Below are 282,819 nucleotides of genomic sequence, written 5' to 3'. Positions count from 1 at the left end.
AGTGGGGGGTCCATCTGATCAGATGTGGGCCCCCAAATGTTGGGTGATGATAGGATGGAGGCCGGTGAAAAGGGGTGATAGAAGTCACCTGAGGCAGAACAAAGGCGATAGAAGTTTATTCAGTACACTGTAGGGAGCGGCAGGCAAGCAAGATAGGAGAGCAAAAGCTGTCTGCTGGGAGGCAGTGGGTAGAGGCTGTTTTTAAAGAGGGAAGGTGAGGAGGTATGGTGAATTCTCTTTTTGGTAACTATGCCTAGTTATAAGTAGCACATTGGTCACTTAGGGTCTATGGATATTTTGAGGTTGGTTGCCTGATAGACCTGTCTGTATTCAGCCAGGTGGTCTCTGTGGCCCTTTCAACATTCCATTGCTCAACCCTATTTGCCTAAAAGTAGCCTCTACATAGATGAAGAAATAAAAGGAGGAAGAGGGACAAGACTGACAGCACAAATGAATCCCCTCCAGAAACAGGAGGGGGCATTTGAGGTGCCTCCTAGGCTCCCCTCAGGAGAAGTTTCCAATTACTTCTGATTATTAACTTGTGAAATACTGTGATATAAGAAATACCTATTTGGTCTTTGACCAGGTTCCTGGCAGAGTGCTCCTAAAAGTTTTGCAATTTCACTAGCTACAGAGATAAGAGCAGTATCCTTTGTTGTTCATAATAAGTCCTTTTCAAACACAGCTAAATGTATGCTAATGAGGCAACTCTAGATGGACCTCTAGATAGCTCCAGGATAAGGACCAGAGAAACTCTCCATATGATTAGAGGGTTGGAACTTTCAGCCCCACTGGTCCCTCCCTACCTCCAGGAAGATTAGAAGGGCTGGACATAGCATTAATTACCAATGGCCAATGATTTAGCCAATCATGCCTATGTCACAGAACCTCCATAAAAAACTCTAAATTAAGGGGTTCGGAGAGCCTCTGGTTTGGTGAACATAGTCACAGACTAGGAGGGTAGTACATCCCGAAGTCCAGAAAGACAGACGGTCCTATATTTGGAATTCTTCCAAACCTTGCCCTATATGCCTCTTCATCTGGCTGTTAATTTGTATCCTTTCTAATATCCTTTATAATAAACTGGTAAGTAAGTAAAATCCTGTGAGTGAGTAAGTAAAGTAAATAAGTAAAATCCTGAATTCTGTGAGACATTATAGCAAATTATCAAACCTGAGGATGGGATCATGGGAATACCCAATTTAAAGCCAAGTTGGACAGATATGTGGGTAATCAGGGACCTACCACTTGTGAATGGCATCTGAAATGGGAGGCATTTCAGATCCAGACTGAGCTCTTAAACTGTAGGGTCTGCAGTAACTCAAGTACTTAGTGTTAGAATAAAATTAAATTAAAGGACACCTAGTTGGTTTCTGCAAAGAATTAGAGAATTGCTTGGCATGGAAAAATCCACACATTTGGGATCAGAAGTGTTTTGTGGGTAGAAGCAGATCTTAATAATAATGATGATCATTAGGGTGCCTGGGTGACTCAGTTGGCTAAGTGACTGCCTTCAGCTCAGGTCATGATCCTGGAGTCTCAGGATCGAGTCCCACACCAGGCTCCCTGGTTGGCAGGCACTCTGCTTCTCCCTCTCACCCTCTCTCTTCTCATGCTCGCTTGCTCTTGCTCTCTCTCTCGCTCTCTCTCATTCTCTTTGTCAAATAAATAAATAAAATCTTTTTAAAAAGAGTTTAAAAAATGATCATTATTGGTCCCTTCTAATTGAAATAAAATTATGGGTAATTGTCCTCATGACGTTAGTACTCATTGATTGTATGATATAGGTAATGTGAATTAAAACGGATTTCAAGAAAATGAAATAAAGGTGAAACACATATTTTAGTGCCTGGCATTTATTCAGTCAACATTTATTAACAAGAGGAAGTGGCATGGTAGTGGTTAAAAGCAGAAAATCTGGTGTCAGACTGTCTGGGATTAAATTCTGTATCCTCTGCTTACCAGTCTTGTGATATGGGCAAAGTTGTATCTTTAACTCTCTTATTTCCTCAACTATCAATTGAGGATTATAGTAGCAAGCTGTTAGGAAAATTAAATTAGATAAAACCTGTAAAATTAAGTAGAATAGTTCCTGGCTCTGAAGTAGAGGTAAAATTAGATAATTTGGAAGGAGGAAGATGAATAGAAGAAGCAGCAGCTGCTGCCATCACATTTAAGGGTTTTATACCCATACATAAGTTTGATGTAGTATTAACAAGTGTTGTGACTGAAGAATGAGAATGGACATTGGGGACTCAAGGGAGAAGTGACAAATAGGACCTGAAAGATAAAGAAGTTTAGAAAGATAACAGGTGTGAAATGATTTCCAGGCTAAGAGGGGCAGTTAAGGAAGGTCATGAAGCAGCCAGATAGTTACAGGCCAGGAATGACAGAATTCATTCACAGGAATTCAGTGTCACAGGAACATGGACAGTGAGGAAAAATGGGAAAAGAAATAAGGTTGCAGATAGTGGCAAAGAAACTGGAAGAAAAGGTTTTCTTCCTCTTGGAAGAAAAAGCCTGCCATGATTCAGGCTTCTGAGTGGGAGCAGATGCAGGGTGCCTGAAGGTTACACAGTTGGGAAGGCTCTCCTCAAGAAAGAGGAGACATGGGTGCCTGGGTGGCTCAGTCAGGTAAGTATCTGCCTTCAGCTCAGCTCTTGGTCCCAGGATCCTGAATAGGGATGGAGTCCCACATCAGACTCCCTGCTCAGCAGGCAGTCTTCCTCTCCCTCTGCCCCTCCCCCTACTCATGCTCTGCCTTTCTTTCTCTCAAATAAATAAATAAAATTTAAAAAATTTTAAATATGTAGAAGAATGAAACTCGACCATTCTCTTACACCGTACACAAAGATAAACTCAAAATGGATAAAAGACCTCAACATGAGACAGGAATCCATCAGAATCCTAGAGGAGAACATAGGCAGTAATCTCTTCGATATCAGCCACAGAAACTTCTTTCAAGACATGTCTCCAAAGGCAAAGGAAACAAAAGTGAAAATGAACTTTTGGGACTTCATCAAGATCAAAAGCTTCTGCACAGCAAAGGAAACAGTCAATAAAACAAAGAGGCAACCCATGGAATGGGAGAAGATATTTGCAAATGATAGTACAGACAAAAGGTTGATATCCAGGATCTATAATGAACTCCTCAAACTCAACACACACAAAACAGACAATCATATTAAAAAATGGGCAGAAGATATGAACAGACACTTCTCCAATGAAGACATACAAATGGCTATCAGACACATGAAAAAATGTTCATCATCACTAGCCCTCAGGGAGATTCAAATTAAAACCACATTGAGATATCACCTTACACCAGTTAGAATGGCCAAAATTAACAAAACAGGAAACAACATATGTTGGAGGGGATGTGGAGAAAGGGGAACCCACTTACACTGTTAGTGGGAATACAAGTTGGTACAGCCTCTTTGGAGAACAGTGTGGAGATTCCTCAAGAAATTAAATAGAACTTCCCTATGACCCTGCCATTGCACTACAGATGTCATGAAAAGAAGGGCCATCTGTACCCCAATGTTTATAGCAACAATGGCCACGGTCGCCAAACTGTGGAAAGAACCAAGATGCCCTTCAATGGACGAATGGAGAAGGAAGATGTGGTCCATATACACTATGGAGTATTATGCCTCCATCAGAAAGGACGAATACCCAACTTTTGTAGCAACGTGGACGGGACTGGAAGAGATTATACTGAGTGAAATAAGTCAAGCAGAGAGAGTCAATTTTCATATGGTTTCACTTATTTGTGGAGCATAACAAATTGCATGGAGGACATGGGGAGTTAGAGAGGAGAAGGGAGTTGAGGGAAATTGGAAGGGGAGGTGAATATGAGAGACTATGGACTCTCAAAAACAATCTGAGTGTTTTGAAGGGGCAGGGGGGTGGGAGGTTGGGGTACCAGGTGGTGGGTATTATAGAGGGCACGGATTGCATGGGGCACTGGGTGTGGTGCAAAAATAATGAATACTGTTATGCTGAAAATAAATAAAAAATAAATTTAAAAAAATTAGAGAGAAGACAAGATGGCGGGGAAGTAGGAGGAGGCGCCATTTCAACCTGTACCCTAAAGTGAGCCGATTACCTACCAAAGAACTCCAATCACCCATGAAATCAGCCTGAGATCAGAATTATACATGTCTGGATCTCTACAGGGGGAGAAGACGCCAGTGGGCAGGTAAAGCAGAGTGGGAACAGCGACTGATATCAGAAGATAAACAAAAGGGGGAGGGAGCCACCAGAGGCGACTCGTTGGAAAGTAATACCCCCAACACCAGTGAGAGTGCCCTGCATCTGGGGACCAGCATTAACTTGGAGACTGGTTGAAAGCACTCAAAAAGAGCAAAGGATCATGGGGGGAAATTGTGTAAATTGGGGCAGCCAAGGACAGGGGTTAAGTCCCCAGACCCAGGACAGCCTCCCCTGGTGCTGAGCCAGAGAGTGCCTCAGAGAAACCAGGTCTTGGTCCCTGAGCCACCAGTGCACCTGAGAACACGTAGGGTCCGGCTCTTGTGAGGGGCTAGGAGCCTCGCAAGATGGCAGAACGCTGCGCCCTGCTAACAGAGCCTGAGATGCTTGCGCCCCTCATCCTCCCCTGAGAGAGGGGCATGCCCAAAGACCCAGCCCAGCACTCTTAGACCCACACCATACTATCACAGCCTGAGATGCACACGCGCCACACACACTCCCCTGAGAGAGGTGCGTGAAGGCCCCGCCTGGTGCTCTCGGACCCGACCCCTGCTATCAGAGCCTGAGAAGCGCAGGACCCACACCCACCCCTAAGAGAGGTGCCCACAAACCCAGCGCTCTTAGACCCAGAAAGACCAGGCACTCCCAACCCGGGCCAGCGGGAAAATCTCAGTGTGAGATTGCTGCTTGGAACCTCTCTGGCAATCTGGAGCTGCCCAGACAGCTGCCACTGCAGTGGTTTTGGGTACAAGCAGAAGATCCTGCATCCCCCGGGACCGCGACTCAGAACCTGCTCTGCCAGCGACCAAGGGGGAATTTATATGGGCTCTGCAGCAAACACAGGGGAGCCGACTGAGGCTTCTCTCTGAGAGGGAGGTCGGGGTGCAGCTTGCTTTCCTTTAAACCTATAAAAACCATCAAAAGCGGTCAAGGCAAGAGAAAAAAAGTGAACAAACATAAAAATCTTGCCAGAGAACAAAAGCCTGAAAAAACCGGTTTCCTCAGAGCCCACCCCCTTGAGGGGGGCGGGAGGACTTAACTCAGGGAACATCATTGACTGAAAACCCACGTGGCAGGCCCCTCCCCCAGAAAACCAACAAGGAAAGGGAAAAAAAAACTACAAGAGAACAACCACCACTGCTTCATAGATATAACTTTTTTTTTAACTCATTCCCACTATTCTGGTTCTTTTTTTTTTTTTTAATATAGATAATTTTTAAACTATTTACCATCACAGTAAGATGTCCAGTACATCAAATTCCACAATAACCTTCTAACCTGAACTTTTTGATACATATACATATGTTTTTCTTTTGCATTTCTATTTTTTTTTATTTTCTTTTAAATTTTAGTTTAGTCTAGTTTATTCCTTTTTTATTTTTATTTTCTAATATTCATATAGAGTTAAACTTCAAGGTAATCCCCTTTCCCCAATCAATGCTACCCTTATAGGTAAACCAATTTTTAATCCCCCTTTATTTTAGGAAAGTTGAGTCCTTTAACAAAGATATCAAGATACATTATAGAGGGCACGGATTGCATGCAGCACTGGGTGTGGTGCAAAAATAAAGAAATAGCCCTAGGCTTTTGCTCTAGACTACAAATCACACAGCATAAAGAGGTAGGTGGTACTCAGGTACCTGTGTGTCTGCTCTCTTTCCCTTACCCATTGTATTGGGCTACATCCTCCACTTCTCTGCTGACACTGCTCCTATCAAAACAATGGGTGACCTCCCACAAACCGAGAGCTGTTCTCTGACTTCTCAGCTGAAAACTGAGACATGGGCTGAAACCTGCAGCAGAGAGGGTGTAGTTAAGAAAGAGACTTAATTTTCTCACCATACAGAATGTCAAGTACTAAAATGTGAATTTTTGTAATTATGGGATTTTCCTGGAGGTCTGAATAAAAATATGTTACTGTTAAAAAAAATAATGAATACTGTTATGCTGAAAATAAATAAAAAATAAATTTTAAAAAAGATACATCCAGGAAGAATCAAAATAACCTTCCTCGCCCACACTGAGAATTTATAACCACTCTCCCATCTTTTTCTTCTGACAATGTTTCTGTGTTTTTGTGTTTGTCCTGATAGTATATAAATCTTATACTTGGGGTTCTTCTTAACGAGGTTCTTCCTTTATTTGCTTATATATATATTTTTTTCTCTTGTCATATACTTTTATCAGTCTTTTTGTTTGTTTTTGTTTGTATACTTCATAAATCTTTCCTTGGAGCCCATTTGGGCTGAAACTTCTCTTTTATCCTCCCTTGTTTTCCTGTCTCTCTCTCTCTCTCTCTCTCTCTCTTTCTTTCTCTCTCTCTCTCTCTCTCTCTGTCTTCTTTCTTTTTCTTTTCTTTTTTCTCTCATTTGGGTGGGGAATCCTGATTGCTCAGAAGCATTCCAGGGTGCAACTTGACTGCACCATGGTCGATACATCCAGCTACATCCATTCAGTCATCTCTCACCAAAATGACTAGGAGGAGGAATGCCCAACAGAAGAAAAATACAGAGGATGGGACTTCTGCAACAGAGCTAATGGCTATCAACATAAACAATACGTTGGAAAGAGAATTCAGGCAAACAATTATCCAGGCAATAGCTAGGTTGAAGAAAGCCATGGATGACCAAACGGAATTGATTAAGGCTGAACTGAAAGCCACCAGGGATGATATTCACAATGTTAGGGCAGAACTGAAAGCCACCAGGAATGAGCTTCACAATGTTCTCAATGAGTTCCAATCTAATCTGACTTCTTTCAAAGCTAGGGTAACTGAGACAGAAGATAGAATTAGTGATCTGGAGGACAAACAGATAGAGAGAAAGGATCAGGAGGAAGCCTGGAACAAACAGCTTAGGAACCACAAAAACAGATCAAGGAAATAAATGATGCCATGAAACGTTCCAACATCAGAATTATTGGAATCCCTGAAGGGGAGGAGAAAGAAAGAAGTCTAGAAGATATAGTGGAACAAGTTCTTCATGAAAATTTTCCAAATCTCGTGAATGGAACCAGCGTTCATGTACTAGAGGCAGAACGGTATCCCCCAAGATTATAGATTCAAAAAGAAAAAAATCAATGCACCTGATAGTCAAATTAAGGAATCATAATTGTAGATACAATCTCTTGAAAGCCGCTAGGACTAAGAGGCTCCTTACTTACAGAGGAAAGCCTATCAGAATAACGTCAGACCTGTCCACAGAGATCTGGCAAGCCAGAAAGGGCTGGCAAGATATATTCAGGGCACTGAATGAGAAGAACATGCATCCAAGAATACTTTATCCAGCAAGACTGACATTCAAAATGGATGGAGAGATAAAGAGTTTCCAAGACCGGCAAGGTTTATGCAACCACCAAGCTGACACTGCAGGAAATATTAAGGAGGGTTCTATAAAAGAGGGAAAATCCTAAGAATAGCATTGAACAGAAATATAGAGACAGTCTACAGAAAGAAACACTTCAAAGGTAACACGATGTCAATAAAAACGTATCTATCAATAATCACTCTCAAAGTGAATGGCCTAAATGTGCCCATAAAATGACACAGGGTTGCAGACTGGATAAAACAACAGGATCCATCCATATGTTGTCTACAAAACCCATTTTGAACCTAAAGATACACCCAGATGGAAAGTGAAGGGATGGAGAAGCATCTTTCATGCCAATAGGCCTCAAAAGAAGGCCAGGCTAGCAATTCTCATATCAGATAAATTAGATTTTAAACCAAAGACTGTAGTCAGAGAGATACAGAAGGACACTACATCATTCTTAAAGGGATATCCATCAAGATGCTCTAACAATTGTAAATATCTTTGACCCCAATATGGGAGCAGCCAATTACATGAGAAAACTATTAATCAAGATAAAGAGTCATATTGATATGAATACATTAATAGTAGGAGATCTTAACACGCCTCTCTTAGAAATAGACAGATCATCGAAGCAGAAAATCAATAAAGAAACAAGAGCATTGAATGACCCATTGGACCAGATGGACCTCATAGATACATACAAAACATTCAACCCTAAAACAACAGAATACTCATTCTTCTCAAGTGCAGAGGGAACCTTCTCAAGAATAGACCACATACTGGGTCACAAATCAGGACTCAACGGATACCAAAAGACTGAGATTAATTCCCTGCATATATTCAGATCACAATGCTTTGAAACTGGAGTTCAATCACAAAGAAAAGTTCCAAAGGAACTCAAACACCTGGAAGCTAAAGACCACCTTGCTTAAGAATGCTTGGATCAACCAGGAGATCAAAGAAGAACTGAAACAATTCATGGAAACCAATGAGAATGAAGACACTTTGGTCCAAAACCTATGAGATACAGCAAAGACGGTCCTAAGGGGAAACACATAGCCATCCAAGTCTCCCTCAAAAAAATGGAAATATCCAGAGCACAGCAGCTGTCTCTACACCTTAAAGAACTGGAGAATCAACAACAGATCAAACCAACTCCACACATCAGAAGGGAAATAATCAAGATTAGAGCTGAGATCGATGAGGTAGAAACCACAGATACAGTAGAACGTATCAATGAAACTAGAAGCTGGTTTTTTGAAAGAATCAATAAGATCAATAAACCATTGGCCACACTAATCCAAAAGAAAAGAGAGAAAGCCCAAATTCATAAAATTATGAATGAAAAGGAAGAGATCACAACTAAAACCAAGGAAGTCAAAACAATCATCAGAAGTTATTATCAACAGTTATATGCCAATAAGCTAAACAACCTAGATGAAATGGATGCATTCCTAGAAAACTATAAACTCCCAAAATTGAACCAGGAAGAAATTGACAACCTGAGGAGACTAATATCTAGTAATGAGATTGAAGCAATGATCAAAAACCTCCCAAAAAACAAGAGCCCAGGACCTGATGGATTCCCTGGGGAATTCTACCAGACTTTCTAAGAAGAAATAACACCTATTCTTCTGAAGCTGTTTCAAAAAATTGAAGCAGAAGGAAAACTTCCAGACTCTTTCTTTGAAGCCAGCATTACCCTGATCCCCAAACCAGGCACAGACCCTACCAAAAAGGAGAATTTCATACCAATATCACTGATGAATATGGATGCTAAGATTCTCAACAAGATCCTAGCCAACAGGATCCAACAGCATATTAAAAAGATTATCGACCGTGACCAGGTGGGATTCATCCCTGGGCTACAAGGATGGTTCAACATTCACAAATCAATCAATGTAATAGAACAAATTAATAAGAGAAGAGAGAAGAACTACACGGTCTTCTCAATTGATGCAGAAAAAGCATTTGATAAAATCCAGCATCCGTTCCTGATTAAAAACGCTTCAATGTATAGGGATAGAGGGAACATTCCTGAACTTCATCAAATCTATCTATGAAAAACCCACAGCAAATATCATCCTCAATGGGAAAAAGCTTGCATCCTTCCCATTGAGATCAGGAAAACTACAAGGATGCCCACTCTCACCACTCTTGTTCAACATAGTATTAGAAGTCCTAGCAACAGCAATCAAAGAGAAATTAAAGGTATCCAAATTGGGAATGAAGAAGTCAAACTCTCTCTCTTCACAGATGACATGATTCTTTATATGGAAAACCCAAAAGACTCCACCCCTATACGACTAGAACTCATACAGCAATTCAGCAACGTGGCAGGATACAAAGTCAATGTGCAAAAATCAGTGGCTTTCTTATACACTAACAATGAAAATACAGAAAGGGAAATTAGAGAATCGATTCCATTTACTATAGCACCAAGAACGATAAGATACCTGGGAATAAACCTAACCAAAGAGGTAAAGGATCTGTACTTGAGGAACTACAGAACACTCATGAAAGAAATTGAAGAAGACACAAAAAGATGGAAGACCATTTCATGCTCTTGGTTCGGAAGAATAAACATTGTTAAAATGTCTTTCCCACCTAGAGCAATCTATACTTTTAAAGTCATTCTGGTAAAAACTCCACCGGTATTTTTCAAAGAGCTGGAGCAAATAATCCAAAAATTTGTATGGAATCAGAAGAGACCCCGAATCGCTAAGGAAATGTTGAAAAACAAAAATAAAACTGGGGGCATCACGTTACCTGATTTCAAGCTTTATTACAAAGCTGTGATCATCAAGACAGCATGGTATTGGCATAGAAACAGACACATAGACCAGTGGAACAGAGTAGAGAGCCCAGATATGGACCCTCAACTCTATGGGCAAATCATGTTCGACAAAACAGGAAAAAATACACAGTGGAAAAAAGACAGTCTCTTCAATAAATGGTTCTGGGAAAACTGGAGAGCTATATGTAGAAGAATGAAACTTGACTATTGTCTTACACCGAACAAAAAGATAAACTCAAAATGGATAAAAGACCTCAATGTGAGACAGGAATCCATCAGAATCCTAGAGGAGAACATAGGCAGTAATCTCTTCGATATCAGCCACAGAAACTTCTTTCAAGATATGTCTCCAAAGGCAAAGGAAACAAAAGTGAAAATAAATTTGGGGGACTTCATCAAGATCAAAAGCTTCTGCACAGCAAAGGAAACAGTCAACAAAACAAAGAGGCAACCCATGGAATGGGAGAAGATATTTGCAAATGACAGTACAGAGAAAAGGTTGATATCCAGGATCTATAATGAACTCCTCAAACTCAACACACACAAAACAGACAATCCTATCAAAAAATGGGCAGAAGATATGAACAGACACTTCTCCAATGAAGACATACAAATGGCTATCAGACACATGAAAAAATGTTCATCATCGCTAGCCCTCAGGGAGATTCAAATTAAAACCACATTGAGATACCATCTTACACCAGTTAAAATGGCCAAAATTAACAAGGCAGAAAACAACATGTGTTGGAGAAGATGTGGAGAAAGGGGAACCCTCTTACACTGTTGGTGTGAATGCAAGTTGGTGCAACCACTTTGGAGAACAGAGTGGATTTTCCTCAAGAAATTAAAAAGAGAGCTTCCAATCTGAGGGGTTTGAAGTGGCGGGGGGATAGGAGGTTGGGGTACGAGGTGGTGGGTATTATAGAGGGCATGGATTGCATGGAGCACTGGGTGTGGTGAAAAAATAATGAATACTGTTTTTCTGAAAATAAATAAATTGAAAAAATTATTAAAAACAAAAAAAAAGAGAGAGAGAGCTTCCTATGACCCTGCATAAAAAGAGAGCTTCCCTATGACCCTGCAATTACACTACTGGGTATTTACCCCAACGATACAGATGTCATGAAAAGAAGGGCCATCTGTACCCCAATGTTTATAGCAGCAATGGCCACGGCCGCCAAACTGTGGAAAGAACCAAGATGCCCTTCAATGGACGAATGGAGAAGGAAGATGTGGTCCATATACACTATGGAGTATTATGCCTCCATCAGAAAGGATGAATACCCAACTTTTGTAGCAACATGGACAGGACTGGAAGAGATTATACTGAGTGAAATAAGTCAAGCAGAGAGAGTCAATTATCATATGGTTTCACTTATTTGTGGAGCATAACAAATAGCATGGAGGAGAAGAGGAGATGGAGAGGAGAAGGGAGTTGGGGGAAATTGGAACCATGAGAGACTATGGACTCTGAAAAACAATCTGAGGGTTTTGAAGGGGCGTGGGGTGGGAGGTTTGGGGAACCAGGTGGCGGGTATTAGAGAGGCACAGATTGCATGGAGTACTGGGTATGGTGCAAAAACAATGAATACTGTTACACTGAAAAAAAATTTAAAAAACAAAAGAATCAAACCAAAAAAAAATTTTTTTAATTAAAAGAAAACACTATTATAAATCCAAAAGTAGATGCAAAAGGAATTTTAAAAAACTGAAAACTTTTAAAAGAAATGTAACAAATTACAAATGTTAAAACTTGACAACTATAAACTTCAAAATCCAAAAAACAACATATGTGTATTAATTAGGTAATTGATATGCCTCCTAAACTTTTTTCCTTTGTTTTGGTAGTATACTTTTCATATGTCAATGACTTTGTACTGTTTTCTATAGTAAGGATACTAATGGTAGTGCTTACATATGTGTGCCCTATAAACACAAAAATTCTAAAGAATTTTCTTCCACATGATTCCTACCAAAAAAGGGAGGGGAAAAGTTTGACATATTTAAAATGGTATATGCTATGTAATCAAGTATATTTGTGACAGTAGAGAACTTCCATTTTGACTTGAGTATCATTAGTATTAATAAAAACCAAATCATTTGCTTACAAATCTTATACACTGGAAGAATTCTCCAGAGATCATCTTCTGGCTCCATATATTTCAAATCTTGTTTCTCTTTCACTAATGCAATTTTCTAGTGCCAGCACCATAGGACAGCTTCATATTGCCTAATACTTGGATTGTGGTCTTGTAATACAAACTTTTAAAAGATACTAGGGCTTTTTCATTTGCAATGACATGGATGGAACTAAACAGTATTACATAGGTGGAACTAAACAGTATTATGCTAAGTGAAATAAGTTAATCACAGAAAAACAATTATCATATGATCTCACTGATATGTGAAATGTAAGAAACAAGGTAGAAGACCATGGGGGAAGAGAAGAAAAAATGAAACAAGACAAAACCAGAGAGGGAGACAAACCATAAGAGACTCTTAATCTCAGGAAACAAAATGAGGGTTGCTGGAGTGGAGGGGGGTGGGAGGGTGGGGTGGCTCAATGATGGACATTGCGGAGGGTATGTGCTATGATGAGCACTGTGAACTGTGTAAGACTGATGAACCTGTACCCCTGAAACAAATAATACATTATATGTTAATAACAATAATAAAAATACCAGAGCTTTTTCAAGAAAGAACTGATTCCAAGAAAATATGCAAAAGGGCCTAGAAATTATTTGCATATCAGAGAGCAAAGAAGCTATCCAAGATGACTAGGGTCATTTCAAAAGGACTCAGGAGCCAACTAGAAAGGGCTCTCACTAATGAAAGATTGGACAATCTGAACTTTATTGAAATCCACTAAATATGTTAAAAATTGATCACTTTCAGAAAATATCAGGGAACCAATTCATTGTCTTGAAAACATCACAATAATCTATTTAATAATTTATTATTATCAATTAATTAGGTAAATGAAGAAAAATAATCAACCGTTTATCTTTCCTTTCCTATTTGATCTCTACCACTGGGCTACAAAGTAGTAGATGAGGGAAAGCATTTCTATGAAAGGATTCTCACTCATAAATAAATGAAAATTAGAATTTTCCCATTTTGCATCCTCCACTGAATTACTGTATCCAAGCTTTGAGTGTCAACAGTCATTATCACAAAAAGAGAGATGGGTCACCTGGGTGGCTCAGGCAGCTGAGCATCTGCCTTAGGCTCAGGTCATGATCCCAGTGTCCTGTGATCTAGTCCCACATCGGGTTCCTTGCTCAGAGGTAGCCGCCTGCTTTTCTCTCTCACTCTCTCTCTCTCTCCCTCTGACAAATAAATAAGTAAAATCTTTAAAACAAAACAAAACAAAAAGAGAGACAATTGGACTATGTGCCTTCTAACTGGAAGAACATAAAACACCAAAAGGAGCATACGTAAATCTAATCCAGTCTCTTAATCAAGCTGCCAATTTATAGAAAATACAGAAGATAGGAACATGTTGAACTGCACCAACAGTATGCACCCAGCAAAATGCAGGTTGTAGGAATAGGTCAAGTATTCATAAGGAAGTTCATAAGAAAAACTGTAAAGAAAAGAAAGGAAAAGAGGGGAAATCTTATAGAGTAATAAAAAAATTAGAAGATATATCACATTGGGTGTTTTGGGTTTTTTTTTAAGATATTATTTATTTGAAAGACAGAGATCACAAGTAGGCAGAGAGGCAGGCAGACAGAGTGAGGAGAAAGCAGGCTCCCTGCTGAGCAGAGAGCCCAATGCGGGGATCATGACCTGAGCTGAAAGCAGAGGCTTTAACCCACTCAGCCACCCAGGTGCCCCTCACATTGTTTTTTAATAAGCAGGATTAAACCACAGGGACTAAAGACAAACACTTGGGAGATAAAACGATAAAGAAAAACAAGCAAGCAATTAATATAGAATTAATTAGAGCAATTAATAGAAAAGTCAAGAGAGCAATTACTATTGAGGGAAGGAAGATTAAGGATTAAAATTGGGAAGGGGCACTTAAGAGAAGCACAGAGAAGTAGCTAGTTTTACAGTTTGACCTAGTAGCGGTCACAAATGTGTTTGCCTTATTGGTTCCTGTGTTTTGTATTTTAGTTCCTCTAAATAAGATTTTTAAAATAAAATAGAATTAAAGATATAAACATATAAAGATTAAAGATATAAAAGGGGATGAGTGTTGGAGGTGTGGGGTGAAGGTGGCTAAGCCAGGGCAGAATCCAAACATTGTCAGGTTCCTTGGCAACAGCGCCCAAAGCCATTATTATCTCTAATGCAATCTGAGGGATTTGCATTTATTCAAGGTTGGAAAATTTGTGAACCACGGCATGTTGTCCTGGGAATAACCTTCCTAGTAGTTTAATTATCTTTAGTGCTTTTCCTTTGACCCAGGAGAACAATAGTGTTTATCTTGTAGTTTACATTGTAAATCCCATCAATTCCACAGTGGTAAACAAAGAAATGTGTCCCCCAGATCTTCCTTCAAGGAAACACTTGTAGCTAAGGGGATTGGAGGGGACTAAGCAGCTATTATTCAGCTGCCAGATCCTCCAAATTAGCCTTAGCCACAGAGACCCTTCACGTGAGGTCATAACCTTCTTGGGGCAGCCTACATCCCGTGACTAAGTGAGACAGAATATATAAAAGATCTGGCCAGTGTAGCCTGACAGTAGATGCTCTGATGGGCTACATTAGCGCCAGAGCTCCCCACCTGGCTGATGAAGGTTTGTGGGACTTGCATCACAGTTTAACTTCTTCTTCTGCCCCCTTTCTAGGTGATCATCCCTAATAAACACACTGCTTCGGCATCTGCTTCTGGAGAAACCAATCTGTAATATCCTTTTTTTGAGAGAGAGAGAGAGAGAGAGAGAGAGCAAGCGTGCATACTAGCAGAAGGGCTCAATCTTATGACCCTGAGATCATAACCTGAGTCAAAATCAAGAGCCAGAGGCTTAACCAACTGAGCCACACAGGCAGCCCCCACAAATCCTTTAAGGCCATGGTAAAGATTGCTACCTCTAAACAGATCTGAATAATGCGGTTGCAGAAAATAAGCAATAGTGCAGAAAAGAAATAAGGGCTGCATAATATTCCTACACTAGTCAGAAGAGAGCAGTGTCCTTTCAAAGGGTGAGAGAATGCAGGCTTTCCAGGTGTGACCAGCGGGCAGGAAAATAAACAGTGGTCCTCAGCACTGTTGAGAGCAGGCATGAGACAGAGCTAACAGATGAGCAGTTCATTAGTAAATGAATTAAAAAACAAAAAACTAGAGGATGGGGAGGGCGTTAAAATTGATGAGCAGAGCAAGTATAGATATTTTTCCTAGACGGTATCAGAGGTGGGGGTGAGAAGGGTGGGGTCAAATAGGAGGAAGCAGATAGAGGTGACAGCTAAACCGAGGCAAAACAAGGAGCCCTATCTTGGCTTCATGTGCTCGGGTAGGGGATGGGGAATTATTCCAGGAAGAACAGAGTTATCATCCTGTGTGCTGGAGAGGCACCTACTGCTCCAACTTCATATTGCCACCATCACTCCAGCTCCCTTCTATCTGCCAAGTTAAATAAATCTATAAACATTACCCAAGGCCTTTCTTGCCTCAGCACCTAATCTGGGATCTCTGGCGGCACAATGAAACTGGGAATCTTGATGTGGGGTTCACAATACCCACCCCACAAGCAACTACTGGTCTTAGTAAGAAAATCACAGACACTCTAAACCGTGAATTTTCCTTGCTATTCACCAAAGCAAATCCGCTAACGCCAAGTATGCCTTTTTTCAAATGTTCAAATTGTCAGCCAATCGGCCCCATCCGGGACTTGTTTGTACCTGTCTATAAAAATCCTGCACCACCCCAGCCTGGTGTGCTCAGCTAGCAGGAGCTGCTGACCACCCGCAGGTGCGCGCTGACCACCCGCAGGCGCCTGCGTAACAATAAAGAACCTCTTGCTGTTTGCATCCTGTGGCAGTGTTGAATTCTTGGGTAAGGGGATCCGCAGGTCTTTCACTATTCCCTTGCTTCTCATTCTAACTATAAATATTCTTCTTACAGCGTCCCAGCTTATTTGAGGCCCTAGAGTTCAATCACGTGAATTCCTGCTGAAGCTATATTGCAGTTGTAGGCCCTGCTTACCACCAGATGGTGGTAAAGAGCCTTATCAGGAAAATTCCAATGGATTTCTCAACTTCTACTTTGTTGACATTCAGGACCAGTTAATTCTTTGTTGCGGAGTGGGGATCTGTCCTATGCGTTATAGGATGTTTAGCAGCATCTCTGGCCTTTACCCATTAGATGCTAGTGGCACTCCCTGTAATCATGACAACCAAATATTTGTTCAGCCATTGCCAAATATCCCTGGAATATTTGGATTCTTTGGTTGAGAACCACTATACAATAGGACCCTGAGGGGTTTTGAATAAAAGAATAAAAGAGAGAAAGAAAATCAGATTTTGATGAATTTTTCTGTTATTTTATTATTATTATTATCAGTAATCTTTGTTGATTTTTTAATAATAACATTTATTCATTGAAAAGAATTACAAAAATGGGAGCACCAGGGTGGCTCAGTGGGTTAAGCCTCTGCCTTCTGCTCAGGTCATGATCTCAGGGTCCTGGCACCGAGCCCTGCATTGGGCTCTCTGCTCGGCGGGGTGCCTTCTTCCCCCCACCTCTCTCTGCCTGCCTCTCTGCCTACTTGTGATCTCTGCCTGTCAAATAAATAAATAAAATCTTTTTTTAAAAAAAAAGAAAGAAAAAATTACAAAAATGTGGAAAGTATTTAAAAGGGAAATTTAAAACACACAAAATCCCACCACTCAGATTAACTTCTATGAACATTTAAAAGACCACCCTTCAAAGTATATGAACATATATTTAAATACATACAATTTGTCATGCATGATAATGTATAGTACACATACTCCCCTATAATCTCCTTTGCCACTCAAAATCTATAGTGGATACATTTCAAGATCAACAATATGGTGTATTTTAACTCCTGTATAATTAATATCCCTTTGTATGTAATTAACTATGTCTCTACTGGTAGGCAACAATGTTCCTAAATATTCATTATTATAAATACTATTGAAATTAATATACACATCTTTGCACAGCCTGAGATTGACAGTTTTCACACTCAACATTTCTGTGTATCTAGAATTTTGCCAGGACCCAGAGCTTTACAAAGTGAATTACACATAGATCTTATTCCAAGGATGTACACAGACTGGTTGGGAAAAATGAACACAGGACAAGATAAAATGTGGTAAATGGGATGGAAATGCAAGGTGGAAATGTTAACAACAATGAAAATACTATAACTAATTGTGCATCTAGTATGGTTTCACAGATAGGAGCCTAGAAAGTCAGTATAAAAGTTAGTGTCTCAATACTATATTCAGAAAACCCTAAATACTCCACCAAAAATTTTTGGTAAAAAATGAACTCAACTAATAAATGAATTCAGTAAAGTCATGGGATACAAAATCAATGTACAGAAATCTGTTGCATTCCTATTCATGAATAATGAAGCAACAGAAAGTGAAATTGAGAGAGCAATCCCACTTATAATTGTACCAAAAACAGTAAAATATTTAGGAATAAACTGAATCAAAGAGATGAAAGACCTAAACTCTGAAAACTATAAAATGCTGATGAAAGAAATTCAAGATGACACAAAGAAATGGAAAGACATTCCATGCTCATAGTCTGGAAAAAACAGTTATTGTTAAAATGTCTACACTACCCAAAATAATCTACATATTTAATGCAATCCCTATCAAAATACCAATGGCATTTTTCATGCATCTAAAACAAACAATCCTAAAATTTGTATGGAACCACAAAAGACTCTAAATAGCCAAAGCAACCTTGAAAAATAAAGCCAGAGCCATCATAATTCTGAACTTTAAGCTATATTACAAATCTGTAGTCATCAAGACAGCATGGTGCTGGTACAGAAACAGACACATAGATCAATGGGACAGAATAGAAAACCCAAAAATAAACACACAAGTATATGGTCAATTAATTTTCAACAAAAGTAGAATGAACATACAATGGGAAAAAGACACACACACACAAAAGTCACACATGGTGTTGGGGAAAATTGGACATCAACATGCAAAAGAATGAAACTTGACCACTTTATTTCACAATACACAGAAATAAACTACATCAAAATAAATAGCTTCTGCACAGCAAAGGAAATAATGAACAAAATATTTTTTAAAAAGCCTACAAATGGGAGAAGATATCTGCAAGTGACCTGTCCAATAAAGGACTAGTTCCAAATATATAAAGAACTTATTAAACTCAATACCCCCCAAAATAAATAATCTAATTAAAAATGGGCAGAAGACATGAATAGACATTTCTCCAAAGAAGATATACGGGTGGCCAACAGACACATGAAAAGATACTCAACATCACTCATCATCAGGGAAATGCAAATCAAAACTACAAGGAGATAGCACCTCACACCTGTGAGAATGGCTAAAATCAACAACACGAGAAACAAGTATTGGTGAGGAAGTGGAGAAAAAGGAAACTTGTGCATTGCTGGTGGGAATGCAAACTGTTGCAGCCACTATGGAAAACAGTATGCAGGTTCCTCAAAAGTTAAAAATAGAACTACCCTATTATTGAGCAACCACACTATTAAGCATTTACCCCAAAAATACAAAAACACTTTTTAACTTTTTAAACACTAATTTAAAAGGATACAAGCATCCTGATGTTTATAGCAGCTTTATTTACAATAGCTGCATTACAGAAGCAGTCCAACTGTCCATCAGCAGATGAATGGATAAAGATGTGGGGGTTGTGTGTGTACATATGCACACACACACACACACACACACACACTGGAATATTACTCAGACATAAAGTGAAATCTTGCCATTCCCAACAACATGGATGGAGCTAGAGAGAATAATGTTAAGAGAAATAAGCCACTCAAAAAGACAAATACCATATGATTTCACTCATATGTAGCATTAAGAAACAAAACAAATGAGGGGCACCTGGGTGGCTCAGTGGGTTAGGCCTCTGCCTTGGGCTCAGGTCGTGATATTGGGGTCCTGGGATCAAACCCCGAATTGGGCTCTCTGCTCAGCAGGGAGCCGCCTTCCCCACGCCCCCCCCCCCCCCGCCTGTCTCTCTGCCTACTTGTGATCTCTGTCTGTCAAATAAATAAATCTTAAAAAGAAAAAAGAAACAAAACAAATAAGTGAAGGGTAAAAGAGAGAGAGAAACCAAGAAAGACTCGTAACTATAGAGAACAAATTGATGGTTACCAGAGGGAAGGGAGGTGTTACCAGAGTGAAGGTGTTGAGGATGAAAGAATATACTAATCGTGAAAAGTCAAATCACTATGTTGTACACCTGAAACCAATATAACATTGTATGTTAACTGTACTGAAATTAAAATTTAAGACAATAAAAAAAAAATAGTCTCAGCTTGTTTTTCGTCAAGTGCTTATTTAGAACAATTAATTGTTTAAATGTCTATTTCCCAGGACGCCTGGGAAGCTGTCCGTTAAGCATCTGCATTCGGCTCAGGTCATGATCTCAGGGTCTTGGGATTAAGCTCCAGACTGGGCTCCCTGCTAAACTTGTCCCCCTTTGCTGCCCCACCCCCCACATTTGTGGTCGCTCACTCTCTTTTTCTCTGTCAAATAAATAAGTAAGATCTTTAAAAAATAAAAAAAAGTATATAAATATACTCTTTGGAAATATTTTATCTTTATTGGATAAAATAATGCTTGATCACTTAGAGAGCCTCTCCTTTCCCTGCATCTCTCCCCAAAAAATTTTGGTGCAAAAAAATGTATGCTTCTATATTCTCCTGGCATTGAGAAAACACTAGCCTCATGCCGGTTTCTCTTGTGGTGGCTGCCACCTGCTGTTATCTGGAGCACTGTCCTTTGTGCACCTAACTGCCGAACATTTTATTTTGTAGGATGCTGCTGCTGAATTGGCTAGTTAACGCAGAATCTAGACTTTTGGCAAGGACAAGATTCCTAAGCTACTGATGCTGAACCAAGGATTCTTCTGGCTGCAGAACACGGTTTACTGTCACATCTTCTACCTCAAAAGTTGGCCTAGCAGTCCAGTTCAAAATTGAGTCAATTCACTCTGTTATGGCAGGCATATGACAGCCCACTGGGTTTCAACTAAACATCCACAACACATTAAAAACTCAGGGCATCTAGGGGCACCTGGGTGGCTCAGTTGCTGGGAATCTACCTTCCACTCGGGTCATGATCCCAGCATCCTGGGTTAGGGTTAGGGTTAGGGTTAGCATGTCTAGCATGTTGGGCTTCCTGCTCAGTGGGAAGCCTGCTTTCTCCTCTCTGCTCCCCCACCCCACTTGTGTTCCCTCTCTCACTGTCTCTCCCTGTCAAATAAATAAATAATATCTAAAAAAAAAAAGAAAACTCAGGGCATCTTTATAAAGTTAAACCGCAGGGCCTCCCTCTATCTGACCATGTGACTGCATACTACATTTCTTTGACTGAGTCCTGAAGTTAATAAATGGCAAAATCCATTTTGGACATCAAAGATTAATATTACTTCAGACTTAGTTCTTTCTGTATTTCTTTTGTAAAAAATTCTAATCTCCATCCTGACAAATGAATGACCCTGATGGACTAAAGAAAAGCCCTAATCACGCCACCTTCATCCACATCCTTATCCCCAATTTTGTTGCATTTGATAACTACAAAGCCTGTGCTCTTTTAACTTCACCTCCAGACCCTTAGACTTGAAAGTTTAAGGAGGTTTGAAAATTAGGAGGAGACAGACTGGAAGAAAACTGCCTGGTCACATCACATCATCATACTGGTCTTGAATTCTCACAGAAACATTCATATTAATTGTTAAACTCCCTTATTATAATTAAGAATCAGACATTTTAGAAGCTTGACCATTCATTCAATACACATTCACAGAATATCTACTATGTGCAACATACTCTGACAATGTATAACCTACTGTAACTTTCCTATTGCTGCTGTGACATATTACCACAGACTTGGTGGCTTAAAACAACAGATCAATTCTCTTATATTTCTGGAGGTATAAGGTACAAAGAGAGTCTTATGGGGCTAATTTACTGGGGATGAGTTAGTGGCAGGGTCACATTCTTTTGAACATTCCAGGGGGAAGTCCATTTTCTTTCATTGTCCAGCTTCTAGAGGCTGCCCACATTCCTAGGCTTATTACCTACTTCCATCATCAAAGCCAGCAAAGGCCAGGCAAGTTTTTCTCATGGTGCATCACTCTATCTTTGACCCTCCTGCCTCCCACTTGTAAGGACCCTGTGATTACACTGGACCCACCTGGATAATCCAAGCTACTCTCCCACCTCAAAATCTTTAATCATATATATAAAATTCTTTCATATATATAAAATTATATCTGCCATATAAGTGAACATGTTTGCAGGTTCTGGGGATTAAGGTATGGAATGTTATGTTTTCATCAATACATATCTATCAGGGAGAAATAACTTTAGTGATTCAGAAAGCTATAAAAGAACATAGTTTTTTTTGCCTTTTTTTTTTAAATCTAAAACATAAGTTATATTAAAAAAAATAAAAACAACCCACACAGGTTACATGTGTACAGCTCAATGAATTATCAAAAACCACTCAGGTAACTGCCATCTAGGTCCACCCAGGTCAAGTTATGTAACATTACCAATATCCCAGAATCCATCCCCACCCACCCAATCACCCTCAATAATGCCGTCTTCCAATCACTATACTTCCAACCTCTCTACTCCAGAGGTCGAACCATAGATTAGTTCTGGTTTTGAATAGGTAATTGGAATAATACATTGTTTATGTTTTGTGCCTAACTTCCTTCATTCAACATTGTGAGATTTAGCTATGTTGCTAAATGGAACTGTAGTTAGTTCGTTTTCATCATTGTATAATATTTCATTACATGACAATAAAGCAATTTACTTATTCATTATACTATTGGTGAACACTTGGGTTGTTTCCAGCCTGGATATATTTTTCAAGTACTGCTGTAAGCATTCTTATATATGTCTTTTGTTGTCTATCTATACACCTTTACACTAGATATATACTAAGAGTAGAATTGCTGGGGTATAGCAGAAATCTACCTATCTAGAGCCTATATAGAGCTTCAACTTCAGTAGAGAACACCAACCAATTTTCTAAGTCACTGTGCCAATTTTTATATCCCTACTAGCCATGTATAAGAGTTCCAGTTGCTTTTTATATTTACAACACTTACAGGGGAGTGCTCAGGGAAAATGAAATTTTATCAGTCTTTTTAATTTTAGCCATTTTGGGTAAGTAATACCATCTCAATCTAATTTTGATATGCATTTCCCTGATTACTAAGAGGTTGTGCATCTTCTCATACTTTATTGACTATTTGGATATGTACTTTTATAAAGTGCCTGCTCAAGTCTTTTGTCCAATTTTATTTTGAGGGAATTTTATAGGAGTTTTTTTGTTTGTTTTACATATTCTATACACAAGCCCATTGTCAGTTACATATATTGCCTACATGGCTTCTATAGGGCCAAGAGAAGGCTGCCCCAAGATGGGCACTTTGGTATATTGACTATTTTAAAAAGTTACTTGAGACCCTGTGCAAGAAAAACACTCAGACTCTCCTCTGTTCTCTTGAAAGCAGAAAATACATCTCCCATATGAAAGTTGCCTCCCTGTACCAGGAGATAAAGAGATACCCTTATCACTAGAGATTTTGGAGCTGAGAAGTCTATATAAACAACCCTCATTACTTTTTACAAATTTACTATCCCAGCCCAAATTATTTAGAATACCTTTAACTAAAGTTCTTAACGTTAAGTTTTCTTTACCCTGTCAATTCTCAAAGATTTACAGTCTCTTTGGGTTTTTGGTGGGGTTTTTTGTCGTTGTTGCTGTTTTTAACTTGGTCAGCATTATATATTTATGCCTAGCACAGCTCTTGGCAAATAATAAAAGCTTACATATATACATATATTTTAATCAATGGGTATCACAGATTATTGTCTCCTTGTCTTAAAAATTATACAAACTGCCTGCCTTGGTCAATTTCTTTAGGTATCAACTGCATTATTGGGCCTCTATGCACATGTAACAAAATTATGGATTTTTTTGTCATGTTGATCTATTGCATGTCAATTTTTTAAAAAAGACTTTATTTATTTGAGACAGAGAAAGAAAGAGCAGGGAGGGGGCAGAGGGAGAAGCAGACTTCCCACTAAGCAGGCAAAGACAGACACTTAACTGACTGAGCCACCCAGGCACCCCTATTGCATGTAAATTTAATTCTTAGTCAACCTGGAAGGCTTTAAAAGGATAGAGAAGAATTGTTCTTTCCCTTCACTTCTCTGCCACAAGTATATGTATATAAAATTGAAATTTAAATATTAATTGATTTCTTATGGATTGAGTATCATTTCCTTATTTCTTAGTGCACAACAAAATATTTCACAAATCTGTGATAAGTAAGTCCTAAACATAAAGAGTAAATTGTTACTGAAAATACATCACTCAAAGAAATGAATGGGCAGGGTTTTTAAAATTAGTTCATGTATCCTTAGACAAATAATACCCAGTACCAAAGTGAGATTGGGTTCGGTGAAGATTAATGGAGAAAAAAGAAGGAGGAGGAGGAGGAGGAGGAGGAGGAGGAGGAGGAGGAGGAGGAGAAGAAGAAGAAGAAGAAGAAGAAGAAGAAGAAGAAGAAGAAGAAGAAGAAGAAGAAGAAGAGGAAGAAGAAGAAGAAGAAAGAAAGAAAGAAAAAGAAAGAAAGAAAGAAAGAAAGATGATGAAGACAAAGAAGTTATTAGGTATGGGCCCCTTGGAAGTGCAGGGTGTAAGAAGATATGATCAGGGAATTAGTTGAAAAATGACAGCAATTAGATGTTAGAACAGGGCAGAGTAGAAGGCTGAAATATCATCAGGTACCAGGAGTCCAGCTAAAGGCAGGATGTGCAGAGAAGTGAATCTGAAGCAACGCGCAGACAGATGACGGGGGTTGTGGGGGGGGGGGTTGGGGCTCCCAGCAAGTTATAGAGCAGTGGAGCACAAATAGGAACTTTTAGAAGTCGGCTCCACTGAGAGACATCACTCTAGTGCCTAAGTGGGGGTGCAGCCCTCGTGGGGACAGTGTGGTCTCACGACCTGCAGGGACACAAAAACACCAGGGGTGTCTGACTGTGGCAGAGCTTCCAGGTATCAGAATGGGGAAGCAAGCTACAGAGACAGAGCCGAGGTCAGGACACTCAGCTCAGGGTTACCTTAAACAGTGATCTGAGGCACAGTCAGGCCACTGTTCTTCGAGCACAAGTGGCAGATCCTGAGAGACGCCCTCCTTCCTTTGGAAAGAGTGGCACAGGAGCAAGCTGCAGGAATCTTCTGGGTTTGGAGACTCCAAACAGGGCTGTGTGCCAGAGATAGAAACAAACCCTTGGTCACAGGCCGGGTGAGCATAGCGTGCTCACCAGGGAGACCAGGGAGATGAGAAGGATTGACGGCTTTTCTCTGACAGCACACTGAGGAGTGTGGCCCCAAGCTCTCGGATCCTAGGGGCTGGAGATTTGGAGGCCACCATCTTCATTCTCCTCCTCCAAAGCTCTAAGCAAAGTGTTCAGGGACCAAAGGCTCCGAGAGCAAACCAAGCAGAGTACTTAGCCAGGCGCCTGGCAAGGGCTGCGATTTCCACCTCGGACAAAGACATTTGAGAATCACTGCAACAGACCCCTCCCCCAGAAGATCACCAAGAACATCTAGCCAAGACCGTGTTCACTGATCAATGAGAACTGCAGAACTCTAGAGCCAGGGGAAAGCAATGCATAAAATTCATGGCTTTTTTCCCATGATACTTTAGTTTTTCAAAGTTAAAATTTTTTTTGTAAAGATTTTTTTTATTTATTTGACAGAGAGAGATCACAGGTAGATAGAGAGGCTGGCAGAGAGAGAGAGAGAGAGAGGGAAACAGGCTCCCCGCTGAGCAGAGAGCCCGATGTGGGACTCGATCCCAGGACCCTGAGATCACGACCTGAGCCAAAGGCAGCAGCTCAACCCACTGAGCCACCCAGGCGCCCCTCAAAGTTAAAATTTTTAAATTTTTTTTCTTATTCTATGTTTTTAATTTTTCCTCTTTCCAGTTTTAACATTTTTAACTATTTTATCATATCAATATCTGAGATTATGCTGAGTGAAATAAGTCAAGCAGAGAGAGTCAATTATCATATGGTTTCACTTATTTGTGGAGCATAACACATAGCATGGAGGACAAGGGGAGTTAGAAAGGAGAAGGGAGTTGGGGGAAACTGGAAGGGGAGATGAATCATGAGAGATTATGCACTCTGAAAAACAATCTGAGGGGTTTGAAGTGGCGGGGGGTGGGAGGTTGGGGGTAGCAGGTGGTGGGTATTAGAGAGGGCATGGATTGCATGGAGCACTGGGTGTGGTGCAAAAACAAGAAATACTGTTATGTTGAAAATAAAAATTAAAAAATAAAATAAAATAAAAAATTCTTTAAAATGTTTCATTGTTATAGGCATTTTTTATCCTGTCATTGAATTTAACCTTATTTTTTGTACATTACATAGTTTTTTTTTCTTTAAAATTCTGGGATACAATTTCTTCTAATAGATTAAATATACCCTAAATCTAGCACATGGTTTTGTTCTAGTCTCCAGCCTGATCACATTCTTTCCTGTTTTTTTTTTCTTTTTCAACCAACTTTTTAGTTAATCAATTCCTATTTTAGAATCTTTTTTAATTTTCATCTTTACAGTCATATTCCATCCCTTAATCATGTTTACCTTTATTTTTGTATATATATAAGTTTTCCTTTCTTTAAAATTTTGGTAGGTAGTTTCTTCTAACAGACCAAAATACATCCAAAATCAAGTGGGTGGCTCTGTTCTATTCACCAGTCTAATATATACATATATTTCTCTCCCCGCCCCTTTCTTCTCCTCCCAATTTCAGGTCTCTTCTGATTTGGTTAGTGTATATTTTTCTGGGGTCCTTGCTACCCTTTTAGTATTTTGTTCTCTCATTCATCCATTCATCTTCTTGTCATAAAATGACAAGGTGGAAAAACTCACCACAGAAAGAAGAACAAGGGGCAGTACCAATGGCCAGGGACCTAATTAATTTGGACATCAGTAATATGTCAGAACTAGAGTTCAGAATGGCAATTATCAAGGTGCTAGCTGGCTTGAAAAAAGCATGTAAGATATTAGAGAATCCCTTTCCGGAAAAATAAAATCTCCTTCTGGAGAAATAAAAGAACTAAAATCTAATGAAGTTGAAATTAAAAAAAGCTATTAATAAGGTGCAATCCAAAATGGAGGCTCTTACTGCTAGGATAAATGAGGCAGAAAAAATAATTAGTGATAGAAAAGACCAAATGATGGAGAATAAAGAAGCTAAGCAAAAGAGAGACAAACTACAGGACCGCAAGGGGAGAATTCGAGAGATAAGTGATACCCTAAGATACCATAAGATATTAGAATAATTGGGATCCCAGAAGAAGAAGAAAGAAAGAGAGGAGCAGAAGGTATATTGAAGCAAAGCATAGTAGAGAATTTCCCTAATATGGCATGGGGAACAAGCATCAAAATCCAGAAGGCAGAGAATCCCCCTCAAAATCAATAAAAATAAGTCCACATCCGATCATCTAATAGTAAAACTTACAAGTCTTAGTGACAGAAATTCCTGAAAGCAGCTCAGGACAAGAAGCTTGTAACATACAATGGTAGAAATATTAGCTTTGCAGAATACCTATCCACAGAGACCTGGCATAAGGAATAACATGGAGGACATTGGGAGTTGAGGAGGAGTAGTGAGTTAGGGGAAATCAGAGCAGGAGATGAACCATGAGACACTGTGGACTCTGAGAAACAAACAGGGTTTTGGAGGGGAGAAGGGTGAGCCTGGTGGTATTAAGGAGGGCCCATATTGCATGGAGACTGGGAGTGGTGCATAAAAAAATGAATCTTGGAACACTGTAAAAAATAAATAAATAAAAGGATTATTCACCACAACCAAGTGGAATTTTTTCCAGGGCTACAACGTTGCTTCAACATCCACAAATCAATCAATGTGATACAATACATTAATAAAAGAAAGAACAAGAACCATATGATACTCTCAATAGATGCTGGAAAAGCATTTTACAAAGTACAGCATCCTTTCTTGATCAAAACTCTTCAAAGTGTAGGGATAGAGGGTACCTACCCCAATATCATCAAAGCCATCTATGAAAAATCCACAGTGAATATCATTCTCAATGAGGAAAAACTGAGAGCTTTTCCCCCAAGGTCAGGAACACAGCAGGGAAGTCCACTATCACCACTGCTATTCAACATAGTACTAGAAGTCCTAGCCTCAGCAATCAGAAAACAAAAAGAAATAAAAGGCATGAGAGTCGGCAAAGTCAAACTCTCACTCTTTGCAGAAGATATGATACTTTAGGTGGAAAACTCAAATGACCCCACTCCAAAATTAATAGAACTCATACAGGAATTCATTAAAGTGTTAGGATATAAAATCAATGCACAGAAATCAGTTGCACTTCTATTGCACTTCTATACACCAACAACAAGACAGAAGAAAGAGAAATTAAGAAGTCAATCACATTTACAATTGCACCCCAAACAATAAGATACCTAGGAAGAAACCTAAGCAAAGAGGCAAAGAATCTGTACTCAGAAAACTATAAAGTACCCATGAAAGAAATTGAGGAAGACACAAAGAAATGGAAAAATGTTCCATGCTCATGGATCAGAAGAACAAATATTGTGAAAACGTCTATGTTACCTAGAGAAATCTACACATTTAATGCAACCCCTATCAAAATACCATCAACTTTTTTCAATGAAATGGAACAAATAATCCTAAAACTTATATGGAACCAGAAAAGACCCCGAATAGCCAGAGGAATGTTGAAAAAGAAAGCCAAAGTTGGTGGCATCACAATTCCAGACTTCAAGCTCTGTTACAAAGCTGTCATCAACAAGACAGTATGGTACTGGCACAGAAACAGACACATAGATCAATGGAACAGAATAGAAAACCCAGAAATGGACCCTCAACTCTACGGTCAACTAACGTTCGACAAAGCAGGAAAGATTGTCCGGTGGAAAAAACAGTCTCTTCAACAGATGGTGTTGGGAAAATTGGACAGCCACATGCAGAAGAATCAAACTGGACCATTTCCTTATACTAAAGTCAAAAATAGACTCAAAACAGACGAAAGACCTCATCCCCAGGGTGATAAGAAGAGCAGATGGGCAGTTGGGATGATGTCAGCAGAGTAGGAAGAACTTAGATTCTGTCAAACCATCCTAAATGCCCCAGAAATTGACCTGATGACTGGCAGAACAAGCTCCACAACCAAAGGTAAGATAAGAGAAAACAGTGAAGAAGGTAAGACATGTAGAGACATGGTTTGTCAGAAAAACAGGTAGTGTTTGCTGCAGTGGGGAGAGAGCCAGGGCCACAGAGATGAGCAAGATACAGACTAACATATGGGAATGCACTTGTAAAATGAATTCCCATATAAACTGGCTAGGAAAGTAAGAGGGGCTGAATTTTGTGACTTCTGGCAACCAGTGGGTCTTAAAGTCTGAAGTTGTTTATGTATTTATTTTTTTCAATTTTATTCATTTGTCAGGGAGAAAGAGCACGCGTATGAACACACACAAACAGGTGAAGTGGTGGGCAGAGGGAGAAGCAAGTTCTCCACCGAGCAAGGAGCCTAATGTGGGGGACTGCTCCCGGGACCCCAGGATCATGACCTGACCTGAAAGTAGAAGTCCAGCCAACTGAGTCACCCAGGTGTCCCTAAAGCCTAAAGTTGTAAAGGTCACCATGCTTGGCTTGGGAGCCCAAAGGCACTGGGACTGCTCTTCAAGAGAACACAGGCAAACAGCCCACATACACTTTCAGCCTGGAAACAGCAATCTAAAGAGAGCCTGGGGCACACAGTGGGGTGATTATTTGCTTATCTCCAAACCCTTCCCAGAGAGGCAGTGTTAACAGAGAGACCCCTCCAGGAACAAAGGAACTGGCAGCTTCCCTTTCCCCTTCCCCAGCCTTCAGCATAAGCACAGGGTCACCAGCAGAAACCAGCAAAGTCCCTAACTTGCTTACATCAGGCCCTGACCCCTTGCATTCTAGTGGAACTGTCCCTTCCAAGATGCTTGCCTCGGTACCAGTGGGAGGGAAGGGACTCCCCCATAGGATGGGTCCAACCCCTGCCAACACCTCTTTTCCCAACATGGGAGTTTTATGAGGTCTTGATTCCTGTGGCAGCATGAGTGATAGCTCTCATTTCACAAGCAGACAAGGGCACACCTAGTTAAAACTCATCATATTCAGGCCAGGGACTAAACACTGCCCCAGAAGGGAAGGAGAACCTCTGCAGATGCCTGGCCTGCAGGATAGAGCATCCAGAAGACAACAGCAGAGCACACACATGGCACACACTTGGGAACACTCCTGGAATCACCAGGCCTTAGGGAACAGGAAACACTATACTGCAGGGCACTACAGGACTTCTTCAAAAAGCCATTACCCTCAAGAACAGGAGATGTAGCTGACTTTTCTAATACACATAAATAGGCACAGAGACTTAGACAAAATGAGAAGACAAAGGAATTCGTCCCAAATGAAAGAACAGGATAAGGCCACAGCCAGAGATCTAAGTAAAAAAGATATAAGTAACATGCCTAATGGAGAATTTAAAGCAATGATCATAAGGATACTTACTGGATTTGAGGCAAGTGTGGAGGACATCAGTGAGACCATCAACACAGAGATACAGGATAATACAGCAGAGATAAAAGACTCAATAAATGAAATGAGAAACATGCTTGATGGAATGAACAGTAGGCCAGAAGAAGCAGAGGAACAAATTAATGACCTAGAAGACAGAACAATGGATGGTAATCAAGCTGAACAAAAGAGAGAAAAAAGAATTATACAAAATGAGAATAGAGGGGCACCTGGGTGGCTCAGTGGGTTAAGCCTCTGCCTTCAGCTCGGGTCATGATCTCAGGGTCCTGGAATCAAGCCCCACATCGGGCTCTCTGCTCAGCAGGGAGCCTGCTTCCCTCCCTCTCTCTGCCTACTTGTGATCTGTCTGTCAAATAAATAAGAAAAATCTTTAAAAAAAAAACACACACACACAAAATGAGAATAGACTTAGGGAACTCAGTGATTCCAACATTCCTATTATAGGAGTCCCAGGAGAAGACAGAGAAGGGAGGGCAGAAAATTTATTTGAAGAGATAATAGCTGAAAACTTTCCTAATCTGAGAAAGGAAACATATCCAGATCCAGGAGGCACAGAAAACCTCCAATAAAATCAACAAAAGCAGATCCACACCAAGACATATTGTAATTAAAATGACCAAGTGTAATGAAAAAGAAAAAGTTTTAAAAGCAGAAAGGCAAAAGATAGTTACCTATAAGGAAAACCCCATTAGGCTATCAGCAGATTTTTAGCAGATGGAATCACTGAATCACTATATTGCATATCTGATCCCAATATAACACTGTATGTTAACTATACTGGAATTAAAATAAAATAAAAAGTAAAATAAAAAGGACAGATGTTTGGTAATGAGATTTTTGTCTTACCATACAGATAGGTAAATCAGATAAAATGTATCTCTGCTATAAATAAATAAATAAAAGTTTAAAAAAAATTTTTTAAAAATGTATCTCTGTTAATAATTCTTATTCTGGGAAAGACCCCCAATTTAGATTTTTCTGCATGACTAAGGGAGGGACAAAACTTTCACTTGAGCCCACAAAGTCTCAAGTGTCCAGCTGAAAATAACCCACATGCCAAAGTGGCACATGGGGGAGGAGGGTGACTGTCCTGAACACCTTCACAACTGAGACATGAGTGAATAAAGATAATCACTAAGGTTTTTTTTCATTACTGAAACTAATGAAAACACAAAACATTTTGTAGAAGGTTATTTCCCAGCATGATTGTGTGTGTGTGTGTGTGTGTGTGTGTGTGTGTGTGTGTGTGTGTATGAGAGAGAGAGAGAGAGAGTATGTGTGTGAGTGCAGGCATACATGCACAAACGGGGAGGGGCAGATGGAGAGGACAGGAGAGAATCAAGAAGGCTCCACACTCAGTACAAAGCACAGAGCCCAATGCGGGGCTTCATCTTAGGGCCCTAAGATCATGACCTGAGCTGAAATCAAGAGTCCAACGTTTAAATGACTGAGCCACCGAGGCACCACCCCAGCATGCTTTTTAAAAATCTTGAATATTTTAATTCTAAGACAGATTAGATAGATGGACTTTTAACTCAGGGAACAGTGTATCATAATAAGATTCAATAAGGGCAAAAAGAATGACTTTATTTTTTTTTAATTAGAAAGGAGTTGATATGAAAAATGAGGTGGGAAAAAAGAACCAAAATGCCATTTCTACTACAGACATATTCCTAGGCAAATCAATTTTAGAAGAGACATACGGAGGTTTAAGACCTGGTAAAAATTACCTTAAAATTATCCATGCCAGGGGGCACCTGGGTGGCTGAGTTGGTTAGGTTAAACATCTGCCTTCAGCTCAGGTCATGATCTCAGGATCCTGGGATCAAGCCTCGTGTTGGACTCCCTCCCTGGTGGGGAGCCTGCTTCTCCCTCTCCTGCCACTCTCCCCTACTCGTTCTCTCTCTCTCAAACAAATAAATAAAATATTTTAAGAAAATTATCCATACATGTGTATCTCCTGCAGAGTCAATTTGAACCCCAAGGGTATATATAACTCCTTTTAAAAATAGCTTTCCTAGAATATAAATGCTATGAATGCAGGAACTGGCTGTGATTTTTTTTTTCACTGCTTTTGTTGGATATTTTCTGTTTGCCTCCCTAGATATACTTTCCATCCTTCTCTGTCCCAGTCTGTGTATCCTGACACTGAGTTTCTTGCCTGAAATAATCCATTTTTTTAACTTGTCTCACCCTTTTTCTGCCTATAAAAACCTTCCATTTTATACAACTCCTCAGAGCTCCTTTCTTTTTGCTAGATGGGATCCTGCTATATTCATGAATTATTGAATAAATCCAATTGGATCTTAGACAAAATTTACTCAATTTTTACTCAAATTTTACTTAAGTTTACTCAACTGAATTTTGCTTTTTAACACAAGCAATGTACCTAGCCACATAGTAAATCCTCAATAAGTACCTATCAAGTGAAAGACAAAGGAAGGGATAAATAATTGTTCCAAGTAAAGGTAAAATCATCCAGGAACACAGACAAAAAATATCAAAATCAAATTCTCTTTTTTAAACTTGTATTAAAAAGACTTTAAAAAAAAAAAAAAAAAGCACAGCACTAGGCTAGAAGTAGAGGAATAGGAGTGGGAGAGGAGATGCCTGAGTCAGAATCCTTCCCTGACCTTGAAGAACCTTATAATCCCAGCAGCAGGCAGTTCATCTCACTAATAATACAAGGAAATGAAGCTGGGAGGGGAAAGAACACCACATGAAGAGAGTAAGCCAAGTGGAAAGAGCTAGTCATCATTTCCAAAGGGAAACATCACCACAGATGGTTATGCTGATTTCTGTCCAAACTCCATGTCTCTCTACAGCCCTAGACCACCTCAATTTTAGATGCTTATACATCAGTAACTTATTATCCTAAATTCAACTGCTTACAAGGTGTCTTGTTTCCATTTTGGATGTGTTTGTCTTATAGTTATCCTCAATATCCCAATGATTCTAACAGTGGGAAATTCATTTTAACTTATTCTAATATGATCACAATCCTATCTGATACCAGACATGGACTCTATCTTTGTCTAATGCTTCCCAAAACATTGAATCCAAAGAGGTTTTAAGACTCCAACCTGAAAGCAAAACACTTATCAGGAACCCAGACGTATGATACTTCTAGACATTCAGGATTCTAGGGACAGAACCACAAGCTGGCTTAGGGTCTAACTGACAATGGTTTCCACCATCATTACCACATTACTTCCTGAACTCCCTGGACATTGTTTCCTGGAAGCTTCAACAGAATAGGATGCAGTCATTCAGAGTATAGAAAAGAGATTATTTCTCTACTTAAGAAATAATCTACTTATTTCTCTACTTTGGTTCTTTTTTCCCACCCCATCTAGTCATTCAGAGTATAGAAAAGAGATTATTTCTCTACTTCTGACACCAAATATGTGGGTTTCCCACAATAGGCAACTCTCTAATTCTTTAAAGACACCAACTGGGAGTCCTACAAGCCAATTCTGATACTAACTACCTGGAGTTAGCACAGACCCCACAGGTTAAGGGCTCAGTCTCCCACTTGAAGTTACAATTGCAAGTCCCAGGTTGTCACCTACAAAATGGGGTTTCCCGTGATCACCTCCTCAAATTTAATAATTTGCTAGAATGGCAGGAATGCACTTTCACTTACTATTACTGGTTTATAAAAAGGTACACCTCAGAACAGCCAAATGGAAGAGATGCATAGAGCAAGTATATAGGAGGAGGGAGGGCAGAGCTCCCATGCCCTCTTTGGGCATGCTAAGCCTCCAGACACTTCAGTGTGCTCACCAACCCAGAAGCTGCCCAAACCCTATTGTTTAGGGATCTTATGCAGGCACAATTGACTAAATCACTGGACACTGGTGATTAGGTCAATCTCCAACCTCCCCAGAGGAAGGAAAGGCATCAACTCTCTAATCACTCCAATCACATTGTTAGTTCCTCCGCTAACCAGCACCCCCTCCTCCAAGAGTCACCTCATTAGCTAACTCAGGTACGGTTGAAAGGGGCTTTTATGATAACAAAAGACACTCTCATTCCTATCACTCAGGAAATGTTCCCTCTGTAACAGGAACCTAGACAAAGATTGCACACACACACACACACACACACACACGTCACATTACACATTATGTCACAACATCACACTGGGGTTCTCTGCAGTAGTGCAGGCCAAGTCCAACCCCCTCCTTCCAGCAGAAGCTATGAAATTTCATGTATAACAGTTTTCTGTTTGTGTTTTTATTTATTTTTTTGTTGTTTTTTATTGTTTATTATTTTTTTTAATTTGACAGACAGAGATCACAGGCAGGCGGTGGGGTGGGGGGAAGCAGGTTCCCTGCTGAGCAGAGAGCTCGATGCGGGGCTCCATCCCAGGACCCCAAGATCATGACCGGAGCTGAAGGCAGAGGCTCAACCCACTGAGTCACCCAGGCGCCCATTGGGGTCTTTCTTCTTCAGCTTCTGCAGAACACTGCTTGGGACCACTTTCCTCACCTCTGCCAGTCTAGCTATAGTCACTACCACCACCACCTCAGGGGCTCAACAGGAACTCTCAAGAGTTACTCCAACTCCTGGCTCACCCAGAATACTCAGATTCATCTGAGTACTTTCCTTGGAGACCCAGCTGGACACTCAGAGCCATTTGGTATCTGGTGAGAAGGAAGGAGCAATCTGCCCTTCTGCAAGCATAAGAAAGTGAACTATCTGTAAAGGATTTTAAAATAGTAATAAAACTAGGGGCACCCAGGTGGTTCAGCTGGTTAAGTGTCTGCCTTCGGCTCAGATCTTGACCCCAGGACCCAAGGGATCCAGCCCCAGGTCTATCTTCCTGCACTTTGCTTCTCCCCTTCTCCCTCTGCCCCTCCCCCCCCCACGCACTCTTTCTCAAATAAATAAAATCTTTTTTCAAAAAAGTAATAAAACTAAAAGTCAACCTAATTTTTTTACAGTACATTTTTTTAATTTATTTTTTATTTGTTTTCAGCATAACAATATTCATTATTTTTTCACCACACCCAGTGCTCCATGCAATCCGTGCCCTCTATAATACCCACCACCTGGTACCCCAACCTCCCACCATCCCCCCTGCCACTTCAATCCCCTCAGATTGTTTTTCAGAGTCCATAGTCTCTCATGATTCACCTCCCCTTCCAATTTACCCCAACTCCCCTCTCCTCTCCAACTCCCCATGTCCTCCATGCTATTTGTTATGCTCCACAAATAAGTGAAACCATATGATAATTGACTCTCTCTGCTTGACTTATTTCACTCAGCATAATCTCTTCCAGTCCCGTCCATGTTGCTACAAAAGTTGGGTATTCATCCTTTCTGATGGAGGCATAATACTCCATAGTGTATATGGACCACATCTTCCTTATCCATTCGTCCGTTGAAGAGCATCTTGGTTCTTTCCACAGTTTGGCGACCGTGGTCATTGCTGCTATAAACATTGGGGTACAGATGGCCCTTCTTTTCACGACATCTGATCTTTGGGGTAAATACCCAGTAGTGCAATTGCAGTGTCATAGGGAAGTTCTATTTTTAATTTCTTGAGGAATCGCCACACTGTTTTCCAAAGAGGCTGCACCAACTTGCATTCCCACCAACAGTGTAAGAGGGTTCCCCTTTCTCCACATCCCCTCCAACATATGTTGTTTCCTGTCTTGTTAATTTTGGCCATTCTAACTGGTGTAAGGTGATATATCAATGTGATTTTAATTTGAATCTCCCTGAGGGCTAATGATGATGAACATTTTTTCATGTGTCTGATAGCCATTTGTATGTCTTGATTGGAGAAGTGTCTGTTCATATCTTCTGCCCATTTTTTGATATGATTGTCTGTTTTGTGTGTGTTGAGTTTGAGGAGTTCATTATTTAATTTCTTTTCACTGTAACAGAATTCATTGTTTATGCACCACACCCAGTGCTCCATGCAATACGTGCCCTCCATAATAGCCACCACCAGGCTCCCCCAACCTCCCACCCCCCTGCCCCTTCAAAACCCTCAGATTGTTTTTTATCACTTTACACAACAATGCTAAACAGTGTTAGTGATACAATAACCCTCACATAAAAATATTTTGGGGGTATAAATTCTAGTTATTTTTCTGTCTCCTGAGTTATAATAATATACATGTAAGCTTCAAATGATCACTTTTTTTTTTAAATATTTTATTTATTTGACAGACAGAGATCACAAGTAGGCAGAAAGGCAGGCAGATAGAGAGTGAGAGAAGGAAGCAGGCCCCCTGCTGAGCAGAGAGCCCGATGTGGGACTTGATCCCAGGACCCTGAGATCATGACCTGAGCCGAAGGCAGCGGCTTAACCCACTGAGCCACCCAGGCGCCCCAAATGATCACTTTTTAAACCAATTCACTAACAAATATTTTATTCTATGTGAAAAGTTAATTTTAGGAACTATCAGTGACACAGTCAAATTTGGCCACATATGTTACTTTTCACAGTAAATTCGTAAGAATTTATGATCTTCCAAATTCACTTCTGGTGCATTTTAGACTCTAACCCTTCTAGCAGAACATAGCCCTACTTTTAAAACAGTAAATTTAAAATAAACAATTTTAGTTGCACAAGATTTTTCTTTTCCAAATTTTTTTTAAATTAAGGTAATGTATCAGATGAGGCCAGACACAAAAATATTTTTGAACTAGAATAAGTCTTGAACAACACATAGTAAAACACCAATGTTTAAAATTGTTCCGTGAATAGCTCACAGAAACTGGAGAAAGCTATTAACTGGAGAAAGCTATTAGCTATGCAATAACAAAATGTAAGAAAATTGACAGAAAGAATCAAATTTAAAGACTGCCAGAAGAGACAAGGTATGATGGATTTCACGGACAAAAATAATAAAGGACAATGTTTGGTGCCATACGTTTTCACAAAGTGGACATTTCTTCTAAAGCAATGCATCAAATGATGTCAGTGTCAGTTCATCTTCTCTTGACTTAGCAGAAGAAAATCTTCACAAGATTTTACCACTAAGGATTTATGATGAATTTTCAATTGCAGAAATCCTGAAAGCTGTAAGAATTGATCCCAAAGAAATAAGTCACAGACAATATTGCAATTTCTGGAATTTATTGTGAAACAAGATTTGTATAAATCTATGCTAATGTATCTGTATGTTTAAGACTTTTCCTAACTACTTCAGACAAAAGAAACGTCTCAAAATTAACAAGAAGTGTTCTCTGGTCACCTATGAGCAAGGATAGTTTCACAAATCTAAGTGTGTTATCTACTAAACATGAACGTTTTCTCTTTTGGAGAAAAGCCCTAGGAGACTAATACCGTGGTCTACAATTTATTGTCTCATAGTCCTGAAGGATGAAAGTCCAAAATCAATGTGACAGCTGGGCCATGAATTCTTTCAAGGATCTAGGGTAAATTTTGTTCCATGTCTTTCCCTTAGTTTCAGGTGTTTTCCAGAAATCCTTGGCGATCTTTGGCTCCTAACTACCTAACTGGGATCTCTGACTTCCCCGTTACATGGCATTCTCCCTGTATGTCTCTGGTCCTCACATGGTTGTCTTCACTCTGTGTGTGTGTCTCTGCACTTGTGGTTTTTTGTTTTTTGGTTTTTTTTTGAGGACACCAGTCATTTGGATTAAATGCCCACTTTACTCCAGTATGACCTCATCTTAATAATTAATTGCAACTGCAATAGCTCTACCAAATAAGGTCATATTCTGAGGGGAATGCTGTGGAGGTTGGGAGGGGTTTGGGCTTAACATATCTTTGGGTTGGATCAGGCGAAGGCACAATTCAATCCACAACAAGGAGTAATTTTGACAAAGTGCAGATTTGCAGACATTAAGACTCAAAAACAGAAACTAGAACGCTACTGAACATTAACACAAATGCACAGGTATGTTTCTCACCTTTTCAAAAAGTACACGGACATAATTAAAAAGCATTATTAAGCCAGGGCGCCTGGGTGGCTCAGTGGGTTAAAGCCTCTGCCTTCGGCTCAGGTCATGATCCCAGAGTCCTGGGATTGAGCCCCACTTTGGGCTCTCTGCTCCGAGGGGAGCATATGCTTCCTCCTCTCTGCCTACTTGTGATTTCTCTCTCTGTCAAATAAATAAAATCTTTTTAAAAAAAATTTTTTAAGCTTTATTAAGCCCTTACTTTTCCTTTGACTTCAGCACTTTCTAACTGGAATGGATACTCCACGTACTTTAACAAAAGAAAATGTTCAGTTAACTGCGCTTCTTTTCCGAGCATCACTGTTATTCATTTCCCCATTATTACGGAAAATAATTTTGTGACAAAAAGACACGCTCAGGTTGTCAACCACGCGGACTTGCCACCGCGAGGACCTGGCCGGGCCGAAGGCTACAGCCACCTCGCCCCTCCAGGAGGCCCTTCCCCTCAGAGACTCACTCTCCCAGAAGGCTCCGCGGCAAAGCTTCCCGTCCCCCGGGAGGCCACAAGAAGACTGACGCAGCCCAAAAGACACTCGACGGCTGCTTCATCCCGCACTAGGGGGCGCCTGGTTCCCCTGTCAGACAGAGTGCCTGAGGACCGCCCCGCTCGCCTCTCCTGAGAGAAGCCAGCACTTCTCCGCCCTCCCTCAGGTTGCCAACGAGGCAGGCTCTGATACTCATGCGCAAACACGTCCACCACGCACCTAAGTACGGCGCATGCGTCCTCCCTAAGCCGTCTTCTCGGCGACTCCCTTCGCGTTTCCAGTTCCGGCCTCGTAGGGGCGGAGAGAAGCTAGAAAACATGCGGCTGTCAGTTGCAGCCGCCATCTCCCATGGCCGCGTATTCCGCCGTCTGGGCCTTGGTCCGGAGTCCCGCATCCACCTGTTGAGGAACTTGCTTACAGGCTTGGTGCGACACGAACGCATCGAGGCGTCATGGGCGCGCGTGGACGAAATGAGGGGCTACGCCGAGAAGGTGAGGGGCGGGGCCGAGCAAGGCGAGTGAGTTGGGGGCAGGACCTTTCTGTCCTACGCGAGGCTTCTGGCCTGAGAGGCGGCTGGGCTTGGGGGATAAGTGGGATAGCCCTGGCAGTCCCTGCCCCAAGTCTGAATCCCCTAACACCCTGAGTTGACCCCTCTCCTCCGGCCTCTCAAATGGACGGCATGTTAGAGCTGCGGAGTTAGGACTCGCTTGAATTAGAGGGATGGTTTGCTAGTGGGATGAGTGGGTTGCGGTCCCGCGTTAGAGAAGCAAGATTGGCGCCTCCTTTCTTGCTCGGGTTGGATCAGTGATGTTATGTCCCCTCAGCTCATCGACTATGGGAAGCTGGGAGACACTAACGAACAAGCCATGCGCATGGCAGACTTCTGGCTTACGGTGAGTGCATCCTATCTCCCTCCCAAATCTGATCCTTTGCTCCCTTTGGGGGAGGGGGTTGTTAAAGGAAGGGGAACCTGGATAGAATTAAGCTAAGACACTCACTTGTGGACAGATATCGTGAACTAAATTAGAAACGTGTATCTTAAGTTAGTTGAATGTTACGTGAATCAGCCTACACAAATGCCTGTAACCCCTCAGTGTAACTTTGACTCTACCGCGTTAGGGGGTGGGAGAGTTTTGTGTGAATATGTTTGGATCCTATTTTTGGAAGTGCCGAAAGTTAAATGTGTCTCCGCAGTGTTGCCTGACTCTGCCCTTTCCTGGATAACTCTCCCCCTCTAGGAGAAAGACTTGATCCCAAAGCTGTTTCAAGTACTGGCCCCTCGTTACCAAGGTCAAAATGGGGGCTACACGAGAATGCTGCAGATCCCAAATAGCAGTGAGCAGGATCGGGCCAAGATGGCAGTGATCGAGTATAAGGGGAACTGCCTCCCACCCCTACCGGTGCCTCGCAGAGACAGCAACCTTACACTTCTAAACCAGCTGCTTCAAGGGTTGCAGCAAGACCAGAAAGCAAGCATCCACGGCTCCCACACAGCTCAAACGCCAGGGATTTAACTGGGACCAGAGGTTGTGTGCACACTCATCAATGCCCGTGATCACAGGCCTTTGGAGCTTTTAATCTCTAAGAAGAACTGGAGCTAGAGTTGTTAATGGACGGTCTTAATGGAGACAAGAAGCTTCTGAGAAGCCAGATACTCACCTCTTTGCAGTAGATAAAATTCCTTATATGAATATATGAATGTATTTGGGTTTTTATTTTTTCCTGCCCTTGAGATTTCTGGAGAATGAGAACTATCCAAATGCTCAGTCTCTGTGAGTTAGTAAATTCACTGCTAATGTTTCTGGCTCATATTCTGAGTTTGTTAGGTTAGCAGTTTGGTGTTTTGTTTTGTTTTGCTTTAAGATTTTATTTATCTATTTGACAGATCACAAGTAGGCAGATAGGCAGGTGGGGGTGGGCCGGGGCGGGAGAGGGGGGGGTCGAGGCTCCCCACTGAGCAGAGAGCCCGATGTTGGGCTCCATCCCAGGACCCTGGGATCATGATCTGAGTCAGAGGCAGAGGCTTAGCCCACTGAGCCACCCCAGATCAGTGGCCTTTTGTGGCCTCTAGGACCAGTGGCCTCTTGTGGCCTCTAGGGTGATGGGAAGCTCCACCACAGAGCCTACTGGGAGAGTGAGTATCTGCCACCCAGGAGCACCAGCAGTTTTGTTTTTCTTAATGCCAGTTTTTATGGGGCTTATATCCTATAATTCCAAATTTGCCTCCAAAGGTGATTGAGTTTTGACATCTAGCATAGAGACTGAGCCTCTCGGATCTCTTGGAGAAAGATTAATTCCTGACAGGCTAGGAGAGTGAACATCTAGAACTGAATCTTCCATAATAATCTGGTACCTTAGGAAGCTCCAAGGAACACTACAGCTATTCCTCTATTTCTAGACAGGATCACATATTACCCTCATGTGCTCCCCTCAGCCCCAGATAGGCCTCAGAGGAGAGGATCTAAGGACTCAGATGTACCACCTTTCTGGCCAAAGGGGTGGAAGCATTCAGGGATAAGCTCCTTCCTTTTGGAGTGGGAGTCAGGGGTTGGGGAATAAAGAGAGGGTTGAGGTTGGGGGAGGGTTAGGAACTTAAATGTGCTGGGAATTTCCTGGAAGTTTTTATTGTTGTCAAACTGGCCCTTCTCTGGGAACTTAGAAAAGGGAAATCCGGTTTCAGAATGGCCAGAGCAAATGAGAAGTAGGAAGCTCCTTGATATCCACTAATTATTGTGAAGCCAGACTTAGCTCAGCCAGGCTTCCTATTCCTCAGGCTCAGAGGAATAGGCTTCCTATTCCTCAGGCCAAGCAGAGAGCCCAATGCGGGGGCTTGATCCCAGAACCCTGGGATCATGACCTGAGCTGAAAGCAGAGGCTTTAACCTACTGAGCCACTCAGGCGCCCCAAAGAGTGATTTTTTTTTTTTTTAAGATTTTATTTCTTTATTTGACAGAGATCACAAGTAGGCAGAGAGGCAGGCAGAGAGAGAGAGAGGAGGAAGCAGGCTCACTGCTGAGCAGAGAGCCCGATGCGGGACTTAATCCCAGGACCCTGAGATCATGACCCAAGCCGAAGGCAGCGGCTTAACCCACTGAGCCACCCAGGCGCCCCTCAAAGAGCGATTTTTATCTTAGACTGGAACTTCAGAGTATATTTAGCCTGCTAAACCCAACCACTGTCAGAAGGTAAGGGTGAAGGTAGAGGGGTCACTGGTGGAATAGGTAGATACTAGCTTCAGGGACAGGGCTATTGTGTTCTATTTCACTGCAGCTGCTCAAGTCTTAAGAGTCATCTGCTCCCAATTCAATTCTCTCCTTAGAAATCACTTTTTTGAGGCTACCTTGAAACTTCCCATCTCTTCCCTCAAATTTGACCTTCATGCTACTGCCAGAAAGCTCTTTCTGACATATTTTGAGTGACGTATAGTAGACACTCAAAGCTTTTATTCAGTAAACCTACAATTCTGAATGCTTCCCTAAGATTCATCTCCTTCCTGTGGTCTTGGCATGAACATTCACTTCAGCTAGATATCTTGGGAGTCATTCCTGACTCCTAAAGAAAGTACTTTCTTTAAAATTAAAACTACATCTGTTAAGTATTACATAGGTGGGTTATGGCTTGACTCTCAGCTTTTCCTCTTAGTCCCCAGAAACAGACCTCCTAACTTGCCTCCCTCCACACTGCAGATGAAGAAATAGAAAACTGATGTCTTAATTCTCTACTTGATGATCTCCAGTGCATCCTCCTTCCCCATGGGGAAAGAGTCCTGGTTCCTTACCATGATCCCCTTGATGACTCGGCATCTGCTCCCTACTCCATTTACTTCACTTGCCTCTAATTCTATGCTTAGAAAGCACGGAAGACCTTATTTTGACTTTCACCTACGCACAGCTCCCCTTACACCTTTTGTTCACAGTCTCGACCATCCAAAGAACTCTCCCCATTTCACCTACCTAACTTCTACACAGATTTCTGGCATCGGGTGGCTCCTCTGACCATCCCCATATCTAAATTCATTACTTTGTAAACCCAGGTGCTGCTACAGTATTTCCATAATGCACTGAATTTGCCACATTGCATCATAGTTCCCTACAGCTACAGCAACTGTTCCCAAACATTCATTAGTCTAAGGGAGTCCTAGTATTTCATCCCCTTGCTCTTAATGGATTGAGGGATGGACAGGCCTAAACTAATTTGAAGCAATGAAATCTGGTCTCAGCTGGATAAGGTAAGATAGTATGTTGTTCTAAGAGCCATGGGGAACTGGATTTAGGCTGAAGATGACAGAACAATGTCAGATCAGAACAACTAGAGGAAATGCTATAGTAATAATCTTTAGTGATTATTCTTACTTGCACTGGGTTTCCTGTTAATTGCTATCAAAAGTAATCTGAGGTATTAACTTGTACCACTGAACCTTTAGACTAGTGTTTCAATGTTTTACCCACAGATCAAAAAATACTTTACATCAGAACACTATTCACATATATGTAATTGAAACAAAAGAATCACTAAACATTATTTACCTTAACAAACATGATGTACACTAATACTGCCAACTCTTTTCTAGGTACTTTTTTAAAATGCTAATCCCAATTCACTAATTTTACAACTAATGGATTATAATCCAATCTTTGGAAAACACTGACCTGAGCCATTATTACAGTGACTCACTGTTGACTTTGCTGGATAAAATCCAGACTTTTCTCATGACACAAAGGCATTCTGTGGCCTGGCCCAGCCACCTCTCAGCCTCTTCTAGCATTATTTGCTGTCACCCTTCATAGGAAACTATTTGTTCCCTAAATACATCACACCTTTGTACATGAGGTTGCCTCTAGTAGCTTGCTCCCTATGTCACATTACCTTTTATCATTCAGTTCTCCTTAGAAGTCACTTTTTTGAGGCTCCCTTGAAATTTCACATAACCCTCCAGACAGGGCCAGGTACCCTCCTGTGTGCAGTTATAGTCCTCCAGGCATATGCCTGTCAGAGCATTCATCACACTGTCCTACAAGTACCTGTCTGCTTCACTGACTTTATTCAGCTGAACTCCCAAAGCCAGGCATTAGGACTCAATCTTCTGGATAACTCATTTCTACCATAGGACCTAGTACATAATAGGTGCTCAATATATGTTTATTAAGTGAGAGGGAGTAAGCCACATGTTGTCCATGACATACTCATCTCTCCAGCTGGGTTTTACACAATCAATAAACATGGTACTATGCAGTGACAGTGCTAAGTTACACTGCTGAGTATACCAAGACTACAGAAATGGTCTCCATCCTCTCCAGGGATTTACATGCTCATAATGACTATCAAGAATATGTGTGGAAAAAAAAAAAAGAATATGTGTGTCTAAGGGGCACCTGGGTGGCTCAGTCATTAAGCATCTGCCTTCAGCTCGGGTCATGATCCCAGGGTCCCGGGATCAAGGTCTGCATCGGGCTCCCTGCTCCGCCCTTTTCTCCCTCTCCCAATTGCGCTGCTTGTGTTCCCTCTCTTGCTGTCTCTCTGTCAAATGAATAATAATCTTTGGGGGGGACAAAAAAGAATATGTGTGTCTAAGATGTTGGCAAGGGTGTGAAGAAAGGGGAACCCTTCTACACTGTTGCTGGAAATGCAAGCTTGTGCAGCCAGTCTGGAAAACAATATGGAGATTCATCAAAAAGTTGAAAATAGAGCTGCCCTACAACCTAGCAATTGCACTACTGGGTATTTAATCCAAAGATACAACTATAGTGATCCGAAGGGGAATGTGCACCCAAATGTTTATAGCAGCAATGTCCACAATAGCCAAACTATGGAAAGAGTCTAGATGCCCATCAACAGAAGAATGGATAAAGAAGATGTGGGATATATATATATATATTATATATAATGGAATATTATGCAGCCATCAAAAAATGAAATCCTGCCATTTGCAACAACGTGAATGGAACTAGACTGTATTATGATAAGCAAAATAAGTCAATCAGAGAAAGACAAATATATGATGTCACTAATATGAGGAATTTGAGAAACAAGACAGAGGATCATAGAAGGGAGGGAAAAATGAAACAAGATGAAACCAGAGAGGGAGAGAAACCGAAAGAGAGTGTTATCTCAGGAAACAAACTGAGTTGCTGGAGGGGAGTTTGGGTGGGACAAATGGGGTCGCTGGGTGATGGACACTGGGGAGGATGTGTGCTATGGTGAGTGCTGTGAATGTGTAAGACTGAGGAATCACAGACCTGTACCCCTGAAACAATACATTTTATGTTAATTTTAAAAATAGGTATGTTTGGGGCACCTGGGTGGCTCAGTGGGTTAAGCCGCTGCCTTCAGCTCGGGTCGTGATCTCAGGGTCCTGGGATCGAGTCCCTCGTTGGGCTTTCTGCTCAGCAGGGAGCCTGCTTCCCCCCCTCTCTCTGCCTGCCTCTCTGTCTGCTGTGATCTCTCTCTGTCAAATAAATAAAATCTTTAAAAAAAAATAGGTATGTTTAATTCATTTCCCACACACTTCCTATTCCAACTTCCTAAAATATTCTAACCAACCTACAGGCAGAAGACACCTATACACTTTCCAAGTTCTAGCCAAAAGCTGAAATTATGCCTCTTTTGTAAAGTATTCTCTGAATGCCCCCAAGCGAAGCTCAGCATGTTTCCAATAGTCCAGTTTCATGCTGTACATCCTTCATTGTAGCAATGGCACAATTATATTGTTCAGCACCCAGTTCTAGATAGTGAACTCCCTGGGGCTGAGGGGACATACCTAATTTACTCTGGTGCCACACAATAGAGAACATGGGACAAAACAAGCATCTATAAATGTCTGCTGACTGAACCAGTGTTGTAGTAAGTTTGTACAGCTCTGTATTTTGGTTGGGCTCAATAATTCCTCCCTGCCCTGGTTTCCTCCCACTTCATCTGAAAAAATTTCCTGAAAAGCTGATTGTCCATTGTTCACTGCCGGGTAAGGTCTGTACCCTTAGAGGCTTTTCCTCTATGCCCTTAAATGTGTGGGCATATTATAGCTCTCCTCTGACCCTGGGACATGAATTTGGTAGTTAAATTTGAGCTGCCTTAATAGAAATAGTCTGTGTGCTTATATTTTGAGGAAAAAGTTTAAACTTTCCTGACATTTTTACACTCTGTTCCATAATATATGTTTAATGTAAAAAAAATGGTTTTCATTCTTATAAATATTGTACATTACACACATACAAGCTTTCTGTCAAAATCAATGCTGTAAGAAGCTGAGCTTGTTTATACTGTGACTTCACATATACCTTGACACACTACTGTGTAGCACAGCATTGAAGTTTTACTGCTCTTCACTTCAAGGAGAAATACAAAATACAAAAGCTATACCTAGAAATAGTACTGGAAAACTTTCTGCCATTATTCTGACTTAATTTCTATTTGTTTTTCCTTAATACGAGCTCAGAATTTTTCTTACAGTCATCTTTTTCTTTTGTCCCAGAAGGAAAAATAGTTTCATTTTTGTCTGTGCTGAGTTTGAGATGCCTGAGAGCATCTGGAGCTTGGGCAAGAGTTCTTCACTGGGAGAACAGATTTTTGGGAGTTGGCAATTAAAGCTAAGGAAATGGATGGGATGACTCAGAGTGTATACGTAGAAGGAAAGGAGGCTGAGATCAGACACTATGGGACAGACGGGATACAGAAGCTATGAAGAAGACTGAGAAAATATTAAATATTAAATATTAAATATTCCTTTAAGAGAGGAAGGAAAACTTGCAAAATTCAACACAGTACCTAGTACAGTGTCTTCTTTGTGCATAGGAATCACTCAAAAATTAATTATCAAATCCATTTAACAAGCATAATCTTTCTCCTTTCAAAGCACAATGGAAACAGAAAATAAAGGACCCAACAGGCCAATTGGAGGGACAAGATCATAAACAAGTATAACATAGTCAAGACAGGTATTGTGAAAATGATGCATACAGGCATACCAAGTACCAAGAAAGAAGGTGAGTATGGAACTTTTCGGAGGAAATGATGCAAGGGCTAAATTTTAAAGAATGACTAGGTATTTATTAAGCACGGGGGAGAGAAGTCAGCTGGGAGGATATTACAGGCAGCAAGATCTGCAGGTATAAGTGCACTGAATTATGAAACAACATGGAGTGGTTGAGAAATTCCAACTAAGTAATTTGGTACAGCTGGGATTTAGTATTTGAGGAAGAAGTGGAGGAAATGAAGCAGGAAAGCCAAACAAGATCAGGTTACAAAGGGCCCTGTAAGACATGATAAAGTGCTTAGTTTTTATACTGAAGACCAGGAAAAGCCACTAAAGGATTTTCAAATGGGGAGAAAAGGGATCAGATTTACATTTCAGGAAGATCATTCGTGCAACAGAGTAGAAGATGGGTTAGAGGGGCAAGACTAGAAGCAAGGAAACTAAATAGGAGGCTAGTTAAGGAATCCAGAGGGAGTTGATGAGAGACTAGATGAGGCCAGAGGCAGGGGAGATGGAGAGAAGCTGACAGACCAGACAGCTTTAGAGGAGACAACAGACTAGACATTGTGATTACATGAGATAAAGAGGGTAAGAGTCCAGGATGACACCAGGTTTCTACCTGGGCAATTAGGTGGAGTAATTATATTCACAGAAAACAAGGATAGCAGAGGAAAAGCAGATTTGAGATCACTGTGCTTTACTTTGTTGTAGACATATTTGTGTTAAGGAGCTGTCTTGTGAGGAGTTATTCTGGAGATCAGAGGATATGTGTAAGGTAACAATATGCATGTGAGAGTCACCCACATACATGGGAGTTGAAGCAGTTATACCAGATGAGATTTCCCAGTCAAGAAATACACAGTAATAGAAAAAGAAGGCCTACAAGAGGGGCACCTGGGTGGCTCAGTCAGTTAAGCTTCTGACTCTTGGTTTCAGCTCAGGTCATGATCTCAGGGTCATGAGATGGAGCCTCACATCAGCCTGGTATGGAGCCCCACACTGAGCCCCTTATCAGCCTCCACATTTAGCAGGCAGTCTACTGGAGATGCTCTCCCTCTACCCCTCTCCCTGCTTTCTCTCTCCCTCTCTCTCAAATACATAAATAAATGTTTAAGAAAAATAAAGTAAGAAAGAGAGATCTGACTTTCAAAGGCCGGACAGAGAGAGAAAGAGGAGGGTAATAAGGACCACAACTAGAACATTGGTGTGTCAAAATCCAGGGAAAGAGGGTGTCAAAAATATCCATTTGTGTCTATCTCCCTCAGTAGATTGAGTTCTTGGGGGCAGACACGAAATAATTTTTGTATTCTCAGAACCTAATGTTGGCTGGGCTCCAGAGTAATGAACTAATGTGTATCTTTGGCCATTGAACTAGAAAATTAGTGTGTTCACTGTTGACCTCTGATAGAGCAGTCTCTTGAGAGAGGCAAAAGCAAAAACCCTAAAGACAACATGAGAAGTGTGACAATGAAAAGGGAAAACAGGGCAGAGATATACCAGCAACTTGAGAGGAAATAAGATTTAAAAAGTAAAATTTCAAGGTTAATGCATTCATTGCTTGCTGTGGTCTAAATGTGCCCCCAAAATTTGTGTGTTGAAATCCTAATGCCCGATATGGTAGTATTAGGAGCTGGAGCCTTTAAGAGGGGCTTGTATTATGGTGAAGCCCTTATGAATGAGATTATTGTTCTTATAAAGAAGACCCCACAGAGTTCCCTTTCTCCTTCTACCATGTGAGAACAGACTGAGAATGCACCAGCTATGAACCAGGAAGAGGGTCCTCACCAGAACTTGACTGTGGTAGCCACACAAGCTCCCAACACCTTGATCTTGGACTTCACAGCCTCCAGAACTGTGAGAAATAAATTTCTGTTGTTTAAAAACTACCTAGTCTGTGGTACTTTATAGGAGCCTGAACACACTAAGACAATTTTATGATAAGTACTTTTGCCAAGTCTTAGGTATGTTGACACATATAGAAATTGATAGAAGAGTAAAAAATCTTGGTTTGAGGGCAAAGGGGGAAGGAGAGAGATTTCTCCCTTTCCATTGTGGCTTCCTTGGCTCCTCTACCTTTATTTAAAGCTCTTTCTCTTTTGGGACTCAAAGCACTGGTTGTACCTCCTTCTTCTGATGGTCTTCTGATGGTCTTGGCCTAAGCTACTAAGGCATGCCTTACATACCTTACAAGCTACTAAGGCCTGACCCAACAACCTAAAGGAAGTCAGTTGGCAAGCTTGCAGTTTGACCATGTCTGCCTTTGAGGAGAAAATATGCTAGTACAAATGAATTATTAAATTCAGTCAGTCAGATACCTAACATGATAGGCTAGGGCAGACAGACAGAATATCATGAATTCAAACATAACTCAGGAGTCAACATGGAACCAGAAGAGATAGAAGCAAACACAGGAATTCTGGCCAAATTCTGGCCAAAAGCATCTCTGGAGGAGTTCTGCAAACACTGAGAACTAGCTCCCCCTCCACACACACTCTTTTCCATAACAGGCTGGGTCATTCATGCTGTGCTAACTGGGGGTACAGAGTAGAGAAGACAGCTCTGATTACTCACACATTCAGTGAAGTCTTAGGTCCAGAATCTTGCTCACCATCCCAAGACCTACTACCATTCTCCCCATTTGGATGCCCCATCTAAGACTCTGACCCCATAGTTCTTCATGGTTCTTTCCTAAAACTCATCCTTCCAGCCAACTCTCTTTACTAGGCCTTTGACCCTTTCATGACCAGATTTACTTTATTCCTGATATTTTACCCTTTAGAAGCTCTCTCTCTAAATCCAGCTTCTTGCCTCTGCCTCTCTCATACCCTTGCACACATATCAACCTTTCAACTTCTTGTAACTCTAGTCCTTTCAGTTCTCTCTCTTTCTGTGTGACAGGACTTTCTTTTCAACCCAGCCTGGATGTCATGATCCAATACTTCATCTGATCTCATGGCAATTTCTATACAATCCCATGTCTTTCTCACCTACCGACCTACTAATCCCAGATTTCTCTTCTCTGTGTCCTCATCACTGAGAGCTATTGGAAAAAAATACCATACAACTGTTGGAACTGGAGTCAACAGAGCTGGACCCCAAACACAACTCAACAAACCTGGATTACTCAATCCTGTCATCTCTTCAACTCCTGCAAACATTCTCTGCTTTTCTAAAACTCTTTATACAATCTTCATCTCTTACTAGCAGCACTTAACTTCACCTCACAGTTATCAAAAAAAAAAAAAAAAAAAAAAAAAAAGGAGGCTGCAGACATGGTCTTTTCAATTTCCTACCCTCCTGATCCTTATCTGCATCTAGGCACTAGGCAATTAGTTGAAAATTTATTTACTGAAAACAATTCATCCAACGACCAATTTACCCAAAAGTCAATTCATCAATTTTTTCAAATTTATCAAACTCGTAGTTTGACATCAAAATCCAATTTGATAAAATTATCAATTCACCAAAAATGTTTTTTTCTCAATAATTTATAAAATTTCTAGAAATTGTGTTACATAGAAAGTTTTAATAGCTTTGTGAATTCTCCTTCTTTTTTAGTTTCAGTTCATTTCAGTTTGACTTAGTTTATTTTTAGTTTTAACCAAAGTCTTTTTATTAGATCTGTACCAGATTTCAATCAAACTATGCTGAATGTCACTTTTGTGTGGTACTCATTTCAGACACTTAGGATCCACATACCTAAAACAAGTACATAATACTCACTTGATCAAGCTGATAAACCAATCTATGAATTAAGACAGTCAAAAACAGCACTTTCTAAATCAGTATTATCTAGGCCAGTATTATCCCTGACACTAAAACCAGAGAAAGACCTCACCAAAACAAAACAAAACAAAAACAAAACACACGCGTGTGCAGACACACACAAACACACATACATCAATATCCCTTAAGAATTTAGATGCAAGATTCCTCAACAAAATACTAGCAAACTGTATCCAGCAACATAGAAAAAGAACCTTATGCTATTACCAAGTGGTGTTTTTCCCAGAATATAAGGTTAGTTTGCCATTCTAAACGTGAGTAATGTAATACAACATAACATATCAATAGAATAAAAAAACAAAACCACATGGTTATCTCCGTAGACACACAAAAAGCATTCGACAAAATCTGACATATTTTCATTATAAAAATATTCAATAAACTAAGAATAAAGGGAATTTTCTCAACATAAGAAAGAACATGTATGAAAAACTCACAGCTTACATCATACTTAATATTAGAAGACTGGATACGGGGCACTTGGGTGGCACCATGGGTTGGGCTCTGACTCTTGGTTTCAGCTTGGGTCATGATCTTGGGTTCACGGGGTCAAACCCTGTGTTGGGCTCCATGCTCAGTGTGCTTGGATTTCTCACTTCCTCTTCCTCTGCCCCTCCCATTCATTCTCTCTTCCTCTCTCTCTCTTTCTCAAATAAATAAATCTTTAAAAAATTAAAGGAGAAGACTGGATGTTTGTCTCTAAAAACAGGAACAGGACAAGAATGTCTATTCTTACTCTATTCAATATTGCTTTGGAGGGTCCACCAGAGTAATTAGATAAAAAAGAAATAGAAGATATCTGTATTGGAAAGGAAGAAGTAAAACTACTTCTATTCGCAGTAATATGAACTTATATATAGAAATTACCAAAGAATCCACTAAAAAAAATTAAAACTAATAAACAAGTAGAGCAAGTTCACAAAATGCAAGATTGGTATACAAAAATTAATTGCACACAAAAATCATTTCTATTTCTAGGCACTATCAAGGAACAATCTAAATAAGAAATTAAGAAAACAATTCTGAGGGCTCCTGGGTGGCTCAGTGGGTTAAGCCTCTACCTTTGGCTCAGGTCATGATCTCAGGGTCCTGGGATCGAGCCCCGCATCAGGCTCTCTGTTCAGTGGGGAGCTTGCTTCCCCCTCTCTGTCTGCCTGCCTCTCTGCCTACTTGTGACCTGTCAAATAAATAAATAAAATCTTTAAAAAAAAAAACAATTCTGTTTACAATAGCATTGAAAAGAAAAAATGCTTAGAAATAGACTTAATTAAAGAAGTATAAGACTTATATACTGAAAACTACAAAACATTGAGAGAAATCTAAAAATGTCTAAATAAATTTTAAACATTTTTAAAAATGCCTAAATAAATGTAAAGATATCACCTATTCATGAATTTGAAGACTTAACATTGCTAAGATGCAAATACTCCTCAAACTGATTTAAGGAACTCAGAATAGCCAAATCATCTTGAAAAAGAAAAAGAAAGCTGGAGGACTTTACCTCCTGATTTTAAAAATTCTACAGTGTAATCAAGTATGTGTGGTACCAGCATAAGAATATAGTTCAATGGCATAGAACTGAGGCCAGAAGTAAACCTACATTTAGGATCAATTAATTTTTTGACAAGAATGGAAAGAAAATTAAATGAGGGAAGATAAGTCTTTTCCACAAATGATGCTAGGACTATTTATATATAAAAGAATAAAGTTGGACCCCTCCATCACACCACATATGAAAACTAACTCAAATGGAATGTAGACCTAAATATAAGAGCTAAAACTATAAAACTGTTAGAAGAAAATAGAAGTAAATTTGTCCTTGGATTAGACAATGATTTCTTAGATAGATGCCAAAAGCATACACATCAAAAGGAAAATTAGACTTCACCAACATGTAAAATTGTCATGATCCAAAGCACACCATTAAGAAAATTGAAAATACAGGGATGCCTGGGCGGCTCAGTCGGTTAAGCCACTGCCTTCAGCTCAGGTCATGATCCCAGAGTCCTGGGATTCAGTCCTGCATTGGGATCCTTGCTCAGTGGGGAGCCTGCTTCTCTCTCTCTGCCTCTGCCTGCCACTTTGCCTGCTTGTGCTTGCACTCTGTCTCGCTCTGTCTAAATAAATAAATAAAATATTTTTTTAATTCTTTAAAAAAAAAGAAAAGAAGATTGAAAAGACAATCCACAGAATGGGAGAATATCTGATAAGTATCTTGTACTCAGAATATATCAAGAATTATCACCAACCCAAAAATAAAAAGACAACACAACTTTAAAATGGAGAAGATATTTGAGCAGATAATTCTCCAAAGAAGGCATATATCCACTTTCTTATTTGACAAGAATTAGGAGCCCTACCAGGTTCTCATTGTGAAGATCAGAGAAAATTTTCTCATGCTTCCAGCAGGAGGACACAAAACATAACCAGTTTGAATGATGCACAGAGCTCTCTCTCCATTCTCCTTAGCAAGTCTTGCCCTCCAGGGAAACTATTTTCTTAGAGCCTAACCAACTTGGGTTTACCAAAGCCTAACTGACATAGAGGAAGGGAAATATCCAACTTCAGCTATGCCCTGCCTTCCTATCCTAAGGCTAAGGTGGGAAGTGGGGAAGAAAAGCTCAGAGGCACTTGTGAAAGTCACAGACACAAGCTCATTAAAAGGACTATAAAATAGCTCTTCTTCCCCCACACCTTATCATCACATCAATAGAGTTCCTCTATAATAATAGGAATCAGAGCTAAAAGAACTGCAAACCTCAGGCCCTATTTAAGAAGGAGTCTCTAAGGAAACCCAAAGACAACAGGAAGGACAAAAACAAGAGAACTAGAGGAAATTTTAGACTTCAATACCATAGCTACAGTACACAGTAAACACTGTCTAACTCATAGGCAAATAAACATAAAATCTCACACAAAAGACCTATCTACCTCAGTTCCTTCTACATCACATCCAGTTTCAACAAAAAATTACAAGGCATCATAAAAGGCAACAAAGTTTGAAAAGACAAAGCAAGCATCAATATGGCACAGATTTTGGAATTATGGAACTGGAAATTTTCAATAACTATGGTTATGTCTAAGGAAGATAATGGAAAAAGAGGGCACCATGAAAGAAGAAATGAATGATGTAAGTAAAGAGAAGGAAACTCTTGAGAGAGAATTGAAAGAAAATGCTAGAAATTTAAAACATCATAATGTAAATGAAAAATGCCTTTGATGGGCTTATTAGTAGACTGGACACAGCCAAGGGAAGAATCAATGAGCTTGAAGATATGTTTAATACAAACTTCCCCAACTGAAAATTAAAGAGAAAAAAGAGTGGGGGTAAAAAGAACAGAATATTCAAGAACCATGGAACAATAACAAAAATAACAAGAACTGGAACAATAAGAAAGTACGTATAATGGGAATTCCTGAGAACAAGAAAGAGAAAAAGGAACAGAGGAAATATTTGAAGGAATACTGGCTGAGAACTTTCTGAAATTAAGGGCAGACGCCAAAGCACAGATCCAGAAAGCTCAGAGAACACCAAGCAGAATAAATACTGAAAAAAAAATGCTGTAAAAAAATTAGTTGTAAAAAACTACAGAATATTCAAACTACAGGAAAATAAACCACAGAAAATCAAAGACAGAGGAAAATCTGAAAGAATCCACAGAAGATATACAAATAGCCAATAAGCATACAGAAAGATGCTGAAAATCATTTGTCATTAGAGAAATGCAAATCAAAACCACAACGAAATACCACTTCAGACCCACTAGGATGATTATAATTAAAAAGATGAACAATAATAAGTGTTAGAGAGGATGTAGAGAAATTAGAACCCTCACACGCTCTTAGTGGATATGTAAAGCGGTGCTGCTGCTGTAGAAAAGTTTGACAACATTTCCTCAAGTACTTCCTCAAAACATTAACCATTTAGTTTACAATATGTGCCATTCACTCCTAGATATATAACCAAGGGAACTGAAAAGCTTTGTACACACTAAACTTGTATATACAAATTATCATACCATTATTCTTAATAGCCAAAAAGTGGAAAAAAAACAAATGTTTATCAACTGATGAGTGAATAAACAAAATATGATATACCCATTCAATGGAATATTATTCAGTCATAAAAAGGAATGAAGTACTGATACATGCTAAAACAAAAATGAACCTTGAAAACATGCTAAGTGAAAGAAGCCACACACAAAAGACTACATATTGTATAGTTCCATTTATATGAAATATTCATAATAGGCAAATCCACAAATATAGAAAATAAATTATTGTTTGCTTGGGGTTGAGGGGAGGAAAGAATGGGGAGTAACTCCTAGTGGGTATGAGGTTTCATTTGGGGCAATGAAAATACTCTGGAATATATTAGAATATACTCAGTGAATTACTAAATTCACTGTGAATAAACTAAAAAACTCTGTGAATATACTAAAAACTACTGCGATTATATACTTTAAAAAGATGAGCTTTATGGCATATAAATCATACTGCAATAAAACTACTGGAACGTAAAGATAAAATCAGAGTAAAAACTATTTAGAGGTGATAACAACCATATACTCAAGGATGAGGATAAGCAGAGGTCCTTCTAAAGTATAGTCTTCCTATTGTGATATGAATGGAACTGGCAGAAATCCTACAAATGTTTCTTAGATGTCACTATTGCATGATGCCAATTTATCGATGGTCATCATGATATCTTAGAATAATTATCTTGAACTAATGAGATTATAATATAATTTATATAATTAATTTTTATCACTTATTAAAGTAACTATTAATATCATCTACCAACCCATATGAAAATACAGTATAGTCATATTTCAGTCCATATCTATATATTAATAAAATTGCAATGAACAAAAAATGTTTTTAAAAAGGCAAATTATTGAACATATTTTAGAAGATAAAACCCCTCCACCATGATTGTTTATAAAAATTTTTTACATTTGAGTCACTGCCTAACACTTGCACAGCAAAATACACAAGAAGTTCTCATTCCCAAAAGTCACAGATTCGAAGTAAGGAAAAACTTAGAATACACTGAACTTTGGCTAGCCACGCCAAAATGACTTCAGTGAAATAGCTGCAAATAAATTAAAACTAACTAAAATTAAAACTAAGACTAAGCTAAACTGAACTTCAAATGAGTCAACTGACACTGTAGAAATCTTCAGAAGTAGTAAAATCTGCCGAACCATGCAAGTTGTTGTAAACTATACAAATAACTTTAAAAGAAACAGAATTTTGTGTAATTGACAACAGTGGCAAATTTCAGCAAATTGAGCACTGCGAATTGAGAATCAGAGAATTGGCTTTCTTTACTTTCCACTCCAGAGGACTTCCTCCTCTCTACGTGGAATCCTCCACCTGTGTTGTAGATACCATTCCCTTCTGCTTCCTCTGGCTCTTGCTCTGTGGAGGCAATCAGGAGTTTCCTTTTTTCTTTCCTAGAGTCTCTATGGGGAATTGAAATCCTTCCGAGCCTGGAAAATATACTTGGTCTTGGAAGATCCCAACTCAGACCATCCTGGACTCTGGCCAGTCTTTAATAATCCTGCTCAGTTTCTCCAGGGCTGGGCTGTACTGAAGAGCTCTGATGATTGCAGCTTCAGAGCATTTGAACAGGGGGCTAAGGTTTGGAGCAGTCTGAAACCAACACTGATGCCACCCACTGCCTCTACTGGCACGGAGAAGAAACAAATGAATAACCGAGCCAGCAAGAATTGTCAGCCTCCCATTCTGTCATTCAGAATCATCATTCACAAGGTAGGCCTCCTGGGTCATCTTCCCTTTCTCATTTGGCCATCCCCACACTGATCTGTCCTTTCTTTACGCTTGTTAGGTTTTCCTTCCACTGCTTCCCTGCCATTTAACCTTTCTCATGGTGGACCTACCTCCCAAGTTTTCAGTTCTGAAACCTCCATTTCATGATGACAACCACCCAAATTCTCAGCCCCTTTATATATCTCTGAGCCTCCACTTCCTGTGCAAGAGGTTGGCTTTACTTCAGTACTTCTTCACTTCTGCAAATCCTTCCACATGTCTGGGGAGAAGGGGAAGGAGTCTCCAGTCTTGGGTCAAAGGTCCAGATGCAGACAGCCACTTCTCCATACACACACCAACATTTGAGAATCATACCATCTTGTCATACAATACTCTACCTTCCTCAGTGTTGTCACAAAATTACCTCCCCTCTTTTTCAGCCAGAACTTCAGTGTGGCGTGCCTGTATCCTCTGCCCTCTCACCAGCATTCTCAACTCCTTCGTCCTTTAGACCTGTAAGTCCCCTTAACAGTGCCTCCACTCCTTTAATACTCTTCTGAAGATCTCTAACATCTTGCCTCTCCCATGCCCCAACTTCCCTCCAGAGAGAATGAGATCATCTGATGGCCTCAAATCCCCACCCTGTCCACCCTCCTCCCCACTGCCATCATTCCCTCACACACATGCACATTCTGCATCCTCCCCCATCTTCCCTTCCCGTTGTGTCCATTAAAGGCCAACTGCTGCTATATTTGTGGCTATTTCTCCAGTCCCTCCTCTCTCCTCTGGGACCTGCTACACCAACCATTGCCTCTCCATTAGCTCCTCACCTACAGTGTCAAAGATGGTCCATGGTTTCTTTCCAAACAACTGTCCCTTAGTCCTTCCCTTCCCCACTCTTCCTCCCAGCCTCCTACTACCTGCCTCTCTCTCCTTACTGCACTCACTGACTAGTTGTCCCTGATTCTGCTACATCTGTAATATCCTTTCTTAAGTGTGGACTAGCAGCACCCTTCATGTCAGGCATATACTTAACAAACACATATTGAACATCACCTGTGTGCAGGTATGGCGTGTATGTGCTACAATGGTGAACACACCAGACTGACTGTTTAGGGGAGTCTTTACTAATTTAATCAAGTATTCACACGCCAGAAACTTGCAACTATGATAACCACCACCCAGAAGGAGTACTAATCACCATGGGAATCCATCATATGGACTGACCTAGTCAGAGAATTCAGGAAAGAGGTCTGTGCCTAAGTGATGCTTCAGCTAAAATCTGAAGGCTAAATGAGAGGTCACTCAACCAGGGGAAGAACCAAAGCATGCCCTGGGCAAATGAACAAGTTTATGCCAAAAGCATTTTTAACAATCATCCTAAATAGGAGCTGCAATCCTCTTACATGTTCTTGCCTCTGCTCCCAAGATTGATTTAGATGGGCATGTGAGTCACTCCAGGCCATCTGGAGTCTTCAGGATTTCTGAATTTTTTTGGTGTTTAATAAGGCCTACCTATTTTTTGGACTAATCATATATATGATTTTAATTTTAATTTTAAAATTAGTTTAAAGCATCAGAAAGGAGAAGAAATGAATCTTCCAAACAGAATAATTCCAAATAATATACTATATATTACAATATGTATCATATGTCCCCCCCTCCAGGGGGGAGCTTAATTCCCCCCCCTCAGACTATGGGACTTAGAAACTCACTTTCAGGGATACCTGAGTGGCACAGTGGGGTTAAGCGTCCAATTCTCGGTTTCAGCTGAAACCATGATATCAGAGGGCTGGGACTGAGCCCCATGTCCAGTCCCCACATTGAGCCCTTTTGCTTAAGATTCTCCCTCCCTATACCTCCCCCCTTGCACTCGCTCTCTCCCTAAAATAAATAAATAAATCTTAAAAAAAGAAGAGAGAGAGAGAGAAAGAAACTCACTTTCAAAGAACAGAATATGGAAAGAAGGGGGGAAGAAGCTTTAACAGTAGAAAGACTTGGCAGACACAACCTTAGCCAAGTGATCAAAGTTAATATCACCTGTGATAATTCATATTGCTATCATGTATCCCCTGATATAATGGAATGAGCCTGTCACTTCACCTCCACGGTACTCCTTCCCAGTTTAATCATAAGGAAAGCATCAGAGAAACCCAAACTGAGGGATGTTCTTCAAAATGCCTGGCCAGTACTCTTCAAAACCGTCAAAGTCATGAAAAAAGCAAAACAAAAACAACAAACCAAAAAAGCAAAACAAAGCAAAGCAAAATAAAGAGAGAAACTGTCACAGACCAAAGGAGACTAACTAAACATGAAGATTAAATGTAATGTGGTATCCTGAATTGATTCTTGGGATAGAAAAACAACATTAGTGAAAAAAAAACTGGTGAAATCAGAATAAAGTCTGTAGTTCAGTGAATACTGATGTACCAATGTTATTTAACCTCTTATTTTTGACAAATGTATCATAATTATATAGGATGTTATCATTAGAGGAATGAAGGTTATCATCATTAGAGGATGAAAGATATATGGGAATTCTCAAAACTATATTTGTAACTTTTCTATAAATCTAAAATTACTCCAAAATAAAAAAAAAAAAAATCCATAGGCAAAAATAAAGCAAAAAAAAAAAGTAAAATGAAAAACAGAAACTAGAGACACAGAAAAAGTCTTGACGGTATTTGTGTTCCCATTCCGCTTGCCAGTCATCTCCCAGGTTTTGTACCATGGGCCAAAAACTCTGCCCTGCTTTCCTCAGTGAATTCAACTGGTTTTCTTTCACTTGCCATCTATTTTCACTACAGTTTACCTCCACTCCCTCCTCCTTTCTCTGTGGCCTGGTTTCTTTCCCCTCTTCTTTCTTTCTTTCTTTCTTTCTTTCTTTTTTTTTTTTAAGATATTTGTTTGTTTGTTTGTTTGTTTGAGACAGAGAATGAGTAGGAGGGACGAGGCAGATGGAGAAGCAGACTCCTTGCTGAATGGACCCTACTGTGGGTCTCCATCCCAGTGTCCTGGGATCATGACCTGAGCAGAAGACAGCAACTTAACCGACTGAGCCACCCAGCCCTGTCTTTCTTTCTCTTAACAAATTTCATTTATACAATACAGTATTATCAACTATAGTCACCATGTTGAACATTAGATCCTCAGAACTTCTTTGTCTCCTAACTGAGAGCCTGCATCTTTTATCAATCTCTCCCCATCTCTCCTATCCCTCACCTCCTGGTAATCATCATCCTGCAAGTTTCTATGAGCTCATTTTTTTTTTTTTTTTTTTAAGATTCCACATGTAAGCGATACAGTGCAGTGTGTGTCTTTCTCTATATGGGTTATTTCACTTAGAACTATGCTCTCCATTTTCATCTATGTGGCCATGAGCAGCAGGATTCCCTTCGTTTTTAAAGCTAAATAATAGTGTTCCATTATCTATCTATCTATACGACATTTTCTTTATCTGCTTATCTGCTGATGGACACTTCGATTGTCTCCATGTTTTTGCTTTTGTCAAAATTGCTGCAATGAACGCGGGGTGCAGTTATTTCCTTAAAATAATGATTTCCTTTCCTTCAGATGTATACCCGAAAGTGGAATGCTGGATAATGTGGCAGTTCTATTTCTGATTTCTTGAGGAACCCCCAATGTTTTCCATAGCGGCCATACCAGTTTATATTCCCATCAACAGTGCACAAGGGTTCATTTTTTCTCCTCACCAGCATTTGCTGTCCCTTGTTTGTTTGTTTGTTTGTTTTTAAGATTTTATTTATTTCTTTGACAGACAGAGATCACAAGTAGGCAGAGAGGCAGGCAGAGAGAGAGAGAGAGGGAGAAGCAGGCTCCCTGCTGAGTAGAGAGCCCGATTCGGAGCTCCATCCCAGGACTCTAAGATCATGACCTGAGCCAAAGGCAGAGAGGCTTTAACCCACTGAGCCACCCAGGCACCCCTCCTTTTGGTTTTTGATAAAGGACATCCTAACAGGTGTGAGGTGATATTTCATTGTGATTTTGATTTGCATTTCTCTGATGATTAATGATGTTGAGCATCTTTTCCCATACCTGGAGGTCATTTGTATGTCTTTTTTGGAAAAGTATCTATTAAGGTCCTTTGCCCATTTTTAAATGACGTTATGGGTTTTTTGCTTTTAAAGTGTGTGAGTTTCTTGTATGTTTTGTATATTAACTCCTTAACAGATATGTGGTTTGCAAATATTTTTTTCCCATTCCATAGGCTGCCTTTTTATTTTGTTGATGATTCCTTTCGCTGTTTGTTTTTGCTTTTGTTGCCTTTGCTTTTGACACCAAATCCAGAAGATCACTGCCAAGACCAATGTCAAGGAGCTTACTCTCTGTGTTGAAGTTCTTCTAGGAGTTTATGGTTTCAGGTCTTACACTCAAGAATTTAGTCCATTTTGAGTTGATTTTTGTGTATGGTATAAGCTAGTGAGTGTCCCATTTTTACTCTCTTGCATGTGGATATCCAGTTTCCCCAAATATCCTTTCCTCATTGTATATTCTTTGTTGAAAATTAATTGACAACATACATATGGATTTATTTCTGGCCTCCTTATTCTGTCCATTGATCTATATGTCTGTTTTCATGTCAGTACCTTACTGTTTTGATTACTAAGCTTTGTAGTACAGTTTGAATTGAAGAAAAGTCGTGCCTCCAGGTTTGTTCTTCACATCTTCTCTTCTGATCACTGAGGTCATCAGCTATACCCTAGTTCCAAAATCTAATTCTATTTTTGTATTGTATTGTATTGTATTTTTACCCTGTTGACAATTCTTCTTCTTTTTTAAAAAATTTATTTATTTATTTATTTTTGAGAGATAGAGCACACATGAGCTAGGGGCAGGGACAGAGGGAGAAGCAGACTCCTCACTAAGCAGGGAGCCCAATGCGGGACTCTATCCTGGGCTCATAACCTGAGCCAGAGGCTGACACTTAACTAACTGAGCAACCCAAGTACCCAACAATTCTCACTCTTATAGCTGCTTCTATCCTTGACTTGTATGATAATATATTGGACACTGTCCTCTTGTTTAATTCTTACCTTGTCAGGTGCTTCTTCACAATCTTTCCTGTGAAATCTTCTTCTGTAACGCACACCTTAACAGACCCTCTTTGAACTACATATTCTCCATAGGTGACCATATCCATTCTCATGGTTTCATGTAACCCCCTCTAGACTGGTGGCTCTGGAATATTTATCCTCAACTCAACAGTCTCTTCTGAGTTCCAAATTTTATATTCAACCACCTGCTAGACATCTTCATTTGGTCATTTCACATATATCTTAAACTCATCATTTCCAAAACCAAATTCATTATTATCTTATTTCTCTCCTCACAAACTTGCCCTTCCTATGTTCTCCCAACTTTATGAAGAACACCACTACTATATGACCCAAGAACATGGAAAACATCTTAGAATCCTCCTATGTCACTACTCCTAGTCAGTCAGTCTGTAATTTCTCTCATGTCTTACTCCTCTTTCCTAATCCTATTATCACTTAGTTAGACTCTCATAAAACATAAGCTGAGCAACTGAAACTAGCTCCTATTTGGTCTCCTTTGATCCTCAGTATTACAGCCCTAATGATGTTGATGTCACAAAACTTAATCATTTCATTTCCTGTATTAAATAAACTTACCATGGCTCCTCAGAGCCTGGACACTTTGTATGACATATAATAACCTCCATGATTTGGACCCATTTACTTTTCCTGGTTTCTCCTTTCACACCAGCCCATATACCCTACACTCCAGGTAACTCAGTCTAGTCAGGACCACCACCACTACCACCTGTACACCAACCTCCATGACCAGAAACTACTTTCTTGCATGCTGTTGTGATTTTTTACATGGTCCTGCTGTTTATTCTGCCCTCAAGTCTTTTCTCTGACCTCTCCATTTGCTATGCTTCTACTCATCCTACAAGATCCAGTTCCAGTATCATCTTTGTGATACCACTGGCTGACATCCCAACCCTGGGCTGGATGAGAAATCCCCTCTCTGTCCATAATCCCATACTTTCCTCTATCATTATGCTCCCCAGTGCCAATTTGCAGATCTGTCTTCACAGCTTACTCTTTAGTCATATCTTAGCTATGTATCTGAAGTATAAAGCTGGCATATAGTGGACATTTGCATGTGTCTTCAGTAGATAAAGGAAGCAAGGAATACATCTAAGTTCTCCCATTTGAAAACTTCTGACCTCCTAAAATACCTGTCTACCCTCCCCCTACTATAGGTCTCTCTCCTTGCCTGCAGTCAAACCTCTTTAAAGAGCAGGCTGTATTCTAAGTCTTCAGTCCCTCACTCCTCAGCTCATTCTTTAACTCAGTGCCAACTAGTTTCCACACCTACCACTCCACCTACCCCATTGTCCCCAAGATCACTTCCTCCCTTTCTTCCTTTTCCCTCTCTGGCCACTCCTCACTTTTCTTTGAAAGCTGTTGCTCCTCTTTTCAATCTTTTTTTTAAGTGTTGGAGCTCCTCAGGATCTGTCTTAAGCACTCTTCTCTTCCCAATGTACATGCTGCCCCTGAGCAATCATATTCACTCCCTTAACTTCTCTTACCATTTGTCACATTTACCATATAAGGTAACCCAAACCTTGGTTGGGTTGGCACCTTAGGTGCCAAATGACACCTCACTTTCCCAATGAGAAAATCCAAAAACGTTTTTGACCAACCTTATATCTTTAGAGATAAGTATGAAAGTCAAAAAGTCTATTTCTATTTGTTAATTTATTAAACATATATTTAAATTCATATAGAAAATACTGATTTATAAATTTTCTTTTTAAAAATTTGCTTACTTATTTATTTGAGGGAGAAACAGAGAGAGAACACTAACAGGGGAAGGGGAGGGGCAGAGGCAGAGGGAGAAGCTGGTTCCCCATGGAGCAAGGATCCTGATGGGCTCAATCTCAGGACCCTGGGGATCACGACCTGAGCCAAAGGCAAAAAACTAACTGAGCCACCGAGGTGCCCAAATTTGCTTTTTTCCATTCTCATAAGTCAGTAGACCATTTTATGCATACTCAAAACATGCATCCCCAAAGCAGTGTCTTTTTTATTAGTAGGGTCACTTTTAGCCATCTTACCCATTTTCTCAAAATTGATGACCTTCTTTTTCTCCAGTCCAAGTGAAGAGTTTGGAATAGGACACAGCACAATTTGAATCCACATATGATTCAGCCACTGGAAACTTTATCCCAAGTCACAAGGGCCATTTGCATCACACCAAGGCAGTTGGGTTTTGGCCTGCATCCTGCAAGAGTATGTTAATGACCTCTAAAAGTCACTTACTGTATTATTGTCTTTTAAAAATAATTTTAATTATTATTTTTTTAATTGAAGTGTAACATCCATACAGAAAAGGACATAAGTGTTCAGCTCAAGAAATTGTCATAAACTGAAACACCCATATAACATCACTTAGGTCAAGAAATAGAACACTTCCAGTACCCCAGAAGCCCCTCCCAAGTACTACTGTATTACTTTTTAAAGCAATCTTTAAAAGCATATTTAGAGACATCCAACACATGCAGTTGTGAGGTCATACTACCAAGAATAGTTACCAAAGCCGTGTTAAATTTCTTTGACAATAGATGCCATGGCAAGTGACCTACACAAGCATCCAAGATAGCATTGCTGAGGACATTTCAGGTTAATCTATCTTGCCCAAACAGTAAAAATAGCACTTATTGAGCAACTACTAGGCACCAGGTACATGACACTTTACATATATTAAATAATTTAATCCTTTAGCCCCACTTTATAGATGAGAAAACTGAGGCAGAGAAAAGTTGAGTAATTTTTCAAAAGCCACAAAGCTTGTAAATGGCAGAGTCTGGACCCCAAGCCAGGCAGTCTGGCTCCAGAGTCCACAAGCTTAGTCACCATACCATACGGTCCTATCCAGTGGTTTGTTGTTCAAAATAAATGAGAGCAAACCCTGTAATATGAGAGACTTTGGAAGGACTCAAATATAAGGTTACTTCTTCTTTCCTGAGGGAAGATTTTGGAAAAACAAAAAAGCAAAGCCTCACCCTATATTCAAGCTTATACGGTATTTGCAGATGACTCCCAAATATTTATGCCCATCCCAGACCACTCTTCTAAGCTACAAACCTACCTACCCAACAAGCATTTTAAAGTCAGCTGCCCAAAGCAAAAGTCATCGTCTTTATATAAATCCCCTGCAAGCTACTCCTGCTCCTTTTGTCTATAGCACAGCAAAAGTCACTACCATCCACCCAGCTGTCCAAGCCAGAAACCTGGATGTTTTCAAGGACTCCAGCTTCTCCTTCACTCCTCCCTTTCAAAATCACACCTCTTCTGCTTTAGCTGAAACTTTGTTTTCTTTTCTCAGAAGTTCTGGATTTCTTTGTACCATTTCTACACCTCTCAAATCCAGAATACCTTTGGACTCGCAACCTACTCAGGGTCATAAGGAAGGACAGAAGGGGAAAGGCCAAACTCTTCCAGTTCTTTGATACTCGCCAGCTCTGTCTGACTTCACATCTTCCCATTTTCTCTCCCAAGTTAACCTTCAGGCCCCTTCCCCCTCCCTGCCCAGCTTCCATCTCATTTTCCTTTTCTGGGGACTATATACCCTTTTAGACCAGCAGCTGCAAATCTCTTCCTTCCAATACCTTCCTTCCAATTTGGAGCCTCAAATTTGGGATGAGAGAAGAGGGGAGGCAAAGAGGGCTAAGCAACAAAAAAGGGAAAAGGAATAGAGCATGAGATAAACAGAAGTGACTTGGAGGGTACGGAAAGATTAAGATGGAAGAAGAGGATGGGGGAAAGAGGAGGGTAGAGAAAAGACAGAAGACAGAAGGGAATGGGGAGAAAGGGGGAGGAACGGGGGATGAGGAGGAGACAGGGGAGAAAGGGTTGGGGAGAAAGGGAAGAGAAGGGAAGGACAGAAGGGGATGGGGAGATGCGAAGAAAGCCGAGAGTAAGAGAAGGGCTGAGAAAGGAGATGAGAATTTGACACACAAGACGCTGGGGGGAGAGGACTGAGGACAGGGGATGGGAAGAGGGGGGTGGCGAGAAATGGGTGAGGAGAAGGGGTGAGAAGAAGGGGATGGGGAGAAAGGGAGACGAGGCAGAGAGAAAAGGGTGGGAGCGGGAAGGGCTGGGCAAGAGGGAGAACGGGACGATGAGGGAGAAGAAGGGACGACGGGGGAATAGGGGCTGGGAAAGATGGAAGCAGGGGACAAGGGAGAGGATGTCGAGCTTGGGATGGGAGGAGAGGACCGGGGGAATTGACCGAGAGCGGGGACGTGAGGACCGCGCGGTGCTGGGGCCAGATCCGGCGCCGGGGACTGGGGCCGGGAAGTCGAGGGGCGGAGGGAGGACTGGCGGGCGGTGGGGGGGCCTCGGCGCGGAGCGCGGGTGGGGGCGGGGGCGGGGGCTCCGCGGGCGGAGGGGCGGGGGCTCGGGTTACCGCGCGGAGGGCGGGGGAGGGGAGGGGAGGGGGCGCGGGGCCGCGGCGGCGAATCTCGCATCCTCCGCGGGGCGGCTGTGGAGGAGGCGGCGCCCCCGCGGCGGCGGCGGCGGGGGAAAGACAGACCGACGGCCAGGGGCGCACGGACCGACGGCCGGCTGCCCAGAGCTGATCGCGGGCCCGGAGACAGCGGCGGCGGACGATGCGCGGCCCCAGGCCCCGCGCGGGCGGGCGCTGCCCGGGGGGCTGACCGCGGCCGGACGGCGCCCCAGGACCGGGCGAAGGAGCCCGCGCCGCGCGGAGGTCAGTGCCCGCGCCCGCCCGGCCCGTCCGGCCGCGCCCGCCCGGCCCGGTGGCCTCTCCCGGGCGGCGGCGGCGGCGATGGAGCCGGGGGCTTTGTTCTGAGTCGGAGACAATGGGGGAGGGGGGGCCTGGGCCTGCGGGACGAGGGCGAACGTGAACGTGAGCGTGGGGGCAGGGCCTGGGGGTCTTTGTGTTGCGTGTGTCATCGAGTGGAGTCGGGTGTGCGGCGGCGTGAAAGTGTGAGGGGGGTATGGGTGCGGGGAGCGGGCAGGGTGTGTGTGCTACTCCGAGTGTGAGTGCATGGGCAGGGTGTGAGTCAGTGCGTGTCACTGGGAGGTTGTGTGTCCGTGTGTATCTGCCTGGTTGTGTGTATAAGTGCGTGTCACTCGGAGGGTGTGGGGGTCAGAATGAGTGTGTGTCATGGTGAGCAAGTCCCAGGGAGGGTGTGTGTGTGTGTGTGTGTGTGTGTGTGTGTTTTCTGCGTCTGTGGGAGCCATGTGTCAGAATGTGGAGGATGGGTTGTGTGACAGAGACGAAGTGAGACAGAGACAAAGAAACTAAGGGAGAGAAGTAAAGAGAAACAGAGGAGATACAGGCAAAGCCTGAAGTGGAGGTGAGTCACCCAGACTGGTGCTCTGAGTTTGTGTCCAGGACGCCTAGATCAGAATCTTGTTCAGGGGACAGAGGGAGGTCACCGCAGGCCTGGACCCACATGGGGGGGGGGGGAGATGGAGGTCTAAAGGCACAATGAACTCAGTGTGGCGTGGGTTGGGCCCGCAGCCATGGGGTCATAGGCCAGAAAAATATTGTTACTTATGTCAACTCCTCAAATACTCACAGGGGACACATTCATAGCCATACTCAACCCACAAGGGACACAGTCCTAGGAAATACATATCCACAAGAAATGACTTCACAGTCATCACACATCCCCAGAAAGCAGTGTCAGATCTAACAACACACACCTACAGATGATGCTCTCAGAACAACAAACACCCACTGCAGAATTGGTGCAGCCAACACCTTCCCCCAGGTTCATTGTCAAGGCCAACACATACCACCGGAGACACTATTGCTGCCAGCACCTCCCTGGAGACACTGACACAGCAATGCACATCCACTGGAAACAGTCACAGCCAGACCATCATCTGGGTTATACTTCTCAGAGCTGTTTATACATAGCAGGTGCCCCAGAGACGTGACACTAACAGAAGGCTGTGTTGCAATCACCCTGACCACACACTCACTTGTACAACCCACAGGAGATACACTTTCCCATAACATGTATACACCAGGAGTGAGGTGTCGCAATTGCTAAACAAGTTCCCATTAACTTATGATGCTCACACCATTACTCCTTCTCATCCATAGACCTCCCAGGCTTAACCTCTTATTCCCTGAAAACTGGAGACCTGAATCAGTCTTTCCCTCACCCTATACCCTGCCATGATGCTAAGTGTTCTTCTATTATCCCAGCCTCACAGTTTTCTGAGCTCCTTAGCTCCTTAACGTCTTCTTCCGTCCCAGGACCACTTTGTAGAACTGGTCCATCTCTAAAACTGTAAACTCCTTCATTCCACTCTCTGCTGGTAGCTTCCTATGTCCTTCCAGCTCTCAAATGCTCTCACTCCCATTACACTTACTCTTCAACCTCATAATGGCCTCTTGCCCTTGACATCTTTGCTTTCTCCCGATCTGCCCCTTTCTGACTTTGTACTTTCCTTCCAGTTTACACACCCAAGACTATCCCTTCGGACACTCCTTGGCCATTCTTTGTCTTATGGTCTTTGAGTGCACCCATCCCACAAAGCTTCAGCCCAAATTCCCAACTACACCAGGTGATGGATTCTTCTATATATTCTACCCTCAACTGGCCCTCCATAAATAAATAGATGAAAAAATTTCTATTTTCTTCATACCCCTTAACCTCACATGCCTCACATCTCTCACCCTAGCAGATTAAATACTCAATCTACTGGTTCATTCAGAGATTGGCTCTGAAAAGGAGGATGGTTGGCTGTTGCAGGAAGCCAGGAGGAGAAAGAGCTGGCCTGAACTGGAGTGGTGACAGCAGAGGGGAAAGTAGATGGTTTCAAGAGTTGTGTAGGCAGTGGGGTCAGCAGGGCTCAGTGGAAGAATGGATGTGGAGACAGTAAGAGTAGATAACCTTGTCTCATTCATTGAGGGAGGCAGTAAGAGTAGATAACCTGGTCTCACTCACTGAGAAAAGTGTGAGGCCATCCAGTTTGAATTCCCTTAGCTTCTTGCCTACTTCCTCAAATTTATCTGCATTCTCCTCAGTCTTTTCACCTTTCCTAAAATTATGAAGAGGTATCTCTTCTATTTAAGACTACTTTACCCATCCCCTCCCACCTCCATGGGGACCTCACTCAACTGGTTATGCTGTGTCTTATCCATGTCTCTAGTTTCTCCCTTTGAGCACACACAGAGCCTCCAGTCTCTCCTGCCTCCCTAAACTCGGTAATCCCCAGTGAGCTAAGCCAATGAGTTGGTGTGGTTGAGAATTTGGGTTGAGACTTTGTGGGTTGAGATTTTGAGAACAGTGGGACAAAGAGTGGCCAAGGAGTGTCTGAAAAGAGATCTTTCACATTGCTTCACTGTGAAAGTGTCTTCTGCATGGAGCTGTTCCCACTTCCCCTTTCCTGCCCTTCTAGTTAGTATAATGGCTCTCCTAAGAGAAAGTGACTTCTCCCCTGCCAAAACTAGAGTTCTTTTCAAAAGTCATCAATTGCTTGACCCCTTGGCATGGTCTGACATTGTTGATCATTCTTTTCTCTTTGAGCCACTCTTGTCTTTTGGCTTCTGAGACACCATTTTATTCTGTCCACATTTAGTGAGCTCTCAAGGGCCAACCACACTGCTAGATGAGGGGAATACTATGAGAGAAGACACTATTCCTACCCTCAGGAAGTTTAAACCTCAGTGGAGGAGACAGGCAGATAAACAGATGATTACAATAAGGTAGGGTCCGTGCATCTCTCACCCAGAGTTCCTCCTCACTATTCCTTTTCACTCTGCTTTGAGGGGTCCTTTGGGGAGCCCCTAAATCTTACCATTCCTTAGGGTTCTGACTTGGATCTCCTCATTTTCTCACTGTAGACACTGCTCTAGATGATCCATCACATTTATTTCCAGGGCTTTATCACGCGTATAGTCTGATGATTCCCAAATATCTACCTCTTCCAGACCTCTCTTCTGACCTCCAGACCTCCATATCTGCTTCCTACATGATCTTTGCTAGATAGCTCACAAGCCCCTAAATGTCCAAACCTGAACTCATTCCTTCCTCCCTCAAACCACCGTCTCTACTCAGTTATTAGGATACACATTCATAAATTAACTGCACCCAGATCCTTCACCACATGTCTTTTTCCAACCCAAAAAGTCACCGGAACCTGCTGGTCCTACCTCCTTTTCAGCTCTCTCTGGCATCCCATCCCCTTTGCTCCACGGCCCCAGCTACTCACTCACCTCACCATTCTTCCACATAAATTACTGCAAGAGTCTCCTAACTTTTCTCCCTAGACTTCTGCTCTTCCCACTTCCAGTCCGTTTTGTTTTGTTTTGTTTTGTTTTTTTCATTGCAGCAAGAGGGATCTCTCTAAAGTGCAAGTCCAGCCAGGCATTCCCTACACAGTATTCTGCAGTATCTTTCCATTGTCTTGGGTGAACTCTCTACTTTATTGAGGCTTATGAGATCCCTCAGGATCTGACTCTGCCCAGCTTCCCCAGCCTCATCATCTGTCTCATTTCCCTACCTTCCTCACATTGCAAGTTCTAGCCATACCGAATTCCTTGTAGTTCCTCAGAGACACTATATTCTTCCATGCTTCTGGCCTTTAGCTCACACTGCTCTCTGCCCAAAAAAGCCCTTTACTCCCCTCTTCTTCTGGCTAGCCCCTTCCCATCCTCAGATCTAGTCCTCAACCCTACCTCTCCTGACTCACCAAGTAGGCTAGGGATCCTCCTGTCTCACTCTTGTCATTGCCTCTTCCCTGTTCTGTGTCTTTGATGGCAGAGCTGCATGTTATATTTGTTATGTCCCCAGGGGCCCTCCACATTCCCATTCATGGCAATGAACAAGTGAATGAGTAAATGAGGCCCCTCACTGCACATACCTCACCCTCATTCACTCTTCAAAAGACTGACATGTGGTCTCAGCAGCCTACACGATCGAGACATTTCCATACATACCCATGTGTCCCACTTGAGGCATTTCTACTCCCTTCCCCCACCAACTATATCCTTCCTCACCCTATGCCTTCCTCTCTACCTTTCACTTGAGCTTCTTTTTTCCTGGATCTTCTTCCTTGCCTTCTCTGTACTTTATTTCTCTTTCATTCGGTTTGGCAAATAATTTAAGGAGCACCAGAAATTTGCAGATCCAAAGATATTGTGCCAGGTGCCTATTGGGGTTCCTGGAGGGAGAGAAAAATGAGGAAGCTGTGTCCTACCACAAGGCACTACCGTGCCCACCGTCTGCTTCGCTCCAGCAAGCCCCCTTCCTGGGAGGTCCCGTAGGCTGCTCCTCCCTCCAACACCCCTCACGCTCACCCACTCTGGGCCCTCCCAAATCCTGGCACCCTTTGTCTTGCCTCTCCCTGTGTCGGGTTCCCAGACACCTGTTCCCTCTTCGGCCTTCCAGTGGTAACAAGACTGGACTCCTGATGCCCTGGGACCTGCAAGCTAAAGCCCCTCTCAGGGGTTCATGCTGTTGGATTCCATCTTCTTCCTGGCTTCCTGCTGCCTGCCCTGTCCTCCTGCTCCAGGGTCTGTGTTTCATGGGTAACCCTCTAACACAAAGATTTTCAACTACTGACACTTGAGAGGGGCTACTCCTCAGTTCCTGTATCCCCCGGTGAGAGAGCACCTCCTCCCATCAGCCAGTCCGGAACCCCCAAGCGTGAGTCAGGATGCCCCTCTGTGTTCCCTTGGCACACTAGAACGTCCTTGTTTATGTTTCTCTCTCTAAGCTGCTCATAGAAGGAGCTGTTATCTCTCAGAGCCTAGAGAGGCACCACCCTTTTGGCTGATGAGGAAGGAGAGGAGAAGGAGGAAAGAGAGGAAAGGAGATGGGTGGAGGCTACCCCTCTGACCTTCCAGCTACATCGTTTGCCACCTGACAGACCTTAGCCTCTCTGAGCTCCCCTTTCCTTGGGTGAAAATGTAGGTAACATTAAGAGAGTTGTTTGAGAATTTAGAAAGAAGACAACTGTTAAGTCTTCAACTGTTAACTTAGTTTCACTTCCAACATCTCAGTCCCCCTAATGTGTTCTGCCCCTCCACCTCTCACATCCCTACACTTGTTCTTCCCTCTTGATATCTCTGGGTGGCTGCTATATTCCCACTTCCTCTGCTTGCTCCAGTCTCACTGGCCTCCCCTGCAACACAGACTCTGATTGTCAGGGTCAGACATTAGGAAGAGGCCCTTGCTGCCCATCACCACCACCCCTTGTTCCCTTACCCTGCCCTGCCTACTTGTGAACACCACAAAGGCAATGGCTTCCCATCTGTCCGAGTCACTGCTTTATCTCTACTGCTTAGTATGATGGTTGGCCCATCTTCAAGAGATGTTTGTTGAATCAATTAATTAATGAACCCTTTCACATGCATTCCCTGAGCTTGCCTCTCCCCATTTTCTCTATGTCTCCTAGAAACCTCCAAGCATCCTCTGGTCCTTTCTCCTGTCTCACCACCAACTCCATGCCCACCTGACCCTCTGCCTGGCCTGGCAGTTTCCTCAACACTGATCTCCTTTAACCTACCTTGTGCATGCTGCCAAGGTTATTCTCTTATAACAGAACTTTGCTTGTTCTCCTTCCCTGTTGTGCTGTCTGGCCCTTCAAGTGACATGACCCTTCATCAGGGCATTCTGAGCCTTCCAGCAGAGAAGCAATATACGGTAACAATGCCCTAGCTTTGGAGTCCATCAGAGCTGTGTCCCCCATCTCTCTGCTACCCACTGAGCCTCAGTTTCCTCATCTGTGAGATAACACTTATCTGAGGGTTATTCTTTGTGTCTGGCACACAACAACAGCAGCTGATATTTATTAACCCCTCACTGTGTGCCAGGACATGTGCTAAGTTTTTGGTAACATTCTTTCATTTAACTCCCCTGCCAACCATTTAAAGAGGGCACTTTAATCCCCACATTACAGAGGAGGAAACTGAGAAAGGCTGAACAACTCACCCAAGGGCTTCACTGTAAGTGGCAGAGTCAGAATTTGCACTGAAGTCTGCCTCACAGCAGAACCCATCTTCTAATTACACTGTGCACTTTCAAAACAAGAACTATTTGCCAGACACCATTCTAACCACAAACACAGCACATAATAAGTAATATTATTGTCCCTATTTTGTAAAGGAAGAACTAGAAGCACTGAGAAACTGAGTGGCTTGCCAGAGGCTACACAGCCAGAAAGTGTGAAGCTGGGCAGAACCCATTTGGTTAGGCCCCCGAGTCCACGTCTGCACCCCTGTCCTGTCCTACCCTACTGTGATATATTGCCTCCCTATTGTAGAAGTGCTGTGTGTATTGATGAATTGCTCTATGCTGACATCTGGTCTGGGGGGGAGCGTTGTTTAGTTGATTTATTCGCTATCATTCCCTACTGCAAGAGGCTTGCAATCTTTGGACTCTCCTGAAACTATTCTCCCCAGATCTCCAGTGAACACCTTACTGCTAAAATCAATGGCCACTCCTCAGCCCACATCCTATCTGAAGTCTCAGCAGCCCTAGACACTATCGATCCCTCCCTTCTTTTTTTTTTTTTAAAGATTTTATTTATTTATTTGACAGAGAGAGATCACAAGTAGGCAGAGAAGCAGGCAGAGAGAGAGAGGAGGAAGCAGGCTCCCTGCTGAGCAGAGAGCCCGACACAGGACTCAATCCCAGGACCCTGAGATCATGACCTGAGCCAAAGGCAGGGGCTTAACCCACTGAGCCACCCAGGCGCCTGATCCCTCCCTTCTTGTTGAAATATTTACTCCCTTAACTTCTGTGATACTGCCTCCTCTTTTTTTATTTTTTCTTCTCCAAGAAGAATAAAGGTCTCTTCAGTCTACCCCTTAAATGTGACTCCTCTACAGGGTACTATCCTAGACTCTTCTCCCTCTGCACACCCTAGCTGATGGGTCTTCATGCCCATGGATTTGTCCAAATCCTTATCTCCAACCCAGACCTCTCTCCCAGGCTCTAGACCTGCAAAGCCAACTGTGCCTGGGACATCGCCACATGGCAATCCCAGTGGGCACCTGAGAAAGGGCTTCTCTCCTCTGTGGTGTCCTAACGGCACCACTTTAGTAACCAGGCCAAAACCCTGGAAGTCAATCTGGACCCTTCCATTCCACAACCCTTCTCAAAGGGTTAGTGGCCAAGTCTTGTCAACCTCACCTCTTTTATCTGTGTCTTCTTGATCCCACTGCTACTGACCTGGGCTGTCACAGACCCCTCATACCTGGTCTCCCTCCTCCCATGGGTTCTCTTCTTCAGGCCTCCAATGTCTTGCTAAGATTCCATCCCTTCAGCGCCCCTGTGATTTCTCCCTTTCTCCATCTCTCCCTTCTCCCTGCATCACAGGCAGCATGGAGTGCATAGTCTTGGGATCGAATTGGGGCTGTGTTAACTCGGGAAATTTTTTTCATGCTAAGCCTGTTTCTTCAGTGGAAGACAGGACATCTTCCTCATAGGGTTCTTGTGATTACATGAGATACTGTCTGTGAACTGCCTGGCATAGAGCCCAGCACATTGTAAAAGTTCAGAAAAGAGACTTTTCCCTCACTCATATCTGTCCCCAGCCTCTCCCTGAAGTGGCTCCTGGACACCAGTTCTCAGGAGGGATGCAGTAGCCTTCCCATGGGCTGTCTCGGGGATACTCTGGGAAGCCAGTTTGTCTGCCTTCTCCTCCGTCCCCGTCCTTCCCTTCTTCACTCCTCCCTCTGCACCCCAGCACAGCTCTGCCTCACCCCTGTTTGCCTCCCCACACCTCTCCAGGCTAGCTGTAGCTGACTCTGACTTCGCTCCCCTCTGACTGTAGCACCCCACTCTCCTTTGCCCTTTGCCACACTTGCTCTCTCCTCTGTCACACTAGCTCACTCTCCCGCAGTCTTACCCCCAAGCACCCCACCAGCATTCTCAGTCTTTTCTTCTCCCCATTATGCCTGGCCCTCCCTTTGCTTACCAAGGCTACCCTCTTCTGCCACTTTTGCATCAATCGGCTTTTCTAGTAGTCATTGTCCCCCCCCCCCCCAACCCCTGCCACCGCCACCACCCCCCATCACCACGCCTTGGCTTTCTGGTCCCTGCCCCTCCCTGGCCCTAGGACAGGAAGTTGAGGGAGGAGGCCTAGGCAGTGCCAGCTCCCCCAGCCTGCTTCCCTTCTGTACCTCCACCACTCCTCTACTTCCTTCTGTAGCACCCCCTTCCCTTATGCTCCCCCTGCTTCTCCCCCCCCCAACCCACCTCTCTTTCCTCTCCCATGTTCCCCCTGCTCCCAGGTCCTGTAGACACATGGGCTGTGGTGGGGGGAGGATTGACATCACATTGCAGGCCCCAATGAACAGCCTCGCCCCTCCCCCTCCTAATGAGAACCAGCTGTGGTTCCAGAGGCCCAGATGTGGGGCTAGAGGGGGAGAGCAGGATGGAGCCAGAGGACAGAGCAACAGGACTGGGACAGTGAGGGCATGCAGTAAGGCACAACTGGGTGGGAGAGAAGTGACTGATCTGGGGGAAGAAAGAGGACAGGTCTGGGCAGGAGACAGGTGTCAGGTGAGGCCAGATCTGGGGGAAGGGACAGGACAGACCTGGAGAGGGAAAGAGACAGGAACAGGGAGGAGGAGCAAGTGCTGGGGAAGAGGCAGTGAGAAGCACTGGACAGATGGGGAGATGGTGCTGAGAGGAGAGCTGGAGAGAGGATGAGACGGTCTCTGGAGAGAGTCTGGAGTGCGAGTTTGGAACTGGAAGCCCTGGAGCAGGAAGTGATGAGGCACAGTCCAGACAGAGGCCCCAGGGACCGAAAGGTCACAGCTGCAGCCACAGAGCTGACCATGAGTGCCCCGGCAGCATGTGTGAGAGCATGCCTGTGTGTGGGTGGGTCTTCAAGTGTGTGTGCGCGTGCCTGCCGCTGTGTCTGTGCACACGTGGAAGTGCATCTGTCTGCATACGTGGGAGGGAGGGTGTATGTGAGTATGCCTGTGTGTATGTGTGCGGGAGGGTATCACGGGAATGTGCCTGTCCAAGTGAGGCCTGTGAGAAAGTTGTCTTTCTGTGTGCACAAAAGCATGCCTGTGTGGGTCCCTCAGTAAGCCTGCATGTGTGTTGGTGGGGTGGGGGGGGAGGGCAGGCAGAGAGACAAGATCCATGGGAATGTCTATCCCATATGTGCGTGTGAAAATACACTTCTCTGTAAAGAGGGTATCTGCATATGTGCATATCTGCGTATATGTTAAAGTGGCCCCTGTCTGTATATGTATATGTGTTGACTGTGCTGGTCCATATCTGAATCTGTACATCTGTGTATCTGGCTGTGTGTGGGTCCATGACTTCATGAGTAGGCACTGTTGTGTGTCCACAGTGAGACTGTACTGGGAGAGTTTGCACTGGACAAGAACCCAGGTTGGGTAATGAAGAGGGCAGGCTCTGCACATGTTGGAGAAGGGGCATCTGTCTGGGCCTGATTCCCTCCTCTTCAAGGCTGATCCGTCTCCTGAGCTTTTATCTCATACCATTCATACATCGTTTTGTTCAGAAAACTTATTGGCCACCTACCATACTCTGTGCTACACACAGAGGCAGATGGGATATCATCCTGGCCTTCACAAAGCTGACATTCTGTCTCTGGATGGGGAGTCAGAGAACTATAATATAGTAATAAAAACACTGACCTCACTGTCCATTATCTTCTCTCTCCACCAATCATAACTGCTTGCTCTCCACTGATAGATTAAATGAATAGGACCAATTCTAACACCTTGACCCCTAACCCAGTCTCTAGACCTACATCACTGACCTGGGCCCCTGGGCCGTCCCTGTATACTCAGCCTCTCCCTCCACTGAGTCAAACCTATGCTCACTCAGACCTCCTTGTTCTGAATTCCTCTGACCTGTTATCCCATGTGGCAGTTCCATGAGCTTCTCAGACTTGAGTCCCCAAGGACAGGGGTCTTAGTGCAGACAGAGAACCCCAGAATGCTGAAGCCCAGGATGAAGGGATCCATCTACCAGGAGGATGGTACCTGCTCAGCTCTAGGCTCTTTGCTTCCATTGCCTCTAATTCTCACAGAATCATCTAGATTAGGAAAATATCTCGAACTCTAGAATCTCTACTCTTTTTATTGCCTCAAACAGGTGGGAGAGATGGGGTTGGAAGTATAAGCAAGAGGTCAGAAACTCCCTTGGGAGGACAGGCAGTCCTAAAGCAGAGCTAATACATTAAACCTGAGGACACACTTCTGTAGCCACAGGATGGACCATGTTGCCTCAGGCACACAGGCTCTCATTGTGTTTGTCATCTGAGTTGGCATGTCCACAGATGTTTCTGTCTGTGTCAACATGTGAGTGCCGTTGCATAGAATTAAAAGGCTCTGACCATGCATTCAACACTGATTGACTGCTCACACTGTGCTGGACAGAGACAACCAAGACCATGAACTTGCTGCCCTCAAAGGGCCTGCAATTCAGGGCTGCTGTGCAGTTTGTTATCAGCGTGACCAACAGCAGTGGGAGTCCAATAGAGGGTAGGAGGGGCTCCTGCAGGTGTGGGGAGAGAGATGTCACGGAAAATTTCACAGAAGATAGGGCATTTGAACCAGATCTTGAAGTCTGAGTAGGAGATGGCCACTTGGAAAGGATATTTAAAGGATATCTCAGGACAAGAGAGTAGTACATACAGGGCAAGGAGTGGGAAGGAACTTGGGGTTGGCTTTAGTGTTGGAATGCAAGGTGTGGTGGAGGACAGTAAAAGCAGGGGTACTCTGGAGAAGCAGCAGGGCTCAGATCAGGAAGATAGATTAAGGAAATTGTACTTTATCCTTTGGGCTAGAAGTTTTACACCTAGTGTCCATGAACCCCCTGAAACTGCAGACACGGTTTGTGTGTATGTGTATCTGCATTTTTTTTTTTTTCTGGAGAGGGGCAGCAGTTTTCTGCTGTCAGTAATGGGGGACCCTTGGAAGCCTCTCTTCAGGAGTGATTTGGTGAAAGCTATGTGGATAACTCTGGTCAGGTGGAGATTGGTCAGACAGTCCAAGCCAGGAGGCAGGGGGAGCAGTTAGGGGCTATTGTAGGAATCAAAAGGAGATATGCTCACACTGCTCAGACTGGGGCAGTGGCAGTGCAAAGAAAGAGGAGAGGGCGGACTTGAGACGTGTCTCGTTGAGATGGTCTGGTTTCAATAACTAACTGGAAATCAGATTGAAGAAAAGCAAGGAAGCAAGGAGTTTCTGACTGGTGGTGCTGCTCATAGTATAGAGAATGGAGGAAGAAAGTCAGCTTGAGGAGAGGGTTATCGATATGTTGTGAAGTAAAGTAAGTCCAGTATATAGCTGGCCATGTGTCTCCAGAGCTGGAAGTGGAAGGAAACTGGAAAGGCGTCAGCAAATAGTGCAAAGAAAATAAATAATACAGGGATACCTCAGTTGGTTAAGCTGGCTGCCTTTGGCTCAGGTCATGATCCCAGAATCTCAGCATTGAGTCCCACATGGGGCTCCTTGCTCAGTGGGGAGCTTGCTTCTCCCTCTGCCTCTGCCTGCCACTCTGTCTGCTTGTGCTCTCTCTCTCTCTCTGACAAATAAATAAAATCTTTAAAAAAAGAAATAACTGATGCAATTGAATCAGGAATAGATAAGATCACCCAGGAAGAATAGGGAGGAGAGTTGAAAAAGATGTGGCCCAGAATTGAGGCCTGAACAGCACCAATTTTTTTTAAGATTTTATTTATTTATTTGACAGAGAGAGACAACAACTGGGCAGAGAGGCAGGCAGAGAGAGAGGGGGAAGCAGGCTCCTCGCTGAGCAGAGAGCCCGCCATGGGACTCAATCCCAGGACCCTGAGATCATGACCTGAGCCTAAGGCAGAGGCTTAACCCACTGAGCCACCCATGAACAGCACCAATTTTTGAGGGATGGGCAGAGGAAGAAGAACTTGTGTAGGAAATTGAGGGGTGGACAGAGAAGTACAATGGAAGCAAAAGGTGGGGTGTTGCCATGTGAGGCCAGGAGGAGTAGGCTCCAAGAAGCCGATGACCAGCGATCCAGTGTTCCAGAATGATCCAGTAAGAGGGAGATTTAAAAAAAAAAAAAAAAAACAAAAAAAAAAACTGTTCATTGGATGTAGAGCATGGAGATGATTGCAAGCCTAGTGAGAGCCTTGTCACAGGATAGGAAGCCTCATGGCATGGAGAGAGGAGGATGTGAGAAGTGAGAAACAAGGAAATGAACTAACCCTGCAGAGAGGGCAGCCCCTCCACTGATGCTCCTCTCCCTCCGTCACTAAGGCCTTCATTATGGGGCTTGAGGTCTTCTCCCTCTTGAACTTATGCAGTATTTGATTCCCTGGCTGCCCTTAGCCTCAGAGGCACTGGCCTTCTCTGGGTTTCTTTTTGTCTCCCTCTCTGGCCAGTTAAGAATACCTTTTTCCAATTGATGGTTAAGGCCAGAAATTTGCCTATCATCCTTGACTTCTCATAATCCCTCATCTCCTGCCTTTAAGCAGTCATCAAATCTGCCTGTTCTACCTCTTAAGCTTCCTGCAGACCTATCCACTTCTCATCATTTTCATTGCTAACACTCATCCAAGTCACCATCAAAACACTGCCATCACCTACACTCCCACAAGTGTGTTATAGGGGCTGCCCTGAGATAGTTGTCCCATGTGCACAGGTTTCGTTTTCCAAAGGGCACCTATCTATAGAGATAGTCACAAAATGTATTCATATCACAACACCTCTTCTTCAAATGCTTTTGTGGCTTCCATTTGCCCCTAGAAATAAATCCAAATCATCCATATGACTTCTGGATCCCTGCCCCATTTCATACTTCCTCCCCCAGCACTCTACCCCTCTACACCTCACACACATTGTCCCTTTTCACTCCCAAACACTCTCAGCCCTTTCTTCACTATAGACCCCAGGCCTTCCCACTGTCTGTCTGTTCCCTCTTCTGAATGCTCTCTCCTTTCTGTAACCCCCTTTTGCTGCCCACCACTGCCTAGCCAACACCTACTCTTTAGGTAGACCCTGACTTGGACGTCACGTACTCAGAGAAGTTCTTCCTGACTCCCTGACTTTGGAAAGTTCTTCTTCTATATATGCCTTCAGAGCTACCTGTACTTCTTACAGCTCTTATCACAAGTAATTACTTGTCCAGTCCCTGGACTGTGACATCCCTGAAATCAGGGACTGTTTCCTTTAGTCACTCATGTGTGCCCTATCCCTTGTTGAATGGAGAGGGAAGTGAGGCTGAGGGAATATATACCTATTCCTCTATACTGGAATTTCTATATACTTCTATTATATATATGCATAACATATAACATATATGTATTTTATATATAAAACACACATGTAATATATAAGACATTTTTATATTACATGTTTTATATGTGTAATGTTTTACATATATGCATTATATGTTTCACAAGAATATAATGGTTGAAGGTGAAGTTTGATGATTCAGGTAAGGTTACCAAAAGCACATAGTTATGGAGATATTAGTCCTGAATAAGAAGAAAAATGAGAAAGGATTGGCCATATTTTTAAGTCCAGACACGAAAGGAAGGGAGTCCAAGGGCGTTGAGACCTGAACAATAAGAACAAAACAACCTGCGAGGGATAGGGGAAGGTTAGGATGGGATGGGGACCTGCCAGGGTAAGACTGGAATAGGTGCTGAGGAGTTCTGAAGCAGGAGCTTCTTGATGGATGTGCAGCAGCACAGATGCTCCACGGAGGGGCTGAACATGCCAGAGTCTCGCTGTGGCGTAGATCCCCAGTCTCCCTGGATTGATTCCACACCCCCCACAACCAACCATGACCTTTTATCCTTCTGCTTTTCTCCCAGGTCAGGGAGCCTGAGTTGGAGCCAGGGCCCAAGCTGGACCTGATTCAAAGACTGAGATCAAGCCAGGCCTGGCGCCTGGTCTGGAGCTGGAGCACAAGTCATAACTGGACTGCCCCTGTCATGCAGAAGGAGGCGGGCATTGCACCTTCCTGCACTGGCATGCAGAGCTCCAGGCCCCCCCTGGTACCACTGCTGCTGCTGCTGCTGCTACTGGGGGCCAGGGTGTCAGGTGCCTGGGGTCAGGCCGGGAGCTTGGACCTACAGATTGATGAGGAGCAGCCGGCAGGCACACTGATTGGGGACATCAGTGCAGGGCTTCCACCAGGCATAGCAGCACCTCCCATGTACTTCATCTCCGCCCAAGAGGGCAGTGGGGTAGGCACAGACCTGGCCATTGATGAACACAGCGGAGTGGTCCGTACAGCCCGCGTCTTGGACCGTGAGCGGCGAGATCGTTACCGATTCACTGCAGTCACTCCTGACGGTGCCACCGTAGAAGTGACTGTGCGAGTGGCTGACATCAATGACCATGCTCCAGCCTTCCCACAGGCTCGGGCTGCCCTGCAGATACCTGAGCATACAGCCCTTGGCACCCGATACCCGCTGGAGCCTGCGCGTGATGCGGATGCTGGCCGCCTAGGAACCCAAGGTTATGCACTGTCTGGTGATGGAGCTGGAGAGACCTTCCAGCTGGAGACACGTCCTGGTCCAGATGGGGCCCCCGTGCCAGAACTGGTAGTTACCGGGGAGCTGGACCGAGAGAACCGCTCACATTACATGCTGCAACTGGAGGCCTATGATGGTGGTTCACCCCCCCGGAGGGCCCAGGCCCTGCTGGATGTGACACTGCTGGACATCAATGACCATGCCCCAGCTTTCAATCAGAGCCGCTATCACGCTGTGGTGTCTGAGAGCCTGGCCCCTGGCAGTCCTGTCTTGCAGGTGTATGCATCTGATGCCGATGCTGGTGCCAATGGGGCTGTGACTTATGAGATCAACCGGAGGCAGAGTGAGGGTGATGGGCCCTTCTCCATTGACGCACACACAGGACTGCTGCGGCTGGAGCGGCCACTGGACTTTGAGCAACGGCGGGTCCATGAACTGGTGGTGCAGGCACGGGATGGTGGGGCGCACCCTGAGCTGGGCTCGGCCTTTGTGACTGTGAACGTGCGAGATGCCAACGACAATCAGCCCTCCATGACTGTCATCTTCCTGAGTGCTGATGGCTCCCCACGGGTGTCCGAGGCTGCCCCACCTGGCCAGCTTGTTGCTCGCATCTCTGTGTCAGACCCAGATGATGGCGACTTTGCTCATGTCAACGTTTCCCTGGAGGGTGGAGAGGGCCATTTTGCCCTCAGCACTCAGGACAGTGTCATCTACCTGGTGTGCGTGGCTCGGCAGCTGGATCGGGAGGAGAGGGATGCCTATAACTTGCGGGTTACCGCCACAGACTCAGGCTCACCCCCACTGCGGGCTGAGGCTACCTTTGTGCTGCATGTCACCGATGTTAATGACAATGCGCCTACCTTTGACCGTCAGCTCTACCGACCTGAGCCCCTTCCTGAAGTTGCACTGCCTGGCAGCTTCGTGGTGCGAGTGATGGCCCGGGATCCTGACCAGGGCAGTAATGGTCAGGTCACCTACAGCCTGGCCCCTGGTGCCAACACCCGCTGGTTTTCCATCGACCCCACTTCAGGCATCATTACCACGGCTGCCTCGCTGGACTATGAATTGGAACCTCAGCCACAGTTGATTGTGGTGGCCACGGATGGGGGCTTGCCTCCCCTTGCCTCATCTGCCACAGTCAGTGTGGCCCTGCAAGATGTGAATGATAATGAGCCCCAGTTCCAGAGGACTTTCTACAATGCCTCTCTGCCTGAGGGCACCCAGCCTGGAACCTGCTTCCTGCAGGTGGGTAAGTCCTGCACACAGTGGGATGCTGCTGTGGGCAGGAGTGAATTAAAGGGTCACAGAGGACCTCAGAACAGAAACCAAGCTTTACAGGTGTATCTATTTATGGTAAGTCACGTCAGAGGGTTTGATCCTATCCTGTGAGCTCCACAATCTGTGCAGAAGGTGAAGATGCATGACAAGAGGAGAAAACAGGGTGCAAGAGCTGGGCCAGGTAAGGCAGCTGAGGGAGTTAAGATTGGATCTAGAGGAAGAAGTGTCCTGTGGTGTCAAGAAGTGAGAGAGAATCTATAAAATCTCAAAGTTGTTCTGAAAGGCAGAGATGGTGATTCTGTGCACCCATGTGGCTCCTGCTCCCCAAGACAGCTGCCAGCATTTATGGAGCCCTCATCCAGTGCTGGGCTCTGCTGGAAGAAACCCCCAACCCTCTCCATGGAGCTGAGCCTTGATGAGACGTTTGTGCTCAGGCACAAGGATGAGAGATAACAAGAACTATTTGTGAGATCCCAGATCAGAAAGACCTCTCTGAGGAGGAGATGGGATAGGAAGACCTCTCTGAGAAGGAGATGGGATAGGAAGACCTCTCTGAGGAGGAGATGGGAGCCCTGGACAGACTCTGGGAGCCACAGAGTGCCTGCAGGTCAGGCCTAGAGGAGACAGAGGGGGCATGAAACTGAAATGGCAGGCTAAGACCAGATTACAGAAGTCCTTGGACTCCAAGCTTTAAGGAGGTTAGGACTTTACTTCGAAGGCAAAGGAGGTCACTAAACTTCTTTGAGTCAGAAAAGGGCATGATTAGATTTTGTTTTTGTTTTTCTTAAACACTATGTGTTTGGAACAGTTTTAGATTCACAATAAAATTGAGTTGAGGACAAAGACTTCCCATATACCCCCATCCCTATTCATGTAACATCCCCCGTCCCCCGTTATCTCCATCCCCATCAGAGTGGTTCATTTGTCCCAACTGATGAACCTACATTGACACATAATCACCCCAAATCCAAAAAAAAATAGTTTACCGTAGGGTTCACTCCTGATGTACATTGTATAGATTTGGACAAAATATATAGCATATATGTATAATGGATGTACATGACATGCATTATAGTATTTTACAGAGTAGTTTCACCATCCTAAAAATCCTCTGTGCCCTACCTATTCATCCCTCCCTCCTTCCTACAGATTGTTTTTTTAGGAGGCTACTTGCTTTAAGGGTGAAGGATGGGTTAGATCAGTGGGTAAGTGATATATTCAAGAATTAACTTACCCACTATAAGCTTTGTGCTGTGCTGGTCCCAGGGAACAAAGAAAGGACACAGTCTTGTTCCCAGGCAGGTCCCAGCTAGACAGACATACCAGTAACTAGTGCTGCATCACATGGCATATGAGGTGCTGTGAAAGTCCAGAGGAGGGGACCTTTGAAGAATCAATGAGACCTTGCCAAATGGATTATATAGAGTATAGGGGTGGGGCTTCCAGGCCTACAGACAGAGCTGCAGAACCCCAGGATGTGCTCAGGAGACTGCATTGTTCAGGTTGGCCGCAGCTGTTCCACTAAGAACTGCAGAGAGCTGAGACAAAATAGTAGACAGGGACCAGATTACAAGCAGGTCCAGATATTGCCTAATGTCCCCTCCAGGGGGCAAAAATCATTCCCAGTTGTGAACTGCTTTATCTTAAAAATCACAGGGGGCTGGGGCGCTTGGGTGGCTCAGTCAGTGAAGCATCTACCTTCTACTCAGCTCGTCATCCAGGGTCCTGGTATCAAGCCCCACACTGGGCTCCCTGCTCAGCAGGGAGCCTGCTTCTCCCTCTCCCACTCCCCTGCTTGTTCTTGCCCTCTATCTCTTCTCTGTCAAATAAATCCTTTTTTTTTTTTTTAAGAGATCATTAAAAAACCCACAGGGGGCCAATGAGGGGTTCTAGTCAAATCTGATATGTCTTTTGGGAGGACTGCTTTGGCTGCATCATGGAGTATGGACGCAGGACAGAAAACAGGATGTAAGAAGGCCTCTTAGGAGACTAGTGCTTGAAGTCTTTACATCTCAGAAGTCCACCATATCCCTGAGCATCTTCTCAGGGGCTGCCTATTGGCCTAGACTTCAGGCAGTGCCTGGACCCAGCTGATGCCTTGCCCTCTGGCTAGACTCTGGGTATTTGCCTGCCTGGTGCTGTCCAGCTCCCATCCACTTTCCCATGTGTTTACTCTCCCTCTTGGCACAGGACCAATAGGTGACAGCTTCTAAATTTCTTATTCACTAGTGCTTGAAGTAAGAGAGCAACTCTCCAGAGGGTTTCCTGGAGTTTTCACTCTCAGTAACTATAGGCAATGAGAGTAAAAATGACTACAGTGTTTGTATCTGTTAGAAGAAGTCTTAATATTGGATGCATTAAGTATACATTTATCAAGTATCTACCATGTGCTAGTCATTGTCTTAGGGATAAAGAATACAGTAATGAATGAGTCATTACCCCCTACTTCATGGTGTTTATAGTCTAGAGGGGAGATTATTGTGCAAAGAAATAGTTGCACTGAAATAAAAGAAAAAAAAAAAAAAAAACCTTCCATAACGGGGACTTATGTGAGGTACAGATAGGCAATTTGAATGCATCCCCAAAGAGGTCACACTTAAGCTGAGACTCACAGGCTGAGCAGGAGTTTGTGAGGGGGCTGGATGGTGGAGAGAAGGGGTCCAGGCACAGGTGACATGCCCAGAGCGGAGGGAGAGCCTGACTTGTTCAGAAGCTACAAGTAGCTCAGTGTCTCTGGAGTTCAAGGTGTGCAGTGGGTGAGTGGGAGGTGGGAGTGCCAGTAGGCCACCCAGTGAGGACCCAAGCCAAGGATTTGAGGACTTTTCTTTAGAGAACATTGAAGATTTTCGAGTAGAAGTTTAATATGACCATATTTGCTTTCTCCAAAGATGCTTTTGGTAGTTATAAAGTAGTGATTCATGACTGGGAGTGATTTTTCCCTCTGGAGGGGACATTAGGCAATGTCTGGAGACTTCTGATTGTCACAACTGGTGGGATGCTACTGGCACCTAGCACATAGGGGCCAGGGAGCTGTCAGATATCTTATAGTGCATATGACAGCACCACAACAAAGAATTACCTGGTCCAAACTGTCAGACATGCTAAGGACCAGAAATCCTGGGGTAAAGGACAGATTAGAGGGCCAGAAACCTATGAGAAGGGAATCACAATAGTCCAGGGCATAGATGACTCAGGCCTAAATCAGGACAGTGATAATGGTGATGGAGAGGAATAGACAAATAGGAGAGATAATGAGGATTTACTTAGTCCCTAGTTGATTGATATACCAGGAGAGGAAAAGGGAAGAACAGATTTCTGGCTTGAGCAGCTACGTGGATGGAAGAGTCATTAGAGGGGGTTGGAATGATCATGAATTTAGCTTTGGACAGGCTAGATTTAAGGTGCCTGTGGGACATCCAAGTGGAGATGTTGAGCAGGCATCTGGATGTACAGGTCTGGAGCTCAGAGGACTGGTCTAGGTCAAAGTGCAGACAATGGTCAAAGCCACGGAAGTGGAAGAGAAGGTCCTGAGGGAGCATGTAGAGTGAGAAGAGGCCAAGGAGAGATTCCAGGGAGCAACAGTGTGTGAGAACAGGCAGTGGAAAGGGAGGCAGAGGAATGTGGAGGGGACGGTAGTGGGAGGAGAAGCAGGCGACACCTGGAAAGGAGGTCAGGATGGGGTAGATGCTGTAAGTTTGTGGTCTGGAAGGAACTTTAGAAAATTCACAGATAAGGGTCTTTATTTCCTCCCTGAAATACTGCATTCGATGAGAGCTAGGGAGTGGGTGGGGACAAAAGGAGAGAGATGAGCAAGAGAAGGAGCTGACCAAGGCTGGACTGGGAGCAGGGCTGAGAGCCTGCTGGGAAGGGAGACAGTGCGTTTGCAGTGGAGCTGCACAGGGCGGGAAGTTCACTTCTGCCTTGGTCATTTCCAGTCAGTGGCCCCTACGCCTTTTGGGGTCACTTCCTGACAACTTCCCCTGACCACTATTTATTGCTTTCTTCCTGCAGCGAGTCAGAGGGCAAAGGTCTTTAACAGCTTCTGGAGATGGTGCCACAGCTGGGCTGCAGCCTGCCTGGATTGATGTGGGGGGATGTTTGTCTCCTGGGATATCTGGGCCCACAGCCATAGTAAAGAGTTGGAGCAGGAGCTGTTTCCAGGGTCAGCCATGGCAGGGCTTTAGAGTCTCTCTGGGGGGTAAACAGTGCCACAAATCACTTCCATCAAGGGCCTGGGCAACAATCAGAAGTCCTTGGCTAGCCTTCTCTCTGAGGAACATTTTCTGGTTAAGAAGAGGGAGCTCTCCAGCCTCCTCTTACAGCATGACATGACCCTAGGACCCCTGTATCCACAGAGAGTACTTTGTCACAGTCTACAGCAGTCAGCACCAGCTAACACACTGTCAGAGGTCTAATGTTCACCCAACGTATAAAACTTAGTTTGAAGGAAGGTTTTGTTGTCAGGGTAATCAGAATGTCCACCTACTCATTCAACAAATATATGCAGAGAACTCCTGTGTGCCTGGCCCTATCCTGGGCTCAGAAGCTTTCAGAATGGTGTCTCCTGTCGCCCTGGCTCTGAAATGTTTAGAGGCTCCTGACATTAATGTCTAATAGTTCAACTTTTCCTGAGCCAGTCTGGGGGATACCCAAGAATTAAGCAGGAGAGCCTTCCCCTACTTCTTAGTTTTGAGGAGCCCCCTGGACTTAAGACCTTGACTTCCCATAGACGAGCCATTCTCCCTCTCTCACTTCCAGGGAGGTCCTCATCATGGGCAGATTCTGTATTTCTAAATTTGTGAACTCTCTAAAATTTTACTGTAACCCCCAAGTCGATACTCATGGAGCTTTTGCAGTCATTCCCCGACATGTGCAGAATGATGAAAAATTCAAGTGGACTGGTGGGCACATTCCAGGCAACGCTCTGCCTTCATGTTTCAGCTCATACTGTAAACAACGGTCCCTCCTGCGGTCTATTTAGTGCCACATTTTTCACATTTTTGTCCCTTTTGTTTGGTGATTTGCTCTTTAAAATGATCCCCAAGTGTAGTGCTAAAGTGCTGCCTCGCGTTCCTAAGCCTTATGAAGATAATACATGTGTTAGATAAGTTTCATTCAGATGTGACTTACAGTGCCATCGGCTGTGGATTCAATGTTAATGAATCAACAATATATATTACATTAGGCTTCTTCAAACAGAAACATACTTAAAACAAAGTTATATATTGACCAGCTGACAAAAATGTTGTAACTAGAAGCTCACAGGAACCTCAACCAGGTGGTGAGGTCTGAGGCGGTGAGGTTGGGTTTTGGCCCATGTCCTACATGTCCCCTCTCTGTATCCTCTCTCCAGAGACCCTGGCACCCAGCTGGCCCAGGGCTGCTCCTTCTAATTGCCACTTAGCTCTATATCTTCTGGTCAAAAAGAAGGGGCATCACTCACCCCAGCCTCTCCCTAGGTGACAGCCACAGATGCAGACAGTGGTCCATTTGGCCTCCTCTCCTATTCCTTGGGTGCCGGACTTGGTGCCTCAGGGTCTCCCCCGTTCCGCATCGATGCCCACAGTGGTGATGTGTGCACAACCCGGACCCTGGACCGAGATCAGGGGCCCTCAAGCTTCGACTTCACAGTGACGGCTGTGGACGGGGTGAGTGGGCAGACTGTGGACAGGTTGGGATGTTGGGATAAGGCATTTACCAGTGCCAGACAGGGCCCATCTGACTTACTGTTGCCTGTCTCCCTAGGGAGGCCTCAAGTCCATGGTATATGTGAAAGTGTTTGTGTCAGACGAGAATGACAACCCCCCGCAGTTTTATCCACGGGAGTATGCTGCCAGTCTGAGTGCGCAGAGTACACCAGGCACAGCTGTACTGAGGGTGCATGCCCATGACCCTGATCAGGGGCCCCACGGGCGACTCTCCTACCACATCCTGGCTGGCAATAACCCCCCACTCTTTGCCTTGGATGAGCACTCAGGTGAGGAGCCTCCCATTCCCATGGCTTGTCCCTGGACCCTTCTTCCCACCTACTTAAATGAAGTACTGCCCCCCTTCCCATAACCTTTCTACCTCTATGCTGTTTCCTTACGCACTCTGCTTCTGTCCCCTCTCCCAGGGCTGTTGACAGTAGCCTGGCCCTTGGCCAGACGGGCCAACTCTGTGGTGCAGCTGGAGATTGGGGCTCAGGATGGAGGTGGCCTGCAGGCAGAGCCCAGTGCCCGAGTCAACGTCAGCATTGTGCCTGGAACCCCTGTGCCACCAGTATTTGAGCAACTACAGTATGTCTTTTCTGTACCAGAGGATGTGGCACCAGGCACCACTGTGGGCATAGTCCAGGCACACAATCCACCAGGTATCAGTTATCATTATACCCTTCTGGTGCTCTACCCAGCCACCCCAACATAACCCATCTCAAAATACCCTAGAGTATCACACCATAGATAGCTGCAGTATAAAACATGCAGGTTCAAATCCCCAGCACATCCCTGGGCACAGTGCAGGCACTCGCCTTCATCCACAGGCACATGAAGTATCACCTTGGTGCCACCCAGCATCTCTGCCACCACCTGCCCTTACCCCTAATAGTTTGAAAGACACAGTATGGATAGTCCTTAGCCTTCCTTGAGATGGGAGTCTAGACCCCAATTCAGTAGGTGTCTCCATCACTTTCTTGACTCCTCTCTCCTTCCCTTAGGTCGCTTGGGGTCTGTGACTCTTGCCCTATCAGGCGGGGATCCCCGAGGACTCTTCTCCTTAGATGGGGCCTCAGGGCTATTACAAACACTTCGCCCTCTGGACCGGGAGCTGCTGGGACCAGTGCTGGAGCTGGAGGTGCGGGCAGGCAGTGGAGTGCCCCCAGCTTTTGCTGTAGCTCGGGTGCGTGTGCTGCTGGATGATGTGAATGACAACTCTCCTGCCTTCCCTGCACCTGAAGACACAGTGTTGCTGCCACCAAACACTGCCCCAGGGACTCCCATTTATACACTTCGGGCTCTGGACCCTGATGCAGGCATTAACAGTCGAGTCACCTTTACCCTGCTTGCTGGGGGCGGTGGGGCCTTCACTGTGGACCCCACTACAGGCCATGTACGGCTTATGGGACCTCTGGGGCCCCCAGGGGGGCCAGCCCATGAGCTGGAGCTGGAGGCCCGGGATGGAGGCTCCCCACCCCGCACCAGCCACTTTCGACTACGGGTGGTGGTACAGGACTTGGGGACCCGTGGGCTGGCTCCTCATTTTGACAGCCCTACGTACCGTGTGGACCTGCCCTCAGGCACCACCCCTGGAACTCAGTTCTTGCAAGTGCAAGCTCAAGCACCAGATGGGGGCCCCATTACCTACCATCTTGCAACAGATGGGCCAAGTAGCCCCTTTGGCCTGGAACCACAGAGCGGTTGGCTATGGGTGCGAGCAGCACTGGACCGTGAGGCCCAGGAGTTGTACACACTGAAGGTAATGGCAGTGTCTGGGTCCAAAGCTGAGTTGGGGCAGCAGACAGGCACAACCACCGTCAGGGTCAGCATCCTCAACCAGAATGACCACAGTCCCCGCTTGTCTGAGGAGCCCACCTTCCTGGCTGTGGCTGAGAACCAGCCCCCAGGGACCAGCGTGGGCCGGGTCTTTGCCACTGACCGAGACTCAGGACCCAATGGACGTCTGACCTACAGCCTGCGACCGCTGTCAGAAGACAGCAAGGCCTTCCGCATCCACCCCCAGACTGGTGAGCACTGGGGCCCAAATTCTGAGACCTCATAGCCTCATTCTCAGCCTGGTGAATACCCAGACAGAATCCCCAGACCCCTGCCATTAGGACCAGGACTGAGCCTGGACTTTAACCCTGGCATTCCCTCCCACTCCCTAAACCCCAGCTTCTCAGCTGCAGGCCTCAGGCTGTACATCCCTAGCTACCCCATACATGATCCCTATCCTGCACTCCCAGGAGAAATGACCACACTCCAAACCCTGGATCGAGAGCGGCAGAGCAGCTACCAGCTCCTGGTGCAGGTGCAGGATGGGGGGAGCCCACCCCGTAGTACCACAGGCACCGTGCACATTGCAGTACTCGACCTCAATGACAACAGCCCCAGCTTCCTGCAAGCTTCTGGGGCAGCTGGCGGGGGCCTCCCTATACAGGTATGTGAAGTGGCAGAACCTTGCCCTGAAAAAATGTGAGAGGTCATGGGGGGTCTCCCCACAGAGCTGTAGGAGTAGGTAAGAGAGACTGGCTCTTGAAACAGGCGTGAGAGCAAGAAAGGGGCTCTGCCTGCATTCAAGTGAGGGGAACTTGATTAACCCTGAGATATCTCAAAAACAGGAAGGACACAGCTATTCGTGAGTTGTGTGTCCCCACAGGTACCAGATCGCGTGCCTCCAGGAACACTGGTGACAACTCTGCAGGCCAGGGATCCAGATGAGGGGGAGAATGGCACCATCTTGTACACACTAACTGGTATGGGGAGTGGTGTGGAGAGAAGGAAGATGGTGGGGATGACATGAGCTGCCCAGCTCTGGGAAACAGGCCTTCATTCTTCTTCCTCTGCCTGTTCCCAGGTCCTGGCTCAGAGCTCTTCTCTCTTCACCCTCATTCGGGGGAGCTGCTCACTGCAGCACCCCTGATCCGAGCAGAGCGGCCACACTACGTACTGACGTTGAGTGCTCACGACCAAGGAAGCCCCCCTCGGAGCTCCAGCCTCCAGCTGCTGGTGCAGGTACGGCTGACCTTCCTTAAATCAGTCCATTTCTTGTCAGCCACAGCCTTGGGCTCCTCCAAGAACTATGCCTTCGCAGAATCCTTATGCCCTCTAGTCAGGCTACTCTGACTACCCTTCCAGCTACCAGCCGGCCAGCCCAGACCCCTTTTACACGGATCCCCCTGATTCTGTCCTTCCTCCTCGGTCCACAACAGGTGCTTCCCTCAGTTCGCTCCGCTGAGCCCCCACCGGATCCCTCAGAGCCAGACCCAGCGGCTCCAGTGCCCATCGTGTTGACGGTGACAGCGGCGGAAGGGCTGCAGCCAGGCTCCCTGTTGGGCTCTGTGGCGTCGCCAGAGCCGGCAGGGGTGGGCGCACTTATCTACACGTTGGTGGGCGGTGCCGACCCGGAGGGTACCTTCGCGCTGGACGCGGCCTCGGGGCGCTTGTACCTGGCGCGTCCCCTGGACTTCGAGGCAGGCCCGGCGTGGCGTGCTCTCACTGTGCGCGCTGAGGGCCCGGGAGGCGCGGGTGCGCGGCTGGTGCGCGTGCAGGTGCGCGTGCAGGACGAAAACGAGCACGCGCCGGTCTTCGCGCGCGATCCACTGGCGTTGGCGCTGCCGGAGAACCCGGACCCTGGCGCCGCGCTGTACACCTTCCGCGCGTCGGACGCCGATGGCCCGGGTCCCAACAGCGACGTCCGCTACCGCCTGCTGCGCCAGGAGCCGCCGGTGCCTGCTCTGCGCCTGGACGCGCGCACTGGCGCCCTCAGCGCGCCCCGAGGCCTGGACCGGGAGACCACACCCGCCCTGCTGCTGCTCGTGGAAGCCACCGACCGGCCCGCCAACGCCAGTCGCCGCCGTGCAGCGCGAGTCTCCGCGCGGGTCTTTGTCACGGATGAGAATGACAATGCGCCCGTCTTCGCCTCACCCTCACGTGTGCGCATCCCCGAGGATCAGCCTCCCGGGCCGGTGGCGCTGCACGTGGTAGCGCGGGACCCGGACTTGGGCGAAGCTGCACGCGTGTCCTACCGCCTGGTAGCTGGCGGGGACGGCTACTTCCGGCTACACTCCAGCACAGGTGAGTTGGGCAGGGAGGAGGTTGGGGCGAGGGAGGGTGCTGATGGGAAGTGAGTGTTGAGGTTTCTTTCCACCCTGCCCTACTGCTCGCCTAGGAGCGCTGTCGGTGGTGCGGTCCCTAGACCGGGAACAGCGAGCTGAGCACGTACTGACCGTAGTGGCCTCCGACCACGGCTCCCCGCCACGCTCAGCCACGCAGCTCCTGACGGTCAGTGTCGCTGACGTCAACGACGAGGCACCCGCTTTCCAGCAGCAGGAGTACAGTGTCCTCCTGCGTGAGAACAGCCCGCCTGGTACTTCTCTTCTCACTCTGCGGGCAACCGACCCAGACCTAGGTAAAACCTGAGCGGATGAGTGGAGAGGGTAACTGGACAAGAAAGGGTATATTTACCCTCTGATTTTCCTCCATGTTGCCTCTTCTCAGGGGCCAACGGGCAGGTGACATATGGAGGCATCTCTGGCGAAAACTTCTCCCTGGATCCAGACACTGGAGTCCTCACGACTCTTCGGGCCCTGGACCGAGAGGAGCAGGAGGAAATCAACCTGACAGGTACACATTGACTGGATCTGAAAAGCCTGGGGTGTTGTAAGCACCAGTGTTACTTGGGCAGAACCCCCAAACTACCTTCTAGTAGCTTCCACCTATTATAGCACAGTGTGTTATATTTTCCTATCCCTTTGGGGAGGCAAGTGTTGGTCAGATGGCAAGGTGACCTGACTTCTAGGCTGTTGCCATTGTGATCACACAAACTCTCAAATACATAATGCTACAGTGCTTGCTTCGGCAGCACATATACTAAAATTGTAACGATACAGAGAAGATTAGCATGGCCCTGCGCATAATGCCACAGCTCTGTCCTTTAGGATTCTCTCAGATTATATTGTGGCCATCTAACAGAAAAGCATATTGGTAGTGAGTACCATAGAGGTTAAGTGACTTGTGCAAGCTAACACACAGCTTGGAAGTGGTAGAGCTGGAACCTTAACCCACATCTTTTGATACCTTCTTGAGTGCCTTTTCTGTCACACTACCACTAATCCAAGATCCATCTTGCATGCAGTAAGGTATGAGAAGTGGGAAGAAAAAAAGGTCTTCTGACATGTATATTTATGTGTGCATGTACACATGTAGGCACCCATGTACTTGCAGAGTGTGGAGAGACGGACATTTTCTGGTTCATGTGTGCATCTGGTGAACATGTGAGAATGCTGTGTTGTGTGGGTTTCTCCATGGATGGGAGCAGGCTACATCTTACTGATTTTGCTTCCCCACAGTGTATGCCCGGGACAGGGGCTCACCCCCACTGCTGACCCATGTCACAGTGCGAGTGACTGTGGAGGATGAGAATGACCATGCCCCAACCTTTGGGAGTGCCCACCTCTCCCTGGAGGTGCCTGAGGGCCAGGACCCCCAGACCCTTACGGTGCTACGGGCCTCTGACCCAGATGTGGGAGCCAATGGGCAGCTGCAGTACCGCATCCTGGGTGAGAACTGTCCCATACCTGCTAACCTAGCACCCATTTGCCCAGTTCTACTCCTTGTGTGCTTATGTCAGCCTCAATGTGTCTGGGTTTCCTTTCTCTTTTCTTGGTCTTCTGCCTTTTCAATCATGCATATATGTGTTTGAGTATCTCTTTCTATGCCTTTTCAGCTCTTTATGTCCCTCTGTGTCTCTGTTTCTATTTTCCTGTTTCTTTCCTTTTTCTTTCTCGTTTCTCCCTGTGGAGCACTTATTCTCAAACTTTTTGGTCTGAGTAACCCTTGATATTTTTAATTTTTTTTAAGATTTTATTTATTTATTTGACATACAGAGATCACAAGTAGGCAGAGAGGCAAGCAGAGACAGAGGGAGGAAACAGGCTCCCCGCTGAGCAGAGAGCCCGGTGCAGGGCTTGATCCCAGGACCCTGAGATCATGACCTGAGCTGAAGGCAGAGGCTTTTACCCACTGAGCCACCCAGGTGCCCCGATATTTTTAATTTTTGAGAAACTTGAAGAGTTTTGTACATGATATCAATATTTGTTGATGTAATAATATAACAAACATATATATATATATAAATACATGTGTATTTATGTATGTAATAACACATGACATCAGTATTTGCTATATTAGATATTAAAGCTGAGAAAAATCTTAAAATGCCATTGTAAAAAGCCAATGAATATCCTGCTTACTGTATTTCTTTATAGGCACAAAGAAATATTAAAAGTTCAAATAATTTGTTGGACAGCAAAGATTATAGCAGGCGTAACTAAAAGCAAGTAAAAACTGAATGAGTCAGGTGTCTGGGTGGCTCAGTCGGTTAAGCATCTGCCTTCAGCTCAGGTCATAATCTCGGGGTTCTGGGATCGAGCTCCATGTCGGGCTCAGCAGGGAACTGCTTCTCCCTCTACCTGCTGCTCCTGTGCTTGTGCACACTCGTGCGCTCTCTCTCTCTCTTCCTCTGTCAAATAAAATCTTTAAAACAACAGCAACAACAAAAAACTGAATGAATCTCTGAAAATACGTTTATGCTCTAAACTTTCTATATTCTAGAAGACATAAGAAACTGTAAGCACACGTTGCATTACTACCCAAGTGATGTCATCACTTGTCATGCAGCATTCGGACTCTACTGTACATTTGTGAGATACTAAGAATTAACAAAGACATATAATGTTTTAATATTTCTAGAAACTAGTTTTGATTATGTACTCCCTGAAAGGAGTCCCCAGACCACACTCTGAGAACAGCTGCTTTATAGTATTCTCCTTTACTGTCTGTGGTTCTCTTTTCTGCCTTTCTCCCAGTTTCTCTCCTCTCTACCCCTTCCCATTTACTGTTGCCTATAAATCACCCTTGCTCCCATGGACTGACACATCTTTGTCTATGTGCACATGTACTTCTCTGCAGATGGGGACCCATCAGGAGCCTTTGTCCTAGACCTAGCTTCTGGGGAGTTTGGCACCATGAGGCCACTAGACCGAGAGGTGGAGCCAGCATTCCAGCTGCGAATAGAGGCCCGGGATGGAGGCCAGCCAGCTCTCAGTGCCACTCTGCTTGTAACAGTAACAGTGCTGGATGCCAATGACCATGCCCCAGCCTTCCCTGTGCCTGCCTACTCTGTGGAGGTGCCTGAAGATGCACCTGCAGGGTCCTTGTTGCTGCAGCTACAGGCTCATGACCCTGACGCTGGGGCCAATGGCCGTGTGACCTACTACCTGGGTACAGGTGCAGCAGGAGCCTTCCTGCTAGAGCCCAACTCCGGGGAATTACGCACAGCCACAGCCCTAGACAGAGAGCAGTGTCCCAGCTACGCCTTTTCTGTGAGTGCAGTGGATGGTGCAGCTGCTGGGCCCCTGAGCACCACGGTATCTGTCACCATCACTGTGCGTGATGTCAATGACCATGCACCCATCTTCCCCACCAGTCCCCTGAGGCTGCGCCTGCCCCGCCCAGGCCCCAGCCTTAGCACCCCGACCCTGGCTCTGGCCACTCTGCGAGCTGAAGACCGTGATGCTGGTGCTAATGCCTCCATCCTATACCGGCTGGCAGGCACACCACCTCCTGGCACCACTGTGGACTCCTACACTGGTGAAATACGTGTGGCCCGCTCACCTGTAGCCCTGGGCCCCCGGGATCGTGTCCTCTTTGTCGTGGCCACTGACCTTGGCCGTCCAGCTCGCTCTGCCACTGGTGTGGTCATTGTTGGGTTGCAGGGGGAGTCTGAGCGTGGACCTCGCTTTCCTCGGGCTAGTAGTGAAGCCATGCTCCGTGAGAATGCTCCCCCAGGTGGGTCCTCAACCATGTCTCCCAGCTTTGTATCCCTGGATGGGCTGGGGTTACTCACTAAAAATGTCTTGTAAACTCCTTCAGTGCTCCCATTTCAACCAATGTCATCCTCTCTGCAGGGACTCCCATTGTCTCCCCTAAGGCTATCCATGCGGGGGGCTCAAGTGGACCAATCACTTACAGCATTCTCAGTGGGAATGAGAAAGGGACATTTTCCATCCAGCCGAGTACAGGTAAAGGGCAGGAGCAGGGGCTCTGTGAGACAACAGGCTCCTGGGGGAGATCCTCTTTGGGCCTGAAAAGGCCCTAGATGGGGAGGGTCTGCCCTTGAGGAAGGGGCAACAGAGAGGGAGGCTCTAGGGCAAGCAAGGGCTATCTGCGATGCTTTCTGCCTCCCCCCAGGAGCCATCACTGTTCGATCAGCAGAGGGCCTGGACTTTGAAGCCAACCCACGACTGCGACTGGTGCTGCAAGCAGAGAGCGGGGGAGCCTTTGCTTTCTCCGTGCTGACCCTAACCCTGCAAGATGCCAATGACAATGCTCCCCGCTTCCTGCGTCCCCACTATGTGGCCTTCCTGCCTGAGTCCAGGCCCTTAGAGGGACCCCTGCTGCAGGTGTGGGATATGATGAGAAGATGGGGGACAGGGCTGGCCAGACTTGTCTATGGCCAGCCCAGTGCCAGCAGCCTCCTCCTCCCACCAGGTGGAGGCAGATGACCTAGACCAAGGCCCCAGCGGACAGATCTCCTACAGCCTGGCCGCATCCCAGCCAGCACGGGGATTGTTCCACGTAGACCCAGCCACAGGCACTATTACTACTACAGCCATCCTGGACCGTGAGATCTGGGCTGAAACACAGTAAGGCCTGGCCCTTTAGATTCCAAGACACCATCCTGGCTCCATCTAGTTTCAAGCCCTGTCCTGAATCCCTCTCAGTCTCTAGGCCACATCCTGGTCCCCCAGATTCCCAGACTCTCAGGAGTTCTCCTAGCCCTGCCCAGGGTTCTCCCTTATCCCCAGGCCCCATCCCTGATTGTGCTCTGTGTCCAGGCTGGTACTGATGGCCACAGACAGAGGAAGCCCAGCCCTAGTGGGCTCAGCTACCCTGACGGTGATGGTCATCGACACCAATGATAATCGCCCCACCATCCCCCAGCCCTGGGAGCTCCAAGTGTCAGAAGGTGAGGCCTCAGTAAAGTGAGAGGTGGTAGGACAGCACTTTACCCCACCCTTGGGCTCCAGGGGTGTCTTGGACCATGCCAAACACACTTGTCCCATGTATTGCAGATGCACTGTTGGGCTCGGAGATTGCACAGGTAACAGGGAATGATGTGGACTCAGGACCAGTGCTGTGGTATGTGCTGAGCCCATCTGGACCCCAGGATCCCTTCAGCATAGGTCGCTATGGAGGCCGCCTCTCCCTCACGGGCCCCCTGGACTTTGAGCAATGTGACCGCTACCACTTGCAGCTGCTGGCACATGATGGGCCTCATGAGGGCCATGCTAACCTCACAGTGTTTGTGGAGGATGTCAATGACAATGCACCTGCCTTCTCACAGAGCCTCTATCAGGTACTGATGCCCCGAGCTGACCCCACACCTAGGCCCAGGGTTGTTCACGTTGGAAGTGGCGAGTCTAGAAGTGTCTGAGTGGGCTGGATGTTGGAACTGACCTGAGGATGGAGCCCTGAGGATGGGAGGGTCCCATGTCAAACTAGTCTTCCAAGTCCTAGAACTATGTCCAGGTTCTTCATCTTGTGCTCAGAAGTGGAGGAAGGTGGGCAGTTTGGACCTTGAGCATGGGCTTCAAGATGGCATAGATGATGGATGCCAAGCAGGCTTCATGGGACCAAGCTCTAGAATATAGGCTGAGAGGACAATAGGGCAGCTGGGAAACTTGGCCATAAACACTTTTCCTCACTCCCCAGGTGACACTGCTTGAACACACACCTCCAGGCAGTGCCATTCTCTCCGTCTCTGCCACTGACCAGGATTCAGGAGCCAATGGTCACATTTCCTACCACCTGGCTTCCCCTGCTGAGGGCTTCAGTGTTGACCCCAACAATGGTACGTCCTTCCCAGGATTTGACCCCCTTATCTTTGACCATGACCGGCCTTATTTTCACTCCATTCCTAGAATTTGCCTGAATTCTTAACTCCTGGATCTCTGGCCCAGTGAGAAGATTCCCCCCCCTCCCCACCTCCCAGTCTCTAATTTAAGCTCTGTTCTGACTGCATGTCAAAAGCCATTTCATAAATCCTGGAGATCATTCCAAAAACTCCCAGCACACAGGCCATTCCATGGAGTCTGACTTCCAAAGCCATTTCCTAGGCCCCCAAAGGATCACCCTCTGCTCACTTACAGTCTGTGCTGAATGCATATTTCTCTCCACTCCCTTCTCATCTCAGGGACCTTGTTCACAACAGTGGGAACAGTGGCCTTGGGCCAGGAGGGGCCAGGAGTGGTGGACGTGGTGCTGGAAGCACGAGATCATGGGTTGCCAGGCCGGGCAGCACGAGCCACAGTGCATGTGCAGCTGCAGGACCAGAATGACCACACCCCTAGCTTCACATTGCCACACTACCGTGTAGCTGTGAATGAGGATCTGCCCCCTGGTTCCACCCTGCTCACCCTGGAGGCCACAGACGCCGATGGAAGCCGCACCCATGCCACCATAGACTATAGCATCGTCAGTGGCAACCGGGGCCGAGTCTTCCAGCTGGAACCCCGGCTGGCGGAGAGTGAGGAAGGTAGTGGACTAGGCCCCCGGGCACTGGGCTGCCTGGTGTTGCTTGAGCCTCTAGACTTTGAAAGTTTAACCCAGTACAACTTAACTGTGGCTGCAGCTGACCGGGGGCAGCCCCCTCGGAGTTCAGCTGTGCCTGTGACTGTCACTGTGCTAGATGTCAATGACAACCCCCCTGTCTTCACTCATGCATCATACCGCATGGCAGTTCCCGAGGACACACCCGTTGGCGCTGAGCTGCTGCATGTGGAGGCCTCTGACGCTGACCCAGGTCCTCATGGCCTTGTGCGTTTCACCGTTAGCTCAGGCGACCCTTCTGGCCTTTTCGAACTGGATGAGAGCTCAGGTGCCTTGCGACTCGCCCGCCCCTTGGACTGTGAGACCCAGGTTCGACATCAACTTGTAGTGCAGGCTGCCGACCCTGCTGGGGTACATTTTGCTCTGGCACCAGTGACCATCGAGGTCCAGGATGTGAATGACCATGGCCCCATCTTCCCGCTGAGCTTGCTCAGCACCAGCCTGGCAGAGAATCAGCCTCCAGGCACTCTTGTGACCACTCTGCATGCGACTGATGGGGATGCTGGGGCTTTCGGGAGGCTCCACTACAGCCTGCTGGAGGCTGGGCCAGGACCTGAGGGCCGTGAGGCATTTGCACTAAACAGCTCAACAGGGGAGTTACGGGCACGAGTGGCCTTTGACTATGAGCATACTGGAAGCTTCCAGCTGCTGGTGGGTGCTGCCGATGCTGGGAATCTCTCAGCCTCTGTCACTGTGTCAGTGCTGGTGACAGGGGAGGATGAGTATGACCCAGTATTTCTGGCTCCAGCTTTCCACTTCCAAGTGCCCGAAGGTGCCCGGCGTGGCTATAGCCTGGGTCACGTGCAGGCCACAGATGAGGATGGAGGTGCTGATGGCCTGGTGCTCTACTCCCTTGCCACCTCTTCCCCCTATTTTGGTATCAACCAGACTACAGGCGCCCTGTACCTTCGAGTGGACAGCCGGGCACCAGGCAGTGGAACAGGCACTTCTGGGAATGGAGGCCGGACACGGCGTGAGGCACCACGGGAGCTGAGGCTGGAGGTGGTGGCACGGGGGCCTCTACCTGGTTCCCGGAGTGCCACAGTGCCTGTGACTGTGGATATCACCCACACTGCACTAGGCCTGGCACCCGACCTCAACCTACTGTTGGTGGGGGCTGTGGCGGCCTCCCTAGGAGTTGTGGTGGTGCTTGCGCTTGCAGCCTTGGTCCTGGGGCTGGTGCGGGCCCGTAGCCGCAAGGCTGAGGCAGCACCTGGTCCAATGTCACAGGCAGCACCCCTGGCCAGTGGCTCTCTGCAGAAGCTAGGCCGAGAGCCACCCAGCCCACCGCCCTCAGAGCACCTCTATCACCAGACACTCCCCAGCTATGGTGGGCCAGGAGCTGGAGGACCCTACCCCCGAGGTGGCTCCTTAGACCCTTCACACTCCAGTGGCCGAGGCTCAGCAGAAGCTGCAGAGGATGACGAGATCCGCATGATCAATGAATTCCCACGTGTGGCCAGTGTGGCTTCTTCCTTGGCTGCCCGTGGCCCAGACTCTGGCATCCAGCAAGATGCAGATGGACTGAGCGATACATCCTGTGAGCCACCTGCCCCTGACACCTGGTATAAGGGCCGCAAGGCAGGGCTGCTGCTGCCAGGTACAGGAGCCACTCTGTACCGAGAAGAGGGCCCACCAGCCACTGCCACAGCCTTCCTCGGGGGCTGTGGCCTGAGCCCTGCACCCACCGGGGACTATGGCTTCCCAGCAGATGGCAAGCCATGTGTGGCAGGTGCACTGACAGCCATTGTGGCTGGTGAGGAGGAGCTCCGTGGCAGCTATAACTGGGACTACCTGCTGAGCTGGTGCCCTCAGTTCCAGCCACTGGCCAGTGTCTTCACAGAGATTGCCCGGCTCAAGGATGAAGCTCGGCCATGTCCCCCGGCTCCCCGTATTGACCCGCCGCCCCTCATCACTGCTGTGGCCCACCCAGGAGCCAAGTCTGTGCCCCCGAAACCAGCCAGCACGGCAGCAACCCGGGCCATCTTCCCACCAGCCTCTCACCGCTCCCCTATCAGCCATGAAGGCTCCCTATCCTCAGCTGCCATGTCTCCCAGCTTCTCACCTTCACTCTCTCCTCTGGCTGCTCGGTCACCCGTTGTCTCACCATTTGGGGTAGCCCAGGGTCCCTCAGCCTCAGCTCTCAGCGCAGAGTCTGGCCTGGAGCCACCTGATGACACAGAGCTGCACATCTAGCTGTGGCCCAGGCTGGGCCCCGACCTGGGATGCGCACAGTGTCCCCAATGCAGGCCCCATCTGAGCCTGCCCTTGGCAGCCTCGGACCATGACTGACCACGGGGGAGGCCAGCTTCCCATCCTGAACCCCTCCAGTGGGGGCAGGTCCCACGTCTCACCCAGCTCTGTCAGAGCACAGTGCCACAGAGGCTCTGTGGGGGCACTGACCTGGGGACAGGTCCAATGTGGGGAGAAATAAGGAGGCAGCAGCCCTGGGTTCTCCTCAGTGAGGGCTTCCTGCCCTGCACCAGCACCCTGAGGTGGAGCTGAGACTTTATTTATTGGGGGGTAGGGGAACGGGGGAGGTCCCTCCAACTTGTTTGGGCCCAGCTCTCTTGGGTTCTATTGACACCCCTGCCCCTGCACAGAACCAAGTGCCAATTCTCACTCTGGAGCCTTAATAAACTGCAGTTTGTATCCAGTGTCCGGCTGTATTCTGTGGGGGCCATGGGGATGGGGGATGATTGCAAGACAACTGATACACTGTGGACGCCTCAGGGGGCACGGAGGGGGGGTGGACACAGAGGCATCTAGGGTGGGGACAGCACTGGGAGCCCAAGCCTGAGGCTGATGGTCACATCTCTGCAGTTGGCCTTTCCCATTCACAAGGGTTGGAAGGCAGACAGCAGGGGCTTCCTTGAGGCAGTGACCTAGAGAGGAATTGGCTGGGTAAGGAAAGATCTTGGGGATAACCAGCTAGGCCTGAGAATCCACGTGTAAGAAAAGCTCACATCTTTTAAGCCTTTGCCACACCAGGCTCTCTGCTGAGCAGTGTGCCTGTTTTATCTCTGTAAATGTTCACTGCAATCCCACGAGGCAGAGCACTTTAGATCTAACCATTTCCATATTCTAAATGAAACCTAGGCTTAGAGAAGTTGGGTGGTTTTCTTGATACCGTACCAGTAAGGAGGAACCCCGGTCTGTAGGTCTGTGTGCCCCAGATCACCTTTCTTTTCTTTTCTTTTCTTTTTTTTAAGATTTTATGTATTTATTTGACAGAGATCTCAAGTAGGTAGAGAGGTAGGCAGAGAGAGGGGGGAAGCAGGCTCCCTGCTTAACCCACTGAGCCACCCAGGTGCCCCACCAGAGCCCCTTTCTTAAGTGCTCCCCTATACCCCTTGGTGAGTGCCAGCTGGCCTCTAGCCCCTAGGGGGAGCCCTGTATGAACCCAGTGGTCTGGGAGCCACAGATGAAGGATCCAGTCGCAGCCCCGCCCATTTGGAGGAGGAGCCAGTAGGGCACCAGTTTCTAGGCAGCCACGGGGTGGTGGTGGTGGTGGTGGTGGTGGTGGTGGTGGAATATAAGGCTCATGTGATCTGTCACATGACAGCGGATCTCCAGAAAGGCAGCATGAGACTCCGAACCTGGTGAGAATTTAGGGGACCCCGGGAGGAGGGGATTATGTTGGAGGGTGGGAATACAGTGGCAGTCCGGCTCCCGCTGAAACCCGCCTGCCGCCTCTGCAGCTTCCTAGGGCTCCTTGCCCTCTTCGTCACCGGCAAATGCAGTTACAGCCCGGAGCCGGACCAGCAGCGGACGTGAGTTGACTTAGCACACACTGCCCCCTTCCCTAGGCCCTGTCCTGTGCCCACTGCCTTGGCCCAGACTCCCTCACCCCTTACCAGCTCCTGGTACCCACTCCACAGTCTTATCCCCAGGTTCCCAGGCTCAGTCCCCAATCATTCACCTCCTGTGAGCCATATCTGCCTCTGGGATCCTACCCCAGGTCTCAGCCACTAATCCTGAACCTTCCATGATTAATATTTCCCATCCCCACACTAACAAAGCCCATGTTCCTGACCTCTGACCCTGCAGGTTGCCCCCAGGCTGGGTGTCCCTGGGCCGTGTAGACTCCGAGGAAGACCTGAGTCTCACTTTTGCCCTGAGACAGCAGAACGTGAAAAGATTGTCCGAGCTGGTGCAGGCTGTGTCGGATCCTGGCTCTCCTCATTATGGTGCCTATGGGAATAGGGATTGGGACTGGGAATTGGGATGTTGTGAAAGGACCCCGGGCTGAGCTGACTGTGGGATGGCACACATAACGTCAAGGTCATGCTCTTGGTGCCGAGGAAGGTGGTGATACAGGGCAGTTGAATGGCTGTGACTCTCGAGCAGTTTCTGAATTTAATAAAAGGGATCTGGAAGTAAACTGTCCAAAACTCACTCAAATTCTTTCCCCCAAAACTTTTTACCTATGTTTATCAGGCTTGAAACCTAAAAGTTAAGAGCACAGGCTGTGAGAACAAATCTGGATTCAAATGCTGACTCTACTACTTGCAGACACATGGGAAGTAATACCCAGTACAGATAGGTGCTCATTCCCCACCATCAAAACCACAATTGTTTCCTCCTGCAGTCAGGCTCCAGAACTCTCATTTCCAGTTCTGGCTCTCAAAGAGCCTTTGGAGTCATCTGCTTTTTACCATTGCTTGTAACCGCCCACTCATTTGTTTATTCTTGCATCCAGACTGCTGCCCAGTCCCCAGTGGTCCACCCCACTCCCCACTCTGCTCCCTACTCTGCTCTAAAACAGTGTTCTGTTCCAGTGGTCATGCTGGATGATGTCCCTCCCTTGCAAGAAGCCCTTCATGGTTGGGGGGGAGGCACTGGTATGTGTGTGAGAGGGCAGTCTCAGATTCACCCTGGAGCTGTGTACATAGCACTGTGCAGGAAAATAGTGACTCACTATCATGTTAAGCTTAAAATCAATAAGTATGAAGACTGGAACTGAATTAGATGTTACCTTATAATTGGTTCTAAAAGTTTGGAAAACTTTTACTCAGAAATAAACTTACGGAAAATTTTAATTTTTAACCTCATTTGTTGTTTATAATTATGGCAATACATGCTCTGATGCAGCATTTGCAACCTTCTGGCCTTTAGGGAAAATCCATATTTCTGGCCATGGCATTCCAAGTCTCCCCAGCCTTTTCTTCCCCTGGCCCCCAAATAATAGCATTCACCTGCACAGCCTGCCTTTGTGCTAGAAAGTTTCCACTTATCCCTGACGACCCTGTTCCAGGGTCCCTGGGAAATCCCAATGTCTCCTGGTTGAGGTCCAAAATGAGCAACTTGGAAAAGCAATGAATGAAGGCAAGATCCTCTACTGAATTCCTGCAGGAAAATACCTGACCCTAGAGGATGTGGCTGAACTGGTCCGGCCATCACCACTGACCCTCCGCACAGTCCAAAAATGGCTCTTGGCAGCTGGAGCCCGGAACTGCCACTCAGTGACCACACAGGACTTTCTGACCTGCTGGCTGAGTGTCCGGTGAGATGGAAGGATTTCCCCATGGAGGGTACCAGTCATGCCATCAGGGAAACGAGTCACCCCAACGGGAGAGAGCTGAGAGCTGGTGGGAGCTTGTGGGTGAGAGCTAACAGGGAGATAAGGATGAGCAGTGATGCTCAGGTAGCTTCCTCTGCTCTGGTCTGTGGTTTCTGATCTCTGTTCTCTGATCTCTGACCTCCAGACAGGCAGAACTGCTGCTCTCTGGGGCTGAGTTTCATCGCTATGTGGGGGGACCAGCAGAGATCCATGTTATAAGGTCCCCACGTCCATACCAGCTCCCGAAGGCCTTGGCCCCTCATGTGGACTTTGGTAACACCCAGTGGGGTTGGTGGGTTTGAAGCAGGCAGAACCAGGGGCTGGAAAATTTTAGGTGCCATGGGGGCTTGGGGTGGGGTCAGTGGTAAAGTCGGGGTTGGAGTCTAAAAGATCTCCTCCTTAAGCCTAACCCCTCCTCACAGTGGGCGGGCTGCACCGCTTTCCCCCCACATCATCCCTGAGGCAACGCCCTGAGCCACAGGTGTCAGGGACAGTTGGCCTGCACCTGGGGGTGACCCCATCCGTGATCCGTCAGCGATACAACTTGACAGCACAAGACGTGGGCTCTGGCACAACCAACAACAGCCAAGCCTGTGCCCAGGTGAGCTGGGCAGACACCTCCAGGGTCCTGACACCCTATCCAAGGTGCCTCTCCAGGCTGGGCCTTGTTCTCTGACTCCTCCCCTGGGTCCTCATGTCCTATCTGGAATAGTGTCCTTGCCCTGACCTTGCAGCTGCATCCTCTGACCCATGATACCTGCTCTGATTCCTTCTGTAGTTCCTGGAGCAGTATTTCCATGAGTCGGACCTGGCCGAGTTCATGCGCCTCTTTGGTGGGAAGTTTGCGCACCAGGCATCAGTAGCCCGTGTGGTCGGACAACAGGGACGGGGCCGGGCCGGGATTGAGGCCAGTTTAGATGTGGAGTACCTGATGAGTGCTGGTGCCAACATCTCCACCTGGGTCTACAGTAGCCCAGGTACTGCCAAGGGAATTGGTGGGTGGGGAGACCCGTGGTGGTAAGTGGTGATCACTGCTCCTTCAAGGGAATCCCATAAGCTAGAGGGAGACCCTGGCAACCTTCCAAAGGACCGCCCTTGTGCTCCTCCCCTCACCCCAAATCCAGGCCGGCATGAGTCACAGGAGCCCTTCCTGCAATGGCTCCTGCTGCTCAGTAATGAGTCAGCCCTGCCACATGTACACACCGTGAGCTATGGAGATGATGAGGACTCCCTCAGCAGCGTCTACATCCATCGGGTCAACACGGAGCTCATGAAGGCAGCTGCTCGGGGTCTTACCCTGCTCTTTGCCTCAGGTGACCTCCTACGCTAAATTTAGACCTTAACTCACCAGGAGTTTTGACCCAACAGGGAGCCCTGTGATCTCCGACTTACAATCTGAACCCAATAGGGACCACTCATCTGACCTCTAAACTCTAATCTCTTGCAGTAATGACTAACTCTTGACTTCCATCTTTGACATCTGAACCCATATATCAAGCTCTGACCAATTAATCTGAGTGCTAAACTTGGTCTTTCTCCCAGGTGACAGTGGAGCTGGGTGTTGGTCTGTCTCTGGGCGACACCAGTTCCGTCCCAGCTTCCCTGCATCCAGGTAAGCACCCCAGCCTACCACTTAAGCTTCCCTGCATCCAGGTATGCACCCCAGTCCACCACTTACCTGTGACCACCAGTCTTCCGTCTACGGGTTCATGATCTGGAACTTTTGCCTTGGCGCCACCAGGTGCTTCTGTAGCTAAGACCTCAGTTTAACCAGCTCTGATTGCTGCATTCCCTTCTTCCTATAGGTCTAGGCCTCATGGCTTCTGAGTGGAATGCAGTTCCCAGGCATTTTAGTAGAAAATTTGGTGAATGTTCTGTAGACAAAAGTATACACTGTTACCTCAGGCCATGCCTTGAGGGCTCAGAATCTTAGTCTTCCCCATGTACCTGCTTCCCCACAGAGTCTAGCCCCTCTCTCAAGAGCTAGCTCATACTTAACCATCTCCATACATTTTGGAGGCCCCCTTGGGACCCATACAATCTGTGCTGTTTTCTGCTCTCAGCCCCTATGTCACCACGGTGGGAGGCACGTCCTTCCAGAATCCATTCCGAGTCACAAGTGAGATCGTTGACTATATCAGTGGTGGTGGTTTCAGCAATGTGTTCCCACAGCCTTCATACCAGGTATGTATATGTGTTTGTGTGGATGGATGGGTGGGAGGGATCCTCGGTCAGCAGACAATACTCACTCAACAACATCTTTCAGGAGGAAGCTGTAGCCCAGTTCCTCAGCTCCAGTCCCCACTTACCACCATCCAGTTATTTCAATGCCAGTGGCCGTGCCTATCCAGATGTGGCTGCACTCTCTGATGGCTACTGGGTCGTCAGCAACAGCGTGCCCATTCCATGGGTATCTGGCACTTCGGTAAGAAATCAGCCTGGGTCCAAACCCCCTACTCAGAAACTATCCTCACCCTCTATAAGACCTTGTACCCAGAACCCCTGACTCCTCAGAGACCTCTGATCCTTTCAGACATCCCTCCCTCAAATCCAATCACTATGAACCCCTAACCTCCATTTATTCCTTCATTTTGCAGGCCTCTACTCCAGTATTTGGTGGGGTCCTATCCCTGATAAATGAACATAGAATCCTCAACGGCCGTCCCCCTCTTGGGTTTCTCAACCCAAGGCTCTACCAGCAGCGTGGAGCAGGACTCTTCGACGTGAGTATGGAAGGGAAGGGTGTGCACATTTTTATGAATATGGGGAGTTCAAAGATGAACTTGAGGGCAGTTCTGATGGGGTACTGAAATGTAAATACAAGGTAAGGAGGCTTAGTCTGTTAGTGCTGGTATGGACAGGCCCAGGTCTGATGCCTGCCTTTTCCCTAGGTAACCCATGGCTGCCATGAGTCCTGTCTGAATGAAGAGGTGCAGGGACAGGGTTTCTGCTCTGGCCCTGGCTGGGATCCTGTGACAGGCTGGGGAACACCTAACTTCCCAGCTCTGTTGAAGACATTAATCAATCCTTGACCCTTTCCTGCTGGGAGAATGAACCTGTCCCCTGCCCCATAGCTGGTGGCTTGGTCCCTTATTCTGCACTGTTGGAAGCCCTGCTGAACCTTCAACCATAGACTCCTGCAGACAGCTTATCCCCCTAACCCTAAAATGCTGTGAGCTTGACTTAACTCTCAACTCTACCCTGTTCCATCATGCTCAGGTCTCCCTACTCCTGCTTCATGTTTCTCTAATGATGCTGTAACTAGTATTGTTTGGGAGCCTCCCCACTCCCAACACCCTCCCCCAACCTTTTCTTCTTTCTCTTTTCAGCCAGGCTTTTTCTAAGAGTTGTCTATGCTGCTTCTCTTCATGTTGTCTCCTCAGTTTATTGCACCTTCTTCAGCTTTCAGGGCTTAACTTCTTTTCTGACCATTCCCACTTCCTCCTTCATTCCCTCTTCCTTTTTCTCTTTCTCTTCTTTCTCACTTAATGTATACTTCACTGCTTTATCTTTACCCTTCTGCTCTTTTCAATCTACCCAGAGTTTCCTGGAATAAATCAGTCACCTGTATCCACAGCTATCAATATCTCACTAAATCAGACTATTGGACAATGATTCCTCAAATACAAGGTGTATGATACTCAATACTTCATCTTCCTCCTTCCCAATTCCAGACCATGCTCTGGTGTTCCTTCTTGGCAAATGAGACTGTGCTGCTTCCAATCAAGCCAGAAGCCTAAGTGTTACCCTAGACTCCCTATTCCTTCACTTTCCCCTTCCCACTACCACTATCAATAAGTCCTACTGATTTCACCTCTTAAATATATCTTTATCAATCCACAAGTCCTGCCAATTACATTTCCCAAGTATATCTAGAACTCATTTACTTTTCTCCATCTCTACTGCTACTAAATTAGCTTAGAACCATTATTTTTTCTTCTCTGAATTGTAGGACGCCCTTGAAAAGATGTCCTTACTTCCTGCATGCTCACAAAACCATTTTTCCAGAGTAAAATGCAAATCCCATCAGGTCATTTACTTAAAACCCTTCAAAGATTACTGATAAAGTTCGGGTTTTTGCTATGGCTCACAAACTCGATCCTTTCCTTGCTGTTTGTTCATGAGTAACAAATTGCTTATTCTCCCTTGTTCTCCCTCACCCTTCCTCCACTTCCCCACTTTCGCTTTTGCTTAAAATATTCTGTGCCCTTAACATGACCCCTGACTCCCTTTGCCTGTTTGGTTTCCAGGATTCTTTGAACACACCACTTTGGCTCTCTGCAGCTAGCTGATTTTTGTATAGCAGAAAATGATTTGGTATAGCAGAAAAATCCCAGATTTTTTCAAACCAAGCCTGTTTGATTCTTGGTTCTGATGTAGACTAGGAAAGAAAGTTGAAGAAGTCCATCTCCCTGAGTCTTTTACCTCCTCTGTTAAGTGGGAATATCAATACCTGCCTCTAACAATAATTAATAATAATTAAATGGAATGAAGTTGATAGAGTGCCTGACACAAAGAAGTAGGCAGCTGATGTTATGTCCCTTTCTCCTTTGCACTGCGTACTGTGTCTACCTCTAGTATTGTAACTCCAAACTAGTATTGAAAATGCCAGTTTACCTCTTTGCCTCCCTTTCCAAGACTGTTGGTGCCTAGAGGACTAGAATCTTGTCCTACTTAACTTTGTACTCCCAGGCCCTAGCTCAGGATTGGCAAATAGGAATTAAATAAATGTTTGTTGCGTTGAAAACCCCACCCTCCCTGGTGATTTTGCATATGTTGTTTACTCAAGCTGAAATACTTCCCTTCCTGTCTACAGCAGCACTGTTCGCTTCCCTGCTGTCACTTCTGGCAGCTGGAGGGGAGTGGGGCTTTCGAACCCTTGAAAGGCTGAATAAGGGAACTAGAAAGGACGCAGACTGGCAGGCAACCTGTAGTTAAGGGGTGTCCCAAAAACAAGGTCTTTAAGCGCCAAGTTGGAAGACAAGCCCCAGACCTGCGGAAAAGCGTCTTAGACCTTGACGGTTCCCATCCTGGCGAAAAGGCTTAGTTAGCAGTATGGCCGCGTGGGAGACCGCCTGTCGGAGACACCTCACAGGCTGGTAAACAACCAGGAGACAGGAGACGCTAGAGGACAGCAAACACGGCGAGGGAGGGGCGAAGCGCGGAGCGTGTGACGTCACCCGCGGTGTGTGCGTAACGTGAGCGGAAGCGGAAGCGGCTCTGTTCGCCGCCTCTTCCACCGGCCCGATGAGCTGCAGCGGCTCCGGCGCGGACCCCGAGGCGGCGCCGGGCTCCGCTGCCTCGGCCCCGGGCCCGGCGCCCGCGGTCTCGGCCCCCGCAGCATTGCCCGCCGGCACCGCTGCGGAGAATAAGGCCAGCCCCGCGGGGACTGCAGGGGGACCTGGGGCTGGAGCTGCGGCAGGGGGCACGGGACCCGTGGCGGCGCGGGCCGGGGAGCCGGCCGAGCGGCGCGGGGCGGGTGAGGGCCGGGACGGGTGAGGGTGAGGGCAGCGCTAGGGCTGGGTCCAGTAGTGGGTGAGGGCAGAGGATTAGACCTAGCCGGGGCCCCGCATCTCCCACCTCCATGTCTGTCTGCTGGTTTTCCTCCAGCTCCGGTGTCGGCTGGCGGCGCGGCGCCCCCGGAGGGGGCCATGTCTAACGGGGTTTATGTACTGCCGAGCGCGGCCAACGGAGACGTGAAGCCGGTGGTGTCCAGCACGCCTCTGGTGGATTTCCTGATGCAGCTGGAGGATTATACGCCTACGGTGGGCTTCCTGCCTGAACAAGGCTATTGGCGCGCTGTCAGGCCAACTTTTCTGCTACACTGCCTGGATTTCCAGCCTCCTTTTGCACTTGCTCCCCTACTAGCTCTGCCCACCCAAACTGAGCTTCCTGAAAGCCAGGCCTTCCTCCATTTCCCTCCCCCTCTCAGCACCTCAGTGCCCAGAGCAAATACTGACAGTCGTCTCATTGATCTCTCAGATTCCAGACGCAGTGACTGGTTACTACCTGAACCGTGCTGGCTTTGAGGCTTCGGACCCACGCATGTGAGTACAGTCTAGGTGGGTAGGTTAGAACCTTGAGTGCTAATGTGGTTTATTGTTCCATCTCCTTCTCACACTAGTTTTTTCTCTCTAGAATTCGGCTCATCTCGCTAGCTGCCCAGAAATTCATCTCAGATATTGCCAACGATGCCCTACAGCACTGCAAAATGAAGGGCACAGCTTCTGGCAGCTCCCGAAGCAAGAGCAAGGTGTGAGGGGAGGCTCATTGAATCAGTAATTACCTCCCACAGTGTTGGAGGTTTAATTGTCCTGAAATCTCTTTGGGGAAACTAAGTCCTAGGGGAGGTGAAAGACCTACTCAGGGTCACCCATCTGGGATTGAAATCTGAGATTCCTGAGTTCAGCTGGTGTTCTTCCCTCTTCCCTCTTCCCTCAGGACCGCAAGTACACTCTAACCATGGAGGACTTGACCCCTGCCCTCAGCGAGTATGGCATCAATGTGAAGAAGCCGCACTATTTCACCTGAGCCACCCAACCTAAATGTACTTGTCTGTCCCCTTGTCCCCACACCAGCCTGTTTTCATAATAAACTTTATTGTGACAGGCAGGGCTGGTCCCTCCCATGCTGGGAGATACCGTGTGGCAAGTGACAAAGCTCTGAGCCTAGCCCCTTTGGGGGCTGCAGTGGTAGGGATGGGGGCAGGGGATGGGCCCCATGGCTGGGGTAGTACCATGACTGGAAGCAGGGGAGGCAACCAGAAGCCTGCTGCTTTGGGGAGACATACTCCCCTAACCATGTCCTGACATCTCTGGAGTTTAGGCAAGGGCTTTCCAGCTCTACTTGTCCTGCATCTTCTCCAGGATAGGCACAATCATGTCAAATTTAGGCCGCTTAGCAGGGTCTTCATTCATGCAGATCTTCATGAGCTTACACACATGGGGGGAAATGCCTGGTGGGATAGTAGGCCGAAGGCCTTCCAGTGCCACCTGCAAATACAGGAAAAAACAAAATGGGTTTCAGAACTTGAATATCCTGTGGGGAGAGGCCTCTCTAGTCCTCAGGACAGGATTACTGCATATTTGAACAAATATGGGAAGAGCCCAGCCCTGCTATAGTTATTGTCGTCACCACCACCATTCCCCCAACACAAGTACATACAGTTGTGCTCTCACCTTCATTCCAATCTCCATGTTGGAGAGGTCAGCAAAGGGTACCTCCCGTGTCACCAGTTCCCACAGAAGCACTGCAAAACTCCACATGTCTGCTGAGCGTCTGTTTGTATCTTCAGGCTTCTTCTGCAGTGCTGGAGGAACAGGACTTAACTGTTCCAGCTGCCTGTCCTGTCTCTGCCCCCTTCCATTACTACTGAGCTGGCCCTTCTCCACCTCCCAACATGATGCCCTCACTCACCTTCAGGGGCCACCCAGGCAGGTGCATACATGCGCCCAGGGCATTGGAAGGAGAACTTGACGTCGGCCATGCTGATTCGGGCAGTCATGTCCTCATCAATCTGAGGAAGAGAAGATAGATAATGTGGAAGGAGGTAAGTCCTATTCTAGACAGGGAAAGGGGGCTGGGGGCCTGGGCCAGGAAGGAAGTGTGACCTCACCATTACACTACGGCTATTGAGTGCATGTCGTGGGATGAGGGGCTCTAATGTGTGTAGGAAGGCCATGCCCCTTGCCATGTCCAACGCGAACTTCACAGCCTGGCTCTGGTCCACAACAAAATCTAAAGAGGCAAGAGTCAAAAGAGTTTGGGGAGGCTCATACACCCTGCGCCCATCCCATGAGATTTGGTATCCCCTACTCACTGGTGCCTTCATGTAATACATTGTACAGGGATCCATATGGCATCCAGTGTGTGATGAGGGTGGGGTGAGGAGCAGGTGGAGACTGACAGGCACCTAGCACTGGGAGCACATTTGGATGCGAGAAAATCCTGGAAGAGGGAGAGTATCCCTAGCTGAGATCAGCATAAAAGATCTGCCTTTGGGTGCTAGTCAGGGTTCCTTGGAACCAGCAGCTTCCCGTTTAGGCCTTGCCCCACCTGAGACGGGGACACTCCTCGTTGAAGTCCCTGCTCTTCCTTGTACTCCAGTCTCGAACCTTTAGCACCTTCACGACGATGTCATTGCCCTGCCAACGGCCCTTCCATAGCTGAGAGACAGGTAAGGGTTAGGAAGCTTTAACTAAGACTACTGCTTTCTTGTCCGCTAACTGGAAGAAAAACTTAAAAAAAGGTGCAGGGCAGGTAATTTGTAGGGGATTGGGGAGGGAGGGCCAAGAAAGGCAGGGTCACCTCTCCAGAGTGATTCTCGTTGAGCTTTGCCAAAAAGTTGAGCTGTTTATAGTCAATGCCGGAGTGTTTGTTCAGAGTCCCATTTCCTGAGAATGTGCACAGGTCAGGTACCCAGGCTTCACCTAACCCAGCTCCAACAGCCCAGGGTTACTCCCTCGACCATCCCTCCCCTTACAACTGACTCACGGGGCCGAGTGCGGGTGGTTCCCTTCCAGAAAGTGTCCTTGTATGGAATACGGTTAAGGTTCTGGCCCATCTTCTCTGCCCGCTCTGGGGAAGAAAAACAGCTTTGGCCCCAGCTGTAGTACGGAGCGAGGAGATAGGCAGGGACAAGACAGGATACGAACTGGAGTTGGGGGACAGACCTCGGAGGAGCTCTCTCAGGGGTGCCTTGGCTTTGTCCACAGGCATCTCTCCATACTTGTTACAAATGCTGACAAGAGCCCCATTAGCCACCAGGTCCTGGAACGAAAAGGTGGTTGTGACGACGGGCTCTGCTACCTCCCTGGCAATCACAATCAACTATCAATACAGATATAGTACCAGATCTGAGTGTCAAATATTCAGCAATACTTACAGAATGGGTTGAAGGTTCTAGAATCTCCCATTCAGGCTCAGACGTTGTTACCCACCCATCCCAGGTCTCAGGGCTTTGGTACTCACCTCTGCAACCTGATCTTGGCCCCAAAAACAGGCATAGTGCAGGGGCACGTTTCCATGCTCATTCACTGCATTGATGTCAGCTTTATACTGCAAGAGCTGGTCCCCATGGCCAAGTAGAAGAGGCAGATGACAGAGGGGAGATGAGAGTTGAGGCGTGTAAGGAGGGAGAAGAGTACACATAATGCTTGTGACTGACTTCCAGACATGTATGTAATGTATGTGACAGAACATTCATGCATACCTTCTGCACAATATCACGGTGTCCATGACTGGCTGCCAGGTGCAGGGGGGTGTCATCCCCACGGTTCATCACATTGATTCGTGCCCCCCGCATGATCAGCATCTCAACCACAGCTGAACGGCCCTCTCGGCAGGCCCAGTGCAAGGGGGAGAAGCCATGATCATCCCTTTGAGGAAGAGACAATGGTCATTGATCTGGAGGTGGGGCAAAGGCTTTGATACGGAAAAAACTGATAGTCATTTTGAAAAATCTCCCTAGAAACCTTGCCTGTCCAGGATTCTGATTCTCATTCATGCCAGCAACTCCCAAAGCCATCCGATTAAGACCTTCAAAGGTCTTCAGACCCCTGAGCTTCAAACCTAACCAACTACCACCTGAAATCTCAACAAATACATATGATTCACTGTCTTCATCAACATCTCCCACTAGGCTTTTTTCCTTGGCATGCCCTATCTCATTAAATGGTAGCATTTTATCTGGTTTCCTCTGCATTCCTTTTGCAACATCTGTTGGTCCTTTTTGTTTCCAATGCATTTCATATGCCCCTAATACACTACTTGTGGCACTGGATTGTAAACATCTTAATGAGCTGTCTTGTCTGCTAGACTGAATTTTTGAGAGAATGGATTAACAAGTTGTTTAGTGCATGTTAATACAAGGGAGGGTGTTTGGAGAAGGAAAGCCACAACTCATGGGAGAAGAAGCAAGCTTACTGATTGGCTCTGTACTGAAACCTAAGATCTAAAAATGGACTGGCATTAAAATAATGTTTTGGAAGGGTTTATAAGAAAAAAGGAATACTTTTGATAAGTCATTACTAATGAGGCAGATATCAAATGAGGATTTGATTTGGTAAAACAGGATTCCTCCACTCAAGCAGTCTGGAGTCCCAGAAAACAGGAATATAAGAGTGACATCTTTAGAAAGAAAACTGACTTTTCCCCTGCCAAGGACACATATTTTCTAAAGTAAAAGAGCTGTACAAAGAAAAAAGAAGAAGAAAACACTTGGTGGGAGTTGGGCCTGCCTGACAGCCTGGGGCCATAAAAGGAAATTCCCTCCAGTCTGGTGTGTGTGAGGATCCAAGGGGCGGGACAGGGGGACGGTCTGTGGTCTGAGACCGCAGCCTCCGGATGCCTTAGTGTTGCGGTCACTTCCCTTGTGGGGGCTCTAGTTATGGCCTGAAACAGATCAGGGGTCTGACTACTGCAGGCCATCCAGATGTCCTCCTCCCCCAGGAGATGGGGGTGTGTGTGTGACCTTTAATGACTTCCCTCCACAGCTGCCCTCATCTGCTCACTTAGAGTTAGCTGAAAGCTTTCCTGGAAGGTTAGCCCCACCTCCCCCTCTCTGAAGCAACCATCCCCTACTTATCAGTGAGTTTTGCCTCTCAGATCTTTAATTTGTGCCCTGGTTTATCAGTTTCCTGCAGTCTGTGGCACAAGCAGGCCAGTGCCTGAGGGCAAAAATAAGAGCACAGGGTTCCACTCACTGTCAGACTGCCTGTCACCTCAGGGCCACAGACTATATTCCCAAAGAGTCCTGGAGGGAGTTTACCCCACCTCATATCCAGCATATACCTGCTTGGGCCCCCAAAGCCTTTCCCCTTAAACCAGCCCCAAAGACTTCCAGTTTAATGCCACCTCTTCACCTTTTGGCACTAAAGAGTTTTATAAAATGCAAGTTCCCCTGGACAACTTCACCTAAGCCTTTATAACCCTACCAACAAAGTAAGAGTGCTATCTTTATCTGAGCACCCTTTGAAGAATTATTAAAGAATTAAAGAAATTATAAATATATGAAAAATGGGAAAAAGTGACCAGGAATTACAGAGGAATAGCATAAAGGCTAATGAGAACCTGTAGAAGTCTAGATGAAGATGACAGGTGATCCTTACCCCCTCAAACCTAAAAACTGAAGAAATAAAATTAAAAACCACCATCCTGAATCATCAGCATCACTACTGCTTTTCTTGCTTGTCTCAGCTGACCTTAAAGAACTTGCCTACATTCACTATTTCCACGTTTCCCATTCAACCCACCACCACACTGTTGCCTTGAGGGCTGGCATGGGCCTCTAGCATAGGAGGTGTCCACAATACTTTAAATGAAGGAACCAGTGTTGTCTGGTTTCTTCAACTGTTTTCCTCTACAGCAGGCTTCACAAAGATCATCAAATACATTATTAATTATAAATTCAGAAGTTACTTTAAAGTGCTAAAGTTCTTTAACTAATCAACAGCCTATCCTACTGTTGACCACTCCCCCTTCGTTGAAACATTCACTTCTCTGAGCTTTACTAACATCTTTTCCTGTTTCTCCTGCAACCCCCAGTTGCACCTTTTCAGTCTTGCAGGCTTCTCATCCCCTCTCTGTCACACCCACGTCTTCAGGTATCATCTATATGCTAAAATCTCCCAAATCTGGGTCTCCAAGTCAGATCTCTCTCCTGAAATCCAAATCTGCATAATCAACAACATACTCAACGTTTCCACTCAACTGTACAGTCACTTTAACGTGTCACAGCAGCAGTCATCATCCTTCAGCCATGTCCAACTCAGTCAAAGCAACCACTATCTACCTAAGAGTCTGAGCCAGAACCCCGGTCATCATCTTTGCTTCCACACTTCCTACACCAAGTCTCATCAATTCTTTATTCTGAAGATTTCAGGAATCCAATCACTTCCTTCTTTTTAGATCGGCCCCCATTCTAGTCTAAGGCATTGCCACCTCTGGCACAGACCAAGCAACTGCTTCTCCAAATGGCCGCCTGCTCTTGAGAAGGTATCCAAGATGACACTTAAATGGACAATCTCATCATATCATAGCAGGGCTTTAAACTCTTGTTCTTAGAATAATAACCTTATTATAGTATAAATATCCTTGCATGATCTGGTGGGCTCTTGCAGCAGACCTCTCCAGTCTTATCTTCCGTGGTTTACCATTAGTACCCAATGCTTCAGCCCACAGAAGCCCATAGAAGTCTTCTATCCTCCAGCCATATGGACCTGTAGACAATTCCCAAACACTCCATTCTCTGTCTTGTCTCCTAGCTTTCGCCCATGCAGTTCACTGAGGCAGGAAAGCTCTCTGCAGCCCGTGCCTGTGAAACTCTTACTGAGCAGTCAAGATTCATCAGGAACACAGCTTCCTCTGTGGAGACCCTCTGCCCCCCACAGGCTGTGCTTTGCATTCGTAGTCCTGGGTAGTAAAGTCCGCCGCCCCAGCCAACGTGAACACCCCACATCGCGGAGAGGAGCAGTATTTGCCCTTCTCACCCACCAGCCACTTCAGCTCACCCCTGGTTGAGGTCGTTCTCCGTGTTGTCCAGCCACAGGCGAACGGCCACCGCGTTGCCCTCCCGGCACTGAGTGAAAATGTCGTCCATAGCAGCGTCCCGGCGCTGAGTCCCCTAGATTGGGGAAGCCTGCGGACTGTGAAGGGATCCACGGAAGGCGGGGTGAAACCCGAAAGCTTTGTCCCTTACCGGAGATAAGGGGGTGGGGGTCTCCCGCTGCCTCCCCGGCTAGTGGAGGTCTGGGAAGGAGTTCGGCTAGGCGGGATGATCCCTGTGTCCCCTGGGCGCGAGGGTAAGGCGGGTCCGCGCGAGGTAGAAGGTGATTAGGAAGTAGAGTCCCCTGAAGGGGTGTCGGCGAACAAGCTCGGGGACCCTACCCGAGAACAGACCTGGGGGGAGGGGGAGTTCAGGCGCTCTATACCCTGAGAAAGGCGATCGGGGGTCCTTCCCGGAGATGGCCCTCGTTCCCTACTCGGTATTCGGGCCGAGTAAAGGCTGACGGTTGGCAGGGATCGAGCCTTAGGGAAGGGCACGGGTGCTCCCGCACTCACCGGGACTCAGGCTGGAGGAGCCTTCTTCGGGGAACTCCCGTCCGGCCGCGCCCGCCGCCCGGCCCCGCCCCTGGCCCTCTCTGGCCAGCGCGGGTCCCCATTGCTCCCTCCCTCTCGCCTTCCTTGCCCTTCTAGCCAGCGGTACCTAAACTCGATGATTTCCGGCGCCGCGCCGGCCACTCTAGCCACACAGATCTTCACTCTTTGGTTTCCGGCTCAGTTCCGGCTGCTCTGCGAGCCAGGATTAGTAGAGACACGCTGTGCACGTGGAAAGGCGTGTGGACGCGGGGATTTCGCCTACCGCACCAGCATGTTTGAGGAGCCCGAGTGGACCGAGGAGGCCCCAGTAGCCACGGACCTCCGGCCTGTAGCCTCACGGCCTCTGCCCGCCTCAGCCTCGCAAATCAAGGTGAGCGGCCCTGCGCGGAGCTCTTCCAACCGAGAAGCTTACCCTGGTGGATCCGGGCACTGGGGCTCGCTGTGTGTGTGTGTGTGTGTGTGTGTGTGTGTGGTGTGTGTGTGTGTGTGTGCACGCGCGCGTTGGAGCGGGGGGGGGGGGGCGCCTGCGGCCAACAGAAGACCCGACTAAGTGAAAGCTGTTGAGTAGAAGTCAGTGACGTGAGGATGAATTATTGGACGCGAAAAGCACGTGCAGAGGCCCTGGGGGGAAGAAAGCATGTCCTGCTGTTAGGGTCACCCACACAATTATCCGTGTGGTTGGAGCACAGAGGGTATGCTAATGAATTTGGGGAGGTTGAAGTTTTGCATATTTTAACAATAGAAGCCAATAAAATGGTTTTAGCAGGGGAATGATTTCTTAAGATTTGCATTTTGAAAAAGTCCTTGGTTTCAGTGTGGAGATTGGATTGGAGAGATTAAGAGTGAATGACAGTGAAGGATTTGATCAGCACTACCGTTCTAAAGCAGTAGTGCAGAGTGGGTACTGATAAGTCCAGGTTAAGTGCCTGGCCTGGGACCTCCCAACAGGACTTCAATCCAGAAGGCCTTCCAGACAAGAGACCTTCTCCTTTAAGCCTTTGCAGATGTGAGGGCTGCTGTACTTCTCAGGCTCTTCCACCTTTCAGTCAGCATCCAACAAGGAATCCGCCTGCTTTTTCCCGTCCTCTTCATCCCGTCAACCCACTGCTATAATCTGTGCCACTGGCCTTTCCATCTGCAGCTTGTCCCTTTCCACTTATTCTCTATACCACAGCTAGACTCCTCTTAAGTGCACACCTGTGATCTTGTCACTCTTGTTTTCAGAAACGTCTAGCTTTTATAGAAAGATATAGAAAATTGCAGGCAAAAGCCTGAGATGAGTGTTGGAACTCCTGCTGCCTTGTGGCCTTACCACATTCCCCTGGAAACTCCGCTTTCTCCCTCTGTTCAGGTTCCAAATTGAAGAAGTGAGGTGGGTGGTTTCTCTGCTCTCCAGCCTCCCAGAGTTTGAGATGGTGACTTAAAAGTTGTTCAGGGTCTGGCAGGCTTCATGACAAGCTAGAGAAGTTAACTAAGAATAATCTAGATGCTTCCGCCAGCATCTGAATCAGGTCTCCATCTCTGCCTTCTTATTCTCCAGGCCCCATCTATTTACCTCACCCCTTTCTCTCAGGGCTCTAAGCACCGTCAGCTCTTGGCTACTTTACGGACCCTGGAGGCAGCATCTCTTCCCCAGCAATACCCCAGCCTGCCTGACAGTGACTCTGAGGAGGATGTGGTGGAAAGGAAGAAAAAACGCTTGAAAAAGGCCTCATCTGCTGGTGCTTCTGTTGACGTAGAGAAGAAGAGGAAGAAGAAATGTCAAAAACAGGGTCCACCTGGCAGTGACTATGAAGAAAAGGAAGTAAAAGGGAAGAAAAAGTGCCTCAGAGGGATTCTGAATGCCAGTGACCCTGCTGAAGAACAGAAGAGAAAGAGGAAGTGCCAGAAACAGGCTCCCTCAAACCCCGCCCAGCATGTAGACAAGGATAACAAAACAGGTACTAGTGGATTTGTATACGTGTGTGGGATGGGGGGGGCATCAGCTGATCGGATACAGGGCACAGGTTACCTGCCACCATTAGGTTTGGGGTTAGTCAGTAAGAAATGTTTTCATCCAGGCCATAGTCTCTTTCTCAAGGACAGGGATTGGTCAGGATGATTGCCAAACCTCAGAATGCAGGGGCTGTTGCCCCGAATATGCTCTCTCTTCTCCCTCTGTTCAGGTTCCAAAGCTTGGAAGAGTACTGCTACAAATAATCAATCCAAGCCGAGTCCTGGCTCCACTTCTGCCAACCCCCCCCAGACCTTGAGTCGCAAGCAGTGGCGGAACCGGCAGAAGAACAAACGTAGACATAAGAACAAATTTCGGCCACCTGACCAGGCTCCAGCCACAGTACCCACAGAGGAGACAGAGATGCCTCCTGCCCCCAGCCCAGATAATCATGAGGATCGGGCAGGGGCGCTGCGAGCCCGCATGGCACAGCGGCTGGATGGTGCCCGATTTCGCTACCTCAATGAACAGCTATACTCAGGGCCTAGCAGTGCTGCACAGCGTCTCTTCCAGGAAGACCCTGAGGCCTTTCTCCTCTATCACCGTGGCTTCCAGAGCCAAGTCAAGAAGTGGCCACTGCAGCCAGTGGACCGCATCGCCAAGGATCTTCGCCAGCGGTGAATGGGGGTTGGGCACTCTGAGAAGCAATGTGGGTCAGTCATAGTTCAGGCTAGACCAGTGAGTGATCCCTCCCCTCCACTCCCAGGCCCGCGTCCCTGGTGGTAGCTGACTTTGGCTGCGGGGACTGCCGCCTGGCCTCAAGTATCCGGAACCCTGTGCACTGCTTTGACTTGGCCTCTCTGGACCCCAGGGTCACTGTGTGTGACATGGCCCAGGTAAACCCTTCTATCTCTCTCTCTCTCTGTATCTGGCCTATGCTCTAGACCCAACCTCAATATGCTAATCTCTAATGCTCCCTCCCTTTATGCGCCCCCCATTCTAGTGTCTGGTGCTAGCAATCAGTGCGGAATTAATTAATTAATTAATTAATTTCTAAAAATATATTTGTGGGTTTGTTTTTTTTTTTAAGATTTTATTTATTTGAAAGAGAGCACAAGCGGAGGGAATAGCATAGGGAGAGGGAGAACCAGACTTCCCCTTGAGAAGGGAGCCCAATGTGGGGCTTAGTCCCTGGGATCATGACCCTAAGCCAAAGGCAGACACTTAACTGACTGAGCCACCCAGGCATCCCTCAGTGCTGGATTTCTGCTACCCATGTTGTACGCTTTGTACAGTTTTCCCACTCTTCACAGGTGCCTCTGGAGGATGAATCTGTGGATGTGGCTGTGTTCTGCCTTTCACTGATGGGAACCAACATCAGGGACTTCCTAGAGGAGGCAAATCGTGTGCTGAAACAAGGGTAGGTGCTCCCAGCACACAGATGTGTGTATATGTATACAGGTATATGTCTGCATTTACGCAGAACTTCTCACTTTTCTCAGGGGTCTCTTGAAAGTGGCTGAAGTCAGTAGCCGGTTTGAAGATGTTCGGACCTTTCTGGGGGCTGTAACCAAACTGGGCTTCAAGGTCATCTCCAAGGTGAGGGCCCCAAGAAGTCTTCCTATTTTTGTCTCGTTTGGTCTTTTTTAGGGTAATGATGTTAAGGAAAGAGGCCGTACACACAGACACAGATGTTTGCTCTTTTAAGGCATGACACATGGGAGAGTCCTGGGAACCTTTCTGAGCAAGGGCGGGGCATATACAGAGGTGTTTTGAGGAGCTGGGGTGAAGATTTGGAGCTCACTAGGTCTTTTCTATCCCTAGGATCTTACCAACAGCCACTTCTTCTTGTTTGACTTTGAAAAGACTGGGCCTCCTCGGGTAGGGCCCAAGGCTCAGCTCACAGGCCTGAAGCTTCAGCCATGTCTCTACAAGCGCAGGTGACCTCGGGGCCCGCCTTGAAAGAGGAGGCAAGTCTTGAACTCCAGGCTCAGAACTCGGAAGACTATATCCAGCAAGTCACTGACCCAGGGACTGGTATATCCCTTTTGCCGTCCCAAGAGTAATGTGTGATTAAATCCCCTGGTTCAGCCCCGCTCTATTGAAGGCTTCTTGATTGTGAGAAGCATAAAATCACTTGGGCTAGCTAAAGAGTAAGGAGTTTACTGTGAAAATACAAGGGTATCTGGGAATTAGGGTTCCTCCAAATGTGGGAACTAGCTGGTTTGAAATTCAGGGCATCTCTGGGTTTGCTCCTCTTTCCATCTCTCAGGAGCCACGTGGACTTTCTGCCCTGGCATCTCTCTTCTCATCTCCCATCTGCTGAGAAAATCTATAGCCAGGGCTGGGTGTGTAAGAGGTGCTCAATAAACCATAGCTATGGCTATGATGTTTTGTAAGCCTTACTATTTTCTTAAGTCCTTCCCTAGGTAAGGTTGGAGGTCAAAGAGTGAAGAATGGATTTCTTGATTGAGGAATACTCTGGGAGAGCTCAAGATGGACCTTTCAACAGCCTTCATTTCACAGGGTATTTAGAGAATACTGATAAGACTTTGAGTTGTTCTGGAGGATGGTGGTAAGAGAGCTGGGTTTCTTCATAAATAACAACTGGTTGATATCATGGTAGGCTGGGGGATTGGGCTGTCCATTAGTAAGCACGAGGGTCTGTTTGTTGTGTCCAGCTTGTAGTGGTCCCAGATCACCATGTCCTGGGAAAGCTATGGGCAAGGAATGCTGGTGTTAGGAAAATGCTGGGATGATAGACCCTTGGCCTCTCCTGGAAAGTATCTGCCATGTCCTGATATAAAGATGTAGCATCTTACCTATTTGGAAGGGCAAAAACAGTGCTCACTGAGACACAGCTTCCAGGGCTCTGAGCCAGTCAGATGCCTCTGGTGAGGGGATCTAGCTTCGAGGTAGGCTGTGGACTGGAGGGCATGTTTGGAGGCTAGGCAGTGTGCCACAGTGTCTTCTCATGTACTCTTCTGTCTGCTGAATACTCACCTGATTAAGTCTTACTCATCATAGCTTAGGTTTTCCTACTCTACTGCTCCTAAAGCAGAATTAATTTCTTCATCTACATTCTTCGAATTGCATTGTGATTGCTTTGCACATTAGGCAGCGGTCTTTTCAAGTGATATTTATCTTTGTATTCCCAGAGCTTGTTGGTGACGTGGTAGAGTAACAGGGTTTAGCTGAGTGGGACTGACGAGAACAGGGTATTGCAGGAACGCAGGCTCAGGGTACAAGATGTGGGCACTGAGGACTAGGGATGATGGAAGAAGTAAGCAGATGGGAGAACTTGAGCAGAAAGAACAGGTGGGATAATGAGGGCTGGTGAGAAAGAGGAATTTGCAGTGAGTCTGGTTTCTCGCTTGAGCAACTGGTAGGGCTGGTGCTGCTGTTCAGAATGTTGGGTTGTAAGTACCTGTTCGATTCTCACTTGGAAAAGAGATGTAATCGTGCCAGGAGAGACCTGTCCTAGGATTTGGGAATCAGCAGTCTAAAAGTGGTCATTGAAGTCATGGGAATAGATAAAATATCCAGAATAAGGTAGTGAGAAGAGAAAATGGCAACAAATCAAACTCTGGGGAGCATCTGTTGGATGAGCAAAGGCAAGTAGACTAGTCAAGGTGACAGGATGAGAAGGTTGGGCCAATAAAACTGGGAGATTAGATGTTTTCAATATGAGGGAAGGGATGGAGAGGTTGTCAGATGTCAGACGCTCTTGTGGGGTCTGTTAAAATTTACAATGAAGTCAGACTGTAGTAAATGAAGTTGCTGAATACTGTTGAGGCCCTGCTTAAATTTATAGTGGTATTCATGTCTTTTTAGTTACACCAGCCAGCCCAGTAGTATGGTTATCTCTGCTTTCTCAGGAATCTAGGTGTAGCTGTGGGGAAATTGAGTACTAAGGGATCATCCAGAGTTGGAATCTTACTGTGCAATGGAAATGAAAGCAAGCAAAGGCATTTCACACCATTCAGAAGTAACTGATCTCTCTCTGGATTGTGTGCTTTTAGGGAAGGGGTAGGAGAGTGAAAACAGAGGAATGGGTTGTTGCTCTGGGAATCATTAGACAAGTGACCTGGGCAGGTGAGAGGTGGTGGTCAGGAATTGGAGTGCTTGAATTATTAGTGTTGGAAGCACAGCAGCTCCCAGTGATGGCCATGTCTAGAGTGAAGCCACAGGCGTCAGTGCCTGAGAGGCAAGTGAGAGAGGTTACCTTAACTGTATGCTGGGTAATGGACTGAGAGCTCAGGTATTATGGGGAGATCTTGTCTGAATGGACTTTGAGGTTCTCCAGGGTGGTGGTAGAAGTTGGCATGGAAGAGAGGCCAGCCTCTCTCGGGGAGGGGGCACATCGAGGAGGTCTGCAGACAAAATGATGGGTAAGCTAGATGACTGAATTTCAGAAGTGCAGGGGGTTTGGACTGCCTACTAGAGAGACTTCCATTGTGGGAGTGATGTGAGGCTGGTGAGTGGAGCTGGCTGCCAGGCAGCTGAGATAACTGCCTCTCGGCAGTCCTTTCCAGAGTGTCAGAAATTACTGAGCATTACTAGGGAAATTTTTTATTATGGCAGCTGCATGGGACAGGAGCCTCCGGGAGAAGGGGAGGCAGGCCACAAAGTCCAAGAAAAGTGTTAGATTAGCTGTGGGACACACATTACCTTTGACAATTCCCTGTCTGTGTTCTTTTGCAAATGTTTATATTTCTAGGTCTTGGTTAATTTTCCCTGGTTGTTGTTTTTTTTTCTCAGCAGAACAGCTGGGGTCTGCTTTTTTCCTTTTCTTGTTCTCCTTACTTAAAATTTAGATTCTTCTTTTGCCTGTTCTGGCTCTATCCACCCAAGTAAGTATCTCTGGGTTTGACTCAGGCCTTGGATTCCCTGTAACTCAGTCCAGCCCCAGCAATGTCTCCCATCAGTTGCTCTGATTCTGAAATCAGGACTCCCCTGATCTTGATCTGGGGCCTCTTGGCTCTGTCTTCAGCTTCAGGACAAACTCTTAGGCAAGCCCAAGTCCCTGGACATCAGTGTTTAAGGCTGAGAGCCGAGGCTGGAGAGGGAACAGTATTTCCTTAAGAAATAACAGCATGGCAGCTGTTCAAAGAACCAGCAATTTAAAGAACAGTTTGAGAAGAGATTGAAGGAAGGGCAAGAGTAGTAAGAGGTAAGTGGAAGGGGGTCTCTGTACTGTGTAAGGCAGTGCATGATAATCACCTAGTGGTTACCAAGCCCTCCCCCAATTTCTGATTGATGAGATCAGGATAGGGTTGAGAAGTTCTGTTCTGGTTGCTTTGGTTTTTCACAGTGAAACAGGAAGCAGGGTTGAGAGAGTAGCAGGGAAGGGGTTGGAGTTTTGAGGCAAGGAGAGCATAATGAACAAATGAAGGATTGGATTGTTGGTGGTATTAATAACGTGCTTGAGGTTGAAGGTCAGAAAGAGGATGCATGGGAAGAGATCATGTAGGATCTCTGTAGAGAGCTTGCTGTTTTGAGACAGCACAGCTGGACTGTCAGGGCCCACCCCCCTGACCTCAACTCTTAACTGCGGACTCCACTGGGACCATTCAGGAAGCTTGAGGTATTTATATTCCTACGGCCGAGGAATGATGAGCCTGGAGTCTGACTCCTGCCCTGGGAATGTAGAGGGCAAGCAGAGGCTCAGTAACTGTTTCAGTGGTGGAGCCGGGGGAGTGCCACTGCTTTTGCTTTGGCCTGCGTTCTCCGAATTTGCCGTAGCAAGTGAGGCATGTGTGTATCCTGTCATCTTGCAGGAGAGAGGGAAACATGCGGTGCTCTTGGTTCCTTTCCAGTAGGACCATTTGAGGAAGCCAGGAGACCTCAGCACAAAGCAGCTAGGAGTGTGCCATGTGGACTGAGGAGGGAGTTGCAGGAGACCACCCACTAAAGTTGCATCTGCCAGGGTCAAGGGCACAGTTGGGATGTCCCCTTTAAATATCTGCCAGCCCCATAGGGCACAGAACTGCCCAGTCCAGCAAGAACCTTATTTCCTTTTTTAGCCCCTTTTCTGTGCCGCTGGGCCCAGAGCAGTCAGCATCTGTTAGGTAGATTGGAGGTAAGAAGAGCAGAGAGCATACAGACTATTCTTCCCCCTCCCCAGCTGAGGCTCCTTGAGACTAGATGTAAGTGGGCCAGGGCTGGGAGGGGCAAAGTAGTTAGAGCTACAGTAGATACAGATTATTTATTGTTACTATGTAGGTTTAGACATTCTGACTGCTTGACATCATAAGACTGTTAATTAAGAATGAGCTGAAAAGTCACAGGTTTGCTGCAGTTTCTCTCCACATCAGGGAACAGTGCCCCCAAATGATAAAAGTTAGGAAGGGTGCTAAGAGTCAAGAATATGTACAGTTGGGTTTGGATGGCAGCCTGTGCCTTGTGCTTGTTCAGCATGCTTTGAGAGGTTTCTTGCTGCTGCAGCTTTTGGTGGGCTCCAGCTTTTGTTTCTGTAACACAGTCCTGCAGGAACACAGTTTCAAAGGAAACAGCATGATCTTGGCAGAGACACAGCCCAGCTCTAAACACTCAGCCATTTACATCATTGCACAAAGCCCTTCACAGCTTTTCACAGACACAGACCTGCAATTAGAGCCTTCTATGCACAGGTCGCCCTCTTCCCCGGTGACTTCTCAGATTGGCCACCTGGTTCTAGGACGTTAACCACTGTCTTACCGGTCTAATTGCTTCCATTCCTGCCCCCGAAGCCATTCATTTCTCCACATAGCCAAGTGATGTTTTTAAAATGTAAATCAGATATGTCATTTCTCTTTTTAAAATCCTTCAATGGGTTCTCAGTGCTCTGAGAACAAAAGACATAGACTCATTCCCAGGCCCTGTGTGATCCTGCCAGGGCTTGCTCTTCAAATGCATCTTAACCCACTTCTTCCTCCTGAGGCTGCAGCCACACAGGCTTTCTTTTCTTTCTTTAAGCATTCCAAGCTGCTTCTGCTGGCTTTTTATACATACTGCTCTTGTCTTTCTTCAATACTTTGCTTGATGAGCTTTGCGTGATCATCTTCCAGATCTTCACACCAGTATCTCCATTTCTTCTGTAGAAAAAACTGGCTAGATGCTCACCACAAAATGTCCTTTTCGTGGACACACAGTTAACGCTCCATTTCCTAGCCCCTTGCATCAAGGTGGGGCTCTGTGAATAGTCCTCACTAATGGAAAGTAAGTAGAAGTGATGTTTTGCTACCAGACCAAGGCAACTACAGAGTGGATGAGTGTTCTCCACACTCCCCCGCCCCTCCCGCTTGCTTCAGTAATCTCAAGCACATTGAGATTTTTGACTGTTGTGAAGACAGTGGAGTCAGAATGTAGAGTCAGAGTCATTGCTTGGAGGAAAGCTGTTTGACCAAGAGCATCCACATTGGGCTTTTAAACAAAAAGAAATTTTTATTACTTTAAGTTACTGAGCTTTGGGAAGGTTGTAGAAGTTAACATTATATACCCTGGCTAGTATATCTTTTCCACCTTACTCTAGATCACAAAAGCCTTTTTGTTTCCTTCAGGGTGCTTCAAACATACTATTTTACCAGGTGCCAGTCAACACTCCTACCTGTCCCATAACTTTTATTCTTAAGAGAAAAAATACTCACATGAGCAAGTTGAGATAGTCATTTTATCAGTCGCATTTTGATTGTGACCAGAAGAAAATATCCCACTGGAGAATGTCCTAAATAAATTGTATTTTGTTTTTTTAAAAGATTTTATTTATTTATTTGACAGAGAGAAATCACAAGTAGACGGAGAGGCAGGCAGAGAGAGAGGAAGGGAAGCAGGCTCCCTGCTGAGCAGAGAGCCCGTTGCAGGACTCGATCCCAGGACCCTGAGATCATGACCTGAGCCAAAGGCGCCCAATAAATTGTATTTTTATTCTAATATTACTAGAGACCTGAAGGTAGGTGGCTTTTGGCATTGGTTTAGGAACTCAAGGGTGTTAACCGTTAGGTCATGGTTACTCTTGGTCTCTTGGTTCTGATGATCACAAGGTAATACGTTCTTGATTAGGCAAGGACACTTTACTCTTCTTAGAGTCTTGCTGATTGCCACAACCCCTACCTATTTGACCTGACTTCAAGGGTCTTTCATTATTGTTAATACTGTTGTGTAAATATGCTTCATTATTCTGTACAGCATAACTGAGGCCAGTCTAAAATATTAGCATTTTAAATATATTTGTCTCCCTCATTCCTTCCCATATCTCAGTGACCTGTGAGCAACTTATACAATTCAAAGTTGTTCTTCCTCCAGTTCAGTGGGGTGGGGAAGCATGGTCTGTTTCTTTCACTCATTCTTTACCTCCTCTGTTACTTGGATTTGGGATGGGGAAGGCACATTGGAGGAGAAAAACCTAAACTATCAGTGTACTTCTCTAAGGCAGGCATTTAAATGCTGGCTTTCGTGTGAGGTATTGGAGTTCTCTCTGGAGGCCCCCTGGGGACTTGTGCACTGACTGGCTTTGCTTCCTTCCTTATGATAAACAACCCGTGCTCCCCTTCATCTCCTGCCCCTGTCCATGAATCCACAGCTTCCTAATGCTAACATTCCTCCTCCAGGCAGCCCTCTTGGGAGAGGTCCCAACAAATACCTCAAGACTGGTTGGTTCCCTATTACGAAGCCCACCAGAAACTATGCATATTTGTCCCACCAGACACTAAAAGTGCACCCCAGCCAGCCCCTGATTCCTGTCCCTCTGCTTGCCCCTGCCAGGCCAACTGACTTCTCCATGTGAGAAATAAGCACCAATTTCTATGTTTGTAGGATTCCATACCCTCGTAAGTGATTCAGGTTCTGCCCAGGCTCCACTTAAGTGGTCATAAGGAGATGGCTCTGTTAAGTTCCTGAGTGTAGACCTCTAGCTAGAGAATGTAATCTGAATGAATATAAAGCCTGTCCCATGTGGGAACACAAAGTGACTTTAAATGGTTCTTTTGGAGCTCTTCTTGATTTAGGATTGAGGGAACAGCGCTGCTCCTTTGCCTTTCAAGGAGGAAAAGTTTTCTATTCCTAAAAGTTCCCATCAATGCATCTTTCATTCTCACTTCTTATACAGTAGAAATTTGGGAGGCTCTGTATCAGCTTTATTTAATCTTAGAGTAAATCCTATGTGGATATATCCAGGACCTTCATTTAGATGTGTCAGTACGTGTTACCAATTGTATTCAGTTTGGGTGCATTATCTAAAGATCTTAGACAACTGAAAAACTCCTTTAACATCCTCTTATGTACATATTCCTAGAAAGCATGAACTGTTTGGGTTCATAAGCTCTATTTATAGAGTAACACAGTGTATTCTCACTTTCCCTCCCCCTCCTTCACTCAGCTGTGTTTTAATATCCACTTAAGCTATCACTCAGGGCCCTGTCAGGAAAATGCAAGCCACACTAAGTATTTCAAGTAACGGCATTTAATATAGAGAACTGATTGTGAGTGTTGGAAGGCTGAAGGAGTAGGAAGAAGCTGCTGATGTAATTCAGAAATTAGTAAGTGGAGATATCAGAGAACATCCCAGGTGCTAGGAAAACAGGAAGAAATGGCATAATCACCCGAAACTAGGAGCTCAGAGAAGGGGCCCTTTTGATGAGACTCGGAACTTTGTGGGAGAAGCTCCTGCGTACCTAGTCTTGGACCTCTGAGGAAGGGCACGACTGCCTGTCTGTTGCTAAAATCTCTAACAAGTGTGGCAGAGCTGCTGCTAAATGCAGAAGCGCTAGTAGCTGGAGATAGCTGCCTTCAGCTGAAGCAGGGTGACAGCAGCTGGAAAACAGGGATGAACAGCCTTCCTCCTCTCTTTCACTTCCAGTTTCCCTTTGGGATGTCCCACTAACAGGACCTCATGGAACCAGCTGGCGGTAGATTCTGGGAAATAAGAGTTTGCCGAATCTCAGCTGCTGCAACACAACCAGAGTATGTGTGAGGGGGTGGTGGTAGGGGTGGAGTGAGGGGTTGTCTTGTGGAGAGAGATCATGTAGTGGCTAAGAGCCCCAGGTAGGTAAGTAAAATATGTAGGTAAGGGATGTAATCCATGTAGTTTCTTGTAACTTTATTGCTTCTGTCAGCTGCAGTGTTCCAGGGTATGCATCCACCATAGTAAATGTATCCATTCACCTGGTTGCTTCAAATTCTTTGCCACCTGGAGAAATTATAATCCTTGGAGCTAGGTTCTTAACAAAAATTCTGTTGGTTAAGCCGCTGCCATTAGCTCAGGTCATGATCCCAGGGTCCTGGGATCAAGTCCCGAATTGGGCTCCTTGCTCAGCAGGGAGCCTGCCTCGCTCTCTGCCTCTGCCTGCTGCTCTGCCTGCTTGTGTGTGTGTGCACCCTCTCTCTCTCTCTCTCTCTCTCTCTCTGTGACAAATAAATAAAGTCTTTTTTAAAAAAATTATGTTCTGTCAATTAGATGCACTCACAAGATTTGGGAGGCAAGGGTCATCTTCCTGCTGCTTGGTTGTTCCTGCTGAAAAGCAGGTTTATCTAGATGGGTGGCTCTTTGCAGCCACATTCCCATTGACACCAAAGATGAAGTAGGGATGCTTACTTTACTGCTGAAATTCCATGTGGGACGGAGGTTCAGCAGGTGAAATCCCATCTACTCTGTGACACTTCAAGTTTGGCAATAACAAAGTATGGTTAAGAAGAGGAAGTACTGGGAGGATATCAATAAGTAATTCACAGAACTCATGAGAAGTCCAAGGAGTGAGGCTCAGAAAACAGACTTGGACCAGGAGGGGATGGACAACTAAAACACTTAAGGTCACACTTCAGAGTCAGTCCGGTTAGGATGGCACTGCTGGCACCATGGCTCCTGGACTTGTCTCTTTAATTGCTACACAGACTGATGCTAAGAATTGAGTTAAGCCTCCGAAATTTATGGGCCTATTTTTGGATTGGCCCATGAAAGCCCCCTCTCCGGTGGTTTCCTTTATTCTTGCTCTTCTCTTCCTCACCCCCACAATGTGTTTGTTGTATGTCTCTAGATACATATGTATCTTTGTCCGAATATATGGTTTTGGGGTGTGTGTGTGTGTGTGTGTGTGTGTGTGTGAGATGTGGTAGAGACTTGCCAGCTATCCCCCACACCCATTTTCTTCTTCCTGGGAAATCAGCTGGACCCTGTTTCCCAGCTTCTCTTATACTTAAGTGTGGCCACAGGATTGAGTCTAACCAATTGGATGGTAATGGAACTAGTGTGTGCTACTTGCAGATTTGGGTCCTTAAATTTTCCTATGCATAGTTCCCTATTATCCACTGTGGCCAGTTTCATGCATTTGCACATGTGACCTTGTAAGTTACCTGTTGAAGATGATGGAACCAAAAGATGGAGGGAGCCTAGATTCCTGAAACATCACTTAGAGAAGAGCCACCCACCAACTAATGATGTAGGAAATGGTTGGGGTTCAGAGCTGACAGCCAATAAAGAATTCTTGTCTTTGGTGCAAAAAGATGGTTTTCTTAATGCACAGGGACAGGACCTGTGGACAGAAAGAGCTGCACTGGGATCCTGAGGAGTGGTCAGATTATATACTTTCCAGTTGGGAGGGGGTTAGGAATAGCATGGGCTTTGAGGTATTTTGGAAACAATGTTTCTAGGGCCTTGAGGAGGCTACCTATTGTTAGGAAAAGGTCATTTATTACTGTTTAGTAAAAACTCAGTCATGAGACCCTTCAGGTGTATATCAGTGGGCCATGTGCTTGGAGGATGATTGCTAACATATAGCTTGGGGGAGTTTAGAGATAAAGGAAGTTTCCAAAGTAGTTTTTAAGATTTTTAGAGAGCGAGCACAGGCAGACAGAGTGGCACAGAGTCAGAAGGAGAAGCAGACTCCCTGCAGAGCAAGGAGCCCAATGTGGGACTCGATCCCAGGACGCTGGGATCATGACCTGAGCCGAAGGCAGCTGCTTAACCAACTGAGCCACCCAGGCGTCCCTCCAAAGTAGTTTTTAAATGTTAAAGTTGACTTACAGGATCCTAAGAGTCAGGCTAAGATTGATTTTTGCCCTTAGCAAACTATTAACATCAAGGCAGCTGAGGACATTCCTAGAGGAATGTCACTCTGCCTATTTCCAGATTTTGTCAGTGGACTGTTACGTAGTAAGGTAATTTAATTTTTCTTTTGCCTTTTTTTCTCACATCATTAGGAACAGTTGTTTTGTACTTCACGTTAGTGAGAAACCATTTTCTTTATGGTTGAACCATTACACACTTCAAGATTTATTGTTACAGCAACTATTGTTGCTGATTTTTTCAAATCCCTTTTAGTTGAACACATCAGAAAAGTAAATAAAACACACATCCATATAGAAAAGTAAATGCAGGAGCACCTGGGTGGCTCAGTGGGTTAAAACCTCTGCCTTCAGCTCGGGTCATGATCGCAGGGACCTGGGATAGAGCCCCCGGCTCTCTGCTCAGCAGGGAGCCTGATTCCTCCTCTCTGCCTGCCTCTGCCTGCTTGTGATCTCTGTCTGTCAAATAAATAAATAATCTTTAAAAAAATTTAAAAAAAAAGTAAATGCAACAAAAATGTTTGGCCCATGATTTATCATAGGCCAGCACCCATTATAACTACCATCCAAATTGAGAAAGCCTCAGCACCCGAAAGCCTTTTTATGCTTTTATGCTATGAGAGTCAGTATGGTGGTTAACTTTATATGGTTGAGAGAAGAAAGTGGTTGATGTTTGGGAGCTTTCTTCTCTCAACCATATAAAGTTAACCACCTTACTGACTCTCATGGCATTAATTTTCCATGTCCAACTGATTTTTATGTGTGGTTAGAAGAGGAACCTGAGTTTAATTTTATTTCCATCTAGATACCTAATCCAAAACTATTCACTGAAAAAACTTTTTCTCATTTCTATACATTGCCTCCTTTCCATATTTTTCTCTATATATGTGAGCCTATTTCTGGTCCTAATCCATTCCTAGGTCTTTATGTCTATCTTGGCACCAGTACCTCACTGTTTTCATTGTAGTGGCTTTCTAATAAGTTTTCATATGTGGTAAGTATATCCCACACAATATTTCTTTTCCAAAAGGACTACTATTAGCCCTCTGTATTTTCATGATTGTTGAGCTCCCCAAACACCCTGGAATTTTCTTATGCTGGATCGTTTTGGGGGAAATTATAATGGTGAGTCTTCCAGTTCTGTGGCCTACATGCTCCATTTCTTTAATTGCTGTCAATATTTTATAGATTTATGTACAGAATTCTGCACATCTTTTGTTAGATTTATTCCTTGGCATTTACTGTTTTGTTTTGTTTTTCTAATGTCTTACAAATGGTATCTTTTTTAAAATTTCATTTTCTGCTTGCTTGTACATAGAAATAAAATCAGTTTTTGTGTGTTGACCATGGAGCAGAACCTTTGCTAAATAACCTTATTTACTAATTCAATTATATAACTGTATTTTTTAGTTTTCTACATAGATACTCCTATTCTTTCTGAAGACATCTATTTTATTCATTCTTTCCAACTTTGTACCTTTTATTTCTTTTTCTTGCTTTACTCCACTGGCCGGGAGATCTGTTACTGTGTTCAAGAAAAGTAATGTTGGTGGAAGTCTTTGTCTCGTTCTCAAACTTGAGAGAAAAGCTTTCAGTATTTCATCATGCGTATGATATTTGCAATGAAGTTCTGACTAATGGTTGTCACATTAATGATGTGCCTTTCTGTTTGCTTTTTTTTTTTTTTTTTTTTTTATCTATTTATTTGACAGAGAGAAATCACAAGTAGTCAGAGAGAGAGGAGGAAGCAGGCTCCCCGTTGAGCAGAGAGCCTGACATGGGGCTCGATCCCAGGACCCTGGGATCATGACCTGAGCCGAAGGCAGAGGCTTTAACCCATTGAGCCACCCAGGTGCCCCCTGTTTGCTATTAATTTTATCATGAATTGGATTTCAAATTTTGTCAAAAACGCTTCTGAATTGAGAGACCATATATATTTTTAAAAGTTCTGTCAGTGTAGGAGCATCTGGGTGGCACAGTCAGTTGAATATCCAGCTCTTGGTTTCGGCTCAGATCATGATCTCAGGGTCGTGAGATCAAGCCCTGCATCTTGAAACTCCGCCCCCTGCCCCCCAGTCACACTCATGTTCTCACCCAAAAAAAATAAATCTCAAAAAAAAATAAAGTTATGTCAGTGTGGCAAGTAATAGATTCATTTCCATATGTGAAATCAACCTTGAATTTTTAGAATATAATCACCTTAGTTGATTATTATCCTTTTTAACATATAGCTGAAATCACTTTGGTAATATTTTGCATAGGACTTTTTTACAGCTGTGTTCATGGGTGAAATACATGAGCACAAATATTTTCCTATAACTCTTATTTCTCAGCACAGTGCTTTTAATTAAGTGCTATACATGTTGCTGTATGTACCTTTAACTCATTTTTCAGGTACTCTGGTGGCTTCCGATCTCACTCATAACATAGTCCAGAGTTTTTACTAGGGCCTAAAAGGCCCTGTATTTTCTGAATTCCAGCTCTCTAATATTCACTCCCTTTATTCATGTCTTTTCAGCCACAGTCACCATATTGAAAATGCGAGGCATGCCTCTGCCACAGGGTCATTGTACTTAATATTCCATCTATGTGTATTGTTACTTCCTTATCTGCGTGGCTCACTAGGCACTTTATTCAGATCTCTGTTCAAATGGCAGTTTTTATAGTCCCCCTCTCTGCTGCCACACCGTGCTTAGTTTTTCTTCAAGGATCTTATCATCACCTTTTAAATTGTACATTTATTTGTTTATATGATTTTTGTGTATTTCTCCACACTAGAATCTGACACTTGATCTGTTTTATTCACTATTGTACTCCCTAGGATCTAGGACTTACTTGCCTCCAATGTCTTTATAGTGTTCTATACAGGAATAGGAAATTCTAGAACTGAATGGTATAAATAACTAAAAGGGGGGAAGAAAAGAACAATATAAATCACTCAATTTAAATAACAGAAAACAGACTGAAGAAACGGACAGGGCCTCAGGAACCTGTGAGATCATAACAAAAGATCTAACATTGTTATCAAAATCCCAGAAAGAGCTGAGAAAGCACTTGATGAAAAGTAGCTGAAAAATCCCCAAATTTTGGCAAGAGACAAGCAGAGTGAACCCCAAACAGGATAAACATGAAAAAAAAAGTCAATGTCATACATAGAATTAAACCACTGAAAACTAAATTAAAAAATAAAAATTTTGAAAGTGGCTTTAAAAAATCATACCTTACCTAAAAAAAGAATTTGGATGACAATAGATTTCTCATGAACCATGGAAGCTATAGGGAATAGTATATTTTTCAGGTTTTGAAAGAAAAGAACTATTAATTCAGAATATTATACCCAGTGAAAACATTCTTCAAGAATGAAGGGAAAATTTAGACATTCTCAGATGAAGGAAAACTGGGTGAATTTGTCACCAGCAGACCTACCCTAAAAGAATAGTTAAAAGAAGTTACTTGAGCACAAGAAATGCTGAAAGGAGAAACCTGAGAATATCCAGAAAGATGAAGGAACATGGTAAACAAAAATCGTGCCAACTGAACTAGTTTTCCTGCTCTTTGATATTTGCAAATTCTCTAAATTCTCAGTTCTCTAAATTGTGTTTAGTGGTTGAAGCAAGAATTATGCTATCTGGTGTTCTTAGCATATGTGGGAGAAATATTTAAGGTAATTATAAACAAGGAAGGATAAAGGAAGGTGAGGTTTCTATACTTCACTAGAACTGGTAAAATCGCACCAGTGGACCATGTTAAGTTTGCATTTATGATGCAGTACATACAGCAACAACTGAGAAGCAATACAAAAATTTAAACTCAAAATCACTATAGATAACTCAAAATGGAATTCTAAAAAGTACCCAGTTAACCCATAAAAGGGATAAAAAAGAAAACTGGCAAAAATCAGGGAGAGCAATCAGAAAAGAAAAAATGGCAACTTGACTACCCGTATCAATAATTACTTTATATATTAATGAACTGAATAGACCAGTTAAACGAGATGGGCAGAGTGGTACAAAACATGACTCAGCTATACTTTGTCTACTAGAAACTCACTTTAAATGTAACAGTATAGACAAATTAAAAGTAAAAGGGTGAAAACGATTTATCATGCAAAAATTAATTAAAGCAGGAGTGGCTATATTAATATCAGGTAAAGGAGAGAAGGAGAATTTGACAAAGACAGGGAGAGACATTATATAATGATGAACGTATTAGTGCATCAAGACTACAATAATCGTAAATGTGTATATACCAAACAATATTGTGCAAAATATGTGAAGTAAAACTGATAGGAGAAATAAAACCAAATCACAGTTGCAGCTGGGGACTTCAACACCCCTCTCAAAAATTGGTAAAACAGGGGCGCCTGGGTGGCTCGGTGGGTTAAAGTCTCTGCTTTTGGCTCAGGTCATCGTCCTAGGGTCCTGGAATCAAGCCCTACATCAGGCTCTCTGCTCAGCGGGGAGCCTGCTTGCCTTCCTCTCTCTCTGTCTGCCTCTCTGCCTACTTGTGGATCTCCGTCAAAAAAATAATCTTTAAAAAAAAAAAAAATCGGTAAAACCGGGGCACCTGGGTGGCTCAGTGGGTTAAAGCCTCTCCCTTCGGCTCAGATCATGATCTCAGGGTCCTGGGATTAAGCCCCAAGTTGGGCTCTCTGCTCAGTGGGGAGCCTGCTTCCTCCTCTCTCTCTGCAGCTCTGCCTACTTGTGATCTCTGTCAAATAAATAAATAAAATCTTTTTTTTTTTAATTGGTAAAACAACTAAGACAGAAAATCAACGCTCATCACCTATTTAACCCATCCTCCCAGCCACCTCCCCTCTGGTAACCATCAGTTTGTTCTCTGTAGTTAAGAGTTTGTTTTTTGGTTTGTCTTTCTCTATTTCTTCCCCCTTTGCTTGTTTGTTTCTTAAATTTCACATATGACTGAAATGATATGGTATTTGTCTTTCTCTGACTTGTTTTGCTTAGCATTATACCCTCTAGCTCCATCCATGTTGTTGCAGATGGCAAGAGTTCATTCTTTTTATGGCTGAATGATATTCCACTGCAGATATATATATCCATCCGATCTTTTCTTTGTCTATTCAATAATTGATGGATATATCAATTGGGCTGCTTCCATAATTTGGCTGTTGTAGATAATGCTGTTATAAACATCAGGATGCTTGTATCCCATTGAATTAGTGTTTTTGTATTTTTTGAGTGAATACCTCATAATGCAATTGCTGGGTCATAGGGTGGTTCTTATTTTTAACTTTTTTGAAGAACCTCCATGCTATTTTCCACAGTGGCTGCATCAGTTTGCATTCTCACCAACAGTGCAGGAGGGTTCCTTTTTCTCCACATCCTTGCCAAGTCTTGTTACTTGTGTTGTTGATTTTAGCCATTCTGACAGATATGAGGTGATACCTCATTGTAGTTTTGATTTTCATTTCCCTGATGATAAGTGTTGATGAGCATCTTTTCATATATCTGTTGGCCATCTGGATATCTTCTTTGGAAAAATGTTTGTGCATGTCTTTTGCCCATTTTGAACTGGATTATTTTGAAGGGTGTGGAGTCTTACAAATTTTTATTTAAGTTTTTTTTTTTTTTTTAAGATTTTATTTATTTGACAGAGAGATCACAAGTAGGCAGAGAGGCAGGCAGAGAGAGAGGGGGAAGCAGGCTCCCCATTGAGCAGAGAGCCTGACGTGGGGCTCGATCCCAGGACACTGAACCATGACCTGAGCCAAAGGCAGAGGCCCAACACACTGAGCCACCCAGGCACACCGAGTCTTATAAATTCTTTATATATTTTGGATACTAACCCTTTATCAGATATGTCATTTGCATTTATCTTCTCCCATTCCATAGGTTGCCTTTTAGTTTTGTTGATTATTTCCTTCACTGTACAGAAGATTTTTATTTTGATTTAGTCCTAATAGTTTATTTTTTGCTTTTGTTTCCCATAGAACATAGTATATTTAATTAATTTCACCAAGTGCTACCAGATTGCTCCCCAGAGTAACTACACCAGGATAACCACCTACCAACAGTGCATGAGAATGCTTGTTTTCCACTATATCCTCAACATTTGGTATGGAAGAGGCAATAGAAAGCCAAACAGAATGGATCCTGGGGGCACCTGGGTGGCTCAGTGGGTTAAGCCTCTGCTTTTGGCTCAGGTCATGATCCCAGGGTCCTGGGATCACCCCGCATCAGGCTCTCGACTCAGTGGGGGGCCTGCTTCCCCCTCCCTCCCCGCTCTGTCTGCTTCTCTGCCTACTTGTGATCTCTCTCTGTCAAATAAATAAAATTAAAATCTTTTAAAAAAAAAAGAATGGATTCTGGGGACAAATGTCTGGATTCAAAAACTGGCTGTACCATTTCCTAACCTTGTGACCTTGGATAATTTATTGAGACTGTAAAATGGAATAGTAACAGGACCTATCTTTTAGATATTGGAGCTTCTTAGACATTAGTGAGTGAAACTGGCACTTTTCTTTTTCTATTTCAGACATTTCCCCCTATTTATCCTATTTCTGAATGAAGAATTCAAATTAGACTGAAAAGCTACAAAAGTAAATGAGTTTTAGGTGAGTTTTAGAGCAGACGTCAATAAGGTTTTTGGTCTGGTCAATTACTTCTCTGATTTTCCTCACAAGTTTTACTCCATCCTCCACTCCACTGGATAGTAGTAGAGTCTAGAAGTAAATTCAGCTCAGTCTCTTCAGGTTTCATGTATTCTTTTTAAAATAAATGCTCAGAAAATTCTGAGCATTCTACCTTTGCTCCTCTGCAAAGTGGCTTCTGGGTGTGGGCGGGAGGACTTATGTGGCATTTTGATATCAGAAGGAAGGGGTTTCCTGGCTTAACACTGGTCCTTGGGTGTGCACAAGCTGGAATCTTCTGGTTATCGCTGACCAGAGGAATGGTGGGCATTCTGCTAACATTTGCTTCTAAAACTGATGAATTGGTGGTCCTGTCTCTCTTTGCTGTCAGGCCCTTGTGCCCTTCCCTGTCAGTTTGGCCTCCTCAACAACACTGTTTGATGCTGCAGACTTCAGTGACTCTCTGCCTCATACTCCATTGGGCCAAAAGGGTCTCTGCTCAGTATCCATACTATAAAGGGGTCAAAGGACACTTCTTCCTGGCATGCCAGTCTGCCCTCTTAATGCTCATGGGGCCACAGTAGGTCCATGCTGCAGAGTAGTTTCCTTTTAAAGTCTTAGTAGGGGAGAGGGCAGAAGCTTCTTTGTCCACAGTACTCTGTACTTTGTATGCCAAAGTCCCAGATGAAGTTGAGTTTGTCATACTTGTCCCTGTTGTCTCTGCTTCATTTACCCCCATCCATCAGGATAGGAAGGGACCTGTTTTCTCCCTTTGTCATGTGTCTTACTTCTTCCTTCCTTTCATTGTTTGGCACTTTGATTTATTAATGGGATTTTAATTTGTCTTAGAGACAATAGTGAAATTGTCTGGTCTGGAACATTTTTACATGGGGATCACTGTATTTGAGCTAGGCAGTCAATGGTACTTATTTTGTAATCTGTATTTGATTAAAAGTTTAATATCCCAATAAAGCTGAAATTATAAAAATTTAAATAAAGAAAATCCTACGTAAAAGAGAAAAGAATGAATTTTGGTCCAGAAAATGGTGTGGATTTGTATGAAATGTTTGTTCTAACCAATTTTAGGTGGTTTTGCAGGTACGGCACTGTTCGCGCCCTGCTCCCACTGGAGGATAAGTAGTAGCTACGGCATTCTGTAGATAGAGGATAGGGTTCATTTATCCAAAAGGACTCCAGTACTCTGCTAATCTCCTCTCCTAAAGCAACAGCCATGTCCCTGATTGACCATAGGGAAAAAAACATTTTCTGAGGAAAGTGGAATCTTTTGCCCCTCTGCTCAGCCTTTTGTTAAAGGACATCAGTTACACCACAGAAACTAGTGAGGGGATGACTGAAGAGGTTGTGTGCCAGCGCTCAGTATACACTGCCGTTTGCATTACGTCCTGCCACATAGCTCATACTTAGCCATACGGCGAGGGAAGTAGGTTGTACCTTGTAAGTTTTGGTGGTTAAGGGTAAAGAGAGGAGCCCCTGTAGGCCTTGAGCTCAGTTACACACTAACCCAACTTTTATCAGAGAGGTTTGTCCTGGGATAGCAGGTAATCAGCTAATAATAACTGAACATATCAAGGCAGAACTCTTGATTCCCTAACCCAGCCTGTCTCTCCCTCAAATTTCTCATCTCAGTTAATGACACCGTGATCCACTCAGTTGCTCAAGCCTAAAATCTCGGAGCCATCCCAGGTTTGTCTTCTTCCTTCACTATTCACATCAAGCCCATCAGTAAGTCCTGCTGGCATGGCCTCCAAAATATTTCCAAAACCCATCAATTCTCCATCCCTGCTATTGGAACCCTAGTGCAAACTCCATCCTCTCCCACTAGAATTACTTCAAGCCTCCAAACAAATGTTCCTTGTTACTCTGGGTTTTCTCCTACCCATCTGCCACATAACAGCCAGAGTAAGCTTTGCATCATGTCTTCTTATACCTAATACTCTGCACTAGATTCTCCTGATGGTTTTAAAAATAAAATACAGAGATGCCTGGGTGGCTCAGTTGGTTGAGCCGCTTCCTTCGGCTCAGGTCATGATCCTGGGGTCCGGGGATTGAGTCCCACATCAGGCTCTCTGCTCGGCAGGGAGCCTGCTTCCCTTCCCCCTCTCTGCTGGCCTCTCTGCCTACCTGTGATCTCTGTCAAATAAATAAATAAAATCTTTTTAAAAATTATAAAAATAAAATACAAGGTCATTATGAAAAGACTCTATGTGATTGACCCCTATCTATTCTTTTCTGTCATTTTTTATCACCCTTCCTCTGGTTCACCAGGAACACTCCTAGATCTTCAAATAGCTCTTTCTCATATTCAGGAAGTGTCTCCTGACCACCCAAATGATACTGTTTCATTCTAGTCATGCTCAAACTCTTCAGCCTCCTTTACTTTCTTTATAGCACATACAAATGAAATTTAATTTACACAGATGTTGACCTTTTCTTGTCTGTCTCCCCGCTCTGGGACAATCTCATCAGTGCCAGGAAGAGCACCTGGTTCAGAGGAGTGCTCAGTAAATAATTGCTGAGGGGCTCAGTCTAACCCTTGTTTTTGGCTCCGGGTCGTGAGATCAAGCCCAGCGTGGGGCTTCCTGCACAGTGGAGAGTCGGAGCTTCTCTCTACCTCTGCCCCTCGCCTCACCAGTCTGCATTCTCTTGTGCACACGCTCGCTCTCTCTCAAAAAATAAATAAATCTTTAAAAGAAAATAATTGTTGAAAGCACATAAAACCTTGTATCTTATTTGGCTTTTTTTTTTTTTTTTAATATATGTATTGACTCAATTGGAGAATCCATCACAGCGGAGGGGGTGACTGGAAGGGAAAGATTGAGGCATTCTGATAGTACAACAAAGGCTTAATTTCAAGTTCTAATCTCAATTTCTTGAGGGGGTAAAAGCTAAAATCTCTTCAATACTGATAAAAAAAATATATATATACATAGCTTGACTACACAAATGATTTATATGATACATTATAGTATATACACTTATATTACTGAATACTTGCTTATGTATTTATCATGGATTAGCATGAATGAGGACCACTGAAAGAGGTATGCAGATTTTCATATGCAGATCTGTGGATTTAGCCAACCATACTCAGACACAGATAGAAAGCAGGGCACATCTATGCAGGTACACACTGTGACTTCACCCCGCACAGTCATTACCATCGGTGCGTCCAGACGGCACTGGCTCAATGTTGCACTACAGAACCTTCATTCATCCCAATCTTGTACAACCTTGTCTTCAGTGGTCACATCATGGGGTGGGCTGACACACGGCACTCGCTTGGGATTCCAGTGAACACCTCTGCGAATGCTAATCTCCGAATCACTTTATTGTCTCAAGCTCACACGATAGGAGTGGGCAGTTGAGCACAGGTGGCTGCACCCTACACTAGTGGTCCACAGGTGGCGGGCCTAGCTTCGTGGGCAGGGGCAGTGCATCAGTGTGTGCCTGCTGTGTAGCCTGAGTGCCTAGGGGCCCTTCCATGTACACAGGACATGGAATACACAGCCAGGCTGCCTGGGGGTGATCAGAGTCACTGGGGCGCCGGGCTGACACTGACGCTGACTGGAGGCAGAGGGTGCTGGGATGGCTGCAGGTGCTGTCCTGCAGGGCCCCTGCTAGTGGGTCCGACTGGGCACAGCTGGAGCATTAGATGCACCAACTCTAGCAGAGCCATGCTCTGGAACAGCGGTGGATGTGGATCAACAGATAAGAAAGTTGAGGTTGTAGAACTGGATAGGCGAGTATAGACGGAATAGTGAGGGTCGACAATGAGGGAGGCAAGATCACCAGAGGCAAGGTGGGATAATTGTAAGGTGCAATCAGGGAATTGAGGGGCGAAGTGTAAATGGAGGGGGGAAGCTGGGATTGAGGGGCAGATACGTGAATGGTTCATGAGATACGGTTGGCAGGGTTAAGGGTTGCTGTTTCAGGCTCCTGATTATGGGGGAGCCCACTGGAGCGGAGCCTTGGAAGGCAGGTAAATTTGAGCTAGGCACAGACGGGTTCAGGGCGGCCGTAGCAAAGGTAGCCTCCCAATGCAGTGACAGCAGCAGGCGGCGTGGGTGGCAAAAGGCTGATAGGTGAAAGATGCGCTCTGGTACGTTGGTGTTCACGCCTAGGTAGCGAACCAACAGCTGCCCACGGCGTGACAGCTGTCGCAGCCAGTGCCAGGGTGGCTGTGGGCCGGCAGGCGCATGGCGACGCCAAGGCGGAGGTAGGCGGCCAGTCCAGAGAGCTTGAGCCACCGCGACACAGCGCGGGGAAGCACACGGGGGCGCACCCTGCAGCTGCTGCAACAGGCAATCCAGGTCCTGGAGCACTGCTCCCACCAGCTGGCTCAGCTCCAGCACCTCTGTCTGGAGGAAGGCCTGCAGAGGCCGCTGTGAGCTCAGTCTGAGCACCACCCACTCGGCGTCAGACTCTTCCTGGCCTGCGGTCTCCCTCAGCAGAGCCCGCAGCGACTCCAGCCTCCGCTTGGCCTGCACTAGGCGCTGCCGCAGCTGCTTTTCAGTGCGTCGGGAGCTCCCACGAGACGCAGGAACCCAAGTGGGTAAAGTTTGCTGCAGCGCGCTTAAGAGTGTGCGACTCTGGCGTCGTAACAGCCAGGCCTGGGAGCCAACACTCAGTCCGCAGCTCTGGGGTTCCGGCGGTGTGGGCAAGAGGTGCATCTGGGCCCTGCACTCTGCCAAAGCATCTGGCTCCCCTAGCTCTTGGAGGTGAAGGGGAGGAGTGACACATTAAGCCACCATCTCGTAACTGTGAATATTGCCCCCTCCTACACCTTTGTTGGTACTGCGGTTCAGATTCTTGAGAGGGGGGCATTACACAGACTGTTCCCCACCCCAACACAGATACTGACTGCAGCTTACCTGGGCTGGGCAGCAGAGTAGACAGCAGATACTGGGGTGTGTGTGGTTGAGCCCAGCTCCCGTTGCTGGGGTTCAGGCAGGCTTGTGTTAGGCTAATCAGGGCCTCCCTGTCCTTCTTGTCTCCCAAAGGACCCCCATAGAAAACCGAAGCTGAGAATAAGGTCAGAGCCCCTTAGTTGTAGCCCCTCCAGTTTCCACCACCTCCCAAACCAAAACCAAAGCTGGGAATTATGTCCGTGTCCCAGCCCTCCCACTCCCACGCCTTTCAGGGCTCTCTTGAGCGCTGATGACTGACTACATGGGGACAGGAAGAGTCTCACCTGCCAGTTCCTGCATGGCAGCACTGGGATTGCTAAGGCTAGTCCACAGCTGGTCTTGGATCTGAAGGACCTGTGTCAGGGTCACTTGACTCCTGGGGGAGGGGAGCAGGAATAGGGCATCAGAACCATCCCTTTGCTGAGGGCTCGGGTCTTTCTAGCCCAGGCTCCCAAGTTCCAAACTCACAAGGGTTCACAAGTAATTGCTACTTAGCACTTCAAATTCAACTTGCTTTCACTGAAATCATCATTTCCTCCTATACCAGCCTCCTGCTGTCCTAGGCAGAAATCTGGGAGCCATCCTTGACTCCTTTCTTCCCCACTCCATATTTACTTTCTATCCCTACTGGTACTACCATACTATGGTCTTATTTCTTCAGAGTGCCAGAGCCTCCTAAAATGGCTCTGCTTGGGGCACCTGGGTGGCTCAGTGGGTTAAGCCTCTGCCTTCGGCTCAGGTCATGATCTCAGGGTCCTGGGATCAAGCCCCACATCGGGCTCTCTGCTCGGCAGGGAGCCTGCTTCACCCTCTCTCTGCCTGCCTCTCTGCCTACTTGCGATCTCTCTGTCAAATAAATAAAATATTAAAAAAAAAAAAAAACCCAGAAACAAAACTGCTCTGCTTGCCTCCAGCCCTATCCCATTTGGTCCATTCTCCACACTGCAGCCAGAGTGATCTTTCCAACAGATACTTAGGATCACGTTTCTTCTATTTAAAACTCTCCAGTGGCTTCCCACTGTCCTCAGGATAAAATCAGTCCCCTTACCATGGTCTTAAAGGCCCTTTTGGAGGGCCTCGCCTCCAAAGTCTCACCTTTCCCTGCTCAACCCCCAACATGTCCACCTTAGCCACAATGAAATCTTCCTCCTGCCAAGCTTAGTTCCCTCTACTCAGAAAAGCCCCATCTCCACCTGATCTGCCTCTGCTTCCTAGACTCAATTCAAAAAGAGAGCACAAAGTCCTTGGGGGAGCCTTTCTTGACTTCCCCTTGCCCTCACACTTGGGTGCTGCCCCGGCAGGAATTAGTCGTACTCCTCAGGGATATGGAAAATGCTCAGTGTTTGCTGAACGACTGACTGAGCAAGATGGAAAAGGGTCTCTCACCAGCACCCCCTGTGTGCCTGCAGCTTCATTCCATAGAGCTGCCGGTGTAGCAGGAGGCCATGTAAGAGGAGGAGAGGTAGCATCCTTGCTGGGGGTTGTGCAGAGAGTCCTTGCTGGGCTAGCTCCAAGCTGTCAGTCAAGATGTGGCCCAGCTCCAGAGACTGGTCCCAGAAAACAGGCATGGAGTGCTGAGCCAGCACCGCTGGGGCAGAAGGATAGTGCTGGGTCAGCATAGCACAGTTGCCCTCCTCCTTCAATCTGAGAGCCATAGTGGGGACTTCTCACCTGGTAAGGAAGCAACAGCTTCTGCAGACAAAATAAGCCAAAGACGGAAATCTCTGTGGACAGTCGTCACACTCTTGCTTGTGGGTTGGACTAGAGGCAGTTCTAACTCCAGGTCCGAGACCACTAGGGGTCAGATATGGGGGCTGAGATCAATCACTGGGTTAAAGGGTCAGACACAAGTTTAGGGACACAAACTTGAGGCTCTGGGGTCAGGAGTGAGATACAGGAGCGAGGGCATCAAGCTCGGGCCCAGAACTGGAATAGGGAGCAGACCCACCCCTGGCTCCATCCAACAGCCCCAGCAAGGGCTGCAGCAGCTCCTTTGGCCAGTGGGGCATCAGATGACAGTTCTCCAACACCAGCCAGTGCCCTCTATGCATAGCCTGGCATAGCGTGCTGACCACTACCGAGACTGGGTCCCAGGCTTCAGAGCCTACAGCGATCACCTCCAGATGCTTCTGCCCCTGAAGACCAACAGAGAAGTGGCAGAGAACTTAAAGTGATCGTAGGATTACCCAAGGGACACAACGTAATGCCACAAATGACCCCAGAAATCCCTGAGTAAGCCAGAAAGATCTGTAAGAATGCTAGGAGGGAGCCACCACACCCCATCTCGGCCCACAGGGGTCTGGTGTCTCTGTGGCCAAGAGACTAGGCTCAAACCTGCTCATGCCCGGCAGCCAGTTTCTGGATGATGGTCAGGGGATGCTTGGTGGCTGTGGGGTGACCAGGTGGTGGCAACAAGATCAGCATGGGCCGAGTAGCCTGACTGTGTTCGAAGGGTATGGTGGAGGCACCCAGGTTTTCATCCAGGGGCCGGCCCAGAAGGCAAGTGGTAAAGTCTGCCAGGGCCCCTGCCAGGCACTCAGGTCGCAGCACACGCCACAGAATCAGCTTCTGGAGGAGGCTGAGTGGGTCAGGCCCAGGCCCAGGCGCTGGACCCAGCACTGTGGATGACAGGGACAGGTAAGCCTGCCAAACACTGGAGTGGCCTGCCAGGGACGCACACAGCCCCGCAAATGGGGGCAGCAGCTCCAACATGCTACATTCACGCCAGGCTCTCACCCCCAGCCAGGCTGGCCGAGCCACACCTGGATTGCTGTAGCTTGTGCTAGGAGAGGCTGCCAGGCCAGGCCAGAATGCCAGCCTCTCCAGCTCTGGTGCTTTCCTTGCCATTCGCAGCAGCGCCAGAGCACCCAAGGCCCCCACCAGTGGTACTTGGGTCAGGCTGAGTGCAGCCACAGTGCTGCCCAGGAGCTGGCGGGTCAGCTGTACTCTCAAATGCAGCAGATGGCTGGGCAGGTCCTCCCCCTGATGAGTCTCACACTGCTTCATGCTGTTCAGAGCCCGCTTGGTGGCTGCTAGCCAGTTGTCAGGGCTCATGCGGAAAAGGGGCAGCAGGTTCTGCAGTGGGCTAAGGGCCTTTATTATGGCCATTCCGTGCCAGACCACATGCCGATAGGGTGCCCACAAGGCCACCTCCTGCAGTCTTAGGTCTTCTAGATCCTCGCAGCGGGCACGCAGCTGACATAGCTCTGCCTGAGCCCTCACCATGTCCCGCAGGAATTTAGCTGGATTCTGATGTTTTGGATTCTGGAGAAGCAGCATCCGCAGCAGCCGCTCCTGCAAACAGCCACCTGTTCCATGGGTCTGACCCTTTCCCACGAAGTCTGCAACCATCCACACTCATCTCTGCCCCCGTACCTGGGCCCCTCTAAAGCTCATGCCCACCCATAACCAGGACCCCCGGGCACCTCAGCAGCCTTCACAGATTCACAGCTGTCCAGGGCTCTGGTCTTTAGGTCCTCCCAACGGTTCTTGAGCTCGGGACACTCTGCACACAAGATTTCATGCAGCATCTGGTCTTCCAGGGTATCCATGTTGAGGCTTAGATCCAGCACATTCATCCTCTTCAGCAGTTCATAACCTAGCACTTGGGGTCACATGGGAGATGCTTAAGCTTTCCCCTTAGCAAAGCCAGTGGGTGGGGTGTACTGGGCATATGGCTCCAGACCACAGTCCTGAGCCTGCCTGGGGCCAGACTGAGGGATGCGGGAGGCCCACTGTGTCCACAAAGCTGTGGTGGCAACTTACCCACCAGGGCTCACCTTTTTTCAAGGCACTGAGGGGGACAGTAGTGCTCAGATAGAGACAGAAGCCAGGCTGCACCTGGGGATGGCTCAGCTCCTCCCGCTGCAGTAGCCATTGCAGTTCTTGGCACCCTAGGCCCAGCTCCATATTGGTCAGTAGCACGGGCAGGCCTGTGAGGGGAAGACAAGGACACCCTACCCACCATGCCAGCCCCCCGCCCCTCCCGCCACACAAAATCTGGCTCTGACCAGCTCTCCGCTGGCTAATAGGAGGATCCCCTTAGGGCTCTTCCACAAGTTAGTGCCTGGCTTAAGGATGGGAGCTGAGGTCAGTCTGGGGGTGAGAGACTCATGGGGCCACAGAAGGGGGACATGGTGGATGGGAACCTGTTCTCACCATTGGCAGCTGCCTCCCGGAGCTGAGGACCCAGCTCTGGGTCAGCACCTGAGAGCACATGAAGGTTGGGAAGGGGCAGAGACCCAGTCTCAGAGGCTGGCCTTGACTCCTGCCTCTCGGTCTCCTCCTCCTCCTGCTCTTGCTCCTCTTCCTTTTCTCTCTCTTCCTCATTTTCCCTGTCCTGTGTCTTCTGCTCTTTTGTCTTGTTCTTAGCCTTATCACACCCTTCACTACTGTCATCTTCCTCTTCCGTGGCCTCTTCTTCTTCTTGATTTCTCACAAAGCCCTTCTCTGTGGTAGAAAGATGCAGAGGAACTCCTCTCAGAGGATGTACCAGCCTCCCAGGGAACACCATTCACCCAGGGGCTCCATCTCATGAGGCAAGGTCTACAGGAAGACACCTTGGGAAAGTCACTTAAGCTCCTTCTGACTCAATTTCTTTATCTGCAACACGTCTACAACATGGGGTTGATATTGGTGGGTACCTCACAGGGTTACTGCAAAGATGACATGAATAGCTCTGCACTGGACTTAGTAAGCACTCAACAAATGTTAGCTGTCATTATTAATTCTCTAAAACTCCAGGGAGGGGTTCTAGGTATCCCTGAATCAGCTCCATTTTGACCTTTCACCAGATTGGTTAACAGAGTCTATGTATTTCTTTTTGCCTAAGCTAATTCTATCAAAATGAAAAGAATTGTGAATAGAAATCAGTGCCTGGAAGTAGCAACTTGTATGTGAAAGGCCATAAACTGGAATTAGCCAAGTCACGGGGTGTGCAGTGGACACAGATGGCTCCCTCCCCAGTCCCCTTCTCCTTTGCCTCCTCTATTGCAGGAACTGGAAAAGATAAATAATATATATTTTTAAGTATTAAATTTAAGAATTTTAGGATTTTTTTTTTCAAGTATTAAGCTTAGGGGCACCAGACTGGCTCAGTTAGTTAAACGTCTGCCTTCGGCCCTGGTCATGATTCTAGGGTCCTGGGATTGACCCCCACCTTGGGTTCCCTGAGCAGTGAGGAGTCTACTTCTCCCTCTCCCTCTGCCCCTCCCCTGGCTTGTGCTCTCTTTCTTTCAAATAAATAAATAAAATCTTTTTTAAAAAAAAGTATTAATTAAGCAGGGGCGCCTGGATGGCTCAGTGGGTTAAGGCCTCTGCCTTCAGTTCAGGTCATAGTCCCAGGATCCTGGAATCAAGCCCTGCATCGGGCTCTCTGCTCAGCGGGGAGCCTGCTTCCCCCTCTCTGTGTGTCTGCTTGCCTCTCTGCCTACTTGTGATCTCTGTCAAATAAATAAATAAAATCTTAAAAAAAAAAAAAAAGGAAATAGGCAAGTGGAGGTTGTCAGGTGCAGTTTAGTGGATTCATTTCTTATTGCTTAACAAATTACCCCAAATTATCACTTAGCAGCTTAAAACAACACCCATTTATCATGTGTGAGTTCAGAAGGTTAGAAGCCCCACACAGCAGGACTGGATGCTCCACTTGGGGTTACACGGGGCTAATCAGGCATCAACTGGGGCTGTAGTTCTCATCTGGGTCTTGGGTGCTCATTCAGGCTTACTGGTTTTTGACAGAATTCATTTCTATTTCACACTCTCCCGGTAGCCTGCTCCATCTTCAAGCCAGCAACAGTTTCTTGAATCTTCCTCATGTTTCAGATCTCCCTGACTGTCTATTCTTCCTTCCTTGCTTCTTTGAGGGGCACATGTACCTAGTGCACTAGGCACACCCAGATAATCCAGGATATCTCTATTTTAAGGTCGATTGGTTAGTAATTAAGATTACTGTCTTTCCTGCTATGGAACTTAGTTACAGGAGTAACAATGGAGGACAAAAGTGATAGGGGCCAAAACTCTGCCTACCGCATTCGACTATCCAGACTGCTGGAAGATCTGTTTCCCTGAGAGAAGGGACAGAGATGGCTAGCAGCAACTCTGACATGATTCTTGGCAGGATAGCAGCCACGATGGTAACAAACTACTACAAATATGGTAGCTGGAAAAAAAAAAACCCAAAAACTTATTTCTTCATAATTCTGGAGGCCAGAAGTCCAAAATCAAGGTGTTGGAAAAGCTGCACTCCCTCTAAAGGCTCCAGCTTCTGTTGGTTCCAGGAGTTCCTTGGCTTGTGGCTATATAACTGCACTATCTGTCTCCAATTTCATGAGGCCTTCCCTCTGTGTACCTATGCCTTCTCTTTTTTCTCTTATAAGGACAATTGTCGTTGTTTTTAGAACCAACCCAGATAATCTAGAGTGATTTCATTTCAAGGTTCTTAACTTAGTTATACCTACAAGACTCTTTTTCCAAATAAATTCATATTAATAGGTTCTGTGGGTTAGGCTTCAACCCACTACATTCAACCCACTATAATGTGATGAGCCAACATGCTAACAATCATTGAGCAGAAAGAAGAATCTGAGTACTTGAAGTCAGTACTGGAGCCCTGTACCTGCTTATCTCAGTACTTATTATAATGTGAGATCAATAAATCCTTCTTTCTATTCTTTTTCTCTCTTTTTAAAGTAGGCTCCACACCCAGCATGGAACCCAATGTGGGGCGTGAACTCATGACCTTGAGATCCAAGCCTGAGCTGAGATCAAGCAAGAGTCGATCGCTTAACCAACTGAGCCACCCAGGTGCCCCAGTAAATTCTTATTTCTTTTTTTTTTTTTTTTAAGATTTTATTTATTTGACAGAGAGATAAATCACAAGTGGGCAGAGAAGCAGGCAGAGAGAGAGGAGGAAGCAGGTTCCCTGCCAAGCAGAGAGCCTGATGCGGGGCTTGATCCCAGAACCCTGAGATCATGACCTGAGCCAAAGGTGAGGCTTAACCCACCGACTCACCCAGGCACCCCTAAATTCTTATTTCTTAAGCCATGCTAAGTTGAGCTTTTGTTACTGATCATGATAGCATTCCCAGCTGATACAGTGAATTAGTAGGGGGGAGGGGCAATGAGGATTTTTCTTCTCCCTGCTAGGTTATGTTGTGGGTAAGATGTTGGTTTATCTCATGGGACTTGGACCATATGCTCATTGAACTTCAGTGGATTTAGTAGAAGGCATGCTGACTACTTCTCTAGTTAGATAAAAGGAACAACCTCCAGAAAAAAACTTAAAGAAATTTCCTTTCTGCTTTTCTTTCCTTTCCTTTCTACATATCAAGCAATTTCAGACTACAGATGATCAGATACTCATGCATCTTGCTGATTTGTAAAAATAATTTTCTACCTTATATTGCATGGAATAGGAAAATTATTGGCAATTGGAAGAGCCTGGAAAATCAGGGAAGTCTAATTCTCCAGGTCCATCCCAAGCACTTCTCTTTTTAAGCATTCCCTGCTTGACAAACATAACAGTCTACCTCCCCCTTTTGATTGGGATACAGCCCCAGGTAATAGGGGTTACATTCCATAGCCAATTAGCCTAAGCTCACTGCTCAGACTGTTTCATTACTACAGCTCTGAGGTTAAGGCCAAGGTTTAGATGGGTGACATTTACATTAAGGCTTAGTGGGATTGCTAGAATCCCTAGAATCAGTGTTAAGAGAGAAGACAAAAAGTGGGGTTTAAATTCAAGAATGAGAATATGCCAAGATTTCTGGCATTGGTTAATAGCTAATAGAGTCCTTACGCATGCAATCTGAAGGAAAAAAGTGAGAGAGTTAAAGAAATTAGCTAGAAAATCCCCTGTCTGGTAATAAGTGATCCGTGTTTGCTTCATTTTAAGGCAAATCCTAAGGCCCCATCCCATTCCAATAGGAAGTGGGTATGTAAGGCAGAACAGCTACGAACAGGAGACTCTTGCCCAATGTTCCTTTCACAGATAGCACTGGGGACAGTGAACTGGGAAAAGTATACTGTTCATCAGAACTCAGGACAGCCCAAGTGGCTATCCAAGAACTCCCGCTATAGCCAGTGAATGATGCTAATCATTCTCTTTACTGTCACTGTCTGGTGTCACACAGCACATGCTGAAGACCAATAGACAAGTGTGAGTTTCTTACCCTTACCTAGTTTCTAAACAGGACCTTTACTGTAGTTATCTTGGTTTGATTTTGCTTTACTCTGCGTATCAGGTGTATTACTAGGGCAAGATTTAGCATGTACTCACTCTGTCATAGGTTACAGAATCACAAAGAGCCACATCTGGGTCTGATCAAGAACTGTGAACATCGTTCACGGTTCTTGGACTCAGAATTGGACGCTGCAGCTGGAGGTTTCTTCAGGGTGTCTCTTATTAGAGAGGGGGTAAATTCACTTACATGGAATAGTTGTGTCATGGGCATTTGTGTAATGGGATATGGGCACAGTGGCATGTTGTGCTGGACAGCCAAGGGATGGAGTGGAATAATGGTAGCAGTAATACATTAGTAGTGACACTAACATTTTGGGGAATTTATTATTTTTAGGCACCGTGTAAAACCCTTTTACATGAATTGTCTTAATATGTTTTAAGATGGGTATAATTAAGATGCTCATTTTATTGCAAATACATTTGGGCTTAGAGCGATTAAGTACCTTGCCCTATTTACATAGCTAGGAAAGAGCAGATATTTGACCCAGACAGATTATAGAGCCTGATTAAAGAGCCCATATTACAGACGACTTTCTTACCTACCTAGCCCATTATAGATGTCTATTATTCTCCCCAGTGCCATTCCCAACCTCTTCTTCTGGAAAATAAACATCCTTTCTCCTTCCCCTACACAACACCCTTATTTCCTTCCCCTAGGAAACACATCCTTCTGATACTCTACCCAGATGGGTCTCTGCTCCAAGCAGAGCTAATAGAAATATTTCCCCAGAATTCCTGAACATGGGGTAAATTTGGATAGTAAGGAAGGTTCTGAGTTGTAGGCCAAGTTTCTAAGAGTGCTGGGTCGACCAGGGAAGTGGATGATCATAGACTGGTCAGCCATGTAGATTCAGAATCATTGAAAAATAGGCCCTAAGATGCAAATGTGACCTAATTGATTAATATCATAAGGGCTGATGAAGTCTAGGATACCCTGGCCACAAAAATTTAGTGTCTTCATTATGAAACGGAAGACCACATGTGGCCAAGACTGTTGGCCTTTCAGATACCCGAGAAGCATTGTGTTCATCATCCCTGGCTTTACCTCTGTGCTCAGTGGGGTCTGGGACCAAGGATCTAGTCTCTTGCTGAGGCAGCGGGTTCAGCCAGATGAGGGCCTGGTTGTCGGGGTCAAGCACTAGAGGCCATCGGCAACTGGAGTAGTGGGTGTTGCTTCTCAGAAGCAGGCCTGCCAGGCGGGCTGACTTTGCCTGGGGCTTCAGGTCTCGGTCCCACTGGAGCTGTTCAGATTCAGAGCTCAGCAAGGACAGAAGGCTGAAGGGAGAGCGTATGGAGAGCAGGGGGTTCTTTGGTGGCATGACGACAGATTTCTGCATCTGCTTCCATGCCTGTGCCACATCATCTGGACCCAGGGGCTCCTGAAAGCCCCTACACAGAGCCAGCCACTTGTCTAGTAGCTCCTGGCGCCGCACCGGCGGGAAAGGACCCAGGTAGATGATAGCAGCTGAACACATGAGGGCGTCTCCGAACACAGTCAGGCAGTGCCCCTTCAACTTCTGGCATGAGAAGGGAGAGGGGAGGGCTTATGGGCCAGCGAGGAAGGTACAGGCAGAGAAGGAGTAAGGCAGGAGGTGCAGGAAAGTGTGGCAGGGAGGGCCCAGGGAGCAGCCCAGGAGTTGGGGGCAGTAGTGCAGAAATGAACTTGAGGGGGAAATCCGGGAGGGGCTGGTTACCTGGAGCTCTGTAGTCCAGGAGTGCACGGGTGTGAGCAGTGCAGCCTTGATGGGCCACTTGTGGTACTGGCCACACTGAGCCTGATTGAGGTTCTCTATCATCTGGTTGCTTGAAGCCCGGGCCTCTTCCAGTGTCTTGGCCAGATCCAAATTGTGCTCTAGGGTCTCCTGGGCCTGGAACTGGCAGCGGCCCAGGTGGGCCTGCTCCCGAGCCAGTGTGGCCTCTATCTGCCGCAGAAGCAGGCCCGTGGGTAGTCCTCGGCGCTGGGCCAGCCCGTAGCGCAGAACAGCCCAGAGCCAGGCGGCCAGGTTTGCTGCGGGTATGCTTACTGCCCGCAGAGCTGCATCACTCATCCCTGGAGCATTCAGAGCTTGGGTTAGCTTTATCATCTCTGAGTCTGTCATCTTCTCCTTAGGGAAGAACACCAGCTCCTGGGAAAGTGTGTTAAGAGAGGTAAAGGCAGACATAGGTGCTCTGCTCAGAACCTTGCCCCAACCACCTCACTCCGCCAGCACCCCCCCCCTCCCCGCCACCGCCTTAGGCCTCCACTCTCCTCCTCCATTGAGCTCCACATTCCCTACCTGGTAAAAATCCTCGGTGCATAAGAGTTGCTTGGCACTGGCCCAGCCTGTCTCACAGTGGAACAGGTCGCACAGTGCATTGGTCACTTGGACCACTGATTCTGGTGGTGCTCGATAGCTCCGTATCTCCTCAAAGTCAGCCACCTGCAGCTGGCTCAGAGGTCCCAGGAAGGCCTTACCCATCTAAATGAGGAGAGATGCACTCTGGAAGTGAGTTCCCAGAGTGTCCTCTTCCTTCAAGGTGTTGCCAGGAGGGGTCACTTCTTTCTCAGGGTTCCCAAGAGGGCAGTTCCTGAAGTCATCCTACCACCTTTTCCCCTCCCCCAGAAGACTCCATGACAAGCCATCCCATTCTCTCCTCTGGGCATCTCTCCTATGAAAGGCTGTCCCCTCACAGGAGAGGACCAGTGCAGGGCAGGCAGCAGGAAGAGCCCACCTGCTCCAGGAAAGCCTCGTGCTGAGCCCGCAGGTTATCCCGCTGCTTGGTCAGGGTCTCAATGAGGTTCTCCTGCTGCTGACACTCTGCCAGCTGCTGCTTGATGAGCAGCCGGCCTTTCTGTAGCTGCTGCTGAAGTGTGGTCACATTCTGTAAACAGAGATCCAGGCTCTGCAGCTCAACGTCCTGGGCCAGGTGGGACTATCCCAAAGGGAGCCCTGTGGGCGTGGGACTCCAGCAGTCCTCACTTGACAGTCAGGATGACCAAGTTGAACTCTGTATAGTCCCCAGATAAAGACTGAGCCCTGGAACTGTCACTTACTGGTGTATGAACAGCTCCAATGGGTGTTTGCTTCTCCTGATCTGCCATACAGGCCTAGGCAGTCTGACTCCAAAGTCTGTGTGCTTAACCATTATGCTATACTCTTTATCTTACTTGACCCATTAGTGGCATTTGTTACAGAAGATAGTTCCCGCTCTCTTGAAGCACTGTCTATCTTTGACTTTCATCACTCTGTGTTATCCTTTGGCTTTGTCCAACTTCTGTGGCTGCTCTTTCTTCACCTCTCCCTCTACCATCCCTTGGCAACATTTTAGGGCCTCCCTATCTTCTCATTCGACACTTCTATGTATCCTGCCTAATTTCATGGCTTTGATAACCACTTCTGTTCTAAAAACTCTCAAATCACTATCTCAAACCAGATTTCTTTCCTGAGCCCCACATCCATGTATCCATCTGCTTAGTGGAAACCTCCTCTCTGATGCCTCGCAGGCCCCTCAGACTCCACGTGTCCACAAATGAACGTCTTGGCTACGCCCCCTCAGATCTCTTACAACCTTATTTGCCTCCTCACATGTTCTTTTTCTCAGAGAACTATGGCAAAATACACCCAAGTTTCCCAAGGAAGAAAACTTTATCGTTACCCTGATTCCATCTCTTCTATTCCCCCAAGCCCAGCCCATCTTCAAGTCCGTTCAGGTCTGCCTCCTACCAGTCTGTCCTGTCTGCTCCCCTGCCCGTGCGTGGGCTCCCTCACTACCTATTCAGCTCTCTTCTACTCCACTCTCTATGCTGAAACCAAATACCATCACTATCATGTTCCTGAACACTCATCACTCTCCCAGTTGGTTTATGAGGCCTCCATGCCCAGGAGGGCTCAACTCCACTTTCCAACCTCTTATCTCTCCTCCCCCAGCACCCCACTCTCCAGCCATTCCTGACTTTCAGCTCCTCCAATGTGGCACACATTCTCTCACCTCTGGGCCTTTTCCCGTGCCCGATACTTCAGAGTATCAAGTATCAATGGATTTCCTCTGTCATAACACACTGTCTTGTAATTGCCTGGATGAATCCATATGTTCCAGTAAACTAGGCACCATGAAGGCAAGGTCAGTACAGTACCTTATCTTTCTTATTAGGAGGAGCTATCATTTACTGAGCTCTTACTGTGTGCTAGCACTTTCAAATGCTATCCATGTGAGATCATTTAATCCTCATCCTAATCTCTCTGGATCTTAGTTTTCCCATCTGTAAAATGGGGAAAAGGATAGCCACCTCAGAAAGCTGTAGCAAGGATTCTATTGACCTAGATTTAGATGTAGACATAGCTCTATGTAGACACAGGCATATATATTAATGAGTGGGCAGACAAAAAGAGTGAAGTTCAATTAATTTTTATAGCGTATGGTAATGAATAAATGAACCAGACGAATATGAGAGAGAAGAGAGATGAAGGACTCCAGAATGACTCCTGGGATTTGGCTTAACTAAGTGGATGGTAATACTAAGTGGATGGTAATGCTGTTTCCTAGGGAACTCTGAAAGAAGTACACACTATTATGATTATTGAGTGAATGGCCAAAGGACCTGACACTGAATGCCTCTGACACTGAACACCTCTCTCTCTCTCTTTTTAAAGCTTTATTTTTAAGTAATCTTTACACCCACACAACCCTGAGATTAAGAGTTGCATGCTCTTCTGACTGAGCCAACCAGGTACCCCCACTATGAGCATCTCTTATCCATATTTGGGGCTTCTTATGTTGTCCTTTAATATAACTGACCCAGGGGTCAAAGAATAAAAGCACTTTTAAGCCAGATCAACAATTCCTGGTATTAATCGTCTTGGGAAATGGTAGGACCCAAGACAAGAAACTGGAATTTGGAAAACATGGGAGAGGCCATTCCTGTCCCTCTGTGAACTTTTTTTTCTTTTCTTTCTTTCTTTCTTTTTTTTAATCTCAGTAGTCTGGAGATTTCATCTAAGCTAGTGATCCTTGGTGGTAGATGGTAGGAGGGCACTAGTACTAGGAGAACTCTAGAGAGCATCATTTACAGAGAACACGATGACAACCATGCATGTGGATACAATGGAAGCCAGACTTCTACAGTTGTGCAGCACTGGGTGAGAGCCCTGGGACATCCATCAAAAGAGATAGTCTAGGCATTGGGAGCTTATGGCCTAAAAGCCCAGTAGGGGGGAACCATTTGTCTGTGTGTGGGTTGACCACTAGATTATTTCTCTGAGGTAATCACTGAACCTTCACCAAAGCATTGTTTAGCAGGAAGAAAAAGAAAGCTGTTTCAGAATTCCTCTTATTAAAAATGATGGGATTTAAATTTGGATTAGAAAAATTCTCTCTTGTTATGTGAGAATTGTATTGGAGGAACTCTAAGGGAGTGAGCACAGGGAGAGGTGAGAAGAGAATTGGTTACTGGGAGATGTCCTGTAGAGGAGGGTGACGAAAGAAGTTGAGGACAGCAAGATCTAGTGTACCATTCCAATCTCTTTCTGCTTCTTGCCTAAAAATGTCAATTTACCATCCACATTTCCCCAGTTTATGTATGAGCCCTGTATAGTTGGTATTTTTGTGGAAGGAAGAGGTACAGGGATAAAGCTGTATGGGAAAAAGGAGGGACATAAGAGGTGTGCCAATGAGCCACGATAGAGAATCAAGGAGAAGAAAGGGTGAAAGTAGAGGCACCTGTGAGAAAGTAATCTCTGCCTCATCCCTGATGGGGATGTATACAATTTACTTGGGAAGTAAATTGGACTTCCCATCATCAAAGTACATAGTAAGGACAGCAGAAGCAGACACTGGGGTTTCCTGTGTTTAGAAGAATCAGCCTGGTCTCAGCTGTGCCATGGGGAACTTTGAGCCTAAACTCAAAAGTTTAGAGGAGGAGGCAGCAGGGATTAAAGAGGTCCCCTGGGGAAAGGGGTACTCTCGGGAGATAAGAACGAAGGTTCACTCAGGGTTGGTTCCTCCAAAGCCCTCTGTGGGCTCCTGCTTTGACCCTACTGTGCATACATCATAATCTTCTCCCTCTTTACCTTGCAGGAGGTTTTCAGCAGCTGTTCTAAGTTGAAGACAAAGTTGGTGTAGGTATTGTGCTTCTTGATAATCATTCTCAGATGACCCAAGGCATTCTGGATTCTGGAGATACAATGTACCAATAAGTGGGCCCAAGGAAGCAGAAGGAGGTACAGGGCAGGAAATGGGACAACTCACCGCTGGAACTTGTTCTTAATCTGCAGAGTCATCTGTTGCTGCAGCAGTGTGAAGGTGTCCAGAAAGTCTAGGAAAGTCTTGGGGGTGACGAGTGGCAACTCGGGGCATAGGTGTCCATAATAGCTGACAGCCGAAAGGTGAATGAGAGCCATGGCTTTAGCCACCCTGGGAATTGACGCCTGGAGGTCTGGGCACTTCAGAGAGTCTGAAATGGGCATGACTTTAGTCTGTGAGCTTACAGGAGAACGGGTAAGAAAAGGGACCCTCTTCTGATTTGGGAAGGAAGGCATAAAAGGTGAAGGGGATCACTAGGTTCTGGGAAGAGAGAGACAGGGAGACTGACCTGAATCCTCATTAAAACCTGGTTGAGAGTAGTAAGGAGAACAGGGAGAAAGGGCTTACCATCAGTGGATACATTCTGAGCACCTTCCAGGTAGTACCGGACCACACTGATGAGGGAATCTTGGTCCCACGGTTCATAGCGGTCAATGCTAGCAATGGCCAGTTGAAGAAGCCTCAGGAAAAGGGTGGAGGGCAGCTCCCCGTGGATCTGGTCATCTCCAATCAGGATGAACATGTGCAGGTGGTTGCAGACTTGCTGATAGAACCTGTGGGCCAGGAGCTCAGATACCATGCTCCCCTTTATCCCTGTTTTCCCATTAAGCCCAGTGCCAAACCTGAACCCTTAGCCCCAGTCTTCTGAGCCTTCACAGCAGCTCTTAGATTTCTTTTTGGCCTTTTGGCCAGCATAGAGCAAGAGAAGAGCAGCACCTCACATGGGGTTCTTGGTCTCACCTCTGCAACAGCGTTTCCTTTTTGATGTTCTGCTTGACACTAAGGTTTTCTCTGGGGAGATGTTCTTCAATGCTGTCCAGATCTGCCTCTGTATACTGGTCAGGGAAACTGCCCCAGGTTGCCAGGGCTAGCAGACGATGAAGGGTAGTGAGATCCACACCCTTGGGCACCAGCAGGGCCACTGGCTGGCCTAACATTCCAGCATGCCAGCTGGCATCCCGGAGGCACTGGAGAATGGCCTCCTCTGAGCCAGATGGCAGATGGAAGAGGCGGGCCTGGTAAATGCTAGCTGCCAGAGAGATGGCCGTACGGCGCCCTGTACCCAGAGCCCTGGAGAGCAACAGGCCATGCTGCCGGGGCCTGGCCAGCACCCGGACCAGGCGGGCCACGTGCTTGGCCATGGTGTGGCACCGGGCCAGGTGGGTGCTCAGCTTCAGCTGAGCAGCTGAAGTGGACAGCTGCTCCTCTAGGCTCTCCCATTGCCGTTCCAGGTACAAGTTGGGGCTCTCAGAGCTGGACCCTAGTGTTAGCTCCTGACTGAAGACCAGGTCTGAGGGCTTTTCCTGGGGGCGCAGTAGTAGCACTGGTAGCAGAAGGGGTGTGGCCAGGTCCATCTGGGCTGTTTTCTGCCACCAAATCTTGCTTCTGTTTAACTGGAGTTTGTAGCCAGAAGCCTTTGTGCCCTCCTCCTGGCTCATCTTTGGACTTAGGGTTTCTATGGTCTCCCTCTTTACTGGTACTATGGAAGGTGCTCGACCTGAATCACCGGAGGGTGAGCTGGTGGTGACATCCAGGCTGTAAGGGTCCTCCTCCTCCTCTGTCTCACTGCCGCTGTTGCTTATTAAGTCCTCCCACTGGGCCAGCTCTCCTTCAGATTCCACTTCAGGCACTCTTTCTTCCTCCTCTTCCTCCTCCTCCTCCTCAGAGCCCTTGCCCCCGTTCTGGGGTGCTGGTCCACAGCAGAAGACACTCTGAGCTACTCCTAGGAGCAGCTTGGCACAGTAGGAGCGTTCCCTGGGGCTGTCCAGTCGGTCACAGAAGGTTCTCTGGGCCTCGTGCAACCAGAGACGCACCATGTTGCGCATGGCCATCATAATCATCAGGCGGGTGCCACGCAGGCCCGACACCCGGCGCAAGTGCTCCTGATGGCTGGGACAGTCCAGAAAGCCCCGGGAGCCCATCCTGGTGGGCAGCAACTGCAAGCTACCCAGGAGTTGGCTCACAGAGTGCAGGGAGAAGCGGTAATGTGGGTGGAGGGGGGAGGGCAGAAAGCAGCTGCCCACCGCCTCCCAGGCCTCCAGCGAGGCCTGGACGAGGGCTTTTGCTAGAACCACCTCCCGTTCCACAGAGGGAAAGCGCTCAAGCCAGGCCTGGATGCTTGGTGTGTGCCTGCTCAGCAGCATGGCCTGGGTCACACTCCCCAGGGCCAGCACTGTGAAGAGTCGAAAGAGGCGTGGACACAGTGGGCGCTCACAGAAGCCTGGCACTGTGGCGGTGGCAAGGAAGTTGACTACAGGCTGCAGGGTCTGCAATTCCAAGGTGCTGTGGCCATACACCGTGCCATCTACGGCCTGGCGCAGAGTCTCCAACACTGGCTGGCAGCTCTTCCCGGGGTCTGTGGGACACAGACCAACAGTGAGGATAGGCAGGGGTGCGCATGACCGTGTCACTTCATTCTTCCTGTTCCTGCTTCACTGGCTTTACTTCTGGCGCACACAGGGCTCTAAAGGAGTTTTGTACACCTGATGCATTGGGACTCGGTCATGTCTGAGTAAATTGATCTCTGCCCACCCACACTCTCCCTAAAAGTAATTTCTTCTTTCTTCTCCCCACAAACCCTATCTCTGTGACCAATTATTCACTAACAGTCGGAAGGTTTGGAAGCTGAGATGGATGGAAACCTGATCTGACCACAAGAAGAGAGAAGTGCAGCCATCACAATCGGAAGGAGGAATTAGCACATGTGCATTTCTGTAAAGTCAATATTAAGATATGATTTATATAAAATACAATATATGCATTTTAAATATATAGTTCAGTGAGTTTTGATGAATGTATCCACCCACGTAACTGCTGCCCCAGTGATACTTAGAATGCTTCATCATCTCAGAAAGTTCCCTCATGACCCTTTGCCGTCAATCCCCCTACCACGTTGTCCCAGGAACTTCTATCTGATCAGATTTCTATCACTATCGATTAGCTTTTCCTCTTTTACTTTTTTTTTTTTTTTAAGACTTCATTTTATTTATTTTAGAGAGCGAGGTTGGGATAGAGGGAGAGAGAGAATCCCAAGCTTACTCTGTGCTCAGCCGAGCCCAGAGCCTGATACAGGGCTCGATCTCATGACCCCCAAGACCATGACCTGGGCTGAAACCAAGAGCTAGATGCTGAGCTACCCAGGCACCCCACAGCTTTGCCTGTTCTAGAGCTTGAAATATAGGGAATCATATGGTATGTAGTTTGCCAGGTCTGGCTTCTCTCACTCAGCATGATTCTGGGCTTCACCCATGTTTTGTGTGCATCGGTGTGTTTCATTTTACTGGAGTGGTAGCATTCCATTATAAAAATACCAGAATTGTAGGTCCGCTACAATACTGATGGGCATTTAGGTTGTTTCCAGGTTTTGACGATACAAATTAATACTGCTACATACATGTGCTATTGGCCACTCACAAATCTTTCCTTTTTTTAAACCATTTTTTAAAAATGGAGTTTGTTTTCTTACTGAGCTGTAAGAGCTTTTTTATGTATTCTGAGCATAAGTCCTTTTTCAGATATGTGTGTCATATTTCTGTCTATGGCCCATTTTTTCATTTTCTTAAGAATGTCTTTTAAAGGACATAGGTTTTTAATTTTCCTAAGATCTAATTTTTGTGTCATATTTACGAAATCATTGCATCTAACCAAGGTCACACAGATTTTTCTCTTAACATTTTTTGGTAAAGTTTTGTAGTTTTAGCTTTCACATTTAGATCTTTAATTGATTTATAATTAATTTTTGTGTATGTCATGGAGTAGGATTTAAGGTACCCTTTTATCTGCACACAGATATGTAGTTGTTTCAACTCTATTCATTGAAAGGACTACCCGACTGCCCTTTCCCCTGTTGAATTATCTTGGCACAATTGTTGAAAACCAACTGACCACATATGATCATATATCAGATTCTCTGGGTTTTTTTTCCATTAGTTTATCTGTATCCATGTCCTTATACCAATACCCTACTCTCTTGATTACTATAGCTGTATAGTAAGCCATGAAATAACTAGTATAAGCCCTTCCACTTTATTCTTATTTTCCAAAGTAATTTTGGCTCTTCTAGGCCTTTTGCATTTCCATAAGTCTCAGAATGAGTTTATCAATCCTGTCACTTAAAAAGAAGAAGAAGAAGAAGAAGAAGAAGAAGAAGAAGAAGAAGAAGAAGAAGCCTGCTCAGACATAGATTAATCTGGGGAGAATGAGCACCTTAATGATACTGACTCCTCTGACCCATGAACCTCGTATATCTCTCCATTAATTTAAGTCTCATTTATCTCAGCAATATTTAGTAATTTTTAGTGTATATTTCTAACTAAGTTTATTCCTAAATATTTTAAGCTTCCAGATGATATTTTAACTATACTTAAAATTTTTGTTTGTTACTAGGATATAGAAATACTAATGATATCAATAGATTGTATCCTATGACCCTGCTAGATTATTTTTTTAAGATTTTATTTAATTGAGAGAAAGTAAGCAAGAGAGAGAGCACACAATGGAGTGGAAGGGCAGAGGGAGAAGGAGAAGCAGACTCCCCACTGAGCAGGGAGCTTGATGCCAGGGCTGGGACCCAGGACGCTAGGACCATGACCTCAGCCAAAGGCAGATACTTAACTTAATAGACTGAGCCACCCAGGTGCCCTGACCCACCAAATTAAATTCACTTATTTATTCTAGTAGTTTTGTAGGGTTCACTTTTGTTGTTGTTGTTGTTGTAGATTCCTTATGATTCTCTAGGTAGAAAATCATGTTGTACATCAGTAGAGACAGTATTACTTTGTCTTTCCAATTTTAAGGCTTTTATTTCTTATTGCACTGGTGTGGGTCTCTGGTGCAATAGTGAATAGAATCAGTGAAAGTGGACATTGTTGCCTTGTGACTGATCTTTGAAAGTATTTGATATTTCACCCATTGATTATGTACTTACCTATAGGGTTTTTTTTTTTAAGATTTTATTTTTTTATTTATTTGACGGAGAGAGATCACAAGTAGGCAGAGAGGGAGGCAGAGAGAGAGGAGGAAGCAGGCTCCTTGCTGAGCAGAGAGCCCAATGCGGGTCTCGATCCCAGGACCCCAGGGGATCATGACCCTAGCCAAAGGTAGAGGCTTTAACCCACTGAGCCACCCAAGTGCCCCCTTACCTATAGGTTTTAATAGATGCTCTTCATCAAACTGTGAAATTTCCCTTCTAGTCCTAGTTTGCTGAATGTTACCATGAATAGTGTTGAATTTTACCAAGTGCTTTCTCCTTATCTACTGTGATGATCTTACGCTATTCATCATTCTGTTAATGTCATGAATTACACTGATTTTTGAAAGTTGAGTCAACTTTGCATTCTGGGGATATACCGTGTAAGCTACATACCACAGATTTTGATAACATTTTGCTTTCATTATTCAGTTCAAAATATTTCCTAATTTATCTTGTGGTTTCTTAGATGCATGAGTTATTTAGAAGTGTTACTTTATTTTATTTATTTTTTTAGAGAGTGTGAGAGCAGAGGGTGGGGAGGGGCAGAGGAAGAGGTAGAGAGAATCATAAGCAGGCTCCACTCCGGGCATGGAGCCTGACATGGTGTTCAATCTCATGACCCTGAGATCATGAGCTGAGCTGAAATCCAGAACCAGACACTTAGCTATCACACATAGGCACCCCTAGAAGTGTGTTAATTTCAAAGAATTTGGGAATTTTCTAGGTATTTGTTATTAATGAGTTTTATTGTTGTAGTTAGAGAAAATATTCTATAAATTTTAATCCTTTGAAATTTGTTGAGACTTATTTTGTAGCCCAGCATATCATCTGTCTTAGAGAATGTTACTCGTACACTTGGAAAGAAAATGCATTTTGCATTTAATGGGTATGATGTTCTATAAATGTACGTATAGTTGATAGTGTTATGTAGATCTACTTCCTTATTTCCTCTCTCCTGCTCTATCAATTATTGAAAGGAGTGTTAAATCTCCTACTATGATTTTTGTACCTGCTATTTCTCTCAGTTCTATCCATTTTTTAAAAATATATTTTGAAGGTGTTTCAGGTGCATATACATTTAGGACTTTGATATCTTTTTGATTAATTAAATCTTTTAATTAGGGGATGTCCAGTTCTCTATCTCTGGTAATATCCTTTATCTTGAAGGACTTTTTGGAGTGCTTAGGACTTTACATTTAATGTTACTATTCATATGTTTGGTTTGGGGTTTTTTTTTTAAGATTTTATTTATTTGACACAGAGAGAGAGATCACAAGTAGGTAGAGAAGCAGGCAGAGACAGGGGGAAGCAGGCTCTCTGCCAAGCAGAGAGTCCGATGCGGGGCTCGATCCCAGGGCCCTGAGTTCATGACCTGAGCCAAAGGCAGAAGCTTAACCCATTGAGCCATGAAGGCGCCCCATATGTTTGTTTTAAAGTCCATCATACTGTCATTTTTCTTCTAATTTTCCCTTTTATTTTTAACTTCTCTACTGCTCATTTCCTCCTTCCTCTTACATAACTTAAGTATTTTTTATATTTAAAATATTATGTATTTTAAATTATACTCTTTGCTATTATTATTTAGTGATTTTTTTCTATGGTAATATTATGCCTCCTTAATGTGTTGATACTTTTAAGTAATATCATGCCACTTAATACTCCATACCTGACCTTTCCCACTTCCTATTTCACATTGAACAAATGTAAGACTCTTACAGTAGTATAATTTTTACTCATTGCTCCATACCCTATCCTTTTACTAGTGTTCCAATTTATTTTCTACCTCTCCATACATTATCAACTCCATCTAAAACTATTATTACTTAAATTTCACATATGAGTAAAATAATATGCTATTGTCTTTCTCTGATGTATTTCACTTAGCCCAATACATTCTAGCTCCATCTACATCATTGCAAATGAGAGATGAACATACGGGAAGGTGGGGGAGAGGGAAGCAAACCATAAGAGACAGAGAACAAACTGAGAGTTGATGGAGAGAGGATGGTGGGGGGTAGGCTAGATGGGTGATGGGTATTGAGGGCACTTGTGTTGAGCACTAGGTGTTGTATGTAAGTATGAATAATGAATTCTACTCCCGAAGCCAATATTGCACTGTATGTTAACTAACTACAGTTTAAAAATTTGAAAAAAATACAAATATTATTACTTTTCTTTTTAAACTTATTAAAAGATGAAAAAGATAGTTATTTATATGCACCCACATATTTACCATTTCTTGCACTCTTCATTCTTTTCTGTAGACCTGAGTTTCCATATGACACTATTTCCCTTCTGCCTAAAGAACATCTATTAGGCTTTTTTTTTTTTTTAAGAGAGAGTGAGGGGGCAGGGAGCTGGGGTAGGAGGTGGGCAGGCAGTTCAGAGGGAGAGGGATAGAGAAAGAATCTTAAGCAGGATTCCCACCCAGCACGGAGGCTGTTGCAGGATTTGATCTTACATGACCCTGAAATCATGACCTGAGCTGAAATCAAGAGTTGGCCACTTAACCAACTGAGCCACCCAGGTGTCCCTTTTAGCATTTCTTACAGAGCAATTGTAGCAACAGTAAATATTCCCAGCTTTCATGCATCTGCAATACTTTCATTTCATCTGCTTTCAAGAAGGGTATCCTTACTGTATAGAGAATTCTAAGATGACAGGTTCCCCTGCCCCCACCTTTTAGTCCTTGAAATGTGTTGTTCCACTATCCCCTGGATTCTGTTGTTTCTGATGGGAAGTTAACCATCACTCTTAATACAATTTATCTATACATAACATGTTTTTATCTTTTTTCTGACCACTTTCAAGGTTTTTCTTTCTTTGATTTTCTGCTATAAGACTATGATGTGCCTAGGTGTGGCTTTCTTCTTCTTATTTTACTTGGGCGGTAACTGAGCTTTATATTTGAAAAGTTAATATTTCCCAAGAAATTTGGGGAAATTTTGGCCATTATTTCCTCATAGGTATTTTTTCCTGTCCTATTCTCTCTCCTTCTGGACCTCCAGTTATGTGTGTGTGTGTGTGTGTGCGTGTGTGTGTGTATGAAGCTCTATTTTTTTTAAAGATTTTATTTATTTATTTGACAGAGAGAGAGAAAGACAGCCAGAGCAGGAACAGAAGCAGGGGGAGTGGGAGAGGAAGAAGCAGGCTTCCCCGCCAAGCAGGGAGCCTGATGTAGGGCTTGATCCCATGACCCTGGGATCATGACCTGAACTGAAGGCAGATGCTTAAAGACTGAATCACCCAGGCGCCCCTGCCTGAAGCTCTATTCATAGTCAATATATTTCTGTTCCTCAGAACAGTCAGGATTCACTGACTCTTTCTTTTGCTATCTCCAATCTGCTATTAAACCATGCAGTGAATTTTTCATTTCAGTTACTGTATTTTCTTCTTCTAAAATTTCTGTTTAGTTATTTTTAGTAGTTTCCATTTCTTTGCAGAGATTACTTATGTGTTTGTCCATTTGAGTCATATTTTCCATTAACTACCTGAGGATTCTTATAATAGCCATAATAGCTGCTGTAGATATTTGCTAGATTTAACTTCTAGACTATTTTAAGGTCAGTTTTTAATTGACTGTTTTTTTTCTAGATGATGGGTCACATTTTTTTGTTTTATTGTACATTTATTAATTTTTTATATTATACTAGATGTTTCAGTGGCTGTCACCCTGGGATATCTTTTACACTGCCAACTGTAATATACTTCACTCCACAACATTGTTTGCAATTGTTTTCAACCTTCCTGTTGAAATCTCTTCTCAGTTGCTATTCACAGATTTGAATTTACTCTTTCTATTTTCCTCTGACAATTTGATTATTTGTGCAAATTCACCTAAAGGCCCAAATAATATAGTTGTAGAAAATTACATGTTTTAGTGTTACACAGACTTAAATTTTAATCTTGGTCCTGACACTTAACTGGCTTGAGTGTCTTAGGCAAATTATAAAATCTTTTAGTTTCATCATCTTTAAAATGCCCATAATATATCTCTTCTTTTTTAAAGAATGTATTTATTCATTTGAGAGAGAGGCAGAGACAGAGAGAGCACAAGAAGGCGGAGAGGCAGATGGAGAGGGAAAAGCAGACTCCTCACTTGATCAGGGAGCTCCAAGGGGGCTGGATCCCAGGACCTAGAGATCAGGACCTTTCCTGAAGGCCAACATTTAACCATTTGAGCCACCCACATTCCCCTCAAAATCTCCATCTTAATAGGCTTTTATAGACACTAAAGATGACATAGATAAAACACATAGTCCTCAATAAATTATACACCACCTGATTCAAGTATTCTATGTCCTATATTCAGGTCTAACTGGACAATCCAGCTAATGCTTTAGACCACTGACTTCCCTGACTCCAATTCTGCCCATTTCCATGGCCATATTCAAACCTGTCATCATCTAGGGGCACACCACTTTAGAAACTTTAAACTTCAATATTGCTAACTTTTATCACAATTTCCCCTTTCCTTTCTAATCTTTGCTTGTACCAACTCTTACTGAGCACTTACTTACTACTGAGTCTATCAAAATGAGTAAGACAAATCTGAATCTCTCTTCTCATGAAGCTCAGAATAAGCATAAATAAGTAAACATATAATCATAAAACTATGGTTGTCACAGATTTTTTACGGAACACGAGATGAGTGTCTAACCTAGCCTGGAGGCTCGGGTTTCCTAGAGAGCACACTGACTGAGATTATCTGTAAAGAATAAGGACTTACCCAGATACATACAGGGAAGGCAGAAAGGACAGCAATCCCAGAGGCTAGTGGAAGCTTGATTTATTGAATGCCTGTACATAGCTGACTCTAGTTGGAGTACAGCGTGTGAGAGCTTAGAGAAGAAAGCCTCACTGCAAGAAGCCTTGCAAAAGCATTCACCAGTGTTTCAGGTAATGACTATCTGAACCAGGGAAGATGGAATGGAAATAAGTGGAAAGATTTGAGAGATATGTAGAATGCCAAATTGAGAGACAATGTGAATGGATTTTGGTAAGGGGGAGATGTCAATGAGATTCCTGGCTTGAGTGACTGGAAGGATGGTTGTACTAGTTAATAGAGGACAAAAACAGGTTTTAGGGGTAAGATGATGAGTTGAATCTGAAGAGCCAATGGGACAACAAGGTAGAGATACACAGTAAGTAGTTGGATAAACAGGTCTAGTGCTTAGAAGAACATCCTGGCCTGGGGTAAGTATTTAGCAGCCAAACACAGAGATGGTGGATAAGGTCATGGGAGGGTTATGATTGTTCAGGAAGCATACATACAATGAGAAGATACTAAGAATGGATTGCTGAGATTTGGTCTGTAGGTGTCTAACTGGGAGTCAGTAAATATTGTTAGGGACTTTACAGCCTCAAGAGAACACAAGGACTCCTTCCTTCCCTCTACCCAGCTCCTTACCAGAAGCAGCCAGGTGTAGATCCTCCAGCAGGAAGAGGAGGGAGCCTTTAGAATCCAGGTGGTGCCCAGGCCACGGGGCAGTCTGTGCTTGGCCCTGGACCCCTCGACTCAGCAGCAGGCGTAGGTGGATGGGAGTGAAGGCAGGGTGGATGGGGCTGCACACATAGGGATGATGTGGCTCCACGAGCACCTCCACAAAGGTGGACTTCCCGGTCGCCGCCTCTCCAGCCAGAAGCACTGGGTGTCCTTCTGACAGAAGCAGGTCCACCACATACAAGAGCCGTTCAGTCTGTGGCACAGAAGCAGGACTTACTGGGGCAGCACCAGTTTAGGATAGTAATTTAGCTGAAAGCAAAGTCTAGGGGTCTCATCTTAGAGCTGTACTTGCAGAACACTTCATATATTCTTGTGATTGTGAAAACATATCAAAGAACAGGAACAAGTAGACCTTAGCTGGGCCTAGAACATGGACTCCTCCAGGATATCTCCTTGAACCCCAACCCCAACTGCTGCCCCACTGTCTTCACACCTGTGGAGAAGGGCTGAAGGCTCCCAGAGTTCCCCTGATGCGGCTCCCCAGGTAATGGCCAGTGAAGGGGACCAATGTCCCATTATCAGGACACACATGTAGATCAAACACCAAGGCTGAAGGCGGTGGCTCAGGATAGTTGGAGAGGCAGCTAATAGAACCCCTCAAGAAGGTATCAAAGAGGGGCCAGAGCCTGTTCAGTTGGATGTATGGGCAAAATTGTCAGATAGTTACAACAGTTCCATTTGTGATGCACTCACAAATTCCACTCTCCCCTCCGCCCCCACTGACAGTGATGTCACCTGAGTTTTTAACTTCCATGCGCCAGTCCATCTCAGCCCTCTGCATCACCCACTCCCAATCCCGCTCCTGAAGATACCTGGAGGGCAGGTGGGCTCCAAAGCCCCAGATCAATGCAAAAAGAAAGCTGCTGACAGCCAGCAAATGTTTCTTGCGCTGATTAGGTGCATCATCATTATCAACCTGGGACGGGTTCAGAGAGCTGCTTTTTGAGGACTTGAAGCTTTGGGCCACAGGATCGCTAAAGCTGAGGTCTTCTGCAAAGGTCACCATGGCCAGAAGAGGAGCCCAGGCAGGAAAAAGGTTGGGGGGGAGAGAGTAGAGACTGGCTCTGTCACTGTCCACTTTTGGTCCCCTGACCCAAGCCCACCAAAAAACCCATGTGCCAGGCACCAGCTATATGCCAGCTGTCCTCAAGGCCCCTTATCCCCTTATCTCCCTTCCCTTTCCCTTCCCTTCACCTGAGATGTGTGCCTTCTCCCCCTCATCTATCCTCAGGTGGGGGTCAAGCAGACAACGCAAGATACGGGCCAGACTGGTGACTTCAGCCACACCTGGACAAAGAGCCCGCTGCCCGTGAACATGCAGCAGAGAGCTGGCACCCTGGCAGGTGAGGAATTGGAACGTTGCTGGCACCAGCACTTCGGCCAGGTGGTTGAGCTCAGCGACCGTGTGAAGATGCAGGTGGTACTCGTGCGGCAGGGCTGCCATCAGAACGCTAAGCATCCCCTGCCATGTCTGCTCCCCACCACACCAGACCAGGGCACATTGACTCACCACTGTGGGGGACATGCCTGTTGCATCTCCCACCTCCATCAGGAGAAAAGTACCTGGGGGTCGTGCTATCTGCTGACCACTGGGGAGGCTGAGCTGGGAGGCATCTTTCAGGAGGCAAGTGATGGGGTCCAGCCAAGAGGCATTGGCTACCCCATCACATACTATCCAGTGCTGGATCCCCACTGATTCCTGTGGTGGCCCCCTCAGGCCCACAGTCTTATACATGCTGGCTGCACGCAGCAGCCTAGGGAAGACACCATGGTGCCAGCAGGGGCCCTCTAGCCATCCCAGGAACTCCTGGGGGCTGAGGACATTGGGATATAGGTGCGTGACTTCCACCGGCTGGCAGCCCTGGGTTGAGGCATCCTCCCTGGCCGCCAGCTGATTCTGGATCTTAAATAAGCTGTGCCAGCAAGTGGTCTTGCCACTGCCTGCGGGGCCCAGGAGTATAATACCCAAAGCCCGGCCCAGAGCCTGGCTCAGCTGCTCTAGGGACCCCAAAATATCAGGGCTGGGATGAATGCCTATCTGCAGCAATTCCTCCACCAGCAATGGCTTCCTTGGCGTGTATGCCTCAGGCTCTGCAAGCACCTGCCTGGCATTAGGGAAAAGCCCACAGAGCAGCTCTTGGAGGTTGTGCAGGTGGAGACCACTGAGGGTGCTGAACAGTGGCGAGCGTAGCAGAGCACGCAGGAGGGCAGCCTCTTCGGTCACAGCCAGGCTGTAGGGCTGCTGGGACCTGGGCTCCTCCTTGGTCACATTTAAATTCTGTATCATGTCTTCCAGTATTTGCTGGAGCAGAGGCAAACGGCAGGGCAGGGGTGCCGACACCAGCTCAAGCTCTAGGGAGAAGAATTTAGATAAGCGGGAAGCCATGCGGGAGGCATCCCGCATCCCTGCACCTAGCAGGGTCAGCTCTGCCACTTGCTGAAGGTCAGGCAGTGTCAAGGCCACAGGCCGCAGAAGCAAGTGCAGGTTGGCAGGCACAGCAGGGCTCAGGGAACGCAGTGTCAGGAGAGAGCCGTAGCCAAGGCGTATGTATACGTGGTGTTTCTCAAAGAAGCCACTGCCGAGGAGCTGGGGTTGTGTGGGGTCAACAGTGCTGGGGCTTCGGGAGGCCGCCTGGTACAGTGGGGCATAGAGGTGGTGCAGTTCAGCCAGACGCTGGCCCAGGGCAGACAGCAAGCCAAGGGGCAGGCGCTGAGCCGCTTCCAACAGCAGCCAGGCACCACCCTGCAAGGCACCATTCAGGTAGTTGCTTAGGCTCTGGGCCTCTATCTGAGGCAGGCAAGGCATTGTCACCAGCTGGCGCCCCAGGGCCCGTGCTAGGCTCTTCACTGTGGTTGCCTTGCCTATTCCATCAGGGCCCAGTAGAGTCCCACAGGCCACCTCCTCCAAGGCCAGCAACAGTACCAGGGCTGGCCGCTCAGGCAGCAGGCTGGGCAGAGACCCCAATCTGGGACCCAGGTACTCATAATTGTACAGGAAGGACCGGCCAAGAACGTCTATCCAGCATGCAGCTGGCGACGGAGAAGTCACAGCAGATGCGATAGTCTTGAGACTCTGCAGGGGACTCTGGGGGATGACATGAGGTGAGCCCAGGTGATATTTGAGTTGGCGAGCCCAGTGGAAATCTGTCAGATCACTGACCTGGTGCTCCTGCAGCAGCTGTGCTATATCCCGGTGAGTCACTGCCATGGCCAGCAGGGCACTGAGCAGGCTGGCCTGGCGGACAGAGCCCAGGGGCTGCTCACCCTGGGAGGCCCTCTGGGCCCGTATAAAATTCACCAGTGCCTCAAGCTTGCACACATGCACGCGGACCATGGCAGGGGTCTTCCCCTCCAGCAGAGCCTCCTCCATCTCTGCCCGCCATACGACCTCCTCTGCCACCAGCACACACTGCCACGGGAAGGCCTGGACTATGTGTAGCCAGTGGTGGGCAAACAGCTGTGGGGCCAGCTGGCTTTCCTGGGGCAGCTGCTTAGAGGCCTCATCTAGCGATGGGCCCAGAGTGAGGCGGGAAGCCACACAACCCTGCAACTTGTGTACCAGGGCCCGACGCAGGCACTTCTCCAGAGAGGCCAGCCACTTGGGGAGATCTGAATGCAGAGGAATGGACCTCGGCAGCTTCACCTCCTCGCCGCCTGCCCCTAGCACTGCCAGCGCCTCCACCCAAGTCAATGCGTTTGGGCTTGCCTCCCGGTCATCCACCTTTTCATCAAGTGGTCTGGACGTGAAGCTCACAGCGTGCACATGAGGAAAGCAGCGCCGTACCCATAGCTGGGCCTCGCAGGACTCCAGGGGGGCAGCCAGCAGGGCCACCAGCTCGCTGTCGCTGAGGAAGAAGAGGCGGGGGAAATGAGCGCACACCCGATAGAGCACACTCTTCAGGGCCATAATGATGCCCTCCAGCTCCACGGAGCCTGCCTGAAGCAGCTGTTGCAGCTGCTGGCCTTGGAAATGAGGGCTCCGCTTGACACTGGGCACGATAAGTGACAGAACCCAGGGGTCATCTACAGAGATCTGCATCAGGGTCCGATACTGATCGTCTGTGGCCTTGAACCGGGAGTTCTGCGGTGAGAGGAGATAGAAGTGAGGGAAGCTCTCCCTCCCCGCCTGAGCCCCATGACAACACAGTAGCCCTTGTCCACCTGCCTCACCCTTCTTCCCTACCAGGTCAGAACTAGGAAACTCGATCTTCATCTCATGCAGAACTTTATTCAGAAAAATCCACTGCTGCTGGAAAGTCACCCACACCTCCAGCAAGGCACCTGTGTGAGCAGTGAGAGGAACACTGGAGGGAGACTGGGGTTTTAGCTTCTGCTAGGGGGTCCAGCTGGTCCTGACCTCTCAGGGTGCCCCACCCCAAAATACTCAGCAGGACCCAGGGACCTTGTTTGGAAGACAGCAAACTTTCACTGTGAATAAGATTTCAACTGGTCACTTCAGCCCAAGAAGTGGCTCTGGAGGGGATCCTCACTTTGTCCTTCTGATCTTGCCCCCACTCAACCCCCACCTCTTAACCCCATCCCTCCAGGCTAACCCACCTCAGGTCTTACCCATTCATCCAGCTAGAGGTCTGCACTCACTCAGGCTATGCATGATGGTCACCCACTCCAAAGCTGCTTTGTTTAAGTCTCCCGATTTTTGGATGGCCAGGATCTTGAACAATACCTGAAGACTTTCCTGGATAGAATCCTGCAGGCTGCCATAATCTAAGGAAGAGTGCGTTCCAGCTGAGCTGAGCTGGCAGTTGATGGCGCAAGGGCAGAAATGACTAATACCCAAATAACACTGACACTCAAGCTATTCTCTAGAAGACCCAAACATGTTTTCTTCCACTAGTTGAGAATTATGCTCACCTAGAGTCAGAGTGTGTTTACAAGCCTGTTCATGTGAGTTATAATCTAATTACAGAGTTTGATCTGATATTATGTTAACTACTTAAATATGGGTGGGGAAAGAGTTCCTGGTTCTATGGAAACTATGGAAAGCCTTCAGTAAAGGTGAGTTGATAAAGCATATTAAATTATGTATAGGTCAATTTTTAAAAATTGGAAATTGTAATAAAAATCTAGAAAAATTCTGTACTCCAGCAACTTCATAAACGTCTTCACATCACTGCTCAACTTTACAGAAGTTGAGAGCAGAAATGGTGGACAGTGCATTAATGTGGGAAAGGCAGTGAGGAGCTTCTATCAGTTGACTGCAAATCAAAGTAAAGCTCTTGTCCTTCAGCCAAGGACATTTATTTAATAAATAAATGTATATTTATATGTTTAAAGCTAAAGTAAAAATCTTAAGCCATATATACACATCATTTTTTATGATCTTCCTATTTAACTGACTGAATTTGCCAGTTGGGGTTCAAGTGGGTTGGATAAGAGAATTTCTCTTCTACTGGCAATTCCCTAACTATGTATGCCATCTCGGTGCCTGTATATATGTTGTTCCCTCTGCCCAGGATGCCCTTTTCTTCCTGTAAGTTTGGCAAACTTCTAATCCTTCAGGAGTCAGCATGTGGCCTTTGTCTATGGGAAGAGAAGATTCCTCTGACTCTCTTCAGTCCTTTAAAATCTGTCCTCTTTCTGAGATTTGACTGCCCTCAGTTAGATTCTCCACCATGCAGTCATCTCTATTCTATTGTCCTCTCTCACTGGACTGGGAGCTCCTGAGGGACAGCACTTCCGTCTGTGAATCTCCACGTCTCATGTTTGGCTCAGAGAAAACAGATAAGGGTAAATGAGGGGAGCAAAAGCTCAGACAGCAGGATGCCATCTAGAGGAAAGAGCACTGGAAAATGGAGAGCTATCATCACTGTGAGGGATTTCTTAGTACACCCAGAAAGGGAAGGACTTTTGCTAAAAAAGCAGCATGGGCAGGAGGAGGGAGCTCCCAAGATTAAGACTTAATAAGAGTGACGTGAAAGACACTGTCTCAGGACAGACTGGTATATCCTGTCCAGTAAGGATGAGGCCCTGGCTGGAGAACCTAGATCCCACAGGGCTTGGTGGACCTGGTGGACGAAAATGGCCCCTGGCAGTGGGCTATCACCCAGCAGCAAACCCTGGTCTCACCTGAAAGGATGAAGGTGCCACTGTCCTTTCCCACCACTTCCCACTGGGGGCTGCGGACCATTTGCTTCTTGGGGCGCTCCCCGCCTGGGGGCTCATAGGGCACGTGCAGGATGAAGTTGATGAGTCGCAGCTGGCGTGCCTCCCAGACCCGCTGTAGCCGCCGTAGGGTATCTTGTGCATGGATTCGTTCGTTTTCACACTGCCAGATCTGGAACAGCTGGGTCTCAGGAACCAGCACTGGGTGATGCCTCAGGGGAGAACCTTGAAGCTGGGACTCAAGGGCCAGGGCTCAGGGGAGTGGAAGTGTCAGAGATGGAGAGTAGGATCATTTGGCTTCAGATAAGCCATCTGTAGCATAGTTTGACCCAAAGCTGCTGCCTTGAAACCCACTCTTTTCCAAGGTTTCAGCGGAGGACAGTACCTTAATCAGCTCATGTTGGAAAAGGGCAGGTGTTGGGGGACATCTGCTATCCTGTGTGCCTACAACTTTGGGAGCGGGGCATCTCTCAGTCAGAGTCTGAAACCACCCATCAGATCCCCACACCCTCCAGGCAGGATAGCAAACTCAGCTTCCCACCTTCCCAACCACAAGCCAAAATCTACGGCCCCCTGTTGCAAGGGGTTGCTAGAACTTAACTGGATCTATTACAGTTTAGCAAATAGGTCCTGGGTTTGGACCAACTCCCTTTCTCTGGAGGGCCCCACCTGATTGATTCGATCTGCAAAATCCAGCAGTGGACAAGTGAGCAGCTGACCCAGTGTTAGGAGTTCCATGTTGCAGAGACTGTCTAACCCTAAGGCTGGAGGTAGAGGAGACAAGTTAGAGCAACACGTGGTATATGGAAGAGTCTGGCCCATATCCCAGAGTCTCAGATCGGCAACCCTGAGCCCAGCCCAGGCCAGCTCCCCAACAGAAGATCTGAAATTACAACATAGAGCCAAGAACTCAGAATGTAGGGTTCAGAGCACAACACAGAGCACAGAGCTAAGATTCGAGCCTGAGTCTAGCCCAAGGCAGCAGAGAGGACCCACAAGATGGTGCAGGAGGCTAGAAATATTGGTCCCTGTGGGAGCAAGGCAGGGAGCAACCCAGGGAGGAAAGGTGTTGCCCACAGGAGCAGCAGGGAACAAAGTTGTCACTTGTTCTAATCCCCAAGTCCTTTCCTCCCCACCACGACCCCACCCCACCTCCCCCAGCCCTGACTCTACCCAAAACACACCTTGTAGAAGGGCTTGGAAGTTCTGGAGCTGGAGGCTGCCCAGCTTGGTCAGTAATGGCAGGTAGCTACGGAACTCCTCTACCATGCGTATACAACACTGCAGGACTGGGCTGTGGAGCTCCAGGCTTGTACTCATGTGGGTTGCCTCCATCAGCCAGCCTTCTGTCTTCTCCTGGGCCATAGTCATGCTGAACTAGAGGGAGGAAGGTTCACTGTCAGCTGGAGACCCTTCCCCCACCTTCCCCCTGCAGCCTCTCTACTCAGGCAGGAGCTCTGAGAGCATTGGCACCTTGGCAAAAGCCATGCACTTCCATTCGCTGATGTTCTCGGAGATGACTCGGTACAGGTGCCAGATGCGCTGCTGCTGCACAATCGGACGGGTCCCGCAGACTGGCAAGGGCACAGGACTCTTGTCTCCTGTGGGATAGGGCAGGCTGAGGCCTAGGCTGGGGGCAGGGGTCATGGCGAGCAATGGTCAGTCAGGAGCCTGTAATGGCAGAAACAAGCATCTAAAAGTGCCAGGGCTGGGGTAGCCAAAGTTGTTCGGTACAATGCAGGTGGGGACCATCCAAGGGACAGTGCTTCCTAGTTGCTGGGATGCACCAGACACGCTCCTTTCTGCTGAGGGCTTTTGATGGGCAGTTCATTCTTCTGGAACACTGTCCCCTCAGAGGACCATATATCTCACTCCCTCACCAATTCAAGTCCTTCCACATGTGGCCCGGGGAGCCCAAGCTGTTATGAACGGCTACCTACCCTCCCCGCCATTCCTGACACCTCTTACTTGCTCTCTTCTTTTTTCTGCGCAACTTCTCAGTTTCTAAAATACTCCACGATTTGGTTATATTTTACATTTATTATTTGTTATCTTTTTCTCCCGGCTACAGTGATGGGCTGTGAGGGCAGGAGGTTTGTTCTTTGTCCACTGATACACGGCAAGCCCTGTGCACAATACAGGCACACAACAAGCAGCTGTTAGACAGAAGGACAAATCCAGTGAGATGCCTATGGTAAAGATCTAGCCCACAGAGAGGACCATGGAGGGTAAATGATGATGCTTCCAATTTTGTGTACTTCTGGTCATCCTTCCCTCCCTTCATATCTCATAATATCATGGTTTCGGCTAAGGTCATGATCTCATGGGTAGTGAGACAGAGCCCCACGTCAGCTCCATGCTCAGTGGGGAGTCTGCTTGGGGTTTCTCTCCCCCAGCCCCTCCCCACTATGCATGTGTATGCACATGCTGTCTCTCAAATAAATCTTTAAAAATAATAATAATTATCATTACAGTACTGGGATTGCAATTAAAAGGCATCAGACCAGGTTTAAGAATATTGCAGTAAAATTGTCATTCTCATTCATTCGAATTCCAGTTTACTTTCTTGAGTGAGAGAAAAAGTGATGAAATAAAGCTCAGAGGCTGGTAATCATGCATCTTTCACGTGTGAGCATCATCCGTCACGGAGAACATCAGAATATTGAAAGGCTTAGAATCACTATCAGGCTATCAAAGCTCTCATCTGACCAAAAAAAAGGTAGTAAATTTAAACTCTTCCAGTCATTCTCTGTCTGACTTAAAAGATCTGGCTACAGACTCATATAATCTTTGGTAGCAATTGCCTCAACATCAAATATTGGACAAATGAGGAACTTCTTCTGTAAGAAAGAACAGGCATTATATTTCCAGACATGCAAGAAGAGAAGGACAAACTTGAGTATTAACAGCAAATATCCTCTGACAGACATGTGCCGTGGTATCTATTCAGTGAATTCCACTGCATTTTAAAACTTTATCTGGGGGCGCCTGGGTGGCTCAGTGGGTTGAAACCTCTGCCTTTGGCTCAGGTCATGATCCCAGGGTCCTGGAATCGAGCCCCGCATTGGGCTTTCTGCCTTGCGGGGAGTCTGCTTCCTCTTCTCTCTCTGCCTGCCTCTCTGCCTACTTGTGATCTCTGTCTGACAAATAAATAAATAAAATCTTTTAAAAAAAATATCTAGAAGTGATTTCACTTTTTTATTTTTATTTCTTTTCAGAGAGCAGGCACACAAGCAGAGATTGGGGTGGGGGAAGAAGGGGAGAATCTTAAGTAGCCTCTACTCTGAGGGCAGAGGCCAATGAGGGGGTCACTCTCAACAACCCTGAGATCACAACCCAAGCCAAAATCAAGAGTTGGACACTTAACGGACTGAGCTACCCAGACGCCCTGTGATTTCATCTTTAAAAGTTGCAGGCAAAAACTGTAACAAGAATATCTATATACCATTTCTAAAGATTCACCTTTTGTTGACATTTGACCCGTTTTCTTTATCATTTGTGTTTACATGCTCTGTGTGTATATGGACATATGTATACAAAAATACATAATTCTTTTCTGAACTATTTAAGGGTAAGTTACGTATTTCATATTTCCTAAGAACAGGGATATTCTCTTACATAACTATAGTACAGAGATCAACTTCCTATCTTACATTGACAGAATTCCTTAGTCTACAGTCTGTGTTCCCATTTTGTCCGTTGACCTAAAACGTTCTATATAGCCCTTTTCCTCCCTCAAGTACAGCATCCAGCCCAGGATCAAGTACCTCATTTACTTGTCATGTCTCTTTAACTTCTCTTAACATTCCTCACAGGCTTAATCTTTTCTAACAGACATCTTTGAAGTACATTGACCCCCTTCTCCCCTTTTTGTTCACAAGAAGTTCATGTTGTCTTTGTATGGTTTTCGTGACTGAAGTTATTTATTTTCAGCTGGATTACTGAATAGGTATTGTGTCCTCTGGGTACCATGTCTGGAGGTACATGATGTCTATCTGTCCCTCACTGGTGATGTTAATCTTTGAACACATGGTCAAAATGTTGCCCAGTTTCTCCACTAAATAATTGCTAAGGTTTTTCCTCCCCTTCCTTGCAACTAATAAGTAGTCTCTGGAGGAGAATCTTTAAGACAATGTAAACGTTCTACTCCTCATCAAATTTGTCCCCAGATTTGACATCCCCTGATGATCCTTACCTGATCCAATATTTATCAGAATGTTTGCAAAATGATTATTTTTTTAAAGATTTTATTTATTTATTTGACAGACAGAGATCACAAGTAGGCAGAGAGGCAGGCAGAGAGAGAGAGAGAGAGGAGGAAGCAGGCTCCCCCGCTGAACAGAGAGCCCGATGCGGGGCTCAATTCCAGGACCCTGGGATCATGACCCGAGCCGAAGGCAGAGGCCTTAACCCACTGAGCCACCCAGGCGCCCTGCAAAATGATTATTTTTCCCCTCCAGATTTTCTCTAGTTGACTCCTGGCAAGTCCTCATTTCTCCTTCATTGACTTACTTATCTATTTATTATTACTGTGGATAATCAATTCCTATTTTTCCAATAGTTTACTTTGTACTTTGGTGCTCATATTGTCTCAGATTTGGCCAGTGGCATCCCTTCTGTGTCTTTGTGACATGTTCCTCCCTTATTATTAAAGGAATTTATTACTCTCTTACTTTCTGGATTTAAAAAATATCCTAGGCTCATCTTGTACCTACCCTGAGATAACCCTAAAATCATCCACTCTCTGAGGAGCCCGGGTAGGGAATTACCTTAGCAACCAATATCTACACATACACTTACATACATATACATGTGCACATAAGCATGCATACACACACAATATGTGTGCATATTTTAAAATGCAGTGGAATTTACAGAGAGAGGAAATTGATAAGACAAGCTCGTGATATTTCTCCAGAATTCAGAGTAAAGGGATGACTGATGATGAAGATAAAAGAAATGGAGAAGAGATTCAGAAAATCCAATATGTAAGTACGAATTCTGAAAGAAGACAAAGCAAATATATTAAGAGCCATTACCAAATAACCGATAAACAGATTACCTATCTGGAAAAAAAGTTGAATTGGTATCAAATTTGCCCACAATGCCAACTATCAGAAGGCAATGATGCAATAGCCTAAGTTCGGAGAAAAAAAATTTGTGACTTCAGAATTCAGTATTTAGCCAAGCTGTGATGTATGGACATTATGAAATCATTCTAGGCATAAAGAGCTTAGAAATTGGGGCACCTTCGTGGCTCAGTGGGTTAAGGCCTCTGCCTTCTGCTCAGGTCAGGATCCCAGGGTCCTGGAATCGAGTTCCACCTCGGGCTCTCTGCTCAGCGGGGAGCCTGCTTCCTCCTCTCTCTGCCTGCCTCTCTGCCTACGTGAGATCTCTGTATGTCAAATAAATAAATAAAATCTTTTTTAAAAAAAAGAAAAAAGAGCTTAGAAATTTTAACACCTCTAACTCCCTTCTTAGAAAAAATAAATGCTCAAAAAATATTACAGCCATTTAAGGAAAGAATGAAAATTATGAAAAGATGTGACATTTCTAAAAATGGTAGTAGTATGACAACACAGATGGAGGGTATAATGCTAAGGGAAATAAGTCAGACAGAGAAAGACAAATACCATATAATTTCACTTACATATGAAACAAACAAACAAAAAAACCTACAATGAATAAACAAACAAAAAGCAACAAGCAACTCAGAAGCAATGTGACCTTCCAGGGGATAAAAGTAACTGATAGAACTGACTGCACCTGAGAAAAGAAACTTGAGCCCACAAAGTTCTATATAAAGAAGGAGGGGACCAGCCTAGCTGCACCATTATACAGAGGGCTGAGACCAACAGTTCTGCCCTGGTCTCCTCCTATGAGTCAGGGAGACCCGCAGCAGCTGCCCCTCTACACCACATTGGCTGGAAGCTGTGCCTATGGCTTATCAAGACCTATCTTACCTAGGGCCTACAGCCTGAAACTGGGTTGAGTAGGTTAAGGACTAAAGGGTGGGCACCTTTGCATTTCTGCTGCACAGGCTTTCAGCCCTCTAACCCCATCACATTCTAATGGAACATTCACCTATTTGCCTTCCCTACCAGACCGTGAGGCCCCTGTCTCCCACCCTAAGCATGACCCTTGACATAGCCAGTGTAAGACGATTTTATCCTACAGTTTTCATTTAAAGAAGAGATTAAAAGGAAGCTATGTGATTCCCGAGACTTGCTTAGGGACACTCAGGACACAGGACCCTTATCTCAGCTGGAGGGTCTATCACAGGATGGGGGGAGGGGCAGGGATCCTCAGTACCAGTGAAGGTGGCATAGGCGTGGTGCAGCTCACTGAGGTGGCTGGCTGTGTTCTGGAACTGACGCTCCAGAGAGATGAGCTGGCGCTCAGTGCTCCTCTGTTCTTGCGTGGGGTCCATGAAGGGGCCAGATAGGGCCTTGTCAATCAGGCCTTCCAGCTCCACCAGGGCTGCGGCTATCAGCTGCTTCAGCTTGGGCACAATGGCGTGTTGCTTGCTGAGCAAGAACTCTGAGGCCTGGCTTTTCTCAAATTGAAATGCCTCCCACACATCCAGGAGCTGTGGGACAAGCAGAGCACAGTCAAGCAAAACAGGTGTGGGGGCGGGGGGCTGGGAGGCATGAGTGACCTCTGGAATTGCCTCCTCACCGAGATGTCCAGTGCCTCGTTCTCAGCGCTAAAGATGCTAAAGTGGTTCCGGATGAGTTCATGGAGTGACCGGATGTATTCCACTTGCTCCTCCAGCATGTTGTACTGCTCACTGGCCTCGTTCAACTGCAGGGCCCACAGCATGAGACCAGCACCCCTACACCCCTGCATACCAGCTTGGGCTCATCCCTATGAGGCAATCCCACCTGCTAGAGGCTCCAGACCCCAGAAGCCACCTTTTACCCAACTGGGATCAGGGGCACACTGGGATCCGATCCCATCTGACCCAGGTCTCTGTGAAGACAGCACAGCTCCTCACCAAATCACGACCCTATTGACAAGAGATCCCTAGATCTGACTGTCACAGAGAGAACAACTCTCTCTGAAAGCAGGACCATGGCTCTCATCATGCCACAGCCTCTCCCTGACTTAGGGTCATGAGAACAGGGTGAGAGTTAGTAAGGGCAGATCACATACGTGAGCATAGTTTAAAGGCATCAAGCCCCACTGGAGCTCACCAGAGAGCTGAAGAAGAGTATGCTGAGCATGTTAGCAAGATGGGCCCCCGGATAAGCTAGGAAGGAAAGATGGGAAGAGCCTACCTTCTGGGAGCATTGTGCAATGGTATGAATATCTGAGTTGATGGTTTGGAAGACCTCCGTGAAATCCATGAGCTCTGTTATGAGTTGCTGACTGCGGGTCCAGCACTCATTCTGCACATGGGTAAGAACGTCCTTCCTGATGCTCTCCAACTTGGATTCTGAAGACAGGAGAGGGTTAGGTGTGAGGAGTATATGAAAGAGAAGGGGTGCTGGGGAATTGCTGTGGATCCAGAATGGGGAAGGAGTAAAGGGGAAGCCAGACAATGAATTGATTCCCTCACTCAGTGAGCATTTACTGGACTTGTGCCTAGTGTCCAGTCAGCTGCTATTCACTGGTGTGATCCACAGCTATCTGCAGCTACTAAAGGCTGTGCTGGGCACCAGGAAACCACAGTGAATGAGTGAGACAGAAAATGTTCCCACCCTCAGAAGTTCACAATATGCTTGCAGAGACAGACGAACACACAATCACTGACCAGTGTGATAAATGCTCTGCAAGTGCTCGGGAGCCCTGAGCCTGACATAGTGAAAGGAGAGGAGGCCTGAGGAGGCTAGGAAAGGCCTCCTCTGGGAGGAAATACCAGAGGGAATGTGTCAAGCAGCTAATGCTCCAAAGAGCAAAGCCACGTCGAGCAGATGAAATAGCACATACAAAGGCACAGAAATGACATGTTCATGAAGAGCAGAATGCCCTATTGGGATGAAAGTTGCTGTTTGGGGGGCCTTAGTGTTTTTGCTCTAGTAGAAGAGGTACCAAGAAGAATGTGTAGGGGCGCCTGGGTGGCTCAGTGGATTAAAGCCTCTGCCTTTGGCTCAGGTTGTGATCCCGGGGTGCTGGGATCGAGCCCCACATAGGGCTCTCTGCTCAGTGGGGAGCCTGCTTCCCCCCTCTCTCTGCCTACCTCTCTACCTACTTGTGATCTCTGTCTGTCAAATAAATAAATAAAATCTTAAAAGAAGAAGAAGAAGAATGTGTAATCTGCCCTTTGTTTTTAAGGATTGAAAGAAAGGAGCTCTCCTGTGGATATGGGGCCAGAAGGTAATCTTAGAGGCTGCCTTTGGTGATAGGGACAACTCCACTGTTTCCAAGGTCAGGAATAACACCAGCATGAGGTCTCATCAAATCACTGACACCACCAAGATACCACTGATTATAAGAAACACCATTATTGAGTGCCTGGGTGGCTCAGTCTTAAGTGTCTGATTATTGATCTCATCTCAGGTCTTGAACTCAGGATCATGAGTTCAAGCCCCACGCTGGGCAAGGAGCCTACTTACAAAAAAAGAAAAAGAAAATAAAAGGAATAAAGAAATATGAAAAGATAGGTGCCTGGGTGGCTCTGTGGTTTAAGCCTCAGGTCATGATCTCAAGGTCCTGGGCTCGAGCCCCACATCGGGCTTTCTGCTCATCAGGGGGCCTGCTTTTCCCTCTCTCTCTGCCTGCCTCTTTATCTACTTGTGCTGTCTCTGTCAAATAAATAAATAAAATCTTTTAAAGAATATGAAAAGCAGTATACCATAAAATGCAGCAAAGAATGCTTGTTTACTGCAAACCATATACAGAATCAACTACTTTGCCTGTATTAATCCTTTTAATCCTCACAGAACCCCTTTAAGGTAGATAACATTATTGTCCCTGTTTTACAGATATGCAAACTGAGCCTTAGAGGGGTTCAACAACATTATCAATATGACACATTGGCAACAAATGTACAGGACCAGATGGCTTCACAGGCAAATTCTACCAAAAATTTAAAGAAGAGTTAATACCTATTCTCTTCAGAAGTATTTTAAAAAATAGAAAAGGAAGGAAAACTGCATTCATTCTATGCAGCCAGCATTACTTTGACACGAAAGCCATATAAAGACACCACTAAAAAAGGGAACTGCAGACAATATCCCTGATGAACACAGATGTAAAAATTCTCAATAACATTCTAGCAAACAGAATCCAACAGTACATTAAAATAATCATTCACCAGATTCAAGTGGGATTTATTCCTGGGCTGCAAGGATGGTTCAATATTTGCAAATCAATCAATGTGATGCATCACATTAATAAAGCATAAGAATCATGATCCTTTCAGTAGATGCAGAAAAAGCATTTGACAAAGTACAACAACCATTCATGATAAAAACCCTCAACAAAGCAGGTTTAGAGGGAACATACTTCAGCACAATAAGGGCCAGATACGAAAACCCACCACTAATGTTATCCTAAGTGGGGAAAAACTAAGAGCTTTCCACTACAGTCAGAAATAAGACAGGGATGTCCACTCTCACCATTTTTATTCAGGATAGTATTGGAGAGGTGCCTGGGTGGCTCAGGTGGTTAAGCACCTGCCTTTGGCTCAGGACATGATCCCAGCATCCTGGGATCGAACCCTGTGTTGGGCTCTCTACTCAAAGTCTGCTTCTCCCTTTGCCTTCTCCCCACCCCCTCCTCAAGTTTTCTCTCTCAAATAAATAAATAATATCTTAAAAAAATAAGAAGATAGTATAATGGAAGTCCTAGCCACAGCAATTAGACGACAAAGAAATAAAAGGCGTCTGGATCAGCAAGGAAGTTAAATGTTCATTATTTGCAGATGACATGATACTGTATATAGAAAACCTGAAAGACCACTAAAAAACTGCTAGAAAATAAACAAATTCAGTGAAGTTGCAGGATACAAAATAAATGTGCAGAAATCTGTTGCATTTCTCTACACCAATGATCAAACAGCAGAAAGAGAAATTAAAGAATGAATCCCATTTACAACTGCACTGAGAATAAAAAGACACGTAGGAATAGATTTAACCTAAAATGTGAAAGACCTATACTCTGAAAACTACAAAACGCTGATGAAAGAAACTGAAAAGGGCACAAAGAAATGGAAAGATATCCCATGCTCATGGATTGGAAGAACAAATATTGTTAAAATGTCTATACTACCCAAAGCAATCTACACATTTAATGCAATTCCTATCAAAATACCAGTAGCATTTTTCCACAGAGTTAAAACAAACAATACTAAAATGTGTGTGGAATCACAAAAGGTCCTGAATAGCCAAAACAATCTTGAAAAATAAACAAAAAGCTGGAGGCATCACAATTCTGGACTTGAGGTTATATTACAAAGCTGTAGTGATCAAAACAGTATGGTACTGGCACAAAAATAGATACAAACTCACAATTACATGATCAATTAATCTTCAACAAAGCCAGAAAGAATATCCAATGGGGAAAAGACCGTCTCTTCAAAAAGTGGTGCTGGGAAAACTGGACAGCTACATGCAAAAGAATGAAACTGGACCACTTTCTTATACCATACACAAAAATAAATTCAAAACAGATTAAAGACCTAAATGTAAGAACTGAAACCATAAAAATCCCAGGACCCTGGGATCATGACCTGAGCTGAAGGCAGACACTTAACTGACTGAGCCACCCGGTTGCCCAAGAAACAACAAGTCTTGCAAGGATGTGGAGAAAGAGGAACCTCTTGCATTGTTGGTAGGAATGTAGCCTGGGTACAGCCACTCTGGAAAACAGTATAGAGATTCCTCAAAAAGTTAAAAATAGAACTACCCTACGATCTAGCAATTGCACTACTAGGTATTTAACCATATAATACAAAAATACTAATTCAATGGATACATGCACCCAGATGTTTACAGCAGCATTATCTACAATAGCCAAATTACGGAAACAGCCCAGGTATCCATCGACTGACCAATGGATAAAGATGGTGTGGTATATACACACACTGGAATATTATTCAGCCATAAAAAGAATAAAATCTTGTCACTTTCAATAACATGGATGGAGCTAGAGAGTATTATGTTAAGCAAAATAAGTCAGTCTGAGAAAAACAAATACAATATGCTTTCATTCATATATAGAATTTAAGAAAAAAAATGAGCAAAGGGGATAAAAAAGAAAGAGAAAGAGAGAGGCAAACAAAAAAACAGACTATTAACTGTAGAGGACAAACTTATGGTCACCAGAGGGGAGCAGAGTAGGGGGATGGGTGAGACAGGTGATGGAGATTAAGGAATGAGCTTGGTGTGATGAGCTCCGGGTATGGTATGGAAGTGTTGAGTCACTATATTGTACACCTGAAATTAGTATTACACTGTATGTTCAATGACTGAAATTTAAATAAAAACTTTTTTTTTTTAAGATTTTATTCATTCATCTGTCAGAGAGAGAGCAAGAGAGAGCACGCACAAGCAGGCAGAGGCAGAGAGAGAAGCAGGCTCCCTGCTGAGCAAGGAGCCTGATGTGGGACTCGATCCCAGGAGCCTGGGATGATGACCTGAGCCTAAGGCAACAGCTTAACCGACTGAGCCACCCAGGTGTCCCTAAATAAAAACTTTTTAAAAAAAATCACATAGTGGTAGAACAAAGATTCAAACTCAGGCAGCCTAAATCCACTCTGCTCTGTTTTATGTTTTGAGGGGTGAAAATAAACTGACTTCTCCTCTAGGATCATCTCAGTAACCAGAAAGTGAGATAGTGAGTTCCAGGCACAGAGAATTAAAACACACTGGGTATGAACCTTCTGGAGCCTAGAAGGAAGTCATCAGTGGGATTTAATACCAAGAACGGAGACTGAGAAAACCAAGAGAGAGAAGGAATGGGTGGAAGGAGACCTGAGGTTGAAGAAATACACCAGGAGAGAACATATCCTTTAGCAAACTACCCCTGGGGCCTATCACTCTAGCTAGGTTGTTGGAACTGTGCAGCTTTTCAGAGCGGCAGTGGGCAGGCACGTGATGGCAGAGAGGAGCTCAGCAGCGACATCGTATGGTAAAATCAGAGACTGAAAAATACCAGGGCTGCTGGGGGTTAGAAATTGGAGACGGATGATGGGAAAACAGATTTGAGAGATATTTAGGAGGCAGAAGAATGGAAAGAATTTGATGTTGGAAGTGGTGGAGTTAGGGAGAGGGCAGAGTAAAGGATGGACACTAACTCACAAGAATGAATAATGGTGTCATTCACAATTCAAGGAAGACCAGGCAGAAGAGGAACAGAGTTGGAGGATAAGTAAGCAAAACTAGATCACAAGAAGGATAAGATTAAGTAAAAAAATTAAGCACCAAGTGCCTGGCTGTCTCAATGCCGGAAACATTGCAAAAAATATTTCATTTACTCTTCTAGTCATAACTCTGAGTGACTAAATTATCAGGCCCATGTTACAAATAAACTAACTGAATGAAGTTCAGTGATCTGGGGTCACACAAACCACTGAAAAGCAAACCCAGGATTCTGAACGCCATGTTTTTCTCTATCTGTTCTTCTTGAAGAGACCAGTTGATCTGGACTAAGGACCAAGAATCTAACAAACTAGAAAGAACAGAGACTTCCTAACAACAATGGAGCAAAGCCTACCCCAAATAGGGTCAGAAACAAAGTAGGCCAGTCACAGGCCCTCCCTGTTCCTGCCATGCAGCCTGAAACCCTTGTACATTTAGGTGGGATGGAGAGAGGGAAGAGTGGGGAATTTTTGTGGCCCAAAAGATGCCTAATAACGCATGTTTTCATCCATTGAAGAGCAAAGACAAGGAGGGAAAGGCAGGCAAGCATTTTCAAGCAAGATCTCTCAGGCCACCCACTTCCACAAAGAAAGCAGGCCTGGAGACCACAAGTCTGACAGTACCTACTCTTTGCAGGAAGCAGACACTATTGGTTATTGGGAGCTAGGTAAGAAAACAGAACCACATTCTGTTTCCTAGAACAATCAGTGGCTTCCCAATCTACCCCACTGTGAGCCTTTCGAAGACCAGCTTCTAGGCAGAGACACTTTAGCTGGTAAACAATAGCATGAGACACCCTTCTCATTGGAAGGGAGGGGAAAAACAGAGGAACAAAATGAGATCTTAAACCAAATTTCTCAGAGACCCAGGGAGTCCAACAGCTACGAGGCCTTGACCTAGTAGGGGGACAAGAGGAAAACCGAGATAAAAAGGAAAACCAAATGGGTTGAAGAGGAAAAGGTTGACAGAGTGGGACCGAGCTCCACTTTCTGTGTGGAACTTTGGGAAGATGCCACTGCAGAGTGCCCCTGGGCTAACACAAGATAGTCACATCAGGGTAGAAATCACAGTGTGATGCATTGTGGCAAAAGGAGGGCCAAACACAATGCTCCCAAGTCCCTCACAACTCCCAAACGGCAGGAGATACAGAAGATAATGGAGAGCTAATAACCAGTGGACCTATGTAGAGGGCAGAGGGACACTGAAGCAGAACCTATAGGGCTAGCCAGCCTAAGAGGAAGGCTAGATGAAGGGTTTACGAACACCCCAAGGGCCTACGAAGCCAGCAGGAGCAAATGCAGGGCCAAGTCGGCAAAGGTAGACACTCTGGGCTCCTATCAGCCAAGGGAACACACATAGGTACACCAGCTCAGGCCACAGTGGCCCCAGAAACAGCAATGTTAGGAGGAGGCCAGAGACCAAGCAGGGACATGTTACAACTCGGTGAGGGTTGACAGAAGCCAGCAAAGAAGAGCACAGAGCCCAGCAGCCCTCTCCAATGCCAGATGCCACCTTGCAGGGGAAGAGGAGCAGAGGGCACTTGAGAATAAAAACAACCCAGAACTGTAGAATGAATTTTTAATTGACCAAATACCCAAAATGTTCTGAATTAGACCCTAAGCACTGCTTTATATGAAAAGTGCTTTCACTTTCAATTGAATCCATTCTTTCACCACCTGCAGAAGTTATAACTACAAGTAAGGCCGTAACAGTTAAAGAGAATAACTTTTTATACATGCAAATTATAGTGTCAATTTTGACTCTGTTGCATGTGGGGACAGGCACTCTTGATTACCGAGAATATCTGCAAAGAAACTGAGCTCACGAGCCTTAGGAGTAGATTAAGACTTTTCTCAGTCACATTTGGTTTGAACTACTTCCATCTCAGGAAAAAAGAAAGTGTTGGGTGATAGAAACTTGACTCCCAAAGAGTATGAAGAATGAACAGAGCCAAAACAGACGGGGAGGCTATCCTCTGTAATGATAGCAACTTTAACTGCAAAGGGAAGGGCCTGGGACCTGGGCCTCTGGGAGGATCTACAAGTCCAATGAGGGGCCATTACCAAAAGTCCTCGGAGGGCAGTCCAGGTCCAAGGAGAGCCACGTGGATCAGATAAGGAAGGCGGAAGGAAAGGAAAGAGGATGAGCAGCACTCACCCATCTCTGACTGGATGTGATGGCAGCCCAGCAGCATCAGTCTGCCTTTTGTAACCAGCTTGTTAGGGATGTTGGAGACACGGGTCTGCCAAAGATTCAGGCAGCTCACCAGCATCACATAGTTCTTGACAGGACCCCCTCTCATGGACTCCAGCTTCTTGGGCCCCCAGGCCTGCAGGAACTGGTGAATGCTTGTCATCCAACGATATTCCCTGCAGAATTCCTTCACCTCATGCAGCATGCCCTAGGCACAGACAAGGTGCTTAGGACAGAGGTGGATGGCTATGACAGGAATTAGTGAGCATCTTCCCCCTCCTTAAACTCTCTTCTCACCTCCAGCAAGGCCTGTTGCATAGTCAGTGCCTGCTGGATCCGAGGATTGTTGTCCAGGTCCTCTTGCAGCTGCTTATAACTGGGGGGCAGGTACTGGCCCCGCAGCCGGTACCCACGGACCTCTAGAGCTTCGGTAATCGTGTGAGACTTCCAGGGCCACACCAATCCTATATTTGGCCCACAGAAGATGTGCACAGCATCACTGGGCTGGCCCTGGAGCTTGGGCATCGCGAATTCTGTGTTCGAATCTTCCTCTTCATCTTCTTCTAATGGGGCACAAACCATAATTGTCCATTGAGTGACCTGCAGGGCCCCCACGGAACCTCTCTCTCCACCTGAGTGTATACATTACACACACACACACACACACACACACACACACACACACACACAATTCCTTGCTCCTGAGTGAGTTGACGCACATGCATCTATATCACAAACACAGACCCACTGAGGGAATTTTTATTTAGGGTTCAGGTTCAGAAAACAGAATTTAGTTAGTATAAGCAATAAGGGAATTATTATAGAAAATTAAGTGGTTTGCAAACAGTTGGAAGAACTGAAAACCACTCTAGACTGAGCATCTATAGCTCTGCACTGCCTGGCAAATTGGGAGGTCAGAGCCATACTGGCAGCTACTGAAGCACACTACCTCTATTATGATCTCCTCCAGCAAAATGGATGGCATAGGCACTGCCTCTCTCCCATTCTTACCTCAGTTCTGAATTGAAGTCCATGCACATCTAAATCATGTACAACGCCTCTCTGCAAGGAGGTCTAGGAAACATAGTTCGTAGAACTCAAGCCTCTGCAGAACAGAGGAGGAGGCTGAGCTTGGCAGTCCTTAGTATCTGTCTTAAGGAATATTCTTGAGCCTGGCTTCCCCTTTAACTTCTTAGAAACTGGTTAATTGCTAATTTCAGTATTTGTGTTGAAACTTTGTGTATAAGGGGGAAAAACATCGAAATGTTCAGAAATTAGATGCACAGGACTCTCTCAAATAAATAAATCTTTAAAAAACAAAAGCAAAAACTACATTTGAAAGAGCATACTTCAGAATATGCCTCAGAATGTTCAATAACAAAACATATCTATTAAAATTACTGAATTTCAAGAAAAAAAGAAAAAAAATGTTTCAGGCACCCAGGAAAAAAGGGAAATAAAATTTTGGTCCCACAAGCCCTTCCTAAGGAATCTAAATAGAGAATGAGCTTTTTTTTTTTTTTTTTTAAAGATTTTATTTATTTATTTGACACACAGAGAAAGATCTCAAGTAGATCTCAACAATGAAAATAATTATCTCACATAACAAGAAGTCTTTCCAGGTAGGTATTCCCAAGGTTGGTTCAGTGGCTCAAAGATGTCACGAAGTATCAGGCTTCCTATAGTCTTCCCCTACTACTTTCTGAGTTCAGTTATACGTAAGGGCAGATTTTCTTAGAGGGGTGTGTGTGATAGGGGAGGCTGAATCAGAAATGTTCTTTTCATCCCAAGGCTTATTGCCTCATAGTTGCAAGACAAGCTCCAGCTCCAAGCAGTCCATTCTTAGGCAAGATCAGGGGAAAGGGGAGGAGCATTGGAGGGAAACCTCTTTGTGCCTGACTCTCACATTTTATCAGGAAAGGAAATCTTCCAGAAACTCCCCAGCAGACTGACTCTTATATCTCATTGTAAAAATCTAGGTCATATGGCTACCTTGAGCAGCAAGAACGGCTGGGGAGTCAAATGGCAGACATTTCTAATTTCTCACAGAAGATGGGCTCTTCTACCACAGAAGAAGGGAGAAGGGCATCGCTTACCATTATGCCTTCCACGATTCCATTCTTCCATTCTCAAAACCTGGAAAGCAAGAGAATGACCAGCATTCTCTATAGCATAATTTCATACTGTATTATTTCCCTTCTAATAATTTATATTTAATAAAGCCTTTAATTTTAGTTCTATAAGTAACAATATATAAGCTAACCAGCAGTCTTTATGTTGATCGATCTCTCAGTTATTATTATTTTTTTTTGTCAGAAGCTCATTCTCAGGGTGCCTGGATGGCTCAGTGGGTTAAAGCCTCTGCCTTCGGCTCAGGTCATGATCCCAGGGTCCTGGGATGGAGCCCCACATTGGGCTCTCTACTCAGCAGGGAGCCTACTTCCTCCTCTCTCTCTCTGCCTGCCTCTCTGCCTACTTGTGATCTCTGTCTGTCAAATAAATAAATAAAATCTTAAGAAAAAAAAAAAAAAAGAATGGGGTTGGTACCACAGAAAGCCCAAGTTGGAAGCAAGGTATAAGGGAGCAGAAAGTTCAAAGGAGGCAGGGACAGCTAGTTTTAGGGGAGAGTCAGAGAAACTGGGAAGAAGCACAGAGCGAAGTAGAAAGAAAAGGACAAGCAGCAATTTGAGAGAAGGGGCTCTCTTCCTGCATTCTAGTTTCCATTTCTGTGAAGCGTTGTGTTGCTACAGATTTTATGTCTTTGAATTTGGTCACTTGCTGTTTTGTGAGCTCCAAAACACAAGATGAGATTGAAGAACTGTGATTCACGGTGCTGAGACCCGCGAGAGTACTCAAGCAATATGGTGCGATACAGTTGGTTCATGTGTGAGTCTGAGCAAAGGAAAGAAAAGCTAGTACGTTTTTAACTCTGCAGCTTGGTGACTGCAATATCCCAACAAAACAAAACGGAAATCACTAATAACTTACTTCATAGCCAATGTAAGAACAAAATAAAGCTTGTTTATGACAAGAAGTCTGATAGCAACTAAACCAAAGAAACATAAAAGTTAACATGGAGCTGCATTTTTAAATATCAATCCAACTGTGAAAAACCAAATAGAGACGTTTACGGTAGGTTTCTTTGAGTGAGTCACTCAGACATGTTACACAGAGCAGCAAAGCTGCTTGTCAAACATACTTATAAAACTTTTCATCTTTTCAAAATTTCTTATTTATAGGGTGGCAAGAAAAATAGTCTCTCTTCTCTTTCAATGATGAATCCACTCACTGCTACACTGCTTACATCTATTCTCCCTCTGGCTGGTCACACTGTTCATACCTCACGCTCTAAGACACTCCCCTGCCACATGCAGTTCCCTGGCAAAAAAAAAACCCCAAACAAACAAACAAACAAACAACAACAACAACAACCAGTAGTGACCGTTTCATTCTTTGCATTATATCTCTTAGCTAACTTCAACACCATCCCAACCAAAACATATATCAAAGTGTTTATGATGAAATATCAAAAAGATGCACTCATCTTGGTAAAGTTAATGTAAAAATTTTAAGTTCCTGAACTTGACACCTGCCAGATGAGAAAAATCATTATCCAATTATAATTTCCTTGTTTTAAAGTGCAGAAAATTCCTGATAAGATGGTAAGGACATCAGATAACAATACTGATAATCTCTTTTTGGTTACAAAATGTTTCAGAATTAAGACTGTTCTCTGGAAAATGTTGCAGAATGGAGCTTCGGACTGCAGGATATGCTGCACCTGTTTTATCAGTAATAGACCGGGTCCTTTTCTAGGGACCAGAATCTAGTCAGTGTGTAAATTTCTATCATAAGGGGCTGACTTTTCATACTTTTGAAAATATACACAGAGGCACTGAAATCATTTTGTAATTTGGTTAAAATGCCATGCAAATTTTGCCTCGTTTAAGTAAAAGATTTCTGAGATAGATGTACATTTCCTTAAGACTACTAGTTGTGTTTTAATTGCTAGGTATTAACTTTTATTAAATACTACTCCAATTTTCATAGAGAACTTAAGAAAAACCCCAAATCGGAACTTTGATTCTTGTTCCTCCATGGTATTACTTTGATTTTCCATGCTGACCTTTTTTTTCCTTCAAATTTTGATTCTGAAAAACCTCAAATATGTAGAAAGTTTAAAGATACTACAAATCGCTTTACCCATCTACTTTGACTCAATAATTACTAACATTTTGTCACATTGCTTTGTTTGTTTTTCCTCCTCTTTTTCCCCTAAAACATTTGAAAGATAACAAGCATGAGGACATTTCACCCCTAAATACATCACTCCATGGTGCTCTTTCAAAAGTAGAAGGGGTGAGCAACCCTCTCAAGTCTCCTCCCTCTTTGGGAGCTTTGTACTATCACCCAATAAACTTTGCTTTGCTGCCCACCAAGGGAAAAAAAAAAAAGTAGAAGGGATAACACAAAACACTCAAGTAAACATTTTCACTTTCATTAGAACTTAGAATAAAAGTTTTAAGGTTTGTATTTGTTTTACCTTTCAAAGGAAATTAGTATACCAAAATATGAATTAGTATAAAATGAGAGAATAGGGTGAAATATCTTGTTTACTTCTGTTGTTAGTATTATTAACAGTAAGAAGTTACTACCTGTAATATGTATCACTATATGCTGAGCACTATACTAGACATATGACCTCTTTTAATCCTGCGAGTTAGGTCTATTTTTGTTATTCCCATGTTATAGGTTAGTAAACAAACATGTTTGGCCACTGGACCATGTAAAACAAATTATCAATAGTCACCAATTAACCTAGATTCACTTGAGAAAATAATGTGCCCTGATTGGTGCCATCTGTAAAAGACATGGGCTCCTTTCAATGAACCTTTTCCTCCCTTGTCACCTATGTCTTCAATTTAACTTCATGTCTTTAAATAATCTTAATGAAAACGTACTAGTTGAATCAAGGAGATAGGGGGAAGCATCTACATGTCGGATGTGACTGAATGCACATAATGATTTTATTTGTAACTGGGTTACTACCCCAAATAAAGATAGTGTGAAGATGTATTTCCCTCCTGGTGGTTAACAAATGTGAGGACTGATAACCAGCAATAACTGGTAACCATAATGGCTCAGTAATGTTAACTGATTATCCTATATGAAATGAAAAAGAGCTGTATGAAATAAAGCTAATATTGAACAAGCAGAGTTGTTCAAGCAAGTACAAATTAACTTAGCAATCAAACTTAACAGGAAACAAAATGCCATCACTAAATTAGATGAACCAGGACAATATATTCACTCACATTCTTTCATACACCTCTCATTCCACTCAACTGCATGCACACACATACACACAAGCATGTCCATGAGTGAGCAAAGACACACTCCCACCCTCTAACCCCCATCCCCAACACTTGTGTGCACTATCCAGGTTACAGCTGCTCCATCCACACCCAAGGCTTGATTTTATGGTCATGCCCTTGACACTGTGCATGTGCCCCTCTCCCTCCTTTCACCCTTGCTAACCCCTGCCTAAGCCTCCTTACTTAAATACCTTCAGAATACAAGGCGTGGCAGGGGGTCTTCAGGTCTGTAGACTGCATTACCTTCATACCAAGGCATGTAGAGAGGGCAGAAATGGAAACCAGTGAGTCTTCAGACCAGACTGAGAGCTTCTAATTACACAAAGGATAGGAGTTGGGGATTCCTACAGCCAGCCCCCTTGCCCAACCCAGAATACCTTCAGGACAGAGGTCTTGACAGACTCCAAGCCCACATTTAGAATCTGGATCATAGTTTCAATACACGGCTCAGGAGATAGCTGGCCACAACTGTCAAAGACCAGCTGGGCTGAGAGAAAGGGTTTCTTCCTTGGGGGCTGTAGAGAAGGGTCAGGAGAGGTCGGGGGCTACGTGTCAGTGCCCGCTGCCCGCCACCTAGCCTTGACTGCCTGCCCACCTCCACACGTGCCACCCACCACCTCACTTGTAGGATGTTGGCCACAAAGGAGGTTATCTCCTCCTCTACGATAGACACAAGGCTCTGGCAAATCATGTAGTGTATGAGGCGCGCCAACTGTCCCAGCCGCAGCAACCAGGCCTCTGCCTGCTTCAGCTTCTGCTCCAGCTGTTGGCACTGTACCCTCTGAAGGTAGACGGAGCGTTGGTCCGTCCTGATCCTCTTGCAGTTTTTCACTCGCTCCTGCAGGCCTTGTTGCATGTGATACGTATCCTCGTGAACCTGTCAGCATAGAGAGCGGACAACTAACTGAAGGAGGAGGGAAGACAAACTGGCCACACACTGGCCTCTGCAAAACTCTCAGGTTGCAGAGTCTGAAACTGAACATCTACATATACACAAGGAGGCTGCTTCTTAGTAGAGATTAGCCCCTGAAATCTTTCAGTGACCAGAAAAGATGCAAAATGGAGAACATACATTAAGAGGTCACATTGCTAATTTGATAGACCAGGCAGGTCTACTAAAAGCCCCCAGGGTAGACCTCAAATAGAAAATTTGTACACTTGTAATCAGAGAGTTTCACAGCACACAGATTACACAGAGAAGGAGAAAGACTGGATAACTAAGGCTCAGCAATAATTCCAGGACATGGATTTCAATCACTAGGCCTGGGAGGTGTGGCCTGCTGAGTAGCATAATTCTCCTTATATGAGAGTGGAAGCTGTCTACTGAGTAGTAGAAGGCTACTGAGACCTTCTCCTGGGGATGGGGAATGTGGGATAAAAGTCGAAGAGCCTCTTTGTGGGTCCTTCTCACATCTGGGAGTTTCCTTGGCCTACACAGGCTGACGACAGTTGTCACCTCTCTGGACAGAGGGAGACACCAGCAAGATATGTCTCGTCAGTTGGACCTACTGTCCCTGTTGCTCTCCTGTCCTTTTTGATGTTTGGTAGAGCCTGTGATTAGAACTAACTGGTGTGTGTGGATTGTATTCTACTCACCCTTGAGTTCAGATCCCAGTCTTTGGAGACCAAGACATAAGGCACTTGACTAAGCTACACATTATGTGCAAACACGCCCTCTGACTCAGCGAGATGTTCTCTTCCAGGCTCTAGAAATACCCTCCATACTGAGTGCTTCCCACTGCATAGCCCTTAGTCCAGTGCGTCATCACTATCTAGTTCCTCAGGTGATTCGTCCACTTCACTGTAAATTCTTCAAGGAAAAGGCCTCAGTCACATCTTATTTCATGTCTCTTTGTTTAACACAGTGCCTGGCACAGCTACTTCCAAAGTAACTGTTTATAAAAAAAAAAATGTTTCACTCACACTGAAAGGGCCTATTGAGCACCAATTAGGATAAAACCACACAAACAACAACAACAATAATTACTCCATCAGATCATAATCAGTATTCATTTTTAAAACCTCACCACTAAGGGGCAAGATCTTCAATAACTTCAAAGTTCCGAGGCAATATTTTTAAGTCTGGAATTCTGTAACTAGCCACAGTATCACTGAAAGTTTGGGAAGGAGTAAAGACATTTTTAGATATAAAAAGAGTCCAGAAATGTACCATCCACAGATTCTCTCTGAAAAACATAAACAACAGTATATTTCTGAGAAAGGAAAATGAATACAAGAGTTATAAGAAGCTTTGATGAGCAAAGACATTTGTAAAACATATTGTCAAGTCTTAATGGGACAGCTGCAAAACAAGAATGCTCACCACAATCCAGAATTAAATTCCAGGAAATCTCAACATAAGCATACGAGGAAGAGTGGAGGGTGAGGAGAGGAAGAGAGGTGAGAAAGGAAACCTGAAGAGCACTGAGTTTCTTACTGTGCTTGGGAGAAAGACGTGAATACAGATCCACACTTGACATTCATTCACTCGGAACACTCATTGTGGCATAACGTATAATGAGCACAAGGTATAGCGGGGATGGAAACAAATAATAATCCCTACCCTTTTGAAGGCGAGGGAGAAATACAATAAACATAATAAGTAATTCATATTATGTGTAAAACGGTGATAAGGGCTACGCAAAACACACACATACACACACACAGTAGGGAAAGAGCGAGCTCAGGGATGCTGGTGATAGTGTGGGTTTGAAAGAGACATTGTTATAAAAATGTAAGTGAAACAGCTATACCTGTTGAGCAGGTGTATAAATGTCTTACATATGCACTCAGCTGCAAGTGAGAGAAAACCAGAAAAAGTGTGGTTCAAGCAAGTGAAAGGTTTATTTACTAATTAAATAAGAAATCCCTGGATGGCATATTGGCCCAACAGTATCAATCAGAAGAAAGCTCTTTTTATGGTCCTCCTCCATCTTTAATATGACGTTTACCCTTTCATGGTGCAATAGCTTCTCTATCACCAGAATTTCATCCAACGGTCAGGCAATAAGATAAGAGTAAACGTCCAAAAGACATTCCAGTTGGATCTGCCTCTTTTAAAAACTTTTCACAGTGACTTTCACTTATGTTTCATTGCCCAGAACTGAATTACATGGCTTCCTCCAGCTGCAAGTCTATGAAAAGAAATAAAGTCAAGATTCTAAAACTAAGAAGGATGAATAGGCACTGAGGGTTTCCTGGGCAACCATGAGAGCAATAAAATGTCTAACATCCAAACCATTAGAGGACAACAATGGCAACCAAAATGTAAACAATCCAACAAAAGACAAGGAACCCAAGGAAGAATCAACCAGAAATCATAGGGAGTAAATAACACCAATGTGAAATGGGAAAAACCGATCCCAACAGTAATCATAATAATCAAATAATCAAATCCAATCAGTAACCATAATAAATGAGATAAACCTATGGCAAGACATAGACTCTCAGACGTAATGTTTTTCAGGAAACAAAATAACAAAGGAAAGTTGACAACAAACAGGAAAAGAGATGGAGCAAATGCTTGATGCTGTTAACATCAAAGTAGAACTCTAGTAGAAAGGTAGTAAGTAACAAGAATGAAGACCTTTTCACAGCAATAAAGTCACCAAGAAACCCTGTTATGAACCTGTATGCACACACAATTTTTAAATACATATTGCAAAATGAAAGAACCTCAAGGAGAATTAATAAATCGATAGTTAAAAGGGGGGCTTTTTAACATATATCTCTCAGAAACTGAAAGATCCATTCATCTGTTGATGGACATCTAGGTTCTTTCCATAGTTTGGCTATTGTGGACATTGCTGCTATAAACATTCGGGTGCATGTGTCCCTTTGGATCACTACATTTGTATCTTTAGGGTAAATACCCAAAGATAAAGTGGATAAGAAAAGTTATCAAAGGGGAAGAGAGGAAAAAAATAAAACAAGACGAAACCAGAGCGGGAGACAAACCATAACAGACTCTTAATCTCAGGAAACAAACTGAGGGTTGCTGGAGTGGAGGGGGGTGGGAGGGATGGGGGTGCTGGGGGATGGACACTGGGGAGGGCGTGTGCTATGGTGAGTGCTGTGAATTGTGTAACACTAATGAATCATAGACCTGTACCCCTGAAACAAATAGTACATTATATGTTAGTTGAATTTAAATTTTAAAACAAGATAAAAAAATTTTAAGTTATTGTGGCTGTAGAATATTTGCATAAAAGAATGAATGAACTTGGTCTAATATAATTTTCTTATACTGGGTTCCCCACAAATTTGGGGAAATGTGATTTATTGAAGGAATGGTCTTCAGGAAGCTTCAAAGGGAGCGCAGGAAGCAAAACAGGAAAGGGGAAATTGCCAACCAAGAGCACAGCTAAGGTTGTTCTTGGTCTCATGTGGTGAGAGAGGCAGCCTTGGAATGAAGACCCTACTATAGAGCTGTCCCATGATGAGACAAAGAACCAAAAGAAGGCTGGGGAACTGTGACATAGGAAAGAGAATAAGGAGAAGTGACCACCAAATGCAATGCAGGATTCTGGGCTGGATCCTGAAATAAGAAAAAAGCATAGAAATAAAGGACATTCTTAGAGTAACTTGCAAATTTTCAATTAGGACTGTGAGTTAGATAGCATAATTGTATCAAAATGAAATTTTCTAATTTTTGATAATTATACTAGAGTTATAGAAGAAAATGTCCTGTTCTTAGGAGAAACACATAACATATTTAAGGGTAAAGGAACTTAACATCTGCAACTTAAAACTCTCCAAAGGTTCAGGAAAATAATGTACACATACATAGAGAAAGAATAAGCATGAATGATAAGTGAGAAAAACAAACTACTTAGTAAAAGGTAGATGAGAGTTTATTTTACTATCCTTGCAACTCTCCTAATAAATCTAAACTTATATAAAAATAAAAAGTCATACAAGAAAGAAACAAAATGGGTTTATCCCAGTAATGCAAAGGTGGTCTAACACTGACAGTTCACCATATTAGAGTAAAAGAAAAATTCCCGTAATAATTTAAATTGAAGCAGAAAAAAAAAATCACTGGACAAATTTCAACTTTCATTCATGATAAAACCTCTTAGCAAATTAAGAATCGATGGAAACATCCTTAAAAATTGATAAAGGTTGCCTACCAAACTCTCATATTTTATATCATTATTTATTTAATGTTTCAAATCTATTTTAGTTATTTAGTAATGCTACAATTTAATGGGGAGCAGCATGCTTTTATTGAGCAAAGAGACAAGCTTGGTTCTGTAACAGTTCAGTCACCAGTGGGAGGATGACCCATCCTCCCCTTCCCCTACATCAGCCCCCACTTCTGGGGTGACTGCCGGCAGGGACAAGTTCCATTCAAGCCCATACAACAGCACAGAAAAGTGGCTCTACATGTTGCCTTTGCTTGTCTTTTCACTCTGTGGTGCTTTTCAAAAAGTTGATTGTAATATAAATAAATGTCTTGATTTTTTTAATGGTTTACATTTTTTAAAATTTTGTTTAAGAAACCCCAAGATAATAAAAATGTTACATTGTCTTCTGGAAGCTTTTTGGATTTTCTTTTCACATCTTTTATCCATCTTCTTTTACATCTTTTATCGATCATGAACTAATTTTTGTATAGGGTATAGCAACTATTAGAAAACAATAACATTTAAAAATACTATTTATGATAGCAACAAAAATTTCAAATATCTAGTAATAAATCTAATGAAATATATTTAAGACCTCTATAGGAAACATATAAAACCTTAGTAGGAGAAATTAAAGAAATCAAAATAAATGAGATCCATGTTTATGAATAAGAAAGTGAAATATTATTAAGACATCAATTTCCTTCAAATTGATCTACAAATTTAAAACAAGCCAATAAAAAAAATCCCAGTAACATTATTTTGTGGAAATTAATAAGCTGATTCTAAATCTTATATGGAAATGCAAAGAACCTAGCATAGGTTGTATAATAAATGTATAATAAAAATTTGTATAATAAAAAGCTATAGGGCTTATAGTACCATATACCAAGACATACCATAAAGCTGCAATAATTAAGATAGTGTAACATTGATAAAAATATATTTGCAACAATATGGATGGAACTAGAATGTATTATGCTATGCAAAATAAGTCAGTCAGAGAAAGACAAATATCATTTGACTTCACTTATATGTGGAATTTAAGAAACAAAATAGATAAACATAGGGGAAGGAAAGGAAAAATGAAACAAGATGAAAACAGAGAGGGAGGAAGTGCCTAGGTGGCTAGGTCGTTAAGCATCTGCTGCTCCAGTAGGGTCATGATCAGACTCCCTGCTGGATGGGAAGCCTGCTCCTCCCTCTCCCACCCTCCCCCTGCTTGTATTCCCTCTTTCGCTGTGTGTGTCTCTCTCTGTGTAAAATAAATAAATAAAAATCTAAAAAAAAGAAAAAAGACAGGGAAGGAGGCAAACCATATGAGACTCTTAACTCCAGGAAACAAGCTGAGGATTGCTGGAGGGAAGATGGGGAGGGGGGGTGGGCAACTGGGTGATGGGCATTAAGGAGGGCATATAATGTAATTAACACTGGGTATTACATGCAACTGATGAATAGCTAAATTCTACCCCTGAAACTAATAATACAGTATATGTTAACTACATTGAATTTAAGTAAAAAAAATTTTTTAAAGTCAGATAAATAGACTAATGGGACAGAAAAGAGTCCAGAAACAGGCTCACACATATACAGTCATCTGATTTAAGAAAAAGACACCATGCAATTAAGTAGGGGAAAGGATAGTTTCTTCAATAAATAGGAAAAAATACACCATACATAAAAATTAATTTGAAATGTACCATAGACCTGAATATGAAAGATAAGGTAATAAAAGTTCTAGAAGAACACCAGAAAATATCTACATGACTTTGGGGTAGGCAAAGGTTTCTTAAACTAGAACTCAAAAGGCACCAACCAAAGAAGATTGATAAAATGAACTTCAAGAAAATTAAGAGCTGCTCATCAAAAGGCACCATTAAAATAGTAAAAGTGTAAGTTGAGCCACAGACTAGGAGAAAATATCTATAACACATATATTTGATATAGGACTCATATCTAGAATATATAAAGAACTGCTACGTATTAATAGGAAAAAAACAAGCAACCCAGTTAAAAATTGAGCAAGAGTTAAGACATTTCACAGAAGAAGGTACCAAAACAGCCAATAAACATACAAAAATATGCTCAACAACCTTGGAGATCACAGAAACACAAATTAAAATGATAATGAGATACCACTGTATACCAGTTTGGCTAAAATTAAAAACCCTGACAATGCCAAGTGTTAGTGAGAACTTAGGGCAACTGGAAATCTCCTATATTGCTGGGAGAATAAAAACCTGGCACAACCACTCTGGAAAACTGTTTCACACTTCAAAACATACATATACCCTATTCTAGCAATTTCACTCCTGGACACATACTCCACAAACAAATGAGGGATTATGTCCACCAAAAGATATGTATAAGAATCAGCATTAATCATCATAGCAAAAACTGTAACAAACTCCAATGTCCATCAATAGGAGAATAAATAAATTGTGGTACATCCATAGAGGGAAATACTACATAACATACAAGAAAGTGAACCACCACTACTTAGAAGATTATGTATAAATCTCACTAAGATTATGTTGAGTGGGGGAAAAAAAAGCCAGACATGCTGATTCCATTTATATGAAATTCAAAATCAGACTAAATGAATCTATGGTGACAGAGATCAGAGTAGTAGTTACCTTTGTGAGGAACTGGCAGTAGAGGTACCAAGGAGCTTGCTGAGATATTGGAAATGCTCTATATCTTGATCTGAGTGATGGCAGTTACATGGATGTATATATATGCAAATATTTCAACAAACCGCACACTTAAAATTTGCTTACTGCATGTAAATTATACCTTAATTAACAAAATAAACTACTAACTATTAAAAAATTATAACGAGTTTTGTAACATTGAAACAAAGGTGGGATTTAGGAACTAGGAGGTAGAGCAAGGCTGTGGAAGAGTTCGCCCCCAACTTCTGCCCTGTTAAGCTCAGTGCAATGGCAGGACCAACTGTTACTATCTGGAGGCTGAAGGCCATTTCCCTGTAGGAAGTCCCTACAAGGGGCCTCTTCTACATTATTTCTCAAGTTCACAAAACTTGGGTGGGTCCCTTCTCTCAGAACTAGACAACCTGCAGATGGTGATCAGCCAGAGAACTGTGTAAATATCCAGCCCCACCTGACAGACAACAAACTATAGTGACAGAATCACACGGCAGGGCCTCCAGGAACCCAAGCAGGGGGCATGTACCACAGATGCAGAGTAGGCATAATCAGGAAGGACACTAGATGCTTCTACCAGCCTCAGGGGCCTGCCAAAGGTTCAAGATAGGTTCTAAGATAAGACCAGCGGCATAAAAGATCCAGATTCCAACTTTCAGGTTCCCTAATGCCCGTGACACAAACAACTGAAGAACAATTATTGTTATGTTCTTTCTCCTCCCTGCTCAAGGCCATGACCAACCCTTAGGGAAAAGGCTGAGTCCAAGCCTCTGCCCATCTATAATCAATCCACTTGAGACTGCTGTTGCTGCACACGACCCTGGCTGTGAGCCAACTGCAGCATGCAGGCCATATGGGGGATCCCAGGAGAAGCTTAAGCCAGGAGGACACTGGAACTCTGGCAAGCCACCTTCGAGAAAAGGCTCATGATAAGCTGGAGCCTCTTACCAGTTGCAGGATGGATGTGCACAGGTGCAGGCAGCGACAAAGCAGCCGCAGAGCCTTGTGATTCTCCTTGGCTAGAGCCTGTTGCAGGTCCAGCAGCTCGTAGCATCGATCTCGGTCTTGGGGGAGCCAGGGTACAGAGCGAAGCTCCTGCAGAAGCCTGGGATCAAGGGCTAAACTGGTCAGAGTCGGCATCTCGGCTCTCTTTCCTTGAACACCTTTGACCTCTTTCTAGCCCAGCTCACCTCAGAATAAGCAAAGGTCTAGAAAGACTATACTATTCCTGGTGACCTCCAGGGACAGCTTCCTCTAGAGAGCTCTTTGGAAGAATTCAAGCTGAGGAAGTTGCTGGCTGGGGAATTCTTTGGGAAAGGCTTGGGGTGTGTGCAAATGTTTATACTAAGCGACCTTTCTGCTAGGAGACAATCAAATGATCCCAAGGTCTGATTTAGGAGGAGAGACTACAGAGGCTTCTTCCTTGGAATAGGGAAAGCTAAGGGCCCTAAATGTCTAGATGAACAGATGAGTTTTAGAATCAAAGGTGACAAACTTCCAACTTCTCCATGGGCTGACTATCCCTAAGAAAATTTGCCTCCACTATCCACTACCCTCCCCCACACCCTGAGAACTCTACATCTCTAAAAATACCTGAAGAAGAAGAAAGACCCCCCCAACAAGCAGAGGATGATCATAATGGGTGTCATTTTATTCGGTACCTATTAAGAGGCATTGAACATGGTATTTTATATTTACAATCTCACTTAATTCTCACTATAGCTGTGTAATAGAAATCTTCATCCCTAGTTTTCATATCAGGAAATGAGGCTCAGATAGTCGGTATTCAGGATTTAAATTCAGATCTGTCCAGCCTCCAAGCCCTTATGTTTTTAATTATATCACGATTAGGCCAGACTGGAGGATCCCCAGAGCAAAGGTTGCAAACTGCAAAAAGGCTGTGGGTCAAATTCAGACTGAAAATGTTTTCATATGTTCCACTAAGAGTTGGCCAGCCCACTGTTTAAATAAAAATTCGAGTTAAATAGGTAAAGTTACAACACTTTAAAACAAAATATATATTTCCAGGAAATCCTGAAAAAAAAAAATAAGGCAGTTGGCATGCTGTACCCATCTTCCCAGTGTTAACAGTCACCTGGATTTGAGTAGTGGCTGTCCTATTTAGATGTAGTCTCAAAATTGCATGCCCCACACTGCCTAATGTCTTTCACCTAACCCACTGCATTTCTTCCATAGGTCCTGCTCAGCCCCTGTAGACATTTGAGCTTGCAACTTCTATCACAGCAGATAATTAGAAGTGGCCAAGGAGTGCAGGAAAAGTGGAAAAAAAAAAGTACTGAAATGGGAATAACTAAGTCTCCCCCACAAAAAAATAATCCAAAAGATAACCCCCTCAAAAAAAAAAAGAATCCAAAAGATACCATGGAAAGGGCAGAGAATTTGCATTCAAACACCTAAGGTATATCACCAGATCCGGTAGTTAATACTTGTGTGATCTGGGCAATGTGATGCAGGAATATACAATTACACGAAGATATGCTCAGAATACATTACTCAGAAAAAAAACCTGGTTACTTAACAATATGTCAAGTATGAACACATTTGTATAGGTGGTAGAAAAAAAGATTAGCAGGATTTGCAACAAAATTTCTGTTGTGGTTAGTTATGTGGTTAGTTATGTGATTAAGATCAAAGGCTTTTTTTTACTTCGTGCTTTTTTGTATTTTCCAATATTTCTACAAGGGACGTGTTAATATTTTTTTGTAAAAATAATTTTAAGACATCTATTGACAGTGTATTTTGAAGACCATACCTGCTAATATGCAGAAGCCCAGCTCCAAAGTGGGGCACAGCCAAGAGTAGATGCTTCCCGAGGAAAGTACGGCACCGGTGCAGCCGCTGTAATGTCATACTCCTCTTCCAACTACAGATCAGAGGGCAGTGACATGCTATAGCTCCCCGCAGCCCTTGTCCCTACATCCCATACCAGCATCACCTACCGGGCCAAGGCCTTATATAAGAGGCAATATTTGAAGAATGGAATGAACTGGAGCTGCTGCCAAAGGACAGAGTGGCGGTGCCAAGTCCCCAGTGTCATTGTCTCACTGCCCTCCACCGGATGTATGTGCAGGACACCAAAGGGAGAGAAGATGTAGTGCTCAGGGTTCACCTTCTTTGGTGGCACCACCATCAGGTCATAGGGCCTTTAAAAAAAGAGGCTGATCAGCAAGAGCCCTGGGAACTTGTGCAAGGTTTCAGGAAGGGACCAAAGAAGGATGGAGAGGGGAAGCATGGAGGCAGGGATAAAGACAGAGGAGAGCAGGAAGAGGGGAAAGGGAGCAGAATGACATTCAAACTAAAAAAGGAAACATATATTTTTAAAAGATTTTATTTATTTATTTGAAAGAGAGAGAGTACACAAGAGAGAGAGGATGAGCAGGCGGAGAGCCAGAGGGAGCAGCAGACTCCCCGTTGAGCAAGGACCCCAACATGGGGCTCAGTCCTGCGGTCATGACCTGAGCTGAAGGCAGACACTTAACTGACTGACTGAGCCACTTAGGAAACAAATATTAGAGGCACCTGGAAGGCACAGTTGGTTAAGTGCCCGATTCTTGGTTTTAGCTCAGGTCATGATCTCTGGGTCATGACACTGAGCCCCAGTGCTGAGTCCCGGTGTTGAGCCCCAGCGTTGAGCCCTAGTGTGGCATCTTGCTCAGGGTGGTCTGCTTGAGTTTCTCTCTCCCTCCCTCTGCCCCACCCCCGGGCACTCACACATTTGTGCACGCTTTCTCTTTATCTCCCCCTCAAATAAATAAATAAATCTTAAAAAAAAAAAAAAAGAATAAATGGAAGCCAAAGATAGAGGAGAAAAAAGAAAAGGGCACCTAGCCAGTTCTAAGGAGTTCGTATCTCCAGATCCAGATACTTTACATCTTATCAAATCTAAGATGCCATCAGTTGTAAGATGCAGCATTCTTTTTTAATGAAACACTGAAATTTAAAATGCTGCCAGCATGATACTCCACCAATCTGTAAGATGCATCACAATTTCAGATATGTTAAAATGTGAAAAAAAGTACATATTAGAAATGGTAAAATATGTATCTCTAGATACTGAAATAACATGCAGAGATCACTAGGAGGTGCTGTTTGAAGTAACTGAGAATGGGGAAAAACAGGGGGCAGCTAGAAGACTAGACACACACAAATCAAGAGGACAACTTCACTCTAGAGACCCAGAGAAGTACCTCCACTCCAGAGCCATCTTAACATCCTACTCAGTTCTCTTACTTCAGTATAATGCACCTACATCCCATACTAAGTGGCATTTATTTATTTATTTTTAAAGATTTTATTTATTTATTTGACAGAGAGAAATCACAAGTAGATGGAGAGGCAGGCAGAGAGAGAGAGAGAGGGAAGCGGGCTCCCTGCTGAGCAGAGAGCCCGATGCGGGACTCGATCCCAGGACCCTGAGATCATGACCTGAGCCGAAGGCAGTGGCTTAACCCACTGAGCCACCCAGGCACCCCCTAAGTGGCATTTATATGCAGCTATACAATAGTTGTATCTAGTTGCAGGAGACTCATTAGCATACTGCTATGTTTGCGCACATTCAATAAAGCATTTATCAATTTTTATTTTGCAGTTTTATCTTCATAACTTGGAACCAATAATATTTTTAAGCATTAAGTGTATTTTAGAGTCCTTTAAAAGCTATTATGTCTCAAGTCTTATGCCTATCATGCCTAAGAGATAAAATGTCCCTCCTCTCTCTCTTCTCTTAGCCTTTTAGAATACACTATTAAGTAAATGACTTAAGAAAATTTAGATTCAGGGGAGCCTGGGTGGCTCAGTCAGTTAAGTGTCCAACTCGTGATTTTGACTCAGGTCCTGATCTCAAGTTGTGAGATTGAGCCCTGCATCAGGCACCCAGCTTAGCATGGAGTCCACCTGAGGATTCTCTCCCTCTCCCTTGGCCCTCCTCAAGCTCATATTCCCTTGTGTGCTCTCTCTCTCAAAATAAATAAATATAATCTTTTTTTTTTTAAAGGAGCATTTAGATAGATACCAGAATAAACTCACCTAATCAAGTCATATAAAAGCTTTGTTTCCTTTCTGACAAAGTGACTAGATTTTCCCAAGTACTCTTTCCCCCAAACTATTTCTTCTGAAGCAAAGAGGAGTTACAACTTTCTCCAAGGTAGTTCAGGGAAAAATACAGGACTTAAAACCAAATCTCCCTGACTCAAGCCACCCCTCTTAACCACTGGGCTGCTTAGCTTCCCACAGTATAGCCTCCTATCACAACTGACCCCAGGCTTTCCCAAGGGATCCTTCCCCTATGACCTTATTTTTTTTTTTAACTGTAAAGATCTCTTTTTTTAGGATTTTATTTATTTATCTGACAGAGAAAGAGATCACAAGCAGGCAGAGCAGCAGACAGAGAAAGAGGGGGAAGCAGGCTCCCCACTGAGCAGAGAGCCTGTTGCTGGGTTCAATCCAGGACCCTGAGATCATGTCCTGAGCCGAAGACAGAGGCTCAACCCACTAAGCCACCCAGGCTCCCCACTCTATGACCTTCTTAATGAACACTACTCTTTCTTTTTTCCTTTTTTAAAGTTGTTTTTTTTTTCTCTTCTTTTTATTTAAGATTTTACAGAGTTTAGTTAAACCATTTATCAAGTTTCCCTTCTGTCTAAGTACTGTAATTGGAGCTGAGGACATAGAAATAACTACTACATAGTCCTTGTCCTCAAAGGGCTCAGATCAGTTAGAGTATTAAGTGATGCTAGAGAGTATTCATCTGCTTCCAAAAAATCTCAAACTCTATGCATTAATGAAACACAGCAAGTTCTATACTGAACTCATCATTTACTGCCTCTAAATATGGATCACTCATTCATTCATTTATTCATTCAACAAATGTTACTGAGTCTCTACTCTATGCCAAACTGTTCTAAACCCTCAGGATACATTGTTAAACACAACAAACAAAAATCCCTGCCCTGAAAGAGCTCTCTCATTATACTGGAGAGGAAAAATGATAAATATAATAAATGAGAGGGCAAAAAAAGCACAGGCAAAGGAAGTTGGCAGTGCCAGGGGAGGGCAGAGGGTGAAGATGTGACAGTTGAGTGAAGGCTCTAAGAAAGTAAAGGAATAAATTCCTTTCTGAGTATGAATCAACATCTAGGACAAATACCAACATAACGTTGTATCTTAAATATATTGGAATTAGGAGGCTGTGGGTGGCTCAGTCAGCTAAGTGTATGCCTTCAGCTCAGGTCATGATCCCAGGAGGGAGGATGGAACTCAGCAGGCAGCCTGCTTCTCCCTCTCCCTCTGCCCCTCCATTTGTACTTTCTCTCTGTCAAATATAAATATATATATATACTTAAAGATTTTATATATATAAAACATATATAAAATCTTTATATATATAAAATCTTTAAATATATATATAAAATCTTTATATATATAAAATCTTTATATATATAAAATCTTTAAATATATATATATACATATATATATATATATATATATATATATATATATATATATATTTGACAGAGAGAAAGTACAAATGGAGGGGCAGAGGGAGAAGGAGAAGCAGGCTGCCTGCTGAGTTCCATCCTCCCTCCGGAGATGGAGCCCGATCCAGGCTCCATATATATTAAGTATATATATACTTAAAGATTTTATATATATAAGATATATATAAAATCTTTATGTATATTTTATAAATTTAAAACTTTTAAGTATATATATACTTAATATAATATATAATAATATATTATATTATATATTAATATAATAAATAAAAACTTTAAGTATATGTACTTAAAGATTTTATTATATACATACATGTACATATGTATGTATATAATAAATGTATGTATGTATGTATGTATATAAGAATTAAAATTTTAAAATGTAATAAAAAATCTAGGACAAGTACAAGAAAAACTGGGCAAATTCAAATACATTGAAAAAAATCCTGTTATGTGACAAATAAAACAATGAATGCCAAGATTGTACTTTTACTGATGGTGCAACCAGAAATTTGGAACTAACACTCTCACTTGAGAACAACTAGAAAAAGGCAAAATATGTGGATAAAATATTAAAATCATCTGTATGAACACAACAGAGAAATCAATGCTAAAGGCCCTGGGCTCTGGGTTGGGGCCCTGGTGACATTATAGGTTGAAGCAGAAAACACGTCCCTCCTGGATGTGGGCCCCAAGCTGCAATCTTTGATCTTTGGCTGTCTGCGCCTGTCCAAAGCTCAGCTCCCATTTTCAGTCTTTCAGGAACAGATAGTAAAGCTGACAGAAAATTGCTGATACTGGAATTGACAGGCATCTCTCATTAGGGAAAAGCATCACCAAATGATAAAGTCAATTCACTGGGATTCCTTCTTTGGCAGATGTTGGTCCTATAATTATCCACTGCCTTTTTAGTTCTCTTTAGTTCTCTTGCTCATGGTTTCTTGTCTCTCTCTGTGTCTAATTATCTTTGATTGTGCTGCTTCTCTGATTATGATGGAGCTGATAGTTTAACGTTCTAAGCCTATAATTTTCTTTTCTGTAAGCTCTCCACCACAGCCAGTAAGCACCCCATCCCACACTGTCGTTGTTACTACCATTACCTCCAGTCTGTCAAGTGTGGTGGCCACTGGGTATCAGCAGGTAGTTCATCACAGCCACAAGTGATAATTTAGTTAACATGATGCCACTACCTGTCATGGATTACTAGTATCCTATATCCCATTAGCACAGAGCTCAGTACTATTCAAGGCCAAGGACATTAAGAAACCAATCCCAGAATCCCATATATGAGGCTCATTTCCTTTCATGAGATCAGTAAGGGTCCAATCAGGGAAACAGAAACATACTGGACATTTCAACAAAGTGAATTTAATAGAGAGCATTTTTTTTTTTTTAAAAAAAGGTGTCAAAGAAATGAAAAGCAGAAAGGGAACACTAAGATAGCACAGATACAATAACCACAAGAATGAATACCAGTCCTAGAACTAGAGGAACAAAGGGAAGGTGGTACCAAAGGAGTCTGGAGGAGGGGCCATGTAGTCAAGATGTAGAACTCTGATGGGAAGGTGCCCCCCAGCTGAGAATCATGAAGAAGCCAATTTAGAAGGTTCCTGCTGCTGCCAGGGTGAAAGACCAATACTGACAGAAAGAGCAAGTGAGGGAAAGAGAAATACCTGTACCTTGCTATTCAGTCTCCTTCTAGAACCCCTATTAATCAAACCTAACAGGTGGCCAGCTGAAAAAGGAGGAGTTTGCAGTGTCTCAGCCCCAGTATCTCAAAGCGGAGAGAGGAGAAGAGATTTAGAGCCAAAAGACAATTGCTTAGCAACTGGCACAATGCTCACAGTGAAACATGTTAATGAACTGATCAATGAATGTATGGATGATACAGATCATTAGTGCTACATAAGCTCAGGAGAAAGACAGCAGTGTATACAGGAAATAAGGCTTTCTGGGAGGATATGTGACATATGGCTGAAGAGCATGGACTTTTGAGTTAAGACAGTCCTAGGTTTATTTGTTTCTACCACTTACTATGTGACAAGTTACTTAACCTCTTTATGCACCAGAGCACTTATCTCATATATGTAAATAATAATAGCACCCACCTGGTAGGTGAGGGATAAATAACATACATTATGTATTTATTAGCACAATGCCTGGAAAAACTTAATTAATGGTAATTATTATTTCTAGGAAGAGATAGGACTTGAATCAGGCTTTTAAAAATATGTAGATTTTAGAGGTAATAGAGAAAAATGAACACCTCCTGAGTCTTGTGGAAGGAGGAGACTTGTTTTTATAGCCCCAGGGATAAAATTAGGACCAGAAGGTAGAATTTTTTTTTTTTAAAAAAGCAGATTTTGCTTCAGTCTAAGGAACGGGATACCTTAGCAAACTCAAAGCTTCCACTGACTGTAAAGATTCAAACGCCCGATTCCTGCACTGCCCTTGAAAGGGATGACCATTAAATTCCCTTCTGAGGCTGTGACCAAATGTTTCTATTATATTAGGACAGAATAAAGAAGATGGAACCCAAAGTAGAAGGGGACAACTAAGACCAACGGCTGTGAGAGCAAAGGGGAAGAAAGGAGAGGTGCAGAACGGAAAGGAGGAGGCTGAGAAGCAAAGAGGGAGGGAAAGTGGAAGACGGAGTAGAAGCAGCGAGAGAGGAGGAGGGGCAGGAGAAGAGTCGGTATGGAGAGGAGCTGGGGGAGGACAGCATGGGCAGAAACCAGGGAGTGGACAGAGTAGAAGGGGTTAGCATACTGGCTCTTACCTGAAGTACCGGCTGGGAGCTACATTTAGGTAGAGGAAGTGGATCTTCTTCAGGTATCTCTCTGTCTTCAGAATGTTCATCACCTGGCTACCCAGGAGGGAAGTCTGAGGTGAGAATCTAGTCTTCTTACCAGGAACTTCTGAACCAAGCTGAGGCCTATACAATAAAAAACCAGGAGAAAAGAGACAGAGCAGGAGGTCAGGTTGCCCCTGTTAGGCAGTGAAAGAAGGCGCTAGATCAGGTGCCTAGGAGGACGTGAGGTGGTACTGCCGGAGCCAAGCCCAAAGGTGTTCACATACTGAGCAAATACAGTCAAACAGCTTTATTCACACAGGCTAATGTATGAACACCCCCTCCCTTTTTGATGCATGAATAATCATTCTGGACCTACTGTGATTACTATGAAGTCAGTATTACATAATAAAAGTAATGGGAATACTTTGTTTTCCCAACACATCAACTTGTAAGCCCACAGTCCTGGATTTCTCCTCCATGGCAACCTTCCTAAGCTTCTAGATCTATCTTTGCCTGCATTATGCCTGTTTCCAACTCGGCATGATTTCCTTGCCTGTGACTCTTGCTCTTCCCCCATCACCACCAACTTCTACTTTCACAGCCTTTCATTTCCAGCCAGGATCCAATAGTGCATCCTTCAACCCCTTCAAGCCTGCACCCGTGTTCTCAATCTTCTCACCTTTCCAGAACACCAGCCAACAAAACTGATATGAAAATAATTATCCAAGACACCAAAAACTGATCACCTGGACTAATAATTTTGGCTGGAGTGACCTCAGAACATGAGACTAACATAAAAAATCTGAATAATTAAACTTAGACTTTATCTGCCAAGTATACTAACCTCAGTAACTTACCCAAACCTAGATCAATATCACAAGTTACCCTAGGGATAACAGAGCTATCCTACTCTAAGGTTTTATATCAAGAATAGGGTTTGTGGGCACCTGGGTGACTCAGTTGGTTAAGTGACTGCCTTCGGCTCAGGTCATGATCCTGGAGTCCTGGATCAAGTCCTGCATCGGGCTCCCAGCTCCATGAGGAGTCTGCTTCTCCCTCTGACCTTCTCCCCTCTCATGCTCTCTCTTACTCTCTCTCAAATAAATAAACAAAATCTTAAAAAAAAAAAAAAAAAGAATAGGGTTTGAAACTTTGATGTTGGATCAGAACATCTTAATGGTGTAACAGCCATTAAAGCTTCATTTCCTCAATAATTAAAGTCTTATATGATCTAAATCGGTTCAGAAGATTGCAGAACCAGAAATATTAGCTCCTCTATGGATTCCTGGTATCGAATCTCAACTATGGGCTCACTCTGCTCTGATATCTTCACATAAGTTCTCAGGCAGCTTCCTCTTTCAGACTCCTCAGCTGCTATTCCCCAGGCCTTCACCTACACCCATGCCTACCCCTGCCAGACCCCTGTCCCATGCCCTTCTCTGCCTTTTTCTCTGCCCAGAGAAAACTGGGACTCTTGGCCATGAAGTAACTTCCTCTAGTTCCACTGCCTTCCCACACGTTTATCTGCACAGACTCCCATCCTAGTCCCATCCTAATCAACCTGAGAGGAAGCAATGTCCTTTCTTCCCTGCAAGACTAGTTTCTTCATTTGTGCTGTGGAACCCTGACTGCCTCTTTGTGTTGTAGTTTCAGTCACTTCCTTTTCTTACCATTAGCCCATATTTAGTCGTGATCACTGTACAAATATTTATTAAATGCCCACTTCTCAAGATCTCTCCATCTTCATAAGAGTCCTATCCAGACACCTATCAAACCAAGACTTCATTAAAGAATAGTAAAATGTGATTTCTACTTTATCTCCTATTTGGTCTTGAATGCACTAAAATCTGGCTTCCTCCTCACAAAACTCCCTTGAAATAAACCACTCTCAACAACCTCCTGAAAGGAGCAATGAGCGCCAGACTGGGGAAACAACCAGCACTCAAAGGGCCAGGATATCCAAACTGGCAGGGCAGGAAGAGACTATGGAAGAATGAAAGTCCCATTTGGCAGTGCTGCCAATTCTAATCTGCTCTGGGGCTGGCTTAGCTCACATAGACAGGAGTGGGAAGGCTCCTCACACACACTGCCCCCTAGGAGCACCCTGAGAGAAAGACCTGTACCTGACATCTGGCACCCAGTTCTGGGGAGGCCCAGAGGCAAGGCTCAGAGATTGCGAATGAGTAAGAAAAAGAACTAAGGAAACTTCTAGCACCATCTGAGATAGAATGGACCCTCTGGAAACTCAAGCTGCTTTCTGAAGCTTTGGCTTCCTTACAGCTGACTTTTGATTTTCGTGGATTTCTGCATTGCCCAATGTGGATGAACACTAAGACCACTCAGTTTATTTGCAGACAAAAAGGAAGAGAGAAGCAGCTTCGACCAGCTTTGCTTGGGGTCTGGCTAATGCCTATAATCAATAAGGATCTGGCTCTAGACATCCAAGTGACCCTAGAGGCACCTGTAAACTGGCTTCTTTCGCTCCTCTGCTCAAAGCCCCAATCTGGGCCCCTCACTTACTTAGTCTCTTTTCTTCCAACAAGTTCCTCCGCTGCGTCATCAGTGCCCCTGCTCTCGTATTGTATGGGGATGTCTGTCGCCAGTGCCAAGGGCAGGAGGCTAAGGCCATCTAGCCACCAGGCCTCTTTCAGGGCCACCTGAGCACCAACAATGCCCAGGCTGTGCTGCAGCTCAGGAAGTGTCAGTGGTCGCAGCCATGTAGCCAACTCCTCCCCTACCTGCTGCCCACCCCACAGGGCCTGCACGAAAGGGCAGGCTGGGTGTGGCGGCCCATGGTGGAACTTCTGCTTCTGGGGACAGCACTTGACATGGGAGGTACCCTCTAACAAAGAGGTATCTGGGGGAAAGGCCTGCTCTATGGCATCTAGCAGGTCCAGCTGGAACTGGGATTGGACCCAGGGGGCCCAGTTGGACAGCTGCTCGAGGAAGGGCAGTAAATCAAGGCGACCAACAAATAGTGCACGATATGGGGGAAGCTGACGCAGCACAGCATGCAGGTAGTGCCAAGCTGCAGGGCTGCCATCCTGCAGCACAGCCGAGAACAGAGCTTGGAGCTCTGCCACCAAGAGCTCCAGCGCTGGGGGGTGCTGCGACTGGGTCACTGCCTTCAGGAACTGCCTCTGTTTCCTGTGATGGTCCCGGGGCTGCTCTTCTGCTTCTGGAACACAGATGGAGTGCTGAGATTCAAGGTCCTCAGACGATGAGTCTTCAGGAGACGGACCTGCCTTCTGCTCTGAGACCCAAAGGAGCTGGGCATTCAACTGCTGTCGGACTGACCTCGCCCACTGATCAGGCTCTGATTGCCAGTTCCAGGCTCCTGGCTGCTGGATCTCACCTGCTCGGCCCAGCCCAGGAGAAGAACAAGAGAAAGGGCTTAGGCTCTGGGCCACGGATGGTCAGAGTCTAAGGGGGCTAGGGGAAGCGGGGAGGAAGGGAGTGAGGACAGGGAAATGGATGGAGCTGCAGGCAGAGCCAGAATAGCAAAAGACAACTCTCCCTATAGCTTCCCCAAAACCTCTGGTAAGAAACAGGCCCAAGACATAGGTAGGGGCCCTCTTTGCACAAAAGTTCCTTCCCAGCACCCAGGATACAGTCCCCCTCACCTGGCCCAGGCGGTACAGGAAGCAGTGGAAGGGAAGGGAAACTGATGTGCTGGTGAGGCTCCATTCCAATTGCCTGTTAGAGAAATTGGTGAACCGGGACTTGGATCCCATGCACAGGCTAACGCTACTCACAGCTGCCCACACAGAAAGACTGGCACACATAGGAGTGATTGATCACTTGCAGAGAAAAGCTGACACACACCTGTAGAGGGCTCACTCAGAGAACCTTAGTAAGAGCAAGGAACTGCCACTGGAAATGGAATCTGGCAACGGCCTAAAAGAGAGAGACAGGTCTTCACTCAGAGGCAGCAAAGCTCCAGTCCTATCTGCCCATGGGCTGTGGGGGCTGTTGAGGGTAGAAAGCACAGAGAACTACTTGGTCGGGATGAGGTTGGGGGTAGTGTGGAGAGGGAAAAGTGGCAAAGGACCAAGCTGGGAGGAGGAGAAGGATGAAGAGGAAGAGTGGGAGGAATGGGAGAAGGAGAAAGGGAAGGGGAGGAAGAGAGGGGAGAGTGGGGGAGGTACAGAGAAGGCCCATGGGAGTGTGAGAAGAGGGGATCTTTCTGGAGGCAGTGTCGAGGATGGTCTGAGGGCAAAGGAAAGTGGTTTGCAAGCTGTGGACTCACCCGCAGCTCATCCCTTTCCAGCTGTTAGAACGGTTACATGGTCCCAAGAGGCCTGAGCCACCCCCCCCCCCCCCGCCCCAGAACACCCGTGGAACAGCCGAGGAGCCGGAAAGGGGAGGAGTCAGCATCCGCGTTGCGCCAGGGTGGCACCGGACGAGGTGAGGAGCTAGGAGGAAGGCTGGGAAAGGCTTCCTTCAGCCCAGGTCTAACCTGCTGGCTGCCCACATAACTTAGGGATTGCCGATCAGTCTGGCTGGGTATGAAAATGAATGACACGGTTGATTTGGGGAAGTAGCAACTCTGAGGGCATTGTGGGAAGGTGTAATCCATGTGCCTATCTATATACTCACTGAGCGTCTAAGCTAGTGCCAGGTACCAAGAAGCTGCGCCATTGGGACCCTACCCGAACACCATCCACAAATCCACCAACCTCACCTCACCAACCCCCTCAAGAAAACCCATTATAAGACAAAACATTTGATCATAGGAAGCCCAAAATTGAGGGTGGGAAGGTCTGAATGATGAAAGAAAGAAAGAAAAGAAGGAAGAATGGAAAAAAAAAAAAAGAATGAAATTCAGTGTATGAGATCCTCACCTCTGCTTTGCAATCCAGATTTGTACATCCATCTGCCATTATTGGCTCTACTTGGAAATCTGATAAATATCTCAAACCTAAAATCTTAAAATGTCCAAACCAGACTCCTATCACCCCTCTCCCCAGGGCAAAAGAAATCTGCTTTCACTGCCTTCCCCAAAATAATAAGCCCATTTTTCCCAGTTACTTGGGTCAAAGCCTTAGAGTCACCTTTGATTTTCTCTCTCCCTCCCTCTTCCCACTTCACTCTACATCTCTTGTTGAATCCTCTAGCAAATTCCATTGGCTATAGCTTCAAAATCTATCCAGAATCCAAATATTTCTGACCACCTTAAGTGCTACAACCTTGGCCTATATCACTATCTCTTCTCACTTGGATTATTCCATAGCCTTCTTAGCTGGACTCCCTCCTTCCTTTTTTTTTTTTTTTTTAAGATTTTATTTATTTATTTGACAGAGAGACAGATCACAAGTAGGCAGAGAGGCAGGCATGGGGAGGGGGGAAGCAGATTCCCTGCTGCGCAGAGAGCCCAGTGCAGGACTCAATTCCAGGACTCTGGGATCATGACCTGAGCCGAAGGCAGAGGCTTTAACCCACTGAGCCACCCAGGCGCCCCTGGACTCCCTCCTTCCACCCTTACCCCTACTATCTGGGTTTTTTGCTTTGTTTTGTTTTGTTTTTTTCCAGAGCAGCCAGTGACTCTTTTCAAATACAGGCAGCTCTTGTCACTCCTCTAATGCCTTACCATTGCATTCCCTGAGGTGAAAGCCAAAGCCCTCCATGGTCTCCACATTTCTGTGATGAGCTGCTGGTTACCTTTGGGAACTTCTCTTCTACTCTCTCATTATTCATGCCACTGAAGCTGTTCTTGGATCACACCAAGCATGCTCCCACCCCAGAGCCCATGTACATCTCCACTGTGTACCAATTAGGACATGTACAAATCTTCTGTGCCTGTGTAACAAATTACATAAACTAAGCAGCTTAAAGACAAACACCCATTTAGTCTGTCACAATTCTGTAGGTCCATCTCCAGCATGGCTTGGTTGGGTTCTCTGCTTAGGGTGTCATAAACCTGAAATCAAGATGTTGGCTGAACTGATAAAGGCAAGGGAAACAAGGGCAAAAATGAATTACTGGGACTTCATCAAGATAAAAAGCTTTTGCACAGTAAGTAAACAGTTAACAAAACCAAAAGACAACTGACAGAATGGTAGAAGATATTTGCAAACGACATATCAGATAAAGGGCTAGTATCCAAAATCTATAAAGACTTATCAAATTCAACACCCAAAGAATAAGTAATCCAATCAAGAAATGGGAAGAGGACATGAACAGACATTTCTGCAAAGAAGACATCCAGATGGCCAACAGACACATCAAAAATTGCTCCACATCACTTGACATCAGAGAAATACAAGTCAAAACCACAATGAGATACCACCTTACACCCGTAAGAATGGCTAAAATTAACAAGTCAGGAAATGACAGATGCTGGTGAGGATGCAGAGAGAGGGGAACCCTCCTACAGTCTTGGTGGGAATGCAAGCTGGTGCAACCACTCTGGAAAACAGTGTGGAGGTTCCTCAAAAAGTTTAAAATAGAGCTACTCTATGACCCAGCAATTGCACTACTGGGTATTTACCCTAAAGATACAAATGCAGTGATCTCAAGGGGCACACGCACCCGAATGTTTATAGCCCAATGTCCACAATAGCTAAACTATGGAAAGAACCTAGATGTCCATCAATAGATGAATGGATAAAGAAGATGTGGTATATATATACAATGGGATACTATGCAGCCATAAAAGTAATGAAATCTTGCCATTTACAACTACATGGATGGAATTAGACAGTATTATGCTTAGTGAAATAAGTCAATCGGAGAAAGACAATTATCATATAATCTCCCTGATATGAGGAAATGGAGGTGCAATGTGGGGGAGTTGGGGGGTAGGAAAAGAATAAATGAAACAAGATGGGATTGGGAGGGAGACAAACCATAAGAGATACTTAATCTCACAAAACTGAGGGTTGCCAGATGGAGAGGGGATAGGGAGAGGGTGGTGGTGTTACGGACATTGGGGAGCAGCACCATATGTGCTATGGTGAGTGCTGTGAAGTGTGTAAACCTGGAGATTCACAGACCTGTACCCCTGGGGCTGATAATACATTATATGTTAATAAAGAAAGAAAGAAAGAAAGAAAGAAAGAAAGAAAGAAAGAAAGAAAGAAAGAACGAAAGAAAGAAAGAAACTGTGAAAAAAAAAAAAAAGATGTTGGCTGGGTGGAGCTCACATCTGGAGGCTCTGGGGAGAAATCCCCTTCCAAGCTCATTCTTGTTGACAGGATTCAGATCATTGCTGTTGTAGGACTAGGTCCTGGTTCCCTTCTTGGTTATCAGCTGGGTTGATACTCAGGTCCTAGAAGATACCCATCTTCTTTGCCATATGGCCTATTCATCTTAAGGCCAGCAACAGTGCCTAAAGACCTTCTCAAGCTTGGAATCTTTCTGCATCCAGCCAGAGAAATCTCCTTGCTTTTAAAAAGTCCATGTAGATTAACAGAAGAGAATAGGGGGCTCAGAAATGGACACTCAACTGTATGGCCAACTAATCCCGGACAAAGCAGGAAAGAAGTTCCAATGGAAAAAAGACAGTCTCTTCAACAAATGGTGTTGGGAAAATTGGACAGCCACATGCAGAAGAATGAAACTGGACTATTTCCTTACACTACACACAAAAATAGACTCAAAGTGGATGAGAGACCTCAATGTGAGACAGGAGTCCATCAAAATCCTTGAGGAGAACACAGGCAGCAACCTCTTCGACCAGAGCCACAGCAACTTCTACCTAGACACATCGCCAAAGGCAAGGGAAGCAAGGCCAAAAATGAATTATTGGGACTTCATCAAGATCAAAAGCTTTTGCACAGCAAAGGAAATAGCCAACAAACCCAAAAGACAACTGACAGAATGGGAGAAGATATTCACAAATGAAATATCAGATAAAGGGCTAGTATCTAAAATCTATAAATAACTTATCAACACACACAGGAATATAATGCCATCAAAAAAATCTTGCCATTTGCAGTGATATGGATGGAACTAGCGGGTATTATGCTAAGGGAAATAAGTTAATTAGAGAAAGACAATTTTCATATGATCTCACTGATATGAGGAATTTGAGAAACAAGACAGAGGATCACAGGGGAAGGGAGGGAAAAATAAAACAAGATGAAACCAGAGAGGGAGACAAACCATAAGAGACTGTAATCTCAGGAAACAAACTGAAGGTGGCTGGAAGAGAGGGGATAGGAGAGATGGGGTGGCTGGGTGATGGACATTGGCGAGGGTATGTGCTATGGTGAGTGCTATGAATTGTGTAAGACTGATCAATCACAGACCTCCACCCCTGAAACAAATAATACATTGTATGTTATTTTTTTACAAGTTCATGTGGAAAGGTTGGACCTACCCTACCCAGATAATATCCCTTTCTTACAGTCAGGTGTGCCATATATGTAAGCTGATCACAGAAGTAAAATCTATCATACCCATACTCCTAGGGATTATGTAGGATATGCACACAGGGAATGAGAAATTCAGGACCATCTTAAAATTCTGCCCACCACATACGTTGTAATAACAAAAGGAACCCAAAATATAGTCGTTTGAACCTGATTTAAGTTCCCCCCGCCTTACATCTGTCCAAGTAGAAATACTTGAGGGCTAATATGGCAGCCTTTTTGTTGTTCTGCCTTCTCTGAGGAAATGGCCCCTCTCTTCAAGGTCCAAGAGAGTTCACCACCATGTCCGCTGGGTCCCATCCCAGCCATGGAGGCAGGAGGGAGGAGGCCCACCCTTACTCTTAAGGGCACAATCTGGTAATGCACACATCACTCAATCACACATTCACATCTAGCTGCAAGGAGAGCTGCAAAATCAAATCTTTATTTTCAGTGGCTATGTTCCATATAAAAGCAAAGGATTTCCTCAGTAAGGGAAGAAGGGAACAATGGATTCTGAGGGACAACAACAGGCTTATACCACAGCAAACACTCTTCTTCCAGATGTCCACAAGCCTTATTCCCTCATTTGAAGTCTCTGCTCAAAGACCTCATAAACGACTTCTCTGACTACCCAGCATAAAATAACAACACTGTTCCCACTTTTCTTCTCCTTCCTACCCTGCATTGTTTACTCCACAGCACTTCATATTATCTTGTATAAATACTTAACTGCTTATTGTCTATTTCCACTGACTAGAAACAGAAGCTCCATGGTGGCAGAGATTCTGATTGCTCTCTGCTCTATCCCCATCCCCTAGTGCTGGCACCAAGAGTAGATGATCAGAAAATATTTTGGGAACAAATGCATAAATGTATAGCAATCTTCATTGATGAGAAAGGGGCTCACCTCTGGAGTCAGATTGTCCGGATTAAAAACCTGACTCCACAACTCATTAGTTGTAGGGTATTTTGCCTCAGTTTCCCTCCCTCCCTCCCCTCCTTTCTTCCTCCTTTCCTTCCTTCCTTTTTCCCTTCCCTTTCTTTCTTTCACTCTTTCTTTTAGTAAAATGAAAGTAATAGTATCTACCTTGCAGGATTGCTGTAAATATTAAATGAGTTAATGCATATAAAATGCTTAGAATAGAGCCTGATAATACTACATTTGATACAGTTGATTTGTGTAAGCTATGTGTTTCTGCTGCTTGTGACACCCTACCAAGTGCTGTTTACATAAAGGTGAACAAGACATAGTAGTATTCAGTAAGGGCAGGAATAAGGGAGCCCTTCCTGGAAAGGGCAAAGAGTCACAGCAGGTCTTGATGTTTATGGCCCTAAAATAACAGTTCTCCAGACAGGCAAGGACAGAAGGGAATCCTGTTCAGCAGCCTTATTGAACCCTCAACATCACCCAAAAATCAAATTTTTTTTTTTTTTTTGCATCAGTCCACTCTTCCATTCTGTGCAAATACTATTTCAAACCTGTATTCTCATGTTCCTTTTTTGTTTTACTCTCCAATGATAACTTCACCTCCTATTAAAAAAAAAATAGATGAAACAGAAGCAAGAGGATACACACATTTATATACAGATAGGTAGGTAAGTAGGTAGGTAGATAGATAGATTTATTTTAAAGAACTGGCAACATGATTATGGCGATTAGCAAGTCCAAACTCTGTACGATAGGTCAGCATGCTGGAAACTCGGGCAGGAATTAATGCTCAATCTTGAGGCAGAAATTCTTCTTTAAGAAATCTCACTTTTGGGGCGCCTGGGTGGCTCAGTGGGTTAAAGCCTCTGCCTTCAGCTCGGGTCATGATCTCAGGGTCCTGGGATCAAGCCCCGCATCAGGTTTTCTGCTCAGCGGGGAGCCTGCTTCTCTCTCTCTCTCTCTCTCTACCTGCTTCTCTGCCTGCTTGTGATCTCTGTCAAATAAATAAATAAAATCTTTAAAAAAAAAAAAAAAGAAAGAATTCTCATTTTCTGCTCTTATGGTCTCTGACTGATTGAATGAAGCCCACCATCACTACTAAGAATAGTTTTGGTACTTAAAGTTAAATAATTGTAGATGTTAACCACATCTATCAAATAACCTTCACAGCAACATCTAGATTAGTGTTTGATTAAATAACGGTATAGTAACCTAGCCAATTTGACACATAACACTAACCATCACACATGATATTTAAAAGAAACTCAATCTCTTAGTACCAATAAAAAAAAAAAAAACTTAGATCTGCTTTACCCATTCCTCTATGCTTCCTGTTACCAATCAGAGATGTTCCTCCTCTCTCTAAAACCAAGCTCTAGACCTGTGCTCTGAAACTCTCTCTCCTCCCTTCACTTACTTAACAAATATTTATTGAGCATCAACTGTGCTGGGTACTATTTCAGGTGTTTCGTTACATCAATGTACAAAGCTAACATTGACAAAATTCCTGATTTATGACTTAGACAATGTAAATTCTAGTGGGAGATACAAGTAATAAATAATAAACAAAATAAGCCCTTTACCCATTTCACCAATGGATGAGGGGGACCAAAAGGTAGTCAGAATATAAACTGGCCAACAGATAGGATATGATTTAAAAGTCTAAATTTCCATAGAAATATTACTGGTCTTAATCTTCACCCTCTTTAGGAGAATCACATTTAGAGAATTTATATCACTAGTCTTGGGAAAGAAAATAATACTTTGAATCTGAAGGAAGAGAAATTACCTGCAAAAGCCCTACAATGGTTTCCACCCTAATGTAGTTCCTGTTTAGATTAGATGGGAAAACAAGCCTATTCCAAAAGTTCACACTATTTAGTGTTTATGGTGGTTAACAGTCTAAAATATAGTCTTGTAGGAAAAAAAAATACAGCAATGTGTGTAAAACACTGCAGGGGACAATGCCAATATAAATAGTTTTGTATAATCATGGTAGTATACAGAAAAAATTTTATTAGAATCTTGATCCAGAAACAAAAAGAAAAAACAATATGAGTAAACAATGTGTATATATATATATATATATATATATATATATATATATATAATGTGAGAAATGACAGTGCTATGGAAAATAGAACAGAATAAAGATCAGGAGTTTCTGAGGGGAGGATAGGTTGCAATTTTAAGTAGCATAATCGGACTAAACCTTAATAAAAAAGGAGACATCTAAGCAAAGACATGAATGAGGGTAGCCCTTCCCCCTGTCTTTTGTTTGGTTAATTCTATTTCATCCTTCAGCTCTCAGGTTCCAAATCACTCCTCTGGAAAGCTCTCCTTCATCCCCCACACAGGTAAGTTAGTACTGCTACATGTTCCATTACAACGCATATGTCTTCTTTGTAACATTCACCATAGTTGTGATTATTTGTTCTATATTCACCTTCACCATACCTGTGTCAAGTTCCAACAGAAAAAAAGGATTGCATCTCTTTCATTTACCTCTGCATCTGCAGGGCTTAACAATGTTGGTAAATACACTCACTTGGGTATTTGTGAAGCACTGAATATAGGAACGAAAGTGGGGGCATACCCAGTAAAGGAAAAACAGAGTCAGGAATTAGCATGTCTCAGTACCACAAATAAATTGATCCTTTTACAACCAAGGGTAAGAGAATTAAAAACTGAGGAAAGGGGGTTGAAAATGAGGCCAGAGACATCTTCTGGAACCTGATCACAGAAAACAGTTGTGATACTGAAGAGTCTGAAGGTGACGGAAGGTGTTGGGCAGATAAGTACTATTATTTTTGTATTTTGCAAGAATCACTCTCGACCAGTATGGAAAATGGATTGGTAGATGTCTCCTACTAGCCATTCTCCTCCTCTTCCTTAGTAACAGAATTTCCAATTTTTAACTGCATAAAAAATGACTGGTGAAAATAAAGTGGTATTTCCTAGCCTCCCTTGTAACAAGGTCTGACCACATGACAAATCCCTCATGTGGAACTTTTTGGATGTGTCTTAAAGGGAGGAGGATATACCCGCTCACCCACTCCCTGCTCCATTCTGGCCCTTGGAATGTTTGTGTCTAAAGTAAAGGTCCATATAAAAAAAAAAAAAAGAAAAAAAAATTTAAAAAAAGGGACACCTGGGTGGCTCAGTTGGTTGGGCAGCTGCCTTCGGCTCAGGTCATGATCCCAGCGTCCTGGGATTGAGTCCCACATCGGGCTCCTTGCTCGGCAGGGAGCCTGATTCTGCCTCTGCCTGCCATTCTGTCTGCCTGTGCTCGCTCTCTCCCACTCTCTCTCTGATAAAAAAAAAAAAAAAAAAAAAAAAAAAAATTAAAGTAAAGGTCCATCCTGGGTCACATGATTGAGGATCATACTTTTGATACAAGCAGAAAGCTGAAGAGTAGCTTGGTTCTTAAATGACTGTGATGTCACACCAGTCTTGGATTAGATTTTTACTTCAAAGTTTGTGAGTCACTGTCATTTTTAGTCTCTGTTACATATACCTTAGCTAAATGCTAACTAATCAAAGGGATACAGGCTCAAGGAAGAAGCTATTAGGTGACTGCTGCAGTAATCTATACAAGAGCTGATTGAAAGCTAGCTCAAAGTAGTGACAAAGGACATGGACAGAAAAGAAAGGGTTCAAGAAATATTTAAGCAGAATTAAAATGCTTAGAAATTGAGTAGAAACTAGAATGACTGTTTTGCTCCAGATGGAAGCTTTCTGGTATTGACTGATCTGTGAATATTAAGGGCAGAAGGGTAGAAGGCATGAAAAAACACCTCTAAATCATCAGCAAAATGGCAAAAGTTAAATGCAGACTCATTTGTGTCTCTTCTGATATTAAGCCTTTCTCTTCCTATGTCAACAGTGGACTGAGCTGGGAGGAAACTGAAAGATGTTCATTCAATAAATATTTAGCAAGCACATATGAGATGCTAGGCACTGTGATAAGGGTACAAAGGTGAGCAATACAGCCATGGACTGTGCCCTCATGAGATATGTAATTACCAACTGTTATGCCGCAAACATGAGGAATTACGGGAGCTGGAGTCTGGGAAGAGTTATTTGAGGAAATATCATTCAAATTAAGTACTCAAGAATGAGTAGAAGTTAAGTAGGTAAAGTGAAGGGAAGGCAGGAAACAGGTGCAAAGGCCCTGACTTGGAAGGGGACCTGCCTGACAGGTTAGAATGGAGTTGTCAATGTAGTGAGAGCACAGAGAGGGAGCAAGTGAGGTGCGGCTCAATTCAGTTGAACAAACAGTAATGACAGTCCAGTGTTTGACAGATGATAAGATAAAGCTGAGGTGGGCAAGGGACTGGATCATGCAGGGTCTCAGAGGTCACATGTAGAATGCATTTTTATCCTAAGAATGGAAAACTATTGTGAGAAGCCTAAATTTGTGTTTTCTGGATTATGAATAGAGAAGAGTGGAGGGATGCAGAAGTGGGTATGAGGTAAAGTAGCAATTGCAGTAACCCTGTTGAAAGACTATAAAAATGGGGAGAAACAGACAGAATCAAGGGATATTTACAAGTGTAAAACTTAAACAGATGGGATTTGGCAACTGAGTGAGGTTTCGACTTCCTGCAACTGGAGGAGTACTAGGTATAGAAGGAAAGCTGATGAGATAAACATGCTGAGTTGGGGTGTTTTTGAGACACCCAAGTCAGAATGTCTATCAAGTAGCTCAGAAGAGAGATCTGGAAGGCACCAGTAACTGAAGCTGAGTGGGGACACAATCCTAGAAAAATGTCTGAGAAAAAAGAGGACCTAGAGAAACCTTTAGATGTAAAGGCTGGAAGCAAGTGAACCTCAAAAGAGGCTATAAAGCTGTGGTGAAAGTAGCAGTAGGACCACGAATGGAATCACAAACACTAGTCAATAGTACCAGATGCTACTGAGAAGTGAAGTAAAATGAGGACTGGGAAATCATCACTGAATTCAGGGATATGAGTCATTTGGTGGGCCACGGTGACCTCATCAAGAATTTTAACACAGTAAAGATTGTAGAACTCAAAACAGACATGGTGGACGAATGGGAATGTAGACAGCCACAGTATCCTACTGTTTCAGGAAGTTAAGCTGTAAAGTGGAAAACAATAGGATAGTAGTTGGAAGGGAAATAAGGTAGTGGTTTGTTTGTTTTAAAAGGGCAGTCTTTAGCATGTTTGAACAATGGTGAGAATATAGCAAAATAGGAAAAAGTCAGAGATTCCCAAAGAAGGACTAGGTTTCAGAACAGGAATAGGCATTGGCTTTAAGAGACATGCTTGTCCTACTTAGGTGGAGGGAAAGATAATGATGCAGATATAAGCAGGTGACCAAGTTTTGTTGCAACATTTTGCGGGAACTCCTGAGAGCTTCTATTTTTACCTATGAATTAAAAAGTAAAAAGTAAAGAAAAGTAAAAAATTACCTGCAGAAAACTAAAGGCAATAGTGAGGGTAATAAGAGGCTTAATTATATTGATCTAGGGGTACCTGGGTGGCTCAGTGGGTTAAAGCCTCTGCCTTCAGCTCTGGTCATGATCCCAGGGTCCTGGGATAGAGCCTCAAATCAGGCTCTCTGCTGAGGAGGAAGCCTGCTTCCCTCTCTCTCTGCCTGCCTCTCCATCTACTTGTGATCTCTCTGTCAAATAAATAAATAAAATCTTAAAAAAAAAAATTACCTGCAGAAAACTAAAGGGAATAGTGAGGGTAATAAGAGGCTTAATTATATTGATCTAGAGGTACCTGGGTGGCTCAGTGGGTTAAAGCCTCTGCCTTCGGCTTGGGTCATGATCCCAGGTTCCTGTGAGCCTCCCCCCCCCCCGCCCCCATTGCATCGGGCTCTCTGCTCAGCAGGAAGCCTGCTTCCTCCTCTCTCTGCCTACTTGTGATCTCTGTCAGTCAAATAAATAAAATCTAAAAAAAAAAGAGAGAATATTGATTTGGAATGGTCATTGCAGGGACCAGCAGAAACTGTAAAAATCTAGTGGGATTATAGGAGTTGAGTCTTCATTTGACCCAGGTAACCATGAATTCATAGTCTTATAAATCTGTTCTGTAGTGATTTCCTTGGGCTTTTAGCTGTCCAAATTCAAAGACAGTCAAATGTCTCATTTTATCTGCGTCCAATAAAGAGATGACAAAGAAATTTAGCCTGTTCGAAGAGAATGACTGGAATTTAAGTTGGACAGGAATCTTAAGACAAAAGGCGTTAATGCAGGCTGCCTGAGTGGCTCAGTTGGTTAAATGGCTGCCTTCGGCTCAGGTCATGATCCCAGCATCCTGGGATCAAGCTCCACATTGGGCTCCCTGCTCAACTGAGAGCCTGCTTCTCCCTCTCCCTCTGCCTACTTGTGCGCTCTCTGTCAAATAAATAAATAAATAAGGTGTTAATGGAAATAAGGTAGAATCAATAGCTTGAATGCTCCAGTGAAATCAAAGAATAGCAAAGGACATATATAATAAGCAAAGCAGAAGGAATATAGTCAGTAAGATGCTGGTAACAGTGTTTTAAAGATGGAGCAGTTTGGGGTAATGATAATGGCCAGGACATAACTAAGGGTGTGGTTAGCTAAGACACAGAAAGTCTTCTTTCACAGAAAGACTGAATCGAGGAACTAAGAAACTGAAATACTGAATGGACTGTCCAGTAACATTAAAGCATCAAGAAGTTATAGGAAGACCAAGGGCTACCTATTTCAAGGAAAGCATTGGTTACTAAGGACAAGTAATGGGAGAAGGTGGTATAGTTCAAAATACTCAAAGAAATCCGACTTTGCAAAGGAGTAGGCAATTAAGTTCTGAAGCCACAATGGCAAGAACACCAACTCGGTCTCCAGTATGTATTTGTGGTAAGAGATAGAGCTTTGTTAACATTTACTCTTGTGTTGTGCTTAAAATGTCACACTGCTCTCATTTTACCAATGGATATCACTTTATGGCAAGACCTGAAGGGGCCATCAGTGACTACAGGACATGGATAACAACAGTAGGGTTCTTCTAAGTACCGAACATGTTTATAAAGAGAAAAGAAGAGGTTAAAAACCAAAGGGATTAACTAATGGATTACACTGAGGGATACTTGCTTTTCCAAGCCTAGGGACAGGCTCGGTGCAGATAAGCAAGCAAGATAAACTCTGTCAATTCAGAGAACGTAGCCTCTAGAGTCAAGACAGATGTGGTTCTTAGCCCTTCTCCAGCAAGTAGTAGTTAAGTGACATGGAAACCGAGACAATTTACAATAGAAATTTACTAGAAGGATACACACAAATGTCCATGTAGAAGAGTCCTCCCACTAGCATCACAGTATTCCAGGTCTCCATTCCCATCTTGGGATTGTTAAGTTCACAAGCTGTTCTAGCTGTAGTTACTTACCAAGGAGAGAACTTTATTGGTATGCACAAATCCACTCAGTAGGGAAGTTCCTGGTCAGCAACTAATATGTTCCTAGCAAAAACTTTTGTTCAAAATACAGGAGCTAAAGAGGCAAAAAGCTGTTTGGAGCCACTTTTCTCAAGAGTTAACTATGCATAAGATAAGGTTCTGGTACATTCTGGATTCTTGCTTCCTCATCCTTTAAGGGGAGATAATCTCTCCTTGTAGTTTTGCTATAAAGATGAAGATAAAGCAGGACATGTAGCAGTATCAGAACCCATACAAACTGGGTGGCTCAATGGATATTTTGAGTGGCAGCCTGGTGTAATAAAAAGTACATGGGTTTTAAAGTCAGATCTGTTATCTATAAGGATCTGCTACTAGAGAATCTCAACTTCCTGATCCACACGGGGGGGGGGGGGGGAGGGGGATTTCTGCTCTGTGCATAGTTATAAGGAGTTTTTGTTATTATTGTGGGAGCCAATGTCTAAGAACTTCCATTTGCTCTATAAAAAACAAAACATGGTCACCTGATGGGGAACAGCTGAACGTGAAGTGGGAGATAAGGAGAACAGTGAAGATGTAAAATAATCACCATGGTGATTAGGAGATGAAATACACCAGGAGGCCACAAAGGATTGCTTGTTGGCAGTGAGGGCTTTGTTGAAATTGGAGACCTTGAATATTTAGTACCACTCGTTACACAGCTGTGTTTTTCTCTAGCAGTCTCAATGGAGGAAAAGAAAAGATAAAACAGCTGGAATGACATAAAAAGGACACAAGGGAGGCAAGAAAATGCAGTGATGGAGGATAGGTCATTGAGACTGCTGAATACAGAAGTAAATTTCAAAAGGAGGACAATAAATGAGAGAAGAATGGAGAGGCTCAACACGGAAATAACAGAAAAGAGACAGCAGGAACACAGGGAAGAGGACAGAAGAGTTGAAATTATAGACATGCAGGTAACGATAAAGCAGTCCCAAGGATTTGCTTTATCCTCTTTTCCCCATAACCACCATCATCTACTTCTCCCTTGGGCTTCTGTCCCTCAGGTCTGGCTATATAGCAGAATATGGTCCTCCAAGTTTCCCCTTTCTGACTCTCCTGAAGACAAGCACACAGGTCTTCTTTTGTGTGAAGGCTTTACCACTCATCCTGGGGTAGACAGAAAATAGTAAGAAAGTAACAACTTGGGAAGATGGCTGAAGTTCCAGAACACCCCCAAATTCTTACAGGTTTCATCTCTGTTCTGGAGCTACTGAGTTTCCGGGAGGCAATGCCTAGAAACCCTGTCTGTGATTTCTTATCTGTTGTCCTTAGTTATCTCCTCCATTCCCTACATCTAGCAGAATTCCTTAGAGTCCACAAAAAGAGTTATGAATGACTGCACACTGGCTCACAAATGAGCCATTTAAGTCAGACAGGTTTAAGTGAAGGAGAGCTAGAAAGAGGTCTCATTTTCTCTGCCATCTGGGCAGAAACCAGCTTCCTGTTGATGTCACTAACATTAAAATTTTACCCACAGACCTTGCTATAACCAGGTGCCTGGGAATGTTGAGGTTTTCCTTCTACACACAGACAGCAATTTCTCCACTGCCAGGGCTGAAGCCAACCGATATGTGCTAGCTAACAGAATAAAGGATGATGCCAATAAAGTGGGCAAACCTTCCCCGACCAGGACATAAACCAAAAAGAGTAAAAGCGGGTTTATTGGCTCCGGGAAAAGGAGCAATAGTACCCAGCTCTCAGGTAACCCCTCGCTCTATATACAGGCTGCATCCAGCCCAAGGTCCACTGGCTCCTTCAACTTGAGGGTCCATCCAGTGCCTCCCTTCCTGGAGTTGAGAGGGCTAGCTGCCTGATGGTGAGGTTCCGGATTGTTCAGCAGCAACACTTGGCCCAGGTGAGGCAGCCTCGTAGTCTGCGATGCGGCGCTGTACCAGAGCAGGCATGAGCTGCACATAAGCGGCCATGAGGCGGTGGTTGGAATGGATCAGCTTCCCAGCACAGCTGTGCAAACAGGCTTCCTGGATAGAAGAAAGGGTAAAGCAGAGGCCAAAGGTGTCCTGTCGGGTCCGTCTCCTTCCTTCCCATCCCTAGCCTAGGGGCAAGTTGGGTCGTGGAAAGGCCAGAGCCCGAGGCAAGGGAAGTCGGGGTTGGGAACAGACTACCGCGAACCTCCCTACAGAGTTCCCCACCTAACCTCCTCAGCATCCAAAGCTCGGTGGTGCAGGCTGGGCACGCAGCGCTGGAAGCAGAGTTCGGTCATCCGATTGTAGACCAACAGGAAGTCCCGCAACTAGGAGAAAAGGGGACAAAGAACTCAGCAAAGAGGGGGCTCCTGGAGGCCTCGTTGCTCGAGTTTCCCAGGACCGCGCGCCACAGCCCGACGTTCCCAGCCTTCCGAAGTCCAGCCAAATGGGCAAGGATCCTAGCTGAACCTATGGGCCTGCAGCGACTTAGCACCCACTCACGTTCCTCAGTTGCTGCTGCTGCTGCTGTGGCTCCATCGCGCCACCAGGTCTCATACGTCACTTCCTTACAGCCACTCGGTAACGCCCCGGAAGTGATCTCTCCCAGCTCCCCAGGGACTGAGGGGGTTGGCTCAAGGATCGCCATGCCCCGGCTAAACGTCATTTCCGCCCTTATAATCTGCGACGTGGCCGGCTTCTTCTGCCCGGGAGGGGACGTCACTTCCGCCGAGTTCCTGACCTGCTGCTAGGATCGCGACGGGAACTGGAGCCCGAGGTCCCCGCGCGGCCCGGGCCTGGCGCCCTGAGGGGAAGAGCGGCCCGGCCGGAGGTGAGAAGGACATACTTGGGCGAGGGGAAGTTGAACGCACGAACCTGCCCTAAGGGAAGATGCCACTGAGCCTTGGGGAAGGATGAGGACACACCTGATGCCCAGGTGTATGGGGGGGGGCGGGGACTAACACACCTGGGGGACATAACTGACTTTGGAAGGGATCACTATGTTCTGGGAAAAAGAGGCTTTTCCCAGAGACCGAGAACATACACCAACTGATTCAACTAAGGCCTGGGAGGTAGGGCCCGAGGAAAAGGAGGTGCATGGGATGGAAGAAGAGGAGACCACCTGAGGGAAAGGGGAAGAAACACTAAGGGAGTGTGAAAAGCCAAGCAATGGAGAACGTACCCGAATGGGAGGAGTAAGCTCCTGAGCCTTGGAAAGGGGTTAATCTGGTGGGGGGAAACAGCTGCATGGGGTAGGTTCCAAGACAGCACAGACCTTATCTCTCTTGGTCACTGCTGTGACTTCAAATAATGCATGACACATAGTAGGCACTTATCAAATGTCTGTTGAATGACTGAATGCATGAATGATCACCTGAGTCCTGATGGGGTTGAGGGTTCATGAGAAGACACCTGGGGCCTGGGTGTGCATGTGGAAAGATAACACATCTTGGAGGGAAGAAATACATATCCCTAAGAAGAAAGGAGTGGGGGCCCAACCCTAGAATACTCCAGTCTTGGGACAACTTCTAAAATCTCTGAAATGGTGGGGGAGACCTTTTCTTTCTGGAGTATTGGCCAGTTTCCAGAACTGTTTGTGTTGGGCTTTGCAGGGCACTGGGGTGGAGACTTTGACTCCAGTCCCTTCCCTAGCCATGACGGACGGGATCCTAGGGAAGGCAGCCACAATGGAGATCCCCATCCACGGGAACGGTGAAGCTGGGCAGCTTCCTGAGGATGATGGGCTGGAGCAGGTGCTTCTGTTTGATTCTTCTCCATATTGTTTTAATTTAGGAATCCCATATCATAAGCCCTGGGCTCTTACCCCATTCCATTAGTTTTCCCCTAACTTACCTAATTCCCGCCAAGCTTTTTACAAATCTTCATTCTGATTCTATGCAGACTTCCTTTGTGTGCTCTCTCTGTGATGCTTCAATCCAAGCTTGTTCTCACCCCCCAAATGATTCAGCTGCCCCAATGTTCCTGAAGCCCCCCTCTTCTCTGGCCTATAGGACCTCCAGCAGGTGATGGTGTCAGGACCCAACCTCAATGAAACCAGCATTGTGTCTGGTGGCTATGGGGGCTCTGGTGACGGACTCATCCCCACAGGTATGAATGATCGGAACAGGACAGGAAGCTTGTTTGGAGAGAGAGTAGGGTAATGGTTTTGGGGAGTATAGGGTATGCCTAAGATAGCTTGAAGTATGTCTGGAGATACTGGGAACTTCTGCTAGTATGAGACCTATGGACTGTCCTTAGCTAGAGCCCAAGGCTAGAGCCCAGGGTTGTCCAGCTGCTCCCATTTGCCATTTAGCCCCTAAGATGTGACCATTTTTCCTTTCTCTGCTGCAACTACCCGAATCACGTAAAGAACTCTGTTTCACAGACATTCTCCCTGCTCTGGAGCTTGAGACAGATTTGGAACTCTGAAGCTTCTCAGAGTTTTGGTTTAGACTCTAAAGTTTAGAGAAGCAAATATTCTTGAATCTCACACTGACTCAGATTCCACATGAGGATGTCAGTGAGGTTTCTTATTATCAGGACCCACCATCCTTGACCTGCCACCCCATTCTTAGCATATTTTCTTCCATCTTCTCTGCCCCTGTACACCAGCAACTCCCTTCCACACCCCAGTCCCCATCACCACCTCAGAAGGAGGCCAGATGTATATTGGAATTTGGGTCTCAGGGCACAAGGTATGAGTTCTGTTCCTAGTGAGTAGGAGAATCTCATTGTCTCTAGTTTCTGCTATTTCAGTAAAGTTATTCAAATGCTGGCTAGGAGGTATGGGTGGACCCACAGAGATGTCTGGTTATATCTGAGAGAGGCTGGTGTCAGAGAACTTGGTTCTTTAGGGTCTGGCCGCCATCCATCTCACAGTACCACTCCTGCTGGCCCTGGAGATGAGGTGGCTCGGGGCATCGCTGGAGAGAAGTTTGACATCGTCAAGAAATGGGGCATCAACACATACAAGGTGGGATTTAAGCACTTTTCCCTTTTCCCACACTTTTCCTGGGTACCTTTACCCCATATTCCAGATTCCAGTATCCCATCTATGGCCGAGACTAGGAGTGTGGGGATGCTAGGGTCAATACCTGTTGGGGGGAGGGGCAAGGTGCTAGGGTCTCTGACCTATTCCCCCACTTCCCAATCAGTGCACAAAGCAGCTGTTATCAGAGCGATTTGGCCGAGGCTCCCGGACTGTGGACCTGGAGCTGGAGCTGCAGATTGAGTTGCTGCGTGAGACGAAGCGCAAGTATGAAAGTGTCCTGCAGCTGGGCCGGGCACTGACAGCCCACCTCTACAGCCTGCTGCAGACTCAGCATGCGCTAGGTGACGCCTTTGCTGATCTCAGCCAGAAGTCCCCAGAGCTTCAGGTGCCTTGGTCAGGCCAAAGAGGGTGGGGGGACTGGGCCCGGGCCCTCCCAGGCAGTCAGCCCTCAGCCTCCCTCCCTCCCTCCCTCCTGCAGCCCAGAGGGAGAACCCCTCCAGGGTAGGCCCAGCCCTACCCCCAGCAGCACTCACCTGTGGAGGCAGCCTAAGGGTTTGTACAGAGGTTCAGAAGTTGGAGGGGTGGGGGAGATGGCACACTAGATGCCTCACAAGTAACCCTTCTCTGCATCAGTGCTCAGCCTAATCAGAGTCCCTCCCTTGCCTGCTGCACTAGCTTTCCCTATTCTCGTCCTGTGAACTTATATGAGAACCCCACTCCCATATTCCTACCCCAGCCATCCCTGGGGTGGCCCCACTAACTTTCTGGCTAAGAGAGCCTTGCTAGAGGCAGCCCTTGGTGGTTCCAGTTTCCATGGCTGTTTCTCCATGGGGAGGAGGGGAATAAGGGCCCTGTAGCTTTAGTCAGGTAGGAACTGTTGCTCAAGGCCTGTCCTCCCTTCTGCCTTCAGGAGGAATTTGGCTACAATGCAGAGACACAGAAGCTGCTGTGCAAGAATGGAGAGACCCTGTTAGGGGCTGTGAACTTCTTTGTCTCTAGCATCAACACATTGGTCACCAAGACCATGGAAGACACGCTCATGACTGTCAAGCAGTATGAGGCTGCCAGGTGTGGGCACCAGCAGGGCCCAGGGTTTTGGGGATTGACTGGCCTGGGTGGAAGTTTGAGCTTTGGGGTCATAAGAATTGAGGAAGGAAAGGAGAATATGTGTGGAGGACACAGGGGTGGAGACCAGCCTGTATCACCCCTTTCCCAGGCTGGAATATGATGCCTACCGAACAGACTTAGAGGAGCTGAGCCTAGGCCCCCGGGATGCAGGGACGCGCGGTCGACTCGAGAGTGCACAGGCCACTTTCCAGGCCCATCGGGACAAATATGAGAAGCTGCGGGGAGATGTGGCCATCAAGCTCAAGTTCCTGGAAGAAAACAAGGTGCCAACCCCACCCTTTGTCCCCAGCCCACCTTCCCATCTGTAACACTGACCTTCTACCCCCAAGACCCTCCCCATTACTGGATGGGGGAAATACAGCCTGGCTAAGGGGTGGGATCTTCCCCCCAGCCCCTTCAACTCCTGGACCTTTCTAGTAACCCGCCCTCCAATCCCTGGCCCTTTTCTGTTGGAGGATTTGGCTCCTGATTCCAGGAACATAACTGGGAAAAATCATTCCCTGAGCTGGGGTACCAGAACTCCAGGCCCAGCAAATCAAGTCAGGTTTCTCCCATCAGACTGATCCTTATCCTTTGACTCCCTTAGTAGAGGTCAGCCCCCACCCTAAAAACACCATCAGAGCAGAATCCAGGTACCCCTGGTCTGGGCTCAGGCTCAAGAAGGGCATCTTGAGTCCAGTCTCAGCTGACCCTGCTGGACCCCCAGATCAAGGTGATGCACAAGCAGCTGCTGCTCTTCCACAATGCCGTGTCAGCCTACTTTGCTGGGAACCAGAAACAACTGGAGCAGACCCTGCAGCAGTTCAACATCAAGCTGCGGCCTCCAGGAGCTGAGAAGCCCTCCTGGCTAGAGGAGCAGTGAGCTGCTCCTAATCAAACCTGGCTATCAAGAAGGACATTGGGAGAGGCAGTCCCAGGGTGGGGGAGACTGGACTTGGGACATCCCTTGCCACCTGCCCTCTGGCTTGGGTTCCCTTTCCCTGGCTGGGGCCTGACACCAGTTTTGCCCATACTGCTGTGGGTAGGGAGGGGGCTTGCAGGCCCAGCAGCTGCTGTCCTGTCCTTTATCTTCCTGGCCACTGGGCTTCATTCCCAGATCTTTTCCTTCACTCCACAGCCAAAGGCTATGACAGAACCACTCCCTGGCCAATGGCATTACTCCTCAGGCCTGTCCCCAGCTCCTGGGGTATGCCCCCTGACCAATGGCAGGGCCTCAATAGGCCCTGTCAGCCAATGGCAGCTCTTCTTGGGCTCCCCTGGGCCAATGATGTTGCCTCCGGTACCCTTTGTCCCTCCTCTATGTGTCCCCATTGCAGAGAAGGGGACTGGGACCAAAGGGGTGGGGATAATGGGGAGTCCCATTTCTGGCCCTGCATCTGAATGGGCTTCCTCTCACCTTCCCACCCAGTTTAATTGTGCTTAGAGCCCTGGAAGATTGGGACCTAGCACTAGGAATAAACCTTTCATAAAAGCAGGCCAGTGAGGTCAATTTGTGGGGGTACTCTAGGAGGGTGGGCTGGGTGGAGAAATGTTCAGTCTAACCGTACACCAAAATCCTGTTAAGCCAGAGGAGCAGAGGCCAAATAGTTGGAAGTCACAGGTTTTAGGAACAGTTGAGAGACCACTCCTCCCCCAGCCCCAGCTGGAGCCAAAGCTTTATTTGCTCTTTAGGCCAGCACTGAGATAGCTATGGTCTTAAAAGCACAGGGCCTAGAGGGGGTTGGGCCCGCTGACCTTCATCAGCCATTCATTCATACAGCAAATATTTACTGAGTGCTTTTATTTGCCAGGCACTGCTCTAGACCCTGGGGATACATCAGAGAATAAAATAGTCCCTTCCCACATTGCTTATGGCCTAGTGGGGGATAGAGACAAGTAACCAGGCAACTACAATGCAGTGATGAATACTAGGATACAGAAGTTCAGGGAGCTGTGGGAGTGCAGAGGAGGGACATCTAGCAGAGACTGGAGTGCGTATGGGCTGTCACCTTGAAAACTAAGACCTGAAGGGCAAGTAGACCCAGGCAAACAGGGAGAGAGCAGTTTAAGCAGAGAGGCCAGCATATGAGAAGGCCCTGATAGGACTTGGGAGGAATTCAGTTTGGAATGAAAAGTGGAAGGGGAAAGGCTAGAGAAGGACAACAGAGGTGAGGCAGTGAGGAGGCCACACTGGGCCTCTTCAGGCTTATGATTAGGGACTTTTGCTTTTAGGAGAAAGGGAGCTGTAAAGCTTTCTCAAGCACATATTTGATGACATGAGAGAAATCTAAAATTGAGGGAAGTAGTGCTCATGAGGCTTGAGACAGTATACAGACCCTGGACCCCTCACATTGGGTAGTCTAGTAACCCTGGCCCCAGACCGAAAAGCAAGCAAGAACCCTGAGGCTCATTCACCAGCACTGGCCACCAGAACCCATCAGGTGGATGAAAGGGTGAGGGTGCACCCAGGTGTATTGGCCACCAGAACTCATCAGGTGGATGAAAGGGTGAGGGTGCACCCAGGTGTTGAGCCCATATCAACCCTGTTTGAGGCAAGGATTCTCCCCCAGCAGCACTTCAATTCAGTCAGCGCCCAGGTGTCACCACTTCTGTGCTCCTCAACCAAGGAGAGCTCCAGAATTTTTCAGCATTCTGCACTACCTTTGGAGGGTTGGAGGAAGAGGACAGCCCACTCAGCAGGTTCTTAGAGCACTGAGATCCATGCAGCCTGATTTTGCTCTGTGCCACTGATTCTACAGCTCCCAGGCAGCCTTTCTCGGTTTGAGTCAGCCTGCAGCCATCTGACCAGAGCTTGATTACCAGGTTGGGTGCTTCACATATAAACCCCCACTTTGTGGGCCACTGGGGACTTCCAACATGAAAGGTACTGAATCTGCGGGTAACTGGAGGCAGGCTCTAAAGCAGAGCTCAAACCCTGGTTACACACCACTTTCTGGCTGAGTTAGCTGATGAAGGTTAATGTCTGAGGAGCCAAAGGGCCCTCAGTTTCTTCCCCTGTAAAACACAGCTAATAAAAGAAGATACCTATTAAGATTATAAGTACTGAAGGAGACAATATATGTAAAGTGATTCGTTATGTTTCTGACACATAATAAGCACTCAGTCCCTGTTAACTGTTATTATAATTTTCCACTGGGGCTGCTTTTCCACAATGCGATGATTCGGAATTGCTCTGGTTTTTGGAGTGTGGAAGGGAATCGCTGGATGGTCTGAACCATAATCTGGCGAGGGGGCTCCTGAGGGAGAGTCAGGCATACACAGCCAAATCCAGTCCCCCCACCTTTCACGCCGTCCGCCCCTTCTCCTAGCGCTCTGGGTACTACCCTTCCGCCTCCCAAGGATCCGTGCCGAGGTACAACTATCCCTGTGTGCCCCTGCACAGTAGAGATCACGCTAGCTTATTTCAAAGGTGCGCCCCAAGAAAGACGGGAAGTGCACCTCCTGAAGGGCCCGGACCGGCTTCCAGAGTCCGAAATCTCTGCTGCCCAGTTGCGTTATCGTGACGGAGCCTCAGCCCAGTCCCTGAAACCTACTACGCAGTCCTGCCCCAGAGCCCCTGGCTTTGGGAGCCAGAAGCCGCTGGCAGGGATTAGGATCCGGGATCCGGTTCACGCGGCTTCCCAGCCCGCCGGCGGAGGCAGCTCCCGCTTGAGCCTCGAGGGGGTTGGGGGAGCCGGGAGGGTGGGGTGGAGGCGGGCGGGGCCTCCGCCGCGGCGGGCGGGGCGTGGGTGGGTCTTCAGCACCCGAGCCACCCCCTCCCCCGGCTGGTCCGCAGCCCCGCCCCGGCCCCTCCCTCCGGCCTGTGCGGCGGGTCCGGCGGCGGCGCCGGCGCGGGGACAGGCGGAGGCGCGGGACGTGGGGCGGCGCCGCGGGCAGGGCCGGGTGGACGGGCGCTGGCAGTGGGGGCAGCGCCGCGGGCCGCTCCGAGTGGCCGCAGTCTGGGCCTTGGTCCTCCCATCCTGCTCCGCCGCGGTGAGTGCGACGGGCGGCCCCCAGGGGTGCGTTTGTATCCCTGTCTGCCTGGCTCCGGGTCCAAGTCCGAACGGCGCTGTGTCTGTCCGAGTGTCTGTGGGTGGGGGCACAGATGCTTTTCGAAAGCTCTGTCTCTGTCCACGTGAGGCGTGTCCGTGTCCGTGAGAGCAGTGGGGGGATTCTTCGGGCTGTGGCTGCTCACGTGAGGTCCATGTTTGAGGGGGGAGGCGCGGGTGGATGGGTGATGGTTCCTTGGAGGAGCTCGAGGTTTGGGGGCTTGTGTATGTTGGTGGAGGGTGTCGAACGCTTCGGCCGAGGGTGTTGGTGGTGTGGCGGGTGGGGTTGCTGAATGGGACTCTGCAATCTTGTGGCCCAGCTCGTCTGAGGGGTTCCTTTCTCCCTGGTGCAGATACTTCCACCCCTGGCTCCCCCACCCCCTTCATCCTCCTTAGGCACCCAGAAGCCCACCAGCCCGGGTGGAGGACACTCTTTTCCTCCTCTGGCGCTGCTCTCTGGACAGGAAGCCTCATCCGGGGGCTGCTTGTTGTAGGAAAGGACCCCTTTGATTCCCCTTCAGCCTGGGCCCCGCCTGGAGGACCCCAGGCCCCTCCCTGGTTCTAGCCGCCTCCCTTCTGGACTTGGCTTCAGATCCTGGGCTGCAAACCTGCAGGGACAGATGGTTGCAGGTTGGGGGGGCAGGCTGCACCCCAGGGAGGTCGGTCTGACTGAAGGCAGGTTCTGGGCTTGTTCCTGGTGTGGGGGTCTCTGATGTGGACAGCATAAACCCACAACTAGCTCCAGTAGGAAGATGAGATCTGCGAGGTAGGAGTGGGTGCAGAGGTCTTTTTCACGGGTCTTTCCCTGTTTGTCTGTCCAGCTCACCAGTGCCCATTCATCCCCTAAGTAGGGCTCTGATTTGCTGCAGAATTGGAATCAGAGCTGCAGGCCTGACAGGTGCCCTGCCTCTCTTGGCTTGCATGCCTCCAGTGACAGAGCACTTAACTACCTTATGCTGTAGAAGAGCTTTTTTATGTTAAGTAGATGTCTTTTTCCTTGGAACTTTGTTTACTTGTCTTGTTATTGACTCTGCTTTTGCCTCTCTGTCTGGTGAGAGGGAACTGCAGTGATTTAAACATGGCTCTCCTGTCACCAACATATACGGAGCACCCTCTGTGTGCCAGGTGCTGCCTCAGCCACTTAGGGGACAATGGCATTCTTGCTGAGAGAAGAGCTTAAGCAAAGGCCCACAGTCCATGTTCAGAAAAACAGAGCAAAACCATATGGCTAGAGTAGAGGGTGCCCAAAGAGAGTGTCATGGGTGCCCTAAACTTAGCAAACATTTGTTTTGGAAGGGAGGTGAGAGGCAACTACAACGATCCTCTAACACACCTAGTCTTACTGTGGAAACCAGCAATCAAATCCCCAAGGTGGGATTTAATCATGGCACATAATACAGTCTGTAGGGACCTTTGGCTGGAAAGAGAACCTTGGGAAACACAGATTTGGAGAACAAAAAGACCCCCCCTCCAATCCCAATATATAAGTAAGGGGATGGAGTAGGAACTTGCCCAGAGTCTTACCTTGCAGTAGTGAGATTAGTGACAGAGTCAAGGCTATTTCCTAAATCTCGTGACCTTTTACTTGGTTACATTTTAGAGGCAGAATCAAGAATATAGTCATAGCTAGTATCTGAAAGGTAAAAGAACAAAAAGAATTGAGAAGATTCACAGGGTTCTGGCTCACGTGGCCAGGTAGGTAGTGGTATGTTTTATTGAGAGGAGAAATACCAGCAGAAAGAGTAGGTTAAGGGAAGATGAAATCAGTTTTAGACTAATCTCTGTGCATCATCCATGTAGAGATGTCCAAGATATGGTTGGATAGACGGGCCTGGTGTTCAAAAAAGTTTTCTGCAAAGGAGATAAGGCTTTGCAAGTCAAGTGGATGGTAACTGAAACCGTGGGAGATGATGAGATTTCCCAGGCAGAGTATGAAACTAAGAGAAGAGGCCCTTGACCAAAGCCCTGGGGAATTAGACATTTAAGGAATGGGCAGGTGGAGAACCCCTAGCAAGTGAATCATGAACACACCTAGTACAACCTCTGCCCTTTTGAGTCTTGCTCTCTTGCCCCAACTGGTCCATGTTTCTTAATTTTTTCATGCTTCTGTTCCTTTACTCACTGTTTTCCCAATGTACCTGTCAAGCTCCTGCAAGACTCAGTTCATATATCCCTTCCTCTGGAAGCCCCCTTTATTCTCCTCCACCACCTTTAGAGTTAGAGATTTCCTTCTTTTTTCAGCCGCAACAGTTTGAATATGTCAGTATCATGACAACACATTACGGTTGTATATTTCCATGTCTCTTTCCCACACTAGTCTGAGAACTTGTGAGGGGCATGGTGTACATCTGTCTCTGCTTTGTGTCTCCAGTTCCCAGGTGAAGAGCCTGGTCCAGAGTATGCCCAGGGCAGTCTGATTGTTTGCTAGGCTAATCAGCTGATTGGACGGTTCATCCACTTGCTCACTCTGGCAGTGGTGGGGGAGAAAGCACTGTGAATTTCATCACTTTCCTTCCTAGTCAATCTGACTTAAAGTATTCCTTGGCATTCAGGACTTTTCCTCCTCCAGGGATTTTTCTGTTCCAGAGAAACCCCTGAAACTGTAACCTGCAGTCATTGTCATTTTGCTGAGGTCTCAAATGATCAAATACACTTGGGGGTTAGTATACAGGACTGAGTCATTTTAAGAAGTAAGTGAGCCATACTGACCTCTTGCATCATTTTCTAACAATGCCTTGGTCACCTACCTCTAGCCACAGCTGTGTAAATCATGTGTCCTGGGACTCTCATGAGGTTGTAGGAGGAAGTCTTGGAGGAAACTGGATGCTGTGTGAGAATTTGGAGAAACTGAAAAGCCTTGAAACATATCCTTTGCAGATGTCAAGGATCTAATGGAGTCAGCACTGACTTTCTTCATTTGCTCACAATCAACTTCCTTCTCAGCCCTCTGGATCTGGCTTCCTCTCCTCCAGCCTCTGGAAACCATGCTCCCTAGAGTTAAAGACAGCTTTCTTCTGCTTTAGATCCTAGTGCCTCTCTGCAGCATTTCACAATGAAGGTTGTTCCCTTATTCATGAAACTTTTTCTCCCTTGGTCTTGACAATATTTCTCCTTCCCGGTTTCTCCTGCCTCTCAAGCCACACCTTTTCAATTTATTTGCAAGCAAGCTTTGTTTCCTGGGCCTCTCCCTTAAATTTTAAGGTTCCTCAGGGCACAGTCACAGGCTCTCCCTTCTTTCCTTATGCTGCCTGGGTCATGTCAGCCAATTCCATGGCTCTAGGCACCATCTCTACACCAGTGACTCCCAAGTCCCTGTCTCCAGGCTGACCTCTTTCCCAGGCTCTGGCCTACCTTTCCCGTTGGCAGCCGGACCTCTCCATTCACATGCTCCATAGGCACCTCAGATTTATCTCACGAAAACACTGAACTTTTCATCCCTTCATCCAGCTGCTCCTCTTCCAAGCCAGAACACAAGGAGTCATCTCCAATTCTTTCTTCTCTATTCTTCACATTCCACCGACCAGTCATCAAGTTCTGTTGATTCTGCTCTATGAAATCTACTTCTCTCTACCTCCCCTTTGCTACTCCCCTAGTCAAGGCCACCATCACCCCTCCTGTGGAATATCATGCAGTCTCACCTTTCCCCTGGTGACCCTTTTAAACTACTTTTCACACAGCAGTCAAAAAGTGACTCTTGTGGCTCTATCACTTCATACTTTAACCCTCTCTACCCCCGCAACCCTCCCACCCTCCAGCCCCCCACCCCAAAGTTTCCCTTGCTCTTTGAATAAAGGCTTACTCCCCAAACAGGGAAGAGTAAGTCTAAACTCCTTAATAAGGCCAACAAAACATTGTGTGATCTAGCTCCTGCCTATCATTCCATTTCATTTCTTAGCCCTCTTCTGTCAGTGTGTGATTCAGGCTCCTGAAGTAGAAAGTACCATGCTCTGTAACTCTTCCTCATCCTGGAGCTCTCAGCGTAAATGACACTTTCTTCAGGAGAACTCTCTTGACCCCCAACCTTCAGTAACCCCTCTCCCCTGACCCAGCTCTAGGTTAGGTGACCTCTCTGCTCCTGTAGCAACCCATGCTTCCCCCACAGACCCTTCCACATTGCCTTGTAGTAATCTCTTAAGAGTGTACAGCCCATGGAGGCTGCACTGAGACTATTTATCCTTGTATTCCCCGTTCTAGCAGTGGTGTTGAGTGAATGCTGTATGTGGAAATGAGGTGCCTTTAGAACTGAGCCATAAAAAATGGGTGGAATAAGGGATGTAGGGATGACAGTAGGCAGCCTGAGGAAGGAGGGTGAACTCTCAATCCTGAGTTCAAGATCCTCCAAATTTGCTCTGTGAAAATCAGTCCACCTAAACCATCACCTATAGGACCTTGGGGCCAGATCTCCAGGACATGATGGGATGGAGAGGTGGGAGTAGGAGCCCAAGAGAAGAAGGGAATCTTAGTGATTCAGGCTGGGGGATGGCCTCTGCGATTGCATGCCCAGCAAGACTGGGTGGGGAACTGAAGCAGGAAGGGGAAGGGAGGGAGGAGCTGTCCGTCCTTGGATGTAGCCCAGTCCCCGCCCCTGTGTGACAAGCTGGGAGAGCCCCTTGGGTTTGGAGTGAGGCGGAGCCTGGTATCCAGCTGCCCCAGCAGGGCCCAGTAGACCACTCCTACTCTTCCTCCCAAGCCCTCCCCTTCACCAGATAGAGCCTCAGCTTAGCTCCAGCCTCCTGTTCCTTCCACCAACCCTCAGTCTGTCCTCCTCCTGCTGTGTTGTTCTGCTGTTAGGTCTACCTGGAGAACCTCAGAATGCCAGTGCTTGCATCAGGAAGGATGCTCTCAGGGATGCCATTCCTATCCTATTTCTACTCATGCCCACCCTTACACAAACATAAGACATATGCAGTTCAGCTCTTCTTCTGCTCCTCCCCAAACCTGGAGAAGGTTCTGGACTGGCCCCCACACGTTTGTTTGTTCATTCACTCACTCATTGTCTTTACAGAGCCTATGGTGCATCTAGCTGGGCACAGATAGTGGTTACCAGATTCTAGCCATGGCGTGTTTTGAAGGAGTCCAGCTGTCTTTCTGCCTCCCTTCATGGCCACATTTCTCTCATGAACTGTCTACAGCCAATATTGTTAGTATCTTCGTCTCCATTCATCACTCAGCCCCTACAGCCCCGCTGCTGCCCCTGCTGGGCCACCACAGCCAGACCTGGTGGGCTTTCCCGTCTTCATTTGCCTCCATCATCCCTTATTTCTTGAATCACTCTCTTCCTTGGATTTATTTGGGTCCATGGACTCCTGGTTTTCTTCCACTCCTTTGGGTTCTCCTTTGCCCTGCACTCTCTGTCCCTAGGTAGACTCATCCATTCTCATTGCTTTAATGCCATTAATGTGCCAATGCTTCCGAATCGGTAGCCAGCCAGATTCTGTTCTACCCAGCATATATTCTGTTTCTTACTTGACATCTCTACCTGGATATCATACAGCGCCTCAAACTTTGCTTGCTGAAAACAGAATGCCCCACATCAGTTCCTCACCTTTCATGGTCTCTGGGCATGGCCCACCACGTGCTCAAGTGGGAACCTGGGAGTCATTCATGATCGGCATTCCCTTTTTCTTTTCACACCCAATCCATCATGATGTCTTTTTGATTCAACCTCATGAATATTTTTCAAATAAGTCTACCCTTTTGCCTATATCTCTGCTAATACCCAGCATCATCTGACAGGAAGAACTGAGGCAGCTTCCTAACTGGTCTCCCTGCCTCCAATCTGGTTCCACCTAATCCCCATAGCTACCAGAGGAGCTTTTTAATTTATTATTTTTTTTTTTTTGTAAATTACACCATGCCATCCTCCCACCCCCAATTAGTATAAAGTCCCAATATTGAACATCAAGGTTCTTGGTGACTCGTTTCATCCTACCTTCCCAGACTCACCTCTTGCCTTTTATTCACTTTGCACTGACCGCATGGTCCTTTCAAGTTCTCAGTGAGCCTTCTGCCTAAGAACTTCCATTCCCGCTGTTCCTTCAGCCCAGAATGATTTCCCCCACCTCACTCCTTGATGCCCCCACCCTCATCTCTGCCATTTTCCTTCCATTCTTCAGAGCTCAACTTAAAAGTTACCTGGTTGGAGAGGCCCTCTCTGATCACCCAAACAAAAAAGTGTTGTTTCTCATAGGAGCCTTTCTTCTTTTTAGCACTCTCCTCCCCCACAATGTATAAGTACATATTTGTTTATTTGCTTTTAAAATATACGTCGGGACACCTGGGTGGCATAGTCAGTTAAGTGTCTGACACTTGGTTTCAGCTCAGGTCATGATCTCATGGTCGTGGGATCGGGCCCCACATCTGGCTCCTTACTCAGAATGGAGTCTGCTTGGGTTCTCTCTCTCCCTCTGCCCCTCCTGCTCTCCTGCTGGTACACATACTCTCTCTCTAAGATAAATAAATCTTTTAAAAAATAAACAATAAAATAAAATATATGTTACCACTCCCCACCACAAGGACAGTAACCATATGTTTTGTTTATCACTCTATCCCCATCACCTGCACAAAGTAGACACTTAATTAAATATTTGTTGAATTATGGAATCAATTCAATAAATATGGATCAATCCTTATGTCAGGCTCCATGCTGAGTGTTAGGAATTAAAAAATAAGATATAATGCCTGCCTTTAAGAACTCTGCTTTCAGGGCACCTGGGTGGCTCAGTGGGTTAAGCCTCTGCCTTTGGCTCAGGTCACGATCCCAGGGTCCTGGGATCGAGCCCTGCCTCTGGCTCTCTGCTCGGCGGGGAGCCTGCTTCCCCCCTCCCTCTACCTGCCTCTGCCTCTCTGCCTGCTTGTTATCTCTCTCTCTGTAAAAAAAAAAAATAAAATAAAAATAAAAATAAAAAAAAAAAAAGAACTCTGCCTGCAGTGAAGGAAGAAGAGAAGTAATGAGAAAATTACAGTATAGCATATCCAGGCTAGAATAGAGGAAATACAGAGTATGGAGGGACCTAAAAGTGGAATACCTAACCCAGACTTCAGGAAATCAGAGAGGACCTTCTGGAGGAAGTAACATTTATGTGGGGACCTAAAAGATGAGTGGGAGCCAGCAGGTAAATGGGGACTTGGAAGAAGATCTCAGGCAAAGAGAACAGAATATGTGACTTGCCAGAAGCAAAAGAGAACAAGTTTTCCAGGAACTGAAGAGAAACCAATGTGACTGATCACAGAATAATGAGACATGAGGTAGTAGAGGGAGGTATGGGCCAGACAAAGCTAAGCCTTGTTGGCCAATCTGAGGAGTCTGGACTTTGTCTTCTGGACAGTGGAGAACCACTGAAGGGTTTTAACAGGGGGTAGGCGACAAGGTGGAACCTGTGTTTTAGGAGCATCAGTCCAGCTGCCAGGGGGTTAGATGAGAGACACAAGCAAGGAGACAAGGATACCAATTAGGAGGCTGCCGCTGTATCGCAGGAGAGACTTGGTGGCAACCTGACTGAGGGCAGTAGCTATGTGCTTGGAGAAAAGGGGAGAAGATATTCCAGAGGCAGACTCCGCCAGACCTGATACTGACTAGAATTCTGATTGAATATGATCCCAGACAGGTGTGCTGAGAGCATAAGTAGAAGAGCCACAGGTAGTTAGGGGAGACCCTCCAGGAAGAGGGTCTCCTGGAGGAGGATTTGGGGAGGGCAGAGGAAGTGAAGGATGGGTGTGTCACTAAAAGTGGGCATCTCTGTACTGTGCACTCAACATACACTATTGCAGATTCTCAAAACATCCGTTTGAAACTGAGGCTCAGAGAGGTTATATGGATTGTCTGAGGTCACATACCTTGTTAGAGGCTGAGCTGGGTTTCAAACCCAATCTAAGCCTACATCTGTGGTTTTAACCAGAGCACCATGCTCAGAGGCCCCTCAGTCCACCTACTTCACCCTGTTGCTTTCTGGTCACTGCCCATCCTACCTCTGGCAGGGAAGAAATGGAGTTGGTTTTCTGCAGGGGATTTGAGTGGTGGGGCTCAGGTGGGGAGAGGAAGTGTGGGCCTCCCTGGAGCTGACCATCTCTCTGTACACAGGCTGCTGTGAGTGGTGGGAACCATCTGTGGGCACCATGGCGAAGAGGGAGGACAGCCCTGGCCCAGAGGTCCAGCCGATGGACAAGCAGTTCCTGGTGTGCAGCATCTGCCTGGATCGCTACCGATGCCCCAAGGTTCTGCCTTGCCTGCATACCTTTTGTGAGAGGTGAGGGGGTGTGTGTATGTGTGTATGTGTGAGGGGGAGGTATGAAGTCCTTGCAGGCCCGCCTGAGATGGAGGTGGCACATGTGAAAGTGCAGGAGGGAGGGAAATGTAGGCACACATAGGGCAGCAGATGTACCCCAACCTGCTGGAGATGAACTTTTGGTGCAAGGATGTATGAGAGGACCAGAAGCTGCTAACACTGGACCACAGTCCCTGCCCCTTCCCAAACCTCAAGCAGCTTTCAACACTGCCAGAGACATCAGACAGAGACGTCATCCATGAGTGGCAGCACCTGAAGAGTTTGTCAGCAGTGGGAGGATGATTGACAGTCTGTCCTTCCCTGCTTGTCTTCATGGTTGTCCTGAGGCACTGAGTGAAAGGCAGCTACTTCCCACCTTTAGGCTTTTAGCCAGTATTTATTTATTGAGCATCTACTATGTGCCAGACTATCCCAGGCATGGGGTATGATAAGCAGACAGATGTCATTCTTGCTCTTAAAGAGCTTTCAGTGTAGTTAAAGGGGAAAGATAGTAATCAAATGATCATATAGCCAGACTATAGATAAATATCACCCCCTTTATAAGGCTGCAAATAAAGTGCTAAGCTATGAGAGTTTAGCTAAGGTCTGTCACAGTTCGGAGAAGGAGGGAAGGTTTCCCTGAGGGGCAACCTGGAGTATGCACTAAATGAAGTTGGTGACTTAACTAGTGAAGGGAGTGGTAGGAGCCTTCTATGCAGAAGGAAGAACATGGGACAGGCATGTGGCCTGAGGGAATGTGTCAGGTAAGGGGGCCTGGAGGAAACCTGGTGAGGTGGGAGCAGAGCAGTGTGACTGACATGGTTGGGGTGAAGTTGGAGCGGCATGTGAGGCCCACACCACAGGGGGCTTTTAGACCTGTCAGAGAATTTTACCTTTACTCTGAGGGCCCCAGGAAACCTCTGGTCCTGGGGTCTTCGTACCATTGCCTCCACCCAAGCCTTCCCGCTGCCTTCTGCCTTCATGGAAAGCTGCCTCTGCCACGGGGACACACTTCCTTTCCAGCCCCACTGCTCTTTAAAATATCAGCTCTGCTGCTCTCCCCCCTGTCATCAACTGTAAGCAGTTCCAGCCTTCTGGCTTCTTCCAGGATCTTCCATCAACCTGGGTGATTTCACTATTCATTTAGGCCTCTTGGTTCTCAACTGTTTTTCCAGACGCATCCTCCATACCACTTCCGGATGCCTGGATCTTGCCATCATCCAGAACAATATCGCTTCTGTGGTCATAAACTCTGATATCCCACTCCTGGATCCCATTACCCCAGTGCCACTATACCAGCTTTGACTAGGTTTAGACGTCCCGCCACCTCAACTGCTCCTTCTCCCAGCTGCCAGCTCCATCCTTTCCTACCCGTGCCAGGCTGACCATCTCTGTGACCTATGTGACCATGCCACAGTTCCCTCGGGTCTTTGCTCTTTTCTGAACCCCTGCAGCAGATGCTCAACCCCGGATCACAACTGTAATTGAACATCTCTGCACTTCCTCCTCCTCAGGCCCAGATCACTGAGCAGTCCTGGAAAAAATCAGTGCCCGAGAAATGATGATACCAGTAGCAACAGTGTATCGATTGCTTACTATTTGCCGGGGTCTGGCTAAGTGATAGATATGTGCTGAATCCCTTAATCCTCACAATAGATACTTTATTATCCCCATTTTAGAGGGGAGTAAACTAGGCTTCAGAGTCAGTGAGTAAGAATTGTTTCTGAGGCTCCACAGTAAGTAGACAGCTGAGGTCTGAATCCAGTTTTGACTGCAAGGCCTTCCCTGTTAACTACTACTCATTTATCTCTTGGTCCCTGCTCTCTAAGAGCTTATGCCTTAGTGGGGGGTGACTGACAGTAAGCAAGCAAATAACTGAACGGGAGGGACGCCTGGGTGGCTCAGTTGGTTAAGCAGCTGCCTTCGGCTCAGGTCATGATCCCAGCGTCCTGGGATCGAGTCCCACATCGGGCTCCTTGCTCAGCAGGGAGCCTGCTTCTCCCTCTGCCTCTGCCTGCCATTCTGTCTGCCTGTGCTTGCTCTCTCCCCCTCTCTCTCTCTCTCTGATAAATAAATAAAATCTTTGAAAAAAAAAAATAACTGAACGGGAGAGTTGTAGCCTGTGCTAAGCGCTTTGTAGAAAGTAAGCAAGGATTGAGTGGGGGTGGTTGGGCCAGGGGCTATTCTGCATAGAGTCATCAGGGAAGGCTTCCCTGAGGAGGTGACATTTGACCTGAGGCCTGAGGATGAGGAGACAGACTTGCAGATTGTTCCAGGCAATGGGAAAAACCCATGCCAAGGCCTTCAGGAAGGGGTAATCTGGGCACGTTCAGAGATCAAAAGAAATGAATGTGGCTGACTGAGGAGAATGAAGTAAAGTCTAAAAGCGCCAGGACAGTTCATTGAGGAACTTGGTGGTTTTAGAAAACTGTTTAGATTTTATTATAAACGCAATGGAAAACAATTGGAGGAGGGCTTTTGTTTTTGTTTTGGGCAAGGGATTAACGTGACATGAATTAGATTTTAAAGCTCCCTCTGGCTGCTGTGTTGGAGAATGGATTACAGAAGAGCAAGAATGGAAAGAGGAAACCAGTTAGGAAGGTAGTGGAAGCCAGGTGTGCTGAACATGTAGGAATGAGGTCTTGATGAGTTCTCAGGTATTTTGCTGGGGAAACCCCAGATTCAGTGAGCTGGGCAGGGGGACAGATTTTAATGGCTGAAATTCAGATTTCAGGGTTGATGCAGTGACTTGCGATGAGAAATGGGAGGTCTGGAGAGCATGAGAAGGGACAGCTGAGGTGAAGTGGAGGAAGAGATCACTGGGTTTGAGGAGGTCAAGGAATTGAGATCCTGATGCTGGATGGATCACCTCGTAGATGTCAGAGCCCCTGAGAGTGATGGCAGGAGTGTATGTATATGGTGGGGGAGGGACAGTGTTGGGGGTCAGCAGTAACAGAAGAGAGTGAGTCAGAAGAAAGTCTTCAGCCACTTCAGCAACCATGATAGCAACTGAAGATAGTAACAGGAGAGTGGTATAGACAGAAGGCATGAGCTTCCAAAGAGCTGAAGAAGAACAGAAATGTTCCAGCTACAGGGTGGGTGGGGAAGACTCAACCCCACCTTCTGGACCTAAGGAATGTGGAGTATGAGACGAAACCACTTTCTACTTGAGACAACTGCTGGAAAAACTAGGTCACAAATAAGTTAATATTTGTGAAGCACTTAGAATTGTGCCTGGCACATAGTGTTTGTTAAATAAATAAAACTTAATTAATGCAGATCCAGAGGTGTAGAGAACATTAAGAGACTGGGGATATAGGAAAGTGTGCACCATGAAGATCTTCCCTCCATAGATTCGTGGTCTCCAAACACAGCCAGGGGCTGTGTGTTTCTAGAAAGCTTCCTCTCCTCCTCCCTTCAGTGACTAATCCCAGCCCTCACCAGTCTTCTGAACCCCTCCTTCACTCTTAGCAGCTGATCTTGCCTGAAGCAACCGAGGGATCTTCTGTAACTTCACCCCTGTGCTCTCCCTTTCCCCCTTCCCCCACTCAGAGAATGGGGTCCACTTCTCCTCCTCAGGCCATTCGGAGCCATTACCCCCTCCCAGAGCCCTGCCCATGCTTCTTCTTGGTTCTATGTCTCCTCTCCTGGCTGTGCAACTGATAAACGTGCCCAAGGCTCCTTGTTCCTTGATAGCTGCCATGCAGTCCCTCAAGCCCCTTTTGTCTCAAACTCCCATCCTCTCATTCAGTTTTCAACCAGCAGCAGTCAAGCTTTCCTTTTCCTGGTACTCCCTATCCCCTGCCCCCAGTTTTCCTTACCAACAAAAGTACTCTCACATCGGCCAAATTCAGGGAGCCTCTTTCCAGTCCTTACCTTCCCTGACTCCTCAGCCACTTTGACACTGATCACTGATCCTTCCCTCCTTCTAGAAACGCACTACCCACTTTACTGTCTTGTCAGTGTCTCTCCTCCTACCTCTCTGCTGGTTCCTCTTTGCTCTCATTCCATATTTGCTCTATCCTGCTTTTCTCACTGAACACGCCTTTTGGGCTGATCTCATCCTCTCCTGTGGCTACAGAAGCTACCTCGATGTCAATGCCATCCCCATCTCTCCTTGCCTTTTCCCCAGCTGTCTTCTGGGCCCCTACTACTTGGATGTACCACTGTTCCAATAAACTTAGCCAGGTCAAAGCTGAATGCCTTTATAAGCCATTCCTCTTTCTGTGTTTTTCATCTTAGTGACTGTCAGCACCATCCACTCAGTCATCTAAGCTAGGAATCTGGGAGTCAACCAAGACTCATCTTTCACTCCCTATATCTTCTCAGACCTAACACCTCCTACTGCTGTACTTCTTAAATACTTCTCAAATTTGTTCCAGTTCATAGTCTACATTGCTACTGCCTAATTCCGGGTTTTTCTCATCTACTGCAAGATCTCTTACAAGACTATTGCAAGAGTATCTTGGCTAAGCACATGTTTTGCCTTGGATTTGAATCCAGACTCCAGTGCTCACTGGCTTTGTTACCTTGGACAGCTTTCCCTTTTTGAGTCCATTAACATAAACATAAAGCATAAAGCACAGGACCTGTCACATAGTACTTAATAAACAGTAACTGGATGACAGTGACGATGATGATGATGCTGTATGCTGTCTCATCACATTCACATTCATCCTTCTCGGAGGCAATGAAGATAATAGAACATAAACCTGGCTGTACCATGCTCCTGGTGTTCCCTATTGCTATTGGGATATTTTCTCTTTTTTTTCTTTTTTTTAATATTTTACTTATTAGAGCGAGAGATAGAGAGTATGCATGAGCAGGGGAAGGGGCAGAGGCAGAGGGAAGGGGAAAAGCAGACTCCCCTCTGAGCAGGCAGCCCAAAGCAGGGATCAATCCCAGAATAACTGGATACTGGGATCATGACCTGAGCTGAAGGCAGATGCTTAACCAACTGAACCACCCAGGTGTCCCTGGGATAATTTCTAACCTCCTAATGTGGCCCATGTGACCTTCTATGCTTCTCTCTCTGGACTTCTTTTACCGCTTCTTGCCTCAAACTCGATCTCCAGCCACCTCACACTGCTTCCTTACTTACATGATGCAGTTTCTGGCCACCTTCTGGGTCTGGAACACCCTTCCTCTTCTCCCTGTACTTTTCTTTCGTTAGGCTAACATTGACTTATCCAGGACGATTTAGCTTAAATCCTCTGATGCTTTTTCTGGCTTTTCTGTCCACAGCAACCCCTCCCAGGGCCAGATGCCCCTTCTACACATTTCCTTATTATTGCATGTACAGTATTCTTTATGTTAATAATAAATAATACTAATACCCTACAATATATAGTGCTGTGAGTTGGCATGTGAGCAATTCACATTTAATCCTCCCTCCAATACCCTGTGAAGTCTGTGCTGCCTCCATTTTACAAAGGAAGGATCCTTGGCTCATAAAAGGTATGTCATTTAGCAGGGGTCTCATAGATGACCCACCTAGGAGTTGAACCCAGCAGCTGAATTCCAGGCTGCGAGTTGGCTGTGAGTTGCCATGCCCTTACCATTATACTATTTACTTCTATAAATTCTTACTGTGACTTTTTTTCCTCTCTCAACTTGGAAATATTTTAGAGATGGGTACTGTGGTTTATCTACTTATCGCCAGAGCTTGGCCCAGATTTGGCAAGAGTAGGCAGTCAGTAAATGTTTAATGAGTTAATGGGAGGAGGGGCTAGTTGCACATTTTCTATGAGAATGGTTTGTAAACACCTGTGAAAGGTGAGCCTGTATTTGTGCAGTGTGAGGAATGCAGATCTGTCTGCTCTTCTGAGAGAGATCAGGGCTGTGTTTTACTCAGTAGTGAAAGGTGAGGCCTTTCACACCTGTTGGCAGAACAAGACATGTGTGCTAATCAGATAGATTACAGAATGAAGTATATATCTGTGAGGAGAATTGGCATTCCTGGAAGGCACGAGGAGGGGTGCACTGATTTTGCCCACTCCTCCTTTCTTTGACTCCCCCTCCTCCCTGGCCAGATGCCTCCAGAACTACATACCTGCCCAGAGCCTGACGCTGTCATGTCCGGTGTGTCGGCAGACATCCATCCTCCCCGAGCAGGGTGTCTCAGCACTGCAGAACAACTTCTTCATCAGCAGCCTCATGGAGGCGATGCAGCAGGCACCTGATGGGGCCCATGACCCGGAGGACCCCCACCCCCTCAGCGCAGTGGCTGGCCGCCCCCTCTCCTGCCCCAACCATGAAGGCAAGGTGGGCCCAAGCAGGCCCAGTGAGGCCAGGACTTGGGGTGGAGGGTGAGGAGCGGTTGTGGGAGGGGCCAAGTGGCTGTGGGTGAGAGGGTGTCTCTCTGGATAAGTGATCCAGGTAGGGAACGCACCTGGAAGGTGAAGGGCAAGAAGGGCAGAGCAGGAGGGGAGGAGGCAAAGCAGTTTGGTGTCTAGCCATTGCTTGACTGGAGCGTTTTTGCCGCCAGACGATGGAGTTTTACTGTGAGGCCTGCGAAACTGCCATGTGTGGCGAGTGCCGCGCCGGGGAGCACCGGGAGCATGGCACCGTGCTGCTGCGAGATGTGGTGGAGCAGCACAAGGCGGCCCTGCAGCGCCAGCTCGAGGCGGTGCGCGGCCGGTAGGAGCGGGGGAGGGGGGGAAATCTGGGCTGCGGGACGCTGGGGATGCTAGAAATAAAACTGTTCTGGAGGGCAGGGAGGTGTTGGGGAGGGGATCTCCTGGACAACACAGTAGATTCTGCCCTGAGAAGGAATGGTTTGGTGAAGCCATCCTCAGGCAACCCTGGTTAAGAGATGTTTCCCCTCCCTAGACTGCCACAACTGTCCGCAGCTATCGCCTTAGTGGGGGGCATCAGCCAGCAGCTGCAGGAGCGCAAAGCAGAGGCCCTAGCCCAGATCAGCGCAGCCTTCGAGGACCTGGAGCAAGCACTGCAGCAGCGCAAGCAGGCTCTGGTTAGCGACCTGGAGGCCATCTGTGGGGCCAAGCAGAAGGTGCGTCTGTTCACCCTTCCCTACCACCATCCGTTGTGAGATGGCCTTACTGCCACCATGCTTTCCATACCTGGGCACCCCTTCCCCCATACTATACTTTCTGCCCCCTGACCTGGCCCCATAGGTACCGCGGTATCTGTGTTCCTTGTCCATACTCACCCTCTTGCATTTCCTTCATGCTATAGTACTGTAAGGTCATGAGGAATCACAGAGACCCTTTCGGTGCCAGTGTGCGCACCCAACCCTCCCCCAACCCCTCCTCAGGTGTTGCAGACCCAGTTAGACACACTGCGCCAGGGTCAAGAACACATCGGCAGCAGCTGCAGCTTTGCTGAGCAGGCACTGCGCCTGGGCTCGGCTCCGGAGGTGTTGCTAGTGCGCAAGCACATGCGAGAGCGTCTGGCGGCGTTGGCGGCCCAGGCCTTCCCGGAGCGGCCACACGAGAACGCGCAGCTGGAACTAGTCCTTGAGGTCGACGGGCTGCGGCGGTCGGTGCTCAATCTTGGCGCGCTGCTCACCACGAGCGCTACTGCACACGAGACGGTGGCGACGGGCGAGGGCCTGCGCCAGGCGCTGGTGGGCCAGCCCGCCTCGCTCACCGTCACTACCAAAGACAAGGACGGGAGGCTGGTGCGCACAGGCAGCGCCGAGCTGCGCGCAGAGATCACCGGCCCCGACGGCACGCGCCTTCCTGTGCCGGTGGTGGACCACAAGAACGGCACATACGAGCTAGTGTACACCGCGCGCGCCGAAGGCGAGCTGCTCCTCTCAGTGCTGCTCTACGGACAACCGGTGCGCGGCAGCCCCTTCCGCGTGCGTGCCCTGCGTCCTGGGGACTTGCCACCTTCCCCAGACGACGTCAAGCGCCGTGTCAAGTCCCCCGGCGGCCCGGGCAGCCACGTGCGCCAGAAGGCCGTGCGTCGGCCCAGCTCCATGTACAGCACGGGCGGCAAACGGAAGGACAACCCCATTGAGGACGAGCTTGTCTTCCGTGTTGGTACAGAAGGCTGAGGGCGGAGCCAGATGGGTTGGGCTCAGGATATTGGGCAGGGCAGATTGGGAAGGTGACTCTAAATGACCTCAGCGAACTGTTTTGTTTTCCCTCCCTGCCTTCCCCACAGGCAGCCGAGGAAGAGAGAAGGGCGAATTCACCAATTTACAGGGAGTGTCGGCAGCTAGCAGCGGCCGGATAGTGGTAGCAGACAGTAACAACCAATGTATCCAGGTAAGCGCCTTTCCTCTTCTCCCGTGATGCCAGTAAAGGTCCTCAAACTACAGCCTCCTGAAAAAACAGTGTACTGGTCACCTCTTGAAAGATGAACCAGCCCTTGAAGATAGTACCAGTACTTTAAGAGCAGTGAATCATAGCACGATCCCTCACCAGCCCCCCACTTGCTATCCACTCCCACTGGTCGCAACACTATCGTGCCGCCCCTTCAGTGGTTAGGCACGGGTTTTACTATGCTTGCAGCCTCTACCTCCCAGGCTGGGCCTCAGGCTACACAAGCTCATGGACCCCAAAGATCTGGTTCATTCTTCATACACTTCTCTCTGTTTAATCCTTCACCTGAGGGGCTTCCTTTCTGCCCTGTCCCTACGTGGTCTGGATGCAGGCTCCCTGCTTTCCTTTCATTGTACCAGCCTGGCTCCAGAGTGTATCTTGTCTCTGCTGGTCTCTGCAAACATATGGTTGGCTAGACAGTCAGATGGGGGTAACTTGTGAAAAGAGGTGTTTTCTAGACGCTAAACTATAGTGCAGCCTCACAGGTCGTCCTGTCCCTGGTGCTCCCAGTCCCTCACATACCTGATGAAAGCATCTGCTGCACAACACAAGTGGACATGGCCTCACTGCACTTTGAGCTCCTTAAAGCCAGGAAGCATGCTTTTCTCTCTCTTTTCCTTGTATTGAGCCCAGAGGCTAGTGACAGATACTGGCTTCGGAGACGGTACAGCAGCAGTTCAAAGCTCAGGCTCTGAAACTGGACACCTGGGCTTGAATCCCAGCTCTACCACTTACTGACAAGTCACGTGATCTCTCTGAGCTTCAGTTAACTCGTGTAAAATTAGGAAAAGAATACCTCATGGAGTTGCTGGGAGCATTAAAATGACTTAATGCACAGTGTCTGACACCTGGTGAACCTTCTAATATTAGGTATTGTTAAAAATATCATTGTCCAGGTGGAGACTGTAAACAAAAGCCAGAAGGTAGAAGAGTGCTGGAGGGGGTTGTTAAGGGAGCTGGAAGTATCCCAGGCAGCTGGACATAGATTACTATTAGGAGCTGAGTAGCTGAGGTCACATTGTAAACAGTTTCGGAGAGGATGCTGTGGAATTTTGATTTTATCCTGTTCTGGATTGTTTCTAACTACCGTGCACTTCAGTTCTTGAAAACATTTTATCGGGTGGCAAAACTTCTTTTGAAGATCCTTGCTTCACAACACCTATAAATTTAAAATTCTTCCTGACCCTATCTGAGTACCCCTGCCACAGGTCTGTCACCTCAATGTCAGCTGCTCCCACCCCCTGCTTTCCATGTTAGCAGGCTGAAGGTGCCAGGAACTCTTCCATGGCCATATTCCTGGTCCTGTCCAGCCTGCTTTTACTCCTCCCCTATTCCTAAGGGCAGAGGAATGGAGAGGTGCAGGGCAGCACATGGAAACATTTCAGTCCAGCCTAGACAGTGAGGGAGGGATCGGGTGGGGTGGGAGGGGTGGTGCCGAGGCCCTACTCAGTCCCACCTTCCACCTTCCAACTCCTTTTCTCCTCCTTATGCCAGGGATGGCTTTTTGTCCAAAAGGCTGAGATTTGGGAAATTGTCCCTGGTGTGCACACACGGGTGCTCACATGCACGCAAAGATGTATGCTGCTTTGTCTCCCTGAAGAGGGACTGGGGAATTGAGAGGGAGGGCCTTGGGGGGCCCCCTCTCCTCTCCAGATACCTGCTGCTCCTACAGCAGCCTTCCTTCTCGCTCCTACCCCACCTGCCTCCTAATTTCATAATTGCTAGGAGGTGGGCTCTTGGATTCCAGAGCTGAGTTTCTGCTTCCTTTATTTTGGGGTCTTTCAGGCTCCCAGATAGATGTTGCCTCCCCTCCCCATTCATGAGGTTTGATAGCCTTGTGAACTTTTCCTCCTTTGGACTGTCTATGGTGACAGCTGAGGTAGATCCCTTTGTTTTGCCGAATCAGCATCAGCTGACAGGAGAGAAAAAACATTTTGTGATTTTTGAATGAAAAATTTGATTTGTATATATTACATCCTTGTGTAATAGTCTTAGTCTTTTAAAAAAATAGTCTTTATAAAAAATTTTTATCAGCTCTTCTGTGGAAACTTCCTCATTTTCTTCAGGCAGAATATTAATCACATTCTTCTCTGAGTTTCCTCAGCCTTTGCTGTATCACTTTTCATTCTTTATCAGAGTCACTGGTTAGTTGTCTTATTTTTTTAGTCTCTCTGCTCCCCCCACCCCACTAGACTCAGATCCTGAAGTTACTAAGGGCAACCATGGTATAGCTCAGGGACCAAACTAAGGCACCAGCGGATTAGGGATGTTAAGAAAGCAAATATGGCAGGTTTTGGTGAGCTTTCAGATGTCAAGGGAGAAGAGGGGATCAAGAATGGCAGGACCTGGGGCAATGGGTCGCGGGTGCTGCCATTTAGGAGGAGGCCGAACTATCAGTTGGTGAGTTCCCATCTGCACATGGGGAGCGTGAGATGGCTGTGCAGCAGCTGAGAGGAGATGCCCAGCTCTGTGTGAGCTCGAGCTGAGGAATTCATGCATTTATTGACTGCCTTCCATGTGCCCGTTGCTGTGCCAGGAGTGCAAATGCAGCGGCAAAGGCAGCCAGTCCCTGTCTCACCTGAGGCTTACCTCCTTAGGAGATAAGGGTACTCAGCAGTTAGTTGCAGGAGTGACCGTCGTTCACAGGAAAACTATGAAGTGTAGGTTGTGGAGGCCTGCCTTTACCTGTGTGTATTGGTTCAGGGCCTGGAGTTGGTCCTGAAACACTTCTCTGAGGAAGTGACCTGGAAATTTCTGAGAATCACAAGATGAATAGGAGTTGACCATGTGTCACAGGTGGGATAAGAGCGGAAGGGAGGAGCTAGACACCCCACCGCCCGCCACCACGAAGCCTCAGTGTTGAGCTGGAAACTGAGCTGCTCAAACTGGTGGGGAAGGTGGGCGGGGGCCGGTCACACAGCCTCACTGCTAATCTGTCAGGTCCTTTTAGTCCCTCTGACATCAGCTCTTCTGCTCAGGGTGCCTGCCTCTCATGATGGCTAGAGCTGGCCTGCCACAGGGGACCAGGGCAGACTCCAACCATTGGGCTGACCGGCCAGCTGAGGGCATGCTGGAAGTCCACATCAGGAGGAGTTGAAGTTGGCTGGGGGGACCAGTTCAAACATCCCTTCAGGTCTAAGAGGTGGGGATGGGGCAGGGGGCCTAGTCCAGTAAGGAAGGAACAGGTCTAGATGGAAGAGCAGGGCAAGACCCAGAACTTGAGTTCCCCAAGGCTGCTCCTGGCTCTGACTCATCTTGTGTCCCTAGAGCATGTAACAGAGCAAAGCATGTGAGGCTTGTATAGTGAGTGGTTTTGGCTGTGAAGGAGAAACAAGAAGGTTTGGCTGTGGAGGGAAGGAGCTTTAAAGGGACTTTAAAGGAGGTACTCTTAGGATGGGGAGACCTGAGCATGTTGGGCAGCTAAGGGAGGAGGTAAAAGTGGGGGAAAGGTTGGAAGGTTCATTCTGTCTAGGAGAAGGTTACATTGCCAGCCTCTTAGCCTGGATATGCTCATCCTCGTTCTCCACCCCACCCTTTCTTGTCCACTACTGAGTCTTATTGTCTTCCTCCCATGTCTCTTGAGTCCATCTTTGCTCCAGCAAGTGCCCTGCAACAAGCTATCATCCCTTTTCACCTGGACCAGTGCAACACCTCTGACTGCCCAGCTAGTGCCCAGTTTGGACTCCTCCCTGCAGCCAGAGTACTGTTTCTTAAAAGCTCCCATGTGTTTTTTCCAACACCAGCAAGCAGCTCTCAGTGGACACTGACCAGGTGTCCTATAAATTTAACTGATTTTGACTCTGTCTACCTAGAGATAGTATCACTTCCCATAAGACAGTCTCCATGTCAGATGCCAGTCTCAAGTCCAAGTTGTTACTTATGCTTCTGACTGACCAGATATAAATTGGAGGGTCATACAACCCCCTCTTTAGGTTTAATTAATTTGCTATAGTGCCTCATAGAATTCAAAGGAACATTTAATTATGTCTATCAGTTTACTGTAAAGGATAAAGATGAACAGCCAGATGGAGAAGTACATATGGGGAGGTCTAGAAGAGTCTCTAGTGTGGAAACTCTGGTCCCTGTAGAACTGGGGCGTGCCACCCTCCCAGCACCAACCTGGGAGCACATCAAACCTCTGCCTTCCCCTCTTCTTCCCAGAGGTTGGTAGATAGGGCTGAAAGTTCCAACCCTTTAATGATTTGGTCTTTCTGGTGACCAGCCCCATCCTGAAGCTGTGTAGGGGCCCCATCCTAAGTCACCCCATTAGCATAAGCTCAAAAGGGGCTCCTTGTGAATGACAAAAGACACTCTTATTAATCAGAAAATTCCAAGGGTTTGAGGAGCTCTGCACCAGGCACTGGGGACAAAGCCCAAGTATATTTCTTGTTATACCACAAAAGTGAATCTCATCTTATCACTCCCCTGCCCAGAAATGTTCAGTAAATCCTCACTACGCCCAGGATAAAACCCTACTTCTGCTATTCATGGGAGTGCTCCCTGCAGTCCAGCCACCCTGGGCAACCAGTGCCCATCCTGGACACTGTGCCTTTTACATACTGTTCACTCTACTTAAAATGCCTTTCCTCTTCCTGTCCTGGCCAGCATGGTTTGTCTCTTGGCATCCTTATTAGGTCATGAAACCAGATAGTCCTTTCTCAGGCCAGTCCTTTCCTGGCCATCCACCCTCCCCCGTCACATCATGTTCCTAGAGTCTCTCTCATCATGCCTGTGCTGCATGTCACCTCAGGTCTGCAGCTATGTCTTATTCTTCTCTATACCCCTCAGCATGGTGTCAGTAAGTGCTTGTTGAATGGCTGAATGATTGGGGGGGGGTATCCTCCCTCAGGATCTTGCTCCCTTCCCTCTGTGCCCACAGTCTCGTCCCTCCTCCCCGCTCCTTCCCTTGCTCCTCTGCTCCAGGTTTTCTCCAATGAAGGCCAGTTCAAATTCCGCTTTGGGGTCCGAGGGCGCTCACCTGGGCAGCTGCAGCGCCCCACAGGTGTGGCAGTGGACACCAATGGAGACATTATTGTGGCAGACTATGACAACCGCTGGGTCAGCATCTTCTCCCCTGAGGGCAAATTCAAGGTAAGAGGCCTACGGTCTTGGTGTTCTGCACTAGTGGTGGCCAGCTGAGGTGAGCATGGTGGTTAGGGCCTGGGATGGTCCATCCCCAGCCCAAGCTTCTCCTTTATTGTCAGGCTGGGACTACTCTCCCCACAAGGCAGGATAAAGCACCTAATGGTATTCCCTTCCTCCAGACCAAGATTGGAGCTGGCCGCCTCATGGGCCCCAAAGGCGTGGCTGTAGACCGGAACGGACATATCATTGTGGTCGACAACAAGTCTTGCTGCGTCTTTACCTTCCAACCCAATGGGAAGCTGGTTGGCCGTTTTGGGGGCCGCGGGGCCACCGACCGTCACTTTGCAGGTATTAGGGAACAATTCAGAGATCTATTCTGATATGCCAGCCCCAGAGAGCTATCCTGGTTACCCCAGATTTAACCACCCCTCCTCCTATACTTTGGCCTTAGAGGACCCCCGTCCCTTTACTGTACCCTAGTACCATCATCCCAGAGGCACCTGTCAGCCTCTGAGGCCTCAGCCCTCTTCTAATAGCCTAACTTTGTCATCCTGGATACTCTTCTCCAACCCACTCCGTATCCCAGCTCACTGCCTTAGAAACCACTTTGTATTTTCAGGGCCCCATTTTGTGGCTGTGAACAACAAGAATGAAATTGTAGTGACGGATTTCCATAACCATTCGGTGAAGGTCAGTGTCCTCCTGCCTTCTATGACCACTGTCCCAACATCCTTTCCTCTTTGACAAGACCCCTCTCTGCCTCACCTCCCCCGCTACCACCTTAAGATCATTCATTTGAACAATAAACATTTATGGCATGGCTGCTTTGTCCCAGGCACTATGCTGGAAGCAGGGGATACAGTGATGAACAAGGCAGATACGCTGTCTATCTTCTTAGTAATGGTCTAGCAGGGAAGAAGTGAAGTAGCATATCACAGTGTGTTATTTTGTTACAGTTGTGTGGTAGGGAAGTGCAGGGAACTGTGTGAGGGCATAGCAGAAGCATTTGATTCAGGTGTGATGGAGAACCCCCTAAAGCAGCAGGGGAATTCACCAGAAGGGAGAGGAGGAGGAGAGGACTTCAGGCAAAGGGGACAGGAGGAGCCAAGAACTGGCGGGAGGAACACTTACGTGTGTTTGAGAAACCACAGGTAGTTCAGACTGAGTTTAAAGAGGGGAGTGGTTCAAGTGCCAATGAGTCTCAAGGGGCTTGTTCTCTTCCCAAGAACTGTGGGGAGTCACTGAAGTCCTGCAGGCTGCAGGGCCCCGCAGACCTGTATCTTAGAAAGATTACTCTGGCTGTGGTGAGACTAGTGTCAGGGAGATTGGTCTTCTGTAGTAATCGAGATGGGAAATGTTGAGGACCACTGCAGTGGCAATATATACAGTGGGGTGCAGATTTGAGATCGAATCAGCAGGTTGTGTGAATTCCCTGGTTATCAAGCAGGGGAGAAGGTGGAGTTGAGAATGACTGAGAAAGAGAGCACGGGGGAAGTTGAGCTGTTGGATTTGATCTGTCCGAGGGACACTACCTGGAGATAGTCAGTAGGCAGTGGTAAGCATGGCTGTGAAGCCTGGGAAGAACTGGGCTGGAGCTACAGATCTGGGGGTCCTCAGCCCTGGGGCTTGACCCTGCCCCCTCTAAGGCCCTGCCCTCTGCCTGAGGCCACTTCCCCAGCCCCCAGCCCTTTCCCCTGCCAGGTGTACAGTGCCGACGGTGAGTTCCTCTTCAAGTTTGGCTCCCATGGCGAGGGCAATGGGCAGTTCAACGCCCCCACGGGAGTAGCAGTGGACTCCAACGGGAACATCATCGTGGCTGACTGGGGCAACAGTCGCATCCAGGTGAGGCTTCGGGATGGCTGGGTGGTGAGGCTACCTGCTGTGCTCTGTGCACCCCTCCCCCTCTCCCTGGAAATGCCTCCCACCTGCCTGATCTCACCTCTCTTTCCATTGTCCACTCACTCTCCAGGTATTCGACAGCTCTGGTTCCTTCCTGTCCTACATCAACACGTCTGCAGAGCCACTGTATGGCCCCCAGGGCCTGGCACTGACCTCAGATGGACACGTGGTGGTGGCCGATGCTGGCAACCACTGCTTTAAAGCTTATCGCTACCTCCAGTAGCTGAACAGGGGCTCTGCCTGGCTCATGGAGGGACAGACATGGGGGGATTGGACAAGAGGGTCTGGCCAGGAGGTGGGCTGGACCTGGCAGCACTGAATGTGGGCTGTGGGCGTGGGTGCGCCCGGTGCCCTCCCTCTCCCTCTCTCCCAACCCCACGGTTGCACTTTATTTATTCGGTTCTTGCTTTGGTGACTGGGTGGGCCTGGACTGTGGTCCCAAGGATGTGTGCAGAGCTTCACCTACCCTCCACCTTTTACATACTTGCCCTGTCCCATCAGTCTGCTCCCCACCCACCCCCAGCCTGGGTCCAGAACAGCCTCTTACTCCAGGGCAGAAGTCCCTCTGGTTGTCTCCCTACCACCCCGTACACACTGACAGAGACAGCAATACCCCACCCCCCATATTAAGTAAATGTGTTCACCAAGATGGTTTTGTTGCTTTCTTGTGGGGTGGGGCTGTGAAGGTACAGGAGGTTGGGACTCGTTCTGAACTAAAAGACAGGCATATCTGGGCAGAGGATCCAGATTCCCAAAGAGCCCTGACATTTTAAAGTTTCAGGAATGGAGCACAAGGGAGGGTGAACCCTGGGGCTCTTAGGCACCTGCCAGATCACTGTCCCAGGCCCGCATCTCCTGCAGACACAGTAAGTCCTTTGGCTGCCTGCCCTACAGCTAAGAAGGAACCTGGGAAAATGATCCTTGCCCAGAACACAGCCAGCAGCTGCAGGGAGTACAGTTTGAGGGTATGCTGGTAATCCTGGAAGCCCAAGACCAGGTAAGGGACCTTGGGGCTAATCCCAGGTGGAAGCTGCATGTGAGAGACTGCAAAGCCAATCTTTGAGCTCAGTGATGAAGCCCTGGAACCCTGCTTTTTCTCCACTCTACGGTTGTTGCCCATTCTCCATGGTGGAATGGGGGTCCTAGCATCCTGAGTTGTCGTGGGCCAGGGTTTGGCTGCCAATTCTGGAAATAAATACAACCAGCACTCAATGCTTGGGAGGCAGGGCCTATGAGGGACTGTGACTTCTCCCTCTATACAAGGCTGAGGCTCAGAGGAATAGGGCATAGGACTGATGAAGAACGGAGCCTGGACTTGAATCTACAGCTGTCATACTCCTAACCTGAAAGTCGCTCCTTACTCATTATGCCCCTTGCATCTGGCATGGTAACTGGCAGAGAAGGCACCCAAGATTTGGGGAATGATGGATCTGGGAAGGTTAGTTATAAGAAGTCCTGGGAAAGCTCAAGACATTGTCCTTCTTTGGGGTGATTCCCAGAGCTAAGATGACAGGGCCTCTCCATGGACCTGTGGAAGACCATGGGGGCTTTGCAGAGATTAAGGGGGACCACATGAACCACATGGAAGTCTTGGTTATCTTCACTTCCCTGATCCTCTTTGTCTTTGCTGGCTGGGACCTGGTAGGCAGGTGTAGGGACATATGAGCTCCCTGCAGTTCTGGGGCAGGTGATCTTATAGGGCCTGCACTTCTGGCTTCAGTTAAGAGTAGGATTGTCTGAACCCATGCCCTGGCCAGCAGAGATGGTGTGCTCACTTATAGGTCCCTCAGCACCTGTGGGGGCTTCCCCGGGAGTTCACAGCTGGACAGTCTTTCTCCCCTGCACTCCCTTCTTTATTTTTTTATTGAAGTATGACTGACAGAATGTTACATTAGTTTTCAGGTGTATCCTTTATGACACAGCACCAACAGTGGCACTGAGGATGCAAGCTCAGAGTTCCCAGACTTCTCACCACTCACATTCTTGACATCTAAAAGTAGCAGGGGAATAAAAGGGCAATAAAAATGAACTTCTTGGATGGGAAGCCCCACATGGCTTTCCTACCAGACTGAGAGCAGGCGGCTGGGGCTGGCTTCCATAGATACCTGTTTAGGTTGTCTGCCTGAGCCATCAGAAGGTGTCTCAAGGTGGGGTTACTCACTTCCTCCTGACCTGATCACAATGCGTATTTTCTCCCCCCAACTTGGGCCTTGGGTCCAGAAGTAGCTGAAAGTGGTGCCTGGCAGTAGAGGTGATGCCTTGGCTTCGTTGGCATTCATCTTAAATAATCTTTACTGACTTAACATCAAAGCCCCCACTGGAATAGATCAGAAAGCACAAAAGTTATATTGTGCTCCCATGAGGGCTCATACCTGGCTTAAAAAGGGCAATCAAGTGATCGGAACAGCCCTCTGGTCATATATGGGCAGCAGGTTCATTTATTCATTCAACAAGTACTTCTGCACACTTATTATTGGCCAGAGTGTGTGCCTTGGGAATACACACAGAAAAGTTCTTTGCCCTTGTGGCGCTTATTGTTCTTTGGGGAAGACAGGCGAACCAGTAAACACAAGAACGTACATGTGTAGTGGCAGTCTGTTAACACTGTGATGGAAATGAACAGAATGCAATACGTGGAAGAATACAGTGTGAAATCGGGTGGGCAAGGAAGGCCTGCAGTCACCTGCAGGCTGCTGTGGGGGTGGGTAGGGAAGCACCGGTTTTACGAAGAGGAGGTAGAGATTTCCAGATAAAGGAAGAGCAGGTACAAATGTCCTGAGGGTCAAGATCTCAGTGTATTGGAGGACCTGAAAGGAGGCCTGGTGATGGGGAGGAAGGAAGGCAGAGGAAGAGAGGAAAGGAACAAGTTTGGAGAGTCAGGCATGTGTTGGATTATTAAGTCAGATAGAGTTTGGATTTGATCTGGAGTATCCTAGTAAACCACAGAAAGGTTTAACTGCTAGAGATGAATGGATGCCCTATAGGATTAACAGGTAGCTGGACAACAATTCCATGGGGTGGAAAGAAAAGGGAGAATTAAAAAAAGAAGAAAATTCAACCTCTCTAAAGTGCTCCTCTTGAAGACCATAGACACCTTAAAATCATCTAGAGTCTTCCACTTCTGAGGATGTTTTCCAAGAAAAATTGGGCAAAGGCACAAAGAGGTGTGAGCACCAATGTTTATCACAGCTATATTTATAATAGGAAAAAATAATCCTAGAAAAACCAAAGTGTCCCTCAGCAGGGGATAGCTATATAAAGTTTTGCTTAAATATATAATGGAATTATATGCATCCTTTTAAAATGCTGATGTCTTTGATACATTAAAGAAGAAAAAGATTTTATAAAATTATATGTTTGTTTCAGAAGGGATATTAAAAGAATAGAGAAAGGCTGGAATAGATAAAGTGTGAGTAGTGGTGTTCTCTGGTTAATAGAATTAAAATTGATTTTTGTCTTCAAGAAAAAAAACTTTCAAACAAGAGCATTAATATGTTTTTAGGCATGTCTTTGAAGCTTGTGCTTGCTATGAAGAATGTATTATAGAGGGGCAGGAGAAGCAGGGAGAGAAGGGTTATTTCAGTGGCCAAGTAAGACATGATGGTGTTGCATTTTGAGGGAGGCAGACAGAAGTGGATACATTTTGGTCTAACTAGAAAGTGGGACCAATAGAATTCAATGCTAAACAGTGTTTCAAGAACTGCTTTAAGAACTGAAGATACAGTGGTGAATAAAGCAGATGACATCCTTCTGTTTACTAAGGCAGTCTGGTGGGCAGTGAGATGCTGGAGCTCATTCATTCTGGCTCACGGGCTCATGGTTAAGTTTTCAGGAATTTTGACAGCTGGTTATTGCTGCCAATAATAACCCAGCCATTATTAAATAACCCAGCCATTATTAAAAATTAAATTATGTAAATCTGAAGTTAAGTACGTTTTATTAACATTAAATATTATAAATACTCAAAACTCATCACTCCCTGATTATTTTACTATTTACCTGTGTTCTTGAAGTTCTTTACATCTATTGTATCTCATGGAGGAAAATCATATAGTAAGTAGTATATTACTGTGCATTTCTTCCTAATTCCACTTTGGTGATGTTTGTAGCTTGACAATGGCCATAGTAGATTTACCCACAGAAATTAGCAAACGCTACAGATCAGGCCTTTTTCCCTTCTGAGAGCTGGGTGTTACACACGCTGTAGCATCTCCTTTGATAGGGTAATGAGCACAGCCCAAAGGTCAGGCAGCCAGAATCACAGCACTACCACTTGTTAACAATGGGATTTGGCTATGATACCTACTTTCAGTTTCCTCATTTGTATAATGGGACTGATAGTATCATATATTATATAGATAATATTTATTATTGAATGAAATAATCCATGTCAAGCGCAGTGCCAGGCACATACATATACCCAACAGATATAAGCAAATTATTCGTATGTTTATTCATAGAGAAGCAAGAATGGAATATGCAGGGAGGTCCATTATAGGCAGAACAAGGACAAAAATGCATGGCTGGAGGAGTCAGTTGGGAGCAGCTAACACTTTCTGGTGCGTGCAGCTTTATCTCATGGCTTCTAAGTCACGGAAAAGGAATCCAGGCTCTGCTCTGGGAGTACACAGCCACAGGCTGCAGGCCCAGCACAGGCAGCACTTAGTGGGCCCTAGGAGAAATGACTGAGATCAGAGAACTCAGACCAGGGGTGGGGCAGGGTGGACACAGTCATTCCAAGGGACAATGGGTCAGTGTCCAGTTTAAATGTAGCCTGTGGCAATGCAAGAGGAAGCTCTGCCCATGAAGACATTTGCAAGTCCACATTCAGATGCCCTTTGGGGGAAGCCAGAAAGTTGCTGGATAGGATTGAGAAGACCACAAGGAAAAGGGGTAGTTGGCTTGATCCCCAGGATATCAAGCAAAAGACGGAGGTCCCCAAACCTGCTCTGGGCAGCAGAAGTTTGCAGAGGAAGGGGTACTACTAAGCCCCCATAGTCGGGCTGAGAGGAGCGAGGCAAGAAGGCTACAGAGAACCCGGTTCAGGGAAGAGAAACAGCTCTGGCCTCTGATTTAAGGGTGGATGCGCACTGAACCCTGTGGCCTCCAGGGGGCGCTCAGGACCAAGCGTGGACAAGCGCTTTCTCCGCCCAGACCAGAGGGCTGGATGGAACTCTGGAGAAGCAGAAATGGCCACCTCAAGGGAACAGAGAAGCAAAGCCAGCCCTATTTGGGTCCCCTGAGAAGAGTTGCCTTGTGCCCTGTGACTGACATCAGAATGGCCAACACATCCACAGCCTGGGTTCCCGAATGGACACAGTCCTCTGCCTCTTAGCTGCTCCTGCTCAGAACTTGAGCTTCGGCAGAACTGTCTGCCATGCAGAAGACTCGGCCTGTCTAGTCCCTGTGGAGGTGGGGCAGGGGAGATGGGCAGGGGCTGGGGGAGGGCATGATGGGGAGGTTGGGAAGCAGAGAGGGAAGGGGAAGTCTCCTCTAATGCTATCTAAGCCCCGTTAGGGTAGAAAAGAATTAGGAAACAGTAGTGGAAAAGTTTTACAAATCACTCTTCCAGGATAGGTAGACCCAGGGGTGCTGTGAAGGGAACCAGTGCTGTGTGGGGAAAAAGAAACTAAACTGAAAATTGTCATCCTGTATATGTGCTCTGAGTCCTGCTAGGCCAGAGCAGGACTCTTGGGCCTGTCCTCCCTTGGGCCCACAGGACCATGCCATGTTCTGATAATATGACTACTGAAGACCCTCGCTGTGGATTTCCCTGGCCCCCTCTGCCTCTCTTTCTCTCTCAAAAAAAAAAAAAAAAAAAAAAAAAAAAAGGCAAAAAAAAGCACATTTTCATTTGTAAGTCAAACGAGAACATTGGGCCTGATGGCAGAGGCCTAGTGACATGTTCCAGAGGTCCCACAGATCTCTGTTTTCCTGTTGAGAGGAAACTTTGCAGAGTAGAAGGAGAATTTGAGACCTTTCCTAAGGTTATATAGGGGAATGTCAGGGGCATGGAGCCATCTGAGAGGGATCAGGGCCCTTTGGAGCTGGACTGGGGAACAGGGGTCCTGAAACCTCATCCTGGCCCATAGCTGACTGCCCATATTTGTCTTCTGATTCAGCAGCCAAGTCTCAGATGGGGATGAGGCAGGCTTTGGGAGTGGCCCCTAGGAGTACTGAAGATAGCAGTTACTAGAGATAGCAGGTAAGATTCTAGCGCTGGAGGAAGAGAGGCATGTGGGGATGGGACACTGGAGAGAGAAGCAAGACCAGGTAAAGGGCAGTGACAAGGGGACTTGTGACCCCTGGATTACAGTATGCTTCCTGTTATTAACACACCACCAATTCCCGATATTCCCCTCACCCCAGAAGTAAAGAAGGAATTCCCAGAAGGAATTGTTAGGAATTCAGTTGCAACATTAGCAATACTAGTTAGTAGGCAAAATCCATTATTGAGCACCTATTATGCACCAGGTAGTATTTTAGGTGGGGAGAATGTAATGGTAAGTAAGACGGGCAAAGCAAAGGAAAAAAAGCAACAAATAAATTGATGAAATTTCATGTTTTAATAAATGACACAAAAGAAATGTGTGAGCGTTTGAAATGGCTCGATAAGGTGGTCAAGAAAGGCTTCATTCAGAAGATAGCATTTAGGCAAGGCTCAGCAGTAAATATTGTGAAACACCAGTTAGAGTTCTGTTTATTCTGTGATGGGTAAATAAAGCCCTTTTCCCTTAAGGTGGAAATTCCCAGGAAAGACTATTTATTAAAATGCAATCTGCAAGAGAGAGACACCTCTTTCTGGCCCATTCAGCCCTTCCTTCCTAGGTGATTTTTCTAAGCATTTTGCCAGTGGGGGAGGGGGGGAAGAGGGGTGGGACTTGTACAAATGGCGACAGTGAAATATTATTGACCCATCAAGGGCAAAGCTGAAGGGGTTTGGGAATGCTCCAAAAGACCCTTGATGAAGTTTGTAAAAAGAGTATTTCTAAGTGTGTTTGTTAAATAGATATAAGTATCCGTGTCTTTATCTGTCTTAGAACATGGCTTGACACTTAGTACACAAAAATGGTAGTTTCCTCTACTTCTTTCCTACCCACCCCCCACCCCATTGTAGAGGTCCAACCACAGCAAGGTGATCATCAATCATTCTACGTCCTTCCTTGACCTTATGGGCACCTGGACCCATCACCAAGGTGATGAGAGTCACAGCCGGGTATCAACGGCACGGGCTAGTTACTGCTCGAAAGTCATTGAAGGGGGATGGGGCCTTTTGCCGGGAAAAGTTAGTCTTGGACTCAGATTTCTGTCCAGACCCTGACCTTATTTGCACTGATGTAATCAGCTAATATTGGCATAGTTGTGAGAGATGGGACTTGGAGGATCAGCAGGCCATGGTGGGGGTGGTGCTGCCACCATCTCTATATAGGGAGCTGAGCTGGAACCCAGAGCTGTCTGTAGTGCCTCAGCATGGCTCGGGCACTGGGAACACCCATTGCACTGGGATTGGTGGGCCTATGCTGGTCTCTGGCTGTTGCCCACCCTCTTCCTCCGTGAGTAAAGCTTGAGCTGGGGAAGGACTGGGGACTGGGCTAGACTGGGTTAGAGCCATTTTTTAGGCCAGGGCAACTGTGAAGACAGGTGTGAAGAACGAAGGGAGAGGAATTGGGCCCAGTGGATCCAGACAACTGTCTTCTCTCTAGGGACGGTACTCCAGGGAACAGGACTGAAGGTGGGAGTGGGACCAGAGGGAACCCAGGTGTGACCGGTAAGGCCCTGCCTCCCTGGAGTCTGTCTGTCCAGTTGCGTCTCTGCAACGTTATTACCTGACTGGTCTTTTCCTTGCACCTCCCCACCCCCACCCCAGAGCTCTGCTTGGATGGCTCGAGCTTTGATGCTGCCACCCTGGATGAACACGGGGCCATGCAGTTTTTTAAAGGTAGGAGGGACTGGGATTGGGGCATTTGGGACTTCAGACTTGGTCCCATTCTCTGAGGGTGTATCTGCCTGTGGGAGATCTTGGAAGTTATCTGAGGGCATCACCCATAGCTTCTTGGTAACTATCACAGGAGGCCAAAACTTTGTTCTGGGTCCCTCAATAAGTGTGTGTTTTTCAGGGGAGTTTGTGTGGAGCAGTAAAAAATGGGTCCGGGAGTTAATTTCAGAGAGGTGGAAGAATTTCACCAACCCTGTGGATGCTGCATTCCGCCGTGGTCACAACAGTGTCTTCCTGATCAAGGTACTGCTGGGGTAAGGTCAGGGCTGGGCCAGGAAGTGCTGGAATGGACACTAGAGACCCTCCCTCTAGAGACCCTCAGGTGGCCCTAGATGGACCCCTTACAGTGGGTTCCTGGTTTCCTTCCCCTATGCCTTCATTCCCTGAAAAAGCTCAAGCTAAGAGAGTATACGTGCATGTGGGCCTGGCAGCCATAGCAGCTAGTGGCTCTTCTTCAGGCCCAATCTCTGTCCAGACCTCTCTGCTGCTCCTCATGCTGTTGGCCATCCTTCCCTTCCTGGTAATGTCTTCCCTTGGTCTCTGACTCTGCCTCCCATACTCTTCATATGGTGGCCAGGCCGTTCATAACAATGGCACCTAGCCAAGGGGTCAGGGGAAGATGAAATCTAGTCTGCTGTGCTCACAAAGTCCCATGGCCTGGCCCTGACTGTGTCTGCTTGGAGGAGGGGCACCTTCTCCTAATTTGTACAAGGTGCCATGTGCTTGCGGCAGCGCTCACTCCCAGCTTTAGGTTCCCTCCTGCCTCTTTCTTGCTGTTTTCCAGCTTCCCATCCTCAGCAAGTCCCTGAATGTTCCTTGGAGATCTGTCCCAGCCCTTTAAAACACCCTCCCTGAGTGATCTCAACTACTGTCATGGCTCTGAGGACTCTCTATGTTGTGGACACCAGATCTGGCTCCTCCCAGAGCTCCAGATATCTCTTTCTAATTTCCTGGCAGATATCTTTGGCTTAGAAGTTCTGTGGGTACCTCAAATTCAGTATCCCCAAATCAAGCTTAGTATCTTTCTTACAAACTCACCCTTTCTGCTGTGTCCTCTATTTCATTAAGTGGCACCACCCTGTGCCAGTTCCTGCAAGTCAGGTACACTTGGGTCTCGAGATCTGGGCTTTGGTTATCTTTTCAAGCTTATCTCCTCCCCGACCACAATCACTGTGTGCCAGCTCCATGAGACTACATATAATTCTCTGAGCATGCTCTGCACCTGCTGCCCCCTCTGCTGGTGACACCCTTTATACAATTGTCACACTGAATTCCTACTCCGTTTTCAACTCTTGGCCCCAATGCTTCCTCCTCAGTGAAGCCTTCCAGGAATTCTCTGGGTAGGCTTAAGCACTCCCTCTATATTCCCCATGCACTTCACCTGTTTCTACTTTGGTGGTTGCATGGCTAGGATTGTAAGAACCTTTCTGCTTTTGTACAGTGGACTCCTTGAAGGCAGAGCCTGTCCTGTCATCCCTTTATCCCCAGCGCCTTTCACAATATCTGGCATATGGTAGTCATTCAGCAACTGTTTCTCAAGTAAACGGATGGATAAACAAACAAATAGGTGAACGAATGAATGTATGAATGGATGGATGATTGCAGGATGACTATTTGTGGATGTGTTTGCCAAGACTAATGGTATTACAGATAAGTGTATCATGAAAGTGTCAGACGTGTGCATGTGCTATAGCAACGGGGGGGATTTGCGCAGTCAAGCTGATAGTATGTATTTGTGCAAGGGGCAGCACACAGTCGTCCACAGGTTAATTGAAAGTGTGTAGGGGCGCAAGGGGGATATTGTATAAATGCAGTAGATTAGAGATGTAATGTATGAATGCAGGTGGCAGTATGTGGGGTCCACAGTTAAAAATAGAGTGATTTGTATGCAGGGAGATAAAGTCTGGGTGTATCCTCCTGAGAAGGAGAAAGGATATCCAAAGTTGCTCCAAGAAGAGTTTCCTGGAATCCCATCACCAGTGGATGCAGCTGTGGAATGTCACCGTGGGGAATGCCAAGAGGAGGGTGTCCTCTTCTTCAAAGGTCAGCACAGGCTGGAATAAGAAAGCCTGGAGTAATGGTGGGCTGGTGGTGATTGAGGTAGTGGCAGGTAGTGGTACCACTACCTGAGGTAGTGGTGATGGAGCACCATGTGGCTTCCCAAGGAAGGGAGGAAATAGAGAAGCTGGTTATGGTCTAGAGGTCAAATAGGGGAAGGAGAAGAAGTCACCCTGCATGAGATAACCAGGTGTACTTCTGCTAAAATTCTTCACTGTTCTCCATCATCCTTAGGATGAATGTATGTTCTTTAGTCTTACATACTAGATTCTCCATGGCCAACTTCCTACTGACCTTCCAGTCTTGATACTCATCATGCCTTTATCTTGAATATGAAGTTCCAGAGACTCTACACTGTTCCCTGTACACCTCATTTGCTCCATGCTTCAGACTTTCCTCCTTCTGGAGTTCCATCTCCTCCTCATCTCTGCCCTGTAATTCCTGCTTTAGGTATGAGTTTAAATATCACCTTCTCTGGAAACCTTTCCCTGTCTCCTCCAAATGCACTTGCTGAGCCAATCATATGCATTTTGCTGCTGAAGTTTATTATATGATCACTCTCTTCAACCGTTTCCCTGCTTGGCTGTGAGTTCCACGGGGTTAGGACTGTATCTGGCCCATCATGGGGCCCACTGCTAGCTTAAGGGAGGGCATAGCCTGGCCTCACTGAATGTTTGTTGACTGATTGGACAAAGGTAACCAAACGTGGTTCTGGGACTTGGCTACGGGAACCAAAAAGGAGCGTTCCTGGCCAGCTGTCGGGGAATGCTCCTCTGCCCTGCGATGGCTCGGCCGCTACTTCTGCTTCCGGGGTAACCAATTCCTGCGCTTCCACCCTGTCACGGGAGAGGTGCTTCCAAAGTACCCTCTGGATGTTCGAGACTACTTCATACCCTGCCCCGGCAGAGGTGAGAAAGCCCCAGCCCCTGAAATCCACCTGAATTCACCTACCTTCCCTGAGTTTGCAGACCCCACCTACCCTAGCTCCTACTTTAATTCTGTGATATAGCACCTTGGCCCTTGCCCTAGCCCAATCTCCATTTTGGACACTTCCAGTTGTCCTCCCATGGAAGAGGTCTACATCCCCACTAACCCTAGCCATCTCGGCCACCTCAGACTTCATTCTGACCTCTGGCCTCCCTCTGTGTTCCCCCTCACCTATTTCTCTTCCCAGGCCATGGACACAGGAATGGGATGGGCCATGGGAATGGTACCCATCATGGCCGTGGGGATATGCACTGTAGCCCACATCTAGTCTTGTCTGCACTGCTGACCGACAACCATGGTGCCACATATGCCTTCAGTGGTGAGAGATGCCTCCTGACTCCACCATCTCTGCCCTCCATACCTCCTGTCTCTTTCATATATCTCTGATTACTTCCTCCATTTTCATCACTGCATGCTTTATTTTGTCCCCTTGGGCCCCAACCTTAGCCTCCTTGGCATGCAGTTTTTTATCCCTCATCTCCTCTGGTGCATATTGCTCATCCTTGTCTCTCATTGCCCAGGCCTCTAACTTCATCTGCCTGACTACCTCACAGGACCATCTACTCTTAGGTCTGTGCCCTCTTTCTGTCTCTATGACTCCTCATATCCCCTTAGCTCTTGCATGTCTTGCTAGGTCCTCTAGCTCCCCTTAAGCATATCCTCAGGAACTCAATCTTTTCCCAAGTGCTTCTTGGTTCTTAGCTCAGGCCTCTGGACACAGCATTACCTGGGGATGAGATGTTCCTATTGCTGAGAACCAGCCGAGAAACTTTGGGTCCCTTAGACCTCTAGGAGATAGATTTGCTGGCCTAAGGAGGTTTCTTCTCTTAGTGACCAGATAGATATCTCTCTCCAGACCTTTGGCATTAGTTAGTAAAAGCCATGTAAGGATACCTAGGGATGTTCTGGCGTTAGTCAGGCAGAGAGCAATGAGTCTTGATACACCTTGAATAGCTCAAGAGAAGGAGTAAACAAATTCTCAGCCTAAGATATACATATGATCAGATATAAATGTAAAATAGTGGTGAGAACACAGAACAGTGAAAATCCATTTTTGCTCCTAACTCCTGGACAAATCTGATCAGATATGACTACCAAGCTATTATGAAAAAGACACAGTTGTGAGGAGAGTATTTCCCCACAACAGGAATGCATGGTGTAGTGAGAACATTAATCCATGAAGAAACACACACCTGCAGTGAAAATATAGACTTATACCCAGAATATATGCCATAGTAAGAACACATAATTATCAACATGTAGCTGTGGTGAGAGCATGGGACTATTGGAAGGACAGACAGAAAAAGGGAGACAGAGATAGAGGTAGGTAGGTAGAGATATTGAGGAAACAGGGCCGTAGGGACCACATAAAGATGTACAGAGAATACCCAACCATGGAGAGATCATAGAACCTCCAGGCCATGTGGCCATGGATAGAATGCAGCTGAACTCCTAAATCAAAAGTATTAAATATGTTTCCTAGCTGATGAGAGAACACTGTTACGTTAAAAATCCCCAGCTGAGGTGACAACCCTAGTGTAACCCAGCTACTTAGCATAGGGCTGGTCCTCTCCCCTCTCTGACATATCTTTCTCTGTTCTCTGCCCCCTAGCTCCTTACCCATTGTTTCTGCTTTTTCACAATGTTGGCTTGCACAAGGCCCATCATGCCCTCTCCCTTCTCCTAGTCATGATCTTTCAACCTCAGGTCCAGCTGGGAGCTGTCTCTGCTGCTCTCTTTTTTCCTGCTTGGGTTGCCAGAGAGGAAATCTGACCGACCCAGCCCATATTTTTATTCTAGCCCACACTGAAGTGGTTGCTGGCCAGTCTGTGCATTGCCTGGTGAGGCATCAGGGGCTTATCACTTATTTCCTCTGCACAAAGAGCACCACAGCCCATCTCAAAATAGGGATCATAAGCAGGGTAGTTTCTGCAGGAGGTGAAGATGGCTATGTAGTCACTATGGCATGCCTGGTAAACAGCTATAAAGGGAGCTTGTGGCTATCGTGAGAACATTGGCTATTTATGCAACAAGTGTTTATTGAGCACCTGAGAGGCACCAGATGTAGGTCTAAGCACTGGAATACAGGAGGCAGCATGGAAGATGAGACAGGTGCCCTCACACAGCCTGACAAGGGGAGAAAGGACCATAAGAAAAGGAAACAAGAGACTACTTTCAGGTAGTTGTGAAGTGTTATGGGAACATCAGGATGTTCCTTATCCTCAAATATCATTTGGAGGTGGTATAAATGGATTTAAAAATTGTTAATGTTTAAAAATATAAAATAAAAAATGTTAGGTGTCAAAGAAAAGCTGTGAAGAAATTAAGACAGGATAATGAGATAGAGGTGAGGAAAATGAGGGGGACCTTCTTTGAAGAGATGCTTTTTGAGCTGATATTTCAGTAATAAAAACACATTAGGTAAGTAAATAAGATAAAATCAGAGAGGGAGGCAAACCATAAAAGACTTATTTTATTTATTTATAAGAGAGAGTGAGTGAAAGTGAGTGAGCGAGAGTGCACAAGCAGGGGGAAGCACAAAAAGGAGAAGCAGGCTCCCCACTGAGCAGGGAACCTGATGTGAGACTTGATTTCAGGACCCTCAGATAATGACCCGAGCCAAACACAGACACTTAAATGATTGAGCCACACAGGTGTGCCAAGAGACTCTTAACTATAGGAGACAAACCGAGGGTTACTCAAGGGGAAGGAGGTGAGAGGGATAGGATAACGGGGTGGTGGGCATTAAGGAAGGCACTTGAGATAATGAGAACTGGGTGTTGTAAACAACTGATGAAATCACAAAATTCTACCCCTGAAACTAATAACACACTGTACTTTAACTAAATTGAATTTAAATTTAAAAAAATTTTTTTAAGCATTAGGTACATAAAGCACTGGGGGAAAAACATTTTAGAGAGGATAGATAGCATATACTTTGAGGAATCAGGAAAGGAGGCCAGAGTGGCTAGAGAACAGTGTAAGAGCAGGTGAATGGCTTGAAAAGAGGGAGACAGAGGACAAATTACATATACCTGGTAAGGATTTTCAACTGTGAAAGAAAACCAGGAGGGGGTCTTGAGCAGGGCTGTGATATGTTCTCACTTATTTTTTGAAGATCATCCTGGAGCACACAGTCATTAGAGATACAATGTTGTAAGCAGGGAATCCAGCTAGTAGTTCTTGCAGTTGTCTGGATTAGAGGCAATGATAGTGTGGACTAGGATAATAGCACCAGAGGTGGTGAGGAGTCATCTTGATATCTTTTGGAGGTCGAGGTAATAGCCTTAACCAATGGACTGAATATTGGTTGGAGTGGGGAATGAAAAAGAGAGGTCTTAAGAATGACTTAGCTTTCTGGGACTAGGCAACTGGGTGACTGGTGGTTTCCTCTTTCTAAAATTGGAAAGATGAGGTAGGTGTGTGTGTGTGTGTGTGTGTGTGTGTGTGTGTGTGTGTGTGTGTTTGGCAGGGAGCAGACATCAGCTTGGACACTGTAGGGTTTTGGTGTCTAATGGCCCCAAGTAGACATATTGGGCAGGCGGTTAAGTTTGAGCCTGATGCCCAAAGGAGAGGTCTATGAAAGCTGAGGAGAACAGATCCAAAGTCATCAGCATGTAGATGGTATTTAAAGCCCTAGACGGGGTGAAATCACCAAGAGAGTGAGTGTAGGTAGTGAAGAGGCCCAAACTAGAGGATTCCAATATAAGATATCAGGCTGAAGAGAAGGGTAGTAAAAAAAAAAAAAAAAAAAAAAAAACAGAGGAACACTGGAAGAGGCTGGTATCACAGAAGCCAAGATCCAAAAAAAGATATTTCAAGAAGAGAGTCGTGAGCAGTCAAATGCTGCTGAGAGGTGGAGCAGGATGGAGACAGAGAATTGATGATTAGATTTGGCAAGTTGGAGGGCACTGACGACCTTGAAAAGTACGGTTTCAGTGGAGAAGGGAAACAAGTGTTAAGTGAAGCGGTTAAGGAAGGAGAGGTAAATGGGAACTTAGATAATTCCCTTAATAAATCTTTATGAGGAGGGGAGAAGAAAATCAGGGCACTTGTCTGGCTACTCCCTCACTCTCCTGCCACATCAGGGGATTAGGGAACACAGCCAGAGTGAGAACATTTGGTGGGATCATGCTGCGTTGCTTTTCTTTTACCTTCTGGTCACTGTCCCTCATTGTCTATAATATCTCTGTACATGGATGTCTGAGATGCATAGGGAGCCCCTGCCAAACCCCATGACATTGGCCCCACTTGGCACCTTAGCCACTGTTCTCCATGCGCGCCCTTCTGTCAGGCCCCTAGTGACTCCAGCTCCAATCAGGGCACCATGCCAAACTTTGCTGCTCAAGTCCTGCTCTATTTCCTCTCACCCAGCCTCTTCCCTCTTGGCCTCCATGTATTCTCTCCCCCTTCTCAGGACCTATCTCTGCACCTGTTACTTGCCTATTCACTGCCTGGCCTTTTACCATCAGTACTAGAGAGGTACCTCTGATACCCGACAGGGTCCCACTACTGGCGTCTGGACACTAGCAAGGATGGGTGGCACAGCTGGCCCATTGTCCATCAGTGGCCTCAGGGTCCTTCAGCGGTGGATGCAGCCTTTTCCTGGGACAGTAAAGTCTACCTAATCCAGGTATGTGTTGGGAGAGAGGCTTGAAATGGGGACTGGGAGAATATCCAGCTCTATGCTGATAAATTCCTTGGTCTTCCAGGGCACTCAGGTATATATCTTCCTGACAAAGGGAGGCTATACTCTAGTAGATGGTTATCCAAAGAGGTTGGAGAAGGAATTTGGGAGCCCTCATGGGATCAACCTTGAAGCTGTGGATGCAGCCTTTATTTGTCCGGAGACTTCTCGGCTCCACATTATGGCAGGTGAGGGGCATCTGGATAATGAAGGGTGGCTTGTTCTGCTACTTCTCCATTTCATAGATCACCTCAGGGCATGGGGAAGGGTAAGGTGTGAGTCCCATGATGTGGAAGCAATGTTTTGTCTGTTGCCTTCTTCCTAGGACGGAAGCTGTGGTGGCTGGACCTGAAGTTAGGACCTCAAGCCACGTGGATGGAGCTTCCTTGGCCCCATGAGAAGGTTGACGCGGCCCTGTGTATGGAAAAGTCCCTCGGCCCCAGCTCATGTTCTGCCCATGGTCCTGGCTTATACCTCATCCATGGCTCTGATTTGTACTGCTACAGTGATGTGGAGAAACTGAGCACAGCCAAGACTCTTCCTCAGCCCCAGAGAGTGGAGACCCTCCTGGGCTGCGGTCATTGACAGGAGCATTCTTGGGATAAATCTGGCCCAGTTCCTTCTCCCTATTTCCCTCACAATAAAGCCAGAGTGCTTCTTTGCTGGACTCAAGGGTCCCTGGTGGTGGAGGAGTCTCATTTCTTTCTTGTAACTGAGGAGCTAGTAATATCTCTTTGGAGGCTGTCAAGTTCAAACAAGGCTGTGGGAAGCAAGGGAGGAGAGGGCTAAGGGAAAACTCCCAGAAGTAGACTCACACTCTAGACCATGACCTCATCTGGTTTAAGGCTAACCCCTCCTGACCTGGTGGTCCCTTGCCTTATGTGAATTTGGTGGATAGAACCACCTGCCACACAGGGCTTTGTACTGGGAGGCCAGGCCATTGAGTGGTTTCTGATAAGTACCAGGTACCACTGGACCAGAAGAACTGCCTAAGGTTCCTTCACCAGCCTCAATGGCTGGGAGTCCCTCTCAGAAGCCCAGGAGATGAATCTGGGCTTCTCAGATCAGGATGCACCCAGGGCTTGAGGTTGGCTATGGCTGGAAACAGAGGTTAGGGGTGAGGCACCAGAGCTGTGGGGTCCACTCTGAAGAAGTGTCTTGAGCTTTCCCCTTCATCCCTGATGGAGTCTAAATGATTCTCATGGGGCTGGGTGCCCCTCCTTCAATCTGAGAGGTGGGGGTAAGGCCAGAGTCTTGGGTCTGGGCCTTATTCAGTTGATGTGTGACATCTGGGCCCATTACTGTGTCATGCCAGAGCGCTTTGCAGTGTCTAAACAGTTATCCAGCAACTCTGGTACTTAGGTTAACTTCCTCCTCTCTATCAAAAGAAGAAATTTAAGTCTCTTCTTTCTTCTCTTTTCCAACCTGCTCTGTCACAGGGAAGCCTCCAGCTTGTCTCCAAGGAACTCCCAGAAAAGGTCCCACTCATGCTTCTTTCATTCACTCCGCAGCTCCTAGGAGCAGAACAGTGTGTCAGTCAATGAATCACACAGTCTGTGCCTCAAGAATCTCCAACTGTACATTAGAGTCAAGAGGGGACCCCAGACAAGGTGTTAGTGAGATAATAAATAAATGAATAAAGTGAGATAGATATTAAGGTGGAAGAGCCTATCTATATACAAAGGAGAGTTGAATCGCAATACCTGGGATGGAGGGGTTAGAAAAGACCTCACACGTAACACTTAATCTGAATTTTAAAAGATGAGTAGAACGTATGGACGTCCTTTAATAAATTCAGTACCTACTATGTACTACCGTGCCAGGAACATTATAGGCAGAGGAGGCAACATGAGCAAAAAAAAAAAAAAAAAAAAAAAAGCCAGAGCAGAGGAAATAGCCAGGACTGGGAACCACAGTTACTTAGGAGGGCTAAAAGAGGGGCTGATGGGAGGTGAGGCTGGAGAAGGAGGCAGGGGCTTGTCAGCTCATGTCAGGCTAAGAAGCACAGCTTTTGTCTGTCTTTGGGACAATGAAGACTTACTAAGAGACTTTAAACATGGGCGTGGCATGCTGAGGTTTGCATTTTAGAGAGATCATTCTGACTATGGCAGGGAGGATGCTGGGTGAAAGGAGCCCACAGTGAATATGAGGAGACTGCTGAGGTGGGCGCTGTGGCCCACGTGGTAAACCACATAGATCTGGGCACTGGGTGGCAAAAGAGATGAAGAGAAAAAGGCAGATTAAGAATATTTAGAAGATGTAATCAGAGAGGGAGACAAACCATAAGAGACTCTTAACCATAAGAAACAAACTGAGGGTTGCTGGAGGGGAGGGGAGTGTGGGGGATGGGGTCACTGGGTGATGAGCATTAAGGAGGGCACGTGATAGAATGAGCACTGGGTGTCATATACAATGGATGAATTACTGAACTCTACCTCTGAAACTAATAATACACTATATGTTAATTAAATGGATTTAAATTTTAATAAAACTGCACCAAAAATATTTAGAAGACAGTCTATAGGACTTGCTGATAGATTGGATAGAGGGGTGAGGGAAAGTGAGAAATCTCACATCCAAAAGGCTCCATGGGTCTTTTCCCCATTCACAATTGTACCTCCTCTTCCCAGACTTCCCATGGCACCTCTTGTAATTCACTCCATAGCTAACAAGCTTCTCTATACTCTTTACGCACTCCACAGAGTGTTCTCTATCTCTTTACCTCCATCAGGCTCTGCCCTAGGGTCCCTCCTCCTTTCCCTATAGCTGTCCCAAGAGATGGGCAAAAGTATTAATTTTAGCATGACCCCCATACACATCTGTACCACTTCTCTTCCTCTTTCTATGCAGGCGAAATTTCCCTTTCTTTGGCATCCTGCAAGTGAGCCATACCATTCTCATGGCCATCGTCTACCAACCACCTGTGTTCTCTCAGTTGATGAAGCCATCCAATTAGTATGGCCAAGCCTTAGTGATTATTCGCAATTGCTCCACCTGTGAAAAATCTTAAATTCCACCATCCCACTTGTGACCACTTCTTACCTTTATCCCTCTGCCTCCTGCACTTCAGCTCCTTGCCTTTAGAGAATTTTAATCCTTTTATTATCTTCCAGTCCTCCATTGTCTGAATTTCCTACCCAAACTGAACATCAAGATCAATCACCTGAACAACTTTCTTAACAATACTTTTTTAAAAAAATATTTTATTTATTTATTTGACAGACAGAGACCACAGTAGACAGAGAGGCAGGCAGAGGGCGAGGGGGAAGCAGGCTCCCCACTAAGCAGAGAGCTGGATGCGGGGCTCAATCCCAGGACCCCAGGGCTCGATCCAAGGACCCCAGGATCATGACCTGAGCTGAAGGCAGAGGCTTTAACTCACTGAGACACCCAGGCTCCCCTAACAATACTTTTATTTCTGTCCCCTTTAACGTCTATTTAATCAAGCCATAAAGAAGGAAAAGAAAAGAAATACAAAAGCCAACGTTAGGTGGAGAGAGTGAGAACTTTAGAATCAAACATGTCTGAATTCCAATCCCAGCTAGGCTACTTACTAATTCTATATATCTGAGAAACACCTTCTCTGAGCCTTGTGAGTGGTGTATGTGTGTATACAAAATAGAAATGTGTATTGTAACAATGACTATTCAGTATGCATGTGTGTGTGCAAAATAGAAATGTGTGTATGCAAAATAGAAATGTGTATTGTAACAATGACTATTCAGTAAGCATATAGAAATTACTTCAGGGGCGCCTGGGTGGCTCAGTGGGTTAAGCCGCTGCCTTCGGCTCAGGTCATGATCTCAGGGTCCTGGGATCAAGTTCCGCATCGGGCTCTCGGCTCAGCAGGGAGCCTGCTTCCTCCTCTCTCTCTCTGCCTGTCTCTCTGCCTACTTGTGATCTCTCTCTGTCAAATAAATAAATAAAATCTTTAAAAAAAAAAAAAAAAGAAATCACTTCAGATAGTCCAAGTAGAGAATGATTTAATGCAAAAAATTTGTTACAAAGTTGTAAGGGAGGGGGTGTGCCTGGCTGATTCAGTTGGTAGAGCATGCAGCTCTTGACCTCAGGGTCGTAAGTTCAAGCCCCACGTTGGGCAAAGAGCTTACTTAACAACAAAAACAACAAAGTTGTAAGGGAAGTCTGAGAAACATAAAAAGGAAAGCAGAATTACCCAGAGATCAGGAAACTACCTTTAATCTTGGTTTAGGGGAGCAAAATGGAGAAAAGAGGAGCCCAAAGATCAAGGAGATGGAACCTACAGTTCTACACGGGCTGCTGATGCACCTGGAGTATTGCTGAACCACTTCCACTTTTGCTAGGCAGGAGCCACTGCTGCTGATGTGGCCAGAGAGCCTGCCAAGAGCAAGAGGACCTCTCCCCTCTCCCTCCCTCATGTGAGGGTTCCCATGGTGGAACCTAACTGGAACGAAGTGACAAAGGCATCTGAGAAATGTGGTTTTCAGATTTCCAGCCCTTCCCAGGGTAGAGTATAGAAGAGTGGGTGTGGAGATGAGTTCCAGCAGGCAATATCTGCCACATAGATTCAGCATAACTCTTAGTTGCAAGTAATAAAACCCAACTCAAATCAGTGTTAAGTACAAAGGAAATTTACAGACTTATGTGACTTTAGACCAAGGTAAATATACATGTTAAATTGATGTTACCAGGCATTCGTCTCTCTCTACCCTGTAGCTCTGCTTTCTGTTGGCTTTGTTCTCAGGCAGGCTCATCCTTCCCAGTGGCAAGATGTCTACCAGGTTTACCTTCTATGAGCAACTCTTGCCCAGCAGTTTGCAGGAAAATTCCTGGATCTGATTTCATCATGTGCCCATTTCTGAATTGATCACTTTGACCTGATTATGGGTTAGGAACTCAGTCGCTGACATGGGTATGGGACTGGGTGATTCCCATCTGAACCACATAGACTTAGAGTGGGGTGGGATGGATCTTTAAAGAACACTTATGTGCTTTTACCAATAAGAAGGGGGGTGGTGTTTGCTGTGCAGCTAACAACAGAGGCAATGAATGTACTCCATTCAAACTTCTTCTACTCCTCAGCTAAAGACTTTGACGATGTTGATATCACTAGGCACAAAATCCCTCAACTTCTTGCCTGCTCCACTTTATTAATTACCCTACCTATACCCTTGCCCTCTCCCCTTTCCCATCAGCCTATAAAGTTAAGGTGTCCAGTTCTTCTCCATGAGCCCTTGATCCTACCTCCTCTCGTTGTCTCTGGACTCTCCCTCCATCTCGCATCATCTTTTTTCTTTATTTTCTAATTCATCTTCTCTACTGGTTTCTTTTTGTAGTTGATGCCTATGTTTAAAAAGGACAAAACTAGAATCTTTAACTTCCTATCACTCTTCAGCTACAGTCTATTCCTCCTTCCGAATTTCTTAAAAGGGAGGTAGGCACTTATGCCACTTCATTTTCATTTGTTTAATTCACTGTATCGTGGTTCCTGCCCTCGTTTTCTGCTGACACAGATCTTATCATGGGGATCCAGGCCTTCAGTGTTGCCAGATTCAGAGGATACTCTTTTGCTTTGAACTTATTGGAAATCTTTGCTGCATTTGATGCTGTTGACCACTTCTTCCTCCTTGAAAGTCTCTCCTCCTTTGGACTTCTTCCATGACATTACTCTCTGCTGATTCTTCTCTTACTGTTTCTTCTCAGTTTTCTTCTTAGCCTTCTTCTCCTCTACTGGTTCCCCAAGTGCTGGTACTCCTAGAATTCAGGCCTATGTCTTTTTTCTAAGTCTTTTTTCTCACCCTGTATGTTCTTCCTGGGAATGTATTAGAATAGTTCTACTGAAGAAAGGGGTTGAGCAAGACCATGCCAGGGATAGCATGTGGCTTATGAATTCCATTCCATATATTTGAAAGGATTTTACTCCTTATAAATTTTTTTGTTTATTTGTCAGAGAGAAAGAGAGCACAAGCAGGGGGAGTGGCAGGCAGAGCAGGCAGAGGGAGAAGCAGGCAATTGAGCAATGGGCCCATTGTGGGACTCAATCCCAGCACCCTGGGATCATGACCTGAACCAAAGGCAGATGCTTAACCAATTGAGCCACCCAGGCATTCCTCCTTATAGATTTTCAAATGATAATAACACCCAGAAGAAAGAGGGTTTATTGAGTCAACTACAAGAAAGATTGCACTATCAAAGCAATACTTCCAGGTAGTGGTAGAAAAGGCTGCCTTTACTTCATTAAGTGTCTTTGCTGCTAATAGAGATGAA

General features: G+C 45.8%; 12 protein-coding genes, 2 long non-coding RNA genes and 1 other non-coding gene across 22 annotated transcripts; 10 read left to right on the top strand and 5 right to left on the bottom strand.

Annotated features, from left to right (window-relative positions):
• Positions 1–38,841: 38,841 nt before the first annotated feature.
• MRPL17 (mitochondrial ribosomal protein L17) lies at positions 38,842–40,386 on the top strand. Its single transcript, XM_059134819.1, has 3 exons — positions 38,842–39,079; positions 39,413–39,481; positions 39,827–40,386. Exons 1-3 carry the CDS (start codon positions 38,906–38,908, stop codon positions 40,100–40,102), a joined length of 519 nt encoding a protein of 172 aa, XP_058990802.1. The 5' UTR covers positions 38,842–38,905; the 3' UTR covers positions 40,103–40,386.
• Positions 40,387–62,911: 22,525 nt separating this feature from the next.
• On the bottom strand, positions 62,912–65,815 carry LOC131808731 (uncharacterized). Of its 2 annotated transcripts, none has more exons than XR_009344940.1 (4): positions 65,732–65,815; positions 64,744–64,841; positions 63,230–63,396; positions 62,912–63,074 (listed from the first exon to the last, which is right to left on the bottom strand). It is a non-coding gene; the product is annotated as an uncharacterized LOC131808731 (long non-coding RNA). The 2 variants fall into 2 exon arrangements; XR_009344934.1 differs by having other exon boundaries at positions 65,710–65,800.
• On the top strand, positions 65,788–100,924 carry DCHS1 (dachsous cadherin-related 1). Its single transcript, XM_059134812.1, has 21 exons — positions 65,788–65,886; positions 79,962–81,872; positions 87,365–87,553; positions 87,651–87,882; positions 88,021–88,257; positions 88,600–89,625; positions 89,845–90,038; positions 90,258–90,354; positions 90,456–90,613; positions 90,811–91,675; positions 91,770–92,009; positions 92,099–92,224; positions 92,950–93,159; positions 94,571–95,449; positions 95,569–95,682; positions 95,852–96,063; positions 96,152–96,306; positions 96,499–96,629; positions 96,736–97,019; positions 97,376–97,514; positions 97,857–100,924. Exons 2-21 carry the CDS (start codon positions 80,082–80,084, stop codon positions 100,466–100,468), a joined length of 9,891 nt encoding a protein of 3,296 aa, XP_058990795.1. The 5' UTR covers positions 65,788–65,886; positions 79,962–80,081; the 3' UTR covers positions 100,469–100,924.
• Positions 92,447–92,553, top strand: LOC131822960 (U6 spliceosomal RNA). The gene has a single exon (XR_009350417.1). It is a non-coding gene; the product is annotated as a U6 spliceosomal RNA (small nuclear RNA).
• An 875-nt stretch (positions 100,925–101,799) lies between the features above and the next one.
• TPP1 (tripeptidyl peptidase 1) lies at positions 101,800–108,587 on the top strand. The gene is made up of 13 exons (XM_059134813.1): positions 101,800–101,874; positions 101,974–102,045; positions 102,323–102,462; positions 103,628–103,778; positions 103,981–104,108; positions 104,258–104,436; positions 104,614–104,812; positions 104,960–105,153; positions 105,383–105,447; positions 105,899–106,019; positions 106,102–106,260; positions 106,433–106,558; positions 106,727–108,587. Exons 1-13 carry the CDS (start codon positions 101,831–101,833, stop codon positions 106,865–106,867), a joined length of 1,719 nt encoding a protein of 572 aa, XP_058990796.1. The 5' UTR covers positions 101,800–101,830; the 3' UTR covers positions 106,868–108,587.
• Positions 108,588–109,057: 470 nt separating this feature from the next.
• On the top strand, positions 109,058–110,471 carry TAF10 (TATA-box binding protein associated factor 10). The gene is made up of 5 exons (XM_059134818.1): positions 109,058–109,314; positions 109,446–109,600; positions 109,818–109,882; positions 109,974–110,088; positions 110,277–110,471. The coding sequence occupies exons 1-5, from the start codon at positions 109,083–109,085 to the stop codon at positions 110,364–110,366; spliced, it is 657 nt and encodes a 218-aa protein (XP_058990801.1). The 5' UTR covers positions 109,058–109,082; the 3' UTR covers positions 110,367–110,471.
• Positions 110,416–116,451, bottom strand: ILK (integrin linked kinase). 2 transcript variants are annotated; one of them, XM_059134816.1, is made up of 12 exons: positions 116,345–116,451; positions 113,047–113,212; positions 112,806–112,901; positions 112,508–112,604; positions 112,329–112,412; positions 112,143–112,228; positions 111,891–112,000; positions 111,655–111,782; positions 111,451–111,572; positions 111,252–111,351; positions 111,014–111,144; positions 110,416–110,827 (listed from the first exon to the last, which is right to left on the bottom strand). In XM_059134816.1, the coding sequence occupies exons 1-12, from the start codon at positions 116,431–116,433 to the stop codon at positions 110,678–110,680; spliced, it is 1,359 nt and encodes a 452-aa protein (XP_058990799.1). In that variant the 5' UTR covers positions 116,434–116,451; the 3' UTR covers positions 110,416–110,677. The 2 variants fall into 2 exon arrangements, with proteins under 2 accessions (XP_058990799.1, XP_058990800.1); XM_059134817.1 differs by lacking the exons at positions 112,143–112,228; positions 112,508–112,604.
• Positions 116,452–117,016: 565 nt separating this feature from the next.
• RRP8 (ribosomal RNA processing 8) lies at positions 117,017–121,265 on the top strand. 2 transcript variants are annotated; one of them, XM_059134814.1, is made up of 7 exons: positions 117,017–117,303; positions 118,474–118,873; positions 119,099–119,543; positions 119,633–119,762; positions 120,180–120,286; positions 120,369–120,465; positions 120,691–121,265. In XM_059134814.1, the coding sequence occupies exons 1-7, from the start codon at positions 117,049–117,051 to the stop codon at positions 120,808–120,810; spliced, it is 1,554 nt and encodes a 517-aa protein (XP_058990797.1). In that variant the 5' UTR covers positions 117,017–117,048; the 3' UTR covers positions 120,811–121,265. The 2 variants fall into 2 exon arrangements, with proteins under 2 accessions (XP_058990797.1, XP_058990798.1); XM_059134815.1 differs by having other exon boundaries at positions 117,043–117,303; positions 118,507–118,873.
• Positions 121,266–129,074: 7,809 nt separating this feature from the next.
• Positions 129,075–132,247, top strand: LOC131808747 (uncharacterized). Its single transcript, XR_009344950.1, has 2 exons — positions 129,075–129,205; positions 130,820–132,247. It is a non-coding gene; the product is annotated as an uncharacterized LOC131808747 (long non-coding RNA).
• Positions 132,248–141,336: 9,089 nt separating this feature from the next.
• Positions 141,337–142,376, bottom strand: LOC131837690 (dynein heavy chain domain-containing protein 1-like). The gene has a single exon (XM_059183485.1). It carries the CDS (start codon positions 142,183–142,185, stop codon positions 141,337–141,339), a length of 849 nt encoding a protein of 282 aa, XP_059039468.1. The 5' UTR covers positions 142,186–142,376.
• Positions 142,377–145,745: 3,369 nt separating this feature from the next.
• On the bottom strand, positions 145,746–214,856 carry DNHD1 (dynein heavy chain domain 1). The gene is given in 37 exon segments (XM_059134811.1): positions 145,746–146,026; positions 146,202–146,354; positions 146,581–146,871; positions 151,707–152,178; positions 152,356–152,787; positions 152,938–153,120; positions 153,374–153,523; positions 156,709–156,811; positions 156,887–157,091; positions 157,289–157,494; positions 157,682–159,296; positions 167,323–167,611; positions 167,852–168,044; positions 168,231–168,408; positions 168,613–171,499; positions 171,602–171,699; positions 172,018–172,143; positions 173,506–173,713; positions 174,211–174,305; positions 174,726–174,918; positions 175,015–175,142; positions 179,854–180,168; positions 180,171–180,345; positions 180,822–180,979; positions 188,004–188,247; positions 188,337–188,602; positions 193,606–193,657; positions 193,792–193,929; positions 194,037–194,291; positions 202,158–202,314; positions 203,983–204,093; positions 204,170–204,373; positions 210,504–210,659; positions 213,039–213,873; positions 214,142–214,214; positions 214,344–214,415; positions 214,768–214,856. Coding segments are annotated over 35 exon segments (11,547 nt in total). The 5' UTR covers positions 214,206–214,214; positions 214,344–214,415; positions 214,768–214,856; the 3' UTR covers positions 145,746–145,814.
• A 14,020-nt stretch (positions 214,857–228,876) lies between these two features.
• Positions 228,877–229,761, bottom strand: TIMM10B (translocase of inner mitochondrial membrane 10B). Its single transcript, XM_059134796.1, has 3 exons — positions 229,660–229,761; positions 229,389–229,484; positions 228,877–229,212 (listed from the first exon to the last, which is right to left on the bottom strand). The coding sequence occupies exons 1-3, from the start codon at positions 229,711–229,713 to the stop codon at positions 229,036–229,038; spliced, it is 327 nt and encodes a 108-aa protein (XP_058990779.1). The 5' UTR covers positions 229,714–229,761; the 3' UTR covers positions 228,877–229,035.
• Positions 229,762–229,835: 74 nt separating this feature from the next.
• ARFIP2 (ADP ribosylation factor interacting protein 2) lies at positions 229,836–234,749 on the top strand. 2 transcript variants are annotated; one of them, XM_059134771.1, is made up of 8 exons: positions 229,836–229,987; positions 230,769–230,909; positions 231,168–231,264; positions 232,011–232,129; positions 232,311–232,532; positions 233,058–233,215; positions 233,364–233,538; positions 233,982–234,749. In XM_059134771.1, the coding sequence occupies exons 2-8, from the start codon at positions 230,811–230,813 to the stop codon at positions 234,135–234,137; spliced, it is 1,026 nt and encodes a 341-aa protein (XP_058990754.1). In that variant the 5' UTR covers positions 229,836–229,987; positions 230,769–230,810; the 3' UTR covers positions 234,138–234,749. The 2 variants fall into 2 exon arrangements, with proteins under 2 accessions (XP_058990754.1, XP_058990763.1); XM_059134780.1 differs by lacking the exon at positions 229,836–229,987 and having other exon boundaries at positions 230,785–230,909; positions 231,058–231,264.
• A 2,333-nt stretch (positions 234,750–237,082) lies between these two features.
• TRIM3 (tripartite motif containing 3) lies at positions 237,083–261,494 on the top strand. Of its 3 annotated transcripts, none has more exons than XM_059134754.1 (12): positions 237,086–237,273; positions 245,384–245,549; positions 251,600–251,831; positions 252,055–252,206; positions 252,399–252,579; positions 252,844–253,576; positions 253,701–253,804; positions 258,785–258,952; positions 259,126–259,294; positions 259,566–259,636; positions 260,648–260,788; positions 260,916–261,494. In XM_059134754.1, the coding sequence occupies exons 2-12, from the start codon at positions 245,419–245,421 to the stop codon at positions 261,066–261,068; spliced, it is 2,235 nt and encodes a 744-aa protein (XP_058990737.1). In that variant the 5' UTR covers positions 237,086–237,273; positions 245,384–245,418; the 3' UTR covers positions 261,069–261,494. The 3 variants fall into 3 exon arrangements, with proteins under 3 accessions (XP_058990742.1, XP_058990737.1, XP_058990730.1); XM_059134747.1 differs by having other exon boundaries at positions 237,087–237,247; XM_059134759.1 differs by lacking the exons at positions 260,648–260,788; positions 260,916–261,494 and adding an exon at positions 260,394–260,641 and having other exon boundaries at positions 237,083–237,247.
• Positions 261,495–268,287: 6,793 nt separating this feature from the next.
• Positions 268,288–277,240, top strand: HPX (hemopexin). 2 transcript variants are annotated; one of them, XM_059134728.1, is made up of 10 exons: positions 268,288–268,398; positions 268,549–268,613; positions 268,713–268,784; positions 268,963–269,084; positions 270,734–270,884; positions 271,595–271,807; positions 272,074–272,205; positions 276,389–276,519; positions 276,599–276,761; positions 276,899–277,240. In XM_059134728.1, exons 1-10 carry the CDS (start codon positions 268,316–268,318, stop codon positions 277,156–277,158), a joined length of 1,392 nt encoding a protein of 463 aa, XP_058990711.1. In that variant the 5' UTR covers positions 268,288–268,315; the 3' UTR covers positions 277,159–277,240. The 2 variants fall into 2 exon arrangements, with proteins under 2 accessions (XP_058990711.1, XP_058990721.1); XM_059134738.1 differs by lacking the exon at positions 272,074–272,205.
• Positions 277,241–282,819: the final 5,579 nt, after the last annotated feature.

Source organism: Mustela lutreola, chromosome 1, assembly GCF_030435805.1.
Source record: "Mustela lutreola isolate mMusLut2 chromosome 1, mMusLut2.pri, whole genome shotgun sequence".
In the NCBI taxonomy this organism is placed as follows: Eukaryota; Metazoa; Chordata; class Mammalia; order Carnivora; family Mustelidae; genus Mustela; species Mustela lutreola.
Note: the sequence above shows the minus strand (reverse complement) of the source record. Positions and strands in the feature narration are given on the sequence as shown.

What these genes read in the sequence shown, in the direction of transcription:
- MRPL17 (XM_059134819.1), top strand. Translation starts at nt 38,906, where the DNA reads ATGCGGCTGTCAGTTGCAGCCGCCATCTCCCATGGCCGCGTATTCCGC. An exon ending in TGAGGGGCTACGCCGAGAAG is followed by an intron (nt 39,080 to 39,412) that starts GTGAGGGGCGGG and finishes ATGTCCCCTCAG; the next exon opens with CTCATCGACTATGGGAAGCT. An exon ending in TGGCAGACTTCTGGCTTACG is followed by an intron (nt 39,482 to 39,826) that starts GTGAGTGCATCC and finishes CTCCCCCTCTAG; the next exon opens with GAGAAAGACTTGATCCCAAA.
- DCHS1 (XM_059134812.1), top strand. Translation starts at nt 80,082, where the DNA reads ATGCAGAAGGAGGCGGGCATTGCACCTTCCTGCACTGGCATGCAGAGC. An exon ending in GGAGCTCCAAGTGTCAGAAG is followed by an intron (nt 96,630 to 96,735) that starts GTGAGGCCTCAG and finishes CATGTATTGCAG; the next exon opens with ATGCACTGTTGGGCTCGGAG. An exon ending in TCTCACAGAGCCTCTATCAG is followed by an intron (nt 97,020 to 97,375) that starts GTACTGATGCCC and finishes CTCACTCCCCAG; the next exon opens with GTGACACTGCTTGAACACAC.
- TPP1 (XM_059134813.1), top strand. Translation starts at nt 101,831, where the DNA reads ATGACAGCGGATCTCCAGAAAGGCAGCATGAGACTCCGAACCTG. An exon ending in AGCATGAGACTCCGAACCTG is followed by an intron (nt 101,875 to 101,973) that starts GTGAGAATTTAG and finishes CCGCCTCTGCAG; the next exon opens with CTTCCTAGGGCTCCTTGCCC. An exon ending in CTGGGTCTACAGTAGCCCAG is followed by an intron (nt 104,813 to 104,959) that starts GTACTGCCAAGG and finishes CCCCAAATCCAG; the next exon opens with GCCGGCATGAGTCACAGGAG.
- TAF10 (XM_059134818.1), top strand. Translation starts at nt 109,083, where the DNA reads ATGAGCTGCAGCGGCTCCGGCGCGGACCCCGAGGCGGCGCCGGGCTCC. An exon ending in GAGGCTTCGGACCCACGCAT is followed by an intron (nt 109,883 to 109,973) that starts GTGAGTACAGTC and finishes TTTTCTCTCTAG; the next exon opens with AATTCGGCTCATCTCGCTAG. An exon ending in GCTCCCGAAGCAAGAGCAAG is followed by an intron (nt 110,089 to 110,276) that starts GTGTGAGGGGAG and finishes CTCTTCCCTCAG; the next exon opens with GACCGCAAGTACACTCTAAC.
- ILK (XM_059134816.1), bottom strand. Translation starts at nt 116,433, where the DNA reads ATGGACGACATTTTCACTCAGTGCCGGGAGGGCAACGCGGTGGCCGTT. An exon ending in GAGAACGACCTCAACCAGGG is followed by an intron (nt 113,213 to 116,344) that starts GTGAGCTGAAGT and finishes TCTTCCTCAAAG; the next exon opens with GGATGATCATGGCTTCTCCC. An exon ending in ACATGGAGATTGGAATGAAG is followed by an intron (nt 110,828 to 111,013) that starts GTGAGAGCACAA and finishes CTGTATTTGCAG; the next exon opens with GTGGCACTGGAAGGCCTTCG.
- RRP8 (XM_059134814.1), top strand. Translation starts at nt 117,049, where the DNA reads ATGATTTCCGGCGCCGCGCCGGCCACTCTAGCCACACAGATCTTCACT. An exon ending in AATCGTGTGCTGAAACAAGG is followed by an intron (nt 120,287 to 120,368) that starts GTAGGTGCTCCC and finishes CACTTTTCTCAG; the next exon opens with GGGTCTCTTGAAAGTGGCTG. An exon ending in GCTTCAAGGTCATCTCCAAG is followed by an intron (nt 120,466 to 120,690) that starts GTGAGGGCCCCA and finishes TTCTATCCCTAG; the next exon opens with GATCTTACCAACAGCCACTT.
- LOC131837690 (XM_059183485.1), bottom strand. Translation starts at nt 142,185, where the DNA reads ATGCACCTCTTGCCCACACCGCCGGAACCCCAGAGCTGCGGACTGAGT.
- TIMM10B (XM_059134796.1), bottom strand. Translation starts at nt 229,713, where the DNA reads ATGAGACCTGGTGGCGCGATGGAGCCACAGCAGCAGCAGCAGCAACTG. An exon ending in AGCAGCAGCAACTGAGGAAC is followed by an intron (nt 229,485 to 229,659) that starts GTGAGTGGGTGC and finishes CTTTTCTCCTAG; the next exon opens with TTGCGGGACTTCCTGTTGGT. An exon ending in GAGCTTTGGATGCTGAGGAG is followed by an intron (nt 229,213 to 229,388) that starts GTTAGGTGGGGA and finishes TCTTCTATCCAG; the next exon opens with GAAGCCTGTTTGCACAGCTG.
- ARFIP2 (XM_059134771.1), top strand. Translation starts at nt 230,811, where the DNA reads ATGACGGACGGGATCCTAGGGAAGGCAGCCACAATGGAGATCCCCATC. An exon ending in TGACGGACTCATCCCCACAG is followed by an intron (nt 231,265 to 232,010) that starts GTATGAATGATC and finishes TTGGTTCTTTAG; the next exon opens with GGTCTGGCCGCCATCCATCT. An exon ending in AAGCAGTATGAGGCTGCCAG is followed by an intron (nt 233,216 to 233,363) that starts GTGTGGGCACCA and finishes CCCCTTTCCCAG; the next exon opens with GCTGGAATATGATGCCTACC.
- TRIM3 (XM_059134754.1), top strand. Translation starts at nt 245,419, where the DNA reads ATGGCGAAGAGGGAGGACAGCCCTGGCCCAGAGGTCCAGCCGATGGAC. An exon ending in GTAACAACCAATGTATCCAG is followed by an intron (nt 253,805 to 258,784) that starts GTAAGCGCCTTT and finishes CCTCTGCTCCAG; the next exon opens with GTTTTCTCCAATGAAGGCCA. An exon ending in TCCATAACCATTCGGTGAAG is followed by an intron (nt 259,637 to 260,647) that starts GTCAGTGTCCTC and finishes TTCCCCTGCCAG; the next exon opens with GTGTACAGTGCCGACGGTGA.
- HPX (XM_059134728.1), top strand. Translation starts at nt 268,316, where the DNA reads ATGGCTCGGGCACTGGGAACACCCATTGCACTGGGATTGGTGGGCCTA. An exon ending in GGGTGTCCTCTTCTTCAAAG is followed by an intron (nt 270,885 to 271,594) that starts GTCAGCACAGGC and finishes GATTGGACAAAG; the next exon opens with GTAACCAAACGTGGTTCTGG. An exon ending in CATACCCTGCCCCGGCAGAG is followed by an intron (nt 271,808 to 272,073) that starts GTGAGAAAGCCC and finishes TTCTCTTCCCAG; the next exon opens with GCCATGGACACAGGAATGGG.